This window comes from Phyllostomus hastatus, unplaced genomic scaffold, assembly GCF_019186645.2.
Source record: "Phyllostomus hastatus isolate PE091 unplaced genomic scaffold, TTU_PhHast_1.1 phas_contig_118, whole genome shotgun sequence".
Taxonomy (NCBI): domain Eukaryota; kingdom Metazoa; phylum Chordata; class Mammalia; order Chiroptera; family Phyllostomidae; genus Phyllostomus; species Phyllostomus hastatus.
Window position 1 is genome coordinate 5,632,794 of NW_025333543.1, and position 285,645 is coordinate 5,918,438.

The 285,645-nt window shown below is 38.5% G+C and overlaps 1 protein-coding gene, 1 long non-coding RNA gene and 1 other non-coding gene across 5 annotated transcripts; 1 reads left to right on the forward strand and 2 right to left on the reverse strand.

Annotated features, from left to right (window-relative positions):
- Positions 1–3,855: 3,855 nt before the first annotated feature.
- On the reverse strand, positions 3,856–3,962 carry LOC123824804. Its single transcript, XR_006786758.1, has one exon. It is a non-coding gene; the product is annotated as a U6 spliceosomal RNA (small nuclear RNA).
- A 56,791-nt stretch (positions 3,963–60,753) lies between these two features.
- On the forward strand, positions 60,754–242,604 carry CTTNBP2 (cortactin binding protein 2). Of its 3 annotated transcripts, none has more exons than XM_045847761.1 (23): positions 60,754–60,972; positions 73,342–73,449; positions 135,608–135,832; positions 146,014–147,673; positions 153,888–154,091; positions 155,538–155,637; positions 157,775–157,925; positions 162,690–162,944; positions 179,917–180,034; positions 184,047–184,322; positions 186,876–186,971; positions 188,132–188,211; positions 201,837–201,923; positions 202,006–202,105; positions 211,953–212,105; positions 212,259–212,446; positions 220,777–220,955; positions 223,511–223,716; positions 224,073–224,258; positions 234,221–234,284; positions 235,346–235,478; positions 236,562–236,663; positions 241,551–242,604. In XM_045847761.1, exons 1-23 carry the CDS (start codon positions 60,892–60,894, stop codon positions 241,794–241,796), a joined length of 4,998 nt encoding a protein of 1,665 aa, XP_045703717.1. In that variant the 5' UTR covers positions 60,754–60,891; the 3' UTR covers positions 241,797–242,604. The 3 variants fall into 3 exon arrangements, with proteins under 3 accessions (XP_045703717.1, XP_045703726.1, XP_045703736.1); XM_045847770.1 differs by having other exon boundaries at positions 146,014–146,542; XM_045847780.1 differs by lacking the exons at positions 60,754–60,972; positions 73,342–73,449; positions 135,608–135,832 and having other exon boundaries at positions 147,389–147,510.
- Positions 121,624–157,249, reverse strand: LOC123824552. The gene is made up of 4 exons (XR_006786725.1): positions 157,150–157,249; positions 139,450–139,547; positions 127,158–127,244; positions 121,624–121,729 (listed from the first exon to the last, which is right to left on the reverse strand). It is a non-coding gene; the product is annotated as an uncharacterized LOC123824552 (long non-coding RNA).
- Positions 242,605–285,645: the final 43,041 nt, after the last annotated feature.

A 285,645-nucleotide genomic window follows, 5' to 3' on the forward strand; every position in this document is an offset into this window, starting at 1 on the left:
TCACCACTAAATAAGATGTTTTTCAAGAGAGGAACCATGCCTTATTCCTTCCATGCCCTGTCACTGGGACATCACCTGCATGCACATGGAGCTGAACTGTAATAACATTATCAACCACAATGATAACAATGACTTGAGCTAGAAGTGCCACCAATGTCCCAGGTTCTCTGCTAAGTGAATGAATTCCAAACAATACTTTGAGTTATAATATTTATTATTATCTCCATTTTATAAATGAGAAAACTGAGACTCATAGAAAGTTACATGATTCCCTAAAAGTCAGAAAGCTAGTAAGGGATAAATATATGATGAGTGAATATTTTTTATTTTACTAAAGAACCCTGTGCCCATGAACTTACCCTTAAAAATTAGATATTTATAAAGCATAAGCATATGCTTGAAACTATTTTTAAAATTTGAAGAACATTGATCATTACCATCATCATAGCAGCAAAATCCAATTACATATCAAGTTTTTTGGACCTGAATGTGGTAAATGAACTTAAACTAAAGAATACAAGATCTGTTTGAAGGAACTCTGATGCATTCAATTTCCAGAGGAATATTTGAAAGCTTCGGCCTTTATTATCTCTTGGATACATATTTCCTCCAATTTCAAAGACAGTTTTTAGAAGAAAAGGAGGCAAGGGATTTAAGGGCATTTATGAGACATAAAAATAGAAAATTGCATTTTTTTAATCATTCAGCATCTCCTTTCCTTCCATAGCACAGTATCGCACATTTGTAGAACACTGCTGCATTTCTGTTTAACAAAGTCTTTCTGGTATCCATTTCTCTGCAGTAAAATTATCTTTATTGATATTGAAATAGAAAATAACACAGGTTTTTTACCATTCTCTCTACTACCTTAGCATTTATGAATGATACTGTTACCAAACAGAAGTGGGGTTTGGCTGCCCACCACCACCCATAGGCAAATTCCAGAGACAGAGGTTAGATGAGAAATGGAAAGAGGTCTTTTATTCAAAAGCTGCACAATCTGGGAGGATGGTAGGCTCCTGCCTCAAAGACCATTTCCTCCAGAATGCCCAGAGAACAACCCAGCCACCCTCTGACAGATTATTCCAAGCTGCGCCCAGAGTTCCTTCTCCCATTTAAAAACACTGTGTCTCAGGAACCACAGGTGGCTGCAGCACCATCATCCTGTTGGCTTAGCTCGTTCCCAGTAGTAGAATGTAGAGCCAGCACTGCTATTAGCTGCATGGGTTCCAGGACCAAAAATGTTCTGCAGGCCCCAGCCCACACATCTGTGCTCTGGGTCCAAGAGGAAGTGGACATTTCTCCTGTCCCTTGGTTTAAATCTCCCAGCCCAAACTTCCACAGGATCCAGGAGGGTCCTTTATCTGATCCCGTCCTTTACCCAGGTTAGACTGATAGGTTTTTACCCCGCACACCACCTCCCTCTACCACCATGTACCAGAAGGGAGCAGGAGGCCTTTTCCCTTAGCTGAACAATTCATTAGCTTCACATATGCTCAGTGCAATGATTTCTCCCACCACATCTCTGTCCAGGGGTGGGGAAACATGTCATCACGTGCAGCACTAGCTTATTTACCCAGGCAGCATGGCTTCACCCACACTGCTTCAGGTGTTTCCTGTGGCTTCTCCCTCACTCAGAGCATGGGTCAGTTTACTCTGGTATCAATACCAATGGCATTCATTTTTAAAAGTTTCTGTCACTCACCTTAAATAAATGAATCAGTAGAAATCCAATCAGCAATGAAAAGTTTGGTTATTATAGTCATGTTTTAAATCTTGATATTTTATTTTATTTTATTTTTAAGTATACTTTATTGATTATGCTATTACAGTTGTCCCATTTTCTTCTCCCCTTTATCCCCCTCCACATGATACCCCCATTCCCTCCAGCATTCCCCACCCTTGGTTCATATCCATGGGTCATACATATAAGTTCTTAGGCTTCTTCATTTCCTATACTATTTTTTTTTAATTTTTTATTTATTTATTTTTAGAGAGAAGGGAGGCAGGGAGAAAGGGAGAGAAACCAATGTGTGGTTGCCTCTCTTGTGGACCCTACTGGGGATCTGGCCCACAACCCAGGCCTGTGCCCTGACTGGGAATTAAACTGGCAACCCATTGATTTGCAGGCCAGCGCTCAACCCACTGAGCCACACAAGCCAGGGATCCTATACTAGTCTTAACCTTGCTCTGTCTATTTTGAACCTACCATTTATTCTTTTTATTCCCTGTACCTTTTCTTCCATTTTCCCCCTTCCTCCTCCCCACTGATAACCCTCCAAATGATCTCCATTTCTGTAATTCTGCTCGTGTTCTGGCTGTTTGGTTAGTTTTGGGGGTTTTTAGTTGTTGATAGTTGTAAGTTTGTTGTCATTTTACTGTTCATAGTTTTGATCTTCTTATTTTTCTTAGATAAGTCCCTTTAACATTTCATATAATAAGGGCTTAGTGATGATGAACTCCTTTAACTTTACTTATCTGGGGAGCACTTTATCTGCCCTTTCATTCTATATGATAGCTTTGCTGGATACAGTAATTTTGGATGGAGGTCCTTGCCTTTCACAACTTTGAATACTTCTTTCCAGCCCCTCCTTGCTGACACGTTTTCTTTTGAGAAATCAGCTGGCAGCCTTATGGGAACTTCTTTGTAACTCTCTTCTTTTCTCTTGCTGCTCTTAGGGTTCTTTTCTTATCTTTAATCTTTGGCAATTTAATTATGATGTATCTTTTTATGCTCCTCTTTGGGTCCAATTTATTTGGGATCTCTAAGTTTCCTAGACTTATATGCTTATTTCCTTCACCAAATTGGAGAAGTTCTCTTTCATTGTTTTTTAAAATAAGTTTTCAATTTCTTGTTCTTCCTCTTCTCCTTTTGGTGCCCCTATGATTTGGATGTTGGGACATTTAAAGTTGTCTCAGATGTCCCTAAGCCTCTCCTCATTTTTCTGAATTCTTATTTCTTTACTATGTTCTTGTTGAATGTTTATCTCTTCCTTTTGTTACAAATCTTTGACTTGCATCCCAGTTTCCTTCCCTTCACTGTTGGTTCCCTGTATATTTTCCTTTATTTCACTTTGTATATCTTTCACTTCTTTTATTAAGTGGTTGTCCCCAATCATTTCTCTGAGCATCCTTATTACCAATGTTTTGAACTCTGCATCTGATAGGTTGGCTATCTCCTCATTACTTAGTTCTTTTTCTGGAGTTTTGATATGTTCTTTCAGTTGGGCCATCTTTCTTTGTCTTGGCGCACCTGTTATGTTTTAAGGGGGTGGAGCCTTGGGTACTTGCCAGGGTGGGGCAAACCACTTTGCTGTGTTGTGGTTCTGTACATGGGGGAGGAATCAGAGAGAGAACACTGCCACTTGCTCAGCTCTTGCTCCACTTTCCATCACTTCCTCTGCTTCCCACACATGAATTGTGCTCTTTCAGGTTCTTCCCTGGTGCTGATTCCTGGCTGGGTGGGCTATGTACCTTCCAGGATCCTGTGAACCCCTCAAATATACTCCTGTGAGACTGGAAGTTTCTCCTCCCACCTCAATCCCCACAGGTTTTTAGTCAGAATTTTTGATACTTTACTTTCTGGTTCTGTAATGCTGAGTTGCATGGTCTCTCTTGCTCCCCAGTTGTTCCTCCCAGTTTATCCATATGGGAATGTGGGACTGCCCAGTCTGCCAGTTTCCACCTCACCTACCCAATCCACCAGCCACTGACTTGCCACGAGTTGTCTCCACCCCTGATGCTGGTCTCCACCCCTCCTACCGGTCTGGATGAATGTTTCTTCTTTATCTCCTTTTGGTTGGTTTCCATACAGCTCAATTTTCTGGCAGTTTTGGTGGATTTTTTTTCTAAGTTAAAATTATTGAATGCTTCATGAATTTGCATGTCATCCTTGCACAGGGGCCGTGCTAATCTTCTCTGTATCATTCCAATTTTAGTGTATGTGCTGCTGAAGCAAACACTGATTTTTGTTTTTAAATCAATAGTTATCCTTTTTTTGGGTGTGTGAGGAAGTGAAGCATATCTATCTATGCCTCCATCTTGGCTGGAACTATGAATCTTAATATTTTAAAAATATTTCATATTGTTGGACTAGACAAATTTTGCTTATTAGCAGTATTAAACTACTTATCATTTAAATCCATATAATTTTACCCTTCAGCCAATGACATGAGAGACAATAGTGAGGGATTCAGCCATGTCTCAGCAGGGAGGAAGACTGGCCACACAATACAAGGAGGAATCCATTGTTTTACCTCTGGTCAACCTTCAAATTAGTAAGAAATGCCCTAGAGAAAGATTAATAGAAGGAGTATTTGGTGAGCCCTTCCCTCAAATAAATAAAAGCCCAAAAGATTCCTATTTCTTCTTTCAGAAACAGCTAGGAGCTGATCCATGACTATTAAGATTTTGCAGTTCTCTGGGAATGTTTGTAAAATCCCCATGATGGTTACATTTCTTATCTCCTGTTTGTGTTTTATTCTGAGGTCTAGTAAAACTCTTAAAACTAAGTGAGAACATGGAGGGTATAGAAAAGCCTCAAAGAGAGAGCATGTGTGATAGCAGCAACTATGATGGTGAGGAAGAAACAGAAGTCAAAACCTTTCAGGCAGGCCATCAGGAAGGAAGACTGGAAGCTCTTAGGCAGGGGCTGATGCTACTTCGACAGGCAGGATTTCTTCTTCCTTAGGAATGCCTCAGTTTTGCTCCTAATGTAACTGATTGAATCAGGCTCACCTAGATTAGTGAGGATAGTCTTCTTTATATAAAGTCAACTAATTATACATGTTAACCACATCTACAAAACCCACATTTTTGAAACTATGTTGTTGGGGGGAAACCCCAAAAACCTAAATTCAGGATTGATTTCAAAGAGCTGACAAATAGCCTTATCCAAATTTATAAGAGCTTTAATAGGAGAAACTTACATATATAGGCAAAGCAGCTGTAGTTCCCAATGGTGGCCAGCCAGGAAGAAATCCACCGCTTCTTAGGACAGAGTCTCTTTTTTATAGGGGTTAATAGCAAATCATATGGTGCATCATCAACATAGACCACTAGAAAGAACCGTGCATTTCTAGATTAACAGATATCACAGGCAGTTATCCACACTGTATATTCATGAACCTTCTTCCTGTGGGTTTATCTTTGGGCAGCATTCCAACTTTCTAGGTAGTCAGCCAAGCCTGAGGCTATAAGAGAGTTAAACAGTCACAGGAGGTTAAGCAGAGAGTCCAACATTTCTCAGATGCTTTTGCTGCTGGGGCCACATTGCATATCTAACTTCTCCTACACATGTATAACCAAAAACACTGCCAGCTTGGGCAGAGGGCAACAGAGAGAGAGGACAAAAAGAAAGAGAGTTGTTGAACTACAGAATTCTACACTTAAGAAATGAGCTGATAGAACTACTCTGAAGAAAAACTGACTCTGTGGGCAGTAGCATGGGTGCAGAGGCGGAAGCTGGAGGTGCAGGCGCATGGCACACAGTGCTGTGGTGAGCCCAGAGGTCAGAGCCTTGAGCCACAGAAACTAAATGGGATTTGCTCCACTGGATTTTGACCTTGCTTGGGGCTTGTTACTCCTTTATTCATTCTCTTTTTTCCCTTTTGGAATGGGAATGTCATTCTATGTATATCCTACCACCATATTTTGGAAGCAGATAATTTGAGTTCTAGTTTCATAGTTCTATAGATGGAGAGGAACTTTGCCTCGGGATCAATAAAACCTAGAGTCTCACCTATACCTAATTGGGTTGATTTAATCCAGATTATGAGATCTTGAACTTTTTGAGTTTATGATAATTAGATGAGATTTTAAGCTTAGCCTTTACATTGTAATTGGCTGAGGCATTGTGGTGGTTTTGGAATGGGATGAATGTATTTTGTACCTAGAACAGATGTGTATTTTGGAGAACCAGAGTGTAGACTGTAGTGGTTTAATGGTGACTACTCCAAAGATATGCTTTTACATTCTAATACCTGGAACCTGTAAGTGTGACCTTATTTGGAAAAAAGATCTTGGCAAAAATAATTAAATTAAGGGTTTTGAGACGAGATCATCCTGGAATATTCACATGAGTCTTAAAAATTCATTGACAAGCATCCTTATAAAAGACACACAAAGGAAAAATACACAGAAAAGAGAAGATCCTGTGAACATGGAGAAAGAGTTGAGAGAAACAGTCACTAGCCCAGGAATGCCAAGAGCCACCAGAACCAGAAAGAAACAAAGAATGGAATCTCCCTTCAAGTCTTCTGGACCAATCACAGCCCTGCTGGCACTTTGATTTTAGAAATCTTGCCTCTATAATTATGAGAGAAAATTTTTGTTTTTGTCTTAAGCCACCAATTGTGAGGTAATTTTCTTTGGCAGAAAATGTATATTGGGTTCTCTGATGCAATTTATCAATAATATTTAGAGAATGCACAAAAGAGTGATGCTCTCTGTTTAAAAGTCACCTTTGATCTCAAAAACATTATGCTAAGTAAAAAAAAAAAGTCAGGCACACTCATGACATATTGTATGACTCCATCTACTCTGGAGAAAACTGGCAAAACTATAAGGCAGAAGTCAGATCAGTGGTTGTTCAGGGGATTGGGGTGGGGATTGTCTAAAATGGACACATTACATTGTATGTAAATTATACTTTAATAACCTTGGCTTTAATGAGCTCTGCCTTCCAGTGCAATAGGTTTAGGTAACTCTTAGTGTTTTGTGCAAGATTTTTGGAACGGTGTATCAGTCTTACGCTATTTATTCACAGCTGCAACTGACTGAAATTTACATGAATTTTTTACTTTTTTCTGAGATCCATTTATTCTCAAAAGACAATGATGTTTTCACTATTGAAGATACCCTCCCTCCAAAAAAAACACACTACATGTTCTACCTTTAGTTGCTAAAAAGACTTAAAAGGGTATTTTGCTTATTCAAATAAGTGTATAACATCCCAAAGTGAATATTTTGTTGAATTTAACTTAACAAATATTTATTTAGTATTAATATCCCATGTGAAAGAGACTATGCTAAGTGTAGGGTTGGCACTAAGAGCTGCCACAGAGATAATTGCAAATCAATTCTCATATAGTTAGAAAGAAGTATAAAATATGAAGCAAGTAACTCTAGTATAAAAACAGATTCAAACCCAATGCTTAGAATGAGGTGTCTTAGGAAAAAAAGAAACCACACCCAAATGGGAAGATCTCTCTCAAATAGATGAGATGATACTGAAAATAGAAAATGGATGACTGTGGGTTTCAACAAAAAGGGGACTCCTAGGTGGAATAAACATGGGCAACGGAACATGCAATGAACTGAATGATTGTGTGTGTTCTAAATGCATACATTGGAGCCAATCTTCAATGGAATGGGATTGGGAGTTGGGGTCTTTGTAAGATAATTAGGTCATGAGAGTGGGGCCTCATGAATGGGAATGTTGCCCTCATAAAAAAGGAGGATAAGAAAGGGGATTTCACACCCTTCTCTTCACTGTGTGAGGACACAAGAAAACCAACATCTGTAAGCCAGGAAGAGCTATCTCACCAGACACTGGATCTACCGGCACCTTGGTCTTGGACTTCCCAGCTTCAAGAACTGTGATAAATGAATGTTAGTTATTTAAGTCATCCAGTCTATGATAATTTTCTATTACAGCCTGAAATAAGATATTGTAGAAACAGGAACAAACTCAGAGGACAGTCAGTAGTCTGACTGGAACTTGAGTACATGCAGAGGGGTGGGAGAAAAAACTAGAAAGGGGATTTACAATAGTTTCAGGTATGTCTTAAATGCCAAGTCAAAGGGGATTTGTGCTTAATTCAATGGTCAGTGGGGAGCTATTAATGCAGCGCTTGAGAATTTTGAGTATCTAGTAAAAGCTATGGATATATCTCTCCAGAAAAGTGTGTTTGTGTACAAAATGTTGCATACTATTGGTAGGTAGGATGGATGGTAAACCAAAGCAGGTAGAAGGCAGAGACATGTCTCACTCACTGATTCAGCAGTCATGAGCCCGGTAGGCTAATATTGCCAGGTTTTCTGAACATCAAAGAAATGCCATGACAGCACAAGAGGAGGGGAGCCCTTGAAATTCTGTATGTATCATTTCCGCTACCTGGGAAAAAAAACCTTTGAAATTGTTCATCCCAAGGACTGGAAGGGGAAGAGGAAGGTGTCCAAAGTGCCCAAAGAAGAAGCCCATAAAACAACTTTGGTTAATTCCCTACCAATGGTCACTATCAGTTTTACAAGAGGGGTCTCTAGTGCTTACAGAAAGTGCCCATAAATAACTTTGGGCAACTGCCTCAACTTAAACTAACTGCCTCCTGTCATGTATCTGTTTTACAACAAGATGAACAAATGTGGTCTGAAGCAACATAATAATTTGGGCTAACAGACCTCCATGCATACCTGCATTTGGGTAGTAACATCCCCCTGGGGAAGCTGGCACCACCTTTACTGAGCAATCAATATGTAACTCCTTTACCCCCATCCTACCAGCAGTATAAGTCTTCAGGACAAAGGACCTGATGTTCTTGCCACCCCTGTTCTTGCCACACTGGCTTTTTGCCTACCAAGCCCACGCCTTTCACCCTGACTTCAGTAAGGCATGTTCTCTTCCATGAGAACATATCAGTAATAAACTTTCCTTGCAAGCTAATGGACTTGATCATCTATAATTCTTTACTGCATCAGCAAGAAGAACTGAGTTTCTTCCGTAATGCTATCTCAGAATTTTCAGACACCTGGCCCTCCTCCAGGGCCTTTCTTCCCTGGGAACGTATGGATTAAAGAAGTTTCAAGGAGCCTTACATAAAGGGAATTTTAATTTCATATTATTTGTAGTTTATCCCTCCCTACATGATCAGAATGGAGAATTAGCTTGACACAACTTATGAACTAAAGTATGTTTTCTTAGAGTGTGATCTATATTAGAATCACCTGCAGGGTTTGTAAGACATCTATATTCCTAAGTCTCACCCGGAAATACTCAGGTCTCCGATGGTAGGACCAGTTGAGATATATTTTTAACCAGCACATATTGTGCTGATTAAAAATAAGCATATTTTGCTTAGAGGACAGCTGATCTCATGATGAAGTGGGTATTATAATGGATATTGTTTGCTTTTGACTTTCCAGCAAACCATGGAAGAGACAGAACTCAAGAAAAAGTTGTAAAATATGTTTTTCAACTCGTCAATTCTCAAGACATTTTCTGCATTCGGTACCAGTTTAAACTCAGCAGAAGAATATCTTCAGCTATAGTGTGTTAGACAGGACAGCATTTACCCTGAAGAAAGATGACTCCTTTAGCCAGAACATTTAAGAGAAACATTAGCATCTCATACTCACAGCATTGAAAGCTGCTGATGGTCCCAAGGGATTAAGGTAAACAGCCATCATATTAAAATGATCACCTGCCATAGCAGCCAGAGTAGTTTCTATTCTGTCTTTGATCTGAAAAGATTCAAAGTTTCACATGTACATCAGTCAATCTTTCCAGGAAGAAATTTGCAAAATGACAGTAATTGGAAAGGCTCTGAAATCAGTAGGGTCTGTTGCTCATCAGAGTTTTATGTGATTCTGACATCTTTTCTTTTTTGTAAATCAGTTATCATGATTGTGTTCTAAAATGCTGTTAACTCCTGAATATTTGTCTTTTTTCCCATAAATTACTTTATTGTTGTTCAATTATAGTTGTCTACATTTTCTCCCCACCACTCTCCCCCACTCCAGCCAAACCCATTTCCCTCCCTGGCTTCCACTCTCCCTCCTGGTTTTGTCCATGTGTCCTTTATAGTAGTTCCTAAAAACCCTTCTGCCCACAGTCCTCTCTCCCTACCTCTAGCTATTGTTAGATTTTTCTTAATTTCAATGTCTCTAGTTATATTTTGTTTGCTTTTTTCTTTTGTTGATTATGTTCCAGTTAAAGGTGAGATCAAATGGCATTTGTCCCTCACCGCTTGGCTTATTTCACTTAGCATAATACTCTCCAGTTCCATCTATGCTGTCACAAAAGGTATGAGCTCCTTTTCTCTCTCTCTGCTGCGTAGAATTCCACTGTGTAAATATACCATAGTGTTTTGATCCACTCATTTGTTGATGGGCACTTAGGTTGCTTCCAGCACTTAGCTATTATAAATTGTGTAGCTATGAACATTGGGGTGCATAGGTTCTTTTGGATTGGTATTTCAAGGGCTCTTAGGGTATAATCCCAGCAGTGGAATTGCTGGGTTAAAAGGCAGTTCCATTTTTAGTTTTCTGAAGAAATTCCATACTGTTTTCATGGTGGCTGCACCTTTCTGCATTCCCACCAACAGTGCACTAGTGGTCCCTTTTCTCTGCATCATCTCCAACACTTGCTTTTTGATTTGTTTATAATGGCCATTCTGACCCGTGTGAGGTGGTATCTCATTGTGGTTTTAATTTGCATCTCTCTGATGGCTAGTGATGCTGAGCATCTTTTCATATGTCTCTGGGCCCTCTGTATGCCTTCCTTAGAGAAGTGTCTGTAACTTACAAGATATACAAAAATAAATTCAAGGTGGATAAAAGACTTAAATATAAGTCATGGCACCATAAAAGTCCTAGAGGAAAACATCGGCAGGGAAATTTCAGACATTCCATGCAACAACATCTTCACTGATATGTTCCCTGAAGCAAGGGACATAAAGGAAAGAATAAATAAATGGGACCTCATAAAATTAAAGAGCTTCTGCATGGCTAAAGAAAACAGCATTAAACTGAAAATAGAACAAACTATATGGAAACTCATATTTGCCAATGATACCTCAGACAAGGGTTTGATCTCTAAAATATATAGAGAACTCACACAACTCCACTCCAGGAAGACAAAAAACCCAATTTAAAAATGGGCAAAACACTTGAATATTTGTTTTTTTGATTCAGACACTCCACACATTCATTCCTACTGAGGAACACAACATTTTATGATTTAATATTAACTACTAAATCAATTTATTATACTTCCTGATTATTGTTTAACAAAGGAACAAAAATAAGTGTGAATGATAAGTTAAAGAGTTAGTTGTTAAAAGGAGCTGTCATTTTCATTTTCCTGACATTCCAAACCTGTTATAGAATATTTACCTAGCAAATACATATGCTCTCCATCCTCAAGTGTTCAGTTCATCTGAGAATAAAGACTCATAGTATTTGCATAAAGAGCCATTTTTATTCTTTCTTACATATGGTATATATTCATTGCACCTCTTTTCTTCTTCCTCTGGTTTAGCAAACCCTCTTCTTTTGGAGAGCTCTTCCTTCCTTACTCTAGTCATAAGGTTTTATCTGGGAGCTATCACAGAAATTCCACCTCCATCACAAGCTAGACCAATCATTACCTCCCCGATCAAATGCTTACCTGATATGGGCACAGTCAGAGTTCTTCCCAAAGGTTTTTTGAATGAGAGTACTTAGGAGAATAGTGATTGACAGGGACATGAAAAAACGTTTTCTCCTCTCTGATGATGAAGTTGAGTGTGGGAGTGCAGAAAAGCTGGTAGCCATGTATGTGCCCAGGCACACTGAGAAAGCAGATCAGAAGCACACAAAATGAAGCCATAACACAAAAGGAAAGGTGTTTGTGATGAACTCCTTCAAGTCAAGATCCACCATTATGTGCTTCAATGCTGTGCTATATCTAATGTGGCAGCCACATGCTGCATGTAGCTGGTGAACATCTGAAATTTTGCTAGTCAAAATTGAATTGTTCTGTGTTTAAAGTAACTCAGATTCAAAAACTTGGCATGAAAAAAAGATTGTAAAATACCTCGCTAATAATTTTTTATAATGAATAAATGTGAAATTATAACATATTGGCTATATTAGTTTAAATAAACTAGATTCTAAAATTAATTTCATTTATTTTTTATTTATTTTTTAGTATCATTTCTAGAAATTTTTATACTACATATGAATCTCAAATTATATTTTTGTTGAAATAGCACTGCTGTCTAGTGAATCTGTGCTATTTTGTGTCTTCATTTGTATAGCTGCTTTGGATGAGGTTGGTGCCATTGGCAACCAACAGAGCCCTAATCGATGCTGAAATTGGTAGCTGGAAAAGAGGCAGGGAGACAAACTGATCCAAAATGGGGAAATGGCTATGTTCAGGTGCAGTTTCTCCATCTTGAGTTAGGAAACTTAGTAGCAAAGCGATTAGTTCATCTTTGTAGGTTATTTATTGTTATCCAGATCATGTGCCTATCTTCACTGAATTTAGAACTTTACAGGACTTTGTAGAAAAAAATCAGGTTTTGGGAAGTGTTGGCTACTTCTTGCAACCTTCAAAAGGAAGGTGCTGCAAGAGGGGGGAAGATGTGATCCAAGAAGAGCTGTCTAAATGTGGAGCAGGAGTGGCAGCCCAGCAGAGTTCTCTAAAGAGAGGCCATTGTGCCACTGGACATGCTCTGGATCTCAAAAGACAGCCCACTGCACTGAAATCCAGTCAATCTGCAGCCAGAATAAAGAAGCCAGATTTCCACCCTGGCTACTGTGGTTCAATTGGTTGGAGTGTCACCTTGTAGACCAAAAGGTTGCAAGTTCAATTCCTGGTCAGGGCATAAACCCAGGTTATGCATTCAGTTCCCAGTCAGTGCACATCTCAGGTGAGGTAAAAAAATTAAATTTAATTTAAAAAAGAAGCCAGATCCCCCAAATGGCTACAGAGCATTGATACCTGACATAGTCATTCTCTTTTTCCAGGTTGCCCCAGACTACAAGGGATATTGGGAGTACCTGGGGCAGAGGGACAATGAGCTCTGCCCCATGACTACAGCCACCAGGCTGAGACAGAGACCAAGTCCCAAACAAGATGCACTAGGATGGACCCTAGGAGGGTGGGCAGTGCCCCTGAAGAGTTCCCAAGTCTTCATCCATGATGTACATGTACATATACATATATACACATGCATATACATATATATACCCACACACACATACATATACTGTGTTTACCAAAAAGTTCATTTGGCTTTTTCTGTAAAAATGGCTCTAGTAGTACTTAGTTATCTTTAACTTCATTCAAAACAATTTTGTTAGACTGTGTTGTGACAGCTGTCATATCAGCATGCATTTTTTTAAAAACTTATCAAAATTGGTACATTTCTGTGTAGCCATTTTAATACTGAAGATGGAAAATATAAGCAACATTTTCAGCATATTATGCTTTATTATTCAAAAAAAAGTAAAATTGAAACACAAAAAAAGATTGTGTAGTGTGTGAAGGTACTGTGACTGATCGAATGTGTCAAAAGTGGTTTGTGAAGTTGATGCTCCACAGTCAGGTAGACCAGTTGAAGTTGACAGAGATCAAACCAAGAAATTAATTGATTATAATTAACATTGTACCATGTGGGAGATAGCCAACATACTCAAAATATCCAAATGAATAAAGATTTTGTTGAAAATGAAAACTGTGTCTTTTATTTTATAGAATAAATACACATTTATTGGCCAACTCAACACATATACATGTACATGTACACATACATATACATATACATATGCATATACAAATTCTGGGACACTCATTTGAATGGGAATGACTGCACTAGAAAAAATGAAAAAATGTGATGTCTTTCTTCACTGCAGCTTTTATTTCAGATATTGTTGTGTGAGGAAGTTAATTCCTAGAGGATTATTTACATCAGAATTAATTTATACAGAGAACTGTTTAGATTGGTTGATGTGGAAGTGTGACTTCATTACTCTCTAATGAGGGCAGATATGTTCAGCCTTTAGTTTCTTAGAATATGAAATAAAAATGATAATACAATTGGTGAGGAAAAAGGTTTGAAACAACAAAATATAGCTTAAGTAATCTAGAGGGTTTGGGAATATAGAATAATATTCTTGAACACTTTGCACATATTAGGCCTCCTTCAGGTTATTTCTATTTATTTACTTATTTATTTTTACAGAGGGGGGAAGGGCAAAGGAGGAAAAACATCACTGTGTGATTGCTTCTCATTGCTTCCCGCTACTAGGGGCCTGGCCTGCAACCCAGGCATGTGTCCTACCTAGGAATCAAACCTTCAACCTCCTGGTTCACAGGCCAGCACTTTATCCACTTAGCCACACCAGCCAGAAACAAATTATTTCTTTTTTTTTAAAGATTTTATTTATTTATTTTTAGAGAGGGAAGGGAGGGAGAAAGAGAGAGAGAGAGAGAGATACATCAATGTGCGTTGCTGGGGGTCATGGCCTGCAACCCAGGCATGTGCCCTGACTGGCAATCGAACCTGCGATGCTTTGGTTCACAGCCCGCACTCAATCCACTGAGCTACACCAGCCAGGGCCAAATTATTTCTTATATCAGTCAATGACATAGCAGAAAATAGATTTGCTTCTACATAGTTCAAATGAAAAGACTTAAGGAAGGGACTCCTTACAGAGGTGTGAGCAAGATTAAAAGAACAAACTTGCGTTTAGTGAAGCTAACAACACCCTCTTCCCACCCTTTGGGCGTGGCTCCTCCACAGTTGAAGGGCCAAAGCAGAGGTGGGATTGGGGTGGGAATGACAAAGAGGTTTACAAGCACAGTCCCAGTCACCTCACCTTATTTTCTTAACTGCCTTTTCACTACCTGTAATTGCCTTTTTACCTTAGTTGTATATTTGCATAGTATTAATCTCTCCCTCAAATCTATGGAATTTAGAGTAGAGATGTAAGGGTTTGGAAACTTCTGCCCCCATCCTAAAACAGAGATAAAATGAACAAGATGTGCACAGGTTTCTGCAGTACATCGATATTTTCCTCTTCTCAAATATCAGTAAAGTGGTCAATTAAGAAGAAATTGTAGTGGTCCTCTCCATTCCCACTTCTGCACTGTGTGTACTGTCCAGAGGAGACACATTAGCTGCCCCCAATCCCCTTGATCTCTCACATACACACATACACACACTTAAGGGCAACATCTTTTCTTTAAACAAAGTATCAAATATGTACAACAGGTTTACATACAAATTTATTTTTTAACGGTACCTAAAAGCTAGAAGAGAATTTCATTTTCTTTTCTATCCCTGAAAAGCTGGGGAGAAAGACTAACTGGTAATGAATGATTGTAAAGATGAGGAAGCTGTTTGAAAGCTGGGAATCAATTGCTTGGAATAGTTATAAGCCTTTCACCTTAGCATTCAAGTCAGTTTTAGAATTCAACATCCAGGCTGAGTTTTCCTTTTTATTTTTTGTAAAGCAGAGATCCACACTCGGAGGCAGAGGAAATCAAGAAGAGAGACACCACCACTTTTGCAAACATTTCTGAGAAGTTAGCATGTGCCAGGCCTACGTGCAGACTAAGAGAGGATTGAGAACTTGGGCACTCAGGAAGTGGCAGAGCGGAGCTCTCAACTCAAAAACTACATTTCCATATACTTCTCCTAATCATCTGAAAATCCATCCTAATCCATCTGAAAATAACAATAACAGTAATCTTAAAATAGGCTTGCCATTTTTAAATAAATCAGAACTTTAATAGATCCACGAAATGGAAATTCGCGTACACAGCTCTCACTTTTTCTTGTTTTTAATGTTTTTATAGGAAAAAAATTGCAGTTTGTCAGTTTGGACAATGATACTTCTATGCCCTGCTTCTCTTGTTGGTTTTACTGCAAAGATTTATAGCACCTTGGTTTGCATTATCTGAATTTGAGTCTGAATCTAAACCCTCCCAGCTAAGATTCAATTTTAAATTGTATGAACATAGTTCCATAGCTGTCAAAAGCTTTTTTAAGCCTTCACAGTTTGATTCCACAAATTGCCAGACAGCCTGCTTCTAGAGTTTAAATAGATCACCTCCATTTGAACTCATAACATCCAGGAAAACAGTGGGACTATAGCTATGTAGCACAAAAATAATCTTGATAGAACTGAAATGCCATTAGTCTTCCATCATTTATCATCATTTTCTTAATTATCTAGGTATTTCCAAATATCTGGGTTGGTAATACAATGTAAAGAGTATATTTGGACACTTCAAAGCAAGGGTCAACAAACTATGACCCATGGGCCAAATCTGGTTTGCCACATGTTTTTTGTAAATAAAGTTTTATTGGAACACAGCCACACTCAATCGTTTACACACTACCTATGGCTGCTTTCATGTTACAAGTGCAGAGTTGAATAGTCTGTTGTGACAGACTGCAAAGCCTCTGCAACATGCAAAATACTTATCATCTCATCCTTTATGAAAAATTTGCCACTGCTGCTTTGCCTGAAATTTCTCCATGTTCTTAGATTTTGTTTTGTTTTGTTATTTCTCAATAACATGATCAGGGAGTAGAAAAATTTCCTCCTTACTTCCTCTATTTTCTTTAGGACATTATCCTCTGAACCATTTATTATGTCTCACAAACTAGAATTAGCACCACTAGCTATAAACCTACCTGCTTTTTAAAGTACAAATGAAAGATAATATAATAATAATGGGATGTGTACAATTTTTGTTAAGTAGAGTATGAGGTGGTTTCAAAGAATCTGGAATAATTTTCTGTCTCACAAATTTTAACCTTTGGATGCCTTGGATGAGGTGGGCCACAAATGGTGACAAAGTTCTGGAATTAGCCCTGGGTTTGAACCCTGGCTTTACCAGCTGTGAGCTGTATGACTTGTCCTCTGCTTGTATCAGGTTCCTCCTCTGTATGTGAATATGATAATAGTATCCATTTCATTCGGTTAAGAGGATTAAAATCAATTAAAATGACTGTGCTTAGCCTAGTGCTGACACATAGTAAACCATCACATCCTTCCATTGACAATTTAAGAAGGGCATTATAGAGATTTAAGAAAGGAATGAATGAAAAAGGGAAGAAAGACAGCATTAAAACCATCAAAAGACGGGCATTTTCCTGATTATTTCTAGAATTAAGAAATAGTTCTCTATTTAGAGACAAGAGCAAATGCTTCAGATATGAGATGTCTTCATAACTTAAATTATTTATAAATGTAGGGTTTTGCTTGTTAATTTGAGCAAATGGAATTTGTGGAAACTACAGATGTCTTGCTCACACTCAGGGCTCATTTCAAAGCTCATGGATCCTGAATGAGATGTGAGCTCATCCTCAGTGCATGTGTATACATAAGTAATAGCTGATTTCCTAAGCTCGGGGAGCATATTTACTTTTAGCAAGAAATGAGCTCTTGCTTGGAAAACTGGTCTGAAAACCCATTACTGTAGAGGATTCATTTTCATTTAGTTCCCAACAGGTAATGGAGTTTATTTGGAGTACTAGGAGATAGTGCTTCTCTGAAACTGAGTATTGTCTCATTTACATGTAAATATTTTTATCATCTTCTTAGATAGAAATATAATCATGCTCCATAAGACTTGTCATAGACCCAGAATTTAATTAATGGTGTGCCTACACAGAATCAAGATAAGAAGCTGAAATGGAAAATTCCTGGCTTTACATGGCCTTGAAGCTAGTAACTGTTTTAGTAACTGTTTTTTACTCATTTACTCACTTATTCATTACCTTAACAAATATAGGAGTAGGCAAAAGTAGGTTTACAGTTGTGGGTACATGAAATACAGTTTATTCTCGTTTTATTTATTATTATTATTACTATTAACCTACTTTAGCCCATTCATATATTTACTGGGCTCCTACTGTGTTAGACATTATGCATGTATGACACAAATACATAGAAGGAAACACATAACTTAGCCTCCCAGAAGCTTACAATATAATAAGGGTTGACAAAAATGATCTTTTGGGTTATGATGAAGTAACATTGGAAGTATGTGTGCCCAGAGAAAAAAAGGTAAGCTTCACATAAAGGTAGTGCCTAGTTGCACCTTGAAAAATGAGCAGACAGCCCCAGCCAGTGTGGTTCAGTTGGTTGGGCCTCACCCAGTGGAGGAAGAGTGAATTTGCTCTCTGTAATTGAGCCAAGACCCATCTTCTCCTTCCCTTGGACACTAGAGCTCCTGGTTCTGGGCTTTTCAGGCTCAGACTGAATTACACCACCATCTCTCCTGGCACTACAGCTTGCATTAGGCAAATGGAGCTTCTAGACTTGCATAACCATGTGAGCCAAGTTCTATAATAAATCTCATGTATATTCTGTTCGTTCTGTTCTCTGGAGAACCCTGGCTAATATGGACATTTTGGAAATAAATTAAAGCAAGCAAGGAAAATGTAGCATAAAAAGAAAAGAGGAAGTAAAATGGGATCCTAAAATGCTTCAGAAAAAAATGTAATAAAGAGATTAAAAAATTACCTGAAGAATGGCAACTGGGAGAGTACTACTAGCTTTCTAGAGAAAAGATTTAGTGGAAGGTAAGTCAGAATACGAGAGGTGGGGAGTGGTTGTAGGATGGAGGGGAGAGCAAGAAGCTTAATGGTGAGGAGAAGATATAAGAAGACAAAGAATGAGCAGAGGGTTGTTTAGGATGGGAGAGAAAAGGCAATGTGAAGAGGGATAGGTGGAACAAAGATTTGGGAAAAATAAATAGCTAGTTATTAGGTCAAATTCCATGAATTTTATTTAACTATTAAAAAACTAGATTAATTCAATTTTGAAATAAACAATTTCATGGAAAAGATGATGGGTGATTCTACCCGATATTAACCATGTTGAATATATTCTCATTTTTCACTGGAACTTTTACTTCATAGAAGTAGCATTAAATTTAATTTTGATGTGATGAAAATGAGAGAGTGCATTTGTCAAACATGAGGAGCATATGAATGGTAGGGTCTCACTGAGATGAGAAGGAAGCAGATGTGTTCTTTTTGGAGCTCATAAACACTTTTTATGTAGCACAAGATCCATCACAACCTTGTCAGTGCACGAAGAACTTGCTTTTGAGTAATGGGTTACCCTTTAATGAAATGTGTTGTTCAGCATGTGTGGGAATGGATGCTCAGCTAACACTGGAGACAAGGTATTTAAGGAACAGCTTCTTCACAAGCCACAGAATTTAACGATTCTCGGGAACCTGCTTTCTGAGATACATTGCTGCTGCTACTGCTGCTGCTCTTACAGCACTCTGCAGCTCAGCACTGGTCCAGTTCTGGAGGAGAAGTGCTGATGGTGCAGAGCTATGGCCTGCACTGCCTCAGGGCCAGGCCTGGGGAGCTCCAAGCCCCTGAGGCAAGTTTGAGTGAATGCTGTGGAAGATGCTAAAAGAAGACAAGGACTCAATAGAGACCAAAAAATAACCCAGGGATTTCTGGAGATGTGGGGAGGAAGGGCAGAGGCTATAGCTAAAATCAGGAGAGGATGAAACATCAGGCAGAGCCCATTCATAAGTTACCAGAAACTGACTGATCGAGGTGTTTCACCTGGTACTAAGTAAATACAAATGCCTAAGATATAGTTCCTACCTTAGAGGATAAAAACAATCTACACTAAGAATATATATCTAAAATTTTAAGTACTATTCCATTTATTTGCTGAATATATGAGCAAATATATGGTATTACAAACCTAACAAAAACACAGATTTTCATATTAAATAAAAGACTATATGTATTTTAAAGTATTCCTGAGAGGGAAGATGGCGTCTTTACTCTAGGCAGCGTTTTTCTTGGCTTCTGTGAAGAGCGGGGAAACTCACGGATCGGTGGAGAAACAGAGCAAGTGGGCTAGGTTACCGAATCACTTTTGAAAGCAGGACATCAAAAATTATTGCACTCACTGGAAAACCAGACGGACCCCGGAGCCCAGAAGAACGTGGAAGTGAGATCCAAAGAGCCAGTATTTTTGGGAGCGCCCAGGCTACCTGACTGACTTGCTGAGATCTGGCTGAGAGAGAGAGAAGCATTTCAAAGGTCCCTCAGCCAGCTGAAGCCAGCATGATCAGAAAAACTGGTCTGGCCAGTTAGAAACCAACAAGAGGTGTTTTTTTTGTTTGTTTGGGTTTTGGGGGGGTTTTTTTGGTTTTGTTTGGTTTTTCTGGCTGTTGTTGGTTGATTGATTTTATCTTGTGTTTTATGTGACATTTTATTTTTCAATTCTTATTATTTTTATCTCACAACCCCTTATGTTTCTCTTCCATTCATCCTAATATTATTCTTTCCACTCCAAATTTCTCTCTCCTGCACTACATCTTCTGCTTTTCTTCCTTTTTTTTTCACCCTTGCAAGTTACTGTAAATTTGTATTATCTTTTTCTCACTCTTCTGACATTTTTTATTTTAATAATATTTTGGTATTCTTTTTCTTTCTGTATAATCTTCTTTGCTTGGCTGGTTATACTGTCATTTGATAGGTTCCCCCTGGTATCTCAGTCACAAGGTTTTGATAAGTTACTATCCTTCATCTGTGTTCCATTAATACACCTCTCAAGGTTCTATACTCTTTATTCTTGTTATCTAGACCTCATCGATTCTGCCACAAGACTGTCACTTTACTATTACTGCTAGTAAGACCTAGTCTATACAATTGTAAATGCTTCTCAATACCCCTACCTGATCTCAGCCCACTTTGCAATTTTCTGAACTATACTATTGTGGGGGTTGTCTCTATTCTTGTACTCATTACTCCTATATATTAATCTTTAGTCCAACCCTACCTTAGAATCTGACTTCCCACAGCCTCACAGCTTTCTAGATCCAACTAACAATCCTCTCATCCCCAATAAGAGCCTTACCTTCTTTCCATCCTTTCTAAAACGTGGATAGTGGGGTGGAGGATCACGGTTAACCCTATAAGGAGCCAAAGGATAAACCATCTCTTCTCTACTGGCTGCTAAAGTAAATATCATAGTATACTGTCTTGCTGTTTTAAACCATTTTGCCTTACTCCTCCAAATGATCACAAAAAAGAGTAGAGGGAAGCTGTGAGCACCAGGATACACGAAGGAGATTGCACCACTGAATCTCACAAATATTCTACCACAGAAGTTCACACCATAATTAAAGGGAATCAGAACAGATCAAATTAACAAACAAGAAGAAAAAAGAAGAAACCCATGAACAATGAGAAAACAAAGAAACAAACCCCAATTGAAGGGAAATGAAGAAGCCTCAGGAAAAATGCTAAATGAAATAGAGGCAACTCAACTATCAGATAGTGAGTTCAAAACAATGATTATCAGGAAGTTCAATGAACTCACAATGAGCTTTCAGAAATTAGAGGGAAACTATATCAATCTCACTGCAAACTATATAAACATGAAAAAGGAAATAGAAACTCTCAACAAAGGTCAAGAGGAAATGAAGAATACAATTTCTGAACTGAAGAACACAGTAGAAGGAATGAAAAGCAGCATTGATGAAGCAGAAGATCGGATTAGTGAGCTGGAGGACAAAGTAAAAAACAGCATCCACAAAGAGCAAGAAAAGGAAAAGAGGCTCAGAAAGAATGAAGAGGGATTAAGAGAAATGCAAGACAATATGAAACATAATAATATCCATATAATAGGGATACCAGAAGGAGAAGAAGAAAAGCAAGGGATCGAAAACCTAGTTGAACAAGTAATGAAGGAGAACTTCCCTAATTTGATGAGAGAAAAAGTCACACAAATCCAGGAAACACAGAGAGTCCCAATCAAGAAGAACCCAAAGAGACCCACCCCAAGGCACATCATAATTAAAATGACAAAATTTCAAGACAAAGAGAGAATCTTAAAGGCAGCAAGGGAGAAAAAGGAAGTAACATACAAGGGAGCCCCAATAAGGCTAACAGCTGAATTCTCAATGGAAACACTTCAAACCAGAAGAGAATGGCAAGAAATACTCCAGGTAATGAGAACCAGAGGGCTGCAACCAAGGCTACTATATCCAGCAAGGCTCTCAATCAAGATAGAAAGCCAAATAAGAAGCTTCTCAGACAAAAGAAGTCTAAAAGAATACACCTCGACCAAACCAGCTCTGCAAGAGATTCTAAAAGGACTGCTTTAAGGAAGGGAGGGAAAAGAGAGAGAGAGAGAGGAACACACGTACATAAAAGGCAATGAATAAGTACCTATCAATAATAACCTTAAACGTAAATGGATTAAATGCTCCAATCAAAAGACATAGAATAGCCGATTGGATAAGAAAAAATTACCCACATATCTGCTGCCTACAAGAGACCCACCTCAGGATAAAAGACCTACACAGGCTGAAAGTGAAGGGCTAGAAACAAATCTTCCAAGCAAATGGACAGGAAAAAAAAGCTGGGGTAGCAATACTCATATCAGATGAAATAGACTTCCATAAAAGGTCCATAAAGAGAGACCCAGAAGGTCACTTCATAATACTCAAGGGAAGAATCCATCAAGAAGACATAAATATTGTAAATATATATGCACCCAACATAGGAGCACCGAAAAACATAAAGAAAATCTTAGAGGACTTCAAGAAAGATATGGACAGCAACACAATTATAGTGGGAGATTTTAACACCCCACTATAAAAAATGGACAGATCTTCTAAACAAAATATCAACAAAGATATTGCGGCATTGAAAAATACCCTTGATGAAATGGACTTTACTGATATATACCGAGCCCTCCATCCAAAAGAAGCTAAATATACATTCTTTTCAAATGTACATGGAACAGGCTCAAAGATAGACCACATGATAGGACACAAAACAAGCCTCAAGAATTTCAAGAAAGTTGAAGTCATACAAAGCATTTTCTCAGACCACAAGGGACTGAAGCTAGAAACCAGCCCAAAGGAAAAAAAAACAAAAACACTCAAAATCATGGAGATTAAATAGCATGCTATTAAACAATGAATGGGTCAAGAATGATATTAGGGAAGAAATCAAAAGGTTTCTGGAAACAAATGAAAACGAACTCACAACAACCCAAAACTTATGGGACACAGCCAAGGTAGTCCTGAGAGGGAAGTTCATAGCAATACAGGCCCACCTAAAAAGTTAGAAACATTCCAAACAAACAACCTAACCCTACATCTACAAGAACTCGAGGAACAACAACAAAGGCAGCCCAGAGCAAGCAGAAGGAAGGAAATAACCAAGATCAGAGCAGAATTAAATGACATAGAGACTAAAAGCACAATTCTAAGGATCAATGAATCCAAGAGCTGGTTCTTTGAAAAGATAAACAAAATCGACAAGCCTTTAAGCAGACTCATCAAGAAAAAAAAAGAGAGAAGACCCAAATAAACACAATCAGAAATGAAAGAGGAGAGATTACAACTGACACAACAGAAATACAAAGGATTGTAAGAAATTACTACAAAGAGCTGTATGCCAAGAAATTTGAAAACCTAGGTGAAATGGACAACTTTCTAGAAAAATCTTCCAAAACTCAATGAAAAAGAAGCAGAAAGCCTGAACAGACCAATAACAACAAAAGAAATTGAAGCAGTAATCAAAAAACTCCCAACACACAAAAGCCCGGGACCAGATGGTTTCACAGGAGAATTCTACAAAGCATTTAAGGAAAAGCTAACCCCTATCCTTCACAGACTATTCCAAAAAATCCAAAAAGATGGGAGGCTCCCAAACTCTTTTTATGAGGCCAACATCATCCTAATTCCAAAACCAAATAAAGACATAACAAAGAAAGAAAACTTCAGGCCAATATCACTGATGAACATTGATACTAAAATCCTCAACAAAATACTGGCAAACCGCATCGAACAATACATTAAAAAGATCATACACCATGACCAAGTGGGATTCATTCCAGGGATGCAAGGACGGTTCAATATTCACAAGTCAGTAAATGTAATACATCACATAAACAAAAGCAAAGACAAAAACCACATGATCATATCAATTAATGCAGAAAAAGCATTTGATAAGGTACAGCACCCATTCATGATAAAAACACTCGGCAAAGTGGGAATAGAGGGAGCATTCCTCAACATAATAAAGGCCATATATGAGAGACCTTCAGCCAACATCATACTCAATGGCCAAAAATTAAAATCTTTTCCACTGAGATCAGGAACAAGACAAGGCTGTCCACTTTCACCACTTCTATTCAATATAGTACTGGAAGTTTTAGCCACAGCAATCAGACAAGAAAAAGAAATAAAAGGCATTCAAATCGGAAAGGAGGAAACAAAACTGTCACTGTTTGCAGATGACATGATAGTATACATAGAAAATCCTATAGACTCTACCAAAAAACTGCTTGACCTAATAAATGAATTTGGCAAAACAGCGGGATACAAAGTCAATATCCAGAAATCAAAGGCATTTCCGTACACCAACAATGAAACAGCAGAAGCAGAGATCAAGGAAAAAATCCCATTTGAAATAGCAAAAAGAAAAATAAAATATCTAGGAATAAACCTAACCAAAGAGGTAAAAGACCTGTATTCAGAAAACTACACAACACTGAAAAAAGAAATCAAGGAAGACACAAACAAATGGAAACATATACCGTGTTCATGGATTGGAAGAATTAATATCATCAAAATGTCCATACTACCCAAAGCAATTTACACATTGAATGCAATACGTATTAAAGTACCAATGGCTTATTTCACAGACATAGAACAAACACTTCAAAAATGTATATGGAATTATAAATGACCCCGAATAGCTGCTGCAATTTTGAGAAAGAAGAGTAAAGTAGGAGGGATCACAATACCCGACACTAAACTATACTACAAGACCACTGTAATCAAAACAGCCTGGTACTGGCATAAAAACATGCACATGAACCAATGGAACAGAACAGAGAGCCCAGAAATAAGCCCAAGTCTCTATGGTCAATTACTATTTGACAAAGGAGGCAGCAACATTAAATGGAATAAAAATAGCCTCTTCAACAAATGGTGTTGGGAGAACTGGACAGCCACGTGCAAAAAAATGAAACTTGAGCACCAACTTACACCATACACAAAAATAAATTCAAGGTGGATAAAAGACTTAAATATAAAACGTGACACCATTAAAGTCCTAGAGGAGAACATAGGTAGGAAAATCTCAGATATTTCACGAAGAAACTTTTTTACTGATGTGTCCCCTATAGCAAGGGACATAAAGGAAAGAATAAACAAATGGGACCTCATCAAAATTAAAAGCTTCTGCACAGCTAAAGAAAACAGTACCAAAATTAAAAGAGAACCAACTGTATGGGAAAACATATTTGCCAATGATACCTCAGACAAGGGTTTAATCTCCAAAATATATAAAGAACTTACAAGACTGCACTCTAAGAAGACAAGGAATCCAATTAAAAAGTGGGCAAAGGACTTGAACAGACACTTCTCCAAGGAGGACATACAGAAAATTCAAAGACACATGAAACGATGTTCAATATCACTAGCTATCAGAGAGATGCAAATTAAAACCACAATGAGATACCACTTCACACCAGACAGAATGGCCATCATAAACAAAGCAACAAACAACAAGTGTTGGAGAGGTTGTGGAGAAAAGGGGACCCTAGTGCACTGCTGGTGGGACTGCAGACTGGTACAACCACTATGGAAAGCAGTATGGAACTTCCTCAGAAAACTGAAAATGGATCTGCCTTTTGACCCTGCAATTCCACTTCTGGGACTCTATCCTAAGAATACTAAAACACCAATTCAAAAGAACCTATGCATCCCAATGTTCATAGCAGCACAATTTACAATAGCTGGGTGCTGGAAGCAACCAAGATGCCCATCAGTAAATGAATGGACCAAAAAACTATGGTACATTTACACAGTGGAATTCTATGCAGCAGAAAGAAAGAAGGAGCTCCTACCCTTTGCAACAGCGTGGATGGAGCTGGAAAACATTATGCTAAGTGAAACAAGCCAGGCAGTGAAAGACAAATACCATATGATCTCACCTTTAACAGGAACCTAAATAACAAAACAAAGAAACAAGCAAAATATAACCAAAGACACTGAAATAGAGGACAGGCTGACGGTGACTGGAGGGGAGAGAAGAGGGAATTTAAGGGGACAGTGGGAAGGGTTCACAGGAACAAACTTAAAGGACACATGGTCATAAACTAAGGGGAGGGTGGTAATGTGGGGGAAGTGGGGAAGGTGGGAGGGGGGACTGGATTGGGAGTAAAAAGGAGAAAACTGTATTTGAACAATGATTAAAATTTAAAAAAAATAAAGTATTCCTGATGAGCTTAATATTTCTATTAATATTTGCTTACATTACCTGATGTCTTCTATTAGTCATTTCAAAAACAATTCACCATAAATAATGGAACCTGCTTTTATTTTAAATCAAGTTGAATACATATTTTCTACTAAAATCCCTTTATATTTATGTTATTTGTGAGAAATTCAGAAAAGATTAAGAAGGATTCTCAAATTGTAACCTACTTGATAATACACTTCATGGCAGGAGTAAAACAGTAACATTATCAACCAAATCAAAGATTCTACTATGTTTCTTTTTAGGCTGAAAGAATTCTATTTTAAAAAATTGAATTCAAGGATATGATGAGAATATGAAAAATTCTCTGATGTTAAGGCTAGGTCCCAAGCAATGTAGGAATCAAATGCATACCCCAGTTCTGTATTTTTGGAGGGTAGATAGCACATGTAATACAGGAACTAGAAATGCAGAAAGAACTAAAATGACAACTGAGGTTTCCCAGTCCTAGGAAAACTAGTTTGAATTATTTACATCTATTTTTCTGGAATCTTGGTCATGAAAACAAAAAAAGAATATGAGGTCTTTGCTATCTACTTCTGAACATACTGTGCTGCGACAATAAGTCATATCATTAAGACATTTTTCTTATTCATATTTTGGCAAATGAGAATGTGGAGAAAATCACTTTAATTAGTGGGAAAACTCAGAGAGTCACAATAATATTAAGGGTAAAGATTTAGGTTACATGTATATGTCTCTATTTCTCACAGATTTATCAGACTAAGAAGACAAAATTAAAAAGATTCAATTAGAGTTATATGCAGCATTTTAATTCTCCTCAAAAGTCACTCAACCAATTTACCATGCCAGCACATCTTGTTTTCTAGATTACCTGGGTATACTTCCAGTATGTCAAACAGCCTTGCTGTCCTTTCTTGTTCAAATCAGAGTATATTGAATGGATAACTACACTTGCCTCATTTTTTCTTAACATGATGTTTACTCTTTTCCCAAACATACCTTTATGTACCTCTCTCTACAGCACAAAATAGTATATTCCAGGTCCATCACTACACAATCTCCCTTATCAGACATCAATATTTCAAGAACAAGTCATTCAACCAAAATATATTGGTTTGATCTGATACACTGACTGAAGCAGTCTATCTGATTGAATGGTCACATTTAACGGTCTTAAAAAGACAAAGAGCTGATTTTAAAAAAGAGAGAGAGAAAGAAGGAAGAATAGCAAGCAGAAGAAAGGAAAAATGGCAATGAGAGTAAGAATGAAGACAAGAAGAAGGCCAGGCTCACAGAGTGGCAATGCCTAAAATTATTGAAATTGACTTTATAGCACACATACCTCCAGGCATCATCATGGACATCAGACATTTTGAGTTAGCATATTACCCAGGCCATGCACTATATTTTTTGCTGCACTTAAATCATGACTAGTGGAAAACTACACAGTTGTCATGGTCAAAGGGAAATGGGCTTCCATGTAAACAAACCACCCCTTTTGTAGACAGAAATGCCTAACTTTGATTGTGTTAGGCAGATCCCATCTCAGCTTCAACCAACCCTCTTCCTTGGTCAGCTGTCCAAAATAGCCCCATTATTTTGAAACATTACATATTTTACAACTACTTTGAGTAGGCTCATTATTTCTTTATACCTAATGCAATTCTGGATTATTACATTTTTATCAGCCAGTTGAAAATGATGTTAATAATGAGTGGATTTCTAATGATATCAATTATTGACAACATATCTATACCTCTTTTGAAAAAAGGTTACCGCATATAAACAGAACAACGAAATTAAATGAGTATAAGGCCAATGAATTAATTTTGGTTTTTCCATTAATGATGTTCATAAATTACATTTTTGTAGTTTCACAGGTTACAAAGTAGCCCCAATGCATTATCTCATTTGTGCCTCACAACAACGCAGTAAGAGAAACAGTATGCCCATTTTTCTTATGTGCACATTGAGGTTCAGAAGGGTATGTGATCTGCCCAAGTTCACAGAATTAGTAAGGGGGAAAGCTAAGCTCAAATATATTTCTTTCCAATTCCATTCCCAGTTCTCCCTCTCTCCCAGCAGAGCTGGCTCCACCAAATGCTAAAGCCAAATAAATAGATGAGGCTTAGCTTGGGTCACAGAAGTCCTTGAAGAATTGGAAGCTTGTTTTGTTCACTTCAGGGACCCTCGGTGTCTAAAAATTGAGACGCTGTATGTACAATAACTGAATCACTGTATTTAAATGTGGAAGTTCTGCACCTGGATATATAGGATGAGGCAAAAGTAAGTTTATAGTTGTGAGTATGTGAAACAGAGTTTATTTTTGTATTGTTATTTATTAATTATCACATTATTTTCCATATGAACAACTGTAAACCTACTTTTAACTCACCCTGTATTTCTGCTTGCCAAAGGTCCATTTTTCTCTGGGCTTGCCATGGTGGTGCTTCCTGCTTCATTGTACAAGTTCACCAGAAGCCCATGGAGGCAAACTTTTCCCTTTGGGACACTTCTCAGACCTCATCTGAACTTGTCCTGGTCATTCAGTTCTGTTGTTCTTTATTGGCAAGTTTGCAGTTCTGAAAACACTCAACTGGGGCAGGTTGAGGTGGAAAGGAAGATGTGGGAGGTGGAGCAAAATGCAGGGACTTGGACCCCTTCTGCAAAAGTAAAGGAACATGAGGGAGGCTCAGTAGCAGGAGCCTGTGGGCAGCACCATGTGGGGGAGCAGGGAGCTGCGATATGGCTCACATTAAAGGAGATCCTTTATGATTTCTAGCCCTGTGGGCCTTGTGTTATTTCTACAAGCTTGGGGCACATGAACAATGCAGGTCCCTCTAGGGTCCCTGACTCCTGACAGGACAACAAAAACACAAACAGCCATGGGAGCCCATTTAGTCCTAATGTGTATCATTTAACTTTTGTAATTTGACTATTGTAAGTAGATGCCACAAAGGAATTTCCAAGCTGTGAGTGGGAGCTCTGAATACCGGAAACTAAAGAATTAATGGGCATGCTTAACAATTCTATTCTAAACAACCAAGAAGGTGTTTGGAATGGAACACATAGCTCTGCTTTTAAATTGCCCAATTTTCTATAAACATCTAATTTTATTAATAATCCACATGGCTGGAATGTTCTAGCAACAATGCCAACCACATTGAGCCTGACTCTCCTCCCTAAATGCACTGCACCTGCTGGGCACAGAACTCAGGGAAGTAGGAGGAAATTCTTCTTTGTGATGAGAAATTTCCAGAAGTCTTCTATTCTTTCCAGAAGCCCCTCAAGGATAAAACCTGCAAAATCACCCCAAGACTCCACATCTTTTACCACAACATATGGCAAAAAATGTTAAGGCGGAGGAAAGAACTAATATATGCAATGCAAAATAAAGGCACTTCTGGTAATTGGTGCTTTTCAAAAAACCAAAAGAAAATGTTGTCAATCAAATATCAGGAAAAGAGAGAAAGCATCTGTGCACCAGAACTTAATAATATCAGGGAGAAAGCTTTGGATAATTGTTTGTTAGTTCAGTGTCTTCTGATGACACAAGGCCCCTTTTTTCCTGTTTTGAAAGTTCATATTAGTCTGCATCTCTCTCTTATTTTTTAGTAGCAAGGCACATTTGCAGCTTTGCATTATCATTTTTACAGATAGAAAACCTGAAGGACAAGAAAGGTTACCTGGCTTAATATTAGTTACATACCAGCAACCTCAGCCCTTAATTTTGTTGTCACGTGGGGAATTGGTATGAGGGCAGCTACTTAGGCCTTGCTCCTGTGCTTTCTGTCTTATTGATTTGGTTTCTGAGTCCCCATTGAAGTAGTGACTCAGAGGATATGGATATTTTCTCCACATTGGTGAATCTTCTCACTCCTCTAAACCAGGATTGTCAGCTCCAGTTCAATGTAGGCTCCTCAAATTTCAGAATGTGATGAGGCAGTGTGCAGGAGGGGCCATGGGTGAAAGCTCTAGAATCAGACAGCCCACGAAAAAAACACTTGGAAGCTGTGTACTTAACCTCTCTAAGCCTTGGTTTCTTAACCTTAAAAAGAAAACAAATAATAGCTGCTACTTTATCTGGTTGTTGTGAAGATTGAATGAAATTATCCAAGTGGTCGTGACACAGCCTACCAGGTCCTATACATCTGACTTGTTCTGCCGCTACCCTTCTGATCTGTTCACCCAGGTTAACTCCTCTCTCTTACAGTGCTCTCTCTCTCCCCTCAGCTCCTTACCAATCTTTGAGCATGCCAAGTTCATTCTCCCACACAGCCTTTGCATTTGCTGCTCCCATTGCCTGGAACCCTCATCCCCTGATGTCTACATGGCATTCCTGTAACTCTTTTGAGGGTTGTTGCTCAAATGTCACCTCATAGGTAGAATAATGTCCCCTACCACCACCACCACCACCAATGATGTCAACATCCTATTCATTGGAAACTGTGAGTATATTAGCTTATGGCAAAATAGACTTTGCAGCTGTGATTTAGAATGTCATGTTGCGGATATTATCCTGGACTGTCTAACTGGACCCAATAAAATCACTTGGGCTTTATAAGAAGAAACAGTGAGATTGAGAGGAGGGAAACTTCAAGATGTTGCACTGCTGACTTTGAATATGGAGGACTGGATCATTAACAAAGGAATGCAGGCAGCCTCTAGACACTGAAAAAGGCAAGGATGTGGATTCTCCCCTAGAGCATCTAGAAGTAATACAGCCCTGCTGGTCTATTTTAGACTTCAGACCTCCAAAACTGAAAGACAATAAATTTGTATTGTTTTCCCACCGAGTCTGTGGAAACTCATTAACAGCAGAAATAGGAAACTAATAGACATTTTCTCACTCTGTACATAAAATCGTTCACATGTCTGTCCCACTCTCGTTTCTTTCTAATCTGTTTATCCTGCTGAATTCACTTTCATAGCACTTGGTCATCACCTGACAAAGGTTTATTTTTCTGTTTTCTGTCACACTTTACTAGAATGTAACCTTAATGAGAGAGAGGCCTTTGTTTTATTCATCATTCTGTCCCTTAATTTAAAAAGTGCCTGGAACAAAAACATCTTGGAGATGAATAAAGAACCTAGCATGAAGTAATCCCTCCGTGATTATTGGACATTGACAACAAAGCTGCCAGGGCAGAACTGCTAAACAGTGAGTTGCAGGCCGATTGCCACCTCTCAGAGGGGTTCCAGGTCTGCCTGACACACTGCTCTTCCAGGCCCTCTGGTGGGTGGAACAGCCATGTCTATTTATTCTATTATTCAAATAATATTGTCTTCTATGTGTGGCATAGTGGATAATGATTTCATAAGGCTTATTTGAAAGCACCAACAGTGACTACCCTGCAAAAATCTCTGATAAGGTGACATTTGAGCAACAACCCTTAAAAGAGGTGCAGGAATGCCCCAAAGACAACAGAGAAGGAGGGTTCCAGGCACTGGGAGCCAATAACCCAGAACACAATTCTATACAGAGCATGAAGCAGGATTTAGTTTGAAGGTGATGTCAATAGAGAACTCACTTTTAACATGGAATCCCTTTTTAGGTTGTGAGTGACTTTCTAGAGAAGAATGCCTACTACTGACAGTAACTCAAGAGATAAGACACAACCTATGGCTTCCCCTGGGTTTTGGGGCTCACTCTGAACCCTACACTGAACTCCCATACCTTAATCTCCTCACCAGCCACCAACATTTATAGACAGGTAAATAACATAATGTTTGGGAATGATAAATGCTATGAAGAAAAAGAGAAGGATGAAGGAAATAGTGAGTGGGTAGTTACAGAAAGCTATTTTGAAGAGATGACATCTGAGTTGGCAATGTATGGAACCAGCCCCATCTTAGCAGGCTTCATGGAAAGCAGCCCTCAAAGTAGGAGGGTCAGAGGTGTCCCCAGATTTTCAGGTTGACTTGCAATGCCAGTACTGCCATCCATTAAAGACAGGTCTTCTGCACAACTCAGAAATACTATTCATGTTCTCGTTAATATTGTCTAGGAGCTTGTGGAGTCCTTTTATGCCTGCACAATAATCACGTAATTTAACTACTACAAAGAACTATGGGATAAGGTTTTAAAAATCAGTAGCTATTAAACAAAGGCAGGGAAGTTAATTTGTAGGAGATAATGCAAACTAAATCTGGGTATGTGGAGGGCTTAAATGAGACGCAAAATGTTCATCTATTGGCAAAATTTTAGCCTAGGCAAATTTTTCTCATGCCCATTTAAGGATAGTACTGAGTATGTGGAATAATTGGCAAGAGATCACTATAATAAATGGGCAGTGATTTAAAGTTGACCAAAGAATAGATATTTATTGAGCATCTACTACATGCATGACTGTAGACTAGGCAACTAGGAATTGGAACTAGGAGGTTTTTTCTCCTATTGTTTTTACCACTTGAAATGTAATTTTTTACCTTGTACCCCTGGCTAGCTCTATTTATGCTACAAATTGCAACACAGGTATCATCTCTTACATATTCCCTTTCTGAGCAATGCTTCCCAACCCAAATTACTTCCTCCTGTATAGTGCATTGCAGGTTTCTACATACTCGCATTTCTGCTCTTATCAGCATGAATTATAATTTGATTACATGTCTCCTTGTGTCTTATTCATCTCTGTATCCCCCATGACTTACTCTGTTTTTCCCAAAGTTTCCTAGTGACAAGAATTACCTGAGGGTACTTGAGAAATTATTTGGATCATCTGGCCTCTCCCTGGAAATTCTGATGTAGTAATTCTGGGTTAGTACCTACAAATCCATTGTTTGTTCAAACAAGCAAATCAGGTGATTCGTATCATCAGGCAAGATTGGAAAATACTGGCCCCACATGCAGTAACACTAACAAAATGTAATTAAGAAAATTAAAAACTACAGATGAACAAAACTATCAATTTACCTTTAGATCAGATAATCATCACATAAATATAGTCTTCCAAAAATATTTGTCAGTTTTGGCACATAATTTTGATGAAATTGGGAAAAGACAAATATGACCAATTGTTCCACCTCCTTGGATATGAGTGGAGTAAATTAAGAAATGAACAAATAAACTGATAGTTGCTGCTGAAAATTTAACTATTTATCAGTTATCCATTCACACTTTGTACATTCAACAGTGCTTTGTAACTGTGTGATCTTGCACCACCCTGTCCTCCGACCCAGGAATATCTGGCAATGTTTAGAAACATTTGGTTGTCACAATTGGAAGATAGAGGCCAGGGATGCTGCTGAACATCCTACAATGCACAGGACAGCCCTCCTCAACAAAGAATTATCTGTCTCCAAATGTAAATAGTGTTGAGGTTGAGAAACCCTGAATGCTTACCTGGAAGCTTTTAAAAATTCAGATACCCAGGCCACTTTCTAGACCCATTGTCTCTGAATGTCTGAGGGTGGGACCCAGGCATCAGCATTTTTTGAGCTTTTTCAGGGATCTCAGTATGCAACCAAGTTTGAAAACTATTGCTGAATATGTAGGGTGCTAGAAAGATAAGTGGATCCAGGAATCTGGTTTCAAGGCTGAGGTTTGCCACCCATTCATTGGGAAATTAGGCACAGAGCCTCTCAGTTTGTTTCTTCATCTGTAAAATAATAATAACACCTACATCAAAGGGTTATTATAGGGATTAAAGAGATAATGCAAATGAAAGTGCCGCGTAACTAAATATACGAAAGTGAGGTATCATTACTACTCCCTGTTTGGGCATTGATTCAATGGCAGAACTGGATAAGTTACTTATTTAACACCACAAATACATTCTTGAATGTAAACTTATTCTTGTATTTTTTCCCTGAAATGTGTTTTACATATGCCAAAGACATCAGAAAGTCCATGTGCTTAGATGAATTGCCTATTTTATGTAATGAAGTTCTCTCCCCCATCACTACTTTGTTCTATTTTGTTTTCATTTATATCATATTTTAATAAAGCAAACCCTATAATGTTTACAATAATACAGTTGAACCTGCAGTCCACCAGCTATCTACCTATAGCTAGTGACAGACCACAGCTGAAAAGGCCACCACTAATCTTGTCCAGCTAAAGTTGGGGCTTAGAGCAAGAGAGACTGTAGACCTGCAGAGACCCCACATATTTAAGGAGAATGAAGGTTACATCATTGCTTTGGAGTTTGGGTTTAGATTGATGAGTTAAGGCTTGGAGTCCTCTAGTATCATGTTACCTCCTAGGGTGGTCCATACACCACCGGCAGCCACAACAACTGGTAGACTGTTAGAAATGTAGAGTCTTAAGACCCATCCAGATGTGTTGGCTCTATAAATATCTGTAAATACATTTTGGTTATAGAAGCATTACTCTAGAAAAATCCACATGGAAAATTAGACAACTCAGTTCTCCCAAACATCAAGTATCCACTAATCCTCTATGAATCCATATCTACTTCAGACCCTTGCTCTTCTCAACTGGATACAGAATGCTGCTGAATGCATGCTACAAATGTTTTCCATTTGTTAATTCTATCCTCAGCCACCTCTGTTTTTTAGCAGCCATTCTAGATTATTAGGTAATGATCTTAGAGTTTCCAGCATAAGTTTAGCCAGAAGATAATCACTATTTATTTTTGCCATCCAATCATTTGAAACATGTTATATCCTTGTTTTCATTATTCTGAAAAAGAGTTTATCTGGAAATAAAAGGGTTAATTGCTGCAAAGCTGGTGTCTTTTATGCTGAGAAAGCTGGCCTGCTCTTCTCTCTTGCTGAGAGAGGCAGTTAATCAGTATATAAAAACATGTGATTGATGTGGCATAACATCAAAAGGTACATGCTTTATTTCTCAATGTAAAAGCCTACTCCCCAAGAAGGAGGCCAAGAGTGGAGCTCTATGAAGGCCACATTCTCTCATCTCCTCTGCAACCTGCCTGGTTCTTCTAAGATAAAATCCTCTGTATATATCCTTATAGCCCTATAGCTTCTTTTAATTCAGATTCTCTGTGTCCTCTTTACAGCATGTTTGTGTAGATGGGGAAGCTTGTTCTAAGATTAAATTGATACACACTACCAGCATACCTTGGCTAAATTGTGGGTTCAGTTGCAAACTTCCACAATAAAGCAAGTCGTAATCTTTTTGCTGGTGGAGGGTATTGCCTTCAAGTTGTAAAAAAATGCAATATCTGTAAAGTGCAATAAAGCAAAGCACAACAAAACGAGGCATGCCTGTACTCAGATTCACTTTAAATCAGCTAGGAATTTCTTGCATTAATTCCTATTTTGCCTTTTTTTTCAAAAGAATCCCCACATTTGCTGATGTGAGTTATTATTATAAATTATATTCTGGCACTCAACTCTCCACCCAAGAATTAAAACAACTTCCACGTAATTTGGTAATTTGTTTGGAGAAAGAATTATTCCATTGTGAGGGAAAGGCATGTATTTCATGTGAAAAAGCAAATTTAAAAATACTTAGTTCAGAAAAGAAAATGCAAATTTCTAACAAAGAAAGAGGAGAAAATAAAATTTACCTTGTGAAGAATGAGTTGCTGAAAAAAACACTACAGAGTTTTTAAAAAGATGCTTAGGGGACCTGTAAAAGAGTTTTTTAAAAAGTGTTTCAACCTGTTGAGTTACTTAGAACCCAAACTCCTGCTTAAATTCCTGGCTAATTCACCTTTTTTTGGAAAGTGTCAGTATAGTGGCCTCCCATGTAATATACTCGAATTAGAGTTCTTATTCACATCCCAGTAAGCAAAGTACTCAGCCTCCAAATAACCAATAAAATAATTTTTATTATGTAAAAATACGTTGCATTTTAAAGTCAGTATCTTTATCTTATTAACAATGTTCAAGATATTAGTATGTATAAGAGGTAACTTTAAAGTTACACTTGTGTTTGGATTTAAGGGCTCAGTCTCATTATTATAAAGACATAATTCATGTAATAGTTTTAAAAAACAATCATTAATAAACTCTATGAGGTCCTTGGAAACATAACCACTAACTAGTAAAATTAAAAGAGTGTATTTTTTGTATACCATTTATTCTTACCTAAAAGAGACTGTCTCTTGTAGAAGACACTGGATAGAAGACACTGAAGACAGTCCTGCCATCAAAAACTTAAGTATCCTATTAAGAGGACAATAAGGAAAATATATGAAATTAGTAGAGCAAAATTCATTTTTTTTAAATAGATTTTATATGGGTTTATAAGCAGGTTTTGTTTGTGAAAAAACGTGTTCAGTGAAAGGAAAAATCTTGGTTGTTGGAAGTTTCAGAGTATGTCTCATTCTAATAAAGGAGATGTATATAAAGCTGGACATTGAAAAAAAGATTAGGGTTTGGAAGAAGCAGAGATAAAGGGAGCATTTTACACAGTGAAAGAACATGAGGCAGAAATGAGCTTAATGTGTATATAGCAGTTGTTGGATTGCTTCCCAAACACACTTTCCTAGTCCCTTTGTCTCGGTCTGCTTCTACTTAGGATAGAGAAAGGCTAAATACTGCCCAAGTCTTTGCAGCTAGTGGTGGCCATGTCACCATGAGTCTTGGTTCTGAAGGATAAGTCATATGAATAAAATTCTACTTGGAGTTTCTGGTAAAGCTTTTGCTTTCTTAGTAAAAGGGATAGCTATGGTTTACATTAACTTTTCCTTTTTTCTTTCTGCCTTAAATATGAATGTGATGGATGGTACTGCAGTAGCTATCTATCTTCTGACCATAACAGAAAAGTCTAGAGCATTCAAGAAATACAAGCCTTGAATTTGTTGCATTGCTAAGACAACACCAGGAGACACTCACCTCCCAATTTCTTATTGTAAGGGAGGAAAATATTAACCCTTATTTGCTTAAGCCATTGTAGTCAAGTTTTCTGTCACTTATAAGTAAATGCTATTCTCCCTGATACAGGATATAAGAGGAGTAAAGAAATTCATCTGAACTGACACAAAAAGAACGTTATGGAGTGATAGAAAATAAGATTATCTTAAAGAGTTGCAAGATAATTTGGAAAAATAATTAAAAGTAACATAGACGTATATTGAAGATGAACCATACATTGTTACCAGGGGCCACTCATATTGTGAATTTAAACTACTTTTTACTCATCTCATTCAGAATTTGAGATAACCAGACCAAGTGTTGTGATTTTTACAGCCTACACATGTGTCCTAGTCAGTTTAGGCCGCTATAACAAAATACCAAAGACTGGATGACTTATAAACAATAGAAATTTATTTCTCATAGTTCTGGAAGCTGGAAGCCTGAGATCAGGGAACCAGTATGGTTGTGTTCTTGGTGAATGCTCTCTTACTGACTTGTAGGTTGCTCTCTTCTCTTTGTGTCCTCACATGGCAAAAAAAATAAAAAAGAGTTAACTAGTTCCCTAGCCCATCCTTATAAGAGCACTAACACCATTAATGGGGGGTTCCACCTTCTAAAGGCGCCATCTCCAAATACCATCAATCACATTGGAATAAGGGTCTCAACATATGAACTTGGGTGTGGGGTGGGGGGACACAGACATTAAGTCCATTTTAGCATGGTGTAGTTTCTAAAGTCAGTGTGTTAAGATGACAATTGCACATAGTTAAAAATATCATGGAGAATTCCACAAGATTTAAAGGACAAAACTTTCTGTGTTTGTTTTAACATTTTTTCTGTGATCTTGCTGTAGTGTACAGCAAACTCTTTTCTAAAATGGGTCTAGAGACTAAAATTTTAGGCTTTGCAAACCATACAGTCTCACTGCAACTAGTCCATCCAGCTATTGCAGAGAAAAGGCTGCCATAGGTAGTATATAAATTAGCAGTTGTGGCTGTGTTCCAGTAAAGGTTTATTAAGGCTGGGTTTAGGTTGCAAATCATAGTTTAATGACACCTGAGCTAGAGCATTAGAAACCAGTCTTCTTTAAAGTGGAAAAGGGCCATGAGTAAATTAAAGGGGAAGGCTATATAGTTTAATTTGCATAATATAAATGTACATGAAAACAATTCTACTTTTTACAATGTAGTAAATAGTTTTATGTATTTTTTGTAATTTTTAGGGTCTACTGATGAATAGAATAGATTTTATCTAGGACAGTAACTTTTTAAACCAAAAGTTCTTACACTTTAGATTTAGCAAATCTATTTCCAACTTCTAAAAATTCATTGTTGTATAACTTTTTATGTAATCTAAAGTTGTAATTTTTTCTCATTAACATAGTTCACTATCTCCAGGTAATAAATACCATAGAATTCCACAAAATTGTATTTCTTTTAAATTATTTTCTAATTCAAACTTCTATAAAAGTCCTCACCCAAGGACGTGCTCACTGATTTTAGAAAGAGAGAAAGAGGGTAGAAGGGTGGGGTGGGAGAGAGAGAATGGGGAGAGACAGACAGACAGACAGACAGACATCCGTGTGAGAAAGAAATATCTATTGGTTGCCTCTTGTGCCTCTTGTATGTGCCCTGACCTGGAATTAACCTGCAACCTTTTCATGTATGGGACAATGCTCCAGCCAGCTGAACCACCTGGCCAGGGCTCTAATTCAAGCTTTTAATTTTATTCACTTTTACAATTTTCCCCAGTAATTTAAAGATCAAAACAGTTATTTTCTTTGTTTGTTAAATGTTTGTATTTGTCACGACAGGGTAGGTGATGCTGTGGTAGTAATTATTGCCCACATCTCAGTGGCGTAACAAAATGAGCATTGCTTCTCATACCCAGCAGATCTCTGGGTCACCTGCCATCCAGGTAGTGTCTCAAGGATACACCTTGTACCCATACCATGTGGAACTGTTGACTTCTAGATCCCTTGAAAAGTGATCAAATCCATTTTCCATGCTTTGGCCAAAAAGTTATATGTGTCATTTCTGTTTACAGCATGGGTAGCAAACACAAGGCCCATGGGCCAACTCCAGCCCTCCACCTTGTTTCTACCTGGCGGCAGCAATGAGCTCTCACTTAACAGTTAAGGAATACTTACACTTATACAGTCCTAAAATTACATTGGGCCCTTGGAAGGCAACCGTGAGGCTGTAGTGGCCTGTGGTGAAAATGAGTTTGATACCCCTGGTTTATAGCCAGGTTACCAGAATTAGTCACTTGACCCTAAACTACCTGGAAAGCTTAGAAATGCCATATTCCTGTGTAATTGAATGGGCTATAGCAAAAACATAGCATCGCCTCTGGCACAATTTTACTCTATTGTGTAAAAGACCATAAAAGAACAGATCTATAGTGATTTGGTTGAAGTTTTAAATTTAGGTAAAATATACAACATAACATATAAGAATACATGGAGACATAATACACCCTGTAAAAGGTCAAAGGTTATTACCCAGGTTTGTTCCCCAGTTTAGATATAATACCTTCATGAATCATCAAAAGGATTATTTGAGAATTATACTGGAGAGTGAGGTTTCTATTCAGGTGTCATGTTACTTGACAACCACAAATGACATGTAGTGGGTTATTAATATTTATTCCTGTTCATTCCCTATAAAGATTTAATGATCATCCTTTCCCAGGCATAGTTGAGACAATACCCTTAGTTCTGGGCCACCTTTTTGTTTTATCTTTCAATTCCATTAATCCAGCTGGGAGTCTCACACCATTATTGTCATCACTGATCTACAGTCTAGTGCAATTTCTTTAGATGACAGCCATATATTTCTATTCTTTGGATAATTTAAGTCTTTGATTATGCACATACTCTGAAGTCACTTGTAAGCATAAAATCTTTTTCCATAGGGCGGCAAAGGATGTCCTACTTCCCTCCAGGAAACTATGTAAAATTGGCTGTCTGCTTTGTGTGTGACTCCAGAAGTGGTAGAATGTTACCATAATCTAATCTGAGTCTTGTTACTCTGTAAATGCACCCTAGGTTTTCTGCCAGAATTGAAGCTACATTCAGCTCCTTTATGGTACAATGATTCTTACCGGGGGGCATGGATTTCTGGGTTTGGAGGTAGCTATTAGAATCTCTGGAGGCATGGTCAGTGTATGTGTAGTAAGAAAAGCATATTTGGCACAACAGTGCAATTTTGTGTTTTGAAAACAATTGTTTTTAGGATTCAAACTATTGGAAGTAAAATTTAACCATCTTCTTTGCTGCTAGAAATACACAAATGTTGGTAACTTTCAGCACAATTGGGAGAATGTGTTTCTGATTCAGCAGGGAATTGGAGTTTGATACTTATTAAAAGGCGCATTGGGTTTAAAATGTTGAGAAGCTCTCTTATGGTAGAAAACGCTAAGAATAGATCCTTTGCTGTGCAGAAAAAAGTAAACCATGGCATTATTGGGAAATACAAGGGCAAGCAGGTCAAAGGTAAGGATTCAGAACAGCAGGGAAGGGACCAACATTAGGGGACTGAAAACACTTTTAGGAAATCCTTAGAAATAAAAAGGAGGGCACCAGACATACAGTTGTGTGGGATGAGACCTCGCGTTATTTCATTTGGATGTTAAAGGAAGGCTGACACAGTTTGCTCACTAGAATTGCATTTATGTTTGAATCATAAAAGGTGACCTCCTGTATGGCCAAAATCAAGTCCATCTGGGCCTTAGTTTCATCTATATAGTTAGAGAATGGATGACAGCCAAGGTCTCTTCCACTGAAAGAATGTGTCACTTTCTACAAAAAGAAAAAAAAAGAATGTGTCATTTTCTGAGGCACCCCATCCCCCAAACACACACACAAAAATCAAGCAATTAGCCAACAGTCAACAAACAAGCATTGATCAAACCATATAATGATCAAAACATTGTAGGCCAAAGTCTTACAGGTGTTGCAAAGTAATGCTTAGACTTTCCTGTCTGCAAGGAATTTACAATCTATTTGGGAAGACAAAATTTAATTGCACATAATGTAAAACGTACATAGTTTTCTATTATAACTGGAGTAAGCAAAATATGGCTTGTGGGACAAATCCAGCCCAATACTTATAGTTGCTCTCACATTGCATGCAGCAGGGTTGAGTCACTGTGACAGAAACATGGCCTGCAAGCCTAAATGTTGATTATCTGGCACTTTATAGAAAACGATCACCAATGCTTATATTTGCATGATCAAATAATGTCACAAGGCAAAATAGGATTGATTCCAAATGGATAACAGAGAGGACAGAGCTGTTGGAATTGAGATAGGAGGCCCAGACTCTGAAAACTTCAACTCAGTGGGATCCTTGAGTAAGAAGACGCCAGGTAGTTTCTACAGAAGAAGGTGGAAATGGTGGATCCTTATAATTAGTAGGAAAATGCTGATGTAACTGTATATTGTTTCTATTATAATCTTTTCTTATTATTTTTACTATGCTAGTCCTGAAAATAATTGGAAAATACCTAACCCTTTCAAATATTCTTTACAGTTGTTCCAAAATCAACATTGATTAAAAATTCACCAGCCCTCTTCTGAGAAGCAAGAAATATTGCTGCATAGATACTTATAATAATTGAAAAATTGTGATTCACTCTAAAGATAATTGGAGGAATATGTAAATAAGTTTCAAGGGAAATTAAGGTAGAAAATCTGGAGTTCCAATTAAAATATTGGAAATACATAAGTAAGTTTCAACTTAAAATATTGGGACTCCCAGCCAAGACAGAGGCATAAGTAGACATATTTTACCTCTTTGCACAACCAAAAGAAGGATAACAACAAATTTAAAAACAAAAATGACCAGAACTACCAGAAAACTGAATTATATGGAAGTCCAACAATCAAGGAATTAAAGAAGAAACATTCATCCAGATCAGTAGGAGGGACAGAGACAGGAAGCCTGGGTGGAGAAGACTCATGGCAAGGTGGTGGCTGGAGGAGCAGGTGGTCTCACATTTGCATGCAGATAAATGGGGAGGAACAACTAGGCACCTAGACAGACCGAACAATGCAGGGTTCCAGCACCAGGAAATAAATCCTCAAAATCTCTGACTAAAAAAAACTATGGGGGTTGCAATGTCAGGGGAAACTCCTAGGCTCACAGGAGAGTTTGTTGGAGAGACCCACAGGGTCCTAGAGCATACACAAATCCACCCACCTGAGATAAGCACCAGAAGGGCCCAGTTTTCTTGGGGGTAGTGGATGAGGTGACTGAAAGCTGGAAGAGAGCTGAGCAAGCAGCATTGTTCCCTCTTGAACACCTACCCCACATATAGCACCACAAAAAAGTGATGTGGGGACTTCCATCCAAGATGGAGGCATAGGTAGACACACTGTGCCTCTTTGCACAACCAAGATAGGGACAACAACAATTTAGAAACAGAATAACAACCAGAACTGATAGAAAATTGAACTGTATGGAAGTCGGACAACCAAGGAATTAAAATAGACACAGTCATCCAGACCAGTAGGAGGGGTGGAGTGGGGCAGCCGGGCATGGATTGTGGCGCTGAGAGCAGAGAACATCGGGACCAGGTGAGTAAGGCATCTGGGGCATGCAACACTGCAGCAGGTGGACCCTGGGCATGCAAGAGGCAGCTGGCAGACTTTGGCCAAGGGGTGGCAACCGGCAGACACAGTGAGGCGACAATTGTGAAGCAAGGCACTGTGCACAACCCAGGATCCCAGCACTGGGAAATAGAGCCTTGGGGCACTGATTGAAAACACCTGTCGGGACTGAGGTGCAGGGAGACACCCAGCCTCACAGGAGAGTTTGTTGGAAAGTCCCACGGGGTGCACAAGCCCACCCACACAGGATTTGGCACCAGAGGGGCCCAGTTTGCTCGGGGAGAGTGGCAGAAGGGACTGAAGTCCGAGGGAGAGTGGAGCAAGAGCCATTGTTCCCTTTTGGAGCCCGCCCCCACATACAACGTCACAACCCAGCGACTGGGGGTGCCCCATCTGGTGAACACCTAAGGCTCCATCCCTCACACATAACAGGCGTGACCAGACTAAAAAAAAAATGGCTCAAACAGAATTGAAATCCCCACAATCAGTACTTTTAAGCAACTGAGAGATAGCCAGCCTATCAGATGCACAGTTCAAAACACTGGTGATCAGGATGCTCACAGAATTGGCTGATTTGGGTTGCAAATTGGATGAAAAAATGAAGGCTACAATAAGTGAAATGAAGAAAAATGCACAGGGAACCAATAATGATGGAATGAAAGCTGGGTGTCACATCAATGGAGTGGACCAGAAGGAAGAAAAAAACATACATTCAGAAAAGAATGAAGAAATAAGAATTAAAAGAAAATGAGAGGCTTAGGAACCTCTAGGACATCTTTAAACATTCCAACCTCTGAATTATATGGGTACCAGAAGGAGAAGAGGAAGAGCAACAAGTGGAAAACTTATTTGAACAAATAATAAAGGAGAACTTCCCCATTCTGGCAAAGGAAATAGACTTTCAGGAAGTCCAGGAAGCTCAGAGAGTCCCAAAGAAGTTGGACGCAAGAAGGAACACACCAAGGCACATCATAATTACATTAGCCAAGGTAAAAATGGAGAGAATCCTAGAAGTAGCAAGAGATAAGGAGACAGTAACTTACAAAGGAGTTCCCATCAGACTGTCAGCTGATTTCTCAAAAGAGATCTTACAAGCAAGAAGGGGCTGGAAAGTAGTATTCCAAGTCATGAAAGGCAAGGACTTACATCCAAGATTGCTCTATCCAGCAAGCTCTCATTTAGAATGGAAGGGCAGATAAAGTGCTTCTCAGATAAGGTCAAGTTAAAGGAGTTCATCATCACCAAGCCCTTATTTTATGAAATGCTAAAGGGACTTATCTAAGAAAAGAAGATATAGAAAAAACATGTATAGTAAAAGGACAGCAAACTCACAACTATTAATAACCACACCTAAAACAAAAACAAAAACAAACTAAGCAAACAACTAGAACAGGAACAGAACCACAGAAATGGAGATCACATGAAGGGTTAGCAACAAAGGAATGGGAGGAGGAGAGAGGAAGGAAAAGGTACAGAGAATAAGTAGCATAGACGGTAGGTAGAAAATAGACAGGGGGATGGCAAGAATAGTATGGGAAATGTAGAAGCTAAAGAACTTATGACACATGGACATGAACTGAAGGTGGGTAATGTGAGTGGGAGAGGGTGTGCAGGGTGGAGGGGAATGAAGGGGGTAATGGGACAACTGTAATAGCATAATCAATAAAATACATATACTTTTTAAAAAGTGATGTGGGTTGCCCCATCCAGGCAAATACCTAAGGCCCTGCCCTTAACTACATAACAGGTGCACCAAGACAAATAAATAGGGTCCAAATGGAAGAATGGATCAAAGCTCCAGAAAAAAATACAACTAAGGGACGAAGAGATAGCCAGCCTATCTGATGCAGAGTTCAAAACACTGGTAATCAGGATGCTCACAGAAATGGTTGAATATGGTTGCAAAATAGAGGAAGAAGTCTATGAAAAGTGAAATAAAGGAAAACGTACAGGTAACCAAGAGTGAGGGGAAGGAAACTGGGACTCAAATCAATAATTTGGAGCAGAAGGAAGAAATGAACATTCAATCAGAACAGAATGAAGAAACAAGAATTCAAAAAAATGAGGAGAGGCTTAGGAACCTTTGCAAAAACTTTAAACATTCTAACATCAGAATCATAGGGGTGCCAGAATGAGAAGAGGAACAGCAAGAAATTGAAAATTTATTTGAAAACAAAATGGAGAATTTCCCCATTCTGGCAAAAGAAATAGATTTCTAGGAAGTCCAGGAAGCTTAGAGAGTCCCAAAGAAGTTAGCCCCAAGGAAGCACATACCAAGGGACATCATAATTACATTACCCAAGATTAAAGATAAGGAGAGAATCTTAAAAGCAGCAAGAGAAAAAGAGACAGTTACCTACAAAGGAGTTCCTGTAAGACTATCAGCTGATTTCTAAAAGAAATCTTGAAGGCAAGAAGGGACTGGAAAGAAGTATTCAAAATCATGAAAGGCAAGGACCTCCATCCAAGATTACTGTATCCAGCAAAGCTATCGTTTAGAATGGAAGGGCAGATAAAGTGCTTCCCAGATAAGGTCAAGTTAAAGGAATTTATCATCACCAATCCCTTATTACATCAAATGTTAAAGGGACTTATCTGAGAAAAAGAAGATCAAATCTGTGAACACTAAAATGATAACAAACTGACCACTATCAACAACAGAAGCTTAAAAAAAAAAGCAAAAACAAAGTAAGCAAGTAACTAGAACAGGAACAGATTCACAGAAATGGAGATCACATGGAGGGTTATCAGCAGGGAGGAGAAGGGGGGCAAATGAGGGGAAAGGTACAGGGAATAAGAAGCATAAATGGTAGGTACAAAATAGACAGAGGAACGTTAAGAATAGTATGGGAAATGAAGAAGCCAAAGAACTTAATTGTATGACCCATGGACACGAACTAAGTTAGGGAAATGAAAGTGGAAAGGGCAGAAGGAAATAAAAGGGAGAAAAATTGAACAACTGTAATAGCATAATCAACAAAATATATTTTTAAAATGCATTGGGAATATACAAATAAATTTCAAGGGAAATTAAGGTAGCAAATCTAGAGTTCCAGTTACAATATTGGGTTAGCCAAAAAGTTTGTTTAGTTTTTTCTGTACAATGGCTCTAGGAGTCTTTAAGTCCATTCAAAACAATTTTGTTAAATCGTATTGTGACAGTTGTCATATCAGCTTGCATTTAAAAAAAAAAACATCAAGATTGGTGAATTTTTGTGCAGCCATTGAAGATGGAAGAAGATATGCAACACTTTCAGCATATTATGCTTTATTATTTCAAGAAAGGTAAAAATGCAACTGAAAAGAAGATAAGAAAAAAACACAACTGAAACACAAAAAAAGATTTGTGCAGTGTATGGAGAAGGTGCTGTTACTGATCGAATCTGCAAAAGTGGTTTGTGAAGTTTGCTGGTACTATTGACATTTTAGCCATGTAATTCTTTGCTGTGGATGTGTCTTATGCACTGGAAGATGTTTAGTAGGATCCTTGCCCTCTACTCAGCAGAAGTCAAATGGGAGATAGCCAACATACTCAAAATATCCAAATCAATAAAGTTATTGGTGAAAATGAAATATGTGTCTTTTATTTTAGGGGAAAAAAACTAAATGGAATTCTGGCCAAACAAATATCAATTACTTATGGTAATTTTTCAGAGTTTTGTATTACTATCTGTCTTTAATTTATAGATCTCTTTTGTTAACGATCAAAATTCTGACAAGTAAAAATACCTGAAGATAAATGGTAATTGCTACAAATTCAGGGCCTAATTATTTTTCATTGTACCAAACTTTACTATTGTGGAAAAAACGTTGAGTTGACTTTGATGCCTTTAAACATTTCTCAGTGGCTCCAGCCCTTGAAATGCTGTGGTGTTACACATGAAGCTTTCTCACCCAGGCCTGTCCTCCCCAGACAAGCTCCATTCCAGAATTTCCCTCACTTTTCTCTCATTCCCTGGTTGAAATTTATTTTCCTGTATTTGCTCACTATCTTGTATCTGGGGGGTCTTGCTAGCTACTTGAAGACAACTAGATGAAAATGAGTTAATACAAATACTAGTGAATAGTTAATACAACTATTAAGTGAATTAGTGTATAGGGGTATGATGAAGGTCCAGGATATGGAAGAATTCATTCACTCCTAAAGCTTCCTGTGCCTGGTATTGTGCTGAACCCAGGGACAGAAAGGTAAATATGAGCTTTTTAGTAGCCTGCTATCTTCTGCTCCAAAATGTGGTTCCTTGGTGATGTCCAGCTGCATCTTCTGGGCTTCGTATTAAAATCTGCTGTTGCTTAGGCTGCAAACGGGCCTTACTCAGTGGGGTTATTTGAGGGGAGCACTTGGAAGCCACATGCTGCCTTTTTCTGTGGATTCAGGGCATCCATCGATCAGAGCACTGGCAGCCATGGTCAGGTTTGACTTGCAGATATGAGAAATTTCACATAAACAGTTGATTTCTTTCTTTTCTTAAAAAAATTGAAGATCTGATATCATGGATTTTAACTCAATTCAATTCAAGGAATTTTTCAACTTTAGTTGGAGAGAGCTTGTACATTCCTTCCTGATGGCTCAAGACCCTGTCATTCTCTATTGTCTTATACACCTGGCTATCATTATTCAGTAGCCTACATACCTTGTAATCATTTGATTTAATAACCTGTGATTTACATTCAAGTGGATAATTACATATTTTTAAGAATCAACTCTGTTAAGTTATCCCAGTTTACCTGTGTTCCAGGTTAACATTAGGATAGGACTTAATCTGTGCACAACCTCTGAAAGGTCTGCAAGGAGTGGCAGTATTAGGTTCTAGAGCAGATATTGGTAAAGATATTTGGGGCAGGTGATCACTTTCAGTCACCTGGCTGACATTGATTTGGTTTAGGCTGTTGAACATGGGTAGCAGGAAACAATCTAAATCACTTAGTTCTTTCTAAATCTAGTATTTCTATAGCAATTGTCACCATGGTATCTTGATGTATTTCTGACAGGGGAAATTTGACTTATATAAAAAATGTGGCAATGAGTGAATGAAAAACTCCTTCCCTGCTTTAACTGCAGAGGCGTTTCCTTAATAAAGAGCTCAGAATATGTGAGTATTTAGGACTGGCGTTCCATTGTGGTCTGACATAACCAATGCCTGTCGGTGTTTCTTATTGATGCTGCTACAGATGTCCAGATGAAAGAATCCTTAAATTTGAGGGCCGGAAGGTAACTCAAGGGCATTAATACCACTTAGGTAGCTGTTTTCAGTATTTGAGGCACTTTTGCATGTAAATATTATTTAATCCTCACAACAACACTGTGAATTGAGTATTGAAGTGATCATTCCCATTTTATAGAGATGAAAACAGATTCACTGAAGATGTGTCACTTGCTTGAAGTCAAAGAGGTCTTCTTACACCAAATCACTAAATTTTAAACTACGATCAGTGGGGATTTTTTTAATTGTTTCTCAGCCTTCACAGTCTTCTGTGGAGCATGGATGGGGTTGCTATTTACATAAATCACCTGACAAGTGGAACCCCCTGGAGTTGTGCAATGTGGGTGGTTCTGAGCCCTGGCACATTGATGGAAAAAGTTTGCATGTGGCATACACTGCAGGCATAAATAAGATATGTGACAAGCTTTATGCAACTCATGGTGGGCTGGCTGTAAATTCTGTTTTTCTTAGACTCATTAAAGCATATTCAAAATTAAGTGAATGAGATGATATAGAAGTGAGCAAACTTCAGTATGCCTATTATTGAGGACAAATTGCTTGTGAGTGGCAAAATTTGAGATTGCACATAACAAGCCCCTATGTCAAAACACTTGCACTGAGAAGCACCAAAGCACCCCACACTGCCTCAAATCTGTCCATAATTGGAAGAGCAGGGGAAGAATGGGTTCATTTAGAACAGATGCTACATTAGTTTACTAAGGCTGCTGTAACAAAGTACCACTGACTAGGTGGCTCAAAACAGCAGAAATTTATTTTCTCACAGTTTTGAAAGCTAAAAGTTGAAAATCAAGGTATTGGCAGGTTGCTTTCTTCTGAGGTCTCTCTCTACTTTGTATATAGCCATATTCTTCTCTCACAGATGGTCTTCCCTCTGTGTGTCTATGTCATCTCTTTTTATAAGGACACCAGCACTATTGGATTAGAGCCCACCTTAAATACCTCATTGTACCACAATTACCGCTGTAAAATTTCTATCTCCAAATATAGTTACATTCTGAGGTACTGGAGGTTAGGACTTCAGCACATGAATTTTGAGGAGCACACAATTCAGTCCATAACAGATGCATACACTGACCTTTATCAGAGGATTTATAAATTGTTAGCATATGCATTTTGATGGTAAATGGCAAGATACTGGAATCACCAGGGCTTAAACATGTTTTTAAGTCCAAGTTTCTTCTACCTTTTCTTATTGAGATGAATAAGATGTATTAAATCTTAGTACTGACATAAACTACAATGTTTTCCATTAGGGATTATAAAAAATTAAAACCCTGTGTAAGACAAGCAAGTAACGTATAATGAGAAATAGTAAAGTAAAATAAAACAGGGCAGATGAAAATTCCAGCCAGCTGGAAAGGGCATGCCTCAGTCTCAAAGGGACTCAGTATGAGCCCAGCGGTATCATCCTCTGAATTTTAGAGATATGGAAAGCTGAACTTTTATGTGAAATTCCTCATTTTATAAGCATTGGAAATCTAGTATTCTTTTTCTTAAAGAAACATCATATGAGTAAAACAAAACATGTCTGCTTTCGTGATTTAGCCTGTTGGCTTGAATTAGGCTCATTTTGACTAATGGCTGGACTAGATCAGAGTTTATGACTTTAGCTCTACATAACCTCTAGTTATATTTTTGAACAAATACTACATACTAGTTAATTAAAATGTATTTCTTCATTTGATAAAAAGAGGCATACCCTAAGTGTAGCAACAATCAATATGACTGAAACTGACTTCTATGACCTCTCCCACACTTCTCTAGTATGACTTTTGCAAGCACTTTTATTATGAGTTTTTACTACTTACTCTAGGATTTCCAGCTAAGATGGAGACATGGGTAGATACACTTTGCCTGGACACACAACCAAAAGAAGAACGACAACAAATTTAAAAACAAAAAATAACTGCAACTGCCAGAAAATTGAACTGTATGGAAGTCCAACAACCAAGGAGCTAAAGAAGAAACATTCATTCAGGCTGGTGGGAGGGGTGGAGACAGGCAGCAGAGGTGGAGAGGACACACACCAAGGCTGGTAGGTGGACCAGGTGGTCCCATATTTGCATGTGGGTACCAGGGAGAACAACTGGGGAGTGAGACAGACTGTGCAACACAGGGTTCTGGCACCAGGAAATAAATCCTCTAAACCTCTGACAGTAAAAATCTGTGGGGGTTGAGGCAGCAGGAAAAACTCCCAGCCTCACAAGAGAGTTCATTGGAGAGACCCACAAAGTCCTAGACTGTACACAAACCCACATACCTGGGAATCAGCACCAGAAGGGCCCAATTTACTTGTGGGTATCGGAGGAAGTGACTGAAAGCTGGTGGAGAGCTGAGCAAGCAGCATTGTTCCCTCCCAGACCCCTCTCCTATATACAGCACCACAATGCAGTGATGTGGGTTGCCCTGCCCTGGTGAATACCTAAGGCTCCTTCCCTTACTACATAAAAGGTGTTCCAAGACAAAAAAAAATATGTCCCTAATAAAAGAACAGATCAAAGCTCCACAAGTAGAACTAAGTGTTGAGTTATATAAGTAAAGAGAGAGCCAACCTATTAGATGCACAGTTCAAAACACTGGTAATCAGGATGCTCACAGAAATGGTTGAGTATGGTTGCAAAATAGAGGAAGAAGGCTATGAAAAGTGAAATAAAGGAAAACGTACAGGTAATCAACAGTTAAGAGAAGGAAACCAGGACTCATATCAATAATTCAGAGCAGAAGGAATGACTAAACATTCAACCAGAACAGAATGAAGAAACAAGAATTTTTAAAAAATGAGGAGAGGCTTAGGAACCTCTGTGAGAGTTTTAAACATTCTAACATCAGAATCATAGGGGTGCCAGAAGGAGAAGAGGAACAGCAAGAAATTGAAAACTTATTTGAAAACAAAATGAAGGAGAACTTCCCCAGGCTGGCAAAAGAAATAGACTTCCAGGAAGTCCAGGAAGCTCAGAGTCCCAAAGAAGTTGGACCCAAGGAAGCACACACCAAGGGACATCATAATTACATTACCCAAGATTAAAGATAAGGAGAGAATCTTAAAAGCAGCAAGAGAAAAGGAGACAGTTACCTACAAAGGAGTTCCCATAAGACTATCAGCTAATTTTGTAACAGGGTGTAGCCAAGAGGGGAGCCCCAAATAGGAATTTGTAATAGGATCCAGAAGAGCTTGGACATAATTGGCTCCACACCACAGGGCCACACAGGCCCAGAATGCGGGCAGCTGTGGCCAATTGTGAGAGGAGCCGGAAATGGGGCTGCAGAGGAAGATTAGCTCTGGGATTTAAACAGAGGTGCAGCAGCCAGTGGGCGTCTCTCTTTTTTGGACCACACGTCTGTTTAGGACCACGTGGCTTTGGTGTCTTGGTTGGGACCCTGAGGCTTTGGAAGTGCTCCCTTTTGCCACATGGAGGGTGCTGGGAGGACTGTGTGCATTTGTGGGGAACTTTAGTTTGAGTTATTTCAAATGAATAATAAATTCCTTTCCTTTTCACAAATCTCAGGCATTGAGAGATGTCTTTCCTCTGGCAGTGGACATAACGAACCTGGGGGGTTCCTTTCCAGTAATAGTATATTGCCTCAGCTGCCCTTGACCCCCCCTTTTGAACTGTAACAATTTCTCAAAAGAAATCTTGAAGGCAAGAAGGGACTGGAAAGAAGTATTCAAAATCATGAAAGGCAAGGACCTCCATCCAAGATTACTGTATCCAGCAAAGCTATCATTTAGAATGGAAGGGTGGATAAAGTGCTTCCTAGATAAGGTCAAGTTAAAGGAGTTTATCATCACCAAGCCCTTATTACATCAAATGTTAAAGGGACTTATCTGAGAAAAAGAAGATTAAAACTATGAACAGTGCCCTGGCTGGCGTAGCTCAGTGGATTGAGCTCGGGCTGTGAACCAAAGTGTTACAGGTTCAATTCCCAGTCAGGGTACATGCCTGGGTTGCAGGCTATGACCCCCAGCAACTGCACATTGATGTTTCTCTCTCTCTTCTTCCATTCCCTCTCTAAAAATAAATAAAATCTTTAAAAAAATTAAAAAAAAAAACTATGAACAATAAAATAACAAACTTACTACTATCAACAACAGAATCTAAAAAAAAACAAAAACAAAGACAAACTAAACAAACAGCTAGAACAGGAACAGATTCACAGAAATGGAGATCTCATGGAGGGTTATCAACTGGGAGGGGGGAGGGGGGAGGGGAAAGGGAGAGTGGGGGAGTGGAAAGAGGGTATAAGAAGCATAAATGGTAGATACAGAATAGACAGGGGGAGGTTCATTATGGTATATAGAAAATACAGAAATCAAAGAAATTAAATGTACGACCCAGGGACATGAACTGAGGAGGGGAATGCAGGTATGAGGGGGATGCAGGGCAGAGGAGAGTAAAGAGGACCGAAATGAGACACATGTAATAGCATAGTCAATAAAATATATTTTTAAGAAGAGTGTTTAATACTCCAAAATTTTGGAATATTTGGTTTAAAATAAAAGGATTATACAAATAACCTAGTTAAAACTGTTGTGTAATTTTAGAATTAAACTCAATAAATTATTTCTGAAATTCCACATATATTAGGGTGACTATTCACTTTCTAATAGGTGTGTGCAGACCGTGAAAATAGTCATGATTTAAAACTTTACTGGGGACCAAAGAATATTCTAAGTACTTTAAATGAATTAATTGATTTAATCCTCTCAACAACCCTGTGGAGGCAAGAGCCATTATGATGGCCATTTAAGTGGTAACTGAGAGAAGCACTTGCCCAAGATCACATAGCTAGAAATAAGATCTCAATCATGTAACCTTGTATTTAGCTAATAATATACAGTACAGGACCTGAGTTGTTGTGTTTGGGGTGAAAGGAGTGTGATGTTTGAGAATCTTAACCTTTCTTCTCTGGATAAGCGACTTTGCCTATCACATCTAAATGTTAATCTCCCCCTGAAAAATGAAAAATATATTTATATGTAGTTTTATATAAATATACATTCTATGTTATATATATAACATGTCAATACATGTCTAAAATTTTCATTTTGATAAGTATGAACTCTATCTAATATCTATAGTATAAGGTTCTTAAACAATGTGGATCATAGAATTCCATAGCAAACCCACGACAATAAAAAAATGAATAAATTATACTTTCAGATTCACTAACCTTCAACATTAGAATTTACTTCAATTATGAATTTAGGCAACAGACCACAGTAGACCTGGCAGTGCCTGTGACTTTGTCACATTAGAAATCACAGATAATTTATAAGCCCAATATAATTGTTACAGAGGTCACAAAATGTCATTTACAGTCACAAAAACTTCAAAATTACATTAATTATCAGGCTCACCATTATATCATGTTACTTATTGTGATAATAAAAAAGCACATCTATTGCTACATTAAAAATTTGTTTTTATATTCAGAATTTTGATCATTGAATTGAGTATAACTGGCTTTCTTTATGATATTACATTTTAAAAATATAAAAATTATTTAAATTTTTTTCTGAGAAAGCATCCATAAGTCTCACTACAATACCAAAAGTGTCAATGACATAAAAAGGTAAATAATTATATTTACTTCATCTGTTTATTCATCTATCTTTCCTACTATCCACCCACTTGTTCCACTGAATTAAGTTGATTAAATATTTATTATTGACTGCCTTTGGTATGTTAGATATTGATGATTTGTTTGGACTTAATATTCTTATAAACCTTCTGATTTCATTTGACCTTAAAGTTCAGAAAATCTACAAAGTTTCCAGAATGTGCCAGGATCTTGACATTCAAGATATCTTTGTTCTTTGAAGACACTCATATAATCATCAGTCTTTTCACTGAGGGAAACCTAAGGCCACTCTCACACTATTTCTTCTCCTCTGCTTTACAATCGCTAACTTTTCTCTCACTTTCTGAAAACCATGCAGGCATGCCACTCCCTGGAAATAAGAGAAATATTGCTAAATTTTTACCACTGGTAATAATGTGTCCACCATGGCATTATACTCCACCACCTCAATGTCATCCTTTATTGCCAACATGGTTTTTCATGTCTGACTATAGATGAATTAGCAGATCAGTGCCTAGATTTTTGTCAATGGTAACTGGAGAGTCTAGGTGGGTTTAGGCCCATCCCCACTCTAAAACAAACAAACAAACAAAAACAATGCAGTCCTGGATATAATCTAATTAGACAAGGAAACATTAGGAATTTTCCTTAGTTACAAACATTCTCTAAAAGTAAGCATGTGTGGTTTTCTGTTTTAGTCATATTGGTCCAATCCTCCTACTGAAAGAAACAACAACAACAAAAAAATGAAACAACATGTACCTGAATGCAGGCAAGACTTGGGGAGCTATGATTCTGGAGAGAATGGCTAGAAGGGAGGTAAGGCACAATTGGAGAATAAAGAAGAGTTTATGGAACTAAGGAAATAGAGGTGAGGATTTGGGGGTTACTGAAGCACCCAGGATTTGAAGGACAAAGCGCCATAGAGGAAGAAATTTAAGAGAAAAAGTCCAAATACTCTGTACACAATTTCATTTCAAATTTTAGGCTGCATTCTAAGCAAAGCACATGCAGGATTAGACTTCAAGAAAGCCAATAACAGACAGCATCTAAGAAAGTAAGAATCTGAGAAAAGATTTCATAAACAGGACTCAAAACACTAACCATACAAGAAAAAGATTGGTAAGTTAGATTGCATCATGACTGAGAATTTATGACCTGATTTACAAGTTCATAAAAATATTTTAATTCTTTAAAGATTTTATTTTATTTATTTTTAGAGAGGGAAGGGAGGGAGAAAGAGAGAGAGAGAGAAACATCAATGTGTGGTTGCTGGGGGCTGTGGCCTGCAACCCAGGCATGTGCCCTGACTGGGAATCAAACCTGGGACACTTTGGTTCACAGCCTGCACTCAGTCCACTGAGCTATGCCAGCCAGGAAAAAATATGTATTTTCATTTTAAAAATTATTGCTTTACTATTCAGTATGAATCTATAATTCCATTTTTATTTGTTTCTATATCTCTAAAAATGATTTTTACAGAAAATAGAACCATACAACATGGTGTTTGTAAAAGGGGTGCCTTTACCCATTGCTCATGCTCAGGGTTTCTTGGGCAGATTCAGTTCAACTCCTCCCTACCACCACCTCAGATTTTAAATTCTGAGGACAGGGTTCCCATCACTATAGATACCAGTAGGTATCTATGACCACATTGGGTGGAGGTAGAGGGTTTATCCAAGCAGAAAATGTCAAGCAAAGGTTTCCTGTGATCCAGATGGCATTATGCCCTTGAATGGCCAATTGCTGGGAGGTGAGGACTAAAAGGTGACAAAATTACATCCTTTGCAGATATTGAAGGGAGGGAATTGCGGGGGGGGGGGGGGCTCTGCCCACAGCCCCCCCCCGCCCAACACACACACACACACTGGCCACCACGGTTGAGAATAAGTCTACCAGGACATGATCTGCTTGGGGAGGAAAGGTGACCAATCTCTCAAAGGAGAAGGGCCAAGAGCCTTTTCTTCAATGGGCTTTTATCGGGTTTGTTTTACACAGGAATATAGGCAAAGCTCATTAATCATTGTCAGGCAGTAAGGATCAAACAATAGATAACAAAGAACTCTGAGCGCCTATTTTGAGTCAGGGTCAGATAGCTAAAGAGCTATAAAACTTTGAGGAACAAACTCACTTCTTGCTTGGATCCTTATCATTTAATTGAGAGCATTCTAAACAAAGCAGGTTTCACAGGATTTTATGTATTCTTTCTTAGGCCTGATCGCCCCAGGGAACCCTCCCTTTCCTGCATTGGGCTGAGTTTCCCTCTGTCATTGTTTCAGGCTAAAGTCAGGCAGGGGAAGTAAGGCAGTCAAGAGATTAGGAGACTTCTTGCAAACACTCATGAGGACTCAGGCTTTGTCAAAGCCAAAAAGTGAGGGTCCATTACCCCCTTTCGCTTTAGCCCCCCCAGTCCTTCCCTAGGGCCTCCCCATGATTGTGCTTGTCTTAGGTCATTTCCCCCTTGGGGAATCTTACCCATTATTGGCTAACCGAACAAGCACTGGGGCCAGTCAGGGTGAAGTAAAGTGGTCAGAGGCGGTGCCCCTGCCAGGGAGATAAGCTTTGTCTCCTTAGTGGCTTATGGTCTGAAGGTCATTCACTCAGCCTTAGCCATGGGGATGTTATAGCTCTTGAACCCAGGCGGAGTGGTTCCCAACAGGGAATAGTAGTGGTAAAATACATCTCATCTGAATTGACTCTTAACAAAAAGACATTAATGCTGAAGTGATAAATCATGAGCATTAAGTGATGATGTACTGATAAAGGGATGTTGATTCTGATAGTAATGGCCAGTATTGTAGCTATTTCTGTTTTTCCATAAGGAATAAATATTGTGTTGCTAGCATTAGACTACCTTAGTGGTTAAATATTTCTTTAATTTTCAGAATAAAACATTCCATTTCATTAAACCTTAATGTTGATTTGTCAAAATTCTTTATTATTCTCGAAAATGACTTCATCTTCCCTAGAAAGGAAATAACACCACCAATGTTTTTTTCCTTTCAGTTCTTGAATCACAATTATAATTAAGCCTTCAAGTCTAGTCATGGCATTGTTTTATAAATATTGTGAATTACATTTTGTTTCTTATTTATTGATTAACTGAACAACTTTTGGTATATATATTTATATTATTTCTTTTTAAATAATGACATTCTATTTCCAGGTGATTAAAATCAACCCAACTTACTTTAATCAATCAAAAAAAATGTCATCAAGTGAGCTTTTAGGTAGTAAGGTGGAATTCATGTTTCAAAAATTCCAGCAATATTTAAAGCTGCACTAACTTGGTATTTGGCTAATGATTATGATTGTCTGGGAAATGTTGGTGTATTGATTTATTTCACAATTTAACATGGGACAGCTATACATTTATGGCTTTTCTCCTGCTTTTTGTATCATAAGTAAATCATCACTGAATTAATCATGAATGCCATCTCCTTATTTATTAAAACTGAAGGGTATACTCTTTAGTCTCCTTATTAATGCTTCAAACACTACATTTCCTTTTGAACTGAACAATGCAAACCCATAGTGAAAAGAACATCTCAGCTTTGGTTTTACAGCTTAGCTATCTCTTCATTTTTAATCAAAGGAGAAAAGGGTCTGATCTCACAACCTATTTATATAGTTTTAAAACTTTCTAAGAAAAATAAAGCTTGCTATAATTAATGCCTAATGGTATAAACACCTCTGCATTAGTGGTTGCCTAGTAACTGCATACTGCAGGCTGGTGGGGTTGCTAAAGAGGCTGAATACATGGAAATATTCAGATCTATTTCCAATTCAGGTGGATGAGGGACAGCAGTGGGCCAGACTCCTTTATTAAAATTGGTTTCCCATAACATTTTTTCACTAAAACATCCTTCTGCATTATAACTTACTCTTGTAAATGATTTCTGCAGATAAGAATCCAACTAAAAAGTGATGGTTTTTTAAAAAAACATTTAATAGAGCAAAACCAGCACTGCTTTATTGTTCTGTATCAGTTCCAGTTTCTGTTCTTAGAGTGACCAGACTGGAGAATAGTGTTATTAGTGTATTTTAATTCTTCGGTAAAACCTTATATTTGGATATCACTTTAGCATTGAAGGACCAAATTAAGTTCCCAGCTAGAGGTAGTGTTAAAAGGGGCTGGAAGTGATTATAAATATGTATGTATGTTAAGCTTTGGCTTGCTTCCTACCTAGCAGATTTAATTTCCTAATTACATTTTGCTTTAGCTTGGTAAAATTAGCTTGCATTCCCTTGGCACAAACCAACTACAGTTGGTGGAGGAGGCCTTCCAAACCGTAGGTTGTTGACAGGAGTGGCTAACTACATTAGGGCTAAATTTACTGAATAAAATCCACAAAGAGCCTAAGCACATGCAGATAATGACAAGTTAACTATGAGGGAATGTAGTTAGGTCATATGAAAACTCGTTTCTGGCAATGTGTTGGTTTCAAAAACATGTCATAGATACAGGGCACTCAAGCTCCTGTGTGCTTTTTGTTAGAGTTCCCTGTGTCAAGATTTGGGGCTTAAATTGTTTGCAGTGGTGTGGACAAGGATAAGTGTGCTTTGGAATTGTATAACTACAGCCTTGTGGATACAGTCAGAAGCGATTTGCTACTCCATAATTTTGTCATTTGGCAATACTAAGACATTATAACATATGGTTTGCTCTCTGGAGTTAATATAAATGTTGTTATTTGACTGAAATAGAGAGTTCTCTTATTCCACAAGGAAACTGTTTTAAGATATGTGTATGTTCCTTTATCTTTTCACATGGGAGGAAGCATCCTATTGCATCATTGTGTATAACTCTGGGTTTTGGGTTTAGGGGATTGGAGAATGCGGCTGATGCGGCCAAGGCCTTGGTTTAATCAGAAAACCACTTACCCGCCACTGCCCACCGCCCCGCACCGGCCTCCCCACAGTCTGCATTCCTAGCTGCAGCAACCTATTTCGTAGGTCCAAGAATCCATTTTGGGGGTCAGAAAATAATTTGTTTAAATTCATTTGTCAGGTCATCTACTTCACTAGTTTAAAGAGAAAACTAGTTTATTCTGCTTGCAATGTATTCAGTATCTCTCCTTCCATTTTAAAGGCTGCAAGTAATTTACTGATTAAAAAATCACTTTCAAATTTGTTATAGGGATTTCTTTTCTTCCTATTTATACTTTCAACTTTCCCCTACCTTCAGAAATATTCACTTTAGCTCTGGGATGTCCATTTTTTTTTAAACCTGTTTAACAAAGCTTCAAAAGATTTAATTCCTAAAACCATCAAGTCACTACCTTTTCAGATATATTTGATTTGACTCGAATACATCCTTTGTGCAAAGAAAGCCTTTCAGAAAGAGTTAATTTGCACTCTCAATCTCAACAAGACCAATTCTCAGAAGAGAATAAAAGCCAGCAAGTGTCCTCTGTTTAGAATTAACTCCTAGTGTGCTATTTCTGTGCAGTAGGGTGGGACATTTCTTCAGCCCTGGCCAGTGGGCAATGTCAGCTTTAAGGTAGAGATAAAACTGTATTTTACTTCCAAGGTCCTGGCTTTTAGCACTTAAAAAATGTGCTTTCCTATGACTTTTTCTCTCCTGTTTATATTTCATTTTGCTAAACAATAAAATCATAAATTACAACAAAAGAGGTAAGAGGGGAGAAATCACTCAGGGATTCCTTTGTGTTCTTATTCTTCTTTAATTGTGTTTAGACTAACAAAAGCTATTTCATCCCAATAATGATTTTTTTTTAATTGAGCTGCTTGTGTAAAATAATTGGGATTTGCTTCCCAGAAATATTGTCATGTCTTATTCTTAGTTCTTAACCCCAAGTGAAGTTTATTATTTTGTTTCTCCCCTGAAAAGTGAGTCAGTTAATTTCTTGAATAGCAATTCAACATTAGTGTCAAGTATCAGTATGAGAAAATTCATTTCCTTGTAAATGTGTGAATATGCATTTTGAAAAGAACACGGAATGCTTTTGGTTCCAACTTTAATTTTTTAGTGTCAATTCAGCATGTAACTGTAACTATCAAATACTTTTCTTTCATCTTATAAAGTCTCTATTTACTGCACTATTGAGCATTTTCAGAGAAAGCATTTGATAAAAGAAAGCGGTATAATGAACGGGGATAAAAACTATAAGGCTAATAGCAGGAGTAGCTGTAAAGTCAAAGAAAATAAATCACTGAGCACCTCTGCTTACAGGATAAACTTGAGGTGATTGCTAAACCTGTGGACCCTTAACCCCAAGGTTCCAGGTGAAAGTTCTTTCTTAATGCAGACCTCTTCTGGGAGGAAACTTCATACAATTTATTGATCAATGCTTTCAGAGCCTTTGAAGAAAGGATTTTGTCTGCTCTGATTTGTGTCATATTTAGACCCAATTTGGGAAGGGAAGCAATTAAAATGCCAAAACCTTTCGATAGGAGTCTGCTATTCAAAAAAACAAAAATAAGGTTTGATCTGTAACCCTTGGACTCAACATTCCAGACATTCATCTTCCAGTATTTCAAGTCCATGATTTGGTTGTAGTTTGATTTTACTTCTTTGAGACACAGCTTGAATGCCTCCATTTGATTTTATGCTTTCAACACATTTTTTGCAATCTGGTGATTTGAGAAGGCCTGTACCATACGGTCTTGATAAGGTGATAGATTTTCTGGGAATTGGCAGAAAGGGGTACAAATTGAACCAGACGTGAGAAGGGAACATTAAGAATTTGAGCCTAACTCAATCTCATGAAATGTCTTTTAAGACCTGTAATTCTCGTTAAATCAATTTTCAGTTTTTTTGGGATGTATCCACTGTATAGAGGCGATTAAATTCTCTTAAAAGTAGACACCCTTCTTTTATAAGCAATGGCACTTAATATTTCTTGGTTAGCCCTTCATAAAATATTTCAGACTTGAGGTCAAAGGGGGTCCTGCTTCAACTTTTTTTGAAAAAGAGGTTGTGTAGAAAGGTATGGGCTGAGTAGCCAGGTGCAACGAAATAAAGGGTAGCGGGAAGAATTTTGACTTGGGAGTTGATCGTTTTTTGAAGGACACGAAGCAACAATAGAGTAAAACAGAGCCAGATAGATACACCAAGAAGATGAAAACGCCCTGGTGCCAGTCTTGCAAAAACAAACAATCGAAAAACTTAAAAAATAAACGGGCGCTTATGTGATTCCTAGCGGTGGGGCAGAGGGGCTGGAGTGAAGGATTTTCCTTATGTTACAGAGAATAGAGATCAGGAGGCCCGACATTTCATCAGGTCAGTCTTTGCCTCGCTGCCTTGGTGGGGACAGTGCTGGGCGAATCACCTTTGGGCTGTTTCTTTCCTTCACAGCAACCGGGGGCTGTGATTCCCCTTGGGCGCATTGGGCCAGCGCGGGGCCTGGGCGTGTGCCCCTTTCTGGTACCTCCAAGGACCCGCCCGCTGATCGCTGATCGCAGACTGCCGGGCGCCCGGCGCGGGCCCCAACCCCGCGGCGCGGGCGGCGCTCTGGCGCTCAGCGGGTTAAGGCGGCGGGGGCGGGGGCGGCAGCGAGGGGCGGAGGGAACGCGGCGGCTGCCGGGCTGCGAGAGCCCGCGCCCCGGGACCGCAGCGGGTTAGGCGCCACCCGCGCCGAGACGGCTGAACCTGAAGCCGCCGCTCGGAGCTCGCGTTTGGACCGGCTAGAGCGGGAAGATGGCGACTGACGGCGCGAGCTGCGAGCCCGACTTCTCCCGTGTTCCGGAGGACGCGGCTGGGGCCGCGGAGGAGACGGCGGTAACCGAGGTCCCCGGGTGGGCGCGGGGAGTGTACAGAGTGGGGCCACTGTCCCGGCTGGACCCGGCTTGCGACCCGGGCTGTCCCTTAAGTCTGGGCTCCCCGGTGTGCCCCTTTCCCGTGGTGCCTTTCCACGGGGTGTCCTCATGGCCTGAGGCCAGATCCTTTGGGGTGAGGCTGCTGCCTGGGATGGGTTTCCCCCTCGTCCTGTCCGAGCCCAGCAGGAAACAGCCTCGACCGCCCGATTGTCGGGGCTTTCCGCGTGCGTCCAGTGCGACCCCTACGCTCATTCCCTTCGCTGTGGTCGCCTTTGGCCAGGGGTGAGGGTTGGGGTGTGTTTTCCGGGGAACTTAGCACCCCCTCCCATTGTTCACCCCTCGCTGCTCTCGCGTGGCTGTGGGCGCGTGCCTTACTTAGGGGTGCCGGGCACCTCTTAGCGGACCCAGGAAAGCAGCGAGGGGGACGCAGATCATCACCATGCAGGTGTGGGGATGCCTATTGTGTGTGTTCGTGTGCCGACTCCCCTTGGGAGAGGCCCGGTGCCCAGATGTGGGTACTGCTGCCGCCGAATGCCGGCGCTTTGGGTCGTAGCTGTCTGCCTGCCCCATCACTTGGTGGTGGTGGTTGCGGGGAGGCGGGGTGCGGGAAGGTGGGGTGCGGGGAGTGGGGGAAAGGTCCTCATTCTTCCGGAGACGGTACTCGGCAGAGGTGGAAGTTCAGCACCTGGTATCAACACAGTGTTCTTCTCTGGGGTCTGTAAACCGAATGAGCGTCTACTCCTCGCTGGTCTCCACTTTCACCCTCAATATCCGCGAACACACTGTCTGTGGTGGTTTCCAGCCCTACCTTGAGGGAGAGCTGGACCCACATTTCCTGGGAAAACGACGTTCTCGGGGTTTGGGAAGGAGCCTCACGAAAGCTGCAAGGATCTGCAAAGAAAGGCAACGGGGGGGGGGGGGAGCCCCTCCCACCCATGGCGCTATCCCACTCGTCAGATTCCGGGTGGGATGGAGTGAGAGGAGCGTGCACGTCTTTCAGTTCTTCCTGTGACCTGAGGGTAAGCAGTGCAGAAGCAGCAGAGCGCAGGGCCAGGTGTAAACAGTCAGGGCTGCTTTAACTCCCTCTCTCTCTCTCAGCTTGGAGGTAAGGCTTTCCGGAGCGGCAGAGGAGGGATGTGGAGGAAGCTATTGGGGCGTGAGAGCAGCCAAGCCTGGGAAGAAAAAAGAAAACAGGGAGAGCAGGAAAACCAGAGGAGGAGGGCTGCTGATTTCTGTTGGTGAAACTGGCAAGTTGAGATTAGAAACTTTAAGGAAAATTGATTTTTCTTTTGCCTAGAAAATGCGAACTTTCTTAAGATTTCAAATCAACCCTGCCAACCCGTCATACAGTGAATCAGTTCCCCTCTGGGAAGCACAATAAGGAAGCTTGCTATTAAAACAAGCGTCTCTGGGAAGTTGAAATGGTTTGATACTTTCATCCCCAAGAGATAGTAAGGAGAGGGAGTGAGAGGAAAAGGAGCTGTTAGTGTTTTCTTGTTTCCCAGGAAGGTTGAATTTGTTTGTTTAATCTTTCTGCTTGCCTCAGTATTTTAATCACTTGACAATTAAACCAAACAAAAGCATCTGACTTCTGGTCTGTAGCTGATATGTAGTTTTGTTTGGTTAGATTGTAAACAGAACCTTGGATGCAGATTTTTGTGTTAACCAGGTCAGTGTTCCCTTTCTAATGTTGAAAATTTCCAGGAGTCTACTTTGAATTCAATGTAGAGGTGGGGATTTGATCATTTCACCCTGGTAACGAGATAGCCACTGTAAATCTGTGGAAGTCCAAGTCCTTTGTTATTTCCATAGACTTCTTTAGCATTGTGAGGAGATGCAGTAAGGATTCTTAATCTAATAATTTTTTGAATGTTTAAATAACTGAGTTTTTAGTAAAATTTTGATGTCATCTATGCGGTAAACTGAGCATTTTATTTTTCACTTAAAAAGCATGGTCCTCTCATATCAGCACTTGTCATGTAGACTGATTTTTAAATGAAAGAAAATCTAGGTTGAGGAATGGTATTTGTGATTATAACTGTTCCTTAACTAATGATTAAAAAATCAAAGACATTTTTATGCATTTTGGGTTTGTGAAAACTGCAGGCTTACTTTTTTTGTCTTTTTTTGTGAGTTTTTTTCCACTTTATTTCAGTTTACGTGCAATGGATTTTTATATGTATATTTGACAGTAATAGGGCAGTGGAGACTCTAAAGCAAAGCAGTAGGCTATTTTTGAAAGTAAGTGTTTTCACTAAGTTTTGACTATTTAGATTGTTGCTTAGAGACAAGTTTAATTTATAGTTTTCAGCTTAATATGATTTTCAGTGGAGTGTTTTAAATTTAGTTTGCAACCCTTGTTCTTAGCTGTTTGAATCCTGAAAGCATCCCAAGTGTAAAGCTGTATAATAGCTACATTATTCAATAGGATCATAATAATAGTTTTGTTTTGTTTTGTTTTGCTGTGAACCATGCCAAGAGACCTCGGTTATTTTCAGCACCTTAGCCAAATGTGATGACTTTTATAGCCTATATTGCTATTTCTACTGTGAAAATATCCCCTAATGGATAAGGCAGTATGGAAAACAGAACTCTTTCTGTTTTTTTATTGTCACCAAAGAATGTAAGAGTTAAAGGAAAAGAGAGATCTTTTTAAACCTATGTTTAGAAAGCTTACCAACATTCTTTTTTAAAAAAAGGTTTTATTTATTTTTTAGAGGGGAAGGGAGGGAGAGAGGAAGAGAAACTTGGAAGTGTGAAAGAAATACCTATCAGTTGCCTCTCCCATCTCCCCAGCAAGGGACCTGTCCCAGGACCCAGGTTTGTGCCCTGACCAGAAATCAAATCTGCAATCTTTTGGTTTGTGGTATAAGGCCCAACCCACTAAGCCACAACAGTCAGGGCTACACCAACATTGTTGTGATTCTGGGCTTTTCTGGAGCAGCTACGCGCAGAAAGTAGATATAAATTTTGTTGTCATGGTGATGATGACAAGAAAAAACTTCAACACTGATTTTGTTAAAAATGTACAACAGTGATGTTAACCAAATAAACAGCCAGCACTTTGAAGTTTTCATTTCCAGACACAGTATTGAACATAAATGCAATGAAAAGAATCTTCTTAGCAATTTTGCTAAGCTTTCTTTAAAAGAAACTCTATTATAGTTATATGGCAACTATAGAATATTGAAAATTTCACAGCATAATTTTTAAGTAGAACATAATCTAGATTGGACATACATTACTGAGCACTTCATGAGATGGAGGAATCATGAGTAACATGTTTGCTATACTAAAAGAACACATTCCAGTGATAGAAACTGACATAGGCCAGGAATCAAATCAGAGATGATAGTGTCATGAGAGCACAAACAATTTACATTAGGAGTTTGGGGAGAAAGAATCATGGAGAGGATTACTAGTGGAAGGATCTGGAAACATTCCACAGAAAGATGGCATTTGAACTGCAGCTTGAGAAGTAAGAAGGTCTGGACAGGGGGACCACAGGAAGCTGTGTCCAAGTGTGGCTGGGAGTTTTCTAGGATTCCTTGAGAGGTAACCCAGACCACATGTGAGGGGCTTTCAAAGATGATCATGTAAGTTTCAATTTCAATATCAATTATGTGTTTTAGGAAAATAGCCTAGAGGTTGAGGAAATAGACTAAAATATTCCCTCAAGATTAGAATATAACTACTTTCGATGTGATGCTTTTCACTCTATTATCTTTTCCTTCTTACATAATAGGTTGTATATTTTTCTTTGTTCCTGTTGTTTAGACTTCATTATTGTTGGAATCATTATTATTATTATATTTCTCACAGGAGCAATTTTGTTTAGAGAAAGCATTTATCCTCTCTGTACTTAAATCCAGTTGGTTCTATTCTCTTCTGTTTCAGGTAATTCTGTGAGGTGAGAAAACGTTTCACATACTTAGTACTTAGCCATTTATAAATATCTGCTGTATATCATATGGAGAACAGGTCTGTGGCTGGGAGGGAACAACTTTCACCTTCAGGAAGAGCTTTGTTGGTTTTGTTTATAAAAGAAAGCAAAGGTTGCTTAGCACAGTGGCAGGAAAATGGTAGTTGTTTCACCAATATTTATTGAATGAAGAAAATGAACACTCACCCACAGGCTGTGCCATAATACTTTATATTGATTGGCTAATTAGAAAACTTACTTTGTGTGTTACCAGATTGTAATGAAACTCTTGACCTGTGATTTGTAATAATTAACATTATAGATATCACAGATGTTTTCTTGTTTCAAAGGATGACCCTTATTCTTCTTTGATTTTCATTTGTATGTGGTCCCTTTCCGAGCTTCTTTTCTCAATAACATTTCAGATACTTTACAGATTTTTTATAAAAATTAATTTAATATCCAACACTATTAGTTTTTCATTTAGATTTTTTTCCCCTTCAAAATACTGACTGAGGCTGGGAATGTGGTGGTGAGATGGAAACTGCACCCTTCCCCATCCTGAATTCTTCTTCTAATAGAATCAAGGCCCAATCACTCAGAGTGTGTCAAGACAAAAACAGGGAAGTTTGGAAACAGGAAAAGGGAAGAAAAGACAAGACTGGGTGGGAAGAAGGAGGTTAGGCAAGGCTTTGGAATCACCTGTGAATGCCCAGAATTATGGGACTAGAATTCCACTTTGAATGTGCCTAGGAAGGTTAGAGAACTGTCTCCCTTGCACGCTCACAGGCTTTGCCATCGAAGCACTAGGCACATCTGAATATTGCTTTAGAAGAGTTTATTTAAATGTACTTAATTGTATTCTCTGTTGGAGTGCCTTTGCAAGGCTTACATAACATGGAAAAGGAACCTTGCCCTTTGTCTTTGACAATTATGTAATGAAATGGAGACCAGTTACAAGAGAGATGGTGATGACATTGATAGCAAGGGGTTTTTAAATTTGTAGTTTAATTAGTTATAAATAGCTTATACAAAAATGAGATCATGGTATTAATGCCATATGCAGTATGATGTCATCTATGTGGAAATCCTGATTTTAAGGGAGAAAAGTGCTGTCTTGGAATAAATTGTTAGTAAATAACCAAATAGTTTGAGGCTGAATCTAAAAAGTCGTTTTTTAATGTTTGTGTCATTATTATATAACCTTAAGTGACAGTTTCTAGAGATATTAGCATGTAATCACTTCCTACTTGTAAAATGTGAATTCCAATACCTTATACCACATTCTGTCACAATTGTTTGTTGATGACTTTTTAAAATTATTTGTACTTATAAATCTCACTAGGCAGTGAGCTGTTTCAGAATAGAACGTAGGGTTTTGTTTTTTTTTTTGTAAGTGAGTATGTTAACTTTGCTCTATGGTGTAGGTAACTTTTTTCAAATGATTTGGTTTTGACCTGTTTATATTTCATTGAAAAGGCAATAAGATGATTCTGAAGGCCTGAGTTCTTCCACAGAAGGGCTTTGTAAATGTAAGAATATCCTTTAGCCATCTACTTCTCAGCCTCTTCATTGGAAAATCAGCATGCTGACATTTGCCACCTGCAGATAACCCAAATGATCTTCTTCAGTTCATTACATGCTTCTTAATGGACAATTATTAGATATGCCAGCTCACATGTTGGGTTGATCCATGTCTCACATAGGACTGATGTAGCATTGGAAAGCTGAGTTGGGATAGAAATAGACATTTGTTTGATCTGAGCTCTGGTCCTTTTATTCCGAAGAGAAAATAGGGATTGATGGGAGGAAAGGGTGATAGCTGTCCTTAATAATCAGAGCCTGCCATCCCTGACTGAGCCACTTTTCTGCTTTTCAGTTCAGTTTTCTTGTACTTAAAATTAATTTCATCCATTACCAGGATTCATTTCTGACAATCTATTTACTTGTCAGTTTTACCTCCTTCTAATATACTGAGTTGCTTCTCTTGTATGAAAGACCCCAAGCAGTTTGGTTGATTTGAGGTCTATGACCATAGAGAGCTGACCCTAAGTTTTTAGTATGCTGCTTTAAAGGCACACACAAAGTTGCCCTGTTTATATTATTTTGAATGGTTTTTGAAACAATGAATTGAAATGATGGAACTATTAGTTATTTAGTTGCCTCTAGTATTTACACATTACTTACTTGCTGACTCCATTAATTCTTAAAGAATATGGGTCTTCTGGCCCTGTTTGGCTGTGACTGTTGAATTGCATACGTAAACCCAGCACTTTTAAATTTGTGGGCAGGCAGGGTGGGGGGAGTGGTTTTGAAGGAAACTTGGTATTGGTTTCTATTCAATTGTGACCATTTAAGATGACAATTCAGCCAGGTTCCCTTCCCTTCCCTCTCCCTCCTCCTCCCTCCCTCTCCCCTGCCCTTTCTCTCTCACCCTATGTGAGAAACTAGAAAAGAATGCCCTCCCCATGCCCACTTGAAGTGATTCAGAGCTGTTGAAAACAACTGTGTTGAACACTTAAAAGTCTGAGATTGTGTCTCCTCTTTATATATAATTTATGTCCCAAAGAAGGCTCTCGGTATGATGACTAGACTTTGGATTAGTTTAAGCTTCCTATGCCAGATTTGTAGAATTTGGTGTTAAGCACTTTCCCTGGAGTACTTTTTCTGGCAGTCAGAAAACATGAAGGGCAGAGGAGAGAGAGGCCTGCAGAGTTGAAATCTAGCAGGTTTGTGTGTGTGTGTGTTTTTGAGTGCCTTGCCATCATTAAAAGATGAGATCTAGATCATCTTTTGTTAGTTAGGACAAACAAGTACAGTAATAATAAAGCTTAGTCTGTAAACATTTCTGCTGTGACTTTTTTGGAGGGGTGTCATATTTTCATGGGTGCCCCGGTGCACGCCCCTCATTTTTTATGTGAGCATGGCATTTGGATCTTGTCTTGTTGTGTTTTACTTTTGAAAATTAGGTTATCAAGTTAGTTTTTTTTTTTAATATAACATTTATCTAAAAAGAGGATGGGCCCTGACTGGGTGATTCAGTTGGTTAGAGCATCGTCCCATACACCGAAAGGTTGTGGATTCAGTTCCAGTCAGGGCACATACTAGGCTGCGGGTTTGATCACTGGTCATGAAGGGAAGCAGTCAGCTGATGTTTCTCTCTTACATTGCTGTTTCTTCTTCCCCCTCTCCCACCTCTCCCCCTCCCCCTTCCCTTTCCCCCGTCCCTCTCTTCTCTCTGCTTTTCCCTCTCTCCCTTAAATCAATAAATATATTCTGGGGTGAGGATTTTTAAAAAAGTATGGAGGAAACTTCTGGAGGTGACACATTTGTTTATGGCATAGATTATGGTGATGGTTTCATAGCTATATACTTATCTCCAAACTCATCAACTTGTATACATTAAATATGTAAACATTTTATATGTCATTCATACCTCAATAAAGTGATTTAAAAATATTATAAGATTTAGAATAATTGTTTTGTTCATAAACAAAGAAAATTTCATTACTTTTTCTATATCTAAGTACTTTTGTGCCATACGTATGTCACATTAGATAAACGTCAGTTTCTATGAAACAATAACATTTTTTATTTGGATTTTTGTTTTTGGGCATCTTTATTTTTCTAAAATTACCAAAATGCTTTGAATTTTTTTGTAAAATAACCAGTCTTATGCCCTGTGATGTTTTCATGTGCTTTCTTTCACTCTGTTTTGACAGAATAGGGGATAGAAACTTCAAGCATTGGAGTTTGAAAATTTTGAAATTTTAAATTTGAAAATTAAATTTGACAATTTGAAATTTTATAATATTTTTATTATTGTAGGCCAAGAAGTAGTATACTCCTTTGTAAAAATAACACATCACTTAACATTGGGTTAGCCAAAAAGTCTGTATGGATTTTTTCTTATTATTATTTTATAATAAGAGGCACATTTTTCATTTTCACCAATAATTGTTGATTTGGATATTTTGAGTATGTCCGCTATGTCCCATGTGATATAATATTGCTTGTTCTCAATTAATGTCTCGATTTGATTGCTATCAACTGCAACTGATCTACCCAACCATGGAGAATCGTTCAGGGAGAAATCTCTAGTACAAAACCTCACTAACTACTTTTGACACATTCAGTCAGTCACAGCACCTTCTTCATATACTGCACAAATCTGATTTGTGTTTTAATTGTGTTTTTACCCTTCTTGAAATAAAGTATAACATGTCAAAAATGTTGCTTATTTTCTTCCATCTTCAGTATTAAAATGGCTACACAAATATTCACCAATTTTGGTAAGGTTTTTTTTTTTAAATGCATGCTGATGTTACAGCTGTCACAGTACAGTCTAACAAAATTGTTTTGAATGAAGTTATAAGACGACTAAGTGCTACTAGAGACATCTTATGGAAAAATACCAAATGCTTTGGCCATCCCTATGTATTATGATGAGAGATAGATTTTTTTTTAACACTCTGTAACAATCTATGGTTTAGCCAGAACGCTTAAAACTATGTTTTTTATTTTAATGAACTTCCCTTTTTACTGTTATATTGAAAAACAAGTGTTGGTTGTAGATCACATGCTGTGATGTTCATGATGATGGAATCAGGGCAAGCTCTCCTTACTCTTAAATGTGAATAAGAATCTTGGCAATGCCTTTCATAATGTATTAGTTTTTAAAATGGAGTGCTTTACTTATGAAGCTTTGGAGAAACAAAGACAATAAAATATGCAATTAATAAAAACCTTTAGAACAAGCAGCAGCATTTAAAAAACACTACCCTCTAAAGTGGTGATTTTCAACATTTTTCATCTCACTGCACACATAAACTACTAAAATTCTGTGGCACACCAAAAAAATAAACTTCTTGCTGACCTGACAAAAACAAATAGGTATAATTTTGACTCATTTGCATTGGACAACTATTGTCATTTTGGCTGTTGTCATTTTTTAAATGTGACAGTCTATGGGAAAAGAGGTCAGTGTCCCTGACTAAATAGGTATTGCATGTTCTAAAAATTCTTGTGGCACACTGGCTGAAAATCACTGCACTAAAGCACATAAGAATTACAGCCTACTCTCCCATCTTAGTGGGAAAAATGAGGGTAAAAGAGTTTGTCTTTTGTCATACTCAATAAACTGAGTTTATTGGGCTTAGGCTAGTAGATTTTTCAAAGAATTAGGCTTGTAGCCAATATCTCACCTACGTAAAATATCTGGGTGCTCAGGTTAAATAACAATCACCTGCCTTTATTAATAACAATCATCTTTATTTAGCACTTAATGTTTTTGTTTAATCCTCATAAGGACTTTGTGGGATAGATGTTAAGTTTTGTATTATATACCTGAGAAAATGGAGACCAGGGTAAGTTGCAGAAATGGTTCTTCAAGTGCAGTCCTTGGACCAGCAGCAGCAGGAGCCTATTAGAAATGCAGTTTCAGGGCCCCACCTCACACATAACTCAGCCAGAAACTCCAGTTGTAGAGGCCAAGCAGTCTGTGTTAACAAGGTCACCAGGTGATTGTTCTCTGTGTCTGAATTGGAGAACATTTGTGTTATAAGACCTATGTGACACCACTGTATAGCAGATTTGAGCCCTACTATATTGGATTTTACTAGTCACAAGGAATGTCTTTAAGTTAAACTTTTAAGCCTCCTGAAGCTACCCAAGGTTTGGTTGGCTACAGCTTTTTCATTTCTTTCTCTTTTTCAGCCCCTGCTTTTCCAAACAACTGCTCTAATGTATGTGCAAAAAGAAACAATTTTAAGAGGAAGATCCTTTTAAAATCTTTCAAGAACCACTACTTCTGGTCTCTTTTCCCTTTATACTATTTTTATAACCTTTTAGAAGTTTCCTTTGAAACAGAAGTGACCAGCTTCTGGTCAATGTCTGTTTGAAAGCCCCTGTACTCATTTATGAGCTTGCCATGTTTATTTCTCTGTCAAAGGGGTAGTGTAGGGTCAGTTACATAGGTGCTAACCTACTTCTCATTAGCTGATTGATAGAATGTGGCACTATTTTTTTTTGTCCGTGTAATTTTTTTATTGTTCAATTATAGCTCTCCCCATTTTCCCCCCATTACTCTCCCCTGCCCTACCCACCCCCCACTTCCCACATTCAGTCCTCCCCACTGTTGTCTTTGTCCATGGGTCCTTTATATAGTTTCCTTGATTTGACTCTTCCCCTTCTTTCCCCATTATCTCTCTCCCTTCTCCCTGTTAGTTTGTTTCTTTATTTCAATGTCTCTGGTTATATTTTGCTTGCTTTGTTTTGTTGATTAGGTTCCACTTACAGGTTAAATCATGTGGTATTTGTCTTTTATTGCCTGGCTTGTTTCACTTAGCATAATGTTCTCCAGTTCCATCCATGCTGTTGTGAAGGGTAGGAGTTCCTGCTTTCTTTCTGCTGCATAGTATTCCATTGTGTAAATGTACCCACAGTTTTCGATGCACACATTTATTGATGGGTACTTTGGCTGTTTCCAGCACTTAGCTATTATAAATTGTGCTGCTATGAACATAGGGTACACAGATTCTTTTCATTTGTTATGTCAGGATTCTCAGGGTATAATCCCAGTAGTGGAATTGCCAGATCAAAAAGCAGTTCCATCTTTAGTTTTTGAGGAAATTTCATACTATTTTTCCACAGTGGCTGTACCAGTCTGCATTCCCACCAACAGTGTACTAGAGTTCCCTTTTCTCCACAACCTCGCCAGTAGTTGTTGTTTCTTGATTTGTTTATGACAGAGAATGGCACTCTTTTCTTCTCTAGAATGTTTGTGCTGATATAATATGTAGACAAGTCAAGCACTTGGTTGTAGTGCTGCCATTTCCTGGTTGCAAGGTCTGGGCACTTTATCCAACTTCTCCAAGTTGTGGTTTTCTCAACTGAAACATAGGCATGATGATACCTTCCAGATTAGATTTGATTTTTGAGAATACTTTAGAAACCATTGAGTGCTATGCAAGTGTGAAGAGATATTCTGGAATGCCCCAAGGTTTGGCTTCTGAGGTTAGCCATTTTGAGACATTTGGGGATGAATATGTGTTCCCTACCCTCTGATGGTGACTGGGTTGATCAAATGATTATCTCCCTAGAAGGGCTCAGTAGAACATGTGCTGTGGAGGGAGCCGAGGCTGTGGAAAACTTCCAGTCAGAGCTATCACACTGATCCTCTCAGCTTCACCTGGAACATGACTGCCCTACGACTTGCTCCTAAAACTTGCTGTGAGGATAGTGGACAGAATTGGAGACAAAAGAATTGGGAATCAGTGGTAGGTCAGTGGGATTTAAAGTGGTGATATGGGATGCAGTCCCCAGAGGAGGAATGCAGAGAAGACAGCAGGGCTGGAGGAGTGATGGGTGAGGGTTATGACCCCCAGGGCCTTGGAGCCAGTGCCTTGTGGTTAGCTCGGTCTCGGAGAGGCTCATTTATTCCAGCCTCAGCTGCCTTTGGAATAGCAAGAAGCTGCAGAAGCATTGTATCAGGAAGCATTTGATAACCACATAGCAGGGGCTTACCTCACCATAGGCCCAGATAATGAAATGTGGGTGGTGGGCCAGGCCTCTCAAAAGTGCATATTGCTGGCTCTGTTTGTATGTGCGTGTCTCAAAGTAAAGAACATGTTCCTTCCAAAGGGGCTGCTGCTACTTGGCTCTGCATATTACCCCATGGGAATGTGCATCTGGAGTTTCCCCGTCATCTGAATTTGAAGAAAAGACAGCGATCTGGATTTTTTGGTGACAACTTAAGGTTTTTTTAATGCTGGCTGAAGAAAAAAAATCAAAATACTTTGTGGTCCAACTAACACATATCTGTGGGCTGGGTTTGGCTGTAGGCTGCCAGCTGGTAGCCTCCACTGCAGAGTGTTATAAAAACATGACCTGTTATTATTAGATGTTCTGGAATTTATAACAACCTTCCAGGAGCCTTTACATGGAGGCCATTCTAGGAATACTTTCTATGCTTTCTTGGCTACGCTCCCAACTTCTCCTCAAATACTCTGGGCCTGTTTTGATGCAGATTCTAGGTACTTTACAATTTGTGTCACAATTTGAAGAGATTCTATATCTAAATGTCCAGACAGGCTGGGAAAATAGGTCTGCCTAATGGAGAGATTTATGACATTGGTGTTATGGTTTTTACCTCTCCTTTTTCAAGGTCAGGGCAGATTGTCTGCTGCCAAGCAGGGCCTTAGTGTTCTTGGATTTACTGAACCACTGGAACAAAGATGATACATTTATACCTGCTCCATATGTATGTCTGTATGTCTCTGTGTTGGGGGGATGGAGGGACAGGGGTACCAAAGTAAAGAGCATGGTCCTTCTAAAGGAGCTGCATACGTAGACATGTGTCTTATTCCTAGAAATAGCTTTTTCATAGCTTTTTAAAAATTTGTGTTACAGAAAAAAGAGTTTGATGTGGACACCCTCAGTAAGTCTGAGCTCCGGATGCTCCTCAGCGTGATGGAAGGGGAGCTGGAGGCCAGAGACCTAGTCATTGAAGCCCTGCGGGTAAGAGCTTTCCAGGGCTGAGTCCCATTGCTATGTTGTTGTATTTTTTTCAGAGGGGCCAGTGGTGAAGCTTCTTTTCCTTAATTTTTCCATTGTGTAGATTTAAAATGTTTCATCATGTTAAAATGTGTCCCTTATCCCAGACATCAACCCATGATCATTATAAACCCAAATATCGACCATATGGGAAACTTGAGAATTAAGTGCTTTTTGTTTCCAAATCGTTTTATGTTTCATGAGCTTATTTGGTTAAAGACATAGTTTACAGAAAAGTGGTATCTATGGTCAGTGGAGAAAAAGTGAATCACTTATAAAAGATATTGCCGATAATAGAGTTTTTTCCTTTTTATATAAGTTGTTATTTCTTATTTTCAGAAACTAAGAAAAGTTAATAAATGTTTATGTCTATATATCTTCAAATATTACTTTTTATCTGATCTCATAGTTATTTTGAATTTTCATAATTTGTGAAGAATTATCTTCTAATATGTTACTTAACTACCCCAATACAGTGTTTTTAAAAATAAAATGTTGTTAAACTTTATTAATGCAGAATTTTCTAATTGGTTATTCCCAGTCTTTCACTTATTTTGGCTTGTGAGCCAAATGTAAGTCATTTGGCCAAGAAGGATATATTTATTATATATGAAGTATAGATATCTGTTTTCACCAGGGAGTACCTCCTCACACTTTGTTTTAGGGAGTTTGTTTTAACATATGCAAGTCTGTAAAATGTCATACACTTGATGCCTTCAATGGGCACTAATATGGTGGGGAAAGAAGTAATGATAATGGGTGGTCTGACATAATAGAGAAAGTAGATGTGCTAAGAATCCATTTGTGTGGGCAAGGGGTGGTACAGTTCCTGAAATAATGACTTCAGTCCCTTTTCACAAACTGAAAAATAATACAATGGGGATATTGATTATTCCTCAGTCTGATGACAGAGAATGATTACCTCAGAAAAATGGGAGTACAGTTATAGCAGTATAAATAAACCAGTATTTACTTGAAGGTGTTGCTTTTTTGAATGACAAGCTTTGCCAAGGAGACTTTGCAGTTTGGTTGTGAGAGGTTTTCATACTGCTCCATATTTGGAACATTTGCATTGCTTACCAGTGTATATATTCTCGAAGGAACTTTATGGAATAATTGCTAAGGCAGTATATCACTAAAATGTGTGACCCTTGGTCCAAGGAGAGGCCAGGGCACATCACCTGTGAGGTCAATAGTGTAGCCTCTTGAGACCAAACAGAAGTGAAGGCTCCTGTTCTACCTTAGGCATGTTTCTATCCCTCTCTCTTACCTGTAAAAGTCATCATCATTATGATATATGGCATTTCCCACTGTTCACACAAATTTTTCAGCAACCACATGTCTTTCTCTTTTGAGCTTCATTGCAATATTTTCAAATGTGAAGGTAGAGGTGAATCTTTACTAATGATCAGAGCTTACCAAGCTGAAAGTTCTTCACAGAAGGAGGGATGTTAGAGATACGAGGAGCCTTATGTGATATTTATGTCAGTGTTCTGCATCCCTATCATGCCTAGTGTTTCATTTCATTAAAATACTTTGTATTACTCTTGCTATCTCACAATGAAATTTATGTGTAATTGCATGTATAAGTAGGTTATGTTAAAAATAACCAATACATTGTCCTAATTGTGATATAAAGTAACAGAAAATAAGTTTATATCAAAATATTGTATATTGTAATATGTGAGAGCTCAGTAATGACTCTACTGGAAGGCAGGATAAAGTAGGTGGCTATTGGTACCTATTCATAGCATTGCCATGAATTGTTATCTTTGCAAAAGAATTCTGATCCAGGTATGCCATATTGTCAACTCATGTACAGTGAGCAGATTTGTGGTAGGTGGGTGAAATGATTTTTCTGAAATGGGGATGAGTCTTGGTTAAATTCCAGAACCAAAGTGTATATTTACATGGGGTTTGAATCCCTGGAAAATTCAGTGTTTGTTAAAACTGAAATATGTAGAACTTCTGGCCAAGATGGAGGAATACATAGATATACTTTGTCTCCTCACACAACCAAAAGAAGGACAACAACAAATTTAAAAACAGAAAACAACTGCAACTGCCAGAAAATTGTACTGTTTGGGAGTCCGACAACGAAAGAGTTAAAGAAGAAACATTGATCAACTCTGGTAAGAGGGGAGGAGACAGGCAGCCTGGGCAGAGAAGATGGTGGCAAGGTGGAAGCTGGCAGAGCAGACTGGGCAGTCCTATATTCATGGATGAATAAACTGGGAGGAACAACTGGGGAGCGAGACAGACTGTGCAATACAGGGTTCCAGTGTGGGGAAAAGAAAGCCTCAGAGACTCTGGCTGTAAAAACTTGTGGGAATTGCGGCAGCAAAAGAAACTCCCAGCCTCACAGGAGTGTTCATTGGAGAAACCCACATGGTCCCAGAATGTACACAAGCCCACCCACCTGAGAATCAGCACCAAAAGGACCCAGTTTGCTTGTGGGTAGTGGAGGAACTGACTGAAAGCTCACTGAGAGCTGAGCAAGTAACATTGTTCCATCTTTCATGCCTCCCCCACATACAGTGCCATAATGCAGTGAAGTGGGTTGCCGCACCCCAGCAAATACCTAAGGCTCCGCCCCTTACTATGTAACAGGTGCAACAAGACAAAGAGATATGGCCAAATGAAAAAACAGATCAAATCTCCAAAAATAGAAGTAAATGATGAAGAGATAGCCAACCTATCAGATGTACAGTTCAAAACACTGGTGATCAGGATATTCAGACTGAGTACAGCTGCAAAATAAAGGAAGAAGTGAAAGCTATACAAAGTAAAATAAATTAAATAAATAAATAAATAAATAAATAAATAAATACAGGGAAGCCACAGTGAAATGAAGGAAACTAGGACACAAATCAGTGATTTGGAGCAGAAGGAGGAAATAAACATTCAACCAGAACAGAATGAAGAAATAAGAATTCAAAAAAAATGAGAAGCTTAGGAACCTCTGGGAAAACTTTAAATATTATAACATCAGAATCATAGGGGTGCCAGAAGGAGAAGAGGAACAACAAGAAATTGAAAACTTATTTGAAAACATAATGAAGGAGAACTCCAATCTGGCAAAGGAAACAGACTTCCAGGAAGTCCAGGAAGCTCAAAGAGTCCCAATGAAGTTGAACCCAAGGAAGCACACACCAAGGGACATCATAATTACACTACCCAAGATGAAAGATAAGGAGAGAATCTTAAAAGCAGCAAGAGAAAAAGAGACAGCTACCTACAAAGGAGTTCCTATAAGACTATCAGCTGATTTCTCAAAAGAAATCTTGAACGCAAGAAGGGGCTGGAAAGAAGTATTCCAAGTTATGAAAGGCAAGGACCTACATCCAAGATTACAATATCCAGCAAAACTATCATTTAGAATGAAAGGGCAGATAAAGTTCTTCCCAGATAAGGTCGCATTAAAGGAGTCCATCATCACCAAGCCCTTATTATATGAAATGTTAAAGGGATTTATCTAAGAAAAAGAAGATGATCAAATATATGAAGAATGAAGTGACAAACTCACAACTATCAACAACTGAACCTAAAAAAAAAAACAAACAAGCTAAGCAAACAACTAGAATAGGAACAAAATCACAGAAATGAAGATCACTTGGAGGGTTATCAGCAGGGAGGGGGAAGGGGAGATAATGGGAGAAAAGGTACAGGGAATAAGAAGCATTAATATTAGACAGGAGGAGGTTGAGAATAGTATAGGAAATGTAGAAGCCAAAGGACTTACATGTATGACCTATGGATATGAACTAAGGTTGTGGGGAATACTGGTTGGAGAGGGTGTGCAGGGAAGAAGGGAATAAAGGGGAGAAAACAATGGGGCAACTATAATAGCATAATCAATACAATATATTTAAAAAACTGAAACATGTGAAAAGAAGTTACTCCTAGTCTAGTCTCAGACAGTCACACTAAAGGTTCAGATGAAAGGAATGAACAGAAGGACATTTGAACATTTTGGGGGACATGGGACTGTTCCTGGATATATGGCGGATCCCTGACCCTGCCCCCTAGGGCCAATCACTGTAAAAACTAAAAATGCTGTCATTTGTTTTCAAAATGCCCCCTACGGTACTGTCCCTGTGGACAGCCAGTGGGTGATACCAGTCTTCTTTGTGTATAGATTAAAATCAGATGAACTAAAAGAAGCCTGAAGAGATTATGACTCACCTCAGGTCAAAATGTTGCATGTACAAACTGGGTATATTGGAGATTCTTAAAGCTCATTGTCATTTTTTAAATTGAGAATTGTGATTGATTTATTTAAATGATTATATTGTTAAGAGTAGGTAATAATGCCATTATCATATACCTGTCATAGCTGTCCTCATCTCCCTGTGATTTACACTTATTCCCTTGAAGATATTCATTGCAGCCAGTGAAACTAATGAAATACTTGGATCCAGATGTGTTAGTTAGTTGCCTTTTCCTTTAATAGTAGAATATTATTTAGTGACTTGTGATTGCCCCAGAAAGAAATTGGAAAGGAGAGAGAATTGGAAATTTATATTTTTATTTTATATTATGAGATAAACTTAGTCCTCAATTAAAAGTCAACATCTACTCAATGAGTAATAAGTATACTGCTATTTGGTGCATTTTGTTTTCTTAAAATAAGGCAAAAGTAATATTTTCTGCATATAGTAAATGTTTTTGAAATTAATATGTAAATTTTGATTTTTTTTAGATATAAAGATACCTAATTTGTACCCTGAACTTTATTAAAATTTAGAAATGAGGCTTTCAAATCCCTTTGAACTTTAGAAACTTTAAAAAGATATTTCCATACCAAGCTATTACTTTTTAAAGCATGCTAACTTGATTATTTTGATCTTCAAGTAATCATTGGAAATTGCATAGATCATTGAATTAATGGCGATACACTTTTCAGTACAATCCATAAATGTGATTTTTGGAAGGAGGGTATTACGAAACTACAATATATGTCTTGGTATTTTCACTGTTATTTTATATTTACGGTAAAAATATTACCCAATAAAACAGTCCATGGCTTTATGACAGATGTAATATTTGAGATGTTTAATTTTTATGGGGCATTATATTTTAAAAGAGAAGTGTGGATAGAAATATGAATTACAGAAACTTATTTAATTAGATATATTTTCATTGAATTGCATAAGAAATACTATGTTTTTCAATGATTCCCCCTCATTGGCACAAAACCAGGAGTAAATCTTTGAATAATGTATGTGTTCAAATAAAGTTTGGAGGAAAGTATTTTGAAGAAGCAGTTACATTTTCTGAAATCCAAGACAGACAAAAATCCTTCTGAATTAAATTTAATTAAATATTCAAAATTTGAATATATAATTTATCCAGTAATCATTTATTCAGTGTTAATTGTTTTGTTTGTGAAATCTTCTGGCCTTCACTTCTTTTTCCCTCTTACTACTGGCATTTTTTAATCAGTATCTTAGTTGAGAGAAAGGAGCAAGAAAATGAAAATCCTATAATCATAAACCTTTAAGGGTCAAAGTTGTGTTTTCGGCTACATTTTACAGGGTCTAGCTTGCTTTTATTAGCATGAGTTTATGTAAATATTATATCATTGCAACAATGAATTATTTGGGTAATTAGCTCTAGATTTCTTGTATCCTTTTTTTCCTTTTAGATTGGATAGTTGAGAGTTACAGTATTGTAGACATGGCCATTTTTACTTCTAAGCTATCAGTGACTACATAATCCAGATTTTCAAATATTATTTGCATTGAAACTTTTTTAAAAAATTGGCCATTTTAACATTTCTTCAGGTAGAATGCACTTATAGCACTTGTATCATAGGGGATACAAGTGCTGTAGATTTGTCTTCTATTAGTGGCTGCAACACACAGACCCAAAATATGATAGCTTGATTAAGAAGTTTATTTCTCACATACCATTCTGGAGTTTAGTGATCTCTGCTTGAGAGGCAGCTCTATGCCAAGTGGTTATTCAACAGCCTAGGTTTTTCTGTCTTACTGCTGTCCTTAGGAAATTACCTCATCTGCATGGTTGAAGCTGGGTCAATGCCATCTCCATATCCCAAACTCTGGTAAAAGGGGCAAGAGAGGAAATGAAGGACCAGTAGCTTCTAAGCAGTGCACACATGTGCATTGGTGAGAACTATTGTGGAAATACCTGGCTGAAGAGGAGACTGGGAACTCACTCTGGCTACCTGGGAACATGCTAGTATTATGGAGAAAGGGAGGACTTTAGAAGGCATCTAAACAATCTAGTAAAGTCCATTATCTTGGTTTCAAGTTATCTTATAAAATATTCTGGAGTATAAGAAGATACATCTTCTCCTTCCCTGAAATGTTTGTTGAGTACCTATTATATATGAGGCACAAAAAAAGTTTGAAGTGAATACAAGTGGAGGTTTATTATTATGCTGAAATTGTGTCTATGTAGAAAATTGTATACCTTGACTTTATATTTACTTTTCTTAGACTGTAACTCAGTATGTTCAGATTTTGCCTGAAATGATTTTTAAATTTTTTTTTATTTATTGGTGTTCAGTCACAATTATCCCACCTTTTTTCCTATTGCTCCCCTCTCCTGCCTGCCCCCACTCCTGCAGTCAATCCCCTCCCATTGTCTATGCCCATGAGTCCTCTATTAGGTTCCTTTGCTTGCCCCTTTCCTTTCTTTCCCCAATATCCCCCTCTTCCTTCCCCTTTGGTCAGTCAGTTTGTTCTTTATTTCCAGGTCTGGTTATATTTTGCCCATTGGTTTGTTTTGTTGATTAGGTTCCACTTATAGGTGAGCTCATATGGTATTTGTCTTTCACTGCCTGGCTTACTTCACTTAGCATAATACTCTCCAGTTCCATCCATGCTGTTTTGAAGAATAGGAGCTCCTTCTTTCTTTCTGCTGCATAGTATTCCACTGTGTAAATGTACCACAGTCATTTACTGGTGGGCATGTAGGTTGCTTCCAGCACTTGACTATTGTAAATTGTGCTGCTATGAACATTGGGGTGCATAGGTCCTTTTGCGTTGGTGATTCAGGATTCTTAGGGTATAGTCCCAGCAGTGGGATTGCTAGATTGAAAGGCAGTTCCATCTTTAGTTTTTTGAAGAAATTCCATAATTTTCCATAGTACTTTTGAGAATCTGATCTGTTACTGGTTTCAAAACTCATTTGCTTAAAAAATGTTCTTAGCAGTGCTGTTTTAAAGCAGGTTTGCACTATTGACATTTGGGACTGGCTGTTTGTTGTTGTTGTTGTTGCTGTTGTTGGGAGAGGCACTGTCTTGCCCATTGTAGGACCCATTGTAGGATGCTTAGCAGCAGCCCTGGCCTCTGTCTACTCTCTGTGTTCCAGGAGCACTTCCCCAGTTGTGTTCCTATGGGAACACACTGTGTCCACTTGGGAAACACCCACTGTAGATAAAGTGTATGTAAAGTAATGATGGTCAAGAAAATACCACTTTTAAAACTATATTTGATTATATAAGTGTAAGAACTCTAGTTATTCAAATACATATTACTATGATACAATATTTTTGTGAAATATTTTTCATCAAAGTTAAATTAAATTGAAAATGCTCATTTTAACATTTTATGACTCTCACAAAACACTCTGCATATTTAAATTGCATTAGTTTTTAAAGCAGGACTTAAATGCTTTATTTTCAAATTAAAAAAAAACCTTTATTGTGTAGTGCTGAAGTTTTTATATAGAACAAAGGAAATCTCTTTTACTAAGATAAAAGCATTAAATAGAATAATGTTGAAAGCAGCTTCTGGTACACTACAGAGTGTTGTGAGGTTTTTCCTCATGTGACATGTCTGCTAAATAATGATGAAAGAACAATATTCTGGTTTTAGCCAAGTAAAACACACAGCCCCTTGCATTTCAAAATTCTCTTGTGATTGTAGGCAGTTGATTGAGCAAAGCATACCTTTTTGTGTTGTTCATTTTATTTAATGAATGAATTAATTTGCTAAGCAGAGTTGAATTCATGAAAACATAAATCGTTTCTATCCCTGTTTGCTAAGATAATGCTTTCATTTCATGTCTAGAGAAAGGAAGAGGACAACTGACCAAATATTGTACTGTTTTTGCAGCAAATCGGTTTTAATAAAATACAAATATCAGGTGATTTTTAAATAGCATTGCATTTTGTCCAATAGGTCAAATACAGTAAATATCAATTTTGATTCTTCTGAGAAGTTTTCTTTTTCTAATGGATATTTACTATCAGTGAAGTAAAAAAAAAATACCAGACAAAATAATGCTTTTTCACAGGTTAAAAAATGAAGGGGATGCCATTGAGAAAGCAAGATGTTGATCACTACCATGTAATACGTAATGGAAGTTACTTGAGCAACATTTTCATGCCGATTTTTAGTAATAAATCATCAGGATATTGTGAGAACAAACTAAAGATGAGGCTTTCCCAGCTCAATGATGTACCACTCGATCCACACTGGGTACAGGATAGATTTAGGGTTACAAAAGGGGTGAAACCAGGAATATATTTTTGTACACTTGGAAGATTATCATATTTTGGAGAACTGTTTATTTAACTAACAGTTCCTTTTTAGAATTAGCTCCTTCTGATTTGAAAACACCAGGTGTTCCTTTGAGACACTTTGATAATATTTTAACTACCATGTGTGAATTTCCTTTGCCAAGGTTGCTGAATGTGTCATTGTAAGAGGAAACAGGGGTCTGAAACAGTACTCTAAATAAAAAGTCTACCTGTCTTGTCTTTGGTTATTGTTTTGGAAAGAAAAATTAAGAGCGCTCATCTGCCTTTCCAATTTTCTTTTTTTTTTTTAAGTATACTTCATTGACTATGCTCTCACAGTTTTCCCATTTTTTTCTCCCCTCCATCCCCTTCCACCAGGTATGCCTATTCTCTCCAGCATTCCCCCCTTAGTTCATGTCCGTGGGTTGTACATACAAGTTATTTGGTTTTGCCATTTCCTATATTATTCTTAACCTCCCGCTGTCTATTTGTATCTACCAATTATGTTTCTTATTACCTACAACTTTTCCTTCATTCTCTCCCTTCCCCCTCCCTGCTGATAACCCTCCAAATGATCTTTATACCTGTGATTCTGTTCCTGTCCAAGTTGTTTGCTTTGTTTGTTTGTTTGTTTTTTTAGGTTCCATTGTTGATAGTTACGAGTTTGTTCTCATTTTACTTTTTATAGTTTTGACCTTCTTTTCCTTAGGTAAGACCCTTTAACATTTCATATAATAAGGGCTTAGTGATGATGGACTCCTTTAACATGACCTTATCTGGGAAGATCTTTATCTGCCCTTCCATTCTAAATGATAACTTTGCTGGATAGAGTAATCTTGGATGTAGGTCCTTGCCTTTCATGACTTCAAATACTTCTTTCCAGCCCCTTCTAGCCTTCAAGGTTTCTTTTGGGAAATCAGCTGATAGTCTTATGGGAACTCCTTTGTAGGTAGCTATCTCCTTTTCTCTTGCTGCTTTTAAGATTCTCTCCTTATCTTTCATCTTGGGTAGTGTAATTATGATGTGCTTTGCTGTTTGCTCCCTTGGGTTCAACTTCTTTGGGACTCTCTGGGCTTCCTGGACTTCCTGGAAGTCTGTTTTCTTTGCCAGATTAGGAAAGTTCACCTTCATTATGTTTTCAAATAAGTTTCTAAATTCTTGCTGTTCTCTTCTCCTTCTGGCACCCCTATTATTCAGATGTTGGAACTTTTAAAATTGTCCTGAAGGTTCTAAGCCTCTCCTCATTTTTTTGAGTTCTTGTTTCTTCATTCTGTTCTGGTTGAAGGTTTATTTCTTCCTTCTCCAAATTATTGATTTGAGTCCTGGTTTCCTTTGCTTTTCTGTTGTTTCCCTCTGTGTGGTGTGTGTGTGTGTGTGTATTTTTTTTTTAATTTCACTCTGTATAACTCACTTTTTTTATTTTGTGGCCATACTCAGTCATTTCTCTGAGCATCTTGATTACCAGTGTTTTGAACTCTGCATCTGATAGGTTGGCTACCTCCTCATCACTTAGATCTTTTCTGGGGTTTTGATCTGTTCTTTCATTTGGGCCATATTTCTTGTCTTGTCCTACCTATTACGATGGAAAGGGTGGGACCTTAGGTATTTGCCAGAGTAAGGCAACCCACTTCACTACGTTGTGACACTGTATGTGGTGGAGGGGTCAGAGAGGGAACAGTGCCCCTTGCTTGGCTCTCACCTTGCTTTCCTTCACTTCCCTGGCTTCCCACAAGTGAATTGTACCCTTTTAGGTGCTGATTCCTGGGTGGGTGGGCTTGTGTACATTCTAGGATCCCATAGGCCCCTCAAACAGACTCTCCTGTGAGACTGGCAGTTTCTCTTGCCACGGCAGCAGCCTCAGATTTTTACAGCCACAGGTTTAGAGGTTTTGTTTCCCAGTGCTGGAAACCTGAGTTGCACAGTATGTCTCTCTCCCCAGTTGTGCCTTCCAGTTTATCAGCACGCAAATGTGGGATCACCCAGTCTGCCAGCTGCCAACTTGGTGTGTGTCCTTTCCACCCTGGCTGCCTGTCCCCACCACCCTGCCATTCTGGATGAATGTTTCTTCAACTCCTTGGTTGTCAGACTTCCATACAGTTTGACTTTCTGGCAGTTCTTTATATATTTTTAATTGGTTGTTACCTTTTCTTTTTGGTTGTACACGGAAGTGAAGGGTATCTACCTACTCTTCCATCTTGGCTGGAAGCCTCTTTTTAATTAAATATTTTATTGTTGTTCTAATACAGTTGTCCCAATTTTTCCCTCTTTGCTGTCCTCCACCAATCCCAACCCCCGCTCCCACAGTCAGTCCTCACCCTGTTTCCATGTCCATGGGTCATTCCTACACATTCCTTGACTACTCCCTTCCCCGTCTTTCCAATCTTATTCCCCTCCTCCCTCTCCTCTGGTCACTGTCAGTCTGTTTCTTGTTTTTCTGCCCGTGGTTTTTTTGTTTTGTTCATTTGGTTCCTCTTACAGATGAGATCATATAGTATTTGTCTTTCACCACCTGGCTTATTTCATTTAGCCTAATATTCTCCAGTTCCATCCATGCTGTCATGAAAGGTAGTTCCTTCTTTCTACTGGGTCCTACATATTCCATTATGTAAATGTACCACAGTTTTTTGATCTACTCATTTACTAATGGACACTTAGGCTGCTTCCAGCACTTGGTTATTGTAAATAATGCTGCTGTGAACATTGGGGTGCATAGGTTCTTTGAATTGGTGGTTTAGGATCATAGAGTATAACCCCAGCAGTGGAATTGCTGGTCAAAAGGCAGTTGCATTTTTAGTTTTTTGAGGAAATTCCATGCTGTTTTCCACACTGACTGTACCAGTCTGCATTCCTGCCAACAGTATACTAGGGTTTCCTTTTCTCCACAGCCTCATCTGCACTTGTTTGTTGATTTATTAATGATGACCACTGTGAATGCTGTGTGGTTATATCTCATTGTGATTTTAATTTGCACCTCTCTAGCTAGTAATGTCGAGCTACTTTCATATGCTCTGTGGGCTGCCTGTGTGTCCTCCTTGGAGAAATGTCTGTTCAGGTCCATTGGCATCCTGTTCAAGACTATAAGTGATCCACAGTCTGTGGTTGTCTCCCTCAGATTTGACTAGACCCCACTGTTCTGCCCCACCGGATTTCTCTCTGCCCAGGGCCAGGGATGGTTCATTTAATGACCCAAGAGGTCACCTTCTCCACTTGTCTTCAGATGGGGCCTCTGGTGCATTTGAGAAGGAGGGAACACTGGGAAACCCCCAAGGGGTGCTGTTCAGTTTTTAGGTAAGATGGTGGGAGTGTTCTCCCACCCCCTCACCACAGGACCTAATCTGTCCCAGATTCTTTCCAATAATGTATGATTTCTGGTGAATTAGCTGTCGATTTCCTGTGAGGGGTCAATTGTATAAAAGGGGCAGTTCTTTCCTCCTTGGTGCAGACTGCAGCACTGTCTAGGCACAGAGGCTGGCCAGGGCCCTAAACAGTCCTGGTTGTGCCTGTTTCTAATCTCTCTGCTTTGTTGGTTTCAGTGGATGAGGGCCTGAGGAATGCTGTAGCTGGTAGGGTCTGGTAGAAAGGGCCCTTTCAGAGCTTTTAGCTTTCACTTGTGGATATGCACCCAGCAGGGGACTCCTGAGCCTGGCCTCATTGATATGCAGAGCCTGTAATCCCTCAGGTGGCAGTTGGGCCTGCCTGCCTATGAGGGGACCTGCCTGGCTGCAGCTAACCCCAGACATTAGGCTGCTGGCTGTCCTTGTGCTGTGTGCACAGGGTCCCTGTAGAGTCTGTCATCTGGCCTCAGCTCCTCTTTTAAAAGAGTTTCTGTGTAGGGCCCTCAAGCAGCACTGAGCCCTGGGGAGCCTGTTCTCTATACGCTCCTCCTCCCAAACCCGTTCCTCCTCCCAAAAAGCCCAAAGTCTCTCTAGGTGAGGGCTAGTCAGAGCCTGCCAGAGCCTATGACAGTTTTAGATAAAATTTCTCTCTGGATCTCTCCCAGATGGTGCTGGGAAGAGTCCACAGTGATACTATAACATGGGGCAGTGGCAGGGTGCTCTCACTGCTCCCACCAGTGATTCTCAGATTTGGGTGGGCCTGCTTCTACCACATGTCTGCAGCCAACACCGCCCTGACCATCTCTCACCATCCCCAGATCTCCTGGCTCCTAAGTTGAATAGCATCCTCCTCTGTCAGATTCTGTCCTGTTTGCAGTTCCCATGGCGCCCCAGGTCAGGGAGGCAACAGCCCCTTCTCCAGTAAGTACTGTAGCTCCCAGATCCTAGCTCCTGGTGGCAGCAGGTTGCATGGCCCTGCCAGGGCAGAGGGCACAGAGCTGTGTCGGCACCAAGGTACCAGTACTCTGGAGGCTTCTTCCCAAGGGGAGGATATTTTAAAATCTTCAAAATGGCTCCTGCCCCATATCTTTGCAGCCAGAGGTGCTGGGTTGGGCAGTGATGGCAGCATTTCCTGCAGAAGCTGGGACCGCCCACTTCTGAGTGCACTGCAGGCGGGCAGCTCTTAGTACACACTCCACACACTCGTCTGCACACATACTCATTCACTTTCTGCTGGATTTTCAAGTTGATTGCTGTGGTTTATCTACAAGATCATTCTGATCTGGTAGCAAGTGGACAGAGCTTCCAGCTATTCTGCAGCCATCTTGGATCCCCTGCCTTTCCAATTTTGTGAGTCAAAATATAAATAATTGTTGAACAAATGAAATAAGAAAGGGAAGGCTATATCCCATCTTTCAGATGGTATTTGAGGAGAGTGGTGATCCATGGATTCATTTATTCAACTGATGTTTGTTGTCTTTACGCATGTCTTCAATTTCAAGGATGGTGAACATGGGGCATTTCTTTCTCATGGAAATTAGAATCTCATGGGCAAGATTGATATTACACCAATAAACAAACCATCTAAGTACAAATTATTTTTATGGAAGAAAAGGAAAGAATGCTATGAGAGGGATTAAGGAGGGTGGTACTCTATATTGGGATAGGAAAGGCTTCTCTTAGGAATGGACACCCTTGCTTGAGACCTGAAGGAGGGATATTGTAAACTCAGATGGAAAAGGAGTGCTTAGGCAAAGGGAGTACATATGCAAAGACCCTGAGAGAGAAAGGAGTTTGGCAACTTACAGGAACTGAGAGAAGTCAGACTTAGAGAGAGAATGGCACAAGATCAGGTGCAGAGCTATGCTGAGACCCAACCATGCCGGAGGGTAGAGGCCATCATAAAGCTGGATTTCATCCTGTGTCAGGTGGATAGCCATTTGAAGTGTTTAAGCTTAAGAGTACCTGTGATTTGACACACATCTTCTAACAGACCACTCTCATAGCACAATTATATTGTATTTTATCTTTTGTATTGAAAGTTTTAATTTATTAAATGTAAATATTTAAAATTTATCATGATTCTCAAGGGAAAAAATGACAGACCACCCTAACTGCTAGGCAGACAAAAGTTTGCAGGAAAGCCAGAGTGAAGGCAGAAACTCATATTGGTTGTCTGAGAAATGTGAATATCTCAGATGTTTATAACTATTGCCTTAAAGGCATGGAAAGTGTGCTTCCTTGTGGAAAAATGTGTCCTTTATCTGTGAACAGTGTCTTTCCTCAGACTGTTAAGATGAGCTGACTGTGGTTTTTAGTTAAGGTGTTGTGTACCTAAAATAAGATTTATAAGGTAATTCTCCACTTGAACTTTTTTAAAAGTCAAATTTTTTTTTATTTAGTTTTATTATTCCAGTCTAATTCATCTCATTTCAGTTTAGATTTTTAAGTTGAATGAACCTGATTTTTAAAAACCTTCTTCTTTTAAACCTTAAGATTACTATATATTTCTAAAGGCTTATCTGTTATAAAATCAATTTTTAAAAAACTTTTTCTGATAGAGTTGGGTACAGTTGCAGAACATTGCTTCACATAATGCTAAAAGTGACCTGGCAAGAATGTAAATTTTTTTCAATAGTGTCTGACTTTGTTATGCGCCAGTATAGGCATGTTGGCCTGTTTGAAGTGGACAGTTACAGGTGTTATGTTCATATAATTATCCCCTATGAAATAAAAATGCTAGAGCTGATAAGCTCTTCAACAGCTTTGTACTCTTCTCATGAGTTTTTTCTATAGAATCAGGCAGTGGACAGTCTGGTCTTGGTGCCAGGTGCTATATTAGGCACCTTGCCTGTACCAAAGTGGGGTTGCGACTCCTGTGGGCTTTATGTTTTAATGGTTAGAACATTGCAGGTGATAAACCCTTGGGAAGCTCTAAACTTATCTATAAAGTATTTCAAACATGGTTTTGTATATTCAAGTAATAATCTTTATTTACAATAGAGGTTGAGATTCACCAAGTTAGGGGGAAATGACCTGTCCGTTTGCTGATGTCTGGGCATTGCACCCATTCTGCCTTTAAGGTGGCCTTTAAATTCCTAGTTAAATGAGGTTCAGTGGATGCTTTATTATTTCACCGCTCAGGCCTTAATACATAGTCATATTTTTGTTTGAATTTAAGGATGAAACAAGATAGTATTTGATACATAGTAGGTGCTTGAGAAAATATGTGTTGTTGAATCTCAGTTTTAGTAGAAAGATTTACCCTTGAACTTTCTCCTTCTCACACTTTGAAAGTTACAGAATAGATAGATCTTGGTTGCCTGCTTCTTGTCTCAAGGAGTGGGCATTGCCTCTTATTCCCCATAGTGGAGCTCACACTCCTCAAATTGGAGGGTGCCAGATGGAAAAAAGTGTAAGCTCCTCTATTAATTTATCCTCACAGCAGGCCTACAAGTGGGAAATAAGCAGTAAAGTGAAATCAGATGGATATTTTGGATAATATGACCATGGGCTGGAAAGAGCTGGGGTCAACATGATTTTTGTAGGTTCAGGTGGCCACTTAGGGTGCTGAACAGTTAGTTGTAAGAGTGTCTCGAGAGAGAGCAGTGACTTGTCAGATGTTGTCCAGATGACATTATCTAAAGCAAAACTATGTGTTCATCCCCAGACCCCAAGAAGGGCTTAGGAACTTTGGAAACTTCTAGTGTATTGGGAATATGATATGTATTAATTATTCTTAAAAATGACTTTGTGTAGGAATGTCATGATAAAAATTAGACCTGTGAATTGTTTTAAACATTTATCCTCAGCATGACAGGCCATTCCCTGCAGCTCCTGTGTTTAGGCAGCATATTCTTTATGCTGTTTGGTCTTTGATTTTCAGTGGCATTATTTTAAATTTTGCACAAATAATTCTGTTTACAACGACCTCTATTCACAGCTTTCTAAAAGTGAGGAGGAAGGAAGTGATTCAATCCTTGTAAACCAAAACAATTTTTTCTTCAACCTCCTTCCTCTGCTCCATGATTATGCATTAGGCAGTGGACAAACAAGTCAGGAAAAGGGGCAGTGCCATTTGGCATATGTGCTCAGGAGTGCTGAGGATTTCTGTTCCCAGCAGGCTGATGTTAGAGCAGGTCATGGAGATGGTGTGGGGCTTAATATGGTTGGACTTTCATTGCGTACCAGGTACTTTGCATGCACCATCTCCTGGCATCGGAATGAAATCCTTGGAGATCAGGGATAGTACCTCACTTTAGTAAAGGAGAAATGGACTCAGAATAATAACTCATTTCCTGTCTGATCCCTAACCTTGGCTATTAACCATGCTTCTGCTTCCAAGGCATTTTTAATGAAATTAAGCATTTTGTTAGAGCTGGAGGTTGTCATTCCTAGATCCTTTATTTTACTGTAAATGCTGTGAATTCCCAGAACATTTCCCACACACCTGTAATCAATTGTAAATATCAAAAACTGCACAGAAATTGAAGCAACATAGCAATTGTTAGTCTTCTGTATTTAATCATTCATTTGCTGTTCCCTCCCACTGACTGCAGGCAATTATAAATGGAAGTAAATCCTGAAAGACTTCTAAGATATTATTGAAAGATGATTATGATAGTGTAAAAGAGCATCAGCAGTACGTTTTCTTCTCACTAATTATCTTACAAAGTACAGACAAGTTTGTACTTTTTTGTAATTAGGATATTCGCATCCTCTGGATGCAAACATGTTGGAGCATGTGTGAATGCTGCATGACCCTAGTTTAAGGAAATGAAGGAGAATTTTTGAAATGGACAAGGATGCAATAGCTAAGGAACTATTATCTCGATCACATTTCAGTCATTATTAAATCTGTCTCTTATAGTTATATTTTATATTTTGACTTTTTGGGTATTTGAACAATTTGTTTTTCTGTTTTTGCTTGCATCTAAAAATTGGCAGGTGGTAAATTGAGTCATCAAATAGGAATTTACTTTGGTTTTCATGAGTCTGTTGTACTGATTTTCTTGAGTTATATAATCCTTTGATTTTTTTTTTCCAATCCGTAGTAGTTACAGAAAATTTGGAAGGGAGATTATGTAGTTGGGGTAATGGTAGATTTACTACCAATGAAGCATTTAATATTCCTAATACTTAGTGTAGTGATATATCTATCATTGGTCTTGTTAGAAAGTTCAGGTTTTCCTTCACAAAGGCTAATTCAACAGAATCTAATAGTTTTAGATTAGATTATTTTATATAAACCTCTAACTAATCCCTAAAAGTTAACTTATAATTGATAATGATTTTCTGTATATGAGTCTCTTTCCATGAGTCACTGGGGGGTAAATCTTTCATAGACACTCTGAGAAGTACATTGGGCTTCCTTCTGGAGTGTCTTGACAAAATAATGAAACCTCACTGGTGTAATTGAGAAAACATCTTCCAACAGCTCTGCTCAGCTGTATCAGAGCTTCTGTGCATTTTTATGCCCATTTGGGGAATGGGAATAAGATACAAGTTTGGTTTGGAGGGATGGGAGGTAGGACAATTAATGGAAGAGCTTTAGAAACCCTTAATAGAGATTGTTAATATGTCAAACTCTTAATGAACTTAAATTTCAAACAGTTGGCAATTGAGATTCACTGTAGACTCTGAGATGGGAAAGGATATCATAAAAACAGCATTTAAGGGAGATTATGTTAACCACTTTTGGAAGTAGATTGACAGAGAAAGGGAATGATTCTGAGGAAGCAATTACAATTGACATTTATTAAAATATGGGTTCTATACAACTGAATTGTGGGTGACGGATCTAAATGTTGGTGATATCCTGTTAGGGAGCAATAAAAGGACATGAATAGATGGAGAGGAGATTGTGAATAAAAATAACTTCTCCAGCATAAGAATGCATTATTTTTTAACCTGTGGCAGTGACCAGTTATTTCTAAAGCAATTTCAGTGATTTGTAGCATAAACTTTTTTTAAAGGATATTGTTTTTTTGCCCCATGTGAATTCACACGTAATCCAGGCATCATAAACTACAGTTCCTTCAATAACCTTTTGAGTGCTTGTCATTCAATATGCACCCAACAAATATTTATTGGATCAGTTCTGTCATGCCTGGTGCTGAGCCCTGGGAAAAGAGTGTAAACTAGACAGTCCCTGTAGTCATTGAACTTACTGTCTAGGGAAGGAGACTAACCATGATTAATAGGTCTTATTTGTGATAAATGCAGCAAAGAGGTACTGGGCATCATGATATATACCATAATTAAAAGGTCAATGACGCTCTTCTACATTATCATTAAGTACCATAATGGATATGTTTCTAAGACCCACTGTGGAGAGCTGTGTAAAAATGTCAGGAAGAATACTAGTAACTTAGCAAAATAATAACATTTTAAATATATTTAATAAAAGGAAAATAACCATGTTCCTCTGTTGTGATCCCTATTTACCGTATGTGTCTCTAGATTTTGTGCAAAAGCCTCAAAAGTTATTTTTGTGTGTGTATCAGCTGCTGTGCTCTGTCTCCATCTGCTCTTTCCTTAGATGCAGATGGTGGTCTCGTGATTCCTTGTTTTTCAGAGTGGATGTTAGTCTCCCCTGTTTAGCATTCACTGGGTTATTTGAGATCATTGCAGAATGAAACTGGCTTTATAGAGAAATTTTTAAAGCTCCATTATATTTATAGAAGCCTCAATTTCTTAGGGTTCTGCCAAACTCTGGTATGGGTAAGGTGAGATGAGGACTAAGACTGTGTTTTCTTAAGTTAAAATAAATTTTTTCCCAGGGAGTTCTCTGTTTACTCACAGATAGAAATCTCCTGGGAGGACTTTTCCCTCTGGATATGTCTGAATCTTATTATGAACACTCTTTAAGGTCCTAACCTGTGATCCTCTCTGCTAGATAGAAGAAAGGATGCAAAGATAATAACATAATAACATGTTCCTGCTTGTCATGTATTGCTATGCCACAAACCACCCCACAACATAATGGTTTTAAACAACAGTAGTCATTTATTTTGCTCACAAATCTGCAATTTAGGCCGGGCATGGTGGGAACAGCTGACTATCTGCACCTCATTTGGCCGTGGGTGTTAGAGGATGCGCTTCCATGGTGGCTGGCTCCCTCATGGCTGGCTGTTTGCGAAGCTGTTAGTGGATGCTGTGGGCAGGGGGCTTGGGTTCTTCTCCATGGACTGCTTTAGTTTCCTCTCCACAAAGTGGCTGGGATCTGTTAGTGAATTTCCCAAGACACAGGAAAGACAATCTGCCAGTTATTTAAAGTCTCAGTCACAAAGTCACTTGCCGTTATATTCCATCTATCAAGTAGTCACAGGGCTCTGATTCAAGGGGAAGTTACAGAGACCTGACCACCCGGGAGGGGTATCAAAGAATTTGGGAGTAACGTGTTTAAAATTCTAGAAAACTACTGCTATTATTCACTGATGCCTGTCTGCCAGTAGTGCTATTTAGCACTTCATGAGGATTGTCTCATTTAATGCTCACCAGTCTCCCTTGAAGGAGATACTATTGCTGTCTCACTTTATCACTTTAAGGCTCATGGTTAAGTAATGTCACAGCTGACAAGTGTGGCCCCAAAACTTGAAGCCAGGCCTTTCTGACTCCAAATGCATCTTAATCACGCTCCTATATAATCTGGTGGAAAAAGCCATGGCAGTTACTTCGTAGGGTAGGCAAGCTCCACCTGAGACTGAGGTCCGAAATTTCTTTACCGCCTCTTCAAATCAGAGGTGTTGGGTAACATTCCGGCCTTGTTTTCAACAGTACCCACATAAAATGCAGTAGTTGGCTATAAATGGGTATGTTTTTATATCATCCAAGGACTTAAGTGAGAGGAAGATGCTTATCTGAAGTAGCTGGGCTAGAAATGAAGCCGGGGGGTGGGGGGGAGGGGGTTTGGTGTTGAGGGGTGGGCAAGGCAGTGAGAGGTTTAAATGCACAGCTTTTTGATATTCCCCTGTGAGCTAGACATTCAAGTAATTCCTCTAAATAAACAGATGGGCTGGATAACCTTCAAATCATTTGCCAATATAATTTCATATCATTTGCTAATGTTCCTTGGTTAATCACTTTATGTACATATTTACCATAATGAACAGTATATCACTTGTAGTCAAATGTGGTTAGATAAAGCAGTAGCTATGAAAATTTGAACATGGGGCAAAAGTATGGAAACAGTTATATTAATGTTTCCAAAAGAAAACAGAGGAGTTGATGCCAGATCATTTTAGTTTATAACATTTTTTCTAAGAATGTGTGATGACTGCCTATACACTAATATTTTTATGCTATGAGTTCATGCAAACGTTACAGTTTAAGTACTGCTAATTGACATTAAACAACATTTTTTATAGCACTGTAACAATTTTGCTAAATATATCCTCTAATTAATTTAGTTCAATTTGGAAGTTCATCAGTTTGAAAATGTACCAGTTTTCCACATGCTTAGTTTTGGACTTTTCACCTCCCTTTATTGTTCTACTTTCTGTGCTTTGAAAACCAGTTTATGCCACCTTTCCTTTTTTTTCCAGCATATCTCAAATGGTTTAAATATCTGTTTAAAAAAGGCCACTGTGTTTAAGAGGCTAGTTTTTAAATCTTCATACATTTAACAAAGGAGTGAATATTGTCAGATAACAATAATAATGGAACAGCATTTTAACATTTTTATTAGTAAAGATAATTATTTATGAGAATTGGAAATTTATATCAGCTTTGTAAAATGAAACAGTTTATTCTGCAGGCTATTTAAATGTCTTTTCATTAATTTTTGTGCTAAATAGATAGACAGCATTGTGTGATATTTTAAAGTTACAGCGTTTTTAAAAAAATTGTACTTTATTTACAGGACCCATGTAATCAGTCTTTCTCCATGGCTCTATTTTCCTCACTAATAATTGAGTTTTAATCCTTCATGTACCAGAAAGTTATACTACTTTTTCTTAATGAAAACATATGTCATTTGATTGTTAAATTACTAACTTAAAAATTCACCCGTAATCTTACCGCCATAACAGTTTGTAACCAGGTTATTTAACACAGTTCTCCATTTTTTATCAAGTATATTAAATATTCTCTGTGTTTCCAGTGTTTATAAATTATAGCCTTCTTGACTAAGCTGTATTTCACATAGTTGAAGCACTAAAACTAATTATTCCTCTATATTCTCTCATCTGCTATTTTTATGTTAACGGTGGGCAGGGGTCGTGTTCAAAGTATTTCACAGCAGAAACCACATAGACCCAGTTAATCAAAAAGAATTTCTATCTATCCCTGACAGATGGCATCCATTACACCATCTTGATGCATATGGACTGAATAAGAGCCTTTGATATGTGTATCTTTTAAAAATGTTTCAGCTTGGAAAGCCTTCCAAGAAGATGCACAGTCCAATCTAGTGCATTTGCTTGTAAAAATCTTTGTCATCTTACTGCCTATTGGTAGCACTTGTTAATGATTTTAGGATAACCTACTCATACAGATTAAACTTATAATTTAAGTGGGTACAGTATTAAATGGCATAAATTACATAGAATTTTAACAGCTATGCTATTTAAAATAACATGCATAATATTCTCCTGGGATTTATTTTTTGGAGTAATAAATGTTCTTTGTGGAATATCTTACAAGGGCATAGAAAAGGAAATTTCCCACCTTTCAGAAGTAACCATTTTTCTCTGCCTTAATGAACATACATAATATCTCTCTTACAATGGGATCATACTCTACATAGTAATTTGTGCGGCCTATTTATTTTCTCAGTATATTGTGAATATGTCACAAGATTTTCTTCAACATTGTGATTTTTCATCACTGCATAATATTTAATGAAACCTAAGTTGTTTCATTGGAAATCTCCTTACCCATCTTAGATCACATGAGCTATTGCTGCAGTTCTCCTTTGCAGATACCCCTGATTTCCTCAGTGCTCTCAGTTTGCTTTTGTGCACTTGGAAAAACTCTGGAGCTTGTTAAACTCATCTTTGTCTACCTCCTGCCCACACCTACAGTACTGTGTAGGCTGGAGGAAAACCATCCAACCTTGCTCCCTGGTCTCATTTTAAATTCATGACCATATCCTCTTGTTGGTTTTTTTTGTGCTGGTTGGCAGTTGTATCACATTTCTAGAAATTTACTCTAGATTTTTTTTAAGGTTTTTATTTATTTATAGAGAGAGGGGTAGAGAAAGAGAAAGACAAGGAGAGAAAAACATCAATGTGTGGTTGCCTCTCGCAAGCCCCCTACCAGGGACCTGGCCCGCAACCGAGGCCTGTGCCCTGACTGGGAATCGAACCAGCAACCCTTTGGTTTGCAGGCTAGCACTCAATCCACTGAGCCACACCAGTCAGGGCTGTAGATTTTTTTTAACACTTGTGTCTTTTGAGACCTTCCTTTAGCATTCTCTTTTATTTGCCTTACTTTCAGCTGTTTTCAGTTTTACTGAGCACATAGAAGCAATCGGAAAGGACTTCCCTACTCTCTCACCAAATTTCTCTCTCACCATTACTCACTCCTCATTTGGTGAGAAGCACATCACCAAATGGCATCTGCACCCATACACTCACCTTTCCTCCTCTCTGTGGGCAGACTGTTTATGTTCCTGGCTCAGGGCCAGCTGGCCATTGTGTGTGCGGTTCTGTGCCCTCTTGCATATTCAGGGACACCTCTTAAGCAATTATCCACACCTTTTGTATCATCAGATTTTTCCTCAAATTGGTTCTGATTCTCTGTGTTGCTACATTTCCTTTTGCCCTGTTACCACAAAACTCCTTTAAATAGTTGTCCACTAGATGACACCATGCTTTTTCTTCCATTCTGCCTTGGACCTGCTCTAATCAGACTTTTTCTAACACTATCCAACCAAAAGTCCAACCATTTTTATAATTGCCAGGGGAAAGAAACAAAACAAAATAAAAAAATTAGGAGTAAGACTTGGTTCCTCTTTTTCTTTCACACCCCACATCCAATCTCTGTAAATCTTGTTGGCTCTAGCTGTAAGACAAACACATAATCTCACTCCCCACCATCTCCGCTGGCATTTCTCTTTATTAATTTCCTGTTGTTATCTTAGTACATTTGGGCTACTATAACAACATGTCATAGCCTGAGTGACTTTAACAACAAACACATATTTATTATCATTCTAGAGGCTGGGAAGTCCAAGATTAGATCAAGATTCAGTGTCTGGTGAGAGCCCTCTTCCTGGTTCATGTTCTGACGTGGTAGAAGGGGCAAGGAAACCTCTGGGGTCTCTTTCATAAGGGCATATAAATCCTATTCATGAAGGTTCAATCCTTATGACCTAATCACTTTCCAAAGACCCCCATTGCCTAATGCCATCATGTTAGGGATTAGATTTCAACATATGAATTTTAGGAGAATAAAAACATTGAGCCCCTAGCGCTGCCATAACAAGTTATCACATATTTAATGGCTTAAAAACAATACAAATTTATTACTTTACAGTTCTGGAGGCTAGAAGTCGAAGATGGGTTGTCAGGGCTCTGTTCCTTCTGAAGGGCTTTTCTAGCTTCTAGAGGCTGTCTGTATTTGTTAGCTTGTGGTCCCTTTGTTCATCTTCAAATATAGCTGTGAATTGTTATCCTTGTCTTCCTCTCTTCCCCCATCCACCTCTTCTCTCCTCCTGTTAGTCACTTTTAGAAGGACCCATGTGTTTATATTCAGCTTACCCACATTATCTGGGATAATCTTCGTATCTCAAGATCCTTACTTATATCTGCAAAGTCTCCTTTGCCAAGTAAGGTAATGTATTCACAGGTTTCAGAGATTAGGACATGGATATTCTGGGGGCAATTACTCTTCCTGTGGAAACCCTTTTTCCTCTTAACTAGTCCCATTCGTTTCTGCACCATAGACTGTATTCTCCAGAGCAGTCATAGTGCTCCAATTGTTAGAAGAGTCAGATCATTGTCATCCTTCAGTTTGCAACTTTTTCATGGCAATCTCTGAGTAAAAGACAAAGGCCTTTCGATGGCCTCCTCTATCTTGATTACATGGGGTTTGCCCACACAATTTAGATTTCCTGCTGGAAAACAAAGCTTTTCCCAGTGATACTAGAAATAATTGCCTGCAGGAGAAGCCCTGACTCCTTTCCAAAGGGAGAGAATTATACTCCTTGCAGCTGCTGAAAACTAATTCTGTTAGATGATTGCACAGTGCTCTAGACATGTGCTTATAATAGCCTATATTATCACACATGATGCACCTGTGTGATAATAGTTCACATATATGGGGAGTATGTTGTGGGGGTAGGGAAATACATTTTTTTTGATCCTGTGATATGCCTTACTTCAATATGATGCTGGAGATGCTGACAAGAATTAGAAATATCCCCTCCTCTGACTCTTTACAGAAGTGCTAGTTGTTACCAAGTTGTCCTGCTTTGCACAAAAGATGATGTTTTTTCCCTTCTAGCGTATTTCTGGGACTAGAAACATTTCAAAAGCCAATGGGTTCAATAAAGCTGTGATATTTAGTTACAATTATGTACTTTGCAGCCTTCAAAAACCTTTAACATATGCCCTAAATATTTATAGAATGTTTGAGCAGGTGTTTATATGTGTATGTGTTTTTATGTGTACACACATATATAAATATAAATATGTGATTGCGTTTATTAATTTCTACACTCCACATAAAATAGTGAATCTTTAGTCATGAAAATAATTTGAGTCATACTTTTAGAAGTTTAGGTTAATCAGATTTGATTATTTGGTAATTATTATTATTATAGAGAGTAGTTGATGGTTCTAAAAAAATATTTATCCCTGGCTGGTGTGGCTCAGTGGACTGGGTGCCAGCCTGAGAACTAAAAGGTCACCGGTTCAATTCCCACTCAGGGCACACCAGATCCCTGCTTGGGGGCATGTGAGAGACAACTGATAGATGTGTCTCTTGTACATCAAGGTTTCTCTCTCTCCCCCTTCCCTTCTCTCTAAAAATAAATAAATAAAATCTTTAAAAAACATTTAATGGGCAAAGCCTGGTTTAAAAACCACTTTTGAGGAATTTTATAGATGTAAAATGTGTTACTCCATGGGACCCTGAGGTAATCATGTTGTAGATGATGAAGCTGAGGCGGGGGGCCAGGGCTGTGGGTCAGGTCCTGCAGCTGGCCAGCAATGATCTGGGAGTAGAACTGGGACATGGTGCCAGGTGCCTGCCACTCTACCATGTTGCTCCTGAAGTCAGAGGTTAGACCTTGTTTGTTCTTTAGATAAAAGTAGCATTTTTATTAAATTTACTTTGTGGCCAAAATGCTCATAAGAACAATTAACAAGACTCAGTGCTTGGATACTATTAAAGTGAATAATCTATTGGGTTGGCCAAAAAGTCCCTTTAGTTTTTTCCATGAAATAAAAGACACATTTTTCATCTTCACCAATAACTTTATTGATTTGAATATTTTGAGTATGTTGGGTATCTCCCGCATGGTATAATGTTGATTGTTCTCAACTAATGTCTCGATTTTTATTGCTATCAACTTCAGCAGTTTTAGCTGACCATGGAGCATTGTCCAGCGAGAAACCTCCAGCAGAAGACTTCACAAAACACTTTCGATGCGTGTAATCATTTGCAGCACCTTCTCCATACACTGCACAAATCTTTTTCTGTGTTTCAAGTGTATTTTCACCTCTCTTGAAATAATAAAGCATAATATGCCAAAATGTTGCTTATTTTCTTCCATCTTCAATGTTAAAATGGCTACACAAAAATTCACCAATTTTGATAAACTTTTTAAATGTATGCTGATATTACAGCTGTCAAAATACAATCTAACAAAATTGTTTTGAATAAAGTTAAAGACAATTAAATGCTACTAGAGACATCTTAACAGAAAAAGACTGAATGAACTATTTATTAGGCCAACCCAATAGTATAGTAAATACAATGATTTGTCCCATTATGAATGTGTTGACGTTTTTCATTTTTGTGATACCTTTAGTCATTACTAAAGGATTTTACCAACTACTAGATGCATTATAAAGGCAGTTCTGTGGTACTAATCAGGGCTTTGGAACTAAGTCTAGTCTTTACCTGTTTTAGGTCTGTGACTTTTAGGAAAATTATTCCTATACCTTAAATCTCAGTTTACCATTTTGACAAATAGCATGTAAATAGCTATCTTAATGTGGTTGTCAGGACTTAATGAGGCTGCATATGCAAATTCTAGTAGTAACAGCCCTTGTGATGTGCCAGATAGGAAGATGAGAACAAACTGTGGAAAAATATTAGTACTGGTGACAAGATTTTGTATTAAGTAAATAATAGATAAATTCTTACTTTGAATAGAATGGATAGGGAGGCCTTAAAGTTAATTTCAACATATTTCTCTGGGAAATGACCATGAATGTGTGGAAATTGCGTTTTGGAGGATTTTTTTAAAAGTCCCATTTGGAACATTTTATATATTATTAAACAAAAATACAGAAAACACTTTAAAGAAATAAATTATAAATAATGAAATGGTGCTGTGGTTCCTAGATGCTATGTAATGCTTATTATTAATAGGATTTTTTTAGGAACAAGCCTAGAGGAACTATATTAAGTCCTAAACTCTTTATTTTTGTGAAGGTTTCTTGCAGTATTTTATATGCCACTATTTAATTACCATTTTTGTAAAGGCACAAAGGTAATGTATAGGAATTGAGCCCTATAAATTAAATAGTAGATTTTGGTGAATTGCTGCTTCAAGCTTTCCAAATTGGATCACTTGTTAAAAAGCTAATCATTTGTTTTAAAAGAAGAAAAACAAAAAGACTGAATTCAGATCTCTAAATTTGTTTAATGGCTAGGGTGGTTTTCAAAGGTTGGGCCTATAATACTGCAGTTAATATATGTTAATGAATTTTAAAAATTCCTCTTTCTGTTCTTGTATAATGATTAGTGTCTCAAGAGAATTGCCTGTAGTGTTCTAAGTTATATCCCCAAACAAAGCTTTGTAATTGAACAACCATTGGAGTACTACCACACACTACCCACAGACGAAAACTCCAAAAACAGAGTCCAGTGGAAAGGAAAAATTGCTGCAGTCCAGCCGCAGCTGGGTCCAGGGGTTCCTGAAAGGTGGGTAAGGCGTCAGCGATGGGAGACAGATGACAACATGCCTCAAAGGACAGTGATGCTCTGTTCCGTTTATTGCAAGTACAAGCAAATTTTTATACTTTCATTTTTGGTAGTGATTAACATTTGCGATTAGGTGAAGCAGAAAAAAATCAATACAAAGGTAACCAGGAAAAGTATGAAAATTCCCATAGATTCAGTTATATTAAACAAAGATTATTTTGACCAGGAGAGCCATAAATCAGACAATTAGAAATAGCTGTACGTACAGAGTTTGAATGTCTTATTATTTATTAAAGTTCTCAGAATTTGCCATCTGACTCCCTGGTAACTGTTTCTACATGCTTAGTTTGTAATAGTTAACCAGCTTTTCTTATTTATTTGCCTGTTGTTCTCTGGTCAAGAAATTATTTTATACAACTTCATTGGAATTATGTGAATCAATAAACCTGAGATACAGGTATCTAACAATCCCACCACCTTTTAATCACCAAAACACACATGTAAGGAGAGATAAACAGGAAATCCAGCTACAGTAAACCTTTTTTGTTCCTTAGTTAATAAACACCAGGAAGGTCTGCTTCGAGCTAGACTTTCCATGAAATTTAGACTATTATAAGGCACTTGGACTCCATCCTTATTGACCATTCTAATGCCATCCTCATTATATGTTCCTGTATAAGGTAATGGGGGATCTGGAACCCTCTAGAGACTATTAGCTCCTTTTGGGGGATACCATAATTTGCCATGAATCCAGTATGCTACCCAGGGGTATCTCTGGGCTGTGGGTAGGGGTCTATATAATTTTTTTCTTGTTTTCTTGAAAGACTCTTTGTATCTATGGGTAAGGAACAGGTGCGGGAAACTCCGCCAATAATTCAGCCTTGTTGTAACTGATTCATGAATTTTTTTTATGGGAACAATCAGGGATAATTTCTTAGGTTTATAAACACCTTGTTTAAAACAATTTGGGCATGATTCAATAGTCTAGGGAGAACTAGTTGTCCCTTCAGAATTTCCCTCAAAAATCAATCATTGACTCTCTTTGAGCCTCTTTCTTCTCATGGCCTGTTCTTATGGGAATCAGGGTACAAAGGAAGACCATGATCAATAGTAGCAAGGAAATTATTAAGAACAATCTCCAGGAAAATTACCGCCCCCCTTTGTAATGCCACGCTCTCTTCCAGGAAGATGGATTCCTTGAATTCCCTCTTTCCACATTCAGACCTTATCAAAAAATATGGTTGGAAGAGGGCATGACAAAAAATGATTTTTTTTATTTAAAGTATGCATAGCAGGTTTTTTGATGGCTGCCCACCGCCAGAGGAGTGTGCAGGTGGCTGGCATGTGGTGCCTGTGGTGGCTTCCCATGGTTTAGCACATGGGGAAGGAGCATGGGACTTGCTGCTGGGTTGCACCACCTGCCAAGACCCACCAGGCCAAGATTCCTCTCCCTCTTCTTTCCAGCCTAGTACCTGCAATGCTCTTAGTCAGGCCCAGAGCACTGGGGGATGGGTGCAGGGCCTGTCCCTGGCTGCGTTGGGGCTGTACCCAACAGACCTGCACTGCCGTGAGCTGTGTGTGGGTGGAAGCCACAACAGCTTCCCCTGAGCCTGCCAGCCCAAGCCTCCTCTGTGCACCTTACCAGAACCTGTTATGCTCCTAGCCAGGCAGGTCCTGGAGTGCTCTGGCAGAGTCATGGGAAGTCTTCCTGGCAAGGCCCACCAGCTCAGGAACTTCATCTCCCAGCCTGGACTCAGCAGCCAGGGGATAGAGGAGCAAAAACACAGGTTTTCCATGTGCTCCTCTTTTTAAAACTGCCCCATAATACCCCATGCAGCAGAAGTAAATGGGAGGGTACATTTCTTCCATCCAGTTACCTACCCAGCTTTTGGCGCCAGCCCTATGTGCCTCTTTTTGCTATGTCATGAACTTGTCGTCCCAGTTTCTGGAGCAGATGGATGATGACCTCATTCTTCTGTAACTACTTCCTGCTGGCCAAGGAGCATAGTCCTGCCTATCCTCTGGTACAGAGGTCCCTAACAAAAGGGGGTCTGGTGTAGAGGGAAGCCTTCATATGAGGGGGAAAGATCTTGCAATGTTCAGGTCAGTGGTGTCCCTGGAAAGTAGTGTATGTAGTGTCCAAAGATGGTACTACTAGATGAGTTGACATCCTTGTCTTACTCTGGAGGTAAATTTTGCAAGAGGGTTAGCAGGAACAATCAAAATTATAACAACTAAATAACAAAAGATAGGGACTAATTCTACAGTGTCCCTAATTAAGAAAAAGTGGCTTCCTTGGAGGAAGATTTGCAGAGTGTCACACCTATTGCCAAAATAGCCCTATTGTCTATTACTTAAATTAGGCTGAGGGGAATATCCTGAGATTCTCCCCATTAACACTTCTGGACCCCTTCCTTCTAGCTGAATCGTTGTGGCAGAAAACAAAAGCAGTTTTAAAGTAAAGCCAAGAAGCCATCCATACTTCACCAACTCAACAGTTTAGTCCTGCCACACCATTGAGTCCCAGGAGGCAATGATGGAGATTGGCTTCTTAAGTGAGGCCTACACCATACCTATGTCTGCAAGACTATTTTGAGAAGACATTCACTTGCAAGGTCTTTGCTAAAATGATACTAACCAGTGACAATTTGATATCAAGTGAAACCAGTTCAACTCTCAAGTGAAAACAAACTTTGATGACAGTGGCACTAGAGTCTGATGTTCATGACTGATCATTGTGATTTCCTTAAACCTTGATTTCTCTCCTTAAGATCACCCTCATTGTCATCAAAAAGACTGCTAGTTTTCAATTTTGCCTCCTTGTTAGCATCAAAACAACAAGAGCAACAATTGATCAAATAGACTGTTCAAATCTGCTTTTTGGAACTTACACAAGGAACCTTTAGATTGATCCTTAGTCAACCGTTCAGGGCACAGAAGCCAAGCCCCACCCCTGCCATTAAGCTTTGCCTGTAGTACCTATATTCCTCAATTCTTTGAGGTTCCCATCAAAGACTTAAGTATCCTCCTTGCCATCTTTCAGGAAAGAAACCTTCATTCTTTCCCTGGAAAGACTGCCATGAACCAGATGACCCAAAAGGTACCAGGCCATTTCTCCAATGGCCTCTTGTTAGCTTCTTAAGTCATTCTTAGTTCCTCAAGGCATTCTGGTAACAGAGCCTAGGCATGCCTCCTTGAGGCATAACATTCCAGTCAAAGTCTTGGTTATTAAAACAATAATTTGAAACCGGTCTTATTGGTTTCATATAAAAGAAATTTTATATCATTACTCATCATTAAGAATGCCAAATTCTTCCAATATCCACCAAAATTGCATTTCCATGCCTTATATCTTTCATTAATTCCTAATTTAATGTGAAGTTTTAACCCTTAGAAACCTTGTTTTCTTTTTTAAAACAAACAAAACAAAAAATCTAAAGAAAAGACAGTTCAAAAGAGGAGGGGTGGAATGAAACTATCCTTAGAATCTTGTTCTAAGTCACACAGACTTTTTTCAGGTCCCAAATGGTGTGAAGCCCCAATGGTAGAGACATGCTCTTGCCTCAGCTGACTCTTAACTGGCACCAAATGATCTTTCTAGGTCAAAATGGCATGAAGCCCCAAACAGTAGAGATATGTTCTCACCAGCTGTATTCCACCTGGTACCAATAGCACAAAGCCCCAAGGCATTCTCTTGCCACTGTTGTCTTCACTGGTCTCCTGACAGACATGAGCTCTGACCAACTGGTAGCATGGCAGAGACATGCTCTCTCGCCCCAGCTGGCTCTCACTGGCACTAGACAACCTTTCTTAGGTCCAAATGGCACAAAGCTGCAAACAACAGAGACATGTTCTCATGCAAACCAGTACCACAAACAACTTTTATGAGGTCCAGATGGCACCAAGCCCCAAATGGCAGAGAGTTCCCAATATACACAGCACAGCAATGTTCCCCAAGTTCCCAGTGATCAGAAAACAAGAAACAAAATAAAACATAAATCAAAGAATAACGGAACCCAAGCATTGAGGTTTCTTTCCTTTCAAAAAAAATTTTTCATACCCTTCTATGGCCTCTACAGCCTTTACAAACCTTTTCTATAGCTTTCTATAGGCCTACAACTTACTACACACCTTCTGCAACCTTCATAGACTTTCTCACTTGCTAAGGAATAACCATAACACACTTTCAGTCCTCTTCCTTTTAACTATGGATATGACCACACTCAAATTCAGTATCTGGCAGCTAAAATCCCCTAAATCTACAAACAAATAAAGGAACATTGTCATTTTGCATTGGGGCCTGCTGTCTTCTTCTAAAAGAGAAATTTTAAATCTTCTGGAGTGCAGGTTCAGCAGTAGCAAGGTTCAATTTCTCCTCAGGCAGTATCCATTTTATTCACATCTGGTGGGTCCAGTGCATAATTACCATGTGCTTTAGAGAAGAGTGAGTTGTCAGTTCTGTGTAATAGGGAACAGTCCATTGCTTGGCTAACTGCGGTTAAAGTCCTTGAGTCTTCCAAGTCTTAAGAAAGACTCAGTCCCCCAGCTGGAGTGGGTGTAAGGGCTTGTCAGATGGATAGGTGGACCTACAATGAGCAATTGTGCAGAATGGTTAGTATTTCCCCTACATATTGCACATATTGCTTCATTTTTGACTCATGCTCCATATCTGAGGGTGGTTCTCCCATAACTGAGATTCAGAAGGGTCTCCCATAAACTATTTCAAAATGGCTTAAGTCTACTTCTAGGCACTACCATAATCCAGAGCAAAGCAATGGGAAGTACGCAGTCCCATTTCAAATGCATTTCCTGGCATATTTTGCTAGGATCTTCTTTATTGTGAGTCATTTTCTCAGTCTTTCCTGTAGACCGAGGTCTCCAAGATGCATGTAATTTCTATCTTATTTGCAGTGCCTGTCCAATCTTCTGGGAGATTTCCAAAGTGAATGATGGTCCATTGTCTTTCTGAATACTATGAGGGAGTCCAAACCTGGGAATTATTTCTCTAAGTAGTTTTGCTACCTCAGTCTACTTCTTAGTTCTAGAGGGCTATGCCTCTACCCATCTGAAAAAAGTGTCCACAAAAACTAAAAAAAAATTGAAATTCCCTCTGGTTTTAGGTATTTGTGTAAAATACTTGCCAGTCTTCTAATGGGCATAACTCTTTATATTGCACTCCCCTTTTCACTGGCGTGCGTTCTGTCTTAGGATTGTTTTTGGCACATGTCTGACAAGCTTGGGTAATCCTCTGAACAGTCTTTTGCAAAAAGGGGTCCTTCAAATGTGGCCTAATGAGGTCACCAAAGCATCCCTTCCATAATGTGTCCTTTCATGTAGATGTTTGAGGATGGGATACACTAGAGTCTCAGAGAATAAGATCCTTCCATGGGTGTTGATCTTCCATATGGAATTGGGATCAGTGTTAGTGAATCCCCATTCACAGGCCCGTTCCTCATCTTGTTCTGTATAATGAGGTTTAAATTTTGTTCTTGGCAGTTCGATATGGCAGCCTAGTTCAGAAAATTCACTGCCACAAGCAATTGTGAAATCTCTGCATGTCTAACATTCTTGTTCCTTGAGGTTAAGAGTCCTTTCTCCTGCCATATTGCTCCATGGTCATGGACTGCCTTGAAGGCATATATGCCGTCTATGTAGATGTTAATTTTTCCCTGGGACAGTACTAATTCTTTCGTGAGGACTATCAACTCAGTTCTTTGTGCTGAAGTTCCTGATGCGGGGACTTGGGCTTCTATTACCTTGGCTATGATGAGTACCACATACCCAGCTCATCGGTGGCCATTGTCCATGAAACTGCTCCCCTCTGTACATAGCTCCCAGTCTGGTGCTACCAGTGACTGGTCCAGTAGAACTGGCTTGCTAGTATAAATCTGGTCAGTGATTTCCAATCAATCATGTTGGAGGGCTGAGTCTTCCTCTGAGTCCATGAGCAGAGTGGCCAGATTTAAAGTTGAGGTACTTCTCAGAGCAATATTTTTGGATTTTCCTACAGAGTGGCCTGGTATTTTCTCATGCAACCTGCTCTCAGCCAATACCCTCCTGTTCCAGTAGAGTTAGGACCAATTCTGTAGTAGACTGTCCCAAATTGGACTTCTCAGCTTCCTATAAGATGTCACAGGAGCTGCCACTGCTCAAAGACATGATGGCCATTCCTTCGTCATATGATCCAACTTCTTTGAGAGATAGGCTATGGGTGTGGGAATGTTTCCCAGAGTCTGGGTTAGTAAACTTAATCCAACCCTCTACCTACATGAATGTAGTATTTGAAAGACTTCTGTAAGTTGGGCAATCCTAGTGCAAGAGCCAAAGCCAGCTTTTCCTTCAAGGTATCAAATGCTACCAGACAATCCTTTGTCCATTCTAAGGTTCAGAGTCCAGTCCTTTCAAGGAATTGTACAGTGGTTTTGCTATAAGTCCAAAGTTTGGAATCCAAATTTGGCAGAACCCTGCAATCCCTAAGAACCCACAAACCTCCTTTCAGTTCCTTGGGATTGGTATTTTTAGTGTAGCAATGGCTAGTTTTCTATCTACCATCAAGCTCCTAGTGCCCTGTTTCAGTTGAAACCCCAGGTATGCCATCTCCCATTTTCAAATCTTGGCCTCATGAAATGATACCTTATATCCCCATTTTGCCAAATGATTTAGGACTGTGATAGTGTTGAGCAAACAATCCTTATCGGTATTGTGAGGTATCAATATGTCATCTACATACTGCAGAAGAATTGATCTAAACTGAATATTCCTTATGTCCTTGGCTATAGTTCACAAAATATAGTCAGGGAGTTCTTAAACCTTGTGGCAGCATAGTCCAGCAGTATTGGCGCATGGCTTTTGTCTCTGGGTCCTGCTATTCAAAAGGAAACAATAATTGCACCTGTTCATCTTTTGGGATGCAGAAAAAAGCATCCTTCAAGTCTAGGACTGAAAACATTGGCTATCTCCAGGCACCATGGACAACATAGTATAGTGGTTGGTCTCCATAGGATGACTGGCTTGCATAATGTCATATATGGCTCTTAAGATCCTCTACAAATCAATATTCACTAGAGTGAGCTTTTTTCACTGGAAATATTGGAGTGTTATCAGACTAGCATGACCAATTTAGTTCTGATTTTAAGAACTTGTGCAATATTGTCTGAATCCCCTCTAAAACCTTTTTTTTTAAGTGGGTACTGTTTCTTCCATGGGATTCATGCCCCTTCTTTTAAGTTGACTTTTATAGGTTGCACATTAACTGCTTTATCTGGGGTTCCATCAGTCCAAATAGGGCCTGTTCATAGATTTCAGGTGGGGAGAGTTTGCTTCTGAGATCTTTCTGGCAAGTAAGGAGCACCTGGAACTGGAGAACATGTTCCAGTGGGACCTGTATACATAGTTGCTGTTTTTCAGAAGAAAAAGTTATTTGTGCATGCAGTTTGCAAAGTAAATGTTGTCCCAGCAGTGCAATAGGCTGGACTGGCATGTAGAGAAAACTATGTACAATCTTTTGTTCCTCAAGCTGGCATTTTTGGGGTTGAAAGAATGCCTGTTTTTGTAATTTTCTAGTCACTCTAGTAACTGTTACTATTTTGGAACTTTCCATGGGTACTTTTGAATCCAGCAATGAGCATGTGGCTCCTATATCTACAAAAAAGTCAAGTGGCTTGTTCCCCACCATCAACTGTACCTGGGGCTCCTGTGGGGAAAGAGTGATAGGTCAGGAGATGTCCAAGGGAGCCCATGGTCCTCCTCATTCATCATCAGGCTCCCCTTACCTTTTTAGCATTTCCCAGCGAGGTTTTCCATCCCTACCTTCCCTTTTGAATTTTAGGTACTCCTTTCTCCAGTGATCCTACTGTTTACAATAGGCACATTGATCGGTACTTAGTGGGCCTCTCTTTTTCTCTCTTTAGGGTCCTGCCTCTTCTCATCTTGCCACCCTGTTTCTAAGAACACTGTGGCCTGCTTTATCTTCCTTGGGTCCTGGCCATTGTAGGCTTTAATGTCTATGTTTACCAGCTAAGAGGAATTCATTCCCAATGTCCCATGTAAACTGGAGTTTTTTTTCTGTTATCTAGGGCATATTGCCCAATAAAAGTCATGTTCGCCATCTGCATATTCTCTGGTGCCTGTGGATCAGCATCAGTGTGCTTTCTATAGGTCTGATAGATTTTCTAAAAGTTCAGAAAGGTCCTCATTTGGCTTTTGCAGAAGGGTCTGTATCACATTCAGGCTCTTTTGCTTGGGTACCTCTCTTAAGCCCTTTCTGTATGTACTTTCTGTAATGTTCCAGGAAGGCTCGACTCCCACCATTTGGGTTCCAGTCAGGCTCTGTCAAGGGAATTGCTACAGCTAGGTTGGAGATATCATTAGATTCTCTTGGTGGAGGCCATATTTGTTCTCTTCAAGGCCATATTCTCTTCATTAGCCATATTTGTAACAAGCTGTCTCTCATCCACTGTTAGTGGGATATTTAGGAGAGCCTATACAATCTGCCCAGTTTGGATGATAAGTGGCAGAAATGGAGGCAATAAGTTCTGCCATTCTCTGAGGTTCCTCCCTATAGAGAGTTTGGAATTTTTCCAATTCAGTACATCTGAAGTGGAGAATGGAGTATGGGGCCAAAAGTAGCCAGCTGGCCGGCCTTCCTGAGTTACTCTGCCTATGGGGGATTGCTTCAAAGGGAACTGCCTTGTTCCAGATCAGGATGTTCTCTGGCCAGATTGGGTACCCTGATGGGTCTTTGAGGGGCAGACCCATCCCACATCATACAGGAGTGGAGCCATTGTCTCTGTAGGCCCTACTTCAGGGATAGCTAGCAGTGGGGGTGGCGATGGAGGAGGTGCTATGAACCTTATGTCCCTTGGGTTCAGGGCATTAATGAGGCCTATTACCTCATTCTCCTCTTCCTGAGTACTATCAGGAAGAGGTTTCAAGGCCCCTTCCCTTCTCTGCACCATCATGTGGATCTTTGTCTCTGGTGAAATCCTATTATTATGCAATGACATGAATGCCTTGACATAACCGATTTCATCCCACTTATGTAACTGTTGGCAACATTGTTCCAGTTACATAATAGTACAGTAATCTAGGGAACCATCCATGGGCCCCCATTACCCACAATCCAAAATTTACATAGCCCACACAGTATTACAGTAATGAACCAATACTTCCTTGGACCTTGGATAATGGCTGTACGTACCCCAGTACACTAACATTTTACCCAGAGGGCTCCCTTCAGGAACCAACCCAGAATGGCCTCTGCTGGCCCAGATACACAACAGGCCCAACCCTATGACCGCAAGAAGCCAGGCAGCCTGGGAACATACAGAGAAAACTGGCATCCATGACTCCGTTATTCTAACAAATGCTTGTAAGCAAGTTTTTCTGCCATTCAGTTGCATAAACAGGCCTTCCCAAAACTTGGCCTATTCTCACTCAGACCCCGGTTCACAGCCCTGAAATTCAGGTCATCCTTCTTCCTTCCCAGAGTCTGCTTCCTTCCCAGACCCATTTTCTTTCTACCTGCCAGGCATGTTTAAGTAGCCAAAGTTTTTAGTGGGAGTGCAGAGAACTTTCCAGTGACTGGGAAGCTCCACAGTCCTACTCTTTGTGAGGGGGGAGTCAATCTGCCACAAGCAGCTGAGGCCTGTTATATAGGCCTATATATGAGGCCTAATAATGGTGCACGTTGGGCACCATTATTATAACCAAACACCTAGTGGGGTCCTGTTGCTAACCACTCATAGACAAAAACTCTAGAGACAGAGTCAAATTGAAAAAAAGAAGGAAATTTTTTTTATTTAAAATATGCACAGCAGGTTTCTTGATGGGACCTACCTCCAGCCAGAGGAGTGCACAGGCGGCTGTTGGGTGGCTGCTGAGGGGGCTTCCTGAGACTTCGTGTGTGGGGGAGGGGCTCAGGGCTTTTTGCCTGGCTGTGCCACCTCCCAGAATCCTCCAGCCCTAGCTTTCTTACCCCTTTCTTATGAGCCTAGCACCCACAGCACTCCTGGTCAGGACCAGAGCTCTTGGGGATGGGCATGAGGCCTGTCCTGGCAGGCCTGCACTGGCATGGGCCATTGGCAAGCAGTGGCCAAGGCTTCCTGTCTCGGGAAAGGGGTGGGGCTTTCTGGCCAGCCTCCCTTCTGGAGCCCACCAGCCTCCCTTCTGCCCCCATACCAGCCTGCTGCACTCTTGGCCAGACAGGTCCTGGAGAACTTGGGCAGGGGTTCAAGGTATCATCCTGGCAAGGCCTGCCAGTTCCGGAAACTCATCCCCCAGCCGCAGACCAACCAGCCAGGAGGTAGGGGAGCCAAAGCACCCAATTTCTATGGCTCTGCATTTTTAAACTGTCTCCATAATCCCTTGCACAGTGGAATAGGTGGGAGGGTATGTCCCTTCCATCCAATTACCTCCTCAGCTTTTGGTACCAGCCCTATGCCCATGACTCTTTTTGCTGTGTCATGCACATGTCATGTGCAGGTCCTGGTTGCTGGGGTGACACACACCACCTTCGGTGCTTCAGTCCTCCCCATTACAGTGTCATATATTATGTTAGCCCTTTAATAATATTTGCAATAGGGAATATGCTGACATTTTGTGCCATGCATTCTCTATAACAGGGGTTTCAAACTCATTTTCACCGGGGGCCACATTAGCCTTGTGGTTGCCTTAAAAGGGCCAAAATAATTTTAGGACTGTACAAATATAACTACTCCTTAACTGTTAAGGAGTTGAAATTACATTTGTCCCTTTGAAGGCAAACACGAGGCTGATGTGGCCCCCAGTAAAAATGAGTTTGACCTATAATGTGCTCCATTTTACAACGGGGAACTGCAGCTCAGCTGGTTAACTGCACTGGTCTTAGTGTTAGCATCTAGTTTTTTCCCCCCACTTTACCCTGGTGATTTCTAACACTGAAGAAGGGCTCTGATGCATAGGAAGATTTGTAGAAAGCATTGAACTATTCAGTGCTACTGAGTGTGGTACTTAACCTCTTGGTGAAGTCTGTGTATCTCCTCTCAGGAGATTGTATCCTGTAGGCCAATATTTCAGTTATCTACTGCTACATAAATAATCCACAATATTTTTTATTTTAAACAGTGATTTGTTTCTGTTGTGGTCTTTGTGGGTTGGTAGGGTTTAAATGGACTAGTGAGTGGGATAGTGTAGTGGGAGGTGAGGCTGAGAAGGAAGGACCTTGTGGGTCTCAGCTTCAGATGGATGCTACCTTTCTGGGGCCTCTAAGCCATTCTTTAAATGCAGATAGTTTCATATTTCCTTAACTGGGAGAGATTGGTTAGGGCAAATGATGGGAAGAATATAAGAGCCAAGAAGGTAGCCAGAAAGTACCTATAGAGGATACGTGGGGATCAGAAAGAATCTGAAAAGGATGCTGTCGGTACAGTGCTTGAGAGAGCCGTTAAAGTTTCTTAGGCTGGTGGATGTTAACATTGAACATTTGTTGTTATTGATGGTATTGCTACAAACCGTAGAATTAAGTGTCACTGTTTTTAAGAATTTTTTTTGGTTGCAACTGATAGAAACCAAATACCTCCCAAGGAATATATTGGTTCATGTAACTGAAAAAATCACAGGAATAAGTCTAGACTTTAGGTGTGGCTAAACCCAAGGACTTCAGTGATGTCAGTCAGAACTCAGTATCACCAAAAATGTCCCTGATTTCTCTGAAAAGTACAATGTTGGTAGAGCCTGGAGCATTAGGGTATTGTTGCTGAACTCAGTGGGTTTACCACTTGGAATGCTCTATTCAAAAACATGATGTGGTTGTCACAAGGTAGTTTTATTTTCTTACAGCAAGTAAAGGAGACCAGATTCATGTCCAGAGCTTTGCCTCCCTGAAAGGGGACTTAGCCATTGGTTATATACACTATTTAGTCATTGTATGTTGATTTCAGTTGGCTAGACTTACTGGGTTGGGTTTCTGTAAGGTTCATCCTGTTAAAGCTGGTCTGCAAAATACTGTGCTACATTTTAGCATTTAGCAAGAATAGCATTTAATAAGAAAGGCCCAGACCTTGAGACCCTTATTCTAACAGTATCTTCTACAGGACTTACATTTTATTAATGCTTTCAGTCAGTATTCATAAAGACCACTATTAAAGAGAAACATATGAGGAGAAAATCCATGAAATGATAAAACATTTAGCAACACCACACACTTATTAGAATGGCCAAAATCCAAACACTGGCAATAGCAAATGCTGGTGAGGATGTAGAGCAACAGGAACTCTCGCTCATTACAGATAGGAATGTAAAGTGATACGGCCACTCTGGAATGCAGTTTAGAGGTTTCTTACAAAACTGAACATATTCTTTTGCCCTGGCTGGTGTGACTCAGTTGATTGGAGTGTCGTCCTGTGACTGAAAGTTTGCATGTTCGATTCCTGGTCAGGGCACATGCCTAGGTTGTGGGTTCTGTCCCAGGTCTGGGTGCATATCGTCCCCAGTCTGTGCATGTGCAATACCCATTTCCAGTGGACACTTGAGGCAACCAGTTGATGCTTCTCTCTCACATTGATGTTTCTTCTTTCCTTTCTCCCTTCCCTTTCTCCCTTCTTCCTTAGTTTCTCTCTCTCAGAAAAGAAAAGAAATAATGCCCTTGGTGGAGAAATAAAAAAAAATTAAACTAAACTTACTCTTACCATACAATCCAGCAATGGTGCTCCTTGGTATTTACCCAGATGAGTTGAAAACTTATGTCCACACAAAAATCAGCGTATGGATGTTTATAGCAGCTTTTTTTTTTTTCATAATTGCCCAAACTTGGGTACTACCAACATGTTCTTCAGTAGGACAACATGGGTAAACATACAATGGTACGTACGGTGGTAGGCAATGATATATTAATCAGTGCTAAAATGAAATGAGCTGTCAAGCCATGAGAAGACATTCAGGAACGTGAAATGCATGTTGCTACACAAAATAAGCCAATCTAAAAGGCTACCTACTGCGTGATTCTAACTATATGACATTCCAGAATAGGCAAAACAGGCACTGTCAAAAGGTCAGTGGTTGTGGCAGGAGTGAAGAGGGGGAGAAGAATGAAGAGGTAGGACACAGAGTATTTTGAGGGCAGCAGATCTATTCTATATGATAAGTGGATATGTCATAATGTTTGTCCAAACCCATAGAACGTGCAAGACCAAGAGTGAACCCTAAGGTAAACTGTGGACCTTGGGTGATTATAATTTGCCATTGTAGATTCATCAATTGTAACAAATGTACCACTCTGGTAGTGGGTGTTGATATTGTGGGGAGAGCTATGCAGTTATAGGGACAGGAGGTATATGGGAAATCTCTGTACCTTCCTCCTGAATCTCAAACTGCTCTAAAAAAATAGTCTTTGAAAAGTTATAGCAGCACATTTTAGCTTGCTGATCCAAGAACATTGCCTGTGTTTAAAACTTGAAGTAGCAGGAGGAAGTAGGAACATCAGTCTTGGTAATGCCTGCTATAACCCACCCTTCAGCCCAAACTTCTTAGTCTAGTAGTTTGTAAGTAGTGTATAAGTTTTCATATTCTCTCTTACTGACAGCGACAGAACTGAATGCTTGTTGTGTCAGGCAACATGCTATGAACTGTATAGTACTTATCTCTTTAAGCCTTAAAACAATCCTATGATTTACATATTATTATGTGTATTTTACACATGAGAAACCGAGGTTTAGAGTGGTTAGCAGCTTGACAAAGGTCTCAAAGTTAGGAAATTTTAGAGCCAAAATTCAAATCCACTCAATTGGAAACTAGAGCCCTATTCTGGAATGAATTATGTGGTTTCACATCTCCAGAATCTCTTTCTTTCCTGATGCTCAACCAGACCCTCTAGCTTTAGGCAAGATGAGTGAGCCATGTGAGTTACTGTGCTTGTCTCTCACGTGGACAGAACAGACACACTGATAACTCTTCATAATGTGCTTGGGGCTCAGAGAGGACTGCTCCTGCAAACACTTTTCAGAGGCAACTTTAGCCATCTCCCTGTTGGAAGTTTGGTCAGAGCATCCATCTACACGTGGCAGCTGGCTTACTTGCGTTCAGAAACCCACCAAATGACATGAGCTTTGTGAGCTGTTTTCCTTTTGTTGATGCTGACAGTTACTGAGGGGTGTGGGAAAACTGGAACACCGTTGCATACCTTCCAGGTATTTTCAGGAGACACCTCTAAATAAACAAGAAAAACCTGAACTTTTTGGCTTTGTGTAGCTTTAGAAGGACCAGAATTCTTTTGTTTTGAGAACATAAGTAAACCCCACATAGCACATTCCATGTAGACCAGAGAATTATATTCTGTCTGTGCATTCCTCTTCCTGTGTTCAAAACAAAACAGAAGAAATTATAAAAGCTCATTACTTCTCGAAAGCAATAGACTGAATGCCTTAAATGAGATTTCTCCAAAAGTTAAAATGAATAAATGTATGATCACTTTAAAAAGTAATATTTGTCTATTTTTAATGTTAATTTTATCATAGTTCTTTAATAAATTGACATAGTTTCCCCAAACTGTGAACTTACCTTGAAGTCTAACAACTTAACATTGAAATTGTAAATTGCCTTTCATGAGGAGGAAATGAGATCAGTGTGTTTAGATGTGTGTTTTATATCATTTCCTAAATGGAGTGAATGACAAAAGTCTTAAGTAGGAAGTTCCTAGTTACTACTAGGTCAGAATCAGATTTGTCTTCTCTGATATTTTAAGGCATTGTATTATGGATTCTCAGGTTATATCAGATACCCTTAGCCAAATAATATGTATAAAAATACATTCTGAAATCAGTCAATACATCTGACTGGTTGAGCCACCATGAAGGTGCTATCCATACACATAGTATATGTAATAATATATGATAGTATTATATATTATTATATATTATATACATTTACACATGTATATAAATAATATATAATTATATATGTGTATGTTTACTGATCAACTTCCAGCTGGAAATTCTTAATAGGAAAGCTCTATTTCAAGCAGTAAAGCTGGTCATCAGCACTATTCAATACTAACACTACTTATGTACATTTAAATTAATGTATGAAGAATTCATTGAGTTCTTATCTTGTACTAGGCTAAGTGTTCATAATAAATATGAGTATGCCAATATCTTTCTTGCAGTTTACAGCATAGCTTTTTTGGAAGAGAGGAAAGGTGGACTTTCAAGCAAATAACTCTGTTGTGGTAGAATAGCAAATGCTCAGTCAAGGCTATATGCAAAATACAGTGTTGGCACAAAGAGAAGAGGTTCAGCATTGGGGTGGTCAGAAAAGACTTTCCAGAGAAAAATAAACTTGAAATTGGGTCTCATAAGAAGAATACAACATACCAGCTACACATAGAGTTATGCAACAGCATGGTGAACTCAGGGCCTGGTCAATAGTTTTGTAGTTTAACCTGATTTTACAATGTAAAACAAGATTTGTTTTAATAAGATATGGTAGGACACACAAACATGAAAATGATATTTTTGAAGGTTGAAAATTTTGTACTCAGATCCCTAGAAACAGGAAGTACCGCATTGCCCCACAGGGCCACATGAGGAAGCACCAAGGTCAGTTGGGAGGTAGAAGGAGCAAGGCAAAGCATAGGCAAAGTCTTTATTGTGGTTTCTGTGTGAAGGAATGGACAAGCCAAGGTAAGCAGGCATAGTTTGGCTAGTTTGAATAATTTCAGAAGGCTCCAGGATATAGGGACTACTCCTAGTTGTCTGATACCTGTTTCTGTGGTGCCTAGGGCAGGGGAATAGTGACTTAAAGTGTTAGAGTTTGATAAAAGAGGGCATGGGCTCTAGATTGGTTGGTTTACATATGAAAGTCACACTTCCCAGAGAGTCATTTGCTGTCTCTAATTATCAGCTGGCCCTGGGAGAGTGTTTTATGCTATGATCCTGTTTAGCCACAAAGTTACACTAGGAGACCAACATCAAGGGTTCCTTGGGTATCTTCTAAGGTCAAGAAATTAATCAGCACCTTGATATACTAAAATCTACTCCAGGATTAATAAACTCATTAGCCCATGTCTGAGTGAAACAGACACATTCAGAGCGCACTGTTCATGGTATTCCCATTTCTTTTCTCTCATTCTTCAAGTGTGAAGAATTTGGAAATAAGATTTAGAAATGAGAGTAAAGAGTTAGAAATCTCAACATACAGCCACTGAGAGAAATGTTGTCCTCATAGCTGACACATTAATTGGAGGGAAAAGAGCCCCAGGAGGGCATTAGAGCCACCGAATAGCTGATGGTTTTGTAACAGCATTGGAAGTAATAAAGAGCTCTTGACAGATTTTGAGCAATTCAATAATAACTTAGACCTGTATTTCAGGGTAATCTTTCTCCTAAACAAAGAGGAAGATTGATTGAGGGGTGTCAGGTCTGGAGATGTGAAGATGAGGAGACTCTTGCAAGTGTTACTGGGAAAGATGACAAGGGGCTAGAGTAAGGCAGTGATGGCTAGAATAAAGAGGAGAGGACACATAGGAGCGATATTTAGGGTGTAGCAATGTTAAGCTTTTACTGGTCAGTTGTGGGTGTGAGAGGGTTGAAAGTGGTAGCTCTGTTGACACTCAGGTTTCAGGTGAGCTGTAGGGTGGTGCTGCCACAGCCAAGGCAGGGAATATGTGAGGTAAAAGGTGTGTGGTGGGGAAGGTGAAGAGTTCTGTTTGGGACTTACTGAGTTTTCTGGTCTTGTTGAAACATACAGATTAAGTAATTTAGCAGGCAGTTGAATTTAAGGGCCTGGAAAAAGTAATTTTGGTCACAGAGTACTGATTGTAGCAGCTTTGAGATAAAAGTAGGAATGGAATGTGAAGCATAGATAGAATGAATTAACCTTAGAGACAGTTTCCTGTCAGAAAGATAATAAGGGAGAAAACAGGATTTTGAGAGTACTAATAAAAAGTGAATACCAGCAGCAGGAGGAAAGCAAGTTTGAATGTCATGAGACTAAAGATGGGGTAGGAACATAGTGAAGTTTTGGAATGTCTACCATGTAACCAAGTCCCTGTGGGAGGATAAGACTCCTTTAGCCAGTATGAACTAGACCTGTAGAAGTCTTGGGTCAGATGAATTTGTAGACTTCAAATATGTGTTGGCTTTAAAATATGCAGTTGTGTGCTTTAACACTGCTCAGCCTCCTGGCAAAGCATAGATGGAATGTTCTGGGTAGATGCAAGCACACAATATTGATAAATAATGGTTTGAAGACATAGGACCTGGAGAAACATGAGCTCTACACTGAATGGAGAGAAGTGTTTGAGTGAGAGATTCACTGGGGGAAAAGGAAGGCACTGAGATCTTTGTGTAGTCATGATGGAGTCCAATAGAAACCAAAATGTAGGTTCAACTGCCTACCTCAATGAAAACCATACTCGTGAGACAGGTACTAGTGCAAAAGGAAAGAGGTTTGTTCAGGTGTCGTGACTTGGGAGAATGGTGGATTCCTCTGTTAAAGACCATCCCCTTCTTGTTCAAGTTCAAAGTTCTTAAAGGAATAGGGAGGGGAGGACATTTTCTTCTATCCAATTGTCTTGCTAGCTTTTGGCACTCTCAGGTCCTGTACATTCATCTTTCTAGCTTTTGGTGCACTCAGTATAAGAACCTACCCCTCTTCCATTTTTGCTGATGGGGGAGACTCCTCAGTGCTCCTTGATTATCTGTAGTAGCAGTTCTTCCCTTCAAAACTCTGGACTCTTCTAATCTTGCAAGGATAATAGATAGAGGCCTTATCATATATAGTTTCTTCCTGTTGTCAAGGGGCATGGTCTTATCTATCCCTGGGTCCAGAGATTCTTGCTGTCTACTAAAAGGAGAAGGGGGTCAATAATGGAAGGAAAGCTTTATGTGAGGAGGAAGGATGGCTGACTTTGGAAGGCAGAACAGGCGATGTTTAGAGGATGGCGCTGCAGAACAAGCGAAACTGGTAGACTGCTTCATATTTCAAGAGGCAGTGTTGCAGATGGGCTTCCAAAGTGAGACCTATTGTGTAGACAAAGAATCAAGTATTTAGTGAGGAGTATGCCTAGTTGTGCAGGGGAAATTATAGTGAAATCAGAAACTGGAGAGACTAAAGGATCCTCATGATCTAACCCGGAGTGGGGCTTTGGGTGACATACCCAACAGCAGGTTAAGTTTGCCAAGAAAGCCACTGTCTGGGAAATGTGGACAAAGGTGTTATAGGTAGCAACTGTCAAAAAAATAAATAAAATAAAATGTAACATTGTCACTTAGCTTTGGGAAGTGACCTCATCCCTAATCTGGAGCAAGGTAATAGGCAGTGCCTGGTCCCATTTCAAATGTGTTTCCTGTCATGGTCTTTATTTTGTGGTTCATGTTCTCAGTCTTCCATATAGATTGGGGTCTCCAAGATGCATGCATTTCCCATTGAATCTGTAGTGCCCGTCCTATCTTCTGGGAGATTTCTGAAGTGAACAACAGCCCATTGTCACTTTGAATGCTGTAAGGAAGTTCAAACTGAAGAATTATTTATTTGAGTAGAAGGTTTGCTACCTCAGTTGCCTTTTCAGTTCTAGTGGGGTATGCCTCTGCCCATCCAGGAAGGGTGTCTATAAAAACTAATAAAAATTAAATTTTCCTATTGTTTTAGGCATCTGTGTAAAGTCAACTTGCTAGTCTTCAAGTGGGATATCCCTTTATATTGTACTCCCTTTCTTGTTGGGGCACATTCTATCTTGGAATTGTTTTCGTTGCATATGTGACAGTCTTGGATAATCTTTTGAGTGGTTCTTTGTAAATGAGAGTCCTTCAGATGTGGTCTAATTAGGGTCTTTAAATCATCCCTTCCATAATGCATCCCTTCATGTCGGTGTTTGAGGATGGGATATACTAGAGCTTCAGGGAGTAAGATCATGCCATCAGTGTTGACCTTCCATATAGAATTAGGGTTAGTGTTAGAGAACCCTGATTCATGGGCCTATTCCTCATCTTATAGTATGGCCCTCGGGTGCCTTGTCTTGCTCCTTTGTTGGCAGTTTGGTTTCCCTGGCTTGTTTGGGAACCATCTTTCTCGTGTCCTGGGCATGCATTATGGCAGTATGGTTGTTTGATGTCCTTATTCCCTGAGGCTGAGTCCTTTTTCTTTCCATATTGCCCCATGAGCACGGACTACTACCATGAAGACATATTTATAGTCAGTGTAGGTGTTAAGTCATCTACATATTATAGAAGAATTCTTGATTTAAATTTAATGTCCCTTAATCTTCTGCTAATATTTCCTTAAATATTGTGGGGGAATTCTTAAATCCTTCTGGTGACACAGTGAAACTGTGCAGCCAAGAGGGAGGACCCAAATAGGGATTTGGAATGGGGTTCAGAACTCAAGGTGTCCAGGAAATATTAGGATGTCCTCACCACTTCCCTCACAGGGAAAGGGACAGACAGAGCAGGAACATGCAGAGCTATTTTGCATAGCAACAGCTTTGCAGCTAACCTCTGGCATGGTCATTTAACATATCTATAACCTTTAACTGGTTTCACAGATATGTTAAATAGCTGTGGCCATGCTTTGAGTTAGGGGGATGGGAGTGACTTCCTCCCAAGGTGTAACTGAGAGGCAACTCCCCTAGTTACAGCACCTGCGTGAGAGCTTGGAGAAGATTGGCTTCATGCCATGGGGCCACGCCTGCCCAGACTCACGATGGCAGCCCAGTAAAGCTAGAAGGATATGAGAATGCTGGCAAGTGTAGCTGATTGTGGGAGGAGTCAGAAATGGGGCTGCAGAGGAGGATTGGTGCGAGAATTTAAACCCAGAAGTGGCAGCCATTAAGGGAGAACCATGTGGCTTTAGCCAGAGTGCAGACCCCCTTGCAGCTTTGCCAGGGAGAACCATACGGCTTTGGCAGAATGGAGACCCCCACAGCTTTGCAGAGGAGAACCATGCTGCTTGGTCCTAGCCTACGACACAGCTGATGGTGTCAGGAGCCTGAATCTACTTCTTTTCCTGAGATATGCTACCCAGTTTAGGGCAGAGGGAGAAGAAGGCACTGTGTGCATCTGTGGGTATCCTAAAGGACTTTGATATTTTAATGCAGACATTAAGTCACTACTTTAAGTCTGTATAGCTTGAGATAAACATTTCCTTTCCTTTTCATGAATCTCTGGTATTGAGAGACGTCTTTCCTCTACAGTAGACGATGTGAACCTAGTGGGGGATCCTTTTGGTAATAGTATATCGTAACCCCCCCCCCCCCGCCCTAGCCCTGTGTTCTGTAACAATAGTCCAACAGTATCAGAGTGGGGTTTTAAATTCTGGGTCCTGCCATTCAAAGGCAAATAATGTTTGAGCCTGTTCATCTATTAGGTTGCAGAAAAAAAGCATCCTTCAAGTCTAAGACTGAAGACCATTTGCTATCTCCTAGGTAGTCTAAGTATAAGGGTTGGTCACAGTAGGATAAATATCCCAAACAATGTTATTTATGGCCCTATGGCCCTATACAAATTGATGTTCTTCAGTGTGAGGCTTTTTGACTGGCAAAATGAGGGTGTTATAGGGAGACTGACATGGTCAAGTTAATCCTGATTTTAAGAATTTCCACAATACTAGTTGAATCCCCTCATCGGGGGCCACATCACCCTCTCAGTTGCCTTTAAAGGGCCAGGTATAATTTTAGGACTGTATAAATGTAACTACTCCTTAACTAGGGTCAAGGAGCTCAGCACTGCTGCCAGGTAGAAACAAGGTGCCGGGCCAGATAAAACAAGGCAGAGGGCTGGCCAGATTCAGCCTGTGGGCCTTGTGTTTGCCACCTGTGCTCCAAAGCGTTTTTTAAGAGGGTGTTATTTCTTAGTGGGATCCATGCCCTTTCTTTAGGTTAATTTTTACAGGTTGGGTGTTAATTGCCCTACCTGGGGTTGCATCAGCCCAAATGGCTCTAGCAACCTGCTTGTAGATCTCATGTGGGAAGATTTCACCTGAGTCCTTTTGGGCAAGTTTGGAGCACCTGGAACTGGAGAGCATGTTCCCAAGGGACTCCTAAACATTAATTCCTACTTCTCAGGGGAAAAAGTTATTTGTGTAGGCAATTTACAAAGTAAATCTTGGCCTAGCAATGGAATGGGGCAGTTTAGCATGTAAAGAAAACTAATCAAAAGTTTCTGATCCCCAGACTAGCATTCAAAGGTTGAAGGAACACCTATTTTTGTAATTGTTCATTCCAGTAACTGACACCACAGCTGAACTTTTCCTGGTTAGTTTTGTATTAAGTGCTGATTAGGTGACCTCCCACATCTGTAAGGAAGTCAATTAGCTTGTTCTCCACTGTCACTTGTACTCAGGGCACCTGTGGGAAAATAGAAATAACTTGAGAAGTATCACGGGTAGTCCCTGGGCCTCCTCATTCATCATCAGATTCATCATTCTTTCTAACATTTCTTGGCAAGAGCTTCTGTCCTTTCTATCAATATTCTTCTTTTTGAGTCCAGGCAAACCTTTCTCCAATACCCTTCCTCTTTGCAATAGGTTCATTGATTGGCATCTAGTAGGTCTTTTGAAACCTTTTTCTTTTGGGTCCCACCTCTCCTGGTTTCCCCCACACTGTTTCTTTGAAAACGGTGGCCTGTATTTATTTCCTTGTTTCTCGGCCATGGTAAACTTCAAAGGCTATGTCCACCAGCTGGGAGGGATTCACTTCCAATGCCCCATCTAAACATTAGAACTTCCTTCTGATGTCTGAGGCACTTGCCCAATAAAAGTCATGTTTACCATGTAGACATTTTCTGGTGCCTGTGGATCAGCGTCAGTGTGCTTTAGATAGGCCTGATAGATCCTTTCTAAAAATTCAGAATGGTCTTCATTTGTTTTTGTTGAATGGCTAATATCATATTCGGGTTCTTTTGTTTGGGCACCCCTTTGTCAGCCCTTCTAATACGCACATTTGCAGTGTTGTAGACAGACTAGGTCCCCACTGCTTTGGTCCCAGTTTGGCTCTATCAAGGGAATCACCTCAGTTGGGCTGGGGGTCACATTGGGATTCTCTTGATGAGCCTTATCTCTGACTAGCTGCCTTCATCTCCTGTTAACAGGATATTAAGGAGAACCTGTACCTTTTCCCAGTTTAGATGATGAGTGGCAAAGATGGAGGTGATAAGATCTGCCATTTCTGAGAATCCTCCCTGTATGAGAGGTTGGAATTTTCTAATTCAGTAAATCTGATGTGGAAAATGGAGTAGGGGCCCGGTAGTGGCCAGCGGGCTGGCTTATTCTGCCTATAGGGTGTTGCCTTAAAGGGAATTGCCCTGGTCTGGATAGAGATGGGGAAATTGGGTCCCCTGCCAGGTGTTTGAGGGAGAGACCATTCCTTCATCATAGAAACATGGGGCTGTCACCTCTCTGAGCTCTATTTCAGGGGTATCTAGCAGCTGGGGTGGTGGTGGGGGAAATCTTCCCACTACTAATCCTGGGTCTCCTGGGTTCAAGGCATTAAAGAGACTCATCGCCCCATTTTCTTTCTGTTACTGTGTTTTACTATCAGACAGGGGTTTTAAGTCCATTTCCCTCCTCTGCATCATTAGGTTGTTCCCTTTCTTTGCTGAATCCTTATTGTGTAAAAATATAAATGCCTGGACATAAGGTATTTCGTCCCATTTCCCTGACTGTTAGCAAAACAATTCCAATTGTATGGTTATGTACTAATTTAGGGAACTATTTAGGGGTCATTTCCCTCCATAGTTTAAAGCATATATAGGCTAAGAAGTGTTATGATAAAAAACCATTTGCTCCTCAGTCATTGAATCATAGCTGTACATAGACTGGTTTGCTAAAATTTGGCCCAGTGAGCTGAACTCCTTTCAGGAGTTAAACCTGAACAACCCCTGAGGGCATGAAAGTACAAACCCAAAATCATAAGCAGAGAAAGACCCTAGACTAAGTGGCAAATACGAACAAAACTTGGATTTATTAATTCTGTTAGCCCAAATGAGCATTCACAAGCAAGTCATAGCATCTTATCTCATGCTAACCAATACTGCAAGCATTCCTGACCAGACCCAAGTGGCATGAAGCCCAGGAAGCAGGGATAGCCTACTAACCAGTAGTGCAAATGATCCTAACTCTTCCTAAGTGGTACAAAGCCCTAGTGGCATGAAGCTCAGTTGTCACGAACAGCCTACCAACTGGTGCCCCAAATGGTCCTACCCAGACTCAAGTTGCATCAAGCCCATATGGCATGAATTCCAAGTAGCGCAAAGCCCAATTGGCAGGGATGGAGGACCCCCAGTGTGTACACTAGTTCGACTTACGCAGTCTTGGAGTCTCCCTGCTCCCCAGAAAACTATTTTCTTTCACCAGCCAAGTGCTTCAGGTGGCTGACACCTTGACAAGGAGTGCAGGAAAATTCCCTGAAAAAAGCTCTCAGCACCTGCTGGAAGTCCCCATAGTCCCATTTCTGGGGTCAGCCTGCCACAGGCAATTGGGACCCCACCTCAGGCCCTCCAGGACTTACCAAGGTCCATACTGTCCCAGTGGAGTCACCCAAAACTGAAATCAAAACACAGGTTCAGCTGCCTGCTACAGTGGAAGCCAAACCCATGATAGAGGTACTGGTACAGAAGGAAAGACGTTTATTCAGGTGCTGTGACCTGGAAGAATGGGGGACTCCTGTGTTAAAGTCCATTCCCCTTTCTGCTCAAGCCCAGAGTTCTTATAAGGATAAGGAGGGAGGCCTTTTTTTCTATCCTATTATCTGGCTAGCTTTTGGTGTACTTGGGTCCTGTTCATTCAACTTTCTAGTTTTTGGTGCACTCACTGTAAGAACCTCCCCCTGTACCATCTGGGCCTATAGAGGAAACTCCCTGACACTCCCTGACTATCTGTGGCAATACCAGGACATGAGAATATTGAGGAGAGTTTAGTGAAGGTTGTTGAGGCCAAGGACATTAATAAATGGTAAGCTCTGATCCTTTTGCTCATTCACATAATTCAAGGCCTCCTGGATTGTAGAAAATTTTTTAGTGAAGTGGGGTGTGGGGGATATTAAACTCTTAGATAAGCCGTTTTTGTTTTATTTTTCCCCAAGTGTTTGATATGAAGATACAACAACCAGTAAATATTTTATCCACAGTTTGATTTATACCTTAACAGTCATTACTTTAAAAAAAAAGTTTACATGTGGAAAACATCATTAGCTTTTTTATAGCCAATAAGATTCTTTGACCATTTATTAATCTAAGCTATCCATCCCCAAAGGGTAGTTCAAATATAAATTCCATTTATGACCTTGTTGAACAAAAACAATCATTACTTTTTCAATTAATTCAGGATGAGAGGTGTTTATTTCCTATGAGAAGCAGGCAGCCTCCAGGGCCATGTATTCAGTGAAGAGTGTGGTTTATTCTACCAATGAATCCTTTGTAATGAAGGAAAAACTAGTCCAGTGCTGTAGCAAAACCATCAGCTGGTTAGCAGCTTTCATGCCTTTTGGGGGCTCTTCTCCCTCCAAATAATGTGTCACCATGAAGACAACATGCCTCCCAGTGGCTCTATGTTTGGATTTCTAATTTTTTACTCTCTTTCCCAAATCTTAATTTCAAAATCTTCACACTTGAAAAGTGAGAGAAAAGAAATAGAGAACCATGCATAGTGTGTTCTCATGTGTCTCTGGTCTTTTAACTCACATGTTGGCTAATGGGCTTATTAATCCTAGAGTAGATTCTTAGTATGTCACAGTGCTGATGAATTTCTTGACCTTAGAAGATACTCAGGGAGCCCTTGATGCTGGACTTCTAGTGTGACTTTGTGGCCCAACAGGATCATAACAAAAAACACTATAACATAGACACTTTTAAGGGTGCATTTATTTGATTATTATCCTTCATGATATAAAGACAATTTGATTGCCTGTTCATGTGTGTCATGTGCATCTAAAAATATTTTGTTTAAGGTCATTTTTACACTAGGAAATACTAATAAAAGTAAGACTTACTGAATCCTAATTCAGCTTCAGGAAGAATTATTTTGGAAATGGGCTATTAAGATTTTTCCTTCAATAAATTGATTTTTTTGTCATTGTTGTGGACTCTTCCACAAAAATGGAGTATGAAATGTCTCTGTGGATACGAGGCCTAATTTCAAGAAAGTACATGTTATCCTTTACTTCTCGAACACAGCTAGCTGCAAGTATTCGTGCCTGGTAGCAATATTTAAAAATAGATTATACAGGCAAAACAGTCTGTATGTTCACTTTCAAGCACGATATTATTTTAGAGGGATCTTATAAGTGCATAGCTGTACCGAGTCAGCTCAGACAGCTCTCATGATGTCTTGTGTGTACTCTGGCAGATCCTCTTTCAGAAATTCGGATGTGCATTTAGGTCAGTTGTTATGAATGTGGGGCTGTGACCAGGGTTTTGGATGTTGTTCCCATTTGGCACATTTACTGTAGCACAGAGGCAGTAAAATTATACATGAATCCTTTCCTGCCAGCTAGCCCCATGGGGGTACAGCCCCTCACAGGAATGGGTGACAAGTGTGTCTGGATACCCCATTCCTAGTCCTGTTGCTCCTAGGGGACGTATGTCTTCTGGGACATTTCATAGCATAATCTGATCCATCTTGTATACAAAGCAAAGGTAAAAAGGAAATTATTACCTTTAACATGAATGGTAGCCTTATTTACTCCGACTGAGGGACTGTGACCACAGGCTTTAGTTACATGTAACAGTTCCCTATAATTGATCATAGTTTTGAGAGCCTGCATGATTTTTGCAAGGTCAGTGACTTTAATCCCACCCTAACTTTATTTCACTGTCCTTGTGTTCTCCAGGAGTGTTAACAGGAGACTAAGGATGTTAGAGGACAAAAACAGATGCCTTCAGTAGCTGCTCCGGAGCAGAGGGGGTGGGAATGACAAGAGTCCTGATCTCCTTCCTGCAGCAAATTCCAGCAAGCACTGCAATGTGCCGCCTACGCAGAAGAGCAGTGTCATCTGGTCTAAGGCCACTAATTCTTTCAGTGAGAAAGTGGGTGGCATAGCTTGGAGAAGAGAAGTTGGATTCTTAAAAGAGTAAACTTTAAAACTATAGTTCAGGTTTACTCTTCAGAAATTGATCACAGACAGTCATAAATCATGTTGGAGATTCAGGAAATGATTACCATTCATCTTGGCCTAAACTCCTTTGGAGGATACTCTACATTCCACTGTTTCATAATGTATAACACATGTTTACAGTATTCTGTAATTTATTCTATATTACAGACTAGTTAAGTACCCCTTCCCATTCTGCTGACAGATGCCCAGCATGATAAAGAGAAGGGCAGCTGGTTGCTGGAGAAAATGGCCCATGCGTAAACCTTGCTTGAATAAATGATGAAATGTAGAAAGAAAAGTCTAGCAGAAACAAATAGTTGAGCATTTTTACTGATGTGAACCAACACAAACAGGCCTGTGACCAGTTTCATGTTAATAATATCAGCCAACCTATGCACCATACTTGATGGTTTATAAAGCATTTTCGCAGCTGTCCTTGTACCAGATACAATGAAAGGAGACAAAATTCCATGATCTGAAATGGAGTCTTACCCTGTTCCTGCAAATGACACTTGTCCTGCTGAGATATGCCTGTTGCTTTAAGACAATCAGCTCTTTTCCTCACCTTTTGCTTATTAGGTCCTTGTGCATCTGACTTAAGAGTAGCCAGGAGTGTCCAACCCATAGTTTGCACATCTGCACACAACAGAGCACACACCGTTATGCAAGCATATGATGAAGTTACCTGCCAGGGACTCTGCTTTCTCCCAAGGTTGCCCTGTGATCTGTGGAATGAATTTTTTTCTGGCAGCTGCAGCCATTTTCTGGTTTGCTGTGGGGAGAAGCAGCAGGTATACATTCTTTGAAGAACTGGGGAACATTTAATGGTGATAAAATTACCAGCAGAGTTTGAATAAAGACTGCTTTCCAACCTTTGACCTTCCTTTTCCCTTGATTGTTGATAGCAAGAGAGCCATTTCAGCTGGTAGAAGGTGAGAATGTTAAGATCTTTTTGTTTATTTTTTGCTAATGCTCAGCAATTCTTAGGATTAGTAAGTTACTCCTCCATGACTGGAGGCGTTTTTGTAGGGAGTTGGGAAAGGGCACAGCACTGAGAGCAAAACTGTCTCCATCGTTCTTTCTTTATGTCCTGGGGACTTTTATTTTTAACCAAGCCAACTTACGTTTCCTGCAGCTATAAGAGGGGAGGGTATTTTAAATTTTTAATCACAACCTCTGTCCACAGAAATTATCTGTTACATTATCTCCTGTAGACAAGACACTGCCTTTATTTCTTTGTTTTTCACTTTTTAAAAATTTTGCGTAGGCATGCTTATGTTAACACTGTTTCCACATTTTTTCCTTGAGTTACAAATAATAGGTATTTCTGGAATTATCATATTGGCTACCTACATTATTCCTAAACTGTTAAAACATTTCAAGGAAGCTACCTTGCATTTTCTTGAGGTTTGTTTGTTTGGTCATTTGGATAACTGCTTTTATGTTCATTTTTAGGGAAGATGTTTAATGTTGGGTTTTTTTTCTTGTTAAGAGTTAGAAGTCCTAGATGATTAAAACCAATTAAGGAAATACTTCTGTGCAGTCATGATGATGTGAATAATATGCAAGTGGGGGAAAGACCTATTCGATGATTTTCAGAACACAAATTTGGTCCAGCACATGTGAAGGGAGGTATCTGTAGAATCCCTGCTGGCACACTTGGTACAAGACTGTTCGGTCCCCAGAAGTAGACAGTGGTCAGTAGACTGACCACTCAACAGAAGCCTATTTTTTAAACATTTATTTTAAAAATCAATGGTCAAATCAAATCTTTTCTCTTTTAATCATTGGAAACATATTTTCCTACATATGTTCTAAGTTGCCTCTTTATTCTAATGTCACAAACTTTGACATATTTTTTGATGGGGTTATTTATTTTGTTGGAAAATTCTACCAGTTTACCCAAATCTAAAAACTTTTGAAAACTTAGCATGAAGAATATGATTTACAACTTGAACAAGTGAAATACATTTGTTATTTTAGGGCCACAAATAGAATATTTACATGTAATATCTAAATTCCATTCATAATGGCAAAGCTTCTGAGGTTTATGTCATAACAGTATCTCCTCTCTCTAAATGTTGTGCTTCAGAACACATCGTTTGATGTGCATTAGAACATTTGATTTTATGTATTAAAGAGTAGTTTTGAAACAGGATTCTGTTGTATTTTGTTCTAAGTCTTTTTCTTCTGTAATTCTTTAAAAAGATCTCTCAAAAATATTCTATTTTCTCTATCCATAGAGTGTCATATTCACATGTGTTTCTTTAACTGTGGGATAATGAGTTCATTTCTGCCCATGGACACATTGATTCTGTTTATGTGTAGCATTTCATGAGTGCACCCTCAGTGCGTGGCTTCCCACACACACTGAAGGGGCTCTAGAATAATGGACTTCAGAAGCACAGGCTTTTCCCTTGAGGTGTATGATACATAGGAGAGACAGAATAGTTGTACACATGTGGGCATACACATGAAAACAATCATCCAGCATACTGGACACTTGGCAGATTTCTCCTGGGAGCTCTGAGTAACATGGAGACCGGCACTGGCCTCTGGCTCCCAACCTCCCATTTGTGAGATCAACTAATGACATAAAAATAGGAAAAAAAAAGCCAAAAAAAGTGTCATCATTATTGAAATGATAGCTGTCACTTATTACACGTTCATGATTGTCCAGGCACTGCTAAGTTCCTTACATGAATTATTTCATGGGTTAGGTAGCTATTATCCTCATGGAACTGGTGAAGATGTAGAGCAGTGAAGCAATCAGCCCTAATATATATAACTTGGAAGCGGCAGAGTCTGGATTCCAATCTTTTGCAGGGGCTGTAGCTCAGACTTCTCTTACTGTCAGCTGAAAGGAGCACAGTGATGTAAATGTGCATCATTCTGCCCACTGATTCCCCATATTAGAGAAGCATATTGATGGCAACCCTCTGAAGTAGATATTAGAGGAGACTCCACCTGTCCTGCTTAGGATAAATGCCAGATACAAGTTGACTCCTACTATCCAAAGATAGGAAAAAAAAAAAGGGAAAGGGAAGAAAAAAGGCCTATGAAAGAGTTGCAGCATAGAAAAAAAGGAAGATAACATTTAAAATGCAAGGGAACAACATATAGCTGACAAAATTATAAGAAACAAGTAAATTTTAGAAAGTAATTTTTAGATAGCATCTGCTCTGTGTCTTAAAATTCAGGGAAACATAGACTTTGAAGGGACTGAGTGGTAGGTAAGCCAGATTGTGATGAAGAGAGAGGATACCTGCAAAGCTAAGGAAAAGAACATATATTGGGCATAGATATGGGAGGCAAGAATTTGCGGGGGAGTCCTAGGTCCACCACTTCTAGCTCTACAACTTTAGACAAGTCCCTTGCTCTCTGCTTCAGTGTTCTTATCTATAATATTAGGTACCTACTCAATATGGTTGTTACGAGAATCTATAATGAACTAGGAGAAACAAAGCATATATTAAAGTAACAGTGAAAAATCAACACTATTAAAAAATTGAATCCATAACGAAATTAAGATCTCCCAGAATCCAGAGGAAGGGAATACATTGATAAAGTAGAAAAGATATATGTACATGGACAATACAGAATGGAGATTCCCTAGGAGAGAAACTCATTTTTTTGAAAGAGACTAGAACAAATGGAATTGATGCTGCAAACAAGATGTAGCAGAATCTTTAGATTAAAAAGGGCAATGCCAGGGCAATACCAGCCAACACTAAGAATAATCTTAAATGTTATTTATTTTAAGGGCAGAAAAACATTAATCAGGCAGAAAAGCACAAGGTTTGCCTGAAAGGGAAAAAACACTGCCTGGGTTAGACTTGCTCTTGTGCACTGCAGAATGCCGAAGGTGATAAAACAGTATCTCGGTTGAAGGAAATCATTTATAAATGTTTTTACCTAGACAAGGTGGTGATCATGTAAGAAGAAAAAAATCATCCTGAGATTGACAGTGATATGAAATATTTTCATCTAAAATCTACCTGAAAAATAAATTACCTAGAGATTTTCCTAGTTAGAAATCAGCATAAAAATAAGTAATGGTATAAGAAGTACATAAAGGAACAAAAAAATTGGTTATTCTTGTCCTTGGCTGGGGCATTAAGTACTAAGGGGACTCTTGATAGAATTCCAAACTGAGTGCTTGGACAAAGCTGAGTGTGATTCTGATAAGCAGCCAGCACTGAGAACACATTACCAATTTTAATCAAGATAAAAATGTACACAGATAATTGAGAAAGTGGGGAATATTGCCAAGGATATGTAAAAAGGATCCCATTATTCTTAAATTTATGCTAAGGGATTTGAAAATATCAAACTTTTATAAGATATAAAAGCAAATTTTAATAAATGAAAAAGATTATTTTCCAACGACAGGACTCAATTTCATGAAAATGTCTTCCAGTGCGTGTCTAAAGCAGGCATGTCAAACTCATTTTCACTGGGAACCACATCAGCCTTGTGGTTGCCTTCAAAGGGCCGAATGTAATTTCAACTCCTTAACAGTTAAGGAGTAGTTACATTTAAACAGTGCTAAAATTTATTTGGCCCTTTGAAGGCAACCTCGAGGCTGATGTAGTTCCTGGTGAAAATGTGTTTGACACCCCTGGTCTAATGTATGCATAATTCCAATCAATATTATAATTGATTTTTTAGAAGTTGATAAATTGAAATAGTATCTAGAAAAATGAGCTGATAACATAGCAAAGGAATTTTTAGCAACTGGTTTTTGGGAAGGAAGCTTGTCCTACTGGTTGGTAGCACTTAATACAAATTAAAGCATTTGTACTGGCAAATTATGAATAGAAAGATAAAGGAAACAGAATGAAGATTCAGAAACAGACCTGGTATTATAGAGATAAAGGAGATAATTCATCACAAAGATGTAATTATAAATGTTTGTGTGACTAGTAACAGAACCTCAAAATATATGAAATTAAAACAAAAAATGACAGAATTAAAGGGAGAAACATAATTTCATAATCGTAAATTTTAATACCTCTATCAATAGTTGATAGGAAAAACAGTAAAACCAGGAAATATGAATAACACTATCATCTTTTAAAAATAAGCTATAGTTTATAGATCAGAATAAAAATAAAAGTAAAGAAAAAAGCTTTTTAAATGTTTTTTTCTTTTTTTTTAAGATTTTATTTATTTTTAGAGAGGGAAGGGAGGGAAAAAGAGAGAGAGAGAGAAACATCAGTGTGTGGTTGCTGGGGGCCGTGGCCTGCAACCCAGGCATGAGCCCTGACTGGAAATCTAACCTGCAACACTTTGGTTCACAGCCCACGCTCAATCCACTGAGCTATGCCAGCCAGGGCTTTTCTGTTTTTTAAAATATATTTTATTGATTACGCTATTACAGTTGTCCCATTTTTTTCTCCCCTTTATTCCCCTCTGCCCTGTACCCTCCCACCATCATTCCTCCCCCTTAGTTCATGTCCATGGGTCATACATATAAGTTCTTATGTATGTGTTAGAATATACACATATTCCACCAACCAGCCACTGCCTTGCTGCTTGTCCTCTCCACCTCTGCTGCCTGTCTCCGCCCCTCCCACCAGCCTAATGAATGTTTCTTCTTTAACTCTTTGGTTGTGGGACTTCCATACAGTTTGATTTTCTGTCAGGTCTGGTTATTTTCTGTTTTTAAATTTGTTATTGTCCTTTTTTCAGTTGTGCAAGGAGGCAAAGTGCCTCCATCTTGGCCAGAAGTCCAGTATTATCAATCATCTTAATTGACCTTTGTATTTGTAAAATGTATTCAGTGACCTCAAAAGAAGTAACCAAGAACTCAATAACAATGAGCTATATAGGAAAACTCTAAATATCTGAAAATTTTTGAAAAAAATTATCTAATTCATATGGCAAAGGCAAAATCACAGGGAACTTAGAAAGTAATTTGAAATGCATGGCAGAAAATATAGAGGCACTATTGGTACCCTTAAAGGAACTGAATGCATGTATCTTGTACTTCATCATAAAATTAAATGTAAGTGTACATTTACAAAGAAAATCGCTGGCTGTTTTTTGTTGATGATCTTGATCCAATGGTACATTTTTAGCAGAAAAAAAATTGCCCACATTTAACAATGTCTCAGTGGGACTATCATTTAAAGTAGTCATTTTAAAACAAAACCAAACACAACAAAAAACACAAAACTTTTTCATACTAGTAGAAAATAATAATAAATATTTTCTGAACATAAAATCTATTTAAACTGGAAACAGGTCAGTGATGTATTCATCTCTTATATTTATCAGAAGTTCACTCTGATTTAAGAATAACCCATGTGGTTAAGAAATTGCTTGAGTGTGTTATAGCACTGTATGTCATAATATATATTGGATATGTGAGTAGACATCAAGTAATTATAATTGGTTGTTAAAGCATACATTTCAGCAGAGTAACAGGTAATAATAAATATTGGATACTAAAGTGAGGATGAAGATATACAATTTTGTGAAGAAATTTTGAAATCCAGTTTTAATTTTTAAATGCCTTGCCCACACTGAGGGTATAAAAGAATCTAGTTGTTGGAGATTATAGAGAAAGGTTTATTTTTAATTTGTTTGTTTTTTTAATCAGAGTAAGTGTTCTTTGACAAAGTTCTGGAGAGACTTGTGCTGAGTCCTGCCCCATCTAGTTGCTTCTCCTTTTATCTCAGGTTGAGAGAAACAGGCTTCAAGGACACAAGTTGACTTAATAAATTTCTCCTGAAGGCCTTGGTGGTCAGAATCTAAGTGGAGATGAAAAAGCTAGAATCCTGTAGAAATGAAAGTAGTGATTTCAAGAGTCGTCTTGCACTGCCAGATTTTGTTTAGATGAAGACCTGTGAGCATGTCCTATAGACTACATTGGGCCGCAAAGAAGACTGGATAACATGGGGCCTCTGCCCAACAAAATCTGCTTTCTAAGATGCTTCACAAGAAGTGTATGTAGGGCCACCTTCATGGGTGTGCAACCTGTGTAGTTGCAAAAAGGCAGGCCCTAAGAAGGGCCCCATACTTGGTTAAATGGGATGCTGTTACCATCTTGAAATTCTTAATTTTTTAAATAAAGAGCCTTATGTTTCCATTTTTTTACTGGACTCCCACAGATTACTATTTGTAGTCTGTCCTACATTTATTACCTACCTTGAGAAAACTATGATGAAGGGGTCTCAGCAGGGGGAGAAGGGGTGGTCCTCTAAAGCAGGTGTCCCTAAACCCTTGACCACACACCGGTTCTGGTCTGTGGCCTGTTAGGAACTGGGCCACACAGGAGGAGGTGGGAGCTTGAATGTACTGCTCTTGAATCATCCTGAAACCATTGCCTCCCCACTGCCTGTGACCCCCCAGCCTGGGTCCATGGGAAAATTGTCTTCCACGAAACCAGTCCTTGGTGCCAGGAAGGTTGGGGACTACTGCTCTAAAGTTAGAAAGAATAGTCTTTAAATACTACTTGCTGGTGAGGCTAGTGAGCCAGTCAGGTAGAATGTTCCTGCTTCTCTGACCTCCATTTTCATCATCTACCTCCAGTCCCTTCCAACCCAGAGAGGACTAAAAACAGCTTAGGAAGGGGGAAAGATGATATGGATGAAAAGAGGTTTTCATAAACACTCCTTTCCCAGGTGGGACATGCAAATCTGCAGCAGGTCCTAGGTGAGGAAGGTAAGCTGTCATACCACTGAAGCTGGAGATTCCAGTATCCAGGTGGAGACTGTTTTATGTTTTAAAGTTACTACAGGACTTGTATTAGATAAAAGTAATTCGAAAAACCATGGGCTTTCCTAAGATTTCATTCAGAGTGGGGCGGTAAACTACTACATTGAATAAAAAATAATTTTTAAATCTCTAAAAATGAAACTTCTTTTGAAATTGCACCTTGAAAGTGGTATTTTTCCGTGTATTGACTACATAAGAATCTAGCAATATCAAATACTTTTTGATTCATAAAGCATGTTAACTTTTAAGTTTCAGATGATGCTCTGAACACTCGCTTGAATTTAATGGTGAAATTGGGCTTTTTGTAAATTGCATCTCCAAATTGATCTAATTTGGTAATAGGAAAACAAAATGTTAGGTTTTCCCATTTGTCATTTGCACTTGTGTTTATCTAGTTGTTGGCTTGCTGACAGTGGTCTAAAAATGGAAAAGTATAGCTCAGCATGGTTGCTTTTTGAAGTGTGGAAATGTATGTACTATATCTCTAGAAAACACACTTAACATTTGGGACAATTAAGCTTGATTATTGGGATATAAACTATCCCATTTTTCCACTGGCAGTGACATAGAATAATTTTTTTCCTAGGGGCTCTCCCAAATGACCTGAATTAGAAGGATGTTGCTAGTTTTCAATATATTTCTACTGCAATTTTCCATTTTATGCAAAGACTATAGTAGGCTAATTATCAAAAATTGCATTTAGTGCCACGTGGATGTGCCATTAACTTTGAATGCTGTTGGACTGACATTTAGAGTAAAATGTGGTTACATTCTTTCCTGGGATTCTGTGAACTATATTTTAATAACCTTCAATGATGAGATATTTATGTCTTAAATTTTCTGGAGGTTTTTTATAGTTGTTTAAACTTCACAAAATGAGAATGGTGTGCATTTTTAACTAAAAAATTTCATAAAGTATTTTCTTCTTTAGCAAATATCCTTATAAATTTTTTTTAGCTATATAAAACTTGTAGGAGATTTATATTTTGTGACTTCATAAGTATTATGAGAAATATATAAGTTCTGTCAACAGAGATCATTTTATTTTTGAACTTTTGCTAAAACTTAGTTGTTGATCATTTTGATTTTTACTTTAAATTAGAAAAGGCTGCACCTAAAACAGATCCTTGAAGGAGTGGGCATCATAGGAAAAATATATCAGTATCATTTGTAATGTAAAAGACAATATTCTTAAAGGAAGAAAATGTAAAAGTAGATGCAATAACATGCCAGGCTAGTCAGGAATTGGGGTCAAACTCCTCTTGCATCTTACTCTCTGCCTAATATCATACACAAGCCATTACTCAGAAGAATTATGAATTCCATTGGGAAATGTAATCATAGAACCTTCTTATAAATATCTTAATTTATCATTTCTTTCTTCAGTACATTCCTCTGATTTTGTTCTAGGCTCGCAGGAAGGAGGTATTTATCCAGGAACGATATGGAAGATTTAATTTAAACGACCCATTCTTGGCACTGCAGAGAGACTATGAAGCAGGTGCCGGCGATAAAGACAAGAAGCCAGTTTGTACCAACCCCCTCTCCATCCTTGAAGCAGTCATGGCCCACTGCCGAAAAATGCAAGAAAGGATGTCCACACAGCTAGCTGCTGCTGAGAGCAGACAAAAGAAGGTATTTAGACTTTCAAACGGTCATTTTTCCCATAATACAGTGTAGGATGCAGAGACCATCTCTCAGGTTATCTCTTGTTCTTAAATATTGTATTTTCATAAAGATCTGGGATAAGTACTCAAATTCAAAATTCTGACAGATTCTGTTTTTTTTCAAATGTCACTCAAAATTTAAAAAAAAAAAACAAAAACAAAAAAACCCAACATTGAACCAGAAGAGATGTTTGACAAAGAAATTATGTTTTCCATAACAGTAACTTTAATGCTTTCTTTAAAATATGATTTTTTTCTTCTGAATTTCCCTTTTCTAGTGTCATAAGACATGCCTAACTGCTAGGTGGGTGATCCAGTCATGCAACCATGACCCTGGCCATGTGGTGGCATTCCCAACTTATGTTATCCAGGTGTCTCAAATATTTTTTTAAAACTCAAAATCTTTTAAATTATTTCTTTAGAAAATGAAACTAGCATGAGGAGAATTAGAATGAAAGATTTCATGCAGTCTTACTTTATGTCATTTTGAAGTCCTGGTTAGTCTCAGACTTGCCTCTGGGGTCTGATATCTGTGTTTGCGGCAGACCTCCAGGCTCCCACTCACATGTGTTTCATTTAAACTGACTTCCTCCCCACCCCTCGCCTCCCTGATCAACACACACTTATTGCACTTGAGGAGATGGTTCAAAGAGTCCTGAGTGATAGAAGCTTACTGTCATCAGCCATGAGGAAATAAAAGTTTAAATTTTGTCCTTCTGATATGCAGCCAAGACTGCTAATTCCCTTTATTGGAAAAGAGAGTGAGGAAATCATGGAAGCTAATGATGTGTAGTATAATCAGAATAAAGAGCAATATGTTCTTCCAACCATCATTAAAGCATAAATTAAAATGTTTCTATTTATCTTTTCAGAGAACTTGTTATAGTTTACATGTAACACCTGCTTATTAACCTGAATGCACTATGCTGTAAATATTTATGATACTGTCATTTAATGTGTATGTCTTTTCCCTGTAATTATACCTTTGCATTAACGTATGTATGTCAGTTTTCTGGTATGGGCATTGAATAAAAGCAAACATTTTCATCAGTATGTCACATGGTAGAAAACTAAAGCACTGGGTAATATAATAAAGGAGGAGGAACTGAAGGCTTTGCATGGGTGTGAGGTGGAATCAAACAGTTTTACTTTGGATGTTGCAGACCCTCTGCAAATCCCAACAGACAACCATTGAGGTCTCTGAAGATTGTCAAAAATCCCCACAAACCACATAAGCAAGATCCAATGTATTTCAGCTGATGTCGCTCAAACTCATGTGTATTTCTTGGATGGGACACTTTTCAGTTATGTTCTTAACATGTCAAATGAACTATTTCATAATAAAATATTCCTGCTGGATTTTATGCTGTATTATCAAAAATCAAGAAATATTTGGTTTTCATTATAGTTTTTACTTAATATATAAAAATGCATGCTTTCCTAAATTTTACTCAGTTATGCATCTTATCTATTATTTCTCTTTTAGAAAAAGAAGAAACTCATTTTGACTTGAATAAAAGATTTTATTATCTAACTAATTTTTTAAAAAATCAACTTACATCCTGTTTGTTTCTGAATGACTGAGTCATTTCCAACCTGGCTGGGAATGAAAGGAGATATTTTTCTATCTTATGAGTCCTGACAGGATAATATGAAATGAGCCAGTGATCTGTCTCCCATATAACGGGGATACAGTGGTCCTTTATGGGCAAATTCATTGGCTGTGTGGTCTCGGTGGAGGCTCACTTTGATAGGCAGTGCTACCCTGTGTCCCTGATGGATATTCTGTTCTGGCAGATTGTGCCATGTAAGAAAACCTACAGTTTGTACTCTTATCCTGAATCTTACCAAGAAAATACTACATCAGCTGATAAGGCCAGAAACACCAAACTAATCTTTTTAGCAATAAAATTACCTGTCACCTGTAGTACTGAAAGTAAGTATTTTAACCAGACATCTTCGATTCCCTTGCATATAGAATAAATTGAAGCTTTAGAAATCTAAAATAGTAAGACAAAAAAAAATCCATTCTTTTCAATGGGTCCAGTTCTTTAAATCACTACCAGAGCAAGAGTCAGGGAAAGCAAAGGCTTCATTATCTACAATTCAAGTATTTATTATCTGACACTGGGCACAGCTCTTGGGTAATTCTGAGACATTTGGCCTGAGCGCTGCTCTGGTTGGCCTCTCCAGGAGAGACAAGAGGCTTCATGCTCATTCATGCGTTGGTTCCTACTGAGACTACTAATAGGAGGGTTAACGGGTAGTTTGTGTGCCAGGAAAATTTGGGCAAGAATCAATTTGGCAAATGGACTGAGCCCTTAAATCCGCTTTGAATAAGCTCATGAATAATCATCACGGGGAACTTTGCCTGCAGTAATCTACTCCTCATTTACAGATAGTAACCTAGGATAGAATGATATTTGTCTTTTTATTATCTTGTACATCATCTGTTAATAGTTTCTATCCTAATTTATTTTCAATCCTTTTAGTCATACTTAGAAAGTATAATTTCTAACCCTGAAACAGGAAACACCTTTTAATTTGAGCAGAGCCTTTAAAAGTGAGAAGCTAACATGAGTAGGAAATTTAGAAGGGGGCACAAATTTTTTTTTTCACCAGTATAAAAACTAGAAGTAGCTCTGTGTATTGGATATAGCTTCTCCTAGGTGGCAGTTCAGCATAATGAGGTTGGTTGCACGGTAGTAGATGTATCATGCAGGATTCTTTGTTGTGAGTAAATGAAGCTAGTATTTATTGAGTTATGCTGAAAAAGCATTTATTGGTTAGTTTACAGTATGGTAGAGCATGGCTGGGACAGTTAGGAGACCAACTCCTCCCAGTCAACATCACCAATAACAAATGTTCACTATAGATCTAGTTTTAAGTGGTGATGCTCGAGAGTCTGCAGGTGGCAGACTCCAGGCAGCACCACTGCCATCACTGCTCTGGGTCTTGAGTGGCTCCTCACCTGGTTGGCCCTCCATCTTTGCATCTCTCATTTTTCACTGGAAGTCTAAGAACAGGTGCATTTGTTTGGTCAGGCTAAGGCCCCACACCCTCTCTTTGGCTACTAGGAAAGCTACTATTGGACAAATTTCACTTCTGTAGGGGAGAATAATAAGGTGGAGAATTCTAACACAGGAAGGAGTTTCAGGTGCTAGACAGCCAAGGAAATAATAATTAGACCAGAAAAGAGTAATCAAATTATTTTGTTGAATTCCTTTCATGTCTTGTCTTCCTATTATAACAAATTGTACTGTTCTGCCAATTGTACTTAGTGCTCTCTACTTAATTATATAATAGTTTATAAAATATAACTTAATTTTAAGTTGCTTTCTAGACTTCTATTTAAGGACAACATGGTAGGAAATCATCTAAAATAGCATTTTTAGGAAGAGTATTTAGGACATTTTGTACATGAGTGATTGTTTTTAGCTCATATCTGAGTCTTTTTTTTTTATGATTCATTGTTACATTTCAACATGCATTTTGACTCCCCAGGCACACTGCAGTGAGTGCTAAGGGGCAGTCGGCTACTGAGGGCTGTGGCTCTGAGCAGAAACAGAATAGAGGGCAGTTCACCTTATCCATGTCTTGTGTTCCCTCCGAAACTCTAGATGAAGAAGAAAGAGACAGATGGCATCTGCAGAACCCTAACTGCTGACTGGAACCTCAAGCCCCTATAAAGAAAAAAAAGTTATTTTAATGTATTTTGTTATTTATTTGTTTACCAGTATTGGGCAGGTGGGTAGGGGTGTGTAGTTGCAGAAGAGGACAAAAATGCAGTGAGTATTAAAAGATACGGTGAAGCAATAATGGATATAATTAAATGTCATAAGAATATTTTGTGGTTGTAACAAACATGCAGTTTGCTTTCTCATTTTACGAACGACCACAATCTCTTCCCTCTCTGTTTTGCACTTTGAATTAGAAGTAATTGCCTTTACATTGCTGCTCTGCAACCACCTGCATAGTTTTCTCTTTCATCTTGTGAAAACATTAATTGTTTTTTAAATATTAAAGCAACTCTGGATTCCTGAGGTAAACTTCAGTGGGTCACCTTTTATTCATTTTATTTATTGGTGGATTCAGTCTGCCTATATTTTGCTAAGGAGTTTTGTCTCTGTGTTCATGAGTGATAATTTTTCTGTAAATTAAATAAATACTTGATGTTTTGATTGATGCTTATCCTAGGTTTATATAGTGAACCAGAACATTTTCCCCTCATTTTCTTAAAGGGTATGTGTAAGTTTGGCATTATTTCTTTCTTTGATGTTTGGTAGAAGTCACTAGAAAGCCATTTGAGCTAGGAGTTCTCTGAGGAAAAGGTTTTATTTCTGAATTCAGTATCTTTAAAAGATACAAAGCCATTTAATTTTCTGTGTCATTCTATGTCAACTCTGACATAAAATGTGTTTCAGAGGAATTTGATTTGTTGAATTTGTTGGCACAAAGTTATTCATTATTTTTTTTAATATCCATTCTATAGTGATTATCTCCTTTTTTATGCCTGTTATTTGCAATTTGTGTTTCTCTGTATTAACCTGTTTGTTTTAAATGTTTAACAATATTATCAATCTTTTAGAAAAACATCTTTTGGCTTTTATAATTTCTCTATCATTTGTCTCTTTTATTTCATTTTTTACCTTTATCTCTTACTACAATTTGCTTAACTTTTCATGGCTTCTTAAGGTGAAACTCAAATGATTGATTTCAAGTAACTCTTCCAGATAGGCAATCAAAGATATAAATTTCTCTTTGTCCTCAGCTCTAACTAACTTTTTAAATGTCCTTCTTTCACAGCATCCCACAAATTTTGGTATGCTCTGTTTTTATTTTAATTCAGCCCTAAATGGAGTCTACTTTCCTTTGTGATTCCTTTTTAAGCTTTTTTACTTAGTATGTTTTTTTATTTTTGAATTTTGGGTTTCTTTTTTTTTAAGATTTTATTTATTTATTTTTAGAGAGGGAAGGGAGGGGGAGAGAGAGAGAGAAAAACATCAATGTGCAGTTGCTGGGGGTCATGGCCTGCAACCTAGGTATGTACCCTGACTGGGAATCGAACCTGCGACATTTTGGTTCACAGCCTGCGCTCAATCCACTGAGCTACACCAGCCAGGGTGAATTTTGGGTTTCTTAATATCTTATTCTGATTTACTTATAATTTAATTTTACTGTGGTCAAAGAACATATTCTGTAAGATTTTAGTCTTCCATAATTTTTTTGGTGGTTTTGATTAGCTTAACAAGTGCAAAAGACTACATCTTCTTTAGCCTTAGACTGTCCTATTCCATAATGTCAGTTAGACCATGGCATGTTCATAGTATTAAGATCTGTATTCTTGCTGATATTTTAAAAGATTTTGTTTGTTTTTAGAGAGAGGGGAGAGCTAGGGAGAGACGAAGGAAGAGAAACTACGAAGTGCAAGAGAAACATCAGGTCCCTCACACACTCCCAGCTGGGGATCTGACCTGCACTGTTGTCATTTGCTCTGACCAGCCATTGCCCCAGTGACCTTCCAGTTTAAAGGATGATGCCCAACCCACTGAGTCACACCACTCAGGGCTATTGCTGATTTTTAATTTAGTTTTCTTTTTATGGGAGAAGCTTGTTGTCATATATTTTTCTATTTTCTCCCTTTGATTGTGTCAGTTTTTGCTTTGTATATTTTAGAAATAATAATTTAGCCATCATTTGTATGCAATCTATCTTTTTTCCTGTGTTTTCAAGAATTGTTTCTTATCTTTGTTTTCAGCAGTTTTACTATAATGTACCTAGGTATGATTATTTTTATATTTCTCCTGCTTTGAGTTGCTGAGCTTCCTGGATTATAAATTTTTTAAAAATCATATTTGTACATTTTTTTGCTATTTTTTCTTTTAGTATATTTTTCTTCCTCATTTTCTCTTTCTTCTTTCTTAAATTCTGCTTTCATGGAATTTAAACCACTTTATATTGTCTTAACAGGTTACTGAGGTGCTGTTCACTTTTGTCAATCTTTCCTATGTCTCTTAAATACTTTTGCTTTTTAATTCTACTTTCTTAAATCTATTATTAAGCCCATTTGGTGAACTAGTTTTTTATTTTAGATACTATGTTTTTTAGTTCTAGATATTCATTTGACTTTTTGTTTCTATTTCTATGCCAACATTCCCATTCTGTTCTGTCCTTATGACCATATTTTCTTTGACAATGGCTGCTTTAAGGTCCCTGTTTTCTAATTCCAATATAAATCATCTTGGACCCAGTTTATATTTGAGTACATTTCTCTTGACAGTGGATCACTTTAAAAAATAAATTCCTTGCTTGTCTAATAATTTGTTGTATACTAAAATAAACATTATGGATGATATGGTAGAGATCCTAGATTCTGTTATCTTCTGAAGAATGTATTTTGTTCTAGGAAGCAGTGAACCTGGTGAAATTCATACTCCATACATACTCTGTCTCCTTGCAGTTGTCAATACCTGAAATATGTGCTGAGTTCTCCCATCCACTCAGCAGACACCTCTGTCATTTAGTGTGGAGTCTCCCTGATGAATGTGTAATTCAAGCATCAACCAGAGATGCTCATGGGTTCATTGTGGCAGCTTCAGTATCATCCTCTGCCTTCTTGGACCATAATAAGGGGTGCTCTGTGCTTGAGCTCCTGCTGCCAGTGCTATCAGGACAGAGAATTGCCCTCACTTGAAAACCTACACAAGGGCAAATCTTGTCCAATGCTATTGGCTCCTTACTTGGTTCTACTACTTTTACTGCTCTCCAGAGCCTTCAAATAGTTATTTTTTGTATTTTTCAAAGGTTCATAATTATTTACAGGAAAGATTTTCTAACTTTCTCTGTTATACTCTGTAATTGTTGAATTACAACTGCTATCTAACATACAAAAACATTTATATCTTCAAAATGGATAATTCTCTAGATCCTGGTTTGCCTGTAAATATGTCTTCAGAGGAAAAACGTTGTGCAAAAGTAACGTATTTTTAAGTAGCACAAGTTTTTATTATAAACTGAAAACTGAACATTTTTTAGTGGCAGGCACAATGGTGCATGCTTTACATGTGCTGCCTTATTTAATCTGTAATCACTATTTTTGTGTATTGTGCACAAAGTTCATTTGGTTTTGTCCATAAAATGGCTGTGGTAGTGCTTAGTTGTCTTTATAACTTTATTTGAAACAGTTTTGTTAGATTGTATTGTGACAGCTATCATGTCAGTATGCATTTAAAAAAACATCAAAATTGGTGAATATTGTGTAGCCATTTTAATATTGAACATAAAAAAATACACAACATTTTTGGCGTATTATGCTCTATTATTTCAAGAAAGGTGAAAATTCAACTGAAATGCAGAAAAAGGATTTGTGCAATGTATGGAGAAGGTGGTTTGCAAAGTTGCATGCTAAAGATTTCTCTCTGGACAATGGTCTATGATTGGATAGGCCACTTGAAGTTGATAGAGACATTAATTGAGAACAATCAATGTTCTCAATACCATGCGGGTATGTCCAACATATTCAAAATATCCAAATCAATAATTATTGGTGAAGATGAAAAATGTGTCTTTTATTTAATGGATAAAACTAAACAGACTTTTTGGTCAACTCAATACTATATCTTTTTCTTTTTTTAAATTATTGATTGATTTTAGAGAGAGGGAGAAAGGGGGAGAGGGAGGGAAGGAGGGAGAGAGAGAGAGAGAGAGAAAGAGAGAGAGAAACATCAGGTTACTAATTCTTGTATGTACCCTCACCAGGGATCAAACCCATAAACCCTGGTGTATCGGGGCGATGCTCTAACCAACTGAGCTATCTGACCAGTGTCTCATCTCTTAACTTTTTCAAGCACAAAAACCTTGTGTCTGAGCCAGAATGGTCAACAAATTTTTCATGTAAAAACTTTATTTTTTAAACTATGGGAGGAGCTGGTAGAGAAGGGGATGTTTAATATTTATAAAGAGCAGTGCGATGAGTAATGGAGCAAGTCTCAGAGGTGACAGGAGAGAATGAAGTTAATTGCTGAAGACTGTCTGAACTTCAACAGATGGAAGCCTTTCTCCCTTAGAATGAAGGGAAGAACATGGATTTGCGTGGCTATGAAAAAGCTTAATGCGGAAGACAGGATATAGAAGACAGGATGTAAGTTAGTCTGAATTATCTTGTTAAAAGAATCCATTAGAATAGACTGAGGGTCAATTGAGTAATCTTTGGGTGAAGTTTTGGGGAGTGTGGAATAGCTTTTTCTGTGTATTTATTTGTTTTTTAAAAGATTTTATTTATTTTTAGAGGGAGATAATGTGAGGGAGAGGGAGAAGGAGAGAAACATTTGATAGGTTGCCTCACACATGCCCCCAACTAAGGACCTGTCCTGAAAACCAGACATGTAGCCTGACTGGAAATTGAACTGGAAACATTTTGGTTTGCGGGACTATGCCCAACCCACTGAGCCACACCAGCCAGGGCAGAGTGGCAAAGGTTTAAATATCCCATGAAGTAAACTAGCAGGGGTGTCCAACCTGTGGCCCTCAGGCCGCATGTGGCCCAGGATGACTGTGAATGCAGCTTAATACAAAATCATAAATTTACTTAAGACCTTTTTTATGCTCATCAGTTTTCATTAGTGTTTGTATATTTAATGTTTGGCCCAAGAGAACTCTTTTTCTTCCAGTGTGGCCCAGAGACACCCAAAGGTTGGATGACCCTGTTAGGGAAGCTAAACAGTATTAGGTTGAGTGACAGATGATTGGGGCTCAGAGCGCAGGTGAATTTGGAGCTGTGTGTTTATAGGTGTGTCAATTATGTGGTTTCCTCTGTGTTCTGTCTGTGGTAAGATTATAAAGGACTTATGTTAGCCTGAGATAATATTTATAAAGCACAAGGGATGCAAGGGCAAACATACAAATGAATGGGAGAGTTATAGTAGTATAGTTTTCTACATAAATAGTTGAGATTGAGTTCATCTCCTGTTGGAGGCCTGTCTTCAATTTGATTCTAAAGTTTAAGATGAAAGTTATCATTTCAAAAATAAAGTTTGATGACCCATAGTGAAGAAACACTGTGGGCAAGATCTGTGATATGGTGAGAAATGCATATATAAATATATTACAACACTATTTTTCTCCAAATCTTACCTAATCTACTTATAAAGTCCCCCCCCCAATTTTATATAGTAGAATATAGTGCATGTGAATAAACAATGGCCTCTAATTATTCTTGGAGAATTATCTGTATTCCTGATTGCTTATTTATAGGACCCATTACAATGCTATTCAACTGCTTCAAAGCTGGAAGCACCCAAAATAAATGAATAATAGGCCAGACTCCTATCTGGGCAGGGAGCCATTCTCTTCTTTTGGTCATCGCCTAGTGCAGGAGCCCTACATGAAGGTGTGTGGTGGAATTCTAGGCAGAGAGAATAGCAAGGTCAGAGACTCTAAGGCAGAACCATGTTCAAGAATGTTCGAGACACTCAGTAGAAGCCAGTGTATTGGGATCTAAGGGCGCAAGTGAGACTGAAGTAGAAGATGAGGTCAGAAATGGGTTCACTGACATTGATTACAGTTCTAAGGTATTTCTTTAGCTCTTTACAGTTTTCAGAGAACTTTCACATATAATTTTATATGATTTCTACAGCAACGTATCATAAGAAGCTTGAAGATTTTTTAAAAAAATGCTAAGTAATTACAAAATATAGGAGGAGCTTATACTTTAATTGAAGTGTACTGTTTACTAGCATTTTTCTTTATACTGTACCTCAAAGATTAGTTAATTTTAAAGCATTAAACCTTAAAAAAATCAGTTTCCTAACAGAGTTCTATTTTTACAAAAAAATAGAACTTACTGCATTCTGCACTGTGATTTGAAACATGAATTACTATTTTCCTTTCCTATAGTTAACTTTAGTAGATTTAAGAAAATTTTCTATTGGTGTAACTTACATGTTTTTCATAAAATCACTTACCTACTTTCTCATTTTAATGAGTCTAAAGTAATATCTTTCATATCATAACACATTTTGAAAACACGGTATTTTAGCTAACCCAAACCATGTAACTGTAAGGAAATTAACAAAAATCTCACAAGAAGCACTTCTTGGGCTAAAAAAATTCTCTGTATATTAATAGAGCTGTCCTGTGAATTTCTTTCAGCTGGAGATGGAAAAGCTTCAGCTACAAACCCTTGAGCAAGAGCACAAGAAGCTGACCTCTCGCCTGGAGGAAGAGCGTGGCAAGAACAAGCACGTGGTCCTGATGCTGGTGAAGGAGTGCAAACAGCTCTCAGGCAAAGTCATAGAGGAGGCCCAGAAGCTAGAGGATGTAATGGCCAAACTGGATGAGGAAAAGAAAAAGACCAGTGCATTAGAAGAGGAACTCTCTGCTGAGAAACAAAGAAGCACAGAAATGGAAGCTCAGATGGAAAAACAGCTCTCTGAGTTTGACACCGAACGGGAACAGCTTCGTGCCAAGCTGCACCGAGAAGAGGCACACACCACTGACCTCAAAGAGGAGATAGACAAGATGAAGAAAATGATTGAGCAACTAAAAAGGGGAAATGATAGCAAACCAAGCCTCTCTCTCCCCCGGAAGACAAAAGATAGGCGTTTGGTCTCCATATCTGTGGGAACAGAAGGACCTATGACAAGATCTGTTGCTTGCCAGACAGACCTAGTGATAGAAGGTACTGACCATGTGAAGAAGTTGCCTTTGACTGTGCCTGTAAAGCCTTCTTCCACAGGGAGCCCCCTAGTTTCTACAAATGCAAAAGAGAATACCTGCACCAATGCCACCTCTATCAGACCAGGTATTGACAGGCAGGCTTCCCACAGTGACTTGATTGGCTCTTCCCTGCCCACTGTTCCACCTCCAAGTGCAAACAGAATTGAGGAAAATGGACCCAGCACAATCTCAACACCAGATTTAGCAAGTAGTACACCCCCACTTCCCAATAATGCTGCCCCTCCCACCGTGCAAACACCAGGCACATCTCCCCAGAACTACTCGCAAGCTCCACCTGTGCACAGTTTGCATTCACCATGTGCCAACGCATCTCTGCATTCAGGTCTAAACCCGAGAATCCAAGCAGCTAGATTCAAATTCCAGGGCAATGCTAATGACCCAGACCAAAATGGAAATACTACTCAAAGTCCTCCATCAAGAGATGTCTCTCCTACAAGCCGTGACAACCTAGTGGCCAAACAACTGGCTCGGAATACTGTGACCCAAGCACTCTCCAGATTTACAGGCCCTCAAGCAGGAGCACCCCCAAGGCCTGGAGTGACAGCCACAGGGGATGTTGGCACCTACCCTCCAGTTGGTCGGACCAGTGTAAAGACTTCCAGTGTAGCACGAGTTGACAGAGGAAACCCTCCTCCTATCCCTCCAAAAAAGCCAGGGCTCTCCCAAGCTCCTTCTCCACCCCACCCCCAATTCAAAGTTATTATGGATAGCAGCAGGGCCTCCAGTGCTGGGGCCAAAGTGGATAACAAAACTGTGGCTTCACCTCCTTCCAGTTTACCCCAAGGGAGCAGGGTCATAAGTGAGGAGAATCTCCCTAAATCATCCTCCCCTCAGCTGCCACCAAAACCATCCATAGATTTAACTGTGGCACCTGCAGGCTGTGCCGTTTCAGCCCTGGCCACGTCTCAGGTGGGTGCCTGGCCTGCTGAAACCCCTGGACTGAACCAACCTGCATGTTCAGAACATTCCCTTGTCATTCCCACCACCATTGCCTTTTGCTCTTCCATAAACCCTGTTAGTGCCTCATCCTGTAGAACAGGTGCCTCAGACAGCCTCCTGGTAACAGCATCAGGTAAAAGGATTGTAATATTATACCCTTTTTAAGAATGTGGTCCGTCCTCTCACTTGCCTTAATTTCTTTCACATTGCCTTGAAACTTTTTTTTTAGTGTGATACTTTTTTATATATATTTCCTTCCTCTCTTTTTTTGAAGGCTCCAGGGTATGGTGATTCATTTTGCTATGTGAATTGTGGTTTTGTTATGCTAAGTGCTTTCCTTTCTTTTTTGCTTTTTAATAACCCAAAATAGTGGTTTGGAGCACACAAAGACCATTGATTTTGAGATAAAAGTATTTCCATGGGAAGACTTTCCTTTTTATTAAATATTTATCTCTCAAGACTTCAGTTTTAGTCAGTCATCACCAGGCACTATGTGTTCAGTTCTATCATCTGCAGTGACAGAAAAGCAATCCCTTCAAGTAGTTATTATTAACACTACAGTCCAACTTAGATTATCAAATTGATTAGATTTGTTCTGTAATTGGTATGATCTAAGTTTTAATATCAGTTTGGCATTAACATTTTTAACCTCAAAAATTGAGTGTGTATATTTATCAATCTCTGTTTTAAGTGTAGTTTATTTCCAAAGTCATCTCCTCTTATTTAGAGCTGTCTGCTAACACTTGAGCACAGGTGGTGAGCATGTGGCCTGCATTAGAAAAGGTGTCTGTTGCAGATGTGCTTTTTACAAAGTCGCAGAATCTGGAACTCTTCAACAAAGAAGCTGATAAAGATCTGGATTTTTCCATTTTGTTATAAAGTACTAGAGGAAGTGTTTTTTGTTTTTTTTTACCAATGTGACTTGATTTAGCTCTTCACAGGATCCTAGAGGTTAGCAGAGACTATTCTGATGACAGGGAGCTTTGGGATTTTTTTTTCTTTCTTTTGAGTTAATCTTTATTGCATTTTTTTTCTATTATCCTTTAGTCCCCTTATTCCCCCTTACACCCCAGAGATCACCACATTGTTGTTTGTGTCCATGAGTCCTTTTATCTTTTTCTCGATCTCTCTATCCCCTAACCTCCCTGCCTGCCACTAGCTGGTATCTGCTCTCTGTAGACAAGTACTTGGTAATTATCAGGTAATGAGAGCAGCACACCAGGACTTACTTACCCAGTTATAAACTGTCTCTTTGAAATTAAGTTCCTCAAGAGGCTATTTTTATATTTTAGGGGGGGAATTGGAAACAGCAGGGACTTTGGTATCTGTCACATCTGTGTTGGAATCTGGGCTCTGCCATTTACAGCTGTGTGTTTTGGGTGGCTTTTCTTGAACTGAGCAAGTTTTCTCATTGGAACTTAAGCTACTAATGTGAGAAGGGTGAAAGTTAGGAGGGTTTAATATAACATGTCCAGAGAGTGTAGTATTGAGTGTAGAGCAGCATGCGTGATGAATAACTAAAGGTGATGTTGCTGATTCAATGATACCATTACTAAAAGCATTTTTGAAAATTTGCTTTAGAATTGACTTCAGTATTACTTTTTTATGTATTTACGGGCATCTAGCATTGTATATATATTATGTGATCTGAAATGGTATTACTGAGCTAGATGGCCTTCTCCTGGCCTGAAATGATGTTGTCTGTTTCCCACATTTTAAATCCACCTGCAAAGAAGGAGTTTTTGCTAGCATTCAGGAGAATCAGAGAATGTGCTGTGTGGTTGTAAGGCAGTCGCAAAACAGATTTCCAAAAATGTTCAGAGCAGTAGAGTGTTATTGACATAAATGCACAAACTATAAAACAGAAAACACTTCCTGGGATATATAAATTTTGTCAGCTTTTAAGGAATACAAAACTGTTTTTACTTTGCACCTTGATATTTTGCCAGAAGTTGTTTTGGTCATTCTGTGCTCCGGGGTTCAGTAGAAAAGCTTTAAAACCAGGATTTGTAACAAATGAGCATTTTGTTAGTAGGGGTGGGCCAAAGAGGTTTATAGTTGTGAGTATGTAAAACAGTTTACTCTTGTATTATTATTTGTTGACTATTGTATTATTTTCTATACAAACAACTGTAAGCCTAGTTTTGCTTACCACTGTATATTGGTATGAATGACCTGCATTCATTGGTATGAATGACCAGAATGACCTGCATAGGATACAGCGGAATTTTGGATAAAAGAGCCATCTGAAAAGTGCCCTTGTTTTGTATCTATAGAGTTAGAGAGTAAATAGTGGAACCAAAGAAATAGCAGCCACTGAAAATATGTGAAGCTGGTTCCTTATTTTGTATTCTCTGATTTTGTAATTTTCCCAAAATATTTTTGGAACTGCAGGATTACCTTTGGTGGGATAACAGGTTTCTGTTCCATTTAATTTGAAGGTATGGTGCATTAGTTGAAATGGAGGCAGTGAAGTCATTACTTATTCAGCAAGTGTTCACTGAACATGTAGTGTATTCGTGAGATGGAACTATTACTGTTACATAATGGGGGTGTATAACTCCACCATGGGTGTAGGTCAGCCTACACTTTCTAAATGAGATACAGGATTTCGACTCTGCTTTCCATTTGGAGTGCCCCATTTGTGATGACTTGCCCATTGCAACTAGAAAGCACCAAAGCTCCCTCCATCCTGCTTCTTAACCTATTTGTGCCTGGGCAAGTCTGTACTTCTCCAGATTATAAGCTCACTGCAGGATGTTCTTCTAAAAAGCCACCAATGCCATTATAGTTGATGAGAACTGAACATGGGGACAGCACATCTGCCAAATACATAGTGGATGTCTGTTCCAGTTTCAGTGGTAACGAGAGCACCAGGCTAAGTGTAAGAAGGCAGAGTTAGTCCATTTCTGTCCCTTTCTAATTATCACCCTAAAGAGCAAATTCTCTCTGAACCATTAGTTTTCCCATCTAAAAATGAAAGCATTGAACCAAAAAGTAATAATAATTTCAAACCAAAAAGATTTATGAAACTTGCCTGTTGAATTCTCTAACAACTCACTACCTTCTCCCTCCTTGGAAAACCACTAGATCTCATGATCTTTCAAACTCTAAAATTCTGTGTTTCTGTGTCAGCTTATATTTATGATAAACAATTATTAATAAAATACTGAGGAGATCGCAATGGTGAAAGATACCATTTCAGTGAATTATGTCATGAATTATTCTAACCCTATTAACAGTTTTTATGGACAAATGCTAATTTTTTAAGTAACATTTTAAATTCTAAAATTCTAAATAAATTAGATTTTCTTGTTCTTCCTGGACTTGTTAGAGGAAGAGAAGGCTAAACCAGGCATCACACTGGGCAGCTGAGTTTCCATACCCTTGGAGATTTTTTCTGTATTTTTTTTTAAATTTGATATGTTTATTTGGTTTAGACCTTTTTCCCTTATTTAAACATACATTTTAAAAATTACTCTCCATCACGTATGATTGGCTTAAAGGCTAAATCAGAAAATGATATTGATTTGAGCTATATATTAACCTTTTCCACACTCTGAAGCTGATGCCAGAAGTTGTTCTCAACTCTTCTACTGCCATGGCATGTGCTGTCTGTCTCCTTCGCCACTGCATGTTCTGTGAGGTGCTCACCTTCCTGATGCTTGCACATGACACTGCAGAGCTGAAGACCTTTTTGTAACGTCATTAAAGTAGCTGTATGACTGCACATCTGTTCTTCATTACTAAAGCATTACTTAAAAAGTCAACTAAATATCATTTTTAGCATTGTTGGTAATTTCAAGTGAGTTAATAAATGGTAAAGTTTTTCTCATGGTAAAGTTTTATTTTTCTTGTACTTGGAGGAGGTTTATTACAATAACTTAAGGTTGTGTTAGAGAAAATTGGAAATGATAGTGCAGATAGGAAATTTACTTAATCTTTAACAGTTTTTCATTGCAAATAATTTTGAACCCTGTTGAAGACTGCTAAGTAATAAGAAAATTAATATATATTTTTCTGAAGTTTTGTGTAACAGAGAACTGTAAGGTTTTTGAGTGGTCTACGGATTAAGGAAAGTTTTGAAGAAAATATTTTATTACTCAGATAGCTTTTCATTAAAAATTGGATTTCTCAGGAAATTATATATAAGGTTGACTATTTCCATATACATCAGTTAAATATAGTTATATTTAAATTGTCTTCCAAAGCTTAGAATTGTATAGAAAAAATGGAAACAAAACCCAAATAGTAGCAAACCATTTAATATATACCTGTTGACGTTTTTTAATCCTCACCTGAGGATATGTTTTTATTGATTTTAGAGAGAGGAAAGGAGAGGGGGAGATGGGGGATGGAGAGAGAATTGGAAACATGGATCGGTTGCTTCCATACATGCCTCAGCTGGGGATCAAACTCGAAAACTTTGTGTGTGCCCTTACCAGGGATCAAATCAAACCTCTTGATGTACGAGACAATGCTCCAACCAATTGAGCCACGTGGCCAGGGCAATATTCTTAAAGGAATATCAATAACCAAGAACACTTGGATGAGATAGAAGGAAATAGAAGAAGGGAGGGAAAGAGAGAGACAGAGAAAGGGAGGGAAGGAAAGAAAGAAGAGAGAGAGGAGGGAGAAATAGAGTGTGAGCCACATTCCCTGGGGTTCTACAGAGGACCACAGTACAATGCCTTCGTATTGCCATTGTGTGTGCTTTGCAGTCAAGGTTTTGTACCTTGGTGTTTACAATTTTTCTGTTTATCATCCATTTCTGATAAGTACTGATTTAATTTTTGTGGGTTTGTTTTTGTTTGTTTTAATATAAAAGGTAAAATGTACCAGAGACAAGCCTTCTTGTAAGTATGAAGTAAAAATAGTAACTTTTGTTAGAGGAGGTAATGAATATCAATGGGAAAATATCATAAAGTTTAGATATTTAATTTTATAGCCATTTGAATGTATGTCATTGCAGTCTAATAGGGTAAAGCAATAAATTACTTATGGGCCCAAATACATTGAATATAAAGATATATTATCAGTAGCTTTTAATAAGCAGTTCTAGTTTCATTTGTATTAACTGCTTTATTACAAAGAATTTTTAAAATACTGAGAAATCCTTTGATATGTACTCTTAATATTTATTAAAATAGTTTAAGGCCAATAATTAAGATTCTATTATAAGAATTGAATATTACATACATACTAATATAATACCCATATAGCTAGAATGTGCAGAGAATATAAACATCCATCTAGCATATATTACTATATGGAATGTTACCAGATATATGTAGAAACTGTACCCTGAGGGCTGACAGTGTGCACACATGCCTTTATATTTGCATTAGCATTGCTTAGAGGTATTTCAAGCTCCATGAAGAGGAAAATAAAATGAAGTTAATGGTATTTAAGCTTAAAATAGACAAAATACCTATGTCACATTAAATAAACATTTTTACTTTACTGTTTTTACAGCTTTTCGATCAAGGAAGAATTCAGAAAGTTTTCCATGCTATATGCAGCCTACTTTACACACTTAACAGATTCTCTTCTAAAACTGCTAAATACTGATGATAAATATCTAACTATGATAACTCTTATAATTTTTGTTAAATCTCTGTGTACAGTGTCCTATTCTGTTGGCTGATTGAAAGTGTCTGGAACACGTTATAGAGATGGCCAGATGATATAGTCCTTAAAAATTGTATTGATTTCTGCTGATGTATTTTAGATACAAATATATATGTAGTGCTTCTATTAGCTGTTGATACCGAATAGTTGGCCCCTCCATTATTTTTTTCTCAAATAAGGAAATTCAAGGAATGTAAGTAAATTTCTTGACAGTATTTGGTCCATCGCAATGGTTTATGTAAAACAAGTACCTTGGAAACATTGTCAAAAAAGGAAAATCTCTATTTCTTACATTTATTTTTGTCTTACACCTAAAGATATTAGTTCACTTTTTTAGATTGATGCTGAAATTGAAACAATCTCTACATAATTTTAAAATTCAAATTGCTTTGAAACCTTGAAAACGAATTTGAACTTTCAAAATGAGACAGCTATTGCAGTTTCCTAAAACCAGTTCCTACCTTAGCTCTTATCTGTGAAAGATTGATGTCTGCCAATAATTTGTCACTATGTATCTTAATTAGTAGGTATAAGATTGAGAGAACAGTACAGATTTGTGCTAAGTAACTATTAACAGATTGATAACGTTAGAAACCACATAATCCTCTAAGAATACATGTTCCTGTATCTGTGTGTATGTAATTTAGAAAGGAGTGGGTGATGTCTGTCATTTGTCCTCCCTCCTACTCTCTAACTAGGGTCACTTTAACCTACAGGCTGGTCACCCTCCCTAACCCCTTTGCTAATGAGTGGTGGTCCTGCCCCCCTGGCTGGCAGGCCCACCCTTCTTCAGCAAGCTGCTGCCCAGGGAAATGTCACTTTATTATCAATGCTGCTTAATGAAGAAGGACTGGACATTAACTACTCCTGTGAAGATGGCCATTCTGCCTTGTATTCTGCTGCTAAGAATGGACATACAGGTAAAGATGGTGATAATATTACCTCATCATACCAGTACCTGCTTGCAAAAGGACAGAGAGTCACAAGCATTTGTAACACTGTCATGAGCAAAAGTTTCATTTTTATTTCAATTTTCCCTTACAGGTAGTACTAGATAATATTTTTTATGATTTAAATATTTTTGTAAACATTTTGTAAAATCCAAATTGTAGTTTTATAATAATGTAAAATGTTTAGCAGCTACAAAAAAAGTGATCTCTGTTTTATGCACAATGAAATGTATTGTACAAGTAGAAATTTTAGGTCTAGTAACTGTAACACACATTGTAGAATAAAGCCCTCCCTCTGTGATCACTTTGGTCAGGATGAAACAGCCCTAATTTGTCTGTTAGAAATATCTGATGTGTGTGAAACTCAAAGCACCTGAACTTTAGCATATGCTACGGAGAGGGAAAGTTTTAGTAGTTAGGAAAGGTCATGGGTCTGAAATTGTCCTCTAGTTGAAGCAGTTTATAGTTATTTGGATTGTTCTAGAGGCTAAGAAGTTGTACAACTGTAAACGACATATTGATGAAGTCTGGGAATTATTTTGTTTCTTGAAATGCAAATCCTAGTCAAATATACTAAAACACAAGCTACTGAAGAAAAAGATGATTTGACTGCAAATGCAAAGTCAAATAGCATTGCCTGTGGTAGCTGGACAATTGTCAATTAATTCAGATAAGGTGGCTTCCTTGAAAGTCTTCAGAACTTTATTGTGTTCAAGTGGATTAAATGGAAGGTTCTAGTGAGCTAAGAATGTAGGTCATTATTTTAAAAGTAGTTTGGGATTCATTTTTACTTCCAAACACTAGGGGAATTTTCTTTAGTATAGAGAAATTGAATCTGGTGAACGACAAGGGGAACATGAGATCCAGGTGCTGCTATTTATGCCTGAGTCAGGAATAAACAGCTTGGGCATAACACAGGTCGAAGACTGGGTCCACCTTTAGCCTCATTCATGGAGTTAAGTGTAGGATGACCATGACACAAAAGCATTTTAAAGATTAAATAAAACATAAAGAGTTTACTAAATATAAAGAATGGTATTTTGATTTAGTTAATGGATTTGGTTCTCCATCCAGTAACACTATTTTCTGGGGTAGTCTGGTAAAAAAAAATCTGGTAAAGTGTTTTCTGACACATGACAGATAGTTCTCTCACTCATCAGCAACTCTTCCCAAAGCACCAAAAGAAAATAAAGTTCACATCTTAGTTGGTGAGTCTGGGGTATGACAATGTTCAGGAAAAGAGGCTGCTTTCCCGTAAATAGTCTGTGGAGTCTTACATTCGGATGATAGAGTTGTCAGATGGACAGTGTATGGAACAGGTCCTTTGGGTTTAGTATCTGTCTACAGCTCGTACAGAGCTTGGCTCACTGAAACTCTGAATGGGGAATTGAAGTGACTTTCTGTTAAAATCTGTAGACTGCGTGAGATTGCTGCTGAATGCAGAAGCCCAAGTCAATGCTGCTGATAAAAATGGCTTCACACCCTTGTGTGCTGCAGCTTCTCAGGGACATTTCAAGTAAGTGATTCTTTGTCTTCTTATGAGAAGAGGCTCTTTATATTTTGCACACATATTTTTTTCTGGCTTAATGTATAAACTAGTACTTAAAATCTAGTGTCAAATAAATTTACTAAATATTTTTGAGGACTTAAACACATTAGGATTCTAAAATTGCTCTTATTAATTGGTAAAGAGCTGTGTATGAGGGAAGTGAAAAAGAGAAATATGCAGTGTCCAAACCTCATGTGAGTGAACTTAGCGTGAGTAGCTTATTAAGGCAGCTGAGCATAGTAATAGTATTTTTTTTTCAGATTTTATTTATTTTATTTTTAGAGAGGGAAGGAAGGGAGAAAGAGAGAGAAAAACAGCAATGTGCGGTTGCTGGGGGCTGAGGCCTGCAACCCAGGCATGTGCCCTGACTGGGTTGAACCTGCAATGCTTTGGTTCACAGCCCGTGCTCAATCCACTGAGCTACGCCAGCCAGGGCTAGTTTTTTAAAATTGTGTCACCTTTAACTAAAAGAGAATGTAGCTGAATTGTTTTCTGGGCCGGTGCTGAAACAGCAGGTTGCAGGGATTGCAAGCTATTTTCAACTTTTTACATCACTATCCTGCTAGAAATGTTCTTTGACAAAGTTCATAATTCTTAAAATATGGGTTTTAAGGTTCATGCTAATGTTATTTAAAAAGGTAAAGGGATTAAGCAAAAAAACTATCAAACAAACAACCCAAAAACCTATAGACAGGTAACCGTATGGTCATTACCATAGAGAAATGGGGCAGGGGAAAGGTAAGCCCAGGGTAAAGGGAGGATAAATGGTGATGTAAAGAAACATGACTTGGGGTGGCGAACACACAATACAATATACAGATGGTGTATTAAAGAGTTATACCCCTTAAACTTGTATAATTTTATTAACCAGTGTAACCCCAATAAATTCAGTTAAAATTATAAATGGAAAAATTTCAAAATTCACAATTCATCCTTAAAATATACATTATTTATTTTTTCCTGCATGTCATCACCCTGAGTTATTACTGAAGACTATAGATATTGCTCCTACTTTTTGCATGTCTTGAGTTCTCCAAGAGGACTTTTTCTGGGCTGTATGTTTTCCTTTACTTTCACTGGGCAATCTGTAGGGCTACTCGCTTGGATAGTATAATAGTCAGGGGCATAGAGGCATGGATCACTTTATAAAAAAGAAGAGTGCTGGGGTTAATTTAAATGTGCATGTTATACATACACATATTAATATGTAACTTATTTTTCTCATATATACACATATATACATATATATATATATGTACACACACACACACACACACACACAAATATCAAATGTCAAGGGAAACCATGAGAAAACATGCACCCGAAGTAAAAAAAAAAGATGATGTGAATTGCTTTTTAATTTAATTATGATTTAGTCCTCTTTTCTAAGTTTATTTTCATGTAATTTTATAAACTCAAGCTTTAGTGTTTTGCTAGTTAGTAAGTGATACTGCATCTTGCATTCCCCTGATTTCTTACCGTCTTGAGTCTCAGGGCAATGAGTTTCTGCTTAGTTGTGTCTTTTCCCTGGTAAACCAGCAGCCCTTTAGGGGACAGCACAGCCTCTGCTGTCTTTTTCCCCCTAGGCAACCTTTCTCTCTCTCCTCGCTGCTTTTTATAGTGGAGGCACATGGTGCCCTGCTGTCTGCAGTATTTATAGCTATTTTCTCAAGTGAAAAATCTCAGAATGACTCAGCAGCCTGACTTTTTTCAAGGTTCAAACTATTTTGAACCACTAACAATATATATGTCAAGCACAGTTAAATCAGTCAGTCATTCCAATAAGTTAAATACATTCCAAAGGCTCCACTTTTACAAGTTGGTTACAGAGAAGTCTCATAAACCAAGTTTCAGCACTTAATCAAGGTTACTGTTTTAAATCTTCATGGGAGTAATTAGTTTGTGATTAAAACACATCTTCTAGCCTTGTTAAAAAAACAGTTCCCATATAAGACCCACAATAATTTTTGATATATATTTATCTATTTCATGTATATGAAGATGCAAAATTACTTTCTAATTATTATCAACATTTAATATTTTGGTCAGGTGGTACTTCAGAAATTAAACCCAGTTTCTCTGTTAATCATAATCTTGTGTTTAGGTGTGTAGAATTCTTAATTGCATATGATGCTGACATTAATCATGCTGCTGATGGAGGACAGACACCTCTATACCTGGCCTGTAAAAATGGAAATAAAGAATGTATTAAGCTCTTGTTGGAAGCTGGAAGTGACCGAAGTGTAAAAACCAGAGTGAGTACCAGTTTTAGGGGTTTAGTTGTATAATTTACAATGTGTCTACAAATTGTACAGCTAGAAAAATAAAATACATTATAAAGCTAGAGTTTGTTTTGCTTTCAGGATATTGAATAAGGACAATGTCTATTCTTTGAGGCTCTACTAATTAAAAGCTTTGTCTATTTGCCTAACCAGACCTTTACCTCTGGACTACAGTTTATTCAAAATACATACCTGTGTCCTGTCATTCATTCAACAAGTATTTCCTGAGTACCAGCTGTCCTAGGGACTAAAGAGAGAGCAGCCACCAAAATAGCCCCTGCCCACATTGATCTTATATTCCATTACTGGGGAGGGGACAATAGTAAATAAATAAGTCACTGGATAGTAGTTGGATGTTTAGGAGATAGGAATACCTGTGGTGAGGGTTACTTTACAAGAACTGGTCAGAAGAGTCTTCGGTGGAAATGGAACGATTGAGTGAGGGCATGGGCCGTGTGCCAGGCCTGAGCAACGAACAGTAAGTGCAGAGGCCTCAGGTAAGAGAGAAGTGGCGCCCTTGGTGCACCTCAGGGAGACGTGGGTCATGATGAGGACCTGGGGTCAGATTGGATGGTTTTGAACAGAACATGGATATGAACTAACTTTTTTTTTATAAGAATCACTGTGGCTGCAGGGCAAGAATAAATTGTAAGTGGGGAGGCACAGAAAAGATGAAAGGAGGCCTATCAGGAATCTGTTATTTAATCAAGGGAAGAAGTAATGTTTGGATCAAGATTGAAGGGTAGAGTGAGGAATGGTCCAATTCTGGATGTATTTTCAAGGTGCATTATATATTTTATAGAGTACTATAGAAGTATAAACTTGAGTGACCATGGCAATGATGGAAATAGAAAGAAAAAATGTGTAATGGATGAGAAGTCAGGGTCTGAAATCAGACTGTGTGGCTTGAACCTTGTCTCCTCAATATAGTGTGACCTTGGGCAAGTTATCTTACTTCTCTTTTTCTTGTTAATCTCTTTACAAAATGAGGCTCAGAGTGGTCACCATTATTAGGGGTATTGAAATGAGCTATCTATATAAGGTGGTTGGTATACTGCCTGGGAATTGTATAAGTATTCAACAAATGTTAGGTATCATCATCATTGTCATCACCATTGTCATCAACATCATCAACATCATCATCATTATCATCATTATCATCAATAGTAGTACTGAGTTGTAATACCTAAACGAAAGGGAGTTTTGTGATGACCTTTGCCCTGCACTGGAAGAGGGCTATTTGTGTTGACTATTTCTCGTAGAATGATTTTTGTTATTGCTAAGATTGTGCAGCACCTCACAGAGTTCAAGGTCACTATCTAATTTGCCTCAGAACTTGAAACACTGTATGTAAATGTACTATAAAACCTAACACAGTGATGTAACTGTTGACTTCACCCTTCATAGTCCTGATAATGCCTGTATAAGCTGCACAGGTGAAGAGAGATTTAGAAGTTGACAAAGTTCTTGGATGGTACTTCTAGCTCAGCCACATGGGAATGCATTTGAAATAAAACTTACCAATTAACTCTCCAAAATTTGTCTTCATCAAGCTATCATGGTGTACTTGAAGATCGAGAAATCAGCCCTGTGTACACTGACAAGCATTTCTCTGACAGAGGCCCATTTAAGGGCTGGAGGAGTTAAGGAGCTTCCATCATGATCCACTGTTCATTGGGCTCAGGCATTATTTTATTTTTGTTATTGCAGCTTCCCATAATGTTATGTAGTAATTACCACCCTCCAACATGTTCCTGATGAAAGACAGATATAGACATTTTAATTTCCAAAGGTTATCTGTACCTTAGATTGCTTCTGTTAATAGAGAATTGACTATACTGGGCATCCACTTCACAGGAAGCCTCCTTAAAATTTTTAGGATAAAAAGGTGCATTATCTGTTTTATAGGTCACTGTTTCATATGGGCTTTCTTAAATAATTCCCCCAAAGAACCAACAATTAAGGGTATAATCAGGGAAATAAGTTAGGTATAAACATTTTCCATTGAATCCTATTGTTAAAGCTATTTTTAAAAAAATTGTTTCTTTTAATTTTTGAAAATCTGAGAGAAGTCTAGTGTTATATTTATTCATACTATTTTACATACTTTATCGGAGAAATCTGTGATGTTATACAGATTTCAATATGAAATTATGAAAATCTACCTTAATGTGAAAACTGAATGAATTTTACATTATCAAACTGATGAAAAATAAATAGTGCCACATGAAAGTTTGTCACATCCCTGTAAGTTGGAGAACACAGAAATTCATGCTTTCAAGCAAGTTGTTGAAAGTACGGAGGCAAACAGTATAATTGATAGAGGGTTTTAAGGGAATAATTATCTCTTGTTACTTTTAATAAGAAATCAGAGGAGAATGGAAGATTGCAAAGTTTTTCAGGAAAGGCTGCATGACCTTTATAATGTAAATTAAGAATGGTTAAGAGCACTTATACTCCAGTAGCTGTGTAAGGCTGATACCCAAGTAAAGGTGTCCACAACCCAACAAAGAATAAGCCATAAAATGCTTTACCTGGCTGGAGCCTGCCGAAGCCCATGCAGGCATTGTATGGTATTCCAGTTATTGCCCATGGTCTTAGCCAAGTTGACTGCACTGATACACGGTACAGAACCAGACCAAAAAAAAAAAAACAACTAACACTTTAGCAAATGATCAGATGACTCAGTCTGAATGTAGACTGTTACCATTTATTGTCTAGTTTTCTCCCTTTTACCCTATATATTTTTGAAGTGTGCTGAACTTCAACAAAGAATGTCTAGTATAGCTATATGAAACACTATTACTGAACCAAAAAAGGAGGTTCAGCTGCCTATAGTCACAGAAGCCAAACTTGTGAAGCAGATGCTGGTGTAAGAGGAAAGAAGTTTTATTCAGGTGCTACACGATCTATGAAATTGACAGACTCCTGTCTCAAAGCTTATCTCCTCTGCAAAACCAAGACAAAAGTACATTTCAAAGTACAGTCCTTTGAAGCCAGCCAGTGGCTGCTAAGTGGCCATCCAGATAGCTTAGCTTGTTCCCAGCTGCTGTCCATTTCAGGCTCCCTCTTGGAGCCTGCATGTGGAGCCTGTGTGGCCACGGGCCATGCATCTGCTAGGGCTGCAAGGTTGTGTGCTTTTGGGAAAGAGCACATGAACACACCAGCTAAAGCATCACCAGGTGAGTGAGAGAGGCTCCTTCCTAGAGGCCATGGGCCACGTGGCTGCTAAGGAGAGAACAGGCCAGTGCACTGTACCAGTGCAGGTCCCGGGCCAGTGAGCCATGAGCAAGAGAGAGCAAATCTACTTTTTTTATTCCCATGGGATATTAGCTGGGGTGTGAGATAGGCCACGTGCTTTCTCAAAATGACCAATCACCTTCCCAAACTTTTGAGCACTCTGGTTGGGTCTACCTCCCAACCAATCCCTTCTTTTCCCAAGCTAGACTGGTAGACTTCTTTAGGACACTATTTACCCCTGCACCATTTTGACTTCTATGGTGCATGTGTCTGCCTTCCCTTGGTCCCACACCCAATCTGGTACTAGAGTGGGAGGCTTTTTCCTATCCAATTACCTTGCTAGTTTTATTGGCACTCAATCTAAGAACCTCCTCCTGTTGCCATCTTGCCCAGTGGGGGAGATCCCTGGACTTTGGACAGACTGTCTACTGGTAACAACACCACATGAAAAAAACATGTCAACAGGAAAATAAAGGCAGGAAAATAAAATAAAGCCAAAACAAAAAGCACCAAAATAAAGCTCAGTTCTTGTATGAAAGTCTTAAAAATTTAATGAAGAAAAGTACCTGAGTAGAAGGCAGATTCATCTCTATATAAGAAAATATAACACTCTAAGGGGACAAAGGTTTTTCCTAGAATAGTGCTTGTCAAACTTTAGTGCATCCAGATCACCTGGATTGCTCACCACACCTGAAGATTTTCTGATTCTGTAGTTTTAGAGTGATGCTCAAGAATTTGCATTTCTAACAAGTTTCCAGGTAATGAAATTCTGGTGGTCTCGGGACCATACCCAAGAACCATTGCCCTAGAGAAGAGTTGAGTCTACTCTAGAAACCAGCTACGTGGATGATTGAGGCTTCAAAATAACATATCCCAGAAAATGTAATCATTTTACTTGGAACATTTCTAAGCTTGATGTATCAGTGACCCACTGCCATTACAGAACACTCAATGGAGACCCATAGGCACACCATGAAGTAATTTGGCTCTGTTTTTCCAGTATGCCTACCTTTTCCCTATTATCTAGAATCTTCCACAATCATTAACATAAAATTTTAAGATCACTAGAATTAGGACTCTGCCCTATAAATAAAACTGGCTTATACTAGCATTTATTTATTTATTACATTATTAATAACACTGTAGCTAGAAATATATTTTTTAAAACCTCTTTATGCTCAAGTTTATTTTCTTTTGTAGTATTAAATTGAGATTTTGGATCTCCATACATAATGCTTAATTACTGACCTCCAAATGGTTAACTTGTAAGTGGAAATTCTTACAAAATAGCAAACACGAGTCATAGCAATGGCAATACACTAATTGACAGAGGTCAGAGAACTTGACTCAAATCATCAGTGATATTCAGGATTGGAATGCCTGCTTTTCCCAGCTCAGTGGTCCATGCTCAGGAACATTTAGAAGTGAACTTTAAGTAACACTGTTCTCAATATTAATATCGTAATCAACTATTGCCCCTGGTCATTTTATTTTCAGGATGGTTGGACACCAATTCATGTAGCTGTGGACACTGGTAATGTGGACAGCCTTAAGCTTCTTATGTATCATGGAGCACCAACTCGTGGAAATTCCTTGCATGAGGAAGAAATCAGGTTGGATGTTTTTGACTTGGATCAGGGAGAAGAGAGTCCTGAAGGCGCGGCCAAACCTGTTGTTCCTGCAGACCTCATTAACTATGCCAACAGAGAAGGCTGGACTGCTGCCCATATTGCTGCTTCAAAAGGTTTTAAGGTGTGCCTGAGGCAGCTGACCTCATTATGCAGTTGTGATTTGATGAGTGGCAAAGTTGTCTGCTGTTCACTGAGTGTATGTCAATTGAATAATTGGAAACTGAATGATACCATTGCAGCAGATGATTAACTAGCTACCTATATAAACTGATTTTTTATAACATTTTTTTATTTTAATTGTTCCGGTACAGTTTTCTGTCTTTTACTCCCATCCCAGTCCACCCCCTCCCCTGGTGCTCCCCACCTCCCTCCCATTTCCACCCCCATAGTTTTTGTCCATGTGTCCTTTATATTTGTTCCTATAAACCCTTCCCCTTTTCCCCTCAAACTCCCTCTCCTCTCCATTCTGGTCATTGTCAGCCTGTTCTCTATTTCAGTGTCTTTGGTTATATTTTGCTTATTTGTTTGTTTTGTTGTTTAGGTTCCTGTTAAAGGTAAGGTCATATGGTATTTGTCTTTCATCGCCTGGCTTATTTTTCTTAGCATAATGCTTTCCAGTTCCATCCATGCCATCACAAAGGATAGGAGATCCTTCTTTCTTTCTGCTGCATAGAATTCCATTGTGTAAATGTACCATAGTTTTTTTAAATATATTTTATTGATTATGCTATTACAGTTGTCCTATTTTCCCCCTTCACTCCCCTCCATCCTGCCCACCCCCTACCATCCATATTCCCCCCTTTAGTTCATGTCCATGTGTCATAAATTCTTTAGCTTCTACATCTCCCATACTATTCTTGCCCTCCCCCTGTCTATGTTCTACCTATTGTCTGTACTACTTATTCTCTATACCTTTTCACCCTCTCTCCTCCTCCCATTCCCCTGTTGCTAACCGTCCATGCGATCTCCATTTCTGTGTTTCTGTTCCTGTTCTATTTGTTTGCTTAGTTTGCTTTGTTTTAGGTGTTGTACCATAGTTTTTTTATCCATTCATTTACTGATGGGCACCTAGGTTGTTTCCAACACTTGGCTATTATAAATTGTGCTGCTATGAACATTGGGGTGCATAGGTTCTTTTGGATTGGTGTTTCAGGGATCTTAGGATATAACCTAGCAGTGGAATTGCTGGGTCAAAATGCAGATCCATTTTTAGTTTTCTGAGAAAATTCCAATACTGTTTTCCATAGTGGTCGTACCAGTCCATAATCCCACCAACAGTGCACTAGGGTCCCCTGTTCTCCATAACCTCTCCAACACTTGTTGTTTGTTGCTTTGTTTATGATGGCCATTCTGACTGGTGTAAAGTGGTATCTCATTGTGGTTTTAATTTGCATCTCTTTGATAGCTGGTGATATTGAGCATCTTTTCATGTGTCTCTGGATCCTCTGTATGTCCTCCTTGGAGAAGTATCTGTTCAAGTTCCTTTGCCCATTTTTCAATTGGGTTGCTTGTCTTCTTAGAGTGGAGTCATGTAAATTCTTTATATATTTTGGAGATTAGACCCTTGTCTGAGGTATCATTGGCAAATATGTTTTCCCATACAGTTGGTTCTCTTTTTATTTTAATACTGTTTTCTTTCACCGTGCAGAAGCTTTTTATTTTGATGAGATCCCTTTTTTTATTCTTTCCTTTATGTCCCTTCCTCTAGGGGACATATGAGTAAAAAAGTTTCTGCGTGAAATATCTGAGATTTTCCTGCCTATGTTCTCCTCTAGGACTTTAATGGTGTCACAGCTTATATTTAAATCTTTCATTCACCTTGAATTTATTTTTGTGTGTGGTGTAAGTTGGTGCTCGAGTTTCAATTTTTTGCACATAGCTGTCCTGTTCTCCTAACACCATTTGTTGAAGAGGCTATATTTATTCCATTTTATGTTGCTGCCCCCTTTGTTGAATATTAATTGACCATAGAGACTTGGGTTTATTTCTGGGCTCTCTGTTCTGTTCCATTGGTCCATGTGCCTGTTTTTATGCCAATACCAGGCTGTTTTGATTACAGTGGCCTTGTAGAGTTTGGTATCAGGTATTGTGATCCCTCCTACTTTGCTCTTCTTTCTCAAAATTGCAGCAGCTATTTGGGGTCATTTATGGTTCCATATAAATTTTTGAAGTGTTCCTTCTATGTCTGTGAAATATGCCATTGGTACTTTAATAGGTATTGCATTGAATCTGTAAATTGCTTTGGGTAGTATGGACATTTTGATGATGATAATTCTTCCGATCCATGAACACAGTGTATGTTTCATTTGTTTGTGTCTTCCTTGATTTCTTTCTTCAGTGTTGTGTAGTTTTCTGCATACAGGTCTTTTATCTCCTTGGTTAGGTTTATTCCTAGGTATTTTCTTTTTCTTTTTGCTATATCAAATGGGATTTTTTTCTTGATTTCTGCTTCTGATGTTTCATTGTTGGTATACAAAAATGCCTTTGATTTCTGGATATTGAGTTTGTATCCCACTGTTTTGCCAAATTCATTTATTAAGTCAAGCAGTTTTTTTGGTGGAGTCTATAGGATTTTGTATGTACACTGTCATGTCATCTGCAAACAATGACAGTTTTGTTTCTTTCTTTCTGATTTGGATGCCTTTTATTTCCTCTTCTTGTCTGATTGCTGTGGCTGAAACTTCCAACATTATATTGAATACAAGTGGTTAAAGTGGACAGCCTTGTCTTGTTGCTGATCTTAGTGGAAAAGATTTTAGTTTTTGCCCATTGAGTATGATGTTGGCTGTAGGTCTCTCATATATGGCCCTTATTAGGTTGAGGAATGCTCCCTCTATTTCCACTTTGCTGATTCTTTGTATCATAAATGGGTGCTGTACCTTATCAAGTGCTTTCTCTGCACCTGTTGATATGTGATTTTTTCTGGCACATGTGATTTTTGTCTTTGCTTTTGTTTATGTGATGTATTACATTTACTAATTTGTGAATATTGTACCATCCTTGCATCCCTGGTATGAGTTCTGCTTGGTCATGATGTATGATCTTTTTAATGTGTTGTTGGATGCGGTTTGCCAATATTTTGTTGAGGATTTTAGCATCTATGTTCATCAGCAATATTGGCCTGAAGTTTCCTTTCTTTGTTGTGTCTTTATCTGGTTTGGGGATTAGGATGATGTTGGTTTCATAGAAAGAGTTTGGGGGTCTTCCATCATTTTGGATTTTTTGGAATAGTCTGTGAAGGATAGCGGTTAGCTCTTCCTTAAATGCTTTGTAGAATTCTCCTGTGAAACTGTCTGGTCCAGGGGTTTTGTGTGTCGGGAGTTTTTTGATTACTGCTTCAATTTCATTTGCTGTTATTGGTTTATTCAGGCTTTCTGCTTCTTCTTCATTGAGTTTTGGAAGATTATATTTTTCTAGAAATTTGTCCATTTCACCTAGGTTTTAAAATTTCTTTGCATACAGTGCTTTGTAGTAATTTCTTACAATCCTTTGTATTTCTGTTGTGTCAGTTGTAATCTCTCCTCTTTCATTTCTGATTGTGTTTATTTGGGTCCTCTCTGTTTTTTTCTTGATGAGCCTGCTTAAAGACTTGTTGATTTTATCTTTTCAAAGAACCAGCTTCTGGATTCATTGATCCTTAGAATTGTGTTTTTAGTCTCTTATATTGTTTAATTGTGCTCTGATCTTGGTTATTTCCTTCCTTCTGCTTGCTCTGGGCTGTCTTTGTTGTTGTTCCTTGAGTTCTTGTAAGTGTAGGGTTAGGTTGTTTGTTTGAAATGTTTCTATCTTTTTTAGGTGGGCCTGTATTGCTATGAACTTCCCTCTCAGGACTGCCTTTGTTGTGTCCCATATGTTTTGGGTTGCTGTGAATTAATTTTCATTTGTTTCCAGAAACTTTGATTTCTTCCCTAATTTCATTCTTGACCCAATCATCATTTAATAGCATGCTGTTCAATCTCCATGATTTTGAGTGTTTTGGTTTTTTTCCCTTGGGGTTGGTTTCTAGTTTCAGTCCCTTGTGGCCAGAGAAAATGCTTGGTATGATTTCAGTTTTATTGAATATGTTGAGGCTTGTTTTGTGTCCTATCATGCGGTCTGTCTTCAAAAATGTTCCATGTACATTTGAAAAGAATGTATATTTAGCTTCTTTGGGATGAAGGGCTCTATATATTATCAGTAAGTCCATTTGATTTAGGGCATTGTTCAATGTCACAATATCTTTGTTGATATTTTGTTTGGAAGATCTGTACATTTTTGACAGTGGGGTATTAAAATCCCCTACCATAATTTTGTTGCTGTCAATATCTTTCTTGAAGTCCTCTGAGATTTTCTTTATGTATTTGGGTGCTCCTATGTTGGGTGCATACATATTTACAATGTTTATGTCTTCTTGGTGGATTCTTCTCTTGAGTATTATGAAGTGACCTTCTGGGTCTCTCTTTATGGCCCTTTTTTGGAAGTCTATTTTGTCTGATGTGAGTATTGCTACCTGGCTTTTTTTTCCTGTCCGTTTGCTTGGAAAATTTGTTTCCAGCCCTTCACTTTCAGTCTGTGTAGGTCTTTTGTCCTGAGGTGGGTGTCTTGTAGGCAGCATATGTGTGGATCATGGTTTCTTATCCATTCAGCTATTCTATGTCTTTTGATTGGAGCATTTAATCCATTTACGTTTAAGGTTATTATTGATAGGTACTTATTCGTTGCCATTTTCCTACCTGTGTTCCGCTCTCTCTCTCTCTCTCTCTCTCTCTCTCTCTCTCTCTCTCTCTCTCTTTTCCTTCCTTTCCTTAAAGCAGGCCTTTTAGCATCTCTTGCAGAGCTGATTTGGTGGAGGTGTATTCTTCTAGACTTCTTTTGTCTGGGAAGCTCTTTATTTGGCCTCTATCTCGATTGAAAGCCTTGCTGGGTAAAGTCATATTGGTTGCAGGCCTCTGGCTCTCATTCCTTGGAATATTTATTGCCATTCTCTTCTGGCTTGGAGCGTTTCCACTGAGAAGTCAGCTGCTAACCTTATTGGGGCTCCCTTGTATGTTACTTCCCATTTCTCCCTTGCTGCCTTTAAGTTTCTGTATCTTGGAATTTTGCCATTTTAATGATGATGTGTCTTGAGGTGGGCCTCTTTGGGTTCCTCTTGATTGGAACTCTCTGTGTTTCCTGGATTTGTGTGACTTTTTCTCTCATCAAATTAGGGTAGTTTTCTGTCATTACTTTTTCAAATAGGTTTTCTATCCCTTGCTTTTCTTCTTCTTCTTCTCCTTCTGGTATCCCTATTATACGGATAGTATTATGTTTTGCATTGTCTTGTATTTCTTTTAATCCCTCTTCATTCTTTCTGAGCCTCTTTTCCTTTTCTTGCTCTTTCTGGGTGTTTTTTTCTACTTTGTCCTCTAGCTCATTGATCTGATCTTCTGCTTCATCGATCCTGCTTTTGATTCCTTCTACTGTGTTCTTCAATTCAGAAATGGTATTCTTCATTTCCTCTTTGCTCTTGTTGGTTGTTTCTGTTTCCTTCTTCATATTGATATAGCTTGCAGTGAGTTCACTGTAGTTTCCATGTAGTTTCTGGTAGCTCATTGTGAGCTGATTGAGCTTCCTGATAACCATTGGTTTGAATTCAGAGTCTGATAGTTGAGTTGCCTGTATTTCATTTAGCATTCTTTCTGAGGCTTCCTCCTTTCCCTTCATTTGGGGATTGTTTCTTTGTCTTCCCATTATTGTGAGACTCTTCCTGTTAGCTTCAGCTTCTTAAATTGTTGTGTTCTGGCTCCTTGGGTTTATGGTGTGAACTTCTGTGGTAGAATCTGTGAGATTAAGTGGTGCAATCTCCTTGATCTCAAACTCACTAGTCTTGGACTGTCATTTAAGTTGGCTCTGTGTTTTTCTTTTGGTTTTGATCGTTGTTGGGTCTTTCATTGTTGGGTCCTTCCCACCAGCTCCTTAACTGAGGGTCACTCTGTCCACCACCTGTTGTATTTTGTTGTCCTGGTGAGGGCAGGTTGTATTGAAGCTGGTTCTTCCTGTATACAAGGTTTTGAGGGTTCTCTCTTGCTCTGCTTCAGTTGTTTGTACTGGGTAGTGTCTCCACTGTTTAGTTGTATTTCCAGATAGGTCCTGGGTTGAGGTTTGTGTGGTTTCCACCTTCCTTCACCTTCTTCTGTTATCTCTTGGTGGTTCCTTTGTTGTTGGGTTTCCTCTTCCAGTGGGTATCCTGCTGTTCACCACTTCCAACTACTCTTTTTTTGTGATCAGTTGGGCGGGGGTAAAATGGTTTAAGACAGCAAAAAAGAATTCTATGATATTTACAGTAGCAGCTGGTAGAGAAGAGGTAGGAGATCCTTTGGCTATGTATAGTGTTAACCATGATCTTCCACCCAACTAGCCACTTTTTAGAAAGGATGGAAAGAAGTAAGACTCTTGTTGGGGAGGGAAGGATTGTGAGTTGGGTCTAGAAAGCAGTGAGGTTGTGGGAGGTCAGATTCTGAGGTAAGGTGAGACTAAAGGATAGTAAATAGGTGTAGTGTGTGAGAGAATAGAGTTAACCACTATAGTAATAGAGTTCAGAAAAATTAAGTGGGCTAAGATCTGGGAGGGGTGTAGTGAAGTGTTTACAATTGTATAGAACAAGCTATTATTTGCAGTAATATTATAGTAACAATCATATAACAGAATCTATGTGATCTGGATAATAAGAATAGGGAGTATAGTACCTTGAGTATTGTGGTAAAGGAACACAAGTGACATGAAGGACAGTAAATTAGCAATGCACTATGAAAGAGAGAACAGGGGAAACCAGTCAAATGATACAGTATAATCAGCCAAGCAAAGAAGACTAAACAGAAACAAGAGGAATACAAAAATACTATTAAAATAAAAGATGTAAGAATAATGAAAAAAATAATAATACAAATATTCAATAACTTGCAGGTTCTCTTTAATAGCAAAGTGAATTTTGTCTCACTGGCTCAACTGTTGGGATGCCCCCTCTTTGGGTCCAACTGGTCTTTTCACAGTTCCAGGATTTTTTTGTGTCATTTGTGGGTATTTAAAAAAAGAAAAAGGCAGAAGAAGGGAGAAGAAGAGATAAAATTGGAAAGAAAGGAAGAAGGAATAAAACAAGAAAGAAGGAGAGGAAAAAGGTATTGAAAGATAAAACAATAATAAAAATTAAAAGTAAATAAAAGATTACTTAAAAGAAAGAAACCCTCTTGTTGGCTTCAAACTGGCCAAACTGGTTTCTCTGGCCTTGGGTGCTGCAGCAGCCTGCGGGGAGATTGGTATGGCTTTTCTCCCTTCCAGATCTGCACTCACCCAGTCTTGAGCCCATTCTCCCTAGAGCTAGCCTGATGTCTCTCCCTGCACCTTGGGTGTCAGATTCAGGTCTCCCTGAGAGTGCTCTTTCCCCCCTCCGGGGTTACTGCTGTGGGCTGGGGTGCGACCCCCGCTTGCTGGGCTAGGCTGCCTTGGCCCTGCGGGCTCAGGTGCACACCCTTCCTAATGCTATGTGGGTGTGCAGGGCCTTCTGTGCAAACTTCCACGCCACCTCAGGATTGCTGCCCGCCTGGGTGGGGAGGAGGCTGAGCAGCTGTTGCTGGAGTGTTCCCCAAACAGTTTTTCTTTTTGAGAAATTCCTCCTACTCAAGCCTGCCACTCCGCTGTGTACAGCCCAATTCTCTAGCCAGACCAGTGACTAGGGGGGTCAGTGCTGGTCACTGCGCGACTCTTAACTCTCCCAAGCTGGCATCCACAGACTCTGCGGGTGATCACAGCCCCTGTGTGTTTGCCACTTTGTCCTTTTTCCCCATGAACTGATTTTTTTCTGCCCAGCAAATATTTATGGTCCAGAGTATACGAGACTGTTCCTAAAAAATGTTTGGAGTTTGTTAACAAGAAATGTGAGTAATTTTACACATATCTCATCTAAAATTAGGGGAAAAAAATGGTGTTAGCTTAGTCCATTGGGTTGTTTGATTCAGTACCAAGCCTATCATACTAGTTAGAGGGAGGGCCTGGACTCAAATACATGTCTTCTAACGTGAACAGCCTCATGACACCCTACCTGTGTTGTCCTGCTAATAGAGGGAGCATTGGATTTTACTTATCAGTTAAAGTTGAAAAAGATTTTGAATATTAAAGAAATGATATAGTGGGACATCCATTTAAACTTCTTTTTCTATTTATGCCATTTTGGAAATAATATGTTCTAGAATAAAAAGCTATTAGAAAGCTTCTGAGTGTATGGTGCTGTGTATGCTATCATTTGCAGGGATCATTTATGCCATTAGGTAACTCTTTAGTCCAGTGGCAAGGGTGTGGGGTAGAAGACAGCTGTAGGTTAAGTACAAAAAAATTAAAACAAGATAACCGAATGTCAACTACAGTGGACATTATATTAAAAAGAAATGTATGGTTGGAACAGTAGAAAAATGCACATTTTTATTTTTGTGGAAAAAAGAGAATGCCCATATTTCAGAGAGCAGATCTGCAGGAGCGTTGGGCTCAGAAATTACTCATTCTACAGGAGCTAAATATCATTTGGAGCCTTGCAGAGAGTGGGCTAGAATTGCCATCATCAGTGGGGAAAAAAGTAGTTCAGATGGAGGAAGCAATAGGAACAGAGAATGGGAAGGGCAGGTGGGTAATAGCTCCAGCTGAGCTAATGAGAAGGAATAAGACTGGACTGGGAGTTTCATAGGATGGCATCGGCCTTCAGTGACATATTAAGGAGTGTGGGCTTTATTTACTAGTCAGAGTAAAGCCATTGAAAGGTTTTGCACAGGGGAGCAAAGTAATCAGCCCTCTAGTTTAAATTGATTGATTTGGCAAAAACATTTAGAAGATTCGGGATTATGAAAAAGTAGGTATCAAGGGAGAGAGACTAATTTAAAGATGATGGCAGTGGTAGAAATAATAAGAGATATTTCAGACTAGAAATGTCCAAGGGTTGAAGACAGATTAGATATGGGAAATGAAGCTGAATAGAAGGATAATAGTGATGTTCCCAGAAAGAGAAGTGATATCGTGTGATCAGGAAGATAGAATGTGGGTTTAGACATGCTGAACTTATGTGCTGTGATATGTTTATCCAGTTGGAGATATCCGGGAATACCTAAAAATATGCATTTGGAGCTCCTGGTTGGGTAACTTCCTGTTATTGTGATCTAGAAAAAAAGCTGGTAATTTTGGACTTTGGTGGTGGTGTTTTTTTTTAAGTGAGAAAAAGGTGTGATTCAGTTTAATGGTAAAGTATTCTTCATTAGCAGTTTTTTCATTTTATTCTTTAACAAAAAACTACAAAAATCTTGTGAACTTAATATATATACACTATATGTATTGATTTGCATGGAATTTAATAGCATTTGACATAAAATTTTTAGGAGACAAAAATGAGAAATGTGGAAAGTTTAAATTTGAAAATAGACCATTAATCTAAGACAGTGAATCTCATTTAATGGTGGGATGGGACATGGAAGGGGTAGTTTACAACCTGTCTTAACCCCTTAAAGAAAGTCTCTGAGTATAATGCAATATGTTGCTGGTAGGAGCGGGTGTACATGTATTCAACCTGAAGGCAAAAAGAAATAAAAGAGCAAAACAAAACCTGAGCATGACTGATCTAGACTATTCAGCTACTGAACATAATGCTAGGCAGAGACAGGAACCTGCTCCCTGGCATGAGTCACCCTACAGTTTAGGGTGCTTGTGTTGTAGCTCAGCTTTTTTATTATGACTCCTTATTAGTCCTGGTGCTTTTGGTACCCTTGATTAGCTTCATGGGTCCCCAGGCACCTGGCAAATGTGGGTGCTCTGTCCTTGTTGAATAAAAGGAACTGTGACTTCTTTCTCACATGGAATGTGTCTCTCCCTGTATTCTCTTACTTTAAGAAGCATATGATGAATTTTCAATAAGAAAAGATCTTAAAAATCGAGCTTGACTGACAATATTCAAACAAATGTAAGTAAAATAGTAGATTAAAATAATAGATTTTTAGTCCTGAAGTGGATACTTAATCTTTCAGTCTAACTTCTTCATTTTATAATTATTATGATTATAAAGACATTTAAACCTTGAAGGATTAATAGATAGAAGTTGGGAATGAAGCCCATATTGCCTAATGTAATTACTCTTCACAGTATACCATGCTGCCTTCCTTCCTAGTCAAAGGTATTGGAATATATTCTGGCATCATTTGCCTAATGCAAAGTTTATATTCTGGCTGAGGTAGTTCTCCAGAGAGGTAATCCATTTACAACTAAGTTGTGAAGAACAGTTTTCTGAAAAAATAAAAAAACAATTCTGAAGTAATCATATAAGTAAAAAGGTTCTGCACTGACCACCAGCAGACTTAAAAAATGACTGTTTTTTTCTCTCTGCAGTAGTATATATGTGTCCAGTCTATATAAAGTAGTAGTCCTGTCACCCAAGGTGACCTCAGTTTTCACATTTTCCAATAAAGAACTGGGGTTTCAGAGTTCAAAGAGACATACTTCATCCAGTTTAACACCCTCGTCTTACAGATGGAAAAATTAAGTCTTGTAAATTAGTATAACTAATTCCCCAAGGTCAATTTGTAGGAGATCAGATTCCCAAATCAGCAGTATGTTTTTCTATTTTTGTCCTTGGTCTTCTTCCCAACAGATTAGAAATTTATGCAAATCATTATTTTGTGTTTGGTATTAGGTGTACCTCTCTCTAAAACTAGCCTGTGACTCTGGAGCTGAACTGATCACTGAGGATAAACCTTTGTTTTCATCAGTTAGTGTGAGTAGTCAGAAGAGTGTCTTAGCAAAACTGTTCTGTCATGAGAACTTTGACATGTCAAGTTCCTGCAGCAGAAACATATTAAGGAGATTGTGTGGATTTGAGCATCTTTGCTGTTGAAACTCTCATACAAAGAAATTCTTTCTTTTTATTTGGGACTGTGTGTCTTTTTGACTGCAGGAGGAAATTAGAGTTCTAGTTAATGTATTGCCAAATCCATTGGCTTCTTACCACTTAACCACTTATGCGGTCTCTCTGAGTTGACTGTTTAATGTAAACTCCTCCCCCAACATTATTCCCTTCCTTGCTTCCCCTCCAACTTTGATGACTGGGCTTTCTTTTTGTTTTTTCAGGTTTTTCTACTATTTGACCTTAAGCAATTTCCAAGCTCCATTCACAGCTAGCTAGTCCTACTTTTTAAGAACTTACCCAGTCTTTTAGCTTCAACTGTGGCTTCTCCAATAACTAGTCCCAAACCCAAATCTTCAGATCTGACTTTTTAAGTGTCTTCCAGACATTTACTTCCAGCATCCTAGAAGTCATCTCTGGGCATGCCCACTGTCCTCTCATTAGATGGTTGCCCTCTTGTCACCATCTTCAGGCCATTCTTGTATTGCGTTAGGATTGTGGTCTGCCTGATGCATCCTTGGCTTTTAGCTGGGCGAGTGTCAGGCATTTCTGTTCACACTGTACCATCTTCCCCCAACTGGTTGGCCTGGATGAAGTGTGTGTTGAAGTGCACAGGCCCACTTGGGGCCCTGAAATTTCAATTCCCTCCTCGTAGGTCGTGGCTGAAAGGAGAAAAAGGTGATCAAGAGTCAGACAGAGCTGAATAACTGGCTGAGAGGAGAAAGGATACCTGTGAAGTTGAACCATATCTTTGGGACTAGAGGTTATTCATGATAAATAGAAATCTCTTCTTTGGAATCTGTGTGCTTTTGATTTTCCACGATTATTTCTTTTTCTCTTAATTTTTATAAAATTGTTTTTGAAAGACCAGACTGACTTAGCTCTGCGTAAGCAAAGGGAAGACTGTTTTTTTAATACACATACCACAGTGTTCAGTGCAGAGTATGGCGTTCTTGCCTAATTTGAGCAGCAGTGCATAAACTTAGCCAACTAAATTATTCTGACATAAACTTCTAACAGGCATGCTCATGGACTTTCCAATGTGTTCCACCAACACCTTCACTGGTCTGGATTTTGACCCATTTCTCCCATTCTGTACTTAATCACTGGAGTGATCTTATTGATCCTCAGAATGCAGTCTTTTAGAGATTCCAAAATCTTACCTCCTGTCCAATTTCCCATTTTCTGAATCCATCCTGGTGGCCACAGTTTACAGGGCATTTCCTTGATAACTTAGAGCTACAAACTTCCCACCCTGGCTAGTACAGTTCTTGCTTATACCTGTCATACTAGTGTAATTATTAACAGTGCCTCCTTTTCACTCTTAAAAGTGCCCCAGTTTAGAAAGTTACATTGTAACCCTGTTGATTTTACCCAGCAGCTCCAAGTGGGTGAATCCTTGGGCCCCCATGTTTATGCTCCTTTGCCAGGCTGCCACATCTCTTGTTCTCCTTTCTTTATCCGAAACCATCACCAGCCATTTGTGTTCACTTACTTCATTTTCCTAACTTAATGATTTCAACTGATAGATACAATTCTAGATTTTATTCTTTTATGAATGAATTTTGAATATGTGGCCTCTCCGTGCCTGATGAGCACCATCCTTGGAGTGCCCTTATCATCTGCTGTGTAGGTGCCAGTAGGGTCTCTCCACCCAGTCACTCCCACTCCTTCACACTGCCATCAGAGGGGCCTTGCAAACAGAACTAAGGGTCATGTCATTTACCTGCTTTATGTCTTTACAAGGCTCTATCACTTCTGGGATAAGTGACCTTTGTCATGGCAGACAGGTCCCTTCCTAATTTGGCCTCAGTCTACCTCCTCAGGTACACTTCCTGTCTCATTCCAAAATGCATTCCTGTTCTAACCAGGCACTACTAACTGCTGTGCAGGCAGCCTGTGCTTTCTCTTCTCTCCCTTCTCTCTCTTTGCATCTGCTGTTCCCATTACCTCAAATGGCCTCCTCTCCTGTCCTGACCCTTCTCTGCCAGGAAAACATCTCAGCTTAATTCTTGGCTTCCAAGAGTCAGATATTCCCAGGGCATCTCTTCACACTTCAGTTAGGGAGTTTGCACTTTAAAACTGTAATTGTTTGCATGCCTCTCTTCTTTTCTCCCTCCTCTCCAAAATCACTTTTCCATCCTTGTATATGCCAAGCAGAGTCTCTGGCCCAAAGTACTAATGTTTGTTGAATCAAAGAGTAAATTACTACAGTTCTTTTTGACAGCTCCCTTCGTGTCACCCTCTTCCTTTCCAATATGTCATTGAAATGCACTAACTGGTTTTCTGAGCTGATTATGACACTTTGCTACCTGAAAATATCCTCATGTCGATAGAAAAGCATCCAAACTCCTCAGCAGTCAATCCTTAACAGCTGACTCCAGCCATCTTCATTTTTCACCATTTACCCCAAAATCTGCCTTTTTGCTTATGCCCTTACTTCCCATTTTTAACAGCTTTCATCTCCCCTGCCCTGCAAAACAGTGGGTACACCCACACCCATGGTTGTTCCCAGCACCTGCATTCGACCTTACTTCCTATGTGTCTACAAACTGCTTTTGCTGTCGCTCCCTCTGTCCAATATCGAACTCTCAGCTCTCTGCCTTGATTTTGATTTTATCTCTAGCTCTTTGGACTTGGGATTTCTGCTTAGTCCCCTGGGTACTGGTACCTTGCTTCTCAGCTCTCCTTAAAGGACCATGGTAGAGATGGTCCAAGGGCCCTCAACATCTCTTCTACCTTTCCTCTATAAAAACAGATCCCCCAGTTTTCAGAGGGGCCCCTGACCACCCAAAATAAAGATTTACTTCTCTTCCCTCCACTGTAGGTAACTATGGCCACCTACCTAGGTTCTGGTGAATGGGACGTGAGTAGAAGTAAAAGCTGAGGCCTAAGCCAATGCTTTTTTAAAGCCCCTGTTATTACAGATATAACTGTATGGTAACTAATAGAACTTTGGCTTGGACTCAATCACCTACATCTCGCTCTGCATCATGTTGGTAGAACACCCTGTCCCATTAAGGCCCCTAGGAATCCATTTCCAGAAGCAGTGACTGGCATCACAGCATTTCTCCTCTTCACACAATCCCACCCATTAGAGAGAAAACTTAGATTATTTTCTATACCTTTCCCTCCTCTTCCTTTTCTACATTGTAAAACTTTGCTCATTTCAACAGCTCCCTTCCCTGTGTACATTTTCCCCATATTTAACTCTTTACTACATTTTGCATTCCTTCCTGAGGAACAGAATTGTTATCTTATTCATTACATAGTCCTTGAGCCTATCACAGCACCTGTGTGGATAGATGACCACTAAATACTTGGAAAGTGTTGGGACTGTGCCTGGCACGTACTCAAATAGTATGCACTCAAATAGTTGTAGATGTTGTTGTTATGTGCCAGTGGGTAAAGTTCTTACCATCTTTGTGTTCCCCACTGAACCCAGAATAGCTCTGTAGAATTCACACATATAGTGGTGTTTGGATATGCGTTATCCTGCTATCTTCCTAACATTTTTGCTTCCTTAAAGAGAAAGTCACTGCTTATATATATTGCCCACTGACTCACCTGAGTGCAATACAAATTATATATAACATTCTGTAAGTATCAGAAATAAAAGAATCTTATAGATTGTGGTTGTACCTTTTATCATTTCTTTTTGTAATTTAGCGTAATGTCACCTAGAATTATATTGAGATTAGTGGCATTTGTTGATGTACTGTAATCCATTACCACTTAACTGAATATTCAGGCTGTTTTCTAACTGGTGATGATTATGTTGATTATAATAATAACAGCAGCTAGTAAATATTGAGAGTTTAGTAGGTGCTGAGAATATAAGAGCAAGAGCTTTTTATAAATCTTTTCATGTAAATGATATAACAACTCCTATTAAAATAGACATTTGAAACACATAAGGTAACTGAAGCAAAAAAATGTTAAATGATTTACCAAAGATATAGATAAAATAATTTATATTGGCAGGATTACAATCCAGGTTTGTTTTGACTCTTACCTGCTTTTGCTGCAGGTACTGACTTGCATAATAAATGTGTTCTTCTCTCTTATCATCTGGGAATTCACAGTTTAGTGCTCAGACTGCATTCTACTTAATACTCATTTTAGAGTTCATCTCTAAGTCAGCATTTCTGAATTTCTCATTAACTACCTTATGCATTTACTGCTTTTGTGCAAATTAATAAAACAGTTTGATTAGAATTGTTATTCATATATTTCACTTCGTTTTCAATTGATTTCTTGACACAGTGATTTCTTAAATCTGAACCCCAGACCCACAAAAGCTAGACTTTGATTACGATTATAGGGGCAATTCCTCTACTCTGAGCAGAGGCAGTGGTGTCTGAGCTGATTCCCTTTGCATACAGGCAGATTTTCTTTACCCAGGGTTCCTCTGGTTCAGCTTCTCCAATTTGTGGGTCCCAAGCCCTAGTCTTCCATCCCCACAGTGTCCAAAATGTGTCTCTATCAGGTTTGCCCTTAAACCAGCGCTGGTTTCCTGTTCAAATTTCACTTAATTGGTGGTTTCAGCTGACTTCTTGCTTTTCTTTCTGGCTGTTAGGGATTTCCTTTACCTCCTTGTAAACTTGCGGATGCATTTATTGTATGTTTCAGAGCAATACGAAGCAGTTGGAACTCACATGTTCTCCTGGTAGGAGTGGAAGTTGGTATAGCCTCTTTGAAAGCACTTTGCAGTATATACTGACTTAGAACATGTGCATACCCATGATCTAGCAGTCCAACTCTGGTACATATACTCAACAGAAATGTGTACATATGTCTACCAAAGGACTTGGACTGGAATGTTCATAGAAGGATTCAAATGCCCATCAATAAGAGATTATAAATTGTGGTATATTCATATCACACAGTACCACATAGTAATTTTAAAAAGAACAAAAGATGGACTGTAACTACTCCCAACACATGGATATATTTTATAGACACTATGTTGACTCAAACAAGCCAAATATAAAACTGTGCCTACACTAATATCCCATTTATATAAAGTTCATAAACAGGCTAGCCAGTTTCTAATACTAGAAATCGGAGTTGTTGGTACCTGTGGGGAGAGAAAGAAGGGGCTAGAGATTGAGATGGAAGCTCACAAAGTGCTCCTTACACAAGTATTGCACTTTGTGATCATTCTTCCAGCTGCACATTTATTTGTGTACATCCTATGTAAATATTCTACTTCGCTAAAATAGTAAAATAAAAAAGGAAAAGAGTGTGCTTTTCCAAACATAGAAAGGGTGTTTTATATCAAAGCCTGTGTGTGTGTATAAGTGATGAGAATAACGTTGCTTGCTTTGGTTGGTAGTTCCTTTTCATTGACTCTGGTCTATTCAGTTTTGTGCTTGTTTTTGTGGGAAATCAGTGAACAAAACATGAAGTGGCCAAAGTTGAGCTGGTAGAGTTCCTTGGTAAATAGCCTGATGTCACACCTGCCATGCAATTATTTATTAGAAAATGTTTACATTTACTTCTACATTGGTTTGAAGGTTTTTGAAAAATAAGGCTTGTCAATTTGTAGGTTATTGATCTATTTCGAGTGAAGATTTTTCCTAAGCAGCACTGAAGAAGAAAAGATGAAAAAGAGGGAATATAACTTTAGTATCGATTGGAAATGTTTTTCTAAAAATTCAACCAATATGGTCTTTATGTATTTTAAATTTAAAAGAAGAATAGACAGTGCAAGATCTTAATATAAAAATGCTTTAGAGGACTGTGGGACAGAATTGTTAAAATTGGAGCCCTGCACTTACATGACCAGGAAGGCAGTTCATAGTCTAAAAGATGGCAAGTAGCATCCAGTTGTAACATAAGTCTTTTTGTTTCACATTGCCAAATTACCATAGAGGGATACTGTCTGCTGAAGTCAATTTCTTTCCTAATTTCACTGTTGCAAGCTGAGTAATTAATAAACTAATCTTTTTTTCTCTTGAAACCTAAGAGGCTATTCTGTGGGACAATGTTTTGATACTATGATTCACAGTTAAATGAAGCACTCTTTGCTTTACTTTTTTAGACATTGTTAAGAATAGTCTGTATATTTGGGTTACTGGAATTGAAATAAGATTTCTGGCTGAGAATTCATGATTTGCTTGCTGTGGGCAACAGACTTTTCCCTTGGGGTTTTAGCTCAAGATTATTCATTTGGACATGAAGTAATAGAGCTCTTGTCCTACAGAACTGCCTAGAAATCTTGTGTAGGCATGACGGACTCAAGCCAGATAGGAGAGATAAGTGCGGCCGGACTTCGCATGATGTTGCCACTGATGACTGCAAGCATCTGCTGGAGAACCTGAGTGAGTACCTTTCGAAGCCTCACTGTTCATCCCTCATCCACAGTGTGGGGCCTCAGGGACAATGGGAAAAATACTAACACAACTCTGTTTTCTCATTCTCTGCTTACCTTTCTTTGAACCCTAGCTGTTATTTAAAAAAAAAAAGTCTATTGATCACAACTGTGGTAATTATTTTTTCCATGTAGATTAACTTTTTTACAGAATTAGTTGGTATTCAGATAATGAAGGATCTTCCTAGGAAAGAAGTCTAAGTAATTATTCTTTTCTTCTGGCTTAGGTTGTCTTTGTAGACATGAGACTAAGAGGATATGAGAAATCATGGCTGGTAGTTTGCCATAAACTGGTTGTATGACTACAAGTCATACTAGGCAAGTCGGTTGTCTCTCCACATCTGTTTGCCTACCTGTCTATGCATATAATTTGGTGATCTTTTGGGTGTCTTCCAGCTTGAAGAATATATGCTCTCAACACATTATATGGAAGGTTTACTTGTGGGTTTATGAATATGGAGTGCTAGGTCATATAAAAGAATATGTATGACCTCTTATGTTGAAATTATCACTCAATCCATTCCATAAGCTAGCCATATAAATAATTCTACTTCAGTTTGTATTTTAATGCTAAGAGACAAAAAATTAACAATAAACATAAGAAATAATATATTCTAGGATATACGAGGTGGTAATATACACTATGGAAAAGATCAAGCAGGATAGAGAATGGGGGTTTTTAAAATAGGTGTAGCAGTTTCAATTTTTAAAATGATGGACAGGGTAGCCTACTGACAAGACATTCACGCAAACACTCGAAGGAGGAGAAGGGAAGCTATGTAGATATCTCAGGAAGAACATCAGGTGGACAGAGGCCCTAAGGTAGGGCATACCTGTGTGTCTGAGGAACTGTCAGGGTCATGGGATTAGAATGAGCAAGGGCAGAGAAGAAGAAAGAGAGGTCAGAGAAGTTTGAAAATACAGTGGGTTAGGGGGCCTGATCTTGTTGAAATTTGCAGCATCCTAAGGACTTAGAGGGGGAACCATGTCAGTGTTTGAGTATAGGAGTGACAGGATCTGAAGTACATTTTAATAGTCTCACTGGCTGCTTTGTTGAGAATAAACTGTAAGAAATCACAGGTAAAATCAGGGAACTTTCTAGGCCATTGATGTAGTATTCTAGGTAAGAGACAATAATGATGGCTCAGTCTAGGCTTGTAGCCAATGAGATAGTAAGAAGGGGTTTGGTTCTAGCAGAAGATTGAGCCAAGTGAACTTCCTGCTGGATTGAAATTGAAGTATAAGAGAGGGGAATGCTGTATACCTGAAAGTAATACAAAGTGATATTGAATGTAAACTGAAATTGAAAAATAAAATTTAAATAAAGTGTATGAGAGAGGGGATTTGGGATAACTCCAGGTTTTCAGCCTGAGCAACTAACTGGCAGGATGGAGTTCCTATCAACTGTCAAGGAGAAGGCTGCAGGTGAAGCAGATTTTGCTAATAAGGATCAGAAGTTCAGTTTGAGTGCAAGAATCTGAGATATCTGTTAAAACTACATGGAGATGTTAAGTCAGCAGAATTCAGGGGTAAGTATGAGCTGGATGTGTAAATCTGAGAGTCAGCAGTCTGTAGATGATATTTAAAGGCATGGGACTGAATGAGATCACTAAGGAAGTGAACACAGATAGAAAATAAAAGAAACGAGCCTTGCAACACTCTGTCATTAAGAAATCTGGAAAAAGTGGGGGGACCTACAAAGGAACAACAGTAAAGAGTAGCCACTGAGGTATGAGGAAATCCAGTAGGAGTGTTCATCAGAGAGCAGAGACATCCGTTGTGTCAGATGCTGGTGGTAACTAAGATGAGAACTGAGTATTAACAACCAGAAAAGAAAATAAGCCACTAGTTGGCCAGTTAATAGGAAAAGCCAATTTAAGAATGGGGATCATAAAAATACACATTTTTAAACATTTTATTTTAATTTGAAGTAACTTTTTACTAATTTTTAGGTGGAAGTCTTCATTTTAGTACATCTCTACTGACTGAAGTTCTACATACTATTCTTGTTTGAACAAACCACACCTTTAATGGTTCATCTATGATATCTAGTATTTGGAGATTTAAACATATGAGGTCTGTCCAGAAGGTATCCAGCCATATAACATGAAAAATAGACATTTATTGAAGAAGATACCAAATAAAAGAAACATTGTACATAGAATAATGACACTTCAGTCCTCTTCAAAGAGGACACCTTGGGAACTCACACAGTTCTCCCAGTCGCCATCAGCTGTTTCATGGTATTTTCCTGAATGACACCAATGGTCTAAAGTCCCTTCCCTTTCAAATGTGATTTTACCTTGGGGAAAAGCCAGAAGTATCAGGGTGCCAATCTGGGCTGTAGGGGGTCTGAGTCACCTGGGTAATTTGATGTTTTGCCAAAATCTCTGCACAAGATGTGATGCATGTGTGGGCATGTTGTTGTGATGAAGCCGCCTATCACCAGTTGCCCATAGCTGTGACCTTCTGAACCATCCAAATAGATATTGTGGAGGAATGTTCAAGCTTAATGTAAAATTTGATGCAGATCCGTTGCTCTTCTTGCTCAGTCATTTTGAATGTGATGGCCACACAGTGTACATGCTCACTCGGTGTCTACCTCTCCTAATGACTAGTATAATGACGTTGACATTGTTCACACATGTGCATTCCGGTCTACTCTCCTGGGCTGCCAGGTCACATCAATGTCACAAAACCATTCTCATTATTAAAATGGCTGGACTTTTTTTTTAATTTTATTTTAATTGTTGTTGCAAATGACTTTTTTTATGGACTTTTTTAATGAACAGATCTTGCATTTGTGAAACAAACTGAAAGTAGTATCTGTATAGAGATAATTGTTTACTAATTTTTTGTAATTGCCTCATAAATACTTCATTAGATGACTTTTTCTTAGAAATTACTTTGTGTCTCTAAAGTGTTCAACTTAGTTTTCTTAGGAATAGTAACTCATTTCATCAGTTCATGAAATATTTAATTTACTAATTATAGTGATGAGTTAACAGACATAGAGGATTTGGGAATAATGATATGTGACTTGGTAAGTATCTAAATCAATTCATACGAAAGGAAGTGCATGGGGTTTGCTGCCCACCTAAGTGAGGCCTCAGTCAGCTGGTGTCACAGAGAGGTTGGAAAACTCATTTCAGAAGCTTCTCCTATACTGTTTGTCATTCATCACGTTCTTAGTAGTACTTATCATGTAACAGTGTGTTAAATTCATTCCAAATGTGAGTTCATTTATTCTCCATAATACCTTGATTGTACCTTCCTTCCATTTTATAGGAGAAATTGGGGTATAGAGAAATGGAGGCAATTAACTGGGTACTCACAGCTGAGACTGCTTATCCTAAGGCTGAGATCAAGTTTGTATGACTGAAGCCATAACCTAAGCATATTGACCTATAGAGCCATGTGTATCTTACATGCCATTGACTCCTTACATGCTCTGACTCCTGGCCACCCTATGAATGAGTGATATCCACAATGTCCTGTCCTCGACAGCCCTACTGAAGACCTATAGACTCATGCTATGATTGCTTTTATATACATAAAGTATTTATAACCAGCCTCATTCATGTCATTATCAATGAAGGTAAGGAGAAAGGGCAATACAGAAAATTCAGCGTTCACAGAAGACCCTTATTTTCACAGATTTTTTTAAAGAACTTTAGAATTGTGCTAAAGGGAATGAATCAGTGCAGTAGAAAAGGCCAAAGATACAAGGAAAGATTAACAGCTCAAGCAACCTTGGTTCCAAAGAAACCATGAAGAGATGGAAGACCAAAGTTTACTCCAGTATGAGAATACTGAATTGATGTTATTTAAAGAAACATTAAAGCTGCCCTTAGATTTGCTTTTAAAATGTTCATATTTGCTTATTTTACATTATAGTTTTGCTGTTTTTCTATCAGGATATATATTTTTAAAACTTCCAATTCTCTTTATTCTTCCAACAGATGCTCTTAAAATACCCTTAAGGATTTCAGTGGGTGAGATTCAACCAGGCAACTACACTTCTGATGACTTTGAATGTGAAAACACAATATGTGCTTTAAATATCCGCAAACAGACATCATGGGATGATTTTTCAAAAGCAGTGAGTCAAGCTCTGACAAATCATTTCCAAGCCATCTCTTCTGATAAATGGTGGAGTCTGGAAGATGTGACGTTTAATAACACCACTGATTCCAGCGTTGGCCTCGATGCAGGCAGTGTGCAGTCCATCACGCTAGGTATCAATAGTTCTGCGATGAAGACAAAGTTGAATTCCTGGGTTTATTGTGTTTATGAGCTTCATAACTTGAGACTTACTTCAGTGATTAAACACATTCAGAGCTTATTTGTGGCAGCTGCTGGTGCTGAAACTTGAGTATTCACAGTGAAACCATTACATAATGTTGCCTGTTAGTGTAAAAATGCTTTTATGTCTCAGATAATACTCAGAGAGTAAAGAACACAAAAGCCCTTGCTGAAGATTTGTGATTGCACTTGCTATTCTAGATAAATGCAAGAAAGTAACCACACTACAACTGCTTGCTAATGCACAAGTACTGAACACAGCTCCAAATTTGTACATGGGCAGTTCCAGGGGTGCTGTCCAGGGGTGTCCAACCTTTTCACATCTCTGGGCCACACTGGAAGAAGAAGAGTTATATTGGGCCACACATTAAATACATCGTAACACGTAATCACAGAAAAAATGTCATTATGTTTTAAGTAAATTTATAATTTTGTGTTGGGCCACATGCATTGCCATCCTGGGCCACATGCAGCCCTTGGGCCACAGGTTGGACACCCCTGTGTGTCCATTAACACCTCCAAGAACAGGAATCCTAATGAAGTGTAGAGTTGGAAGAAGTACTTTAATGAAGATATATTTAAATCTCCCACATGGGATGAATCAAGGTGATGGCTGGTTACAGTGGAACCTTGGTTCTAAAACTTAATTCATTCCAGAAAACAAAGAAACAATTTGTTTGAAAACCAAATCTTTGTCACCTGAGAGACATGTGAGTGATCATACAGGTATCAGCATGAAAGTGTTGCTGGGTAGAGAATCCAGACCTGAAGTTTTGTTAGACAACTAAGGAAGGCATTTTTTCCATGAACAACTTGGTCAAGAACAACATTGTGTGAGAACCAACACATTTAAGAACTGAGGTTTGACTATCCATGAAACATTCTCAAAAGACCTTAGAAAGATAAGATTTGCTTTTTTGTGAGCATAGTAGTGCTAAGTAAATGTTAGTTATCCCTGGTGAGTTTCATTCCTCTTGAACCAGGAGAACTAACATCTGCAGTAACCAGTTAGTACTGTGCCAGAATTGTGCTGGGTGCTTCTTATTGGCACCTCAGCAAGTCCCCACAACAGGCTCATTTTACAGATAACTAGACAAGTTACACGATGACCTGTCTGAAGTGCAGCTAACAAGCAAAGCAGTCAGGACTCAAATCCCAGTCTATCTGATAGAAAAGCCTACTTACCTCGACAAAACCATGTTGTATAAGCAAAGTCCAGGTAGAGAGAAGGGCGGTTTTCATCATGCCATTAATGTATGGGCTAATTATAGTAGAAAGTGGTTTTTTTTCTTCACTCATACATGCTAATATACTTTGAAAATATATATTACTGCTAGATTTTTAAACATTCACAACAGTTTGTACAGCTCTTTGGCATGATTATTAAAATTACCATAATTATTACAAAAATATATAATTAAATAATTGCATTAAAAGAAGTTAGAAATGATTCTGAGCATCACATTTTGTTCATGCAACAGTGTGTTATTAAAGGTGTGAGTCAGCCTTAGGTGTCCGATAAACAAAGTCAGACAAACATGTTTTGAAGGAAATGGACCTCTACCATCCACCTTCATCCAGTTAATCTGGAAACTGGCAAAGGAAGATGGGTATTCACCGCTATTGGATAGATTTTCCTCTGAGCAATGGATTTCAGTGTTGATGCTCATCACTGAGGGTGGGGCACCCCAGTAGAATTTTAGATCTAAAATCATTGTGTACAGGGCTTAGTTTAGTTCCCGGCTGTAGCCACTTATAATTGGTAACTACATTGTTGTTGTTACTAATATATGTGTATGTCATTCTACTGTGTTGATAACCTAAGCTAAGTTAAAAGGACCCTGGCTAACAGGTAACAGTTATAGGTGGGGTAGGCATGTATGTTGGGGACATAGTGAGAATAGGTATTTAAGAATTGATCTGTGGAAGGAAAGAGATGAAAACAAGTTCTTATTACTAATCCCTCCATAGAGAAGGCACCTGTGAAGTAAGACCCTTTCTGAGTAAGAGCGAACAGAGGGCCCAGACTGTGAGAAGACTCCTGAGCACCTGAGGTTATCTGGGTTTTTTTCCTGTAATCTAAAAAATTGCTGGAAAGGGAGGCAGGGACTAAATCATAAAGGACCTGTTTCCTCTCTCAAAGTGCTTGGCCTTTGTGAAGTAGGCACTAGAAGAACAATGAATGATTGTGACCAGTTTGCTCTTGAAAACTTAACCCTAGAAGTCTTCAGTTGTATTTTCATGCTCAAGTTTTCTCCCAAAACTTCCCCAGGACAACTTTGGAAAAGCTTGTAGTTTGGAGGTCTTTCTCTTGACCTTCCCTAAAAGTTGTACTAGAAAGTTCACCACCTGTGACCCTTACAAATTCTCTCTATGCATTTGACAGTTTAAGCTCTGGATTCCTTGGAGTTTTCACTGAGGAGATCATATATCAACTTTTAGAAGAAAAATTACTTTTAAAACTCCTGACATTTTTTTTTAACTAGGGAGTGTGCCATGGTCAGAAGGTCAGAGCTCCACCCTGTCCCCGTGGGACTTTATGAGAAAGAATAAAGCAGAGCAAGTCACCGTGCTTTTATCAGGTAAAGATATTCGAAAGTGAGACATCACTGACAGAGCATTTGCTTCATGATTAATTAGAAGTGCCAGTTCTTAAACCTGCATGTTTTAGTCCTACATCCTCTAGCCATGCACATATGACTACCACTAATAAGTAGTGTTTGTTGGAACCTTCCATTAAGAAGGATACCTATGGTGATAATTGTTGATTCCTGCAATTTTGCTTACATTTCGTTAGGAACAAATCAGAGGCCAAACTGATGCTCTGATAAGAATGACAGAAAGGGTGTCAAAAGAAGTTTGTTAGTGTCAAGTACAGTGTATGATTAATATAATTACTCTAATGGTACCAGCTAATGTTTAGTGAGTACCTACTATATGCTAAGCCCTGTTTACAGCACATTAAAAAGTATAAGTTCATGCGCTGGCAGGGTGTCTCAGTTGGAGCATCATCCTGTACACCAAAAAGGTTGCAGGCTCAGTCCCTGGTCAGGGCACACACCTAGGTAGCAGTTTCAATCCCCAGTCAGAGCATGTATGGGAGGCAGCCGATCAATGTTTCTCCCACATCTCCCACTTCCTTCTCTCTTTCTCTCCCTTTCTCTCTCTCTCTCTTTCCCTTTCTTTCTAAAGCCAATGAAAATATCTTCAGGCGGGGAATTTTTTAAGTATAAATTCATTTAATACTTATAACAACCCAAAGGGATACATATTTCTGTTTGTCCTCGTTTTATATATAAGGAAATTACAACCCAAAGGGATACATATTGCTGTTTGTCCTCGTTTTATATACAAGGAAATTAAAGCTCAGATTGAAGGCTGCAGATTTCATCATGTATTTCCCATACTTGGGAATGGAGTCTTTAAAAATTCAGTTGCAACTAATAAAGTTTTATTTTATTATTTGAATAATACTTAGTTTTAAAAAAGTACAGGGTTCTCCTAGAAAATTCCTTTAGGCTCAAATAATGCATTGAAATAACAGCAAAACTTATGGGGGGTTGGGGAGATGGAGCTGGGGAATGGGCCCAAAGGGAGGCCCCAGACCTGTGCACTGATGCTGACCAAGACTAGAGCTTTCTGAAGATTGGAACTAAGCTGTGATGGTGTTTGTTTATAAAGAGTAAAATAGTGAATGCACTGATCAGAGCTGGTGTTTCTTCTCTGTTTTTCTTTCTTACAGGTCCTCAAGAAGGCTGCCTCTGTAGTGTGACTTACGCATCTATGATTCCTCTTCAGATGCTGCAGAACTACCTCAGGCTGGTAGGTGGACGTTGTTGAGTGGAGCCTCACACTCCCATCCCTCACACCAGGTGTCCCATTTTGATGTTTAGAAGAATGTGAGCTTTTGCCCGCCCTATTCCCTGTGCCCTGACCCCATTACCTTCCCCAGTAGCCCCCTCCTTGGGAGGCTGCTGGTCACTTAGTTCTAGATTTCTGTCATTGCCACCCAGGTGTTCATTACCTGCATCCAGAGACCACCTGTGAGTTATGAGTGTTGTAATTTGAACAAGAGGAGATTGTCTTTCCCTAACAAGGACTTGACATCAAGTAACTATCAATATGGAAGAGAATGGCTATAAACAATGCCAAGATGCCTTGCTATAAATTTTTATAATTAAAAAAACAAGTAAATTAGCATTAGTGTGAATTTTGATTTGGCCACTTAACAGAAACCAGAAAACTATAGCTTACACAGTGTAGAAGTTTGTTTTTCTCAAATATAGAAGTCCTGGCAGGTGAGAGATCCAGGGAGAGTGCAGGGGCCAGGTGACCCCTGCAGCACCTTCTCTCTCAGTACTCCACTATTCCCTGGGCCGTGGCTTGTGTGGCCTGTCTGAGAGTCACCACTGCATCCCCAGGCTCCAGCCTGAGAGAGGAAAGCCTGGAGGGCACGCCTCTTCCTTTCAGGTGGGTTGCACACACCATTCCTGTCCACATCCCCCTGACCAGAATTTAGACACATGTCCACGTGGGACTAGCAAGTGTGGTGTTTTGCTGGGCAACTCTGCTAATATTAGGCAGTTCTGTTACTAAAATACAGAAGTAGGGAGTATGATTATCAAGAACAAATAGCAAATCCTCAATACAAAATGGATAAATATAATGCTTTGCATTTGTCCAGTACTTATTACATGCTAGTCAATATATCTTATTTATTGATTCCTGAAAATGTCCCTCCGAAGTAGATAATACCACCCATTTTATAAATATACATGAGGAAACTGAAGCAAAGAGAGGTAAAATAGTTACAAGGCCGCATAGCTACAGACTGATGAAGCTAGGGTTATGCAGTCCCAGATACACATGTGTGTCTGTATGTGAGGTCTCTCTAAAACTCATGTTGGTAGTGCAAAACATTAACTAAATAATGATTTTTGCATTAGATTGTAGGAGTGTCAGTGCGTATACCGACAGGTTGCCAGCTCCATCCCTGGTCCAGGCACACATTTCTCACATCGATATTTCTCTCTCCCCCTCCCTTCCTCTCTAAAATCAATTAAAAAAAAACAAAACCTTGGGTGAGGTTTTTTCTAAAAAAGTAAATGGGTTTGAGTATGACACTTTACAAAAATTGTTTTTATTAACTATGAATTGATGTCTTTTTTCCTGATGAAAAGAAGTATTTTTTAGTACAGATCAGAAGATTTTCATTCAATATAATTAAAGTTGTAAAAAAAAATTGCCCTTTTTACTGTTCTCATCTATTAGCACTCAATTTCTGAGCATTCCAAGACAGTTAATGTAGAATTTTAAATTGCATTAATAATCCCCACTGTAGCAAACAGTATATTCCATAGTTCATTACTCTTCCCCCTTCAATGAACATGGGGTTTTAAGTAAGATGAAAATGATACCAGTTTCCATAATCTTAAAATCAAGGTAAAACAAACATCTTCGTGGTCCAATAACTTATAAAATGTAACCAGGTCGCCAGACCAACATACTAGTGTACAACTTTAACAATTTCTAACAGCAAAATACCTGGAATAGCAATTAATAAATGTGTTCATTGTATTGTAATTTCTTTGTAAGAAGTAATTTTTTAAAAGTACTCTCTAGCTCAACTGCTGGCAAACATGAAAGATATCAAAGATCTTGTTTATCTCCACTTGTCCCAGTCAAATCAGGTGAATCCTTGCTGGGTTCAACAAAAACAGATTCAAAAACAGCTTTCTGTTCATTCAAAGGAATCAGCAGCTGTGGCTGCTTTTAATTAGTGTTGTGTTGGTCAAAGATTGTTGCTGCATAGAAATTTTACTGGATTCCAGTGTTTTTCTACCTCTTCTTTTACCAAAATTGTGACATAATTATCAGGTGTAAGTCCTGCTTTTCTGATCATCAAGACGAGCCAGAAGCCCTTATGAAAAGACGTATTGAAAACCATTCATTCCATTGATCTAGTTAGGCCCAAAGTTGCGATTGACCTTTGTAAAAGTAGTTACAGTAGCATAAAAACATTCAAAGACCTTACAATTTAGGATAGGTGGTGTCTTCTCACTTTTACTTCTTTCATTTGCTGTTTGCTCCTCTTCTCTAGTACATCAAAGTAAGCCTGTGGGTTTTATGAAAATGGGAAGGGGATCTGTCTCATTCCCTTGGTTAAGTGCAGCCTGAAGTTGTGCCACCAACTTGTTTTGTGAATTTCAGGCTCTCAGTGGAGTCAGATCCTACAACCACTTCTCTCCTTCCCCCTCCTCAGTGTCTCTGTTCCAGGCCAGGTTATCGCTCAGAGCTTCTCATTCACCTGTTTAGCTAATAAAATGAATAGAAAACTGAGTTACAACTGCATTTTAGCCTTATCTGAGTAGATCTGTGAAATGAAATGTCCACTAGTCACATTCCAGTTGCAATTATGGGTATGCCTCCTAATGCGTAAGGCATAGTTTGACTACCATTGACCAGCAAACCAGACACTAAATGAGCACTGTTGTGAACTCTGTTCTCAATTTAATGAGTGTAGACAAGGACTTTTTTAATCTAACAATTAACTCGTGGATGAAAATAAAAAGTATCACTTGTGTTAGCAATTGCTTCAAAATTTAAATGAGTGAGGCAATAGTATACTATAATGGTTGTCAGTGTTTCCTCTTCCATACAAGATTATAAACCCCTTAAGGAGAGAGACCATGTGTTATGCATTTTTGTATTTTGTGTAATTATTTAATTCAGTTGTTTGACAACTATTTACTGAAAGCCTCCTAAATCCAGACAGTTTTAGGAATTTAGGATATAGTTATGTATAAATAAGATGCATTCCCTAAATGCATGGAGCTTATATTCTACTGGGGAAGACAGATAAAAAACAAACAATAAATACATATAATGTGAGGTCAGCACTATTTATAAATATAAGGAAAAATAAAGCAGGTGAGGACATTAAAGCTAGTGGAAGGAATGGACAGTGGATGGAGTTGATAGGAAAGACCTTTTTGTGGTAACAGGTAAACAGAAGACCAAGTGAAGTGAAGGCCTCATGGAGGGTGTTTGAAGCAGATGAATTAGCATGTACAAAAATAGTTATATGCACACTGTTGTGCTTTAGAATTGTTGAAAATCTGTACAATAGAGGTGCAACCCTAGTAATATCTGACTTTAATGACTATTTCTTATATGCCAAGCTCTGTTCTAAGTATATAGATTGTCTCATTTAATCATTCTATAAGGTAGGTACTTATACCAGTTACGCCCATTTTAGAGGTAAATAAACCAAGATTCACAATAATTTGCCTAAGGTCCTCAGCAAGTAAGTGGTAGAATCTAAGGAGTTGAACTTAGGCTGTCTTCTGTTCACATGCATTTAATCATAGTTTATACTAGTTATTAACCTATTGGTTAAGAAAGAATTATAGTAATCAGTTTTTATTATGTACGTAAATGTGTTATATAAAATGCATGTATTAAGGCCTTTATGCAGAAAACCATATGGATTGAAGACTTTAAATCAGGCATTTAAAGTAAATGATGTTATTTTTAAATACTTTCATTAAATAGTTAAATTAAGACAAATACATTTAAATCTCCATTTTTGAGTTAATATGGAAACATTTAACTTGAGTTTTTAATCATTAATAATTTATAGTAGTTGAACTTTTTCTATTAACTCAATCTTTTCTCTTAGCCAGTTAGCAGTTTTTATTAGCTTATTCATAGCTTTGTATTTTAATAACTTAGTGATTATAAATGATTATTAGAAGAATATAGAAAATACTTGAATAGAGCATACTAATTAGAAAAATACTTGAATAGATCATGCTAATAAATGAGCCCTATTTTTATAACATTTTATTGATTATGCTATTACAGTTGTCCCATTTTTTTTCTCCCCTTTATTCCCCTCCACCGTGTACAACCCTCCCACCATTCCTTCACCTTAGTTCATGTCCATGGGTCATACATATAAGTTCTTTGGCTTCTACATTTCCCATATTATTCTTAACCTCCCCCCGTCTATTTTGTACCTACCATTTATGCTTCTTATTCCCTGTACCTTTTCCTCTATTCCCCCCTCCCACTCCCCACTGATAACCCTCCATGTGATTTCCATTTCTGTGATGCTGTTCTTGTTCTAGTTGTTTGTTTAGTTCATTTTTGTTTTTGTTTTTTTTAGGTTCTGTTGTTGATAGTTGGGAATTTGTTCTCATTTTACTATTTGTATTTTTGATCTTCTCTTTCTTAGATAAATCCCTTTAACATTTCATATATAAGAGCTTGGTGATGATGAACTCCTTTAACTTGACCCTATCTGGGAAGCACTTTATCTGCCTTTCCATTTTAAATGATGTCTTTGCTGGGTAGAATAATCTTAGATGTAGGTCCTTGCCTTTCATGACTTCGAATACTTCTTTCCAACCCTTTCTTGCCTGCAAGGTTTCTTTTGGGAAATGAACTGATAGTCTTATGGGAACTCCTTTGTAGGTAACTGTCTTCTTTTCTCTTGCTGCTTTTAAGATTCTCTCCTTAAGTTCTTGAGTAACTTAATTATGATGTCTCTTGGTGTGTCTTTTCTTGGATTCAACTTCTCTGGGACTCTGAGCTTCCTGGAAGTCTATTTCCTTTGCCAGACTAGGGAAGTTCCCCTACATTATGTTTTCAAATAAGTTTTCAATTTCTTGCTATTCTTCTTCTCCTTCTGGCACCCCTATGATTTGGATGTTGGAATATTTAAAGTTGTCCAGGAGGTTTCTAAGCCTCACCTCATTTTTTGAATTCTTTCTTCATTCTGTTCTGGATGAATGTTTGTTTCTTCCTTCTACTCCAAACCATAGATCTTAGTCCCATTTTCCTTCCCTTCACTATTGGTCCCTATACATTTCCCTTTATTTCACTTTTCATAGCCTTTACTTTTTCCTCTATTTTGCGACCATACTCAACCATTTCTGTGAGCATCCTGATTACTAGTGTTTTGAACAGTGTATCTGATAGGTTGGCTATCTCTTCATCGCTTAGTTATGTTTTTTCTGGATCTTTGATCTGTTTTTTCATTTGGGCCATATTTTATTGTCTTGGCATACCAGTTACATAGTAAGGGGCAGGGCATTGGATATTTGCCAGGGTGGGGCAACCCATGTGGCTGCATTATGGTGCTGTATGTGGAGGAGGGGTCTGAGAGGGAACAGTGCTGCTTACTCAGCTCTCTGCCAGCTTTCATTCACTTTGTCCTCTACCCACAAGTAAATTGGGCCCTTCTGGTGCTGATTCCCAGGTAGTTGGTTTTGTGTACATTCTAGGACCCTGTGGATCTCTGCAACAAACTCTCCTGTGAGGCTGGGAGTTTCTCCTGCCACCTCAACCCCCACAGGTGTTTTCAGTCAGAGGTTCTGAGACTTTATTTCCCTGCACTGGAACCTTGGGTTGGGAGGTCTGTCTCACTCCCCAGTTATTCCTCCCAGTTTATCCACATGCAAATGTGGAAACACTTGCTCCTCCAGCTGCCACCTTGCCTGCCCCGTCCTCCAGTCACTGCCTTGCCATGAGTTCTCTCTGTTCCAACTGCCCATCTCCGCCCTTGCTACCAGTCTGGATGAATGTTTCCTCTATAAGTCGTTGGTTGTCGGACTTCCGTAGAGTTCGATTTTCTGTCAGTTCTGGTTATTTTTTGCTTTTAAATTTCTTGTTGTCCTTCTTTTGGTTGGCAAAGTGTGTGTGCCTATGCCTAAAAATAGGGCTATTTTTAAAATGTACTACCCTGATTCCAGCAGGACATAATTCTTTAGATTCTTCCACTTATTTATTTATCAGCTGTCCACTTCAGTCCTCACTAGATTATATTTATTTTCATAAATCCCAAAATAAATTTGCTATGTTCCCATAAAAATAATCTCATAAATACTGGTTATGTACCTAAAACAGCCCACAATGTCTCCATCAATCTCTGTAGTGGATGACCATGTCCAGCCTGGTCTTTTTCAAGGTGTAGAGGAGCCAGGCTGGGTGATGTCCCAGTGGGAGGAGGAGGCCAGTTTCCTGGTGTGAGGAAGAGGTGGCTCCAACACCAGTGGATCCTTAGACTCCCATGGTTGTAGTGGAAGAAGATGCTAGCCAGTTGTGCTGCTGTCAGTCCAGAGGAGGTCTGGAGCAGGAAGAGTTCATGAGTGCTAGAGCTACAAAGGAGGGTTATGGTCAAGATGTCTAGAGTTTTATATTTTTATTTTTTATATAATCTTAATTATATTTTTCAAGTACTGTTTAGTCCCTTTATATCCCCTTCCCCCAAGCACTCACCACACTGTTGTCCATCAGTCCTTTTTCCTTAAATAACTATAATACCCAAGTTAGTATATTTATGTTAATAAATGATGGCCTAGCTTTATTTGAATTTAGTAACCAAGTCTGAACTTGGCTTTTACAGTTTCAATGGGGTAATTTTTAAAAATAGAAAATGTGTGTCTTCATTTGTGAACTTCATTTGTGTCTTCATTTATAATTTCTCTTCAGTTTCATACTCTCACACCTATTCTGTTAAGAGGGACCTCAGCAAATGGTTAAAACCTTCTCTAACAAGAAGGACTCCAGTTTTGTGTATTCCCCGTGCTGGATGTACAAATATATTTGGGGGATTTTATATGAATAAATTGATAGTAACTGTCATTTGTGGCTCTGAAGTCATATATGAATTATTTCTTTAAAACTGAGTGTAAGAAGAGGTCAGAATGAAAGTTCTAGCTATAGAGCCTGACATGTTAGGCTATAGCCATCCCGATTTCATTGGTTTGGTAAAGACCTTTTATTTTTCATTCTATGTTGAGTTCAGCATCTTACCACAACCTGGCCTGAAACTGTCTCAATACTATAGAAGCTTTTCCTCAGACTCTGACAAATAGAAATCCAAATAAAAGCTGAAGTATATTGTCACAATTCTGAAATAATGCCACAAGTCTGAAACCACATTATATTTGCCACATTGACCATAGTGGAGATTACAGCTCCTCTTGCAAACTCCAGTTCTGCAGAAAAAAACACTGCAGGGAAAAAAATAAAGGGATGGATGGGCCTTTGTTGAGGTCATTGTTCCATTTAATCCAGAATTCATTTGCCTCACAAAGCACTAATTGACATGTGATAACAGCTTCCTGAATAGGCTGTGGAGACCCCAGAATAAAAGGGATTGGTACCAAATGTGGTGATAAGGCCCAAGTCCCTTCACTAATAAACAAAAATGTTACACTGTAAGCATGCACTTAGGGATTCTGACAACTACAGTTCACCTTTTTAGAAATTAACTTTGATTTTCATTTTCAAAGAACAGCTCTCCTTTTAGCACAATTAAAATATTTACCTCTTATTCTAAAAAACCTGCCTGTTTGCTTGCCTGTCTTTCTGTGCATCTACCTACCTATCTCTCTTTAGAGCCCTCTGGTGGAAGCACATAGCATATATAATTATTATACCTCAGATCTTAGTATTTAGAGAAATGTAAATGGTAATGCTAGAATAGCTAACTGTGTTTTCTTGGCATAGCTTTGCATGTTTGCACCAGTCTCAGTAGAGTAATAGGCTCCCAGCAATTAATTTTTTTGGTTCAGAACTTAAATGGTAACCAACACAACTATATCATTGACCAGATAGAACAAAATAACATTGACAAAAATTGATAATGCCTGAAGTGAGGAGAAACCTACTATTGGAATGCATGTGTTTGTTTTTCTCTTTTTTTGCTTACTTTATTCACTTATTTGTAGTTTACCCTTTTTCAGAGAGGATAATAGTCTATGTGAACACAAAATGCTTACTGCTAGTGAACAGCCTTTTCAATGAAATTTTAAATGGAATGTTTCCTACCTGTGTTTCGTAAGACCCCTACAATCTGAAAACAAATGAGGTGTTGAAATTGAAGACAGCTTATCTGCAAAGCTGGGTCTCTTGCTGTTATATGATTTCAAAATCGATCTTAAGAAAGTACAGGCTGTTTGACAGGATGGCTGTAATGAATAGAGAGCACTCTTATTTTCAAAAGTGAGATAAGATTAAATAACAATGCTACTTGAAAATCTCAGAGGTTGAATATTCAATAAATCTTGAAATTCTATATTCAATTTCACTGTTGTGAAACAATCCATTCTTTGTGAGAGAATTTCTACCCATAAGTCATGGCAGTTTGAAATTAATTTGGAGAGCTCAAGACTTACGGTTTAAAGTTGCGCCTGGCTTGCAATACCTAACATGCAGTTTCCCACTGAAATACTTTTGAAAAGTGATAAAACCTCACAATAACAGAAAAAATAGAACTGAGTTCTATTTTTGATGATAATCTAGAAAAACTTTCTACTGCCTTTATAGGGGCAAAAGAGTGTTAGGCTTGCTTATTTGAGGCCAACTAGAAATTAGGTAGGAAAACACTTTTAATGCCCTTCTACTATTGGCAGCATAAAGGCATCAAATTATTACCCACAATTGTACCTTGGTTCAGCAACCTCAGTACTTGAGTTCTGGTTAAGAAAGAACTCAGAGCCAAGACTCAAATATAAGCAAATTTATGTAGAAAGTCATAGAGGTAGAAGAGTGAGCCATAGAAGAATCGAGCCAGTTGGGCTGCATGGGCTCAGGAAACAAGTTACACAGGCAAAAGAAGGGCCCTTGGAACTTCCAAGAAAGAAAATAGAATGCACCTGTGGGGAGGAGACAGGGAAAGGCACAGGCATACTCGTAAAAGAGAGAGTGCCCCCAGTGGGGAAAAGGTGGAGAAAGGTATGGGTATGGTAGAGAAACAGAGAGACAGACCCACAGATACCATGCTGAGTTGTTTGTCTTGAGGGTTTTTATCTTTTATCTGGAGGTCTCGGGCGTGGGGGAGGGGGGGTCTCAATAGAATATTGGTTACCTTCCCAGGTGTGCCCTTTCAGAGTCTTGGTTCTCTACTGACTAGTTGGCCCCAGGGCAGGGGTTCCTGATGGTGTCGCCCCTACCTTGCTTTTTTGGGCCTAGAGCTGAAACACAACTGAAGCCTAGATGTTATCTCTACGGATTAATGTTAAGGGAGTTACTGTGGAAGGGTTTTTATGGGAGTTGTGTGAGGCCATTCTCTGGTCCCCTTTTTCCTCCTCTAAGGGGGTCTGCCACATGACTAGTGACATCCCAGGTGAGGGAAGGTCAAGGAGTACTCAGACTACATGACCAGCAATATGAAAGGTCAGCAGAGTCTAAACCACATGACCAGTGATATGCTAGCGGGGGAAAGGTCACCCTGGCAGTGAGGTCCCACCCTACAATTGTCCATTTGCTAGGTACCCAGGGCTTTCCACTCTTGGTGACCTTTCATACTTGGCCTATCACCCTTGCTCTGCTCATGCCTCTCTAATTGCCTGTTACACTATTATTATCTTACTAATATTTAAAAAGGCAAGATTTATGCTGGTGAGAAAATGGACATATAACCTTGACTTTAGAATCTCTGCTTTCTGCACTACCATGATATGCTCCTTTACCTTCTGTCAGTACAGGTCCTTCCACATTCATTCAGGGATGAAAACTCCTGGAAATACCTAGCAGGAAGTCAGTTGGGCTTGGGGAGATTGTGCCACATGTGGATAGTGTATTAGATAAACACTATCAGTGGGTGGATGCAGGAGCATCCTGCTCCCTGGGACTGCAGTTTTATCTCATGCATTTGTCTGCCATGATAAACAGCAAGAGTTCAGCCTACTGAACTCTCCAGCTAGTCCTGGATCCTAGAATTTAGCTATAAACTCTATAGACATCAGCCCACTACCCACCCAATGGCCTAAGGCAGGAATTCAGTCAAAAAAATTACTGGACACCAAATGAAGCCTGTCTTGGTCCCCACATCCTGCTTTCCTGCAGAATTCTTCCAGTGATTACATAAGTACTAATAACAAGTTAACATTACTTAGGAAGAATACTGCAAAAGAAGAGCAGAGTTAATCATTTTCAAAACTCGAAAGAAAAGCACACCTTAAAAATTACTAGAAAAAAGTAGGAACTTATGCTTATTCTCTAGAGAATGCAAGGAGACAGACTATGAAAGCAGGACAATAAAGCCATGGTAGAGTGCAGGCTAAGATTAAAAAGAAAAGTGTTGGAAAGGAGGTGGACAAGGTAAGGAAGTATAACAACAATTAAAAATGCAGTGGTTTCATTAAACTGTACTTGAGACAATAAAGAACAGAAATGAGACAGGGAATAGTCAGTGTTGTAAGAAGTCTAACTTGAGCTCTCCCAGAATGTAGGAGGACAGAGTTATGATGATGATAGATGTCCTCACAGAGCTCAGAAAGGGAACATAAGTAAGCATGATAATGTCACCAGATAGAGAAGGTTCTTTGAGGTGTTACAGGAAAGAATTCAGGGACACACACACAGGTGGGGTTCAAGTGGCAGTGGCTAGATTTATTAACGCAAAAATACACTCAGAGAGTGGGCAGGCTGAAAGAGCAAATGCCCCTTAAAGCAAAAGTACACTCTCAGAGAATGGGAGAGAGCAGGTGAATTCAAAAAGCAACTGCATGGATCCTTTGGGATTATGATCCCTTTGTTCTCGTGGGCTGGGAGAAGAGTGAGTCTATTTAGAACTATCCCATCCCTAAAAAGAGCAGGCTTATTTTTAACCTATCCAATCCTGTCCTGTTTTCTTTAGGCTAGTGTCCTACCACTTTGGCTCCTACCCACAATTCTCTAGGTTTGCCCACAATGGGGGATGGAGAGGTATCAAAAATGCAATGCTAATTTATTATAATTGGTATAATGGGAGGAGAGGTCACTTCAAGGTGATTTGTGTACAGGTCTGTACAGGAGCTAATAATAGACAATTCCCTCTACCCCTTTCTCTCTCCTCTCAGGATGCCTGTGGTTTGTCCCAGGCCTGTTGAGCTGGTGGAACTATGTCATCTACTGCCCCCCCTCCCCATCGTGACTGCAAGACTATTTACCCACTTAGACAGGTTTTGGGGTTTTTTTGCTCCCTCTTTCCTTGTTAATATCTAACTAGCTGCCTACTCTAACATTGAATGATAGGTTAGAAATAGCAGAACTAGAAAAGGAGAAATTACCAAAACCATAATGGGAGGAAAATTGTCTAAGCCAAAAAGCAGATTTGGCTATGCATGTCTATAGGATTTACCATGTTTCATTTAAAATTGGGAGAGACCACAACTAGACAAATCTGGGTTACATTTTTATATTACAGGTACAATTTATTTATCCCCTAAGCTTCCCCATCTTATAGGTACAAATGAGAACAGATTATTCTTTAAAAATTATTTTTAGTAATAATTTACCTCTGCGGTTGGTAGCTCCATAGCCTCACTCCCTAGAAACAGAACCTCACCTGAGCTTGCTAGGATATCCTGTCTCCCATGTCTGTGCGGCAGTCCCTGTCCATGTCTTGCTCCTCACTGGCAGGTCGACCATTGCTTGGCTCACAGACCCTCTACCACAGAAAACAGCCCAGACCAGCCACTGCCAAGTTCAACCCGTAGCTTTAGGATGCTGACATTTCTTGGGCAGCTACAACCACTGTCATGTTTCATCCAGGCATACCACTTTCCCTGTTGCTGCCTTACTCTCAGTGTGAATCCAACCTCTCCCTTTTCTGTGGAAGGGTTAGCAGTAGTGGAATAGCATTCAAACCCAGAGAAAACCACTGGTGGCTACCAGATATGTTGTCTTTCAGAGCTTAAAACCTAGTCCCAAGTCCAACAACATAAGGAGTCCCCTGAAGGACCACTTCCTGTTTAACTCATGGTCTGACACCTGGTAGTCAAGCCTCATTTTTCTCCACTTTCCAGGGGTTCCTCTAAGCATGTCTTGGTCTCCTTGGAGGCCCCAGATAGGAAGGAGTTCCCTCTTCCTTTCATGCTGAGGGCTCTCCCTCAAGCCCTCCCTTTGTATCCCAGAATCTGCCTTTTCCTGTAATGACAAACCAGGGGCACATTCACTGTCTTCATAGAAGTCCACCCCAGACACCCTCAAAGATGTGGCTTTCCCCTATGATCTCAAAGGGATAGCCTCATCAGAGCATGATAGAGCAACAACAGCACAAAGGTACATATACAAGTGTATACTTAGACATTATCCCATTCTAAATCATAAAGAGAAAACAGACCCTTTCATGTTTAACACTTCTCTAAGTCTGAGTGGCTCAATCCGTGTACATGAGCTACCTCTAACTGTACCAGTTAGGTTGGCACTTTACCTTACACACATGCTTTTCTGAAAGACCTTTCCAAGAAGAAAGCCTCTCCCGAGCATATAGGTTGGGAGTAGGAGCTCAGCTCTGGGGTGATGGAGGTGGAAAATGACCTCCCCTCCACATCTTACTTACTCCATACATCACTGTCTTTGCCCTATGTAGAAGGACATTGGCTTTCCATCCCAGGATATACTACATCTCTACCTGTTCTCAGATGAAATATCCTTATATGTGAAGATAAATATTTTTTTAAATCCTATAGGCATCCAGGTAGGAGATTTTTTTTTTTTTACAAAGTAACAATAATCAGTCTCTACCTAGATTTCTTTGAAACACTGAATTCAGAACAGAATACTATCAGGGGTGTCTGACCTTTTTGTGTCTCTGGGCCACAATGGAGGAAGAACAGTTGTCTTGGGCTACACATTAAATACAGTGTGACATGTAATCACAAAAAAAAACACCTCCGTGTTTTAAGTAAATTTATGACTTTGTGTTGGGTCACATTCATAGCCATCCTGAGTTACATGTGGCCCATGGGCCACAGTTTGGACACCCTTGGTTAATCAAAGAATTTTTGATACTCATCAAGATATCTTTTACATAAAAAATCAAAGATACTCTCTAATGTACAACAGCTGTAAATGGATAACACTCACATATTCTTAAAAACATATAAAGACATCAACTTTGCAAAGAAAAAAGCTAGAAGGAAACACAATGCTTGCTTTAGTGATTTCTCTGCCTCATATTTCTTTGTATTTTTCAAAATTTTCTTAATAAAACTCATTGCTGTTTTACTCACTGAAAAGTATAATAAGCATTGGGAAAACTCAAACTAAAGATCATTTACAAGTGATGATAAAGGAGAAGAGTCACAGAACATTTTGTCCTTTGTCTGCAAAGGACAAAATATGCTAGGAACCCTGTTCCCAGCTTATACACTGAACTGCAGCTGTAGATAATACAAGGAGTGTGCTTTTTCACAAAATACCATCATTTGCTTTAAATATATAAACACTATACAAAATACATATATAAATATAATATTTTCCAATGTTTCACATGAAAGTGAAAAATGTGACATGTCCAATGAATAAAGCTAATTAATTAAAATATTACTTTTAATCCTTTGAAAGACTAAGGATAATCAGAAAGGGAGTTTCACACTTGTGTACCACCTTTTTTCTCTTCTGAACTTAGAATTTTTACCTAAATTCTCTTCTTGGTTTATTAATAGGTTGAGCAATATCATACTGTCATTTTCCATGGCCCAGAAGGAAGCTTGCAGGACTACATAGTACATCAGCTTGCACTCTGCATGAAGGTATCGATTACTTGCATATCCTCTCCTTTTCTTTGAAAACTCAAATGCATGCAGAACTAACCAGTGTGCTTTCTTATCACAGCACAAGCAAATGGCTGCAGGATTCTCCTGTGAAATAGTGAGAGCTGAAGTGGATGCTGGTTTCTCTAAGGAACAGCTAGTAAACTTGTTCATCAGTAGCGGTAAGACTATTTCAGTGAACTGAATTGTGATAACCAAAGACATGTTCTTCAATGATGCCATTAAAGGCAATAAACTTGGTGCTTGGAAATAAAATACACTTTTCAATTATTCAACAGCTATGGGATAAAAATTGGGAACTCGGGTGAACATTTGCAAAAAATTACATATCGACAGTTGTAAATTATATATATCATTTTACTTATTTTACATTCTGCATTTTCTTTTCTTCTTTTTTTATCTTTTTTTTATAAGTCATCTGTTGTGAACATATTGTATTACTGGCACCAGAATATACCAAGGAGGAAGTGGTGGGAGCAGTCTGCCCTAGTGGGACTGAGTATTGCATCACTGATGCTGTTTAGAATTGCACGGTGATAAAAGAGAGATTGGTTATGGTAATTTTTATTATTGAACTACTTTCTCCCCACCACCCTCAGTATGGTATTGACTGGCACTTTGCTAAACACATTGCATGCATTTAATCTCTGTGACAACACTATGCAATGAGGTATAATTATCTCCATTTCAAAGCGGGGCGGGGGAGCGTGGGGTGTGGGGCAGGGGTAATAGGCACAGAGAAGGTCAATAACTTGCCACAACTACACGGTGGCAGAACCAGGATTAAATGTGTTTTCATGAATTTTACCTCTTAGGTTCCAGAGCTTAAGACCACGAGCTTTACCACAAGTAGAATTAGCCATAGCCCTGCATAGAATAGCCTGACTAGTGACTATGACACAAAACTGAAATGAAGCAGACCCCAATCTCCGCAGGATAAGAGCCATAGAGAGCCCTGGGGAGCAGGTGAAGCGGGGAGGCAGTTACAAGATACATGAAGGATGGTTTGAAAACCAAATTCAAATCTCCCTTTTGGAGGAAGGGATGTTTCTCATCTTTGGAGCTGTGATGAAGTATACTATCTTATGGCTGGGGCAGCTGTTGACTAGGCTTAGGAAGAAGGAAATGACCAATAGTTCTTAAATCAAGAAATAAAATTAAGAGGCAGATTTGGGAACAGACTGAGGATTCCTAGAAACACACTTTGGATACAGGAAAATCCCACTAGAATCTGAATGTTGCTGTAGTACCCAGGCTAGCCTTTGGCCAGAAAGTAGTGAATGTTAGCTACAGAAAACTGTTTCCTCTGAAGATGTTATTAATAATAACTAAAATTTATTAAGCTATTATTCTGGTAGACCCTATTCTAAACAACCTGATTTATAAACATGAAACACTTGAGATAAGAAGTTAAGTACTTTGGCCCTGGCTGGTGTGGCGCAGTGTATTGAGTACCAGCCTGTGAATCAAAGAGTTGCCAGTTCGATTCCCAGTCAGGGCACATGCCTGGCTTGCGGGCCAGGTCCCCAGTTGGGGGCATGTGAGAGGCAACCACACATTGATGTTTCTCTCCCTCTCTTTCTCCTCCCTTCCCTTCTCTCTAGAAATAAATAAAATCTTTAAAAAAGAGAGAGAGAGGTTAAGTACATTGCATAAAGGTCCTGCAGCTAAGACACAGAAGACTCAAACCCAAGCATCTGACTCCTGAACATGACCTGAATCACTCCTAGCCACTTCTTAAAAACACCTGTGCCAAACTTCCTGTTTCCCTCTTAGTTATATAGCAAATGCTCCCTACGTTTTTTGACTTTGTCTTTTTTCATCTCAAAGTAAGAAACTAAAATATTTTTTTATCTCCCTATTAGATAGCAACTACAGACTGTATTCTACTGAAGCCTAGAGAGCTAAGAACATAGACGAGCAGTGAATTAGGTCATGAGGTGACCTAAGGTGGATGATTGACATTTCTAAATCTATGGGGAAAATCGTACAAAGAACTACTCATACTGATTTCCAAATTTGGTTAGTGGCACAAGTCTTTTGGTCCCTCATACTAGAAACTCAGGTCTTATTCACAGGCTTGAAAACTTACATGACCACAGGTGCCAACAAGCCACATTAGCAGATGAATAAGGCTGGATGGGGCTGGAGGGAGGAGGAGGCACATCTCCATCTACCTTGAAGGTAGCTCTCAGCTCCAGCAGCTTGTTAACTGGCGGAAGTGTAGATTCAGTGTCCTGAGGTCTCATAACTTTTAGGAAGAAGCTAGAAATTTAGGTATTTATGTGAAAATTTAGGGTCTTGTCCTTTCAGTATTGTCAACTATTTCAATTTTTAAAGCAATATGAAACCAACATAGAACCCCGAGGTCCTCTCATTCATGGACACTTAACCCCTGTCCCGTAGTTAGTCCACCGTTATGCCCTGCCAAGTTGGTCTCTGTGTGCATTTTCCTCCATCCCCATTGGCACCACCTTACTTTCTGCCCCTTTTTCCCATTTCCTGTCTGCTTTCCTGTAAGTGGTTGCTCTGCTTGTTGCTTCTTCTCTCTGAATGCCCCTCAGAGGCCAACCCCTGAATAGAGGTTCTCTGTGGTTCCTGCTCCTCACATCCCTCCATTGCCCAGTGAGTTAAGTCAATGCCATTTAAGACCTTCCATCCAAGGACATTCATTCATCTGATTGGCTTATTTGACCCTTATTTATTTTTTATCTAGATATAACATTGTGCATGATTATTGGGTACAGTGTGTGGATTTGATATACTTGTACATAGAAAAATTATTACAATCATCACCTCACATAATTACCATTTCTTTTTTGTGATGAGAACATATTTTAGTAACTTTCATATGTATAATAGATTGTTAACCATAGTCACGCTGTACATTAGATCCCCAAAATTTATTTGTTTTATAAACATCTCCCCATTTTCCCAATCCCCCCAGGTACCACCAACCACCATTCTACTCTTTCTGTTTCTATGAGTTTGGCTTTTTCAGATTTCATATATGTGATATCATACAGTATTTGTTTTTCTTTGTGTGACTTACCTCACTCGGCATAATGCCCTCAGGGTCCATCCACATTGTCACAAATGGCAGGTTTTTCTTCTTTCCTATGGCTAGATAATATTCCAGTGTGTGTGTGAGAGAGATATGACATTTTTTTTATTCATCTGTTGTTTAACATTTAAGTTGTTTCCTTATCTTGGCTATTGTAAATGATGCTACAGTGAATATGGGGAAGCAGATATCTTTAAACATCCTGATTTCATCTTTTTGGGATATATACCTAAATTGCTGGATCATATGGTAGTTATATTTTGAATTTTTTGTGGACTCTCTGCACTATTTTCCATAGTAGCTGCACAAATTCCTGCCAACAGTATACAATGGTTCCCTTTTGTCCACATTCCTGCCAACACTTTTCTCTTTTTGATAATAGCTATCCTGCCAAGCATGAGGTGATAGCTCTTTTTTTATTTTGATTTGCATTTTTCTGAAGGTTAGTAATGTTGAGTTTTCATGTACCCGTTGACCATTAGTAAGTCTTCTTTACAATATCTGATTTTTTTTAAATAGGTGCCTATCCTCCGGCAAAATTTGGTGTTTCTTTTTTACGTGTTCTTTGTTTTTTCCACTGTTCATATGTTTGTTCTTGCAGCAATTTTCACCTAGAATTTTAAAGTGAACACGCAAATCCTCTTACCTCCAACACACACTACAACTCCCACATGGCAGGTACTACACAAAGTATATTATACAGTACTCATTAAAATAGATATGACCTATGACAAGAAAAATCCCTATTTTTTATGCTCTAAGGACATCTCAAATGAAGGCCTCTCTGATCCCTTCCAGTATGACAGCTCCCTTTAATGAACAACAGTAGACTTTCTTTAAACCTCTGTTTTCCACCTAACTATAGGTCAGGGCAGTGAGGATATTATTTGGGCTTTTGCATTGGCCCAAACACATGTTATGTACTGAGCTCCTTGAAGGCTAGTAATGTGTAGCCTTTTTTTTTTATTTTACCTCGCACATTGATTGCCAATGATTATATGTTGAACAAATGGATGAATCTTATACAGGAAATAGAATGGGAAAAGAAAAAAGAAATGCTAGTCATATTTAGCTGTCAGCAAGGAGAAGAACTTGCATGGAGTAGAGGCAGTAAGAAATAAAATTAGAGAGTACCGGGGCTGATAAGGGAGGAGTTGATAGGGCATAGAGCTATAGAGTTAATTAGATTTGAAAAATGAAGTATATTTTAAATTTTATTTTTAATTGAAATATAATTGTTATTTATATTTATCAATAGATCAATTTACCAAAATGATATATCAATTTATCAAATATAACATACTAATTTCACATATACAACACAATGATTCAGTATTTGTGTGTATTGCAAAATGATCAGCACAGTAAGTCCAGTTAACATCTATCACCATACATAATTTAAAAAATTTGTTTCTTGTGATGAGAACTTCTAAGATCTGCTTTCTTAGCAACTTTCAAATATACAATATCACATTACTGGCCATAGTTACCATGCTGTACAATGCATGAAAAATGAAGTTTTAAGCAATGGACTTAGACCCCCACCCAAATCTCTACTTTCTTATGTAGGAAATGGTGTGTCATCTCCAAATATGGAAGGATTTTTGTTCTGTATTTGGAGATAATAAGTAATTATTACCAGTAAGTAAAAGATAAGTCATTTATAAGCATCAAATATCTTCCTTCTTTTTTAAATAACAATGCTAAGACACAAACACGAAGTTCACCTGCTAAGACCTTGAATGCAGTTGTCCAACTTAGCTACCTGAGCTTTATCATCCATTCCTCAGTTTGCCTCATTTCCCATATCTAGTCAGTCTTGAGTTCTGTTGAATCTGCTTCCTATCTTTCATTTCTACCTCCTACTCTGCATTCCCCCTGCCAACTCTCATTTCTTGCTCAGAAACTGAGGAGGCTTCAATACTAACCCTTTGTGTTTGTTCTGGACTCTCTTCCTTCTATGGGCTTCCATAGGCCTCAGTCCAGAAGACAAAACCACTCATAATAGTTCCCTGCTATTATACTGCAGTGGTTCCAGAATAAAATGTAGAGTTCTCTGAATGTTATGTCAAGAACATTATGGTCCAGCCTTCATCTGACCTTGCGGTTACTGCTGTCTAACCTTATCTCCTAAAGCTCACTCCACCATCACCATCATTTTCTCAGTAGGACCCATTGCTATTGACTGTGACCAGTGAAGAACTGCTGAAGAACGTAGACCATAAGTCCTGTAGATGGGGACACCAAATGCTTCTGAGAGTGCTGGAGAATCTTGAGGGAAGAAAAGGGTCAGATCTGTCAATGGTTTGGTATCACTACTACTGTAGTTCCGAAAGTGCAATGCAGGAATGTTCTTTTGGTCAAGAGGTAGACAGGGAATCTACCTCTTGAATGCAGAGTAGAGAATAAAAAGGTATTCCTAGTGTGTTCCACTCAAGCTTTTAGAATAATGAGGGGATAACAATTATCTATCAGTTACTCTCTTGCTTTATTAAACAAGAAATTAAATTGATCAAATTACATTACTGTAAGTAAGGAATATACTTATTCATAAGACATTCTATGCTTCCTCCTGGTGTTTAACTTTATTTTCTCTCATGAAAGAGATTTAAAGTACTTGGATTGGGCTGAGGTTAGAATGTTGAATTTTTATCTTCCACTGTGCACAGCACATATATAACCTTCTTTGTTTCTCTATACAAATCTGTAGAAGAAAGCCAGTGAACAGAGAATGAATAAAAAGTGTACAAACAAAAAACATAAGAATTGCAAATGTATTTTAAATAATGAGTTTTAAGAATTTAAAATTTATATGGAGATTAAAAATTGTACCAATGAATAAAAGAAGATAGAGTAAAAGAACACTTCAGAAAGAATTAACATAACACTTATACCAACAAGAGTTATTCTGTTTATTTTAAAACCATTTAAAACTAAGTCTCCCTTTTTATATTGCCTTTTTTGAGAGACAGCCATGCCCCATGCCTCTGTTATGTAGTAAGAAGGGTGAGAACATGTACTAGAACTGGGTCAAAATTTGTCTCAGTGTAGGATATGGATTAGGTTAGCCAGACAGATATTTTTTCAAGTTATATATGACAGTAAGTAGAAAAAATTAACCCCAAATTAGTACTTTAAAATAGTACTTTGAATTCCTGAGAACTTTACTTTTTAGAAGTCATAAAGATGGAATTACTGTAATAACATGAGGAGAATATGCTCATTACCATCTACATGACTGAGTTCACCTCACCTTCCTGGATCCTGCATTACATATAGACACTCTTCCAGGGCTTACCCCTTGCTCCTCATCTGGACTCTTAGAGCCTTGTCCCTGCAGGGCCTTCCTTTAAGTGGGCAGTGTAAAAAACAACTGCTTTCTGTTCCCATGGGGAAGATTGTAGACTTGTGCTCATGTTAGCCACAAAGGAGCTTAAATTTATCTGTAAATGTGATATGTTAAATACTTTTAAACCAATGAGTGTTGCTCTGGACAGTCAGTGAGGACTGACTGTCCAGAACTTTTAATATAAGGTTGTTCAAAACTGCAGTGTAGCTCTGAGCTAGCCAAGGGAGGTGTCTGATTGAGATTATCAACCTGTAGGAGAGGAGCAGCTGACATAGCCTATAAAGTTGGAAGAAAAAAGTCCAAAAGGGTAGATAAGTTCCATAAATAGGGCCTTGAAGTAGCATCAGACAGATGTATTCTGAACGGTTACCTTTCTGGCACCAAACCAGGACTCTACAGCTCCAAAATGGGTGGGGGCTGTGGCCTCCTTTCGGCTCCTTAAACCTTGATCAGAGGCTGTTGAACCCTTCAAACTGGAAACAGCAATAACTTCCTGCTTCTGTGGTTGGTTAAAATAGTAAACCTGAAATTATACTAAATAACCTGAATTTAAGCACATTCTCTTTCTCAACTAAAATAAAATTTGCCTTTGAACTAACCTGTTTGAGGATATTGAACTTAAATGGTCAAATAGAGAAACAGGTGTTCCTGAAAAATTGAGGAAATGAGGCTAGCAGTGTAGAAGACGAAGCTTTTCACTGGAGAAACCCATTCGTTTGACCCCTGTTGGTACTTCATGGGAGACCAAGGTAGACAAAGATGAAGTCAAAGCCCAACCCACCTGTTATGAGCAGCAACACTGTCTAGGGTACAAATTGTCCATTAAAAGTGGGATTAATTGAGCTATTAGCAATACAGTCCTTGCTTGTAGACCCAGAAGAATGAATTTGCTGTCTCCTACAAACTCCTGTATTGCATTTACATCCTTAATTCTCCCTCACTGCTCCCATCCTCACATCCCACCACCTGCTGGACATCTTAGAGGGCCTGTCTCACTCATCAGGCACATCAGGCCCGAGGTATAAACTAGCACCCCACAACCCACCCCCAAGTACACTCTTGCTCATGTGCCTCACCTCCATTTCCTGCACAACCTCTTCTTTGGTGGAAACTCCAGTGTCACTAAGATTTCCTCCCCGGCCCTCTCTCAAGATAACTACCTCCAAGGCATGCTGACTGTCTCTCAAGATGCCTTTGCATTCTCTGCCTTGGCCCTCAATGAGATGCCCATTGCTTCCTGCCTTCAGCAATAAAAGCCTATAGGGGTCTTCTCCTGTTTTTATCCTCTCCAGAAAGTTCTTCACATCAAAGTGAGATCTCAAAGCAGGAGTCCCTGTTTGTCTCTCTCCTTAAAGAGGTCCACTGATTCCCAGAGCTGGTAGTTTCTCCCAATGTGACATTTTGGGTCTTCCACTTTTCACTTGTAGTTGAGTTGTGACCATAGGAGCCGTTCTCACCCCTGGCTGCACACAATGCTCAGGCCCAGCACAGTTAAATCAGAGCCTCTGGGGGGCAGACCCCAGGTGATGGCACCATGCAGCCCTGGAGGGACATAGCCTGCTGTGCAGCTGCCCACAGCTCTGGCTACTTGATCCCAGTGCACCAGTGTGGCGCCACAACAAGCCCCCAACCTGTCTTAACTGGAGGACTGAGTCCTGCTCAGCTTCCATTCTCTGCCTGTGCCGTTTCATACAGTTAGCCTTCTCCCAACCTCTCCACCTATTGGGATGCCATTCCTTGTAATAGGTCCAATTTAAAATGCCACGTCCCTCAGTTAGAATTAGTCATCTCCAATATGATGTAGCACAGTGAAGGGGCACTGGGTAAACACTTGTTGAAATGTAGTCACATGTTCCTAGGAGATTCTGTCTAGATACAGAAGCTTTAGGGCCCTAGGAACTAGTCAGACACTTAACACAAATCAAGGAAAACTGGAGACCTTTAGTGCTTAGTTACAGGAGTGCATATACATAAACCATCCAACCTGGTCTATTTTTTATTACTGGTTTGTTAGTTTGTCATCATTTTAACAAACAATAGGTTTATCATACTCCCATAATCAGTTATTCCTGAGAGAACATTTGAACACCGAGACTCATAGTATTTTAACACTTTTTACTGAATAACTTCGTTGAAGGGGATCTAGCACACACCAGGCACTACTGTAATAGCCCCCACAAATACAACTAAATTGAGAGGTGGGTGTTAGTGTTTCTGGTCTTCTAATTTTTAAAGCTAATAGCATCCAGAAAAACTATTTCAGTCTCAGAAAAGATTCATTTACAATGTTCAAGGAGTTTTTTTGAAAGTGAGAATGCATTGTGTCTACAGTAACAAGGAGGAAGGGAGTATATAATACACTATTACGAGTATTTGAGAAAAGTGGAATATTTGACAAAATTACTCAAGCATTTTAAACTGATCTTTTTCTCAGGGTTAAATTGGTTAAGACTGGGGGCTATTAGACTCTTCTAAACAATTAAAGTGACTTTAATTTTTTTATTAATTCATTGATATAGAGCAAGTAAAATACTATGTGCATTTTAACTGCAGTGCATTAACATTTGAGTGCTTGGTAGGTGTGAGGCACTGTTTCAAGTATGTTTTGTCCACTGACATACTTGTTTCCTACATATAATAACTTTCCACATACTTTCTCTCTTATTTGATGTTGGTATTCAATACAGTCTCCCTATCTTTATTGAGAAGACCAGGACCACTAAAACAAGACTCTCAAGTCCTAGAGATTTTAGTCCTCTGTTACCACTGTTCTAAAACCCTAGTCATATCACAGTAACCTCTCTGAGACCTGAAAAATTAAAGGAAGGGTCTGATTATCTCTCTGAAGTCTCGTCTCTCTAGTTTTATGAATATTTTATTATATATGTGCAATTTAAAGGTCATATAAGGAGTTTGACCTTTTATATTGTGAAATATACACCAATAAAATATATGCTATGTACATATTTACAAATCAATGATAATTTAAAATAAAAACCATTTACTGATCAGATGAAGTAATAAAATATTCCCACCTTCCAAAATGTGCCCACAGGCTCCTGTCTAGGTTCACAAACCCTTCTTTCTGCAGATAAACATTAATCTGTCTTTTGTGATGATCATTTCTCTGCTTTTATTTATAGTTTTACTATCAGTATATTAATCTTTATATGTGTAATGTTGCCCGTGTTCAAACTTAATATGATGGAATATTGTATATATATTTTTGTATTTTGTGCCTTACTTTATTGTGATAATCCTTTGTGTTGTTGCTCTGATTAATTGTTCAGTTTCATATCCCTTGCCTGAATATATTCCTGTTTATTTATCCATTGCATTGTTGGTGGACAGTTGGGTTGATTCTATTTGGGATCTGTTGTGGAACCAGTATTGGACGGCTGTGTGTGTATTTCTTCAACTGCGTTAAATAGTGCCAAACTGTCTGCCAGAGTCCTATACTCGCTCAACAGTTTAAGAGCATTCTTGTTATGTCACCTCTTTGCTACTACTTTATGTCCTCAGACTTTGTAATTTTGGCCAGTTCATATAGATTGTGGTAAAAGCGTAAATGACTTAATTTCATTTCTGACCACAGCTTGTTTGATCCCAGTGAAACAATCTCCTGTTAATAAGAAAATCATCATCATCTTAGAGAATTTGGAAAAATCTTCATTGTCAGAGTTATTGGGGGACTTCTTGGCACCTCTGGAAAATCGCAGCACAGAAAGCCCCTGTACTTTTCAAAAAGGTAATGATTATGGTGAGACAAGACCATGCTGAGAGGCAAGCTCCTGTGCAATCGTTCTACTCTGTCTGTCCCCAGAGTACATGCTATACTTCTTGCTCTTCTTTCTTTGACTTATTTTAATTTGCATTTGTCCTATAACATGGCTTGTTTTAGGAAATGGAACGCCAGAATGTTACTACTTTCATGAGAACTGCTTTCTGATGGGCACCGTGGCGAAGGCCTGTCTCCAGGGCTCGGACTTGCTGGTGCAGCAGCATTTCCGCTGGGTGCAGCTGCGGTGGGACAGCGAGCCCATGCAGGGCCTGCTGCAGAGGTCCTTGAGAAGGAAAGTTGTGAATAAGGTAACCAGCCCAGAGCTGCAGCTTTTTAGGAGAGGGGATTTGGTATTAGGAAACCTGGGTTTAGTTCTACCATTTACTAACTTTGTGGCCTCAGGCAAGTGCAATATTTGCATATTAAAGGTTTAAATAAGATAAGGCATATAAAATCTATAACAGTTTCTGGACCGTATTAAGTTATCTAAAAGCAAATAGGTTTTACCATTATTAACTAACCAACTACTAGGCGCTGTAGAAGACTGGTTTGTAAAATTAATCACTCTTCTTAAGGAGAAGCCAATGCTACCATGGGGTCTTAAGAACATTATCCACCCACTCAGGCTACTTTTAATATATGACTGTTAAACTGGCTACAGTAATATTAAAAGGTCACATGAAAAATTAGAACTCTATCTTTTGGTACATTTCCTTTTTTAAAATAATTTTTTATTTTTCAATTACAGTTGACACATAATAATATATTAATTTTAGGTGTACAACATAGACACTTATAAAACTTAGAAATTGATTACCCCAATAAATCTAGTACCTACCTGGCACCATAGATAGTTCTTACAATATTATTGACCACATTCCCTATGCTGTACTTTATTTTTTAAAGATTTTATTTTTATTTACCTTTAGACAGAAGGAAAGGGAGGAAGAAAGAGAGGGAGAGAAACATCAATGTGTCGTTGCCTCTTGTGCAGCCCCCACTGGGGACTTTGCCTGCAACCCAGGCATGTGCCCTGACTGGGAATTGAACCAGTGACTCTTTGATTCACAGGTCCACACCCAGTCCACTGAGCCACACCAGCCAGGGCCCTATGCTATACTTTACATCCCAGTGACTATTTTGTAACCACCAATTTGTACTTATTAATTCCTTCCCCTTTCTTATTCCCTACCCCCTCCTATCTGGAAACCATCAAAATGTTCTCTGTATCTATGAGTCTGTTTCAGTTCTACTTGTTTGTGTATTTTGTTTTTTGGAATGGACATGTAAGTGAAATTAAACAGCATTTGTCTTTCTCTGTCTGACTTATTTCACTTAGCATAATACCCTAGGTCCATCAGAGTTATTGTAGATGGTAGGATTTGATTCTTTTTTATGTCTCTGTCATATTACAGTGTACATATGCATTGCTTCTTTTTTATGGATTTATCCATTGATGGACCCCTAAGTTGCTTCCATAGCTTGTCTATTATAAATAATGCTGTAGTGAACATACGGATACATATGTCTTTTCAAATTAGTGTTTTGGATTTCTCTGGAAAAAATACCTAGAAGTGGAATTGCTAGGTCCTTTGTCTCTTATTCTAGCCTTCATTTTAAAATCTGTTTTGTCAGGTATAATAAGTATTGCTACCCTGGCTTTTTTGTTTGTTTGTCACTGTTTTCATGAAATAGCTTTTTCCACCCTTTTACTTTCAGTCTATGTGTGGTTTTCAATCTGAAGGGAGTCTCTTGCAGGCAGCATATGTAAGGGCCCTGTTTTGTTATCCATTCAGCCACTATATGTCTTTTGTTTGGAGCATTTAATCCATTTACATTTAATGTAATTGTTGATAAATATGTAGTTATTGCCACTTTATTATTCATATTTTATCTTTGTCTTAAAGAGTTCCTTCAACATTTCATATAATAATGGTTTGGTGATGATGAACTCCTTTAGCGTTTTCTTGTCTGGGAAGCCCTTTAGATACTCTTCAACTCTAAATGATTACTTTCCTGCGTAGAGTAATCTTGGTTGTAAGTACTTGCTATTCATCACTGTGAATATTTCATACCAATCCCTTCTGGCCTGCAAAGTTTCTGTTGAGAAAACAGCTGACACTCATGGGAGCTCCCTTGTAGATAACCAACTACTTTTCTCTTGCTGCTTTTAAGATTCTTACTTTGTCTTTAAACTTTAGCATTTCAATTATGATATGTCTTGGTGCAGGCCTCTTTGGGTTCATCATGTTTGGGACTCTGTAAATCCTGGGCTTGTATTTCCTTCAGCTGGTTAGGGAAGTTTTCCATCATTATCTTTTCAAATAGTTTTCAATCCCTTTCTCTCTCTTCACCTTCTGATACTCCTGTAATGTGAATGTTGTTATACTTGAAGTTGTCTTAGAGGCCCTTTAAACTATCTTCATTTTTTAAGATTTTTTTTTTTTTTGCTGTTCTGGTTCATTTTCTTCTGCTACTCCCAAATTACTGATTTAATCCCCTGTTTCATCTAATCTAATCTACTTTTAATTCCCTCTAATACATTCTTCAGTTCAGTTATTGTATTCTTCATGTCTGATTAGTTCTTTTTTATATTTTCTATGTCCATGTTTATTTTTCCTGTCTCTTTGTTGACATTCTCATTTAGTCATCAAGCTTCCTTATAATCAGTGTTTTGAACTCTGTATCTAATAAATTGCTTACCTCCATTTTGTTAAGTTCTTTTTTGGAGTTTTGTTTTGTTCTTTTATTTGGGACATGTTTCTTTGAATCCTCATTTTTGCTGCCTCCCTGTGTGTGTTTCTATGAATTGGGTAGAACTGCTATATCTCTCAGTGTTGGTAGGGCAGCCTTATATAGTAGGTGTCTTGTGGGGCCCAGTGGTATAGTCATCCTGGTCACCTGAGCTGGGTGCTCCAGGTGAGTTGTATGTGTCCTCCTGTTGTTGTTGAGCCTGTTTGCACATCAGTGTGAGGGGTTGACCCTTAGGCTGATTGGTAGTGAGAACTGGCCTTGACTACTGTGGAGGAGCTATTATACAGGAGGTGACCCTATGGAGCAGGATTTGCTTCAGTAGAGGTCTAGTGTCTGCCAAGTCTGCCCTTTGGATGTATTGTTCGTGGAGTTGGTTGGGTGGTGCTCTGGTGTGGTCAATAGCTAGCTACCTGGTGTGTTAGTTCTGGAGCCTCTAGGCAGGAACTCTGGTTCAGGCCAAGGTCAAGCGCTGCTTTTACTCTTCCCCAGGGCCACTTGGTATGAGCTATGAGGTGATTTGAAAGTGGTTGCCACTTGTTATGGGCTTGGAGGTGCCTGAGAGAGGCTACTCTATGAACTAAGTCCAGCTACCACTAATGCTTGGTTGGGGATTGCTTAGTGAGAGGTATGTAGCATGTCAAGGCCAGATGCTACTTGTTTGGGGTTAGTGAACCTTTGAGAGATTTTAGGAATGACCAGAAGATGATCCAAGATAGTACATATAAATATGAAAAAGCCACTGGAAATCGCTTGGGTGTGCTTACTAGTTGAGTGAGTGGAGTCTCTGAAAATCACCAAGGCAGGCGAACAGTGTTAGCCATATTGGTGGAGACTCAGATAAGCTACCTGCATGCAGGGGGAGGACTCAGCAAAAAAAAACAAAACAATGGCCTCTGCCAGCACTTCCGTATGAGAGAAAGCTGCCCCTCCAACCCTTGTGCTAAAGCCAGACAATTCAGTTCCTCCTTGTATATCCCTGTTACCTTTTGAGCATCTGCCTTACCACTGGAGCTTAGAGTGAGGGAATCTGTTAGCAGGTAAGTCCATGTGCAGGCTGTTAAAAAGGAACACCTGAGACTCCAGCAGCCCTTTGCCTCATCCGCAATCCCCACTGGTTTTGACAGCCAGAAGTCATGAGGACTTCTCTTCCTAACACTGAAACCCAGGGTTTGGGAGCCTGGTGTGTGGCTGGGAACCCTCACTCCTCAGGCAGGACCTCCACAGCTGAGATAGCCCTCTGAATTTTATCCACCACACATGAGTGTTGGAGCAGCCCATTCTGTGCCTCCACCCCTTCCTCCAAGTCTCTATGTCGCTTCTTCTGGATATCCTTAGTTACAGGAGTTCTGTTCAACCAATCTTCAGGCATTCTGAATGATTGTTGTTCTGCAGATTAGTTGTAATTTTGATGCAGTCATGGAAGGAGGCGAGTATAACATTTACCTTTGTAGGGGAGCTTTGCCCACAGAGCCCCCCATCTGCCACAGATGAGAATAAATGTACCAAGACATGATCTTCCTGGGGAGGAAAGGTGGCTAATCTCTCAAAGAAGGACCAAGAGCCTTTTCCTCAATGGGCTTTTATTGGTTTGTTTGCACAGGAATACAGATAAAGCTCATTAATCATTATCAGGCAGTAAGGATCAAACAATAGATAACATACAAAGAACTATGAGGGCTTATTCTGAATCAGGGTCAGTTAGTTAAGGGTCTATACAATTTTGGGAAACAAACTCATTTCCTGCTCAGACCCTTATCAGAAAACTGAGAACATTCTTAGCAAAGCAGGTTTCACAGGATTTGATATATACTTTCTTAGGCCTGTTGCTCTAAGGAACCCGCACTTTCAAGCACAGGACTGTACTTTCCTCTGTCATTGTTTCAGGCTTAAGTGAGGCAGGGGAAGTAAGGCAGCCAAGAGATTAGGAGACTTCTCGCAGACAAAATGAGGACTTGGGTTATGTCAAAACCAAGGGGCGATGGTCCATCACCTCCTTTTGCTATAGCTTCCCCCAAGTTCTTCCCCGAGGGTCCCCTGTGACCATGCCTGTCTTCGGTCATCCCTTCCTTGAGGAATCTTACCTGTCATTGGCTAACCAGTCATGCACTGGGGGCCAGGCAAGGTGAAGTAAAAGGGGCAGAGGCAGCACCCCTGCCAGGGAGATAAGCTTTGTCTCCTTAGTGGCTTATGGTCCCAAGGTCTCTCACTCAGCCTTAGTCAAGGGGGGGCGAGGGGTATAGCTTCTGAAACCAGACAGGGCAGTTCCCAACATACCTTCTCTACCATCTTGACCAGAGCCTCTTTTCATACATTTTCAAGAGTAATAATAACTTTTAGTATTTTTTCTGAATATTAAAATAAATATTATATGTTCTCCCAAATAACAAATTAGCTTAAGGCTAACAAAATCTAATATATTACTATTTAATTTAATAATCTTAAGTTCAGTGAGTAGTTGAATGTAAAGGTAGATTTGAAATGAAAATTTGATTTAGCATGATTTTTAAAAATGTATTCCTGCACAATGAGACCATTTGGATCAGCACAGTACTTTAAGCTATAAATCACACAATACCCCATCACTAGCTGCTTTACAAAAAGAGGCATTTTCCCTTCACTATACCAAATGTCAGTAGGTTTTGCTGGCATCAACCCAGAACCTCATGATGTCAGGTGCTAGGTCTGTGGGAGTCTTATGACCTTCGCCTTCAAGATCACAGGATGTCTATCTGTAGGACTTCAGGCACCACATACTCAGACAAACATGCTCAAAGGCAGGAAGCAGGGTGCTGTGAAGGTGAAAAGTTTTATCAGTCTCCTCAGGGAGGAAAGCATCCTTTTCTGAAACTCCCAGAAACATAAGACTTCCTCTAATGTTTCATTAGCCAGAATTGGTTTTATGCCCACCCCTTCAGTCCAGACTATCCCAGACCTACCTTTCTTAGATTGCAGCTCTCCACTAGGTAGTTGAACAAAATTGTGTCTGTTGTGCTACATAGAGGATGTGAATGGACATGCACGTGTGGGTGGGTGTGGGGGTCAGAGGCGGTTGGATGGAGGGAAAAGTGTGGGGTAGAAATGGCTTTGGTAATTCAGTGAATAGTGCCTGCCATCAGTCATTTAAGTAATATCTGGAATTCTTAATTTAATCAGAGAAATCTTCAAACCCAAACTATGTTAAAGTCAGTTGCCTGGTCATAAATACATATTTGTGAACAGCACAGCCCTTGCATGACCTCAGCGAGTAGCCAAAAAGGTGAGGTAAAGATCATGACAAATTTTTATTTATTTATTTTTTATTTATTTATTGTCGTTCAGTTACAGTTGTCCTGCCTTTTTCACCATTGCTCACCCCTACCCCATCCTCTCTTTACTCCCATGGTCAATTCCTCCCATTATACACATCCATGAATCCTCTGTTCATGTTCCTTTGCTTGTGCGTTCCTCTTCTTTCCTCCTTTATACCCCTCACCCTCCCCTCTGGTCACTGTCTTGGTTCTTTATTTCTAAGTCTCTGGTTCTATTTTGCTCATTTGTTTGTTTTGTTGATTACATTCCACTTATAGGTGAGATCATATGGTATTTGTATTTTACCATATATCTTATTTTGCTTAGCATAATGCTCTATAGTTCCATTCATGCTGTTGCAAAGGGGAGGAGCTCCTTTCTTTCTACTGCATAGTATTTCATTGTGTAAATGTACCACAATTTTTTGATCCACTCATTTACTGATGGGCACTTAGGCTGTTTCCAGCTGTTGACTGTTGTAAATAACACTGCTATGGGTGATTCAGGATTCTTAGGGTAAAAGTCCCAGCAGTGGAATCACTAGACCAAAACACAGCTCCATCTTTAGTTTTTGAGGAAATTCCATACTAGTTACCACAGTGGCTGCAATAGTCTGCATTGCCACCAACAGTATACTAGGGTTCCCTTTTCTCCACAACTTCCCTTTTCTACAGCGTGTGTTGTTTGTTTATTTGTTTATGATGGCCATCTGATTAGTGTGAAATGGTACCTCATTGCAGTTTTGATTTCCATCTCTCTAATGGCTAGTGATGTGTAGCATTTTTTCATGTGTCTATGGGCCATCTGTACATCCTCCTTGCAGAAGTGTCTGTTCAGGTCCTTTGCCCATTTTTTAATTGAACTATTTGTTTTTCTGAAGTAGAGTAGTGTGAGTTTTTCATATATTTTGGAAATTAAACCCTTGTCCGAGGTATCATTGGCAAATATGTCTTCCTGTGCACTTGGTTCCCTTTCCATTTCATTGATGTTTTCTTCAACCATGCAGAAACTTTTTAGTTTGACATAGTCACATTTGTTTATTCCTTCCTTTATATCCTTTGCTCTATGGGATGTATCAGTGAAAATATTGTTATGTGGGATATCTGAGATTTTCCTGCCTATGTTTTCCTCTAGGACTTTCATGGTGTTGTGACTTATATTTAAGTCTTTTATCCACCTCAAGTTTATTTTTGTGTATGGTATAAGTTGGTGGTTGAGTTTCATTTTTTTGCATGTAGCTGTCCAAATCTCCCAACACCATTTGTTGAAAAGCTATTTTTAGTCCATTTTATGCTCCTGCCCCCTTTGTCAAATATTAATTGACCACAGAGACTTGGGTTTATTTCTGGACTCTCTCTTCTGTTCCATTGATCTATATATCTATTCTTATGCCAGTACCAGACTGTTTTGATTATAGTGGCCTTGTAATACAGTTTGATATCAGATATTGTGATCCCTCCTACTTTGTTCTCCTTTCTCAAAATTGCTGAGGCTATTTGGGGTCATTTATGACTCCATATAATTTTTTTGAAATGTTCTATATCTATGAAATATGCATTGGTACTTTAAGAGGTATTGAATTGAATCTATAAATTGCTTTGTGTAGTATGGACACTTTGATGATATTAATACTTCCAATCCATTAACATGATATATACTTCCATTTGTTTGTATCTTCATTAATTTCATACTTCACTATTGTGTAGTTTTCTGAGTACACCTTGGTTAGGTGTATTCCTAGGTACTTTATTTTTCTTGTTGCTATGGTAGATAGAACTCTTTTCCTAGTTTCTGTTTTCTTGTCACTGTGGCTAGGATTTCCAATACTACATTGAATTGAAGTAGTGAAAGCAGACATCCTTATCTTGTTCTGATCTCAGTGGGAAGGCTTTTAGTTTTTGCCTATTGAGTATGATGTTGGCTGTAGGTTTCTCATATATGGCCTTTATTATGTTGAGGTGTGCTCCTTCTACTCCCACTTTACTGAGTATTTTTATCATAAATGAGTGCTATACCTTATCAAATGCTTTTCTACACCTATTGATATGATAGTAAATTCTAAAAAAACCAAAAGACAAATTTCTTTATATCACCAGAACGCTATACATCTTAAGAAAGTTAGCATTTTAGCTAGGGAAACTATGTCAATACAGGTGAACACGCCACAGATCCAGATGTACCATGTGGATCTCATCGCCCAAAATATGAAAATATTTAATGTTATTTTTATTTCATTAATTCAAAACTCCTTTTATGAACACATATATGTAAGACCCTATGAGGTCCTTTATGTACAGGTGAACAATGATTTCTTCCATAACTGATGTTTAAGAATTCATCCATTTCTCTTCAGTCTACTTATTGCTCCATTGTGTCTGAACCTTTCCAGTTCATATAAGGAGCTATAGTTCTGTATCTCATGCTAACACTTGAGATGTTATCCCTCCAACTACATCAAATGAATATAAAATATGATTCAGCTACATTTTTGTTTTGTAGTTTTAAATGTGTTTGTTTTTATTTTGGACTGTTAAAAAAAAAGGGAAAGAAGCACTGTTCTAAATCAAGCCCTTGTGTTCTGCCTCCTTGTCTCTAGTTCAGAGGTCAGGTGCCCTCTCCCTGCGACCCCATGTGCAAGACAGTCGACTGGGCCCTGGCCGTCTGGCATCAGCTCAACTCCTGCCTGGCTCGCTTGGGCACACCTGAAGCACTTCTTGGGCCAAAGTATTTCCTGTCTTGCCCTGTAGTCCCAGGACATGCCCAAGTGACAGTGAAGTAAGTGCCATTTCTATATATTTGCCTTTTTAAAATAGAGCCATGGCCAACTTGGGTTTCTCTTTGAGAGTGAGAATGCTGACAGCCATCTCCTGTCATCAATATGAAGTGTCAGAAGAAAACCATAATGTCTGTCGTGTAACTCTTAAGGAAACTGTTTTTTACTAAGAACTAAATAGCAGTTTCCTTCTTTTACAAAACTCTTATCAAAGTCATGTATGACTGGCTGTGCGGTGTCTCCTGGGAAGGCCCATATGAGAAATTTGGTCAAGTATCCCAAAACCAAAACCTTATATTCTATTGGTGAATTCAAAACTTCCTTCTATATTAATGAGACTTTTGTACTTAATGATGATTTTCTTTGTAGCAGCTTATGAGAACAGACAGATAAACAATACAATTAATGAAACATAAAATCAGGAGGAAATTGAAAGGTAGAAAAATAATTGTCACAATCCAGCTTAGTATGGGTTTTGTGATTAGCTGTTAGCTTTTATTCTGTAATTGCTGGCATCCTAGGAAGAAATCCATTTTGGAAAGAATACAAATAATATATCTTCTTTATTATAAGACAAACTGTCAATTTAATTACAGGTAATTGGGAGTGGGGAGGAAGAATCACTGTGTTAAAATATACACAGCATTCTCTTACTAAAGAGCAGAAACACATTTACGTATATAATTATGCCCTTTTTAAAATCAATATTACAATTAAGTTAAGCCTTTTCACACCCAGTGCCTCAAGATTTTTAGGATCCAATGTTGGCCTTTCCTGTCAGGAGCATAATCATTGTGGAGAACTGTAGAGGCTCTGAGATTTGTACTTTGTTTGCAAGGTAACAAGTTCAGGGTGCTGGGTCAGAGCCAAGGACTTCATCACTTGCATCACAGCCCCAGCCTGGGCTTCACATTTCATTGGTTCCCCTAGCTCCTCACGTTCCCCTGGGTGATGCACAGTGACCCAGGTGGATGCTGGATTTGCATCAACAGCTGCAGACCTCAAGCTTGGGAATCCCCAGGCTTCTAAAGGGATTGCTGCCAGATCTGCCCACCCTTTGCTCTAGGAGACATTACTTTCATTATCCTGGTCAGGAAACAAACCTGCCCTCTGCTCCAGAAACAGACACTGGGTCCATCTTCAAGGCTATGTGCTCTAGTAACATCCTTAAAAAGATAGTCTGGAACAAATGCTGACACACAGTGTGCAGATGTGTCATGGAGAATTGTTTCCCAACAGCCATATTAAGGAACTGCTATTTTTTTTTTAAACAAAGTTTATCATCTTTACCCCTTTAGCACTTTTAGAGTAACTGTGCAAGTTTGACTCACATGGTAGAATACCAGATTATTTTTATATTCTTTACTGTAATTTCTTTTTTTCTTGAATTACATATCATTAGACAGTAGTGAAGAAGTTTACAGTAGATAGATGCTTGATACATGGGTAAGTTTTAATAGTCTTTTTTTAATATGCAGTTTTTTTTAAGATTTTATTTTTTTTAGACGGAAGGGGAGGGAGAAAGGGAGAGAAACATCAATGTGTGGTTGCCTCTCACATGCCCGGTACTGCCCCCTCTCCCCACCCCCCTGCCCACTGCCCCATGACCCTTAGGTTCACAGGCTGGCACTCAATGCACTGAGCCACACCAGCCAGGGCAAGTTTTAACAGTCATAAAAGGTTTATGCCACTACCTAATAGCTTTGAAAGCTTTCCTATTCTGGGAGATGTGGTTTTGTCCCTATAACCTTAATCATGCTAACTGTTTTTAATGCTACAACAAAATGTAAATTTTTAAGGAATTTTAATTGATACTGAGTACTCCAAACTTGAGCTTAAGTTCCAGTGCTACAGCTAGGTATTAATGCAAAGGTCTGCCTGAGGCTCATGACCTGTCCCCTGTCTGCAGGGCTAAGCCCACCTGAGTGTAGACACTGAGCCCTTGCCTTGGGGCAGTGTTTAATTTGCCATTGATTCTTAGATGTATCCCAATTCAGAATTATTAAAATATATGTTTCTTATTAAAGAAATACGGCAAATAAATTTAAGCTATTTAAACACAAACTTTCAGGAAACCTTTTTTCCCAGACTTCTTCTGTCTATAAATTTACCTTTCCATGTCTTTTTAAATATTACTAAATTTATTGGGGTGATTTTGGTTAATAAAATTATGTAGGTTTCAAGTGTACAATTATATAATACATCATCTGTACATTGCATTGTATGTTTACCACCCAAAGTGAAATATCTTTCCATATATTTTATTCATGCATTCATCCAGCACACACTCAAGCATTGATTTCTGCTCTCAGGGATCATACAAAACAAAAGGAGAGGGACATGTAAACAGTTTCATTTGAAATAGATTGTACTTTTGAGGCAAAGTCAAACTACTTTGGGGTTGGATAATTACACTTGTTCCAGAGCTACTTGGAAAAAATAGCATATCTTTAGAAACACTTACGTTTTTTCTACAGTCTTCAAGCTGTGCTTTTGTAGACTTGTCTGTAACTCCTGAGAGGCCTGGCCCTAAGTGTATCTGCCCCTCTCTTGCAAGGTGGATGTGTAAACTGTGGAATGCTGTCATTGCACCCAGAGTTCAAGAAGCAATATTGGCAAGAGCCTCTGTGAAAAGACACCCTAGCCTTGTGCAAACAACTGCTAAAAAGCACCCTAGCCAAGGACAGCAGGCTTTGGTTAAAGCTGCTCTCAGTATCTTGCTCAATAAAGCTGTTCTGCACGGCTGTCCTCTCCAGAGAGCAGGTATGTGGGTTTGTGCTGGGAGGAGAGGGAAGTTGCACTCTTATATAAAACTTGTTTAAATTTGTTATTAGGGAACTCTGGGGGGCATTTTTGTAACTAGAGAAATTATCTCAGCATTAGTGAACATTTCATACCATTGCTCCAGAACTGGCTCTCTGTTTTGTAATTATTGGATGTTTAAATTTGAGACCTCCAAGTAAAGTGTGCTGGTTCACAGAATTCCTGCTTCAGTGTTAAGCAGGCCTATGATTTTGAAGAGTCTCCTTTGAGAATTGGAAATGTGCATTTTGCTTGACACTATGAAACTGCATTATCATTGCCTTCTTTTTGGCAAGACATGATTTGTGTTGTTTCAGAGCTGGACCAGCATACAGCTGATTTCAAAGGAGGAAGTTTCCCTTTATGCATAGTTTCAAGTTACAACAGTTGCAGCAAGAAGAAAGGAGAGAGTGGTGCCTGGAGAAAGGTGAGCACCAGTCCTCGCAAGAAGTCTGGCCTTTTGTCTTCACCCGCCTGGAGCAAGCCAGTCCTGAGTGAGAAAGGTAAGGGGGCTGTCATGCCACCTAGAGGTACCTGGGTACTCAAGATCTAGTTTCTCAGTGCAAATGTGCTTTTCTTTTATTTTTTTTTCACTACACATTCAACAAAATTCTGAGTATCTCAAAGCACATTTTCATGAAATAAAAGTACATAGTAGGTACACTTCCAAAAATATGTGGGAGCTCCTTAACTGAAAATCATTTTTCATACTAGAATTCTGATATTAAATTTATCTTTACCATGTTAATGGTCTTTTAAAATTAATTGGATATTTGTGATGTCCACAATTAAATTTTTGTAGTTCAATAATTGCACTTTGACATATTTGTTTCATTTTATATGCCATCCTTAAGCCAACCTTAAATTTTTAAAGGTATGTGTACAGACAGACATATTTGATACTAGTTGAGGCCTTTATAAGTGAATCCGTTTTATGTATTTCTTTTTCACATATAATGTGTACCATTTGCCAGGTACCATTCTAGGCAATGGAAATAAAGCACTAAAAGCAGCAACAATCCTTGCCCTCATAGAGTTTTCATTCTAATAAATCATTAAACAGAATCTATATAATGGGATGTCATTTATTAAAAAATACATAAGTTTTCATTTTAAAGGAGATATAAGACATCTATCTTTGGTATTAGACCTATTTTGGTTTTGATAATAGGATAATCAATAATTGTACAAATTATAAATGTTCTTCCTAAAGAAAATCTATATTTGAGTAAGAATGAAAAGATGTTCCAACATCATATGTGTAGTAGATTTCTGATATATGTAGTTAATTTTAGGCCTTGAGGAATCACCTCCAACTACTTTGTCTTGTATCATTATATGCCAAGTGTGCCACAATGGAGTTGTGAAATAGGAGAATATGATGTCTGAAATTTAAGAACATAAAAACATTTTGTTCATTAATACTCACACTTTAGCTTGTATTTTGTTAATTTTTAATAAAAATTTAATATGGTTTTTAACCATACTAAAATGCTGGAGTTTTGTAGTTACCTCAAATGTGTGTTAGTAAATTATGACTGTCTGACTTTCTTTCTCTCCTTTTTAAATTCTTCAGTTTTCAGTTATAGTTGACATTCAATATTATATTAGTTTCGGGTGTACAGCCTAGTGTTTAAACATTTACATAACTTACAAAGTGATCCCCTCAGTAAGTCTAGTACTCACCTGGCACGATACAAAGTTATTACAATATTATTGACTCTGTTCCAAATGCTGTACTTTATATCTCTTTGGAAAAAATAATAAAGTTGAAAATATCTTCTCAGATATCATATTATGTGGAAATTTTAAGATAAGATACATATACATTCATTAACTGATGATCTAGTTAGACCAGAGGTCTATTTATTAGGACCATAGCCATACCCATTCATTTATGTATTACTATTTATGTCTAGTTTTTATGGAGATATAATTGACACATACCACTGAATAAGTTTAAACTGTACGACATAATGATTTCAGATATATATATATACATGCACACATATATATAACACAAAATGATAATAATTTTAGTAAACATCTATCTCCATGTACACATTTTTTTGTAATGAGAACTTTTAAGATTGACTCTCTTAGCAACTTTGAGTTATACGATACAGTATTTTTTTTAAGATTTTATTTATTTACTTTTAGAGAGAGGAGATGGGGGAAAAAGAAAGAAAGGGAGAGAAGCATTAATGTGTGGTTGCTTCTCACACCACCCCCTACTGGGAACCTGGCCCACAACTCAGGCATGTGCCTCGACTGAGAATCAAACCTGCAACCCTTTGGTTCACAGGCCCGCTCTCAATCCACTGAGCCACACCAGCCAGGGCTACATTACAGTATTTTAACTCTAGTCATCCTGTTGTATATTACATACCAAGGACTTACTTATCTTATAACTGGAAGTTTGTACGTTTTAGCCAGCTTTACCCAATTTCCCCACCTCACCCCACCATCTGGTAATCACAATGTTTCAAGAGTTTGGTTTTTTGAGAATCTACACATTAAGTGAGGTCATACAGAATTCGTCCCTCTCTCTCGGACTCACTCCACTCAGCACAATGCCCTCAAGATTCCATCCATGTCGTCACAAATGGCAGAATTTCCTATTCTTAGAGCTGAATAGTATTCCATTATATGTAGATATTATATATATCAATAGTATACCATTTTCTATATAAATATTATATATATAATGTTCACTTTATCCTTCATCTCTTTCTAGGAACTTAGGTTGTTTCCAAGTCTTGGCTGTAGTAAATAATGCTGCAGTGAACATGGGGGTGCAGGTACATCTTTGGGATAATGACTTGATTTTCTTTAAATATTTACCCAGAAGTGAGATTGATGGATCATGTGGTAGCTCTGTTTTTAGTTTTTTGAGGAACCTCCATACTGTTTTTCGTCGTAGTAGCTGTATCAGTTTACATTCCTACTAACAGTACTGCACAAGGGTTTTCTTTTCTCAACATCTTCTCCAGTATTTGTTATCTCATCTTTCTTTTTCTTTATTTTTATTGTTGACACTATTGCAGATGTCCCCATTTTCCCCCTTTGCCCCCCTCCTCCCACCTCCTACTCTCCCTTCTCTCTGGGTATCACCACACTGTTGTCTGGGTCCATGGATTGTAAATATATATTATTTGACTAATCCCTTCACCTTCTTTCTTCTAGTCCCTCCTCTCCACCTCCTCTTGGCAAGCTGTCAGTCTTTTCCACGTATCTGTGCCTCTGCTTCTAATATTTTGTGTGTCAGTTTATTTTGTTTATTACATTCCATATATACGTGTGATCATATGGTACTTGCCTTTCTCTGCCTGGCTTCTTACACTTAGCATAATAATCTCCAGATCCATCCATGCAGTTGCAAAAGATAAGCTTTCCTTCTTTTTTATGGCCACATAATATTCCATTGTGCCAATATGTTACAGCTTTTTTATCCACTCATCTACTAGTGGGCACTTGGGCTGTTTTCATATCTTGGCTGTTGTAAATAAGGCTGCTATGAACACAGGAGTGCTTCTATTCTTTCAAACTGCTGTTTTGAGATTCTTAGGATATATCCTCAGAAGTGGCATCACTGAGTCAAAAGGCAGTTCCATTTTTTATTTTTTGAGGAAATTCCATACTGTTTTCCACAGTGGCTGTACCAGTCTGTATTTGCATCAACAGAGCATTAAGGTTCTCTTTTGTCCACATCCTCACCAGCACTTGTTTGTTGCTTTATTGGTGGTAGTCATTCTGGTGGGTATAAGGTGATATATCTCATTACAGTTTTAATTTGTATCTCTCTGATGATTAGTGACCCTGAGCATTTTTTGTATGTCTTTTGGCCACCTTTTTGGCCATGTCTGTGTCCTCTTTGGAGAAATGTCTGTTAAGTTTCTTTGCCCATTTTTAATTGGATTATTTGTCTTCTTGGTGTTGAGTTGTATCAGTTCTTTACATGTTTTGGAGATTAATCCCCCTGTCACAGGTATCATTGGTAAATACATTCTCCCATAAAGTGGGTTCCCTGTTCATTTTGTTGATGGTTTCTTTTTCTATGCAGAAGTTTTTTAGTTTAATGTAGTTGCATTTGTTTATTTTTTTTCTTTATTTCCATCGCTCCAGGAGACATATCAGCAAAAATATTCCTCTGAGAAATGTCTAAGATTTTACTGCTTATGTTTTCAAATTCCAGGATTTTTATGGTTTCATGACTTACATTTAAGTCTTTTATCCATTTTGAGTTTATTCTCATGTATGATGTAAGTTGGTGGTCTAGTTTTGTGTGTGTGTGTGTGTGTGTGTCCAAATTTTCCAGCACCATTTATTGAAGAGACTGTTTACCCCATTATATGTTCTTGCCTCCATTGTCAAGTATTAATTGACGGTATGGGTGTGGGTTGATTTTTGAACTCTGTTCTGTTCCAGTTTTCTGTATGCCTGTTCTTACGCTAGTACCAAGTTGTTTTGATTTCAGTAGCCTCTCAGGTATTGTGAAACCTCTGACTTTGTTCTTCTTTCTCAAGATTGCTTGTTTATTTTCTCTCTTGAAAAATCTATCCACTGATGTCAATTCCATGTTAAAATTCCCTACTCTGAGTATATTACTGTCAGTTTCTCCCTTTATGTTCATCAAGATGTGTTTTATATATTTAAGTGCTCTTATGTTGGGAGCATAAATATTTACCAGAGTTATATCCTCTTGTTGGATTGTTCCTTTTATCATTATACTGTGTCCCTTCTTTGTCTCTTACTATAGCCTTTGTTTAAAGTCTGTTTTGTCAGATATAAGTATTGCTACCCCAGTTTTCATTTCTATTTTAATGAAATATCTTGTATCCATCCCTTTACTTTTAGTCTCTGAACATCCTTTGTTCTGAGGCGGGTCCCTGTAGACAGCATATGTGAGTCTTGCTTTCTTATTTATACAGCTAACCTATGCCTTTGGTTGGAGCATTTAAGCAATTTACATTGAAGTGATTACTGATAGGATTACATTTATTGCTGTTTTATTCTTTTACCTTAGTTTCTTTTTGTTTGTTTCTCTCTTCCTCCTCCTCCTCATCCACTTTCTTTTTCAAGTAAGCCATTTAACATTTTTATAATGTTGGTTGGATGGCAACAAACTCCTCTAGCTTTTTCTTAACTGGGAAGCTAGTTCTCCTTTAATTTTAAATGATTGCCCAGCTTGGTAAAGTAGTCTTAGTCATAGGTCTTGCTTTTCATCACTTTGAATATTTCATGCCAACCACTCTGACCTGAAATGTTCCTGTTGAAAATCAGCTGACAGTCGTAAGGGATCTCCCTTATAAGTAATTAACCTCTGTTCTCTTGCTGCTTTTAAGATTCTTTCTTTCTCTTTAAATTTGCCCTTAGATATAGGCCTCTTTGGGTTCATCTTATTTGGGACTCTCTGCACTTCCTGGACTTTTTTGTGTCTTTATATTTACCAGGTTAGAGAAGTTTTAAATCATTATTTCTTCAAATAGGATCTCCATCCCTTGCTCTCTTCCCCTTTTGGTACCCTATAATGAGGGTATTGTTACATTTCATGTCCCAAAGTTCCTTTAAACTATCCTTATTCTTTTTCAATTTAAACTTTATTGTAATTTAGTCTCCCATTACCATTTAATCCCCTTATACACCCCTCCCCCCAGAAATCCCCACACTGTTGTCCATGTCCCTGTGTCCTTTTACCTTTTTGTTCAATCTCTCTACCTACCCCCCACTAGACATCATCCTGCCCCCATCTATAAGTGTGTCTCCATTTTCCTTGTAAGTTCAGTTTGTTCATTAGATTCACATATGAGTGAGATCATACAGTATTTGTCTCTCAGACTGACTTATTTCACTTAGCATAATGCTCTCTAGGTCCATCCACAATGTCTCAAAGGGTAAAATTTTCTTCTTTTTTATGACTGAGTAGTAGTCCATTGTGTAAATTCCTCATGGTGGTTTTATCCACTCACCTGCTGATAGACACAAAGACTTAAATGTTATACCCAAAACTATAAAAATCATAGAAGAAAACATAGGCCACAAAATCTCGGGCATTGTTTGTAGAAGTATTTTATCAGATATATTTCCCCAGGCAAGGGAATCCAAGGAAAAGAATAAACAAATGGGACTGCATCAAACTAAAAAGTTTTTGCACAGCAAAGGAAATTATGCACAAAAAAAAGACAACCCAGAGAATGGAAAAACATATTTGCCAATACATCTGATAAGGGGCTAATATCCAAAATTTATAAAGAATGTACAAATCTCAACACCAAAAAAAAACAAACAACCCAATTAAAAAATGGGGAAAGGACGTGAATAGACACTTCTCCAAAGAGGACATACATTGGTTAATAGATATATGAAAATATGTTCAACATCGCTAATCATTAGAGAAATGCAAATTAAAACCATGATGAGATACCATCTCACACCTGACAGAATGGCTATTGTCTTGCAGCCATTCAAGGCCAGGAATTTCAGACAGGATTTGGGCAGATAGAAGAAAATTCATAGAGCCATGGGAATGCCTGACATGCCTTTATTCTGGGTTGGGGCAATCCACGCATGCCAGAAGCCATATGTCACACAACAGGAAGTCTCGACTCCCTTATATACTAAATACACACAAAGCCAGCAGAGTGCCAAAATATTATATAACAGAGCTTGATTCTGCTCATGCTGCCCATACTCAAGGTTATATGAATACTGCTAAGTCACAGTCGCCTGGACATCAAGGTGAAGGAGCCTGACTGACTCCATTTCCCCTACAGCTATCTTTAATAAATCAACAAACAAGTGCTGGCAAGGATGTGGATAGAAGGGGATCTTAGGGGAAGTGCACTGTTGGTGGGAATGTAGATTGGTGCAGTGACTATGGAAAACTGTACGGAGACACCTTAAAAAATTAAAAATGAATTTGCTTTTGACCCAGTGACCCCACTTCTGGGAATATATCTGAAGGAACCCCAAACACTAAATAAAAATAACATAAACATCCCTGTGTTCATTGCAGGGTTATTTGGAATCACCAGCATATGGAAGTATCCTTATTCTTTTTCATTCTTTTTTCTTTTTTTGCTCTGATTAGGTGTTTTTTCCTACTTTGTCTCTAAATTGCTGATTCAGTCCCCTGTTTCATGCAACCTACTTTTTATTCTTTCCCGTGTATTTTTGATGTCAGATATCCTAATCCTCATTTCTAATTGATTTTTTCTATATCCTCTTTCATGCTGTTCAGCAACTTTAGAACCATTACGTTGAACTCTGTATCTGATACATTGCTTACCTCCATTTCATGTAGCTCTTTTTTTGGAGAGTCCTCTTGTTCTTTCATTTGGGATTTGTTTGTCCCTCTATTTTGGCTGTCTCTTTGTGTGTTTTTCCTATGTATTTGATAGAACTGCAATGACTCCCAGTCTTTGTGGGGTGGCCTTATGTGGCTGGTGTCCTGTGGAATCCCGTGGTACAGTCTCCTTCATCTCGTGAGCTGGCACCTAGGAATGTTTCTTGTGTGGGTTATGTGGGCTTCCTGCTATGATTGGGTCTTGATTAGTGTTAGCCTGTTCGTGGGTGGGATCAACCCTCAGTCTGGCAGGCTGGGAGGCTGAACCCCCACCATGGTGTGCAAGTAGCTGTACAGGTTCTGACAAAACCAAACCAAACCAAACCAAACAAAATAAAACAAAAAACCAGAAACAACAAAGGTAGGAAAAGGAAAAAAAGAGTAAGTAAATAAAAATGTAAAGAGGTATAAGAAAAGGAAAACAGAATAAGAAGATAATATGAAAAGAAATAAGAAAAAATGGAAAAAAATAGAATAAGAAAAGGAAAGAGTAAAAGGGAAATAGAAAAGAAAAAGAAAAAAGAAATGGAAAATAAGAAAAGCAAAGAAAAAAATGGAGTTTGTCTCAGCAGAGTGTAGTGCCTGCTGCGATCTCTCTTTGGATATGCTGTTTGTGAAGCTTGTTGCTCCAACATTGTCTGAAGCTGGCCACTTGGTGTGTTGATTCTGGGCCTCTTGGAAGGGACTCTGATGTAATCCACTGAGAGATGCTGTCTATGCTAGCTGAACCTGTTTGAAGTGGTCTCGCTGTGGCTTCTTCCTTTCCTTGGATTTAAGTCTCCTCTTGAGATAGTCTTTAGTTGGTAATTCAGGGTGCTTGTTCCCCAATTTAATGTATTTCCAGTTTAGTTCTGGGATAATGTGAGAGTAAGGTCCACCTACTCCACCGCCATCTTGAAAACCCATGACTACTTTTTTTTTAATGATTAAATGGAGAATCACTGAATAAAATGAGAGTTATACTTTTTTTGTTGTATATATTTTTAACAGGATATATTCTGACCTCAAGATCTTGCCATTACTTCCTCAAAGAATGTTTGAGTCAGAGACTAAAGTCCCCTAATGTAGCATAGAGACTCCCCAGATGACTTTCTGTAGCAAGGATTAAAGAATTATACCTTTTACTTGTTTATCCCATGATAGTATGCAAAAGAGTTCAAATATAAGGATTATTATCTTCATTTACTGATAACAAAACTGAGGTTTAGAAACCCTTGCTGCCTGGTCAAAATCCCCTCCTGGAGACATAGGATTCTGCTGTCCATGTTTTTGGTTTTTGCCAGTTTAATGCTCTTTTCTTCAGTGCATGTGACTAATCCTGTGGCACCTGTAATAGTCCCTAAGCACCCAGATAAGTGAACACCCATCCAAGGTCTTCACCATCTTTTCTAAGTTTATTACAATTTCTATAGGGTTTAGGACCAGCTTCTTCTTGAGCTAAATAATTACCTAAGTAATAATTGTCACAATATATACTTGTTGACAAACAAAATCAATAAAATGAATATAAATTAAAGTAATATTGTGGAAATATGTCTAACTCAGAAAACTGAATTATAAATTATTTTAAATTTATTTATATTTTTAATAATTATAGTTTAAACTATTTGATATAGTATCATGAAGATATTCTTTGAAACATGAAACCTTATTTGAAAGATTAATAAAATTATATGTAACCATATTTTACATGGATTTCAACTTAAAGATTTATTAAATCTAAAAACTAATTTTACAAAGTCAAATTCATGGACCATGAATTTTAACCACTCATCCTGGTTAGATGAGTGAACCAAAAATTCACAGAGCTCTCTGGTTATTGTATTTTTTTATAACAGTAATTTTTTGTAATAATTGCATTCAGTATAGGATTATAACAAAATTGGGCTTGATTTGGGTGTTTGTAAATACCATTGTTAAAAGAATATCAAAATATGAACCACTTTGCATTCCATGCAGATCATCATGGAAGGTCATGAAGTTAGTAAAGACACAGCCTCTTCTTTCCTGACCTAAAACAGAAAGGCATGATGTTAGGTCATAGGATTCTGGAAAGCCTAGGCACTTTCAGTAATCTAAAAAAGCCAGATGTCAGTGCTTTCTGACAATAATGACAAAAGTATGGGCAAAAAAAACTAGTAGAAACATTATCTGTGATTATCTTCTTTTAATGAGTATATATTAAATTCAGTTTACTTTCCAAAATTATTCTTGCCCTGGTTTGTGTGGCTCAGTGAATTGACGACTGGCCTGGGAACCAAAAAAGTCGCCAGTTCATTTCCCAGTTTCATGCCTGGGTTGTGGGCCGGGTCCCTAGTTGAGAGCATGCAAGAGGCCACTGATTGAAGTTTTTGTCACACATTGATGTTCCTTTCTCTTTCTCCCACCTTTTCCCTCTCTCTGAAAATAAATAAAATCTTCAAAAAAAATTTTTTTAATTATTCTTTAGGGAGGATTTGTATCTTTATACCGTTTTAGAATTCATTCAGAAGCAACTAAATGTTTAAATGTGCTTATAAAATTTAGTATATTATACAAAAAGACTTTTCTGGAGTCTGAAATGGTTTATAACATTATTTTCTCAAACTTTTGACCATAACCCACAGAGAGAAATATGTTTTACATCATGACTAGTACATATAAACCTATGCATTTGTGTGTATATAACTGTATCAGTGTATAACTGATACAATCAATATATTTACTGCAAACAATGAAATCTGATATTTTATTTTGTATCTTTTTATATATTGTTCATATTTTCTGTATAATGCACAGCAGTTAAAAGTTGAATTTCTACAAGTACACTACTAATGCCACACACTGTGATACATTATGGGGGTGCACACATCAGAAACTGCACTTGATTTGCAGGGTCAGGTGGTATAATTAGCTGGGCTTAATTCAGTTATGAAAATACACAAGGACCTTCCCCCAGTCACTGTGCGGGAAGCTACATATGGAGCCACTGTCTGAGGAAAACCCCTAAAGAGATGAATTCAATCCAAAAACAATATGAAAGTGCAGCGGAGACCATAGTCTGTTTCTTTTAAATACAGAGTTCAAGATGCACAGGGACAATGATTCATTCTATTGAAATGATTACATTTTTCCTTGCAGGTATCAAAAATATGACTATATCACAGCTGAATTATAACAGGAATGCTTCTCTGTCAAAACAAAAGTAAGTTCCCCTTCCAGATTAACTCGGAGCGAACAATACACTCTCTCATTAGTATTTGTGCAGCTATTATACTGTTAATAAAATTTTTTAAAAAGCAATTTGTTGAAAAGGTTAGAATATTATTAGCTTAATTTTTATCGAACTTGAAAATTATTAGTAATACCTTTGACATAAGGATGTAAAATCCTGTGTTTTGCATTTTAAACAGGCTTCACATGACTGATTTTTTTAATGCTAGATTTACAGAAATAGTATGATGTTTTCTTGTCGGTGTTAAATGTTTAAACTGATAATATTACTTATTTTCCTGTGTTGTTCCTATTGTTGATTATTTCAGCTTACAAATTTTGAGGTAAAGAAGGATTTGATTAATCATAGAGTAGAAATGTTGGGCAGTTTGCCAATACCTCCCCACTGTAGCCCAGTAAATTGTGTGGGCTATCACTTGGCAGGTAACGTTTAAGACCCTGACCCTGGTTCACTGAACTACAGAAGCAAGGAGGTTGAAGAGAAAGGTGATAAGGGAACAGCACCATATGCTTCTTCCTGCCAGGCCCACTGCTAGATCCATTCTGTATATAATTTTCTCAGTAACTCTGTAATTCACGTATAAGGAATCCATTACAGAAGCGAACTGGAAACTGAAGTGTTCAAGTAAACCTGACCCATGGCCATATTGCTAGTATGTGGTAGAGCTAAGTTTCAAATTTATATTTGTTCCATTATCATACTGTCCCCTATGACACAGAGTATGTGGTGTCTTAACTTTATTTAGCCTTACAGATGGAGATGGAAAGGGAAGAGTAAGGAGACTGGAATGTTGTAGGTCAAAGTGGATTTCTTCTTGGTGAATAAAATTTTATCCTTTGAGGAGAATGTCAAATAAGAGTTATCAAAACCTTAGGAAAGTGGGTTGTTATATTAAATGACATTTGAAGGATTTTTAAAACAATTTTTCTACTGTACACCAAAGTTAAAACAAGGCATAATGTCTAGATTTCCATATTGGGAATTGGATTGTGGCTTTCACTTTAAAAACTCTTTTCTGAACTTTGTGTTAGGTCTTTAGAGAATGATCTGTCCTTGACATTGAACTTGGATCAAAGACTCTGTCTGGATTCAGATGATGAAGCAGACCTTGTCAAGGAACTTCAGAGTATGTGCTGCAGCAAATCTGAATCAGATATAAGCAAGGTAAGCAGTACAAATTAGGGGAACATTAAATGGCTCCACCTAACAGCAGGAAGACTTCTTTGAGCCACATCATAATGTTCCTTCCCTGAAAGAAGTTCCTTATGGAATAGCACGGTTAATGCTCCAGATCAGAACAACCCTAACCTTGCTTAGAAAAGCCCTTTCTTCCAAAATATCATTTATACGATAAGGGATCTCTATTTAAGCACAACTTTCTTTTTTACACTCCTCTGAAAAGTCTGAAGTTAAGATTGCATATGTTTCAATCAGCACAAATCACACCAACACCTTTGGGCAGCATTGGTATAAACCTCAGTTGGTTCATCAGGCTTTTTTTCTTTGCATCTTCCCGACTTTGGCAGCAAGTCACCTATCAGTGAGAGCAAAACAGACAGAGCAGCAGCAACAACTTTGCTTACAAATAAGAAAAGTAATTTGCATATATAATGGCTCTAGTCATAGTGTTTATGCTGTGAAAACAGATCTAGGTATGGGAATCAGTGACCCAAAATCTCAAAGAAAGCATTAGTGGTATCAGGTTCAACCTGTTTCTGCATGCTGATATCTGCAGCAAATTGGACCAAAGTTCCTTGATAAATACCTTTTTTTTGAAAGGGAGCATAACTTGGGCAGCTCCCACTGGAAGACTCAGCTATTTCATTTGACAAGTCATAATCTCTAGGACCAAATAGAATCACCTATCTCATTTAACCTTCTGAAAATGAACTGAAACACTTATCCACTGGAAAAATACGGTAATGAGTAAAATTTTGCAATTTTTATATTCTTTTTTTGCCAACTAATTTTTATAGGGCTCATCTGCTCATCTCCTTCTGGCTTTTTAAAGTAGATTCTCTTCCCTTAAAGGCTGTTTCTCATGCATTTGCTGTTAGTTCACAGAAGACTTCAAGTCTGCTGTGTGAACAGTACAAGATTTGAGGATACATTCTGTAGAGCTATTGCACATCAGGGAAGAAGAGAAAGATAACACTTCTGCTGGTTTTCCACAGTGATTTTAAATAGTGCCTTAGGTGTGTTACAGTGTAACTGTGAAAACATGACTTGATTAATTGTATTTTCCAGATTGCAGATTCCAGGGATGATCTAAGGAGGTTTGATAGTCCAGGAAACAACCCTACATTTTCAGCAACTGTTAAAAATCTAAGAATGCCAGTGTCACAAAAGGTAAGTGTTCGTTTGCCTCCAAAATCAAGCAAACAGGAATTGCTTTGGAATTGACTTCAAAAATCTTCTTTCAATGTAAATGACAAAATTATTTTCAAACCACAACTATGAAGTAAATAGAGTAAAGGTAAATGTGTTCATTAATTAAGCAAAGTTAGAAAGTTTGGATAATAGCTAGAAAGAATAACCAGAAAAGAATTACTATTTTTTAACTTTCTATTTGATACCTAAAATTCTACTCCAAAATTGTAGGTGTCTTTTGAGGTTCTGATTTGTGTATGCCAAAACTGGAAATAATGTAATTTGTGTCTTCTTGGTTGTTCCATTTTAAATGTATTATTTTTCATTTGAGAAATTTTAAGATTTCCTGAATTTTTAGAATTTGGAGTTAATTGGAGCAAAGGGCTGAGGGATCACATAAAGATCTTTTTATATGTTAAGAAAATTTCATTTTTGGTTTAGTTTCTTAACTTGCCCGAACATGCATTGTCTCAGTGAGAGGCTTTCCTTTAAAAACAAGTCAGAATGTCAAACTGAAGAGCCAGAATTTCAAGACTTCATCATTAACCTCTCAAAATAACTTCTACGATTGGTTAATAAATGCCAAAAGATGAGCCCTGGCTGGCGGCGTAGCTCAGTGGATTGAGCGCAGGCTGCAAACCAAAGTGTCGCAGGTTCAATTCCCAGCCAGGGTACATGCCTGGGTTGCAGGCCATAACCCCCAGCAACCGCACATTGATGTTTCTCTCTCTCTCTCTCTATCTCCCTCCCTTCCCTCTCTAAAAATAAATAAATAAAATCTTTAAAAAAAAATGCCAAAAGATGGACCAGCATGGTGCACCTGGGTGAAGAGGAACAATAAAACTACATCTTATCCAGTAGTTACTCTGTGAGGATGCAGATTTCGTGAGGCATTTAGTATTATGTGCTTTGCTCACCAAGCCGTGTCAATGGGGTTCACATCCTGTTCTCATCCCCTCCCATGGTGTCTCAGAGACCTGTTGGGGGGAGTGCAGAGAGCAGGATTATAAAGTGAATGTGGTGAGACCATTAAATTATTCATCCTTATCCAATCACCTGAGAGCCTTGAGCTCCTGGGTCCATGTCCTCTCACTGCTTTGTTAGGTTTCAGTTCCGATGAGTTACATGTGAAATTGTGTGAGTTGTGTGTGTTGGGGAAAGGAGTGGGGCCAGGAGGTATTGGCAAGACTGAGTCCCATAAAAACACATAACATGACTATCTGTGAAGATGAGCATGACCTTTCTGGCTCACTTCATTACGTCTGCTTTTTCTTTCTTTGAGTGGGAACAGTTTAGAAGCATAGCATAGTTTGGGGAGCATGTAAGGGAGGATGAAAGGAGGTGACCTGAGGTCACTACTGAGAATTCTGGCTGGAGAATATTTTGTTCAGGAGCTGTCCCTGAGCTTTGGCTCAGAGCACGTTTCTTGGCCTCCAGGCCTCCAGGACCGCTCCTCAGGATTCCTTGTGGGATAGGCAGTGCCAGGAGCCGTGAAGATCTAGGAAGAGCAACAATGAGCCACCATTTCTCTGCAGGGCTGTCACTTTCTACATAAAAATGCTGACTGGTAGTGACTGGCTGCCTTTGTTTATATGTCAAATGGAGACAGTTTTGTACCCCTACTTCTCTGTCACATGAACATGTTCGGTTGCTACAATAAGGTACTACCCATAAAAAATAGTACTGAAGGTAGGATAAGTTCTGGGAAGCTCAGGGCTGCTTTGTTTTAAAAGGGATATTTTTTTAAATGGGTCCTTTTAAACTCTCTGGGCCCTTAAAAAAAGAACCATGTGCTTGTTGAAATGTGATTTGATGGAACCATATTAGGAGGGACTTCCCAATGGCTGGAAAATGTGTTTCCCAGAAGCTGCCAGCAGAGGGCAAAGTAGCACTCACTTGGCAACCTTCTGACCATTTGGCAGGCTCATTCCCTTTCTTTCCTTAGCTGGCATTTCTTGGTCAGATGCCCAGTTTCTTCTATTATCAGGAAGTAATTCCCTTTAGAAGTAAGAGCTCTCTGGCTTACTTGAAATCATTTATCCTGTGTAGCGCTAGAGGAGCTTGGCAGCTACCATTATACACTGGAACACAGGAATCAGTAAATTACCCTCCTACTCTTCATTTGTCATGATACAATTCCTTACTGCTATAGCAATAAGAGAACATAGTGGGGTTTATTAATTGCATGGCATGTTAGTAACCCTTCTAAATTAGAAACAATACACATGTATTTCAATTGTCAATAGAAAGAGAAGATACTAACAAATGTTTTCTTGTCATGAAAATGCAAATTAATCCCTCTAAAGCAAAAGTTGTCTTTGGTTACATAAGCAGATCCACTTGAGGATATTTTTTTATTCCCCAGTGCTTGACCCATGTTCTCTAAAGGTTCTGATGTAATTCATCTGAGGTGCAACCTGGACAATGGAGTTTTTAAAAGCTCCCTGGTGGTTCTTAGGTGGAGCTGGGACTTAGTTAGACCCATGTCTCTAAAACGTAGCTCTGCCCTGGCTGGCATAGCTCAGTGGATTGAGCATGGGCTGCAAACCAAAGTGTCGCAGGTTCGATTCCCAGCCAGGGTACATGCCTGGGTTGCAGGCCATGACCCTCAGCAACCACACATTGATGTTTCTCTCTCTATCTCCCTCCCTTCCCTCTCTAAAAATAAATAAATAAAATATTTAAATAAATAAATTAATTAAAGCATGGCTCTGATCTGTCATCCTTATTTCCCACCCCATTTTTTTCCTCCCAAATGTATCTTTAGAGGGGTTGATACACCTTCTTGTAACTTATTTTTAGATGTAATTTACTATTCCCATATCCTATACCTCTCCATGTCTGTCCACCCTTTCTCCTACCCATGGAACCCTTTCACTCCTCTTCACCTGTCACAACCCTATACGTCTTTGAAGCACCATCTCCAATGCCGTTTTCCCTACAGCATTTTCCTTTACTTCCTGCCCCCTACTTTTCCATCTAGAGAGCAGAGATTATAGCATCCTCTTAGCTTCTGGCAGATGTTCAGTATTGAATGAATGAATGAATGAATGAATGAACGAACGAACAAACAGCTATAATTTAATAATATTTATTTCAGACTACTAATGGGCAGTACCTTGCTATACAAACTGAGGTTTTCTTTGAGCTGAGTATGCACAACATTGATAGTAACCATATATGTTTAACACAGAGAACTCTTGGGTTTTAGCTCAGGAAGTAGTAAACACCTTTAACTTTCTTAGTCCCAGGCTCCAGTACTTTTTAGCTGTGGGGAAAACACCTCACAACCTGTGCTTGGCTGCCAGAGTCTCAGGAACATTGCTGTGTGTGTCATCAGTCATTTGCCCTATCCTTATACTCTCAGCCCTGAATTAAATCGTTAGCCTCACTCAGCAAGTGATTCTCTACACTCTCCTGTCCTGTCCTCATACCTCCAAGGACTGATTCAGCCCCACATACCCATGCCCAGCTTCCACACCCTACCCACGTTTTAGCCATTATTGGTGCTTCCTGGTAACTCCAGTTCACATGAGCATTTCCTGCCTCCAATCATAAAGATGCAACTCCCTTGCCCGCATGATGCAGATGAAGTGGCAGACAAGCAAACAACACATCACGTGTTGCCTTCACTCTACCTGGACCATGGCACTACCTCTGATTTCCAGAGGGTCAAAGATTGTGGCAAAATTTTTTACAGTTACACCCACCTCTCTTCCTCATGAGTTTTACATACTCATTAGCTGTTATCCTTATTATAACATGTTGTGTCTGCTGAATACTTTGTGTGTTGAATTTGGTTTTAGACCAAATTACAAAGTGGGATTTGCCTTGTTAGGCCTGTGAGTGAGTCACATTTTACAGATTTAAGAAGATACCCAGGAGAATCCAACTATCAGCTGAAGCCAAATTGTTACTTTCCATTAAGTATTTTAAGTTCTAGCTTTACATTTTAAATCTTTTAAAGATTATATTGCTATTTGGCTGTGTTATTACTTTTAAATTTAAAACTAGGGAAGGTACTCAATGTCAACTGCTTCCGAGGCATTTGGAACAGCTCACTTAGCAACTCACTTCACGGTTGCTGGTTGGTGGAATTTAACACAACACAGGGGAAGACACCTTGAATAAAAGTTGGGAGGCTGAGGCCTTGTGCCAGCTTCATCACTGTGTGACTCTGGGCAGATAATCTTACCTATCCAGTGCAGTTTCCTGTGGGAAAAAATGAGAGACATGGACCAGATGGCCATAAGAATTCTGAAACAAACAATGGAGAAATGAGAGCAAGCCTGGAAGATTTGGAGCCACCTAATCATAGCATCATTGCACAGAACCTACATCACTATGTGGGTGCCATTAGAGCAAAGGCATTTCTCTTTTGTGTTCTCTGCTGTATGCCAGGTACCTAGCACAGTGCTCATCTTAATATTAATGCTCAAAAAATATTTGTTGATTATTATTGAATATTAGTCCAATTTTTAGTTTACAGATCTGAAAGTAGAAAGCAGAAAAGTTAGGTGACTCAGAAAAGATAGGCGATACAGTTGATTTGTACAGCTGCCTACAAATAGTTGGTCCAGTTTGATAATTTCTATGAAGCTCCTCTTGGTAAGGAGATCCCAGACTCTGGCACGTGCTTCACTGACTCCTGTATCTCACACTTTTCTGACACCACAAAGGGCCTGATGAAAATCACTAAGTCATTAGGAAGTTAATCATTCAACTTCTCTCCATTGTCTTCTGAACTTTGTTTCAGGAGAAACTCCCACATGGTGCTCAGATAGAGGAAGAAGTGGTAAGACTGATACTAAAAGTTGGCGACACTGTCAAATGTGACACTTGTGTTTTCTTTTTCTTCTCTCACAGGAGGTCAGTCCTCTCAGCAGCCATCAAACTATGGAATGCAGCAACAGTAAATCAAAGACTGAGTTGGGTGTTTTAAGAGTTAAATCTTTTCTTCCTGTTCCTAGAAGTAAAGTTGCACAGTGTTCCCAGAGCACCAAAAGAAGCAGCAGCAGCAGTAATACAAGGCAAATAGAAATAAACAACAACTCAAAAGAAGAGATTTGGAACTTACATAAAAATGAACAAGTAGAAAAACCTAACAAATAGGCCTGCCTACAATATTCTCTCTTAACTTCAATATATTTCAGACATAAACCATGGACAACAAGATGTAAATACCTTTAAATGAATAAAATATTTTCACAGTAATATGAAGTATCAGTGCGGGACCACTATTCAATTTTTTGTAAACAGTGTATTTATAACCAACATTTTGTTGCTTTTTTTTTCAGTTCTGTAGGATTGAACTTCAATATCAAGAAGTTATGCCAACTTCCCAAGTAGTTATAGAATAGAATTATTGTAACAGTTTTAATCAACATGTTCAGGGGGTATTAAAACAAAATGGTGTACTGTATATCTGTATATATGTATATATTTAAGAAAGTCCATGAATCACATTGCATACTACATGTTATAAAATGTGTACAATGTTGACTTGGATAAAGTGTGCCATTTTAAATAGCATAATTATATGTTCACTTGATAAGGAATGACTAGAATGAGGCAATAACTAATCATTTCTAAACAGTTATTTTCCATTAAAAGCCATATTAAGTATTTTGCCTGTTAAATTCCAGTTTTATGTTTTAAATCTTTTAATAGTTACATTGCTGTTTAGTTGCATCATGTATATTTATGCTCATGAGTTTGCATTGTGACTGTAAAATATAAAATTATATAATGCAATAAAAAGGTTATCTTTCTTATAAAAAGTTTCGTATGTAAGTGGATATCAAAAAGAATTGCGTAAGTGCTTCAATAAATTATTCAAGTTCTCTTTTCAATTTAATTCTAGTAGCATAATTGATACTTTCTAGAACTGTTTCTTTTAAAATTACTAATGAAATTACCCTTATACAACTCAAAGTTAAGATGCTTTGACATCAAATAAAATATTGAATTAGTGAAATAATTTTGCTGCAGTTTCTATCTATATCTCTAAAAGTATTGAAAGCTCTTTCTTGGTCAGAATGGTTAACACTGAATTACAGACATGCCTTTATACTATATTAAACTCGAATTACTACAAATACAGTATATTAAAAAAAATACGTAGTCAAGATTATGCCATAAGGGATGACGTGGAAGAAAGCCTACCAGGAAAGAACTCAGTTCTAACACATTGTCAGCATTCGGCCTGGGCTTTACCCCTGCAAGGAGAATCCTGGAGGTGTACAGCTCAGGCGGTGTGTACAGGGAAGTGTGCACTCAGGTGGGTGGGTGGGTGAGGGGAAGAGACTAGAGAAAATAGTCTTAGGTTTGAACCCAACTCCTTTGAGCTGAACTCAAGTTCTTGGTGCTCCATGGTATTTGATACTCTCAAGTGTTTTCACAAGAAGACTAATCTTGGGAACAAAACTGTTCTCAAAATCATAGACCAATACCTAATGTGTTTTCTCCTGCTTACAGACACCTGCTTAGACTGTATCCATTTTGAATTCTTAGTGATTAGTCATTGTGTTTTACATTAGTATCTTTTCTGAAGATGAAGGTCCCATTAGTGTACTAAGGACGAGAGAAAACACAACTGAAATTAGAATACATTATTCAGAAGACATATAGTAGCGGATCCATGCAGTTTTGATTTGTCAGTAAAATTCTCTATGTGCACTTTTTATTTTGGAATGGCAGACTGCAAGATTTCTAAAGGCATTTTAGACATCCAGGGCTTTCAAAAGACAGGTACAGACCTACTGTCATTATAGGAATTTAGTCACTACTAGCAAGGTTTTTGAAAAAATAAAGTGACAGAGAACATTGCAGCTTCACAGTCAATAAAAGTAAGAACTGTTTGTGAAGCTTTTGTTTCCAGCATGTAGATGTATGAATACATGTACTGGGTTGTGATGTCATGGCCCCATGACCCATAAGGGAACCTAGTGGTGGGGCTGGGTTGTTTGGGAGGTAAAAGGGTCATTAGTGATAAAGAGATTTGGGGCTGAATTAAACACTGCCATTTATTAGCTCTGTAGACAAAGAAATTATTTAATATCTAATCTAGTTTTCTCAGTAGTAAGATACGATTGTGATAACCCTCCAAGTTGTCCTTGACCATTAAATGAGGTAACAACAAAATGTTCCTAGTTACCACCTCACTGATAAATAACAAATTTACCTCAGAATTCTATGTGTCATTCCAACATCTTTTCAAGGCATAATCAGTTCACAAGTACTGGCAGCTATATTTTAAGCATCAGATTTTAAACTATAGCAGTATAAAGTAGCTAATTGACAGAAATACCTAATTGAAAATTAATAACTATAAAACATTACAATTACCAATTTTATGTTAGTGTGAACAAGAGTTTCTCCAATGAGCTCATACATTCTACAGGTGCTTGTCCAGTAAGGAATTCATAAAATTTGATTATTAGTGAGGAAAATTAGCCAGTTTTCATAGAAAAATTCACATGTTCACATATATATTTTAATAGATTTTTAAAAGATTTTTGTTTGGACTTCCGGCAAGATGGAGGCATAGGTGGACGCACCATATCTCCACGCACAACCAAGATTGGAACAACAATTTAGAGGCAGAAGAACACCCAGAACTGATAGAAAATTTATCTGAAGTTGGAGAGCCAAGAAGTTGAAATAGACCCATTTATCCAGACTGGTAGGAGGGGAGGTGACAAGCAGCCAGGCGCGGGGTCAAGGTACGGAGAACAGGGAGAATTGGGTGAGTAAGGCATCTGGGGCGCGCAAGATCGCAGCAGGTGGACCCTGAGTACTCAAGCAGCAGCTGGCAGACCCAGTGAGGCGGCAATTGTGGAGCAGGGCAGAGCGCGCAACCCAGGATCCCAGGGAGGGGACTGAGGTCCCACAGAGAGCGGAGCTACCGCCATTATTCCCTCTTGACCCCGCCCTCACATACAATGTCACAATCTAGCAACTGGGGTGCCCAGCCCTGGTGAACACCTAAGGCTCCGCCCCTCACCATAACAGGAGTGACCAGACCCCCCCCCCACACAAAAAAAGAGAGATGGCTCAAACAGAAGAACAAATCAGTGCCCCAGAACTCATCCTTTGGAGCAACCAAGAGATAGCTAACCTATCAGATGCACAGTTCAAAACACTGGTGATCAGGAAGCCCACAGAATTGGTTGATTTTGGTCGCAAATTAGATGAACAAATGCAGGTTACCATAAAAGAAATGAAGGAAAGTGCACAGGAAAGCAACAGTGACGGGAAGGAAACTGGGACTCAAAACAATAGAGTGGACCAGAAGGAAGAAAGAAACAACCAAACAGAAAAGAATGGAGAAATAAGAATTCAAAAAAAAATGAAGAGAAGCTTAGGAACCTCCAGGACATCTTTAAACATTCCAACATCTGAATTATAGGGGTACCAGAAGGGGAAGAGGTAGAGCAACACATTGAACATGTATGAACAAATAATAAAGGAGAACTTCCCCATTCTGGCACAGGAAACAGACTTCCAGGAAGTCCAGGAAGCTCAGAGAGTCCCAAAGAAGTTGGACCCAAGAAGAAACACAACAAGGCACATCATAATTACATTAGCCAAGGTAAAAATGAAGGTGAGAATCCTAGAAGCAGCAAGAGATAAGGGGACAGTAACCTACAAAGGGGTTCCCATCAGACTGTCAGCTGGATTCTCAAAAGAGACCTTACAGGCAAGAATGGGCTGGAAAGAAGTATTAGAAGCCATGAAAGGCAAGGACTTACATCCAAGATTGCTCTATCCAGCCAAGCTTTCATTTAGAATGGAAGGGCAGATAAAGTGCTTCTCAGATAAGGTCAAGTTAAAGGAGTTCATCATCACCAAGCCCTTATTTTATGAAATGTTAAAGGGACTTATCTAAGAAAAGAAGATAAAAAAAAAACATGTATAGTAAAAGGACAGCAAACACAATTATTAACAACCACACCTAAAGCAAAACCAAAAGAAACTAAGCAAACAACTAGGACAGGAACAGAACCACAGAAATGGAGATCACATGGAGGGTTAGCAACAGGGGAGTGGAAGGGGGAGAGAGGGGGAAGAGGTACAGAGAATAAGTAGCATAGATTGTAGGTAGGAAATAGGGGGAGGGTAAGAATAATATTAGAAATGTAGAAGCTGAAGAAGCTATAAGTATGACACATGGACATGAACTAAAGCGGGGGAAGTGAGTGGGAGAGGGTGTACAGGGTGGAGGGGAGTGAAGGGGGAAATGGGACAACTGTAATAGCATAATCAATAAAATATATTTTTAAAAGATTTTTATTTAAGTAAATTTTATTGATTATGCCATTACAATTGTCCCATTTTTTTCTCCCCTTTATTCCCCTCCACTCTGCATCCCTCTCCCACCAGCATTCCTCCTGACCCCCAGTTCATATCCATGGGTCATACATATAAGTTCTTTGGCTTCTACATTTCCTACACTATTCTTAACCTTCCCCTTTTTTCTACCTACTGTTTATGCTACTTATTCTCTGTACATTTTCCCCTCTCTTCCCCTCCCACTCCCTTGCTGATAACCCTCCATGTGATCTCAATTTCTGTGATTCTGTTCCTGTTCTAGTTGTTAGTTTGTTTTTAAGGTTCAGTTGTTGATAGTTATGTTTGTTGTCATTTTACTGTACATGTTTTTTATCTTCTTTTTCTTAGAAAAATCCCTTTAACATTTCATAAAATAAGGGCTTGGTGATGATGAGCTCCTTTAACTTGACCTTATCTAGGAAACATTTTATCTGCTCTTCCATTATAAATAGCTTTGCTGGATAGAGTAATCTTGGATGTAGGTCCTAGCCTTTCATGACTTCGAATATTTCTTTCCAGCCCCTCCTTGCCTGCAAGATTTCTTTTAAGAAATCAGCTGACAGTCTTCAGGGAACTCCTCTGTAGGTAACTGTCTACTTTTCTCTTGCTGCTTTCAAGATTCTCTCCTTATCTTTAATCTTGGCTAATGCAGTTATAATGTGCCTTGGTGTGTGCTTCCTTGGGTCCAACTTCTTTGGGACTCTGAGCTTCCTGGACTTCCTGGAAGTCTACTTCCTTTGCCAAATTAGGGAAGTTCTCCTGCATTATTTGTTCAAATAAGTTTTCAATTTCTTGCTCTTCCTCTTCTTTTTATGGCACCCCTATGATTTGCATGTTGAAATAGTTAAAGATATCTGGGAGGTTCCTGAGCCTCTTCTCATTTCTTTTGAATTCTTGTTTCTTTATTCTGTTCTGGTTGAATGTTTCTTCCTTCCAGTCCACACCATTGATTTGAGTCCTGGTTTCCTTCCCATCACTGTTGGTTCCCTGTGCATTTTCCTTTATTTCACTTAGCATAGCCTTCATTTTTTCATCTAATTTGTGACCACATTCAACCAAGTCTGTGAGCATCCTGATTACCAGTGTTTTGAACTGTGCTTCTGATAGGTTGGCTATCTGTTTGTCCCTTAGTTGTATTTTTTCTGGAGCTTTGATCTGTTCTTTTATTTGGGCCATTTTTTGCTTTTGTTTTTGTGTTTATTTTGTCTCAGCACGCCTGTTACATAGTAAAGGGAAGAGTTTTAAATGTTCCCTTTCTTTCACTTTTAATAGCCTTTGCTTTTTCCTCTATTTTGCAACCATACTCAACCAATTCTATGAGCATCCTGATTACCAGAGGTTTGAACTCTGCATATGATAGGTTGGCTGACTCCTTATTGCTTAGTTATTTCTCTGGAAAATTTATCTGTTCTTTCATTTGGGCCATATCTCTTTGTCTCAGCACACCAGTTTAGATGAATGTTTCTTCTTTAACTCCTTGGTTGTCAGACTTCCATACAGTCTGGCAGTTTTGGTCATTTTTAGTTTTTAAACTTTTTGTTATCCTTTTGGTTGTGCAAGGAAGCAAACTGTATCTATCTATACCTTCATCTTGGCTGGAAGTCCCACAAATAAATTTTTCCTGGGTAGTTAATAATAATTAAATTTCATTGCCTAGCCCTAGCTGTCACATGGTTTAGGCACCAGGTGTTAACAACTATGACCCATTACAGAAGTTAGGTGATGCTTCCTGAATTCTCTCACAGTGCTTTTGCAAAATCATTTTTCTCAAAAAGTAAAAAATCCCATAGGTGTCAAAGGTGTAATTAGTGAATAGATACACTCACTTTAGAATAGCTTATTTTTCTTTTTACTATGAATAAATATGTTTAGTTGTGGACCAAGATGTCAGTTAAGTGTTAGTTTGAGAGAAGGGACACATTGAGAAGGCATATGCACCATTACACACTATATCCACTCTTCCTCTAATAGTCAAGACATTTGAATATCAAGAGGCAGGAGCTAAAATTCTGACTACAAAGCTAACTGAGATGATACTTAATATCTCTGGGCTTCAATATCTTCAGTGGATATATTAGTGAATTTTTCTTGTTCCCAGGAAGATAAACACAACAGAAAATCAGAAATCCTGATAGTCATTTCTGTATATTCTCATACCTTATAAAGGTATCAGCTAAACATACCATTAAAGTTATTTGGGTTATAGTTTAAGAAAATGAGGAAAACATTTCTCCTGAGCTAATTCAAAAGTCTGCATCTATTTAAAGCACCTTTGAATAGAGGTAAAGGTGCCTTCTGTCTTGGAGCTTATAGCCTATTAGGGTGAGATAGTAAATGAATAAACAAACCGAATTAATTTCATGTCCTGTATGTTCTTTTAAAACATCAATAGAGTGATGAGAGAGCTCTTGGTAAAGGTCATGGAGAAAAAATACTTCAGGGAAGAATAATTCAAGGAAAGGTCTCCAGGGACCAAAGATTTACTTTGATACCTGAAGATGAAAGGGATTAAGGAATGTAGAAGCCAGGGAGAGAGAGCACTGGCAGCTGCTCTAAAAAAGTAATAAATAGGAAGGAGGCCTGTGGGCTTGGAGCACATTTAGCCACAAGAACAGGAAGAGACAAAAGTGGATGGTTTGACAGATACTGGATTTTAGAAGGCTCTGGCAAGAATCTGTATCACAATGAGAAGTCACTGGATGGTTTTAAGCAACTTTCAGACATTCATTTATGTTTGTAAAAGACTGTTTACAGTTCAGTAGTGTCCAAAATGTAATATTAGCCAAGAATGTGAGTCACATATATGTTTATTTTTAATTTTCTAAAGTAATTTTATAAAGAAAAGTTAATTATAATAATGGTACATGTTATTTAACCCACTATATCCAAAATATTATCATTTCAAAAACTAATCAATATAAAAATATTGAGATATTTTAAATTATATTCATACTATCTTTAAAACTAGACTAAATTTTACATGAAAAATGAAGACTTATTTTTAGATAAATGAAAATTTGCTCTCATCAGCAGATCTCACTACAAAAAATACCAAAGGAAGTTCTTCAGGTAAAATGATTGATTCCTAAGCAGTACTTGGACTACAGTAAATAATATTGTGATAAGTTTACACAGTGATAGATGATTAGTCAAATTAGTGAAGTGATCACATTATAAGTTATCAAAATGTCAATTCACTATATTGTGGACACACCTGACATTAATATAACCAATATAAGATTATATTCCAAGTACACTTAAAATAAACAAATAATAACGCTTGGACCTTAACGCTCAAAATGAGCAATGCCAGAAATCACATGTGAGTAAATAAAAACTTTTTCAATTATCTAAAAGTAATTGTTTAAAGGAAAAAAGTAACAATCAATGAATGATGGAGTTTATGACATCAGTAAAAAAGTAAAATGTATGACAACAGTAGCTCAGGGGATGGGATAGGATGAGGGAAATAGTAGTTGTGGTAATTGTGGTTCTTACCATACACATCAGAGGTGTCAAACTCACTTTCACTAGGGGCCACATCAGCCTCATGGTTGCCTTCAAAGGGCCAAATGTAATTTTAGGACTGTATAAATGTAAGTACTCCTTAACAGTTAAGTGAGAGCTTGCCACTGCTGCCTGACAGAAACAAGGTGCCAGGCTGGATAAAATAAGGTGGAGGGTCAGATTCAGCCCACGGGCCTTATGTTTGCCACTTGTGGTATATGTGAAGTATTGAAATATTATTTGAAGGTGCAAGGTAATAAATTAAATAGAAACATTGCCAACTGAAGATAAACTACTAAAACATGTACCTAGCAAATCAACAGTGTAGATAAAATTTAAATAATAAAAAATAATCAATTAACTGAACACAGAAACCGAACATTTCACAAGAAAACCAATAATCCTTGTGGACAGAGACACAAACATATTTAACAAAATATTAGCAAATAGAATCCAGCAGCACATGTTCATAGGAGTATAATTCACAATGGCCTAGTGCTGGAAGCAACCTAAGTGCCCATCAGTAAATGAATGGATCAAAAAACTGTAGTACATTTACACAATGAGATACTACACAGCAGAAAGTAAAAAGGAGCTCCTACCCTTTGCAACAGCATGGATGGAACTGGAGATCATTATGCTAAATGAAACAAGCCAGGCAATAAAAGACAAATACTAGCCCTGGCTGGTGTAGCTCAGTGGATTGAGCTCGAGCTGCAAACCAAAGTGTCACAGGTTTGATTCCCAGTCAGGGCACATGCCTGGGTTGCAGGCCATGGTCCCCAGCAACCGCACATTGATGTTTCTCTCTCTCTCTCTTTCTCCCTCCCTTCCCTCTCTAAAAATAAATAAATAAATAAAATCTTTAAAAAAAAAGAAATACTATATGATCTCACCTATAAGTGGAACCTAATCAAACAAAACAAACAAGTAAGCAAAATATAACCAGAGACATAAAGAAATGTCGTGAAATAAAGAACAACCTGACAGTAGCCAGACAGGAGTGGGGAGAGGGATAATGGGGGACAGTGGGGAGGGGCTATTAAGGAATATGTGTGAAGGAGACGTGGACAAAGCCAAAGTGGGTGGGTTTGGGTTGGGGGGGTGGGGGTTTATGGTGGGGTGAAAATGGAGACAATTGTACTTGAAAAGCAATAAAAAAAAAAGGTACTACATCATATCCAAGTGAAGTTTGCACCAGGAATGCAACGTTTGATAAACATTCAAAAATCAGATGCAGTTTCCTTGGGGCATGCCCACTTGAATCTTCTTTTTGAGTGAATCTTCTTTCTCCTAAACTCTAAGGGTCCCCATAAGACTTGCTACCAGGGAGCAATAGGCAGTGGCAGCTTGTCCCAGGCTAACACCCTGATCATGTCTTTAATGCCCTCTTTTCTCTGAATTTCTAAAGAGCCAGAGGAGAGCACCAGGGCTCTCTCCTATTGCTTCATCTGCCCTAGGCTTTCCCTTGCTTTACTGTCTCCAGCTTTAATAAATGTTCTCTCAAAATTACCTGGACTCATGTTATAAAATCTTTCCTGCATGGAGTCTAGAATCCACATACTATTGATCAGCCTGAGGCTGACTCACTCCAGACCCAGTCCCCTTTCCAGTAAAACTATATTTTATTTTCATTAAAAAAAACACATATTGAATGTCTTCTATACATAGAGTTCAATATTGACAGAAAACTCAAAGAAGGTAACTGCTTCGGACAATAGCAATTTATCAGGTAGGATTTGCCCACCTGCAATATATAACAGACATTGGGGATAGTATTATAATCAAATGGAATAGAGAGAGATTAGCAAGAAAAATCAAACAGCACATTAATAGGACCATATATCATGATCAGGTGGGATTTATCCTTGGCATGCAAGGATGGTTCAACATATGTAAGTCAATAACTGTGATAAATCACATTAATAGAATGAAAGAAATAATGATATGATCATATCACTATATACATAAAAAGCATCTGACAAAATTCAACATTCATTCAGGTATCCTTCTTTTCTATTTCAATTTTTTCTTCTCTTATTTTTCTTTCATATCTCATTCTCTCTTTCCTTACTTTATTTTTTCACTTTTTTTTAAAACCATTATTTTTTAACTATTTTTTAAGTTTTTATTTATTTATTTTTAGAGAGAGAAGGGAGGGAGCTAGAGAGAGAAACATCAGTGTGTGGTTGCTGGGGGTTATGGCCTGCAACCCAGGAATGTACCCTGGCTGGGAATCGAACCTGTGACACTTTGGTTCGCAGCCCACGCTCAATCCACTGAGCTACGCCAGCCAGGGCCCTATTTTTTCACTTTTTTAAGATTTTTACATTTCCTTTTCCTATTCTTTATCTTTTCTCTCTATATATATATTTATTGAACTATTACTTTTAAAAGTTATTTTATTGTTCTTCAAGTATAGTTGTCTGCATTTACCCCCACCACTTCCCCCCACAACCCCAGCCATTCCCACCTCCCTCCCCTGATTCCACCCCATCTTGGTTTTTTCCATGTGTCCTTTACAGCTGTTCCTGAAAACACTTCCTCCCTTTCTTCCCACTTCCTACTGCCCACCCCCTTTCACCTCCCCTCTGGTTACTGTCAGATTGTTCTTAATTTCAATGTCTCTGCATGCTTGACATGGTTATATTTTGCATGCTTGTTTGTTTCATTGATTAGGTTCCACTTATAGGTGAGGTCATATGGCATTTGTCTTTCACCACCTAGCTTATTTCACTTAGCATAATGCTCTCCAGCGATGCGAACCCTGGCTTGTGGGGTCTGCCACATTATGGATGAAATATGAGACAAATTCACATGGACTACTGAGTATTGTGGAGGAAAAGGGACACCATGGCTTTTCTCTCAAGGGGAGAAAAAGCCTGGGCCCTTGCCTTGACAGCCCTTTATTGGGTTTCTAAGTACATTACATGATGGTCCTCATTTACTATGCACAGGTTCATCTTTGGTGGTTACCTTTTACAGAAAACAAAGGAGATGATGCCACTAATCACATCACAGAAGAAGGATATTTGCAAATGCAAAGGGAAAAGTGGTTGAACCGGTTACACTCCATACTGGGGAGTTTTAGCATGGATTTTAGGAAGTTACAGTAAGCACATGCTGTCTCAATTCAGGATGAGGAAGTTTCAGCAAAAGCAAGTCTCATAGCAGTCTAGGTACAATGCAGGCCTGATTCCTCACGGGAGAACCTGTTCGTGGGCGTGGGTCCTGTGCATCTCCAAGTGGGAGCTGGTTATTGCCATGCAGAATGGTTTCCTATACTCCAGTTCCACCCATGCTGTCACAAAGCGTAGGAGCTCCTTCTTTCTGCTGCATAGTATTCCATTGTATAAATGAACTAGTATTTTTTAATTATTAGTTTTCTCTTCCTTTTCTTTTTCTTCTTTCCTATCAATCCTCTTTTCCATTTCCTTTTCCCTCTCTAGTTCTTTTTGTTTCTTGTCTTTTATTATTTTATTTTCTTATTCTTTTGTTGTTGTTGCTTTATTTTTTTGTTGTTGTTGAGCTGTTTATGGTTTCGTTTTGTCTTATCTTCTCTTGTTTTATTCTGTCAGCACCTGTACATCAGTTTGCATGACACATTGCCAGGGTTGAGCCTTATAGTCAACCAGCCTGAGAGTTGAGCCTACCCCTGAACAGGACTATAGCAATCAAGAAGAAATTATAAACCACATAAACCACAAAAGGGTCATTCCTAGAGCACCCAGCTCAGGAGATCAAGGAGACTGCATCACTGGGTACAACGAAGCACCTACTGCAGAATGCCACCCCACGAAGACTTGGAGTCAGAGCCATTCTATTTAATACATACAAACAAACACAAAAAGCCATAAAGGGGAGACAAATAAACAAGCCCCTAGTGAAAGAACAAGAGGAATCTCAAGAAAAATAGCTAAATGAAATGGAGGTGAGCAATTTATCAGAACCAAAGTTCAAAATAATGGTTATAAGGATGCTCAACAGCATGAAAAACAACATAGAAACCATGAAATGTAACTAGTCAGAAATGAAGAATGACATATCTGAAATGAAGAATATACTGGAAGGGAATAATCAGTAGGTTGGCTATAGCAAAAAATTGAATCAGTAAATTAGAAGACAAGGTAGAAAGAAATCATTCAATCAGAGCAGCAAAAGTAAATAGAATTAAAAAGCAGGAGATGGTTTAAGAGACCTTTGAAACAACATAAAATGTAACAACATCCACTTCATAGAAACACAAAAAAGAGAAAAAAAGAGAGGAAGTGATAGAAAACCTGATTTCAAGAGACAATGTTGGAAAACTTCCCTAACCTGGTGAAGGAAAATATCACACAAGTTTAGAAAGTACAAAGAGTCCCAATCAAATTGAACCCAGATAGACCAATACCAAAACATATCATAACTAAAGTGGCAAAGATTAAAGATATGAGAGAATCTTAAAGGCAGCAAGGCAGACAAGCAGTCAGTTACCTACATGGAAGTTCCCTTATGGCTGTGAGGTGATTTTTCAACAGAAACACTACAGACCAGAGAGAGGGATTGACATGAACTATTCAAAGTAATGAAAAAGCAGGGATCTGAAACCAAGATTACTTTATCCAGCAATGCTATATTTTAAATTGAATATGATATAAAGAAATTCTCAGACCAAAAAAAAGGCTAATGGGGTTTATTAACACTAAACCAGCATTGCAAGAAATGTTAAAGGAGAAGAAATCGAGAAAGAGAAGAACATAGGCACAAAGAATAAAAATGGCAGTTAATAAGTATCTATCAATAATAACCTCAAATGTAAATGGATTAAATGCTCCAATGAAAAGACATAGAGTAGCTGAATGAATGAGAAAACATGAGCCATGTATAAGCTGTCTACAAGAGATTCACCTCAGAACAGAAGATTCACACAGGGCTGAAAATGAAGGGATGGAAAAAAACATTCCATACAAATGGCATCAAAACAAAGTGGGATAGCAATACTGACAAAATAGACTTCAAAACAAAGTTCATAACAAGAGGCAAAAAAGGTCACTACATAATACCAAAGAGATCAAACCAACAAAAAAATATAACTGTTGTAAAGATACATGCATCTAATATGGAAGCACCTAAATATATACATATAAAAAATTCTTGGTGGACTTTAAGGAAAAGACTGATAGTAATACAGATATAGTATGAAACTTAACACCCCACTGATATCACTAGATACATATTCCAGACCAAAAAATCAACAAGGAAACAGTGACCTTAAATGACACACTAGAACAGATAGATTTAATTAATATTTACAGAACACTGTATCCCAAAGCAGCAGAATCTACATTCTTATGTGCACATAGAACATTTTCAAGATTAGACTTCCTGTAAGGAAACACAGTAAGGCTTAACAAATTCAAGAAGACTGAAATTATATCAAGTATCTTCTAGGATCACAATTGTGTGAAATGAGAAATAAATTACAATAAAAAAAACCTCTCAAAAACATTCAAACAGGCGACTTCCAGCCAAGATGGAGGCATAGGTAGACATACTATGCCTCCTCGTACAACCAAGATAGGGACAGCAACAATTTAGAAATAGAATAGCAATCAGAACTTACAGAAAATTGAACTGTACCATCTAGACCAGTAGGAGGGATGGAGTCAGGCAGCTGGGCAGAGAGGGGTCTCAGCACAAAGAGCAGTAGGACCAGGAGTGTAAGGCATCCCACGCATGCAACACTGCAGGGGTGGGGGGGGACTCTGGGTATGCAGGCAGCAGCTGGTAGACCGTGGGTGCGGGGTGGCAACCAGCAGACCCAGCAAGGCAGCGATTGTGAAGCAAGACACTGCACACAAACCAGGGTTCAGGCACTGGGAAATAGAACCTTGGGGCACTGATTGAAACCACCTGTTGGGGCTGAGGTGCAGGGAGGGACTCCCAGCCTCACAGGAGAGTTCACTGGAGACACCCACCAGGGCCTAGAACGTGGACAAGCCCACCCACAAGGGAATTAGCACCAGAAAGGCCTAGTTTGCTTGGGGGAAGTGGCAGAAGGGACTGAAGTCTGACAGAGAGCAGAGCAAGCACCATTGTTCCCTCTCAGACCCCACCCCTACATACAGCATCACAACCCAGCAACTGGATTGCCCCACTCTGGTGAACACCTAAGGCTCCACCCCTCATAAATAACAGGCGCGACAAAAAAAAAAATTGCCAAAACGAAAGAACAGATTGAAGCTCCACAGCAAATACAACTAAGTGATCAAAAGACAGCCAACCTATCAGATGCACAGTTCAAAGCACTGGTGATCAGGATGCTCACAGAATTGGTTGACTTTGATCAACCAATAGTTAATAGTATGTAATAGTATGTTAATAGTTAATAGTATGTTATTAAACAACAAATGGATTACTAATGACATCAAGGAAGAAAGCAAAAACTTCCTGGAAAAAAAATGAAAATCAACATAAAACAACCCCAAATCTATGAGACACAGTAAAAGCAGTCCTGACAGGGAAGTTCAAGCATTACAGGCCTACCTCAAGAACCAAGAAAAATCTGTAATAATCTAACCCTGCATGAAAGAATAAGAAAAAGAACAATAAGAAAAGCCTAGAGTAAGTAGAAGGAGGGAAATAATAAAGGTTAGAAAAGAAGTAAATGACATAAAGACTTAAAAACAATGCAAAAGATCAATGAAACCAAGAGCTGGTTCTTTGAAAACATAAATAATATTCAAGAACCTATGTCCAGAAATTCTGACAAAGATGGAATCATAAGTAGACATACTGTGCCTCCTCCTACAACCAAAAGAAGGACAGAAACAAATACAAAAACAAAATCAACCAGAATTTCCTGAAAATCTAACTCTATGGAAGCCCAATAACTAAGGAGTTAAAAAAGAAACAATTATTCAGACCAGTAGGAGGGCCAAGATGGGTAGCTGGGTGGAAAGGACTCACAGGAAGGCAGTGGCTGGAGGACCAGGGCAGACAAGGTGGAAACTAATAGACCAGGTGAGGTGGCAGCTGGCAGAGTGGGTGGTCTCACATTTGTGTGCAGATAAACTTGGGGGAACAACTGGGGAGCAAGCCAGACTACACATCCCAAGTTTCCAGTACAGGGAAATAAAGCCTCAAAACCACTGACTGAAAAGCCTGTGAGGGTTGAGGCAGTGGGAGAAAATCCCAGCCCCACAAAAGAGTTCGTTGGAGATATCCACAGGTCCTAGAACACACACAAACCCACACCCCAGTAATCAGCATCGGAAGGGCCCAATTTGCTTGTGGGTAGTGGTGAAAGTGACTGATAGCAGGCAGAGAGCTGAACAAGTGGCATTATTTCCTCTTGGACTCCTCCCCATATACAGTGCCACAACACGTTGATGTGGGTTGCCCCACCCTGGTAACTTACTAGGTAGCAAGCATTCTGAGATTAAAAAAAAAAAGGCTCAAATGGAAGAACAGATCAAAGCTCCAGAAAAGAATGCAGCAAAGTGATGAAGAGATAACCAATCTATCAGATGCAAAGTTCAAAACACTGGTAATCAGGATGCTCTCAGACTTGGTTGAGTACAGTTGCAAAATAGAGGAAAAAGTGAAGGCTATGAAAAGTGAAATAAAGGAAAATGTACAGGGAACCAACAATGATGGGAAGAAAACCAGGACTCAAATCAACAGTTTGGACCAGAAGGAAGAAAAAAAACAGTCAACCAGAACAGAATGAAGAAAGAAGAATTAAAAAAAAAAATGAGGAGAGGCTTAGGAACCTCTGGGAGAACTTTAAACATTCTAACATCAGAATCATAGGGGTGCCAGAAGGAGAAGAGGAAGATCAAGGAACTGAAAACTTATTTGAACAAATAATGCAGGAGAACTTCCCCAATCTGGCAAAGGAAATAGACTTCCAGAAAGTCCAGGAAGCTCAGAGAGTCCCAAAGAAGTTGGACCCAAATAGGAACACGCCAAGACACATCATCATTAAGCTATGCAAGATTAAAGATAAGAAGAGAATCTTGAAAGCAGCAAGAGAAAGGGAGACAGTTACCTACAAAGAAGTTCCCATAAGGTTATTGGCTGATTTCTCAAAAGAAATCTTGCAGTCAAGAAGGGGCTGGAGAGAAGTATTCAAAGTCATGAAAGGCAAGGATCTACATCCAAGAGTACTCTATCCAGCAAAGCTTTCATTTAGAATGGAAGAGCAGATAAACTCCTTCCCAAATGAAATCAAGTTAAAGGAGTTCATCATCACCAAGCCCTTATTGTATGAAATGTTAAAGGGACTTATCTAAGGAAAAGAAGATTAAAAATATGAACAATAAAATGACAACAAACTCACAACTATCAACACATGAACCTAAAAGAAAAGAAAAACAACAAAAACAAAAATTAAGCAACTAGAACAGAATAGAATCAGAGAAATGAACATCACATGGAGAGATTTCACTGTGGAGGGAGAAGGGAGGAATAGTGGAGTAAAGGTACAGGGAAGAAGCATAATTAATAGGCATAAAATAGATGGGGAGAGATAAAAATGGTATAGGAAACAGAGGACTCAAAGAACTTATATGTATAACCAATGGACATGAACTAAGGAGGGGTGATGCTGGAGGGTTGGGGGCACTGGGCAGAGGGGAGATAAAGGGGGAAAATTGGGAAAACTGTAATAGCATAATCAATAAAAATTTGTTTTTAAAAATTGTATTTTTATATTCTACTGATAAACAATTAGAAAACAATGCCAGTTACAATAGCATCAAATATATGAAGTATTTAGGAATAAATATGACAAAACAAGTGTAAAACCTATACACTGAATAATACAAAATATTTCTGACAAATGAAACAAGAATTACATAAATATCAAGATACAGGATGTTAGGAGCTAGGAAGATTTAATATTGAGTCAATGTTTCCTAAATCTACATTTTAAAGCAATCCTAACAAATATCCTATCAGATTTTTAAAAAGAAATCAGCAAGCTATTTTAGCTACACAACTTCCCTTTTCATCCAAAATTTCTGATGTATCTGCTTGGCCCTCAAAACTAGAAACAGCACACAGATATTCAAGTCACTCTGGCTTATAGCTGAATTCCCTCTCTGATGACCACCCATTGATTTATGGTATTCTCTTTAGGAAATAACAAATACTGTTAAAGTAACTTAGTTTCCGGGCCTCTTTGCCAAGGGTCTTAAACAATCAATGTTCTATTTTCTTCCTGACAAATTTTTTCAAATAGTGTTGAAATCCAAACATAATAATACTTTCACTAAAATACTACTGGAAAGCAAAAGCAGCATAAATCACATTTTTCAAACCTATTGGTTGTTCAGAACTTTCTGACAATTTACTTTACCCTGGAATTTTCAACACTGTTCTTGTGGGTAATAAAAAAGAAATTAGGACAATATGCAGCACTTGTGTGGTATAATTTGAGAGGTAAGATGAGGCGTTCCTGCCCCTCTCTTCCTTGTTTCTGGACTTATTATAATGATATATTGTGATATTTTGTGCTATGGTAAATAGAGCATAGGAACTGAAGTAATAAAATTTCCTATTTGCCCTTGAATAATCCACATCATTGACCTCATGACACTTTCCTTTTTTGGCCCTAGGTTTTTGATTTGGAACAGAAGTACCTTCCAACTCCAGAAATCTTTCCTTCTTGTAATTTACCAAGTACTTCAAATAGTTTCAGATGAGCTTTTTCCCTCCTTTCAGTTGAACACTGAGGGATGGAATCAGAATCCCTACATTTAGTTAGAAGGAAGTCGTCAGCTCCAACAAATGGGGTCTTTAACATCGAGATGTCTCAGGTGCACGGAGTTTTGGGACTGGGGGAGAACGGAGGATGCAGCAAAAGACAACATCCTGGAACAAAGAGTGAGTAATGAGCAACAAAGCCAAGGGGAGAATGCACCAAAAGCTAGGAAGGGGATAAGATAGAAAATAAACATAAGCTGAAGCATGGAGTTTTGGTGAAGAGACATTCATCCAGCTAATCCTTGCTGAGTCCAGGAACTTTGGGGTGAGGGATGTTGTGCCAAATACTTAATTTCAACCAAACAGATGGTACTTTATTAGCAATTTGAAGCCAAAGACAATTCATGCCTTACTAATTTCTTTTTACCTCAAACACCTAGGAGTACTACACAGTAGTACTATAGTAGATATACAAATGTTTGATAAGAACAGATAAAAATATGATGATGATATGATGATGGTGTCCTAGCCTAACCAGGAATCTCACTTCAGTCCAAGTTCCTTTCAAGAATAGCTGTAAAAGCTTCCCAACCTCACCACCACCACCACAACCAAAGTAGGTATCTACGTGTCTATCACTTAAAATTGTAGAACTCCTGGAGTCACTGTATGGAGTAGATTGATAATAGAAGGGAAAAACAACAACAACAAAGAAAAACAAAGAAAAAAACTGACATTGGAGAAAGTGTGGGTCACAGTGGAGTGACTACAACCCCACCTTCTTTTCCTTCCTTTCAGGTGCTAAATATTAATTTATACCTCATTTAATCCTATAAGTACTTATATATTAAGTACCATTACATTTAAACCTAGTATTTACCCAATGTGCTTGAACAGCATTACTGTATCAAACTACTCCTTTATACAATGTTCACAATTGCACAGTCATATCAGTTATGGAACTCTTAACATGTCAGTTATGATATTCATTTATGTTTATTTGTTTCAGTGTAAGCCTACACCCTGTTAAACTCACATCTCCCCCATTTGTTGAACGTTTGCATTGCCAAGATGGACCATTATTTTGTTTTCTCATGCCTCTTTGGCTGATGTACTTCATAACCTCTTTAGACATTTAAAAACTTAGGCCCAGATTCATAGCAGCCCACAGTACTTTTGGGGTAGACCTGAGATTGAATGGCTACTTTTTATTTGTAATCAAGCCTCATTACCCCTTGGAAATAGCCAACCTGTATACTGTAGAGTCTAGCTAGTGTAATATCTTTAAAGGGACAGCAACAAATTTATGCTTCAGAGGACAACATTTATATTGAATTTCATATAAATGATGCCTTCCTTGCATTGTGAAAAATGTCCACCTGCCTAGAGTACTTGTAGTTTGAAACCCCAGAGCAGTGCCTCACCTATATCAGTCAAAACTCAAGATATACACTGCCAGTATCATAAACAGATGAAGCATACAAGTTTTAGTGGAACTCCTAAAACAGTTGTAATTCTTGATTTTTTAATTGATATTTAAGTCTCTAATGTGTGGGGCACTTGGGTATTTGCATTTTGATTGAAAACCTGTAAAACTAAAAGGTTAACACCCAAAGCAAGAGTCTCTAGTTAAAAAAAATCATGCACCCTCCCCAAATATTTTCCCCTCCCCACCAAGACAGCTATTAGCCAAGACAAATAGTAGCCTATGTTGACTGCTAGTCATGGCACTAACCAAATGTTTTGACCTTCTTGTGGGCTCACTCTTTTTTCCAGTTCAATTGTGTATTTCCTAACTAGTGAACTTGAGAGCTTCCTTTTTCCCTTTCCTCTTTTCTTTCTTCCTTCCTTTCTTCTTTCCTCTTTCTTTCTTTCTTTTTCTTTTTTCTTTTTCTTTTTTCTTTCTTTCTTTCTCTCTTATCAAAAATGTCAATTATGTTAGCAACCTCATTTTATCTCATTTTTTTCCTAATTGATCCCTGCTACACCCAAGAATTCATTGATTCTGTAAGTAACACCACAAGGGGAGATACAAACATAAAGGAAGTACTGAAAGCAACCTTACATCCAGCATGGCTTCTTCTTCTAAAAAAAAAAGAAGGGTTTTAATTTCCCTGACTAGAGACTTAAAAAATGAGTTAGTCAACACTTGTTGCCAAAGACAGCGCACAACCTCATGCCTCCAGACAGTACTATATTTGCTGTAGGATATATTACTATTTCATGAAAATTATTGATTGACTTTATCAAATAAAATCAGACATTGTCATGCCTTTTTGACACCAAAATACCTAGCCAATTCATCACTAAATGAGAATTCTAAACTAACAGAGAACTTTGAGGACTTTTTATACAAGTCTGTAATTTTACATAACTTGAGAATTTAGGCCTACAGAGATTAAATGATTTGCTTCAGGTGACAAAACTGCTTAGTGCAAATTAGACTAAAGTCCTGATTTTATGACTCATACTGCTATACTCTTTAATCATGATCCTTAGTTTTTAACTATCCCCAATCCACCTCCTTAACCAAACCTGAATTCCTTCCCTTCTCTGTCAAGTGGACCAGGCAGAGTTGACTCTTGCCCCAGATTCAAGAGTAAGCATGTGACACAATCCAGACCAATCAGTGCCAACAACACTCAGTTCTAGGACTGTGTTTCAGGTTCAAGTAGAGGCATTCTCTCTACTATGAAGGTTCTTTAAGAGGATAGGTTGTCAGTCTGGAGCTGCTGGCAGCCACCTCACCACCTCTGGCAGCAAGGCTCCCTTAGAACGGCATCAATACAAAGAAAAGCAGAAAGAACAAGACTGAAACTTGATAATAGGATTGGCAGGACCTAAGGAACTTTGGGGTCATATGAGCCAATAAGTTTTCCTTTTGTTTAAGCCAGTATGAGTCAGATTTCTGTCTCTTGTGATGGGAAGTTCCAAGTAATATAACTTCCTACTGTACAATGCAATGTATGATTACATTGTGTAAAAAGGAAGGAAAGCTTATCTAAAACCAAAGATATTTTCTAATCATAATGCTGGTATCTTTTCCTTTTCAATAATAAGCTTTGATATGATATAAAGTCTTAGAAAATTCTACTTTTTTCTGCCTTAATTTTGAAGTAAACATTATGTTTAGTTATGAGCGCTAGGCCAGCTCTAGTGCAGAGAACAGAATCCAGTGTCTGTTTATCCATATCAAGTAATTGAAATAGGAAAATCTAAGCCAGAGAATATATTAAGAAACCATTTCTTTCTTTTTCTTTTTAAAAAATATTTTTTTATTTTATTGATTATGCTGTTACAGTTGTTCCATCTTTTTCTGCCCTATGTCCCCCTCCATACTGTATTTCTCCTCCCTCCAGCAACTCCCTCCACCCTTAGTTCAAGTCCATGTGTTATACATATAAATTCTTTGGCTTCTCCATTTTCTATACTATTCTTAACCTCTTCCTGTCTGTTTTGTACATACCAACTATGCTTCTTACTCCCTGTGCCTTTTTTCCCATTCTCTTCCCTTCCACCCCCAGCTGATAACCCTCCAGTGATCTCCATTTCTGTGATTCGGTTCCTGTTCTAGTTGTTTGCTTAGTTAGTTTGTTTATTTATTAGAGTTAGTTGTTGATAGTTGTGTTTGTTGTCATTTTACTGTTCAGAGTTTTCATCTTCTTTTTCTCAGATAAGTCCCTTCAACACTTCATACTAAGGGCTCAGTGATGCTGAACTCCTTTAACTTGATTTCATTTGGGAAGCAGGTTATATGCCCTTCCATTCTAAATGAAAGCTTTGCTGGATAGAGTAATCTTGGATGTAGGTCCTTGCCTTTCATTACTTTGAATACTTCTTTCCAGCCCCTTCTTGTTTGCAAGGTTTATTTTGAGAAATCAGCTAACAGTCTTATGGGAACTCCTTACAGGTAACTGTCTCCCTTTCTCTTGCTGCTTTCAAGATTCTCTCCTTATCATTATTCTTGGCTAATGCAATTATGATGTGCCTTGGTGTGTTCCTATTTGAGTCCAACTTCTTTGGGACTCTCTGAGCTTCCTGGACTTTCTGGAAGTCTATTTCCTTTGCCAGATTGGGGAAATTCTCCTTCATTATTCAATTAAGTTGTGAATGTGTTGCTCTTCCTCCTCTTTCTGGCACCTCTATGACTCAGATATTGGAATGTTTAAAGTTGGCCTGGAGGTTCCTAAGCCTCTCCTCATTTTTTAAAATTCTTCTTTCTTCATTCTGTTCTGGTTGACTGTTTTTTTCTTCATTCCTGTCCAAACTGTTGATTTGAGTCCTGTTGATTTGAGTCACACCATCACTGTTGGTTCCCTGTATATTTTCCTTTATTTCACTTTTCATAGCCTTCACTTTTTCTTCTATTTTGCAACTGTACTCAACCAATTCTGTGAGCACCCTAATTACCAGTGTTTTGAACTGCCCATCTAATAGATTGGCTATTTCTTTGTTGCTTAGTTGTTATTTTTTCTGGACCTTTGATCTGTTCTTTCATTTGAACTATTTGTTTTTCTCTTGGCTCACCTGTTATGTAGTTAGAGGCTGAGACTTAGGGATTCACCTGCACAGGGCAACCCACATTGCTGTATTGTGGCGCTGTATGTGGGGGAGGTGTCTGAAAAGGAACAATACCACTTGTTCAGCTCCCTGCCCACTATCAGTCACTTCTTTCACCACCCACAATCAAATTGGGCCCTCCTGGTGCTGATTCCTGGGTGGGTCATTTTCTATACATCCTAGGACCCTGTCAGTCTCCCCAACAAACTCTTCTGTGAAAGTTTCTCCTGTGTCCTCAACTCTCACAGGTTTTTTCAGTCAGAGGTTTTGAGGCTTTATTTCCCTGCACAACCTTGGGTTGCACAGTCTGAAGCACAGTGTGTCTATGTATGCATCCATCTTGACCAAAAGTCCAGAAGCCATTTGTTTAAATCTCCCTCAGAACATTCTAAATTTCTTTTAGAACAAAAAGAAATTTCATTCTTTTCATTCATGTGGCATTGGGCTGATTTTTTTTAAAAAAACGGTAACTATGTAGAAACAGAGAGTAGATTAGTTATTGGTTAGGACTGAGGGAAATGGAGGGGTTAAGAGAGGTGATAGCTAAAGGGTGTGGGGTTTCATTTTGAGGTGATAAAATGTCTCAAATTGTTTATCGTAATGGCTGTACAACTCTGTAAATATATTAAAAACCACTGAATTGTAATTGTTTTAAATGGAATAATTGTATGACATCCTGTAAATATGTGAACTATATTTCAGTAAAGTTATTACCAAAACAAGAAAAACAATGAAGAGGTGCAATCTAAGACTTGTACTCTTTTTTAGAGCATACACAAGTTATTTTCCTTTCATATGACAATGGTATTGTAAAACTTTCTGTAGAAAAGATAAGAAGAGATTTCAGTGTTGACTCTAGCAGAGTTGTTAAGAATTTATTTTGATTATTGATAACATAGAAAATTTTAGCTTTCCATATTTCATCTGCAATGACATATTTCTTGCTAGTGTGTCCTTCTGGCTGTGGGTACAGTGAGCTAGGTGGTCTTGTAAGCCATGGTGGTCTGGGTCAGAGAGCAAAGCATTGACTCACTCAGATTCTAATATTTTGGGCAGAAGATAAGATTTGATCTGGGATGAGGTCTACCAGGATCAAGTTTTATGGGTGTTACCGGTAGGGCTGGTCTGGGACCATGAAGGCTTCTGGGGAAGTACCCTACATCCCTAACACATACTGTAGTTATACTATAGTCTACATCTGCTGAGGAGATTGTTTGGAGGTTTGGAATAGGCCAACGCAAGTGAACTTAGCTTATTTAGCATCACAGTAAGTTTCTTTCACAGATTCCTAATCTAGGTCTTAGAATTGGTCATTTATTTAAATTAATTTAAAAACTTTCTAATGGCGAGTCAGAAATGAAGGGGAAAGAGAGTATCCAGCTATTATGGCTTGTGCTATGAAGAAGTTCAAAGCTGAACTTGGACATGATCAGCCATTGTGCTTCAGTGATCTATAAATTGATCATTTGAGAAAATAATCAAGTAACCTTTGTATCACGTTTTATAGGTGAAAACAAGGAAGTCCAAAGGTGAGATATCAGCCCAATGCCACAAGCCATCTGGCAGTCATAAGCATTCTTGAGGTGGTTGGATATGATGTGAACTTCCTACAATCATTGCTCAATCAATTACCCACGTCTTACATGCTTTCTTACCAAGGCAACATGGAAAGTGTTTAGCCATGTTTATACACCTGGAACTTATCTAATGGAAAGGATGGTTGTTAATTGCTATTTGTAAAAGATTTTGATGAGGATTGCAAATCCTGGTTATAGAGCATTATTGGGTCACAGGTGTGATGCCTTTTTTTTAAACAGAGCTCTGAATGACCTCTGTTTGCAGATCCAGACAGTCAGGCACTCTGTAGTTTGTAAGCCAGGAAAGCAAGAATTTTAAGTCAAAGGAATGGTAGGTCACCATTCCAGCCTTAAAATAATAAAATAAACTGCAAAGTAAAAGCTTAGAGTCAGACCTATGGAGATTGAACAAAGAGTTTTCATATGGGTTAGAGAAGACTCTTACATACAGTTTCTACCACAGCTGAGAGAAAAGGGCAACCCTCTCTGATTCTTGTCATTAGCTGCTCTAAGGTACTGTCCATTTATATCCTTTTCTTCATGACATTAAGTTTCTAGCCTTTCCTCCAGCACTAACATACTCTACTATTTTTTTCAACTGGTATCAACACCGCTTACCATTTGGAAGAAAAGAACATCTTAATAATCTTAAAAGTAAGTACTGTTAATACAAAAGAATTATTTTTTGTTTTTCTTACTCATTTCTTTTCCATTTTCAAAATTTTTATTGAATTTATTGGGGGAACCTTGGTTAATAAAATTATGTAGGTTTCAAGTATACAGTTATATAATACATAATCTGTATATTGCTTTGTGTGTTCGCCATCCCAAGTCAAGTTTCCTTCTACCACTATTTATCTCCCCTTTACCCACTTCTACCTCCCAACACTCTCTTTCTCTCTGGTAATCACTACATTGTTGTCTGTGTCTATGAGTTTGGTTTGTTTTTCCACTTAATTCCTTCACCTTTTTCACTCAGCCCCAAACTTTTTCCCCTCTGACAGCTGTCTGTTGCATGTATCCATACCTCTGTTTCTATTTTGTTTGTTTATTCTGTTAATTAGATTCCACATATAAGTGAAATCATATGGTATTTTTCTTTCCCTGACTGGTTTATTTCACTTAACATAATACTCTCCAGGTTCCTCAAAGTGGTCCCAAAAGTTAATATTTCTTTCTTTCTTTTTATATCTGAGTAGTATTCCATTGTATAAATGTACAACAGATTTTTATATCCACTAATCTACTGATGGGCTCTTGGGATGCTTCCAAATCTTGCATATTGTAGATAATACTGCAGTGAACATAGTGGTGCATATATTCTATCAAATTAGTATTTCAGGTTTCTTTGGATATATTACTAGGAGTGGAATCAATGGGTCATAAGGTAGTTTCAATTTTAACTTTTTGAGGAAATGCCATACTGTTTTCCACAGTGGCTACACAAATCTATGGTAAAAACTCTCAGCAAAGTAGGAATAGAGGAATTATACCTCAACATAATAAGGGCCATATATGACAAACCCACAGCCAAGATCATACTCAATAGACAAAAACTACATTTCCCTTAAGATCAGGAACAAGACAGGGATGTCTGCTTTCATCACACTTATTCAATATAAGTCCCATGCATAGCAATTAGACAAGAAGAATAAATAAAAGGTATCTAAATTGAAAAGAAAGAAGTAAAATTGTCATTATTTACAGATGACATGATACTATATACAGAGAACCCTAAAGTTTCCACCAAAACACTACTAGAATTAATAAATGAATTTAGTAAAGTAGCAATATACAAAATAAATATCCAGAAATCAGTTGCTTTTTTATATGCCAATAATGAACTACCAGAAGAGGTAACTAAGAAAACAATCCCATTCACAATTGTTTCAAATGGAATCAAATACCTAGGAATAAATTTAGCCAAGGAAGAAAAAGACCTCTACTAGGAAAATTATAAGACACGGAAGAAAGAAACTGAATAAGATGCAAATAAGTGGAAGCATATACAATGTTCCAGGATAAGAAGAATAAACATTGTTAAAATGTCCATACCACCCAAAGCAATCTACAGATTCAACACAATTCCTATTAAGATACCATATATTACAAGGCCATAGTAATCGAAACAGTATGGTACTGGAATGGAAACAGACATATAGATAAATGGAACAGAATAAAGAACCCAGAAATAAAATCATATCTTTATAGTAAATTAACAATTGACAAAGGAGGCAAAAATGTAACAATGGGCTAAAGATAGTCTATTCAATAAATGGTGTAAAGAAAATTGAAGAGATATATTCAAAAAACAAAATTAGACCACCCTGTAACACTTAATAGACTTAAAAGAATACAAGAATAAACTTAAAATAAATGAAACACTTAAATATTAAGCTTAAAACTATAAAAATCCTAGAAGAAAACATAAGCAGTAAAGTCTCAGACATTTTTTTATTTTTTAAGTATATTTTATTGATTACGCTATTACAGTTGTCCCAATTTCCCCCCTTCACCCCCCCAACTTAGTTCATGTCCATGGGTTGTACATATAAGTTCTTTGGTTTCTCTATTTACTATACTATTCTTAACCTCCCCCATCTACTTTATGCCTACCAATTATGTTTCTTATTCCCTGTACCTTCCCCCCTCATTCTTCTCCTCCCCCTCCCCCATTGATATACCTCCATGTGGTCTCCATTTCTGTGATTCTGTTCCTGTTCTAGTTGTTTGCTTATTTAGTTTATTTGTTTATTAGGTTCAGTTGTTGATAGTCATGAGTTTGCTGTCGTTTTACTGTTCATGGTTTTTTTATCTTCTATTTCATTTTTGAATTTTTAAATTTTTCTCCTCATTCTTTTTTTTTTTTAGATTTTTAATTTTATTTATTTTTAGAAAGAGGGAAAGGGAGGGAGAAAGAGAGGGAAAGAAACATCAATGTGTGGTTGCCTCTTGCAGTCCCCCTACAGGAACCTGGCCTGCAACTCAGGCATGTGCCCTGACTGGGAATTGAACCAGTGACCCTTTGGTTTGCAGTCCAGTGCTCAATCCCCTGAGCAACACCAGCCAGGGCATGATCTTCTTCTATTTCTTGGATAGGTCCCTTTAACATGTCATATAATAAGGGCTTGGTAATGATGAACTCTTTTAACTTGACCTTGTCTAGAAAACAATTAATCTGCCCTTCCATTCTAAATGATAGCTTTGCTGGATAGAGTCATCTTGGATGTAGGTCCTCGCCTTTCATGACTTGGAATACTTCTTTCCAGCACCTTCTTGCCTGTAAGGTTTCTTTTGAGAAATCAGCTGATAGTCTTATGGGAACTCCTTTGCAGGTAACCCTCTCCTTTTCTCTTGTTACTTCCAAGATTCTCTCTCTATCTTTAACCTTGGGTAACTTAATTATGATGTGCCTTCATGTGTTCCTCCATGGGTCAAATTTCTTTGGGACTCTCTGGACTTCCTGGACTTCCTGAAAGTCTATTTTCTTTGCCAGGTTGGGGAAGTTTTCCTTCATTATTTGTTCAAATAGGTTTTCAATTTCTTGCTCTTATTCTTCTCCTTCTGGTACCCCTATGATTCAGATACTAGAGCACTTAAAGTTGTCCCATAGATTCTTAAGGCTCTCCTAATTTTTTTGAATTCTTATTTCTTCATTCTGTTTTGGTTGGATGTTTATTTCTTCCTTTTGTTCTAAATCATTGATATGAGATGAAATCATTCATTCCTTTCACTGTTGGTTCCCTGTATATTTTGCTTTATTTTGTTTTGTGTAGCCTTCCTTTTTTCCTTCATTTTGTGACCAAGCTCAATCAATTCTGCAAGCATCCTGATTACCAGTGTATTGAACTCTGCATGAGAAAGGTTGTCTATATCCTGATCACTTAGCTCTTTTTATGGAGTTTTGATCTGTTCTTTCATTTGGGCCATATTTCTTTGTCTCAGCACACCTGTTATGTTGTAAGGGTCAGAGACTTAGGCATTCATCAAAGCAGGGCAACCTAGTTTGCTATGTTGTGTGTGGTACTGTATGCAGGGGAGGGGCCAGAGAGGGAATGATGCCACTTGCTTCCTCCACTCTAGGCCCACTTTCCAATGAACTCTCTTGTGAGACTGTGAGTTTCTCCCATTGTTGTAACCCCCACAGCTAGAGATTTTGAGTCTTTAGTTTCCTGTTCAGCCAGCCCCACCTTGCCCACATGGTCAACCAGCTTTCTGTGTGTCCTTTCTGCTTGGCTGTGGGTCTCCACCCCTCCTACCAGTCTGGATGAATGTTTCAGTTAAGTCCTTGGTTGTAGCAGTTCCATGCAGTTTGATTTTCTAGCACTTGTGGTTGTTTATTATTTTTAATTGGTTGTTATCATTATTTTGGTTGTGCAAGGAAGCAAAGCATTTCTACCTACACCTCCATCTTGGACAGAACCACTCAGACATTTCTCATAGCAATATTTTTTCTGATATATCTCCTCAGACAACGGAAACAAAAAAAATAAACAAATGGGACTACATCAAAGTAAAAAGGTTTTGCACACCAAAGAGAACTATCAACAAAATAAAAAGACAACCCATTGAATGGGAGAAAATATTTGCCAATAACACATCTAATAAGGGGTTAATATCCAAAACTTATAAAGAACTTATACAACTCAAGACCATAAAAAGAAACAATCCAATTAAAAAATGGACAAAGAACCTGGATTGACAATTCCCTAAAGAGGACATACAGCCAATAGACATATGAAAAAAGCTCAACATCACTTATCATCAGAGAAATGCAAATTAACACCACAATGAGATAAAAGGATTATTAAAATAAATTCATTCTGTGTTCTGCTGACCTTACCAAAATTTCCAAAAAGAAGCCTTACTGTCTTCTGAAGAAAAAGAACCTTAACAGACCAATGGTATCTGCAGAACAGGCAGAGACTGGAGCTGAAATCTCTATCCTCAAAATTTTACCTCTCAGTTTAGTTCAGAAAGGATGAAAAATTACTAATTATGAAATACTTCAAGTAACATCAGTAAACCTCATCAGAAAAACCTGTTGGAGGGGCTTAAGGTTTCAGGGACATTAGCTTCATTCACAACTACTTACTGATACCTCTATAAGACATTATGAAGCCTGGAGTGAATCATTGAAGTGTGAAGCATCTTAAACATATTTTCTTGACTGGAATCCACCGTGCAACATTTACAGTGAAGATAATGAGTTTAGGCATAGCTAATTGATGGACTGTATTTTGCTCCATCTGAAGAACCTAGCAATAGCATTGAATAAACTCCATACTGTATAATAAGTACATTTCCCAGAAAAAGTGGCAATCATTTTTATTTTATAAGATAGAGGCATTGACTATACAGCGTTCCACTTTCTGTGTCTTCCAATTGATTTTTATCCCATGTTACTTGAAAGGTAGAAGAGAAACTCATTACAGGTATATTATTAAGGAGTGGAAACTACATTTAAACAAATCCACATATTATGAACAGTTGTAGGCTCAGCTCTTTGGAAACCAACAAATGGATCCAAATGAAGAAATTTTATAGAATTAATGTTTGTGTCCCCTCAAAATTCATAAGTTGAAACCTAATCCCCAATGTGATGGTATGAGGAGGTGGGGCTTTGGGGAGGAATTAAGTCAGTGGGTGGAACCCTACTGAATGAGATTACTGCCCTTATGCATGAAATCCCAGAGAGCTCCCATGACCCTTTTGCCACATGAAGGCATGGGAAATTCAGCCATTTATGAGCCAAGAACCAGTTTCTCACCTGACACTGATTTTGCCCGTGGTTTGGTCTTGGACTTCCCAGCCTTCAGAAGTGTAAGGAATACATTTATATTGCTTATAAATCACCCAGTCTATGGTGTTTTCGGTAAGGCAGCCTGAACAGATTAAGATAAGAATCAATGTTTAGGATTAGCTTGTTTACTAGTTAAAGTAGGTTAGATAACATAGTAGGGCTATTTCCCTTCCTCTCCCAACCCAGACCTAGACAGTAATTTACAGACTCATTGTCAGGTAAGAAAACAAAATGAGTATTTAAGACCTTGCACCAACACTACTATGTATCAAGTATGTGTAGTTTCCTGATTACAAAGTTATCACCATTTAGTGGAGAAAAATGCTTTAGAGCAATAAGGCAATATGCAAATGTGCAAAATATGCAAAATGCACTAGCATCAGTTATGCTTGGGCAATAGGTAAGAGATTCCCTGAAGCTTCTGGAGTATATAAACAACATAATTTACCCAACTGTGCATGAATTGAGCATATTCATAGAGGACTCAAGAGTTGGAAAATTTTAGTAAATAGTTAATAAGCCTAGTAAGTAATGCGTATGTTAAAGCTGTTGTTTCAGGAACTGCAGGTATGGCTCACTACTCCCAGAAGAGACAGCCCACCTCCTAGGCACAGCTAAAGACCACCCTCCCAACCCCCACCCCAGGGGCTGCTGACAGCCCAGGGCAAGAATGCTGAAGCTTTTAAATCTAATTTTCCCTGAATTTCAAAATCCCTCACCATACTTTGTTTTCTGTTATAAAAAGGCTGGCTTAGAAGAAAATGTAAGATGGTCCATTAGGGCATAAACCCACTGTCTTCTTGTATCTCTGGACATCTGAATAAAGTACCCATAAAGATTCAATCCCTATCTCTGCTTATTGGTTTTGGTTATGTGACAGGCAACACAAATGCTGGCTTTTCTGTTTTCAGTATGAGACAGTGTATTTAAAGAGTGACTGAGCAGTTTATTAGCAATCTAAGCCTGAGGTGGTCACCATCCAGTCCAGATCAAGGTCCTGAATAGGGAGATTTAAAAAAGGAGAAATGAAGGGTTAGTGCCTGACACATATTAGACAATGAAGATAAACCTGTCACAATTATAGCCACTCCAGGAGTCCCAACGCAAAGCCACCTCCACAAAGGCTTTCTTGATTTACACATCCCTAATCCACATCTCCCACTCAGGTGGCTTTATAACTCTTCTGAAGCCCCACAGACTTTATTTGTGCCTCTCTTATGCCCACCAGTCATAGTCTCCCTTGTGTCATAGGTATTGCTGTTATTAAGTTTCATATTCTTAAAGGACAGAAACCCATCTTTATATCTCTTTCTGTACCTTATACATATAAAATACTCAGTAAATCTATATTTTTGCATTTAATTAAATGAAGGGTAACTTCCCAATAACTTAAGTCTAAAGCTGAAGAAATCTGTGGACCAGGAGTGTTTGCATTAACAGTAAAAGAATCAGCCATAACATCTACTTTCTCTATTCTTACTAGATGCTTATGGAGAAAAACATATATGACTTGTTAGTACCACTTCACACACAGTCCATTACAGTTCCATCCTCCATGAGACCTTGCATGACACAAAATCATTTCCCTTTCAGTTTCTGTTCTTCCAAACTTTCATGACATAAGTCCCTTCCCCAATTCTGATCTCTCTTCTCTCATTGTAACCAGACTAAACCACAATGCTTCTTACTTAAAAGGTAAAGGAAACCATTAGCCAGAACTTCCCTTATCTTCTGGTTGTCCTCAGTTCTTGACATTCAAATACAGCCATAGTGTATTAGTGTTTTACCATGAAAATGCACTGTCCAGATTTCCTGGTGTAGGAGGCATAATCACTGGTGACAGCGACTGCTGCCCCTAGAGGTCCATGCCAGCATTTATTTTATTTTTATTTGTTTTTACACTTTATTTTAAAAAATTTTCTTCTAAAAGCAAGCTTATATTGCTTTACTTTATTTTTATTGTTTAAATTATTACAGATGTCCCTATTTCCCCCACTTTGTCCACCTCCATCCACCTACCTCCCTTTCCCTCTGGCCATCACCACATTGTTATGGGTTATACATAGGGGTAGGGTGCGGAGGGAGCAGGGACTGGATGAAAGACGGTAAAGAGATTAGCATGCATTTGTTTTGAGGCCAGGCTTCATGCTGCCTCAACCAGTGACTGAACATTGAGGGGACATTAGTAAGCCCATTCTGGTGAGACATGGGACTCCTTTAACTAGAGACATTGGTACTCCTTAGACCTGCCCAAAACTTACTTGGAACCACACTACAACTGAAATACTTCCTGCCTAATTCCCTTTCATTCACTTTCCTTCACAAGTGTTAGAGTTCTTCTGAGTTAGGAGACAGCATAAGAAGAACTCTGAGAATGTACTACTGTTCCTGGCCAGCATCTAGCATTCTGGTTGCCAGGAAACACCTTTATCACTTAGATAGAATAAATAGTAAACAAAGGCAGGGAAGAAAAAGAAGACATGTCTCACATGCTAACTCAATAGTCCTGAGCCTGGCCTAATAATATTGCCAGGTGTTTCAACATCACAAGAAACACTATGTTAGCAAGAAAGGAGGGAAGTCCTTGAAATTCTATGTAACATTTCCACTATCTGGGAAAGAAAACCTTAAAAATGTGCTTTCAACCCAGGGTCTGGAATGTGAGAGAGGGTCCATGGTGCACAAAGAAGAAGCCCATAAATAACTTTTGAAAGTGCCCCAATTTTAATTAACTGCCTCTTGTCGTGTGTTTTATAACAAGATGAACAAATGGAGTCTCAAGCAAGATAAGAATTAGGGTTAACAGATCCCCACACATACCTAAGTTTGGGTAGTCATATCCACCCCACAGAGAGCTGGCACCACATTTACCCGTTAATCAATATGCAACTTTTTTCTCCTATACAGTCAACTATATAAGTCCTCAAAACGAAGGATTCTTCTCTCTCTCTCGGGGGGTCTGGGTGCTCTTGGTTTTCTGGCCACTAAGCCTCTGGCCACCCGGCCTCAGGCCACCTTGGGGCTTGCCACTCTGGTATTCAGCCACTGTTACTTTTGCCACCCTGCTTTGCCCTGAAACTTTGTCTTTCACCCTCCACACTAGCTAGTCTCATTTTCTTCCATGGGAACAAATCACTAATAAACTGATTGCATGCCAATAGATTTGCTGATCTGTAATTCTTTACATGCATCAGCAAGAAGAACTAGGTCTCTCCTGTCAACACTGAGTTGTGAAGGGTCTCCTCACTTTCTCTTGCCCCTCCTCCTTAGCCTTCACAAGTGTTTTCCCCAATAAAGTTGTGTGCAACTAATTACATCTTGGTATCTGCTTCTTAAAGAACCCAAACTAGGCACTTTTTATTACAAGAGATAGAGTTTTCTCTTTCACCTTTACAATGATCCCCAGGACCTCACCTCTTCAGTAACCTACTTGATCCACTTTATCTTCCCTAATTGTAGTTCTTTCCTTTAAGTCAGTAGGTAAGTTAAAAAAAGCCCCCGGTTAAGAAATAAAAAGGACTCCTTTTTAGCAACTGATATCTCTTTTCATGTCTTCATACCCAGGCTTCTCCCCTCCTATATTTTTTAACTAATTCAAATGTGCTCTGTATTCACTCTATAATGAAACAGCTATTCCTAAAATCACCAGTCATCTTCTAATGCCCAGAACCAATGAGTGGCTATTAAGCCTGTATTTCCATGTTGCATTTGGTATTATTGATCATGTTCCCCCCATCCCATCCACCATCACATAGCTTTCTCTCCCTTCTTGGCCTCCAGGATACCAGATTCTTTCAAAATTCTTTCTCCTCCCTGGCAATTGTTTTTCAGGCTCCTTTACTGAACCCTCTGTATCTGTTCCCCTCTGAAATCCAAGAATAATCTACCTTTGCACTTGTTCTTCCACTTGCCATACTTTTCCTGAAGAATCTCATCCACTCCCATGGTTTTAACAACCTCTATGATGATGTTTATCCAAAATACATATCTATATGGTAGGTTGTAAATACCTAGATTGAATTGACCAAGGGATGGGTGTCAGACAATTGCCTTAAAGTTGAACATGTTCACTCCCAAAACTGTTCCTTCTCCTTGACCTTTATGAGCTCTTGTCCTTGGTTCCTTATCTTAGTTGTCAGGAACATAGAAACATAAAACATGCAAGATACCCTAATTTCTTCTCTTAAGTTAGAAATTGCATGGATAGTAGTTCTTAGCAAGTAATACTGAGCTCAGTTCTATAAATCTCAATTTCAGGTAATAATAAGATATCTGGAATGCTCAGTATATATAATAGAAAAGATAGGAAAACCGGAAAGAAGATGACAAGAGAAAAGCAGAGAATAAATTTGGTCATCATAAAACTTAAAATTGGAAGAACTACTTGTTCACTTCTCCTGCCTTTAGACAAATATGGATATAGTATCTTTATCTTCAATTTACAGATGAATATCTTAGACTCAGAGTGATTAACTCAAGGCTACCTTTAGTAAGTCTGTTGTCAAAGAGAAATTAAGACCCAAGACACTGGTTTATTAGTGCAGTGTACCTCAGCTACATGATGGTGGCTAAAGGGTGGCAGAGTAAATATAAGGGTGGTCAGGTCTTTCAGCAGAGGCTGTCCTGCAATAATGGGACACAGAGACATTTTTCAGAGAAAGCTGCCTCTCCTCACTATACTCATCTTTAAGTACATGGCTCAGGGAATCTCATGCACCATAAGATAGAGAGTGCAGGAACACACCTCCCAAACTCTAAGGGATCTCATGAGACTTTCAAAGAGGGGAGCAATGGGCAGCAGCAGTTCATCCCAGACTAACCCTCTAAACCTGTCTCCAAAGACTCCTTTTCTCTGATTTCTCAGACAAAATTGCTGAGGACCTGATTTCAGGAAAATCCAATCTAGTTCAAAAGGCTACTCCCTCACATATACCAGGAGAATGCAGGGCATGGGGACAGTTGCTAAGGCAGTAGACTGAAACACCTTGCCTTTTCCAAAGAGATGAACTGCCAAAGAAGGGAGGTTGCCCCAAAGGCAACTGTAAACAAGCTAGTATATGTTGCCCCAACATCCAAGCAGCCCATGCCTTCCCAGCATGGAGGGGCTGCAGAAAAGGCTACTGTCTCAGGCATGGTCACTAGCAGCAGTTAGCAGGAGGAAGGACAGAGAGGCAGAGCTGCACTCTCCAGAAACACACCTGAAAGGCTGGGAAGCACCAAAGGCAGCCAGGGATTAAAACTGGAGCTGGGGCCAGCTTCCATATTCTTGGGGAAAGTTAACAATCAACACAGGTCATGACACAGGCTGCACAGAGCCTGTATAAGCTGTGGGGGCTGGTTGACACACCTTGGGTGACTGGAGACTTTGCCCTTTTATGGAACATGGCGGCCAGAAGAGAGGCAAAGACAAACATGCCAAGATTAGCCCTCATTGATTGAAAAGCTGGACATTCCCACTGGCTTCCCGCACATGTGGGATTTTGGGAACGAACTTTTAAAAAGAAGGTGAAACCATAAAAAATACCCCAGCATTCATGCTGCCTGTCACATACCAAACCCCAAAAGCAGAGACAGGGATTGAATCCTTATGGCTGCCTTATTCGGATGGCCGGTGATCTGAGAAGATGGCAGGTTTGTACCCTAACAAACTGTCTTAAATTTCATTTTAAAATGGCACTTTTTATGAGAAAAACAAAGGGGTTTGGAATTCAGGTAAAAGTTAATTGGATTAAAAAACTGTAGCATTCTTGCCCCAGGTGGTGGTCTTTAGCTGTGTCTTAGGCAGTGGTCATCTTACTTTGGAGTACAGTGGGTCAGAGACCATCTCAAATTGCTTGCAGTCCTCCTGAGGTACAAAAGTGGAACCACTTATGGTCTCCTGGAGTCAAGGTAGGTCATACTTTCAGTTCCTGAAACAATAGCTTTTTACATATGCATTACCTACTAGGCTTACTAACTATTCACCTTAAACTAAAGTTTTCCAAATCTTGAGTCCCCTATCAAAGGCAGGCAGAAAGTGCACTCTTCTTTGGACTGACTAGAGCATTTGTGGGACCACCCACCTGGGGCATAGGCCCCGCACAGTTAGAGGCCAACTGCAGCAGGCAGGGTCCCACACTGGGATGTGTGCCTCCCTGGGCACCAGCCCTTGAGATGCTATGACCCTGTGCAGCATGGAACATGGGTCCTAGGTTGCCTCTGCTCTCTTACCCAGAAAGTAGCACTCTCAGATGTGAGCTGGAAAGTTCTTCAGCCCCAGACAATGGCAACTCTGGCACCAGAGAGAAATAGAGCCTAGAGCAGGAAAGACAGAGAGCTGTTCAAGTAACAATCTTGGGCTACAGATAGAAAATAATGGGTAACTTCTGGGTTTGTTTTGGGGCTTTAATTTATCTGGGAATAAGGAAATTACTGTGCATTGTGGATGAGGCCAGCTTGGAGCAGGAATGCTTCCAGCCCCCTCTTATTGGGCACCCTGTTAATAAAAGCCTATTTCCTTCCCCATAAATCTTCATGTTATGCGTGTATGTGGCAATAAGTAGCTGGACCCCATGCTGCCCAGTAGCACTATTGCCAAGCTGCAACTCAATAAATCAATTGGTTCAGAAAACAAAATCATGTGGCAAAATCACTGGGGTAGTGGGCAAGGAGCAGTTGATCAGTGTATCAGGTCCTGATGTTAGCTAGGGCACTGTCCTATCTGGTTTCATGAGTGTGAGGTCCATTGTGCTGTCTGCTTTCCTGCCTTGGGCCTGAAACACAACTGAGATCAAGACTTTATCTTTTCCTTGAACAAAACTCTGTTTCTGTGGTCAATAGGCATGAAGCTTTGTTCTTGAGACAGTTTGATGACAGCCAGAATCTGATGTCCTAAGGGCTTAATGGTTAAGGAAGGACATGGATGGACAAAAAAGACAAAGGGTCATGTTAAAGAAAAGGAATTTCTGTGAAGTTACAACATTTATCTTTCTTTCTTACTTCTAATGCACCAGACTTAGGGCTTTCTAATGTCTATTCCTTTTACTTGAAAATATATTTTCCAAGAGTTTTACAAAGCTGGCTAATTCTAGTCATTAGTGTATGAGCTAAAATGTAACATTAGGGACCCTTTGCAGGGCTACTGACTACCCAACCCTCCTTCATACAAATCCTCTCTCTCATGGCTTGTTTACCTCATAGCACTTTCCACTGTCTGAATCCCTCTGGTTCTGTATTCAGATTCCCTAACACTGAACTCTTTTCCATCCATTGTTCCCTATTGTCCATTACTCACACAATAGCTGGTAACAGAGAATCCCCTATAAATCCAAGTAAATTCAAGTTACCCCTCAGACTGCTTTCCAGAGCACTTAAAGTATTAGCTATTATGTGGTTTACTAGTCTCTGTTCCAGCTCCAAACTACTGTTCAATCCCTTACTTTCCATTCTTTACTGGTTTACTGCCAGAGGCCACAGTAGCGTCCTGCTTTTTCTACTTCAGGGTCCCCTCAGGGTCTTTGTGCTTGCATTTATTCCCACTAGAACATGAAACCTTCACAATACTCATGCCTGGGCTTCTTCAGAGATCCTGTCAAAAGATACACAAGCCTTTACCCTGTACCACTGTGCTCTGCCTTTTATTTCTTCATAGCACTTATTACTGTCTCAGGTTGCTTTGTTTACTACTCACTTATTCATGTATTATCCCTGTACCAATTGAACATAAGTTACATGAAAGTCTGGGCTTTTTCTTTTTCTTCTTTTCATCCTCAGTGACCTCATGATCAATTCTCAATGAATATTGTTGGAGAGCACAAATGAAATTATATTTGTATGTCTGTTTCCCAACTAGAATGTAAGCTCCTTAAAAACAAGGACCTCAGCTCTCTGGTTCATAACTGTGTCCCTGGCACCCAGCACTGTTTATGGACATACAAAAGACTCTCAGTAAATATTTGGTAAATGACTATAAACATGACCCTATGGAGCTTGGTGCATGGTGATGATTATTTATTTTTATATACATATTTGTTTCAATCATAATTAATTTTATTTAAAAGAATTAAGAATATTTAGAATATCTTTCAGATTATCTGTTCTGAGTTGAACAATATCTCTCCCTAAATCATGTCCATTTGAACTTGTGAATGAAATCCAATTTGGAAATAGAGTCTTTGTATATGTAATCACATTAAGTTAAGGATGAAGGTGGGCCTTAACATAGTGACTGGCGTATTCTTTTATATGAAGAAAAAAATTCCAATACCCAGAGTCAGAAACTGGAGAGACATACAAGGTCTGTCCAGAAGGTATACGGCCATGAATATGAAAAATAGAGACATTTATTGAACAAGATTGAAGATACAAGAAACACTGTATGTAGGACAATGACACTTCAGTCCCCTTCAAAGTAGACTGAAGCAGTTCTCCCAATCACCATCAGTACCCTGTTGTATTTTCCTAAATCTCACTGACAGTCTGAAACCTCTATTCTTTCAAAGGTGATTTTAGTTTTGGGAAAAGTCCGAAGTCTCAGGGCACCAAATCAGGTCTACTGTGGGGCTGAGTCACCTAGGTGATGATGTTTTGCTGAAAAACTCTGCACAAGCATGATGCGTGAGTGGGCATTTTGTAGTGATGAAGCTTACAATCACCAGTTGCTCATAGCTGCAGCTTTCTGAAACATCTGAATAGTTTCCATGGAGGAATGTTCAAGCTTAATGCAAAATTTCGTGCAGTTTTGTTGCTCTGTTCATTTAGTAATTTTGAATGCAACAACAATCCAGTACATATGCTCATTTAACAGTATCTACTGCCCCCACTGATTAGTACAGTGAAGTCATCATTGTTCACACATGCACATTCCAGTCCACCCTCCTTGGCTGCCAGGTAACATTGATGTGGCTTAAGCCATTTTTGTTATATTAGTGGCTGGGCTTTTTACAGACAGACCTTGTATTTACAAGCCAAGGAATGTCAAGGATTGCCTGCAACTATCAACTAGGAAGAAGCAAGGAGAATACACCTCTAGAGACTTCAGGAGAACAAGCCAGACCAACATCTTGACTTTGGACTTATAGATATTACAGAACTGTAGAAGAATAACTTTCTGTTGTTTGAATCAACCTAATTGTGGTACTTTGTTACAGCATTGCTAGAAAGCATAATACATCACTTCTCTAAAATATTATTAAGCAAGAGATTCAGTGCTGTCAGTATCCAAAAAGATGTTGAAAAGACAATCCATTGAATGGGAGAACATATTCACCAATGATACATCTGATAAGTGGTTAATATCTAAAATTTATAAGAACCTGATAAAATTCAACACCAAAAAAACCCCCAACAATCCAATTAAAAAACTGGCAAAAGACCTGAATAGACACTTCTCCAAAGAGGCATGCAGATAGCTAACAGACATATGAAAAGATGCTCAATGTCATTAGAAAAATATAAATTAAAACCACAATGACATATCATCTCAAACCTGTCATTATGGTTATCATCAATAAATCAACAAACAACAAGTGTTGGCATGTATGTGAAGAAAAGGGAACCCTCATGCACTGTGGGTTGGGATGAAGATTGGTGCAGCCACTGTACCAATTTTCAGTAGCCTCAAAAAATTCAGGTGCCCTGACCAGTTCGGCTCAGTTACTTGGGCATCTTCCCACAAAGTGAAAGGTTGCAAGTTTGATCCCTAGTTAGGGCACATGCCTTGTTGTGGCTTTAGTACCCCAGTCATGACACATACAAGAGGGAACTGAATGATGTTTCTCACATTGATGTTTCTCTCCCTCTTTTTCTCCTTCCCCTCCCCTCTCTCTAAAAATAAATAAATAAAATCTTTTAAAAAATTAAAAATGGAAATGCCATATGGCCCAGAATTTCCACTTCTGGAAATATTATCTGAAAAAATACAAATCACTAAATCAAAAGAATATATGAATTTCTATGTTCATTGCAGCATTATTTACAATAGCCAAGCTACAGAAGTAACTCAAGTGCCCATTAGTAGATGAGTGGATAAAAAAGCTGTAGTACATTTACCAGATGGAATACTACTTGACATCATGGGTGGACCTGGAGAATACCATATTAAGTGAAATAAGCTAGTCAGACTCTGGGGAGAGAACTGAAGGAACAGCCACCAGGATCTCTATGTAAAGTCATTCCTAATACTGCAGAAGCCATCTTTCTCAGACAGAGCATTCTTCTCTAAACAGAATCAGCCTGAGGGGAAGTAATAGCCCTGCCCACAGGAATTACTCTGCCCCACCCTGTGAAATTTAAGGTAGTCTGCTGATCAAAGCTTGAATACATTAACAGCTGATCAGTTTAACAACTAAGATGAAAAGCACAAAGAAACAATCAAAATGGGAAAACAAAGAAACAGACAAAAAAAATGAAAGGACAAGAAAATTCTCCAGAAGAAGAATTAGATGAAATGGTGGCAACCAATTTATCTGATAGAGAGTTTAGAGTGATGAATATAAGGATACTCGACAGCATGAAAAGAGATATAGAAACCATTTAAAAACCCAGTCAGAAATAAAGAATGCAATATCTCAAATAAATAATATACTGGAAGGAATAAATAGTATGTTGGATGAAGCAGAGGATCAAACCAGTGATTTGGAAGACAAGGTTAAAAAAAATACCTAGATAGAGCAGCCAAAAGAATATAGAATCTTTAAAAAATGAGGAGATCTTAAGAAACATTTTGGACAACATGAAGCATAACAACATCTACATTATGGGAATACCAGAAGAAGAGAGCAACCAAAGGATCAAGAACCTATTTGAAGAAATAATGACCAAAAACTTTTCTAATTTGGTGAAGAAAAAAGACAAGTCTAGAAACTTCAGAGGTTGCAAACAAGTTGGGCCCAGAGGCCTACAATGAGATACATAATTAAAATGACAAGGCTTAAAGACAAGGAGAGAAGCCACAAGAGAAAAGCAGGTAGTTACATATAAGGGAACACCAAATAGACTGTCATCTGATTACTCAACAGAAACATTTCAGGCAAGAAAGGAGTGGTGTGAAATATTCAAGGTGATGAAAACCAAGGGTGTATAACCAAGCCTACTTTAACCAGCAAGGCTATCATTAAAACAGAAGGAGAAATAAGGAGCTTCCCAGACAAGAAAAAGCTAAAGGAGTCTGTTAACACCCAACTATTACTGCAACAAATGTTAAAGGTCTTGCTTTAAGAAGAAAGAAAAAAAAAGATGAAAATAGTATAACAATAAAATGGCACTACATACATACCCATCAATTACCAACTAATAATGAGTTCCCATGTATATATGCACCCACGTTTTTGGCCCAAGTTTGGTCTAAAGGGAAAAAAATCTTTTGTTTTAATTTTTCAATTTTATTTATTTATTTATTTATTTATTTATTTATTTATTTATTTATATTCAGATACCTTTTTTGTTTTATAGAGGAGTTTTAGCATTTATTTTTAACATATTATGGTATAAGAAACTTTACATAACAAATAATTATAAAACACAAGAGCAGATTCAAGGTATTTCAGGAAATACCCGTGTATAATGAATATCCTCATTTTTCCCTCAAAACTTTTGGAAAAAAAGTGTGCATTATACATGGCAAGATATGGTAAATGGCTTAAATGCTCCAAAATACATAGGGTAGCTAAATGGTAAGAAAACAAGAGCCATATACATGCTACTTCCCAGAGGCCCATCTCAGATCAAAAGATACACACAGACTAAAAGGAAGGGGTGGGAAAAAATATTTCATGCAAATAGAAGAAAAATAAAAACTGGGGTAGCAATACTTATATCTGACAAAATGGATTTTAAAACCAAGGCTACAGTAAGAGACAAGAAGGATACTACATAATGATAAAGGAAACAATCCAACAAGAGAATGTAACCCTAGTAAACATTTATGCATCCAACATAGGAGCACCTAAATATGTAAGGCAAATCTTGAAGGACATTAAGGGAGAGAGAGATCAATAGAAATACAGTCACAGTCAGGGATTTTAACACACCATTGACTTCAATGGATAGATCTTCCAGGTAGAAAATCAGCAAGGAGACAGAGGCCTCAAAGGACACACTAGATGAAAAAGACTTAATTGATATCTCCAGAACATTCCACTTCAAAGCAGTGGAATATGCATTTTTTTCCAAGTGCACATGAAACATTTTCTAGGATAGACCACACATTTAGGACACAAAACAAGTCTCAATAAATTTGAGAAGACTGAAATCATATCAAGCATCTTCTCTGAACATGATGCTATGAAAGTAGAAATCAATCACAAGAACAATGAAAAACACACAAAGACATGGAAGCTAAACAACATGCTATTAAACAATGAATGGGTCAATAACAGGATCAAAGAAGAAATCAAAAGACACCTTAAAACTAATAAAAATAAGGACACAACAATCCAAAATCTGAGACACTGGAAAACACTCCTAAGAGAGAAACTCATAGCATTACAGGCCTATCTCAAAAAACAAGAAAACCTCAAATCAACAATCTAACTTCATACTTACAGGAACTTGAAAAAGAACAACAAACAAAGCCCAATGTGAATGGAAGGAAGAAAATAATAAAGATCAGAGCAGAAATACATAAAATAGAGTCTAAAAATGATACAAAATATCAATAAATCTGAGAGCTGGTTCTTTGAAAAAATAAACAAGATGGACTATCCTATAACCAGAGTAATAAAGAAAAAAGGAGAGAGGACTCAAATAAAGAAAATCAGAAATGAAAGAGGAGAAATAACGACTGATACCAAAGAAATACAAAGGATTGTAAGAAAATATTATGAACAACTATATGCCAAAAAATTGGACAACTGAGACAAAATGGATAAATTCCTAGAAACATACAATCTTCCAACACTAAATCAGAAAGAATCAGAGAATCTGAATAGATAGATTATACCTAGTGAAAATAAAGCAGTAATCAAAAACCTCCCAACAAACAAAAGCTCTGGACCAGATGGCTTCACAGGTAAATTGGTAACATTCCAAAAAGAACTAACACCTCTCCTTCTCAAAGTATGCCATAAAATTCAAGAGGAGGGAAGGCTCCCAAACTCATTTTATGAGACTAACATTATATTAATCTCAAAATCAGTTAAAAACACTATAATGAAAAAAAATGATAGGCAATATCATTGATAAACATAGATGTTAAAGTCCTCAACAAAATGTTAACAAACTGAATACAGCAATGCATCAAAAAGATCATACACCATAAAAAGTGGGATTTATTCTGGGAATGCAAGGTAGGCACAACATTTGCAAATCAATAAATGTGATTCACCACATAAAAAAATGAAGGATAAAAACCACATGACCATATCAATAGATGCAGAAAAGCTTTTCATAAAATCTGGCACCCATTTATGATAAAAACTCTCAGTAAAGTGGGGATAAAGGGACCATACCACAATGTAATAAAAGCCATATATGACTAACCCACAGACAACATCACATTCAGTGGGTAAAAACTAAAAGCATTTCTTTAAAGATTGGGAACAAGACAGAGATCTGCTTTCCCATTCTTATTTAACATAGTGGAAATCCTAGCCACAGCAGTCAGACTAGAAGAATGAAAGGCATCTGAACTGAAAAATAAGAAGTAAAACTGTTTTTATTTGCAGATGGCATGATACTATATAGAGAAAACCATAAGATACCACCAAAAAACACTAGCGCTGATAAGTAACTTTAGTGAAGTTGCAGGATAAATAGTAAATAACCAGAAATCAGTTGCATTTTTACACAAAAATAATGCACTATCGTGAAGAGAAACTAAGAAAATAATCCCAATCAATGAATTTTTGAAGGATAAATTAACAAATCAATGAATAACAATTGATGATGAGGATGTGGAGAAAGGGGAACCCTTTTACCCTGTTGGTGGGAATGCAGGTTGGTGCAGCTACTGTGAAAGGCAGTATGGAGATACATCAAAAGGTTAAAAATGGATCTTCTCTTTGACCCACTTTTGGGAATATATCCCAAGGAACCCATAACACTAATTCAAAAGAACATAGGCACCCCTATGTTCATTGTAGCATTATTTACAATCACCAAGATATGGAAGCAGCCCAGTTGTCCATCAATATATGAGTGGATAAAACAACTATGGGACATTTACACAATAGAATACTACTTGGCCATGAAAAAAGAAAATTTTACCCTTTGTGGCAGTGTGGATGGATCTGGAGAATATTATGCTAAGAGGAATAAGCCAGTCAGAGAAAAACAAATACCATATGATTTCACTTATATGTGGAATTTAGTGAACAAACTGAACTAACAAGGAAAATGGGGACACACTCATAGATGGAAAGCAGGATGATAGCTAGTATTGGTGGGGAGGTTAGGGGATGCAGGGATTGAGTAAAAAGGAAAAAGGACTCATGGACTCAGACAACAATGTGGTAATCGCTGAGGGGAGGTGGGGATAAGGAGACTAATTGATGATGGAAAAAAATACAAC

What these genes read in the sequence shown, in the direction of transcription:
- CTTNBP2 (XM_045847761.1), top strand. Translation starts at nt 60,892, where the DNA reads ATGGCGACTGACGGCGCGAGCTGCGAGCCCGACTTCTCCCGTGTTCCG. An exon ending in AGTCACCGTGCTTTTATCAG is followed by an intron (nt 186,972 to 188,131) that starts GTAAAGATATTC and finishes TCTTTCTTACAG; the next exon opens with GTCCTCAAGAAGGCTGCCTC. An exon ending in GCCAGTCCTGAGTGAGAAAG is followed by an intron (nt 224,259 to 234,220) that starts GTAAGGGGGCTG and finishes TTTTCCTTGCAG; the next exon opens with GTATCAAAAATATGACTATA.